The 266,867-nt window shown below is 48.8% G+C and overlaps 3 protein-coding genes and 2 non-coding genes across 7 annotated transcripts; all 5 read left to right on the top strand.

The window, feature by feature from the left end:
• The first annotated feature begins 9,614 nt into the window (after nt 1-9,614).
• Nucleotides 9,615-22,047, top strand: RPS6KA4 (ribosomal protein S6 kinase A4). Its single transcript, XM_029061664.2, has 17 exons — nt 9,615-9,717; nt 9,811-9,882; nt 11,198-11,416; nt 11,821-11,936; nt 13,293-13,400; nt 14,638-14,718; nt 16,167-16,270; nt 16,896-17,046; nt 17,221-17,385; nt 17,534-17,662; nt 18,138-18,271; nt 18,535-18,628; nt 19,973-20,143; nt 20,454-20,648; nt 20,975-21,134; nt 21,495-21,658; nt 21,805-22,047. Exons 1-17 carry the CDS (start codon nt 9,663-9,665, stop codon nt 22,033-22,035), a joined length of 2,349 nt encoding a protein of 782 aa, XP_028917497.1. The 5' UTR covers nt 9,615-9,662; the 3' UTR covers nt 22,036-22,047.
• Nucleotides 22,048-77,092: 55,045 nt separating this feature from the next.
• On the top strand, nt 77,093-227,834 carry IRAG1 (inositol 1,4,5-triphosphate receptor associated 1). Of its 3 annotated transcripts, none has more exons than XM_029061526.2 (21): nt 77,093-77,408; nt 105,961-106,075; nt 140,656-140,815; nt 158,042-158,142; nt 166,960-167,030; nt 168,577-168,750; nt 170,277-170,354; nt 172,932-172,981; nt 175,730-176,344; nt 184,691-184,769; nt 187,101-187,224; nt 191,890-191,920; nt 192,633-192,773; nt 196,201-196,332; nt 198,461-198,602; nt 206,634-206,683; nt 209,838-209,945; nt 211,274-211,338; nt 218,826-218,945; nt 220,739-220,870; nt 227,276-227,834. In XM_029061526.2, the coding sequence occupies exons 3-21, from the start codon at nt 140,747-140,749 to the stop codon at nt 227,517-227,519; spliced, it is 2,526 nt and encodes an 841-aa protein (XP_028917359.1). In that variant the 5' UTR covers nt 77,093-77,408; nt 105,961-106,075; nt 140,656-140,746; the 3' UTR covers nt 227,520-227,834. The 3 variants fall into 3 exon arrangements, with proteins under 3 accessions (XP_028917359.1, XP_028917356.1, XP_028917357.1); XM_029061523.2 differs by having other exon boundaries at nt 77,403-77,487; XM_029061524.2 differs by lacking the exon at nt 77,093-77,408 and adding an exon at nt 78,305-78,470.
• LOC114810627 lies at nt 80,287-80,424 on the top strand. The gene has a single exon (XR_003758322.1). It is a non-coding gene; the product is annotated as a small nucleolar RNA SNORA7 (small nucleolar RNA).
• A 3,911-nt stretch (nt 227,835-231,745) lies between the features above and the next one.
• Nucleotides 231,746-231,883, top strand: LOC114810512. Its single transcript, XR_003758211.1, has one exon. It is a non-coding gene; the product is annotated as a small nucleolar RNA SNORA7 (small nucleolar RNA).
• A 1,758-nt stretch (nt 231,884-233,641) lies between these two features.
• LYVE1 (lymphatic vessel endothelial hyaluronan receptor 1) lies at nt 233,642-257,006 on the top strand. The gene is made up of 6 exons (XM_029059389.2): nt 233,642-233,917; nt 242,733-242,895; nt 244,658-244,797; nt 251,664-251,930; nt 254,366-254,444; nt 256,660-257,006. The coding sequence occupies exons 1-6, from the start codon at nt 233,833-233,835 to the stop codon at nt 256,844-256,846; spliced, it is 921 nt and encodes a 306-aa protein (XP_028915222.1). The 5' UTR covers nt 233,642-233,832; the 3' UTR covers nt 256,847-257,006.
• Nucleotides 257,007-266,867: the final 9,861 nt, after the last annotated feature.

Raw genomic sequence — 266,867 nt, 5'->3', positions numbered from 1 at the left:
GAGTTGGCAGATATGTTTCCTGCCCACAACGAGCTTAAGGTCTGGGGGGAGACAGTAATATAAATAAATAATTTATATAACATGCTACGAAAGAGGAAATGATATAAATACAAAAGCACGAAAGAAAAAACTCAGAGCCCAGCAAGTCCTGTGGTGAAGGGGCCCGGTGGGGATCTTGGGGTGGGGGTTCAGCCCCTAGGTGTTTAGTCCTCACCGAAGGCTCGCAATGTCGCAGAACCAGTAAAGGCCTCGGTCCACCAAATCAATCAATCGATCAATGGTATTTATTGAGCACTTCCATCGACCACCCCCCAGCTTTCCCCCCAGGAGACTTGCCCCAGCCTCTAAAGCCTCATAAACCAGACCCCACCGACTTGTAAACTCCACCTTCTCTTTGCTGCTTAGAAGAGTATCAAATAACAGAGTTGGAGGACTCGTTCCCTGCTCACAAACTTGGAGCAGTGCCCCGGTTAGACTGTGAGCCCATCAGGGATTGTCTCTATCTGTTGCCGAATTGTCCATTCCAAGCGCTTAGTACAGTGCTCTGCACACAGTAAGTGCTCAGTAAATACTATTGAGTGAATGAATGAATGAATGAATGAGGGTAAGCACTGTTCCCGGGATTAGCAGTGGCCGCAGGGTGATCCCTGCACCTGCCCTGGGTTGTGCTACAGGATGAGCACTGTAATAATAATGTTGGTTGGCTTACTATGTGCAGAGCACTGTTCTAAGCGCTGGGGTAGACACAGGGGAATCAGGTTGTCCCACGTGGGGCTCACAGCCTTAATCCCCATTTTACAGATGAGGGAACTGAGGCACAGAGAAGTTAAGTGACTTGCCCACAGTCACACAGCTGACGAGTGGCAGAGCCGGGGTTCGAACCCATGATCTCTGATTCCAAAGCCCGTGCTCTTTCCACTGAGCCACGCTGTCACTGTACCCTTCCTGAGCTGTGCCCTCAGGGTGAGCACTGTACCTACTCCTTCAAACAGCCGAAAGGTTTTGGACTAGGATGAACTTGGATCGTCCAGGAAGTTGCTACTCCGCCCTTCTTATTTGAACTCTCCTAAGTGCTTAGTATATTATTCAGCGGTGAGAGCTCAATAATAATAATGACATTGGTATTTGTTAAGCGCTTACTATGTGCAGAACACTGTTCTGAGCGCTGGGGGAGATACGGGGTCATCAGGTTGTCCCACGTGAGGCTCACAGTTAATCCCCATTTTACAGATGAGGTAACTGAGGCCCAGAGAAGTGAAGTGACTTGTCCACAGTCACACAGCTGACAAGTGGCAGAGCCGGGAGTCGCACCCATGACCTCTGACTCCGAAGCCCAGGCTCTTTCCACTGAGCCACGCTGCTTCTCAAATAGCATCGTTTGATTCCTGCCCGTCCTCTTGCCCCGGTTACAATCCCAGCCTTTTCGGTTTCAGTCCTTTAAGGACCCGGGCTTTGCCTAGGCCTGACGACTTATTTTGTTTTGTTCGTCTCCCCCGTTTAGACCGTGAGCCCGTCAGTGGGCAGGGATTGTCTCTATCTGTTGCCGAATTGTCCATTCCGAGCGCTTAGGACAGTGCTCTGCACATAGTAAGCGCTCGATAAATACGATTGAACGAATGAATGTGGGGGCGGGGTGGGAGTATGGGCATGGAATCTTCCCCTCTGCTCTTTGAGGACTTGTCATCCTGCCATTGCGAGCAGCGCATGCTACGTACAAGGCTTCCCCCCGTGCCCTGGTCCTGACCGCGCTCTTCCCGCCTCCCCCATTCCCCTTCCGCCGCCCCCCCGGCCCTCTTCCCCTACCCGCTTTCAACTGGAACATTGGAATCCACCTGCTGACCCAACCATGATTCCCTCTGCTTCCTCTTCTCCTCCCTCCGCTGCCAAGGTTCAGTCCCCCGCCTTCCCTTGGAAAAGTCGATGCCGCTAAAGCTCTGGGTGGGGAGGACTGTGGGTTCATCGGGACTCCGCGGGCCGCCTTCGCCCCCCTCGGCCACCCGCGGCCTAAAGCGAGGGTCAGTTGCCGTCGGTCCCCCCGGCACCCCCGAGGTGACCGGGCTCGGGGCGGGCGGGGCCCGCCTGGGGCCGCGGGGGGAAGTTGTGGCCGGAACCTCAGGACGAGGGAAGCGGAGAAAGGCGCTGGCAGGCCGGAGAGGAAGTCGCTAACCCCACACAACTGGGCCCCGGGTCGACGGAGTCCCACAGGCTGATCGATTTATATTCACGTCTGTCTCCCCTTTTAGATCGTAAGCTTGTTTTTGTTTTTTTAATGGTGTCTGTTAGGCGCTTACTCTGTGTCAAGCACTGCACTAAGCCTTGGGGTAGATACAGGATGATGCAGGTGGACGCGGTCCCTGTCCCACGTGGGGCTTACGGTTTTTATTCCCATTTTGCAGTTGAGGCTATCGAGGCGTAGAGAAGTGAAATGATTTACCCAAGGTCACACAGCAGACTAGTGGTGGAGCTGGGATTAGAACCCAAGTCCTGCTGACTCCCAGGCCTGGGTTCTATCCTCTAATAATAATTATAAAAATAATGATTGCGGTATTCGTTAAGCGCTTACTATGTGTCGGGCACCGTGCTAAACTCTGGGGTAGATACAAGATAATCAGGTGATTGCATTTCATGATCCGTGTGGGGCTCACAGTTTTAATCCCCATTTTACAGATAAGGTGATTGAGGCACAGAGAAGTGAAATGACTTGCCTGAGGTCACGCAGCAGACAAGTGCAAGAGCCAGGGATAGAACCCAAGTCCTTTGGACTTCCAGGCCCGGGCTCTATCCACTAGGCCACGCTGCTTCTCATTCGTGGGCAGGGAATGTGTCTACCAACTTCGTTGTATTGCAGTCTCCTCCCGAGCATTTCGTACAGTGCTCTGCCCAGAGTAAGTGCTCAATAAATACGATTGATTGATAGATCGATTGAGGATCAGGATCCTGTCCTTCACTTCCTTCGGCGGGGGGGGGGTCCTGAGGGTCTAGGACAGACAACCTGGTCCAGTGCCAGAGGGCCCTAGGAAAAACCTGAAACTGCTGGTGGCTGACAGCTGGGAAGTTTCCCCCTAAATAACCGGGAAAGAGAGAGAAAAAGAGAACTTCCTCTTTATCCCTGGAGCATGGGGAGGGCGTGAAATTTATTTATAGTAATGTCTGTCTCCCCCTCTAGACTCTAAGCTCACTGAGAGCAGGGAGCGTGTCTGTGCTCATGTGTCTATGCAGGGAGCACTTAGTATGTGTCAAACACCGTTCTAAGCGCTGGGGTAGGTATAGGTCGATTAGGTCAGGCACAGTCCCTGTCCCACATGGGGCTCACAGTCTAAATAAGAGAAAGAACAGGTATTGAATCCCCATTTTAGAGTTGAGAAGTCCCGTGACTTGCCCGAGATCACACAGCAAGCAGCTGGAAGGCCGGGATTAGAACCAAGGTCCTTCGACTCCAAGGCCCGTGCTCTTTCCACTGGGTCACACTGGTGCTCCAGGCCACGCTGCTTCTCCGGGCTGCTTGCTTGATTAATTGATAGAAATGCGGTGGCCTTTGAAGTCCCTGAGCCCGGAACTGCTGGCCCAGCTCTGTTCAGGCCGACTCTGCCCTTATCTGTCCTCGCACCTGCTCTTCTCAGGGCTGGGACCGCCCATCTGTAGCCCATCAGGGCACCGTTGCAACGACTTGCGTTTTGGGGGCTCTTAACTAACGATGGAATTTATTTAGTGCTTTCTAGGTACTAAGTGCTGGGCTAAATACAAGATAATCAGATCGGATACGCCCCCCGTCTCACTAGGCTCACAATCCGTCAATCAGTGGTACTCATCGAGCACTTACCGTGTGCAGAGTAATATACTAAGCGCTCGGGAGAGCACGGCATAACAGAGTTGGTAGACACATGCCCTGCTAACAATGAATTTACAGTCTAGATGGGGAGACAGACGTTAATTCATTCAATGGCATTTATTGAGCACTTACTGTGTGCAAAGCACTGTACGAGCCCTTGGGAGAGTACGATACGGCAACAAACAGACACATTCCCTGCCCACAATGAGCTCACAGTCTAGAGGGGGAGACGGATATTAATCTACATAAACAAAGAAATAAATTACAGATATGTACATACGTGCTGTGGGGCTGGGAGGGAGGATGAATGAAGGGAGCAAGTCAGGGCAATATAATTAATATTATAATTATATAATAGTATAAGTGAATAAGTTATGGTTATGTACATTAGTGCTGTGGGGCTGAGGGTGAGGTGAATATCAAGTGCCCAAAGGGTACAGGTTCGAGGGCAAAGATGACACAGAGGCCGGGGCTGGCGGGGAAGGGGAGTGGGGAACGAGGGCTTAATTGGGGAAGGGCTCTTGGAAGAGTGTGACCTTAACAAGGCTTTGAAGGTGGGGCGAGTGGTCGTCTCCCAATCTAAGAGGGTGGGAAAGCAGCGCTCTTCATCCTGTTTGACAAGGAGGGAACTGAGGCACAGAGAGGCTAAACCACTTCGTGGGGTCACCCGGCAGGCTGACGGCAGAGCTGGGATTAAAACCCAGGTCTCGCGACTCCCAGCCCTGTGATCTTTGGCTCTGCGGGTTCACGAGCACCAAAGAGATTCAGATATTCAGCAGGCCACGTGAGCTTTCTGCCGCTGTCACTTAACAGAGAGGGTCTGGGCTTCCTTAGAGCTGAACCACCTGTTGGGGCGGGCAGGAGGGACAGGGGAAGTCCGTCAGTCAGTCAGTTATATTTATTGAGTGCTTACTGTGGGCAGAGCACTGTACTGAGCACTTGGGAGAGGACAATGTAACGATAAAACAGATACATTTCCTGCCCACAACGAATTTACGAGTTTAGAGGGGCAGACGGAAATGAACAGAAATAAAATTACAGATATGATTGCCGTGGGGCTGGGACCGGGGAGGAATGAAGGGAACAAATCAGGGCGACGTAGAAAGGAGCAGAAGAAAAAAGGAGGGCGTAGTCAGGGAAGGCCTCTCGGAGGAGATGGACCTTCGGTAAGGCCTTGAAGTGAGGGAGGGCAACTGTCTTTCAGATATGAGGAAGGAGGGCATTTCAGGCCAGAGGCAGGGCTTGGGCGAGAGGTCGGCGGCAAGATAGACGAGATCGAGGTACGGTGAGAGAGTTGGCATTAGAGGAGCGAAGTGTGCGGGCTAGGTTGTAGTAGGAGAGTTAGCGAGGTGAGGCAGGAGGGGGCAAGATGATTGCTTTTAAGCCGGACGAGGGAGTGGGAACGGGTATCCAGGAACAAGGGAAAAGATTGGTTGTTGGGGCAATCGACCAATCAATCAGCAGTGTTTATTCAGTACCTACTGTGGGCAGGACACTGTACTGAGTGCTTGGAGGAGCACAGAATAGCTGGCAGACACGATCCCCGCCCACAGGGGATCTCTGCATTTCAGAGAGCTCTGCCCTCTGGGATCCTGGCGTCCCGCAGATGATGGGAATGTCCCGATGGGAATTCTGGATCAACCTTGGTCCTGAGCCCGAGAAACTGGGGGATTGGTTAGGGTGCAAGGTGGACCTTTTAGACGGTAAGCTTCCAGTAGGCAGGGAACATGTCTAGCAACTCCTGGTTGCACGGGTTCCGGGTGGCCCGGCTCTCGGTTGCGTGGGTCCTGGGTGCTTCCAGTTGCAGCCTTAAACACGGCATGCTCCTTGAGGGCAAGGCCCACGTCTCTTCAGTGGGCTGAGTCCTGGGCACAGTGCTGTATAGGGAACCTTTTTTTAATGATATTTGTCTAGGGAACCTTTTTTAATGATATTTGTTAAGCACTTATTGTGCACCAGATGCTGTTCTAGGCGCAGGGGTAGATACAAGCTAATCAGGTTGGACACGGTCCCTGTCCCCCCCACGGGGCTCACGGTCTTAATCCCCATTCTACAGATGAGGTAACTGAGACACAGAGAAGTGAAATGACTTGTCCAAGGCCACACGGCAGCGGACGGGTAGCGTAGCCGGTCCTTCTGGCTCCCGGGCCCGTGCTCTATCCTCTAGCCAGGCTCCTCCTAGACCGGTCGAAGCGATGCCCGAAACGCCCCTAGGATGTTCTGCTATAGCGTGCCCGGTTGGCAAAGGGCCCTGCTGTCGATTCCCGGCCCGAGCCGGGGTTTTACGGTACGGTCAGTCCAAGGTACGACATTTCTCCTAGCAGCGCACCCTAATTAGACTATTACTACTAATACCACTAATAATAATAGTACACACTTTATTCTCCATCCTCTTGGCCCCACAGCATTTACGTACATATCTCTAATTTCCTTTTCGATATCAATGTCGGTCTTCCCCCACTAGATTGTAAGCTCACTGAGGGCAGGGAACGTACCCACCGCCTCTCCGTACCCTGCTCTTCCACGCGCTTAGCACGGTGTGCTGTACACAGTAAGCGCTCAATACATACGATTGATCAACTGATTTTAGTACTAGTGTTAATAATACCTGTGGTTTTATTCAGTGCTTACTCTGTGTCGAGCACGGTACCGATTTCGCGCTCTGGCCGTCTTTAAGGTGCGAGGCCCGGCGAGGCCAGGTGCGGGAAGGGGTTTGCTGGGACAGACCGTTTCTGCTCCGACTGTGGCCTGTGGTGAGTGGAGTGGCCCTGGGCCAATCATGCCCTGCGGGGCCCCTCCCTTCCTTTCTGTTTCCCTGGTCCGGGCTGGTTGCCCCAGCCTGTTTTCACTGGTTTCTGGTGGCAAGGAGTTTGCCATCTGTGGCCTGGGTCTCGGTTACATGGGTTCCGGGTAGTCCGGATCCCGGCTGCACGGGTTACGGGAGGCCTAGGGCCTGGTCGCACGGGTACCGGGTGGCCCGGGGCCCGGTCACACAGGTTCTGGGCGGCCCGGTTACACTGGTTCTGGGTGCTCCAGATCCCAGTTGCACAGGTTCTGCGAGACCCGGGGCCCGGTTACACGAGTTCTGGGTGGCCCGGGTCCCGGTTGAACGGGTCCGGAGTGGCCCGGATCCAGGTTACAGGGGTTCTGGGTGGTCCGGGGCTTGCTTCCCCGGGTCCTGGGTGGCCCGGGTCCCGGTTGCAGGCGTTCTGATTGGCACGGGGTCTCGGCTGCCCGGGTCCCGGGTGGACTGTGTCCCGGCTGCAGGGGTTCTGGGTTCTCGGCAACATGGGACCCGGGCGTCCCGGATCCCAGTTGCACGGGTCCCGAACGGCCCAGCTCCCGGTAGCACGGAACTGCGTGGCCCAGCTCACGGTAGCATGGAACCGTGCGGCCCAGCTCCTGATGCAGGGGTCCCGGGTGTCCCGGGTCCCAGCTGCAGGAGTCCTGTGCGGTCCAGCTCCCGGTTGCAGGGGTCCCGGATGTCCCGGGTTTCAGCTGCACGGGTCCTGTGCGGCCCAGGTCCCGGTCTCAGGGGTCCTGGTTGTTCCGTGTCCTGGCCGCAGAGGTCCTGGATGTCCCCGGTTTCGGCTGCACGGGTCCTGTGCGGCCCAGCTCCCGGTAGCGGGGATCCTGGGTGTCCTAGGTCCTGGCTGCAGGGGTCCTAGGTGTCCCAACTCCCGGTTGCGGGGTCCTGGGTGTCCCAGGTTTCGGCTGCACTGGTCCTGTGGGGTCCAGCTCCCGGTTGCGGGGGTCCTGGGTGTCCCGGGTCACGGATGTAGGGGTCCTGTGTGGCCCAGCTCCCGGTTGCAGGGGTCCTGGGTATCCTAGTCCCGGCTGCAGGGGCCCTGTGTGGCCCAGCTCCCGGTCGCAGGGGTCCTGGGTATCCTAGGTCCCGGCTGCAGGGGCCCTGTGCGGCCCAGGTCCCGGTCGCAGAGGTCCTGGGTGTCCCGGATCCCGGTTGCAGGGGTCCTGGGCGTCCCGGGCTTCAGCTGCATGGGTCCTGGGTGTTCCAGGTCCCGGCCGCAGGAGTCCTGGGTGTCCCGGGTCCCGGCCGCAGGGGTCCTGGGCGTCCCGGGTCCCAGCTGCAGGAGTCCTGTGCGGTCCAGCTCCCGGTTGCAGGGGTCCGGATGTCCCGGGTTTCAGCTGCACGGGTCCTGTGCGGCCCAGGTCCCGGTCTCAGGGGTCCTGGTTGTTCCGTGTCCTGGCCGCAGAGGTCCTGGATGTCCCCGGTTTCGGCTGCACGGGTCCTGTGCGGCCCAGCTCCCGGTAGCGGGGATCCTGGGTGTCCTAGGTCCTGGCTGCAGGGGTCCTAGGTGTCCCAACTCCCGGTTGCGGGGGTCCTGGGTGTCCCAGGTTTCGGCTGCACTGGTCCTGTGGGGTCCAGCTCCCGGTTGCGGGGGTCCTGGGTGTCCCGGGTCACGGATGTAGGGGTCCTGTGTGGCCCAGCTCCCGGTTGCAGGGGTCCTGGGTATCCTAGTCCCGGCTGCAGGGGCCCTGTGTGGCCCAGCTCCCGGTCGCAGGGGTCCTGGGTATCCTAGGTCCCGGCTGCAGGGGCCCTGTGCGGCCCAGGTCCCGGTCGCAGAGGTCCTGGGTGTCCCGGATCCCGGTTGCAGGGGTCCTGGGCGTCCCGGGCTTCAGCTGCATGGGTCCTGGGTGTTCCAGGTCCCGGCCGCAGGAGTCCTGGGTGTCCCGGGTCCCGGCCGCAGGGGTCCTGGGCGTCCCGGGTCCCAGCTGCAGGAGTCCTGTGCGGTCCAGCTCCCGGTTGCAGGGGTCCCGGATGTCCCGGGTTTCAGCTGCACGGGTCCTGTGCGGCCCAGGTCCCGGTCTCAGGGGTCCTGGTTGTTCCGTGTCCTGGCCGCAGAGGTCCTGGATGTCCCCGGTTTCGGCTGCACGGGTCCTGTGCGGCCCAGCTCCCGGTAGCGGGGATCCTGGGTGTCCTAGGTCCTGGCTGCAGGGGTCCTAGGTGTCCCAACTCCCGGTTGCGGGGGTCCTGGGTGTCCCAGGTTTCGGCTGCACTGGTCCTGTGGGGTCCAGCTCCCGGTTGCGGGGGTCCTGGGTGTCCCGGGTCACGGATGTAGGGGTCCTGTGTGGCCCAGCTCCCGGTTGCAGGGGTCCTGGGTATCCTAGTCCCGGCTGCAGGGGCCCTGTGTGGCCCAGCTCCCGGTCGCAGGGGTCCTGGGTATCCTAGGTCCCGGCTGCAGGGGCCCTGTGCGGCCCAGGTCCCGGTCGCAGAGGTCCTGGGTGTCCCGGATCCCGGTTGCAGGGGTCCTGGGCGTCCCGGGCTTCAGCTGCATGGGTCCTGGGTGTTCCAGGTCCCGGCCGCAGGAGTCCTGGGTGTCCCGGGTCCCGGCCGCAGGGGTCCTGGGCGTCCCGGGTCCCAGCTACATTGGTCCTGTGCGGCCCGGCTCCCGGTTGCAGGGGTCCCGGGTGTCCCGGGTTTCAGCCGCACGGGTCCCGTGGGGTCCAGCTCTTGGCTGCAGGGGTCCCAGGGGTCCCGGGTGTCCCGGGTTTCAGCCGCACGGGCCCCGTGGGGCCCAGCTCCCGGTCGCAGGGGTCCCGGGCGTCCCAGGTCCCCGTGGCAGGGGTCCCGCCTGCAGGGCCCCCCGCTCCGGGGAGGGCGGCGGGCGGCGGGGGTCGACGGGCGGCCTCCATTCCCGGCGCTTGAGTCAGGCAGGGCCGGGCTCGGGGGCGGGGAGCGGGGGGCGGGGGGCGGGGGGCGGGGAGGCGGCACCAGGAAGCGCCCGCCCCGGCCCCGGCCGCCATCTAACCGGCGCCGCCCGCAGCGCCCCGCACAGCGGCCCGCGCAGCGTTCCGCGCCGCGCCCCCGGCCATGGGCGACGAGGAGGAGGACGAGGGCTGCGCCGTGGAGCTCCGGATCACCGAGGGTACCCGGGGCCCCGGGGGGCGGGGGGCGGGGGGGCGCCCGGGCGGGGGGGTCCTCCCGGTGCCAACCCCCGGCCCCCCTTCGGTGCCCGCAGCCAACCTCACCGGCCACGAGGAGAAGGTCAGCGTGGAGAACTTCGAGCTCCTGAAGGTGCTGGGCACGGGAGGTGAGAGCCCCACCCCCCCCGCCCCCCCGACCTCACCTGCTGGGGGCCGGTCCCGAGGACCCCCCCCCCCCCAGGGTGACACGTCTGCCCCTCCCCCGGGGGGCATCCCCCCGCCCCCAACCCCCCACGTGCCGGCCACACGTGCGAAGCCCCGGCCCGGCCCACCCGATGCCGATGCATCCCCCCCCTCATCCCCACCCCCGGCCTGCCGGCTTGCACCGCACCGTTTAGCGTCGTGTCGTACTCTCCCAGACGTCTAGTACAGAGTAAGCGCTCGGGAAATGGGAGGGAATGAATGAAGGCCTCGCCCGGCATTGCCGGAGTCGACGCACGGCCTTCGAGCTCGGCCCGCCCGCCCATTCCCGCTCCGCGTCTTGGGGCCTCGGATCCGCACGCCGCCCTCTCCGCCCGAGTCCCGCCCGACCCCCGGTCGCCCCTGGCCTGGCATCCTCCCTCCCTACGTCTTCTCTCTTTCCTAAAGCCGTCTCTTCTTCGGCGCTCCCTGCGTGCCGGGCGCCGGGGTGGAGACGGGCTGATCGGGCGGGAGGCGGTCCCGGTCCCGCGTGCGGCACGCGGGCCCGATCCCCGTTTTACAGACGAGGGGACTCGCAGCCCCGAGAAGTGAAGCGATGACGTTAGTAGTTAAGCACCGTACCGAGCCCCGGGGTGGTTCCGAGGAAATCGGGTCGGACGCGGTTCCTGGCCCGTGTGGGGCTCACGGACTGCGTCCCCGTTTTACAGATGAGGGCACTGGGGCTCGGAGAAGTGAAGTGACTCGCTCGAAGTCACGAGTGACGGAGCCGCGATTAGAACCCGCGACCTTCCGACTCCCGGGCCCGTGCCCCAAGTGACCTGTCCGAGGTCCCGCAGCAGACGGGTGGCGGAGCTGGGGTTAGAACCCAGGTCCTTCTGACTCCCGGGCCCGGGCTCTGTCCGCCGGGCCACGCTGCTCCTTCTCTCCCGGTCTCGGTACGGTACCCGGCACGCGGTGAGCGCTCGATAAACGTCACCGACTGACCGAACGACTTCTCTGGGCCTCAGTTCCCTCTACTGCGAAATGGGGGTTCAAAATGAGTTCCCTCACCTGCCGGATGGGGGTCGTCCGTCCTACGGTTTTTTCTCGGCCGCCCCAGCCCGGTCACCCTTTTCTTAGATTTGCACCCTCCGCCCCGGGGTTTCTCCCCGCCACGACCCCAACCCCCCGATCCCGCTCTCTGTCGCCGGCGTCGTCGCCGCCCCTTCCTCGCCCGCTCCGCCGCCCCCCGCCCCCCACCCCACGGCCTCCTCGAGTCCCCGTCCCCCCCGCCCCCCGCAGCGTACGGGAAGGTGTTCCTGGTCCGGAAGGCCGGGGGCCACGACGCCGGGAAGCTGTACGCCATGAAGGTCCTGCGCAAGGCGGCCATCGTGCAGCGGGCCAAGACGCGGGAGCACACCTGCACCGAGCGCTCCGTCCTGGAGCTGGTCCGCCAGGCGCCCTTCCTGGTCACCCTGCACTACGCCTTCCAGACCGACGCCAAGCTGCACCTCATCCTGGGTACCCAGCGGAACGGGGAAGGGCCTCGGGGAGCCTGGGGAGGGGTCGGGCTGGATAACCGCGACTCCAACCCCTGGATTCTTTGAGTCTCTGTGGTGCTTAGGGGCCGCGGGGGCTGCCTAGTGCCATCCTCCCGTCCCCCTCCCCTGCTCTTCCTCCTCCATCCCCTTCCTCCTCCCTTTCTGTTCTTCTCCTCCTCTTCCTCCATCCCCGTCCTCCTCCATTCTCACCCTCCTTTATCCCAATGCTCCTCCTCCTCCTCCATTCTCCTCCTCCTTCTCCTCCACATCCCAATGCTCTTCCTCCTCCTCCTCCACCTCCTCCTCTTCTGTCCCCGTGCTCCTCGTCCCAATCCTCCTCCCCCTCCATCCTCCTCCTCCTCCATCCCCATTCTGTGCTCGCAGACTACGTGAGTGGCGGGGAGATGTTCACCCACCTGTACCAGCGAGAATTCTTCACGGAGCCCGAGGTGCGGGTGTACGGAGGAGAGATCGTGCTGGCACTGGAACACCTGCACAAGGTGAGGGCCGGCGCCACTCGGCCCCCCGGCCCCGGCTTCTCCTTGCCCGGAGGCGGGGTGCGGGAGCCTGGGCTGGGGGTTTGGAGGCTTGCGGTCAGGATCCCGGCGGCAGGGGTGGCCGGAATCTGGTGGGGGCGGGCGGGGGTGTGATTAGAAAGAACTCAGGTCTGAGAGCCAGAGGACCCTAATCCCAGCCCCGCCACTTGCCTGCTGTGTGACCGAAGGCAAGCGACTTCACGCCTCTGTGCCACCGTTCGTTCCCTCATCTGTAAAATGAGGACCTGTGCTTCCTTTCTCTTAGATGTGAGCCCCGTGTGGGACAAGAACCGTGTCTGATGTGGTTATATGGTCTCTACCCCAGCATGTAATACAGTGTTGAGCACATAGTAAGCGCTTACCCACCCCGATTATTGTTACTTGTCGTTGGGGTCACGTGGGCGTTGGATTCAATCAGTCAATCAATCATATTTATCAATCATTTACTGTGTGCAGAGTACTGTCCTAAGCCCTTGGGAGAGCCCCCTCTAGACCATCCCCCCCGAGTCTGTGAGCTTGCTGTGGGCAGAGGGAATGTTTCTGTTTATTGTTGTATCGTACTTTCCCAAGCGCTTAGTACAGTGCTCTGCACACAGTAAGGGCTCGATAAATACGATTGAATGAATGAATACAATATAATAGAGTCGGAAGCAGGGTAGCCTAGAGGAAAGAGCCCAGGCCTGACAGAGGGCCTGGGTTCTAATCCCAGCTCTGCCACTTTCCTACTGTGTGATGATAATAATAATATTGGTATTTGTAAAGTGCTTAGTATGTGCCAAGCACTGTTCTAAGCACTGGGGTAGATACAGGGTCGTCAGGTTGTCCCACGTAAGGCTCACAGTCTTCACCCCCATTTTACAGATGAGAGAACTGAGGCCCAGAGAAGTGAAGTGACGTGCCCAAGGTCACCCAGCCGACAAGCGGCGGAGCCGGGATTAGAACCCGTGACCTCTGACTCCCCAGCCCGGGCTCTTTCCACTGAGCCACGCTGCTTCTGATGAAGCGTGACCGTGGGCGAGTCCCCTAGACTGTAAACTCGTCGTGGGTAGGGAATATCTCTGTTACAGTATAATCTCCCAAGCACTTAATACAGTGCCCTGCACACTATAGGCGCTCAATGAATACGATGGACTGACTGACTTAACTTCCCTTATCTGCAAAATGGGGATTCAATTCCGGTTCTCCCTCCTACTTGGATTATGAGCCCCATGCGGGGCTTGCTTATCTTGTCTCTAGCCCAGCGCTTAGTCCAGTGTAAGGGATATAGAAAGCAGCAGCAGCAGCAGCAGCAGTCCCCCTCTCCCTGTCCCCCATCTGCAGCTGGGCATCATCTACCGAGACATGAAGCTGGAGAACGTCCTCTTGGATTCCGACGGCCACATTGTGCTCACCGACTTTGGTCTCAGCAAGGAGTTCCTGTCCGAGGAGGTGAGTGAGGGGTTCCGGCCTCTGCGACTCCTTGGCCTCAAGGAGCGGGGCGGCCTAGTGGGTAGAGCGCCGGCCTGGGAGGCAGGAGGACCTGGGTCGTAAACCCGGCAACGCCGCTTGTCTGCTGTGTGACCTTGAGCAGGTCACTTCACTTCTCTGGGCCTCGGTTACCTCATCTGTGAAATGGGGATTAAGGCCGTGAGATCCACGTGGGACAGGGACCGTGTCCAGCCTGATTAGCTTGTATCTGCCCCAGTGTTTAGTACGGGGCCTGGCATATAGGAATTACTTAACGAATACCATAAAAAAGGAAAACCAACCTCGAGAACCCCAGGGAATGTATCTCTGGACCTTTTTCATCCCGAGGCCTCTGAGCCCCCTTCCCAACCTCCCCAGAGCTCCTTGCCCTGCCCTTTTTGGCCTTCTCCCCGTTTTACCCTGGGCTGGGCCGTGGTTTCGGGACAGAGCGAGCTCGTCCTCACGTCCCCCGTCCCCCCCCCCAGCCTCTCCCCCGCCAAGTCCGAGCCTATCTCGCCAAGTAGGATGGCCTAGTCGATAGAGCAAGGGCCTGGGAGTCAGAAGGACCTGAGTTCTAATCCCGGCTCTGCCACTTGTCTGTCGTGTGGCCTTGGGCAAGTCACTTCACTTCTCTGCACCTCAGTTCCTTCATCTGCAAAATGGGGATTAAGATGTGGGACAGGGACTGTGTCCAACCTGATTACCTTGTCCCTTTTCCAGTGTTTAGAACAGTGTAAAGTGCAGGGGTAGGGGGTTAATATGGCCGTACACAGTCCCTGTCCCACCTGGGGCTCACAGTCTAAAAAGGAAGGAGGACAGGTATTAGATCCCCATATTAGAGTTGAGGAAACTGAGGCACAGTAAAGTAAACCCAAACCCCAGAACCCAGTAATAAGTAATAAGAACCCAGAACCCAGTAAGAACCCAGAACAGTAATAAGTGCTTTACAAATACCATAATTATTATTATTATTAACAAGTCCCCCGGCTTCTGCTCCGATATGTCTGTCCCAGGTCTCAGCTGGGCTGAGTGGCCCCGGGGGCCCCGGCCGGTCTCTGCAGCCTGGTGGGCAGCGTTGGTCCGGGCGGGAGTCGGGGGGATTTGTTCGGGGATTCAGCCTGCTGGGTTGGACCCCAAGAAGAGGGCGGCGGGGGGTGGGGAGACCCCCTCCCAGCCATCGCCACTCTCACGCACCCCCTCTCGTCCCCGCCACCTTCAGAAAGAACGGACCTTCTCCTTCTGCGGCACCATCGAGTACATGGCTCCCGAGATCATCCGCGGCAAGTCCGGGCATGGCAAGGTGCGGCGGTGGTGACCACGGCGGGGGTGGCAGGAGAAGGGAGGGCGGGGAGCACTGCAGGGACCACGGCGGGGAGCACGGTGGGGAGATTGGGGGGAGTGCCATGGGACCACTGGTGGGAGATGAGGGACTTGCGCGGTTTGGCCTCGCGGAGGGAGCATGGGCCTGGAAGTCCCGAGGACCTAGATTCTAATCCTGACTCTGCCTCTGGTCTGCTGCTGTGTGACCTTGGGCAAGTCCCTTCACTTCTCTGGGCCTCAGTTGCCTCAACTCTAATATGGGGATCTAATACCTGTCCTCCTTCCTTTCTAGACCGTGAACCCCAGGGGGGACAGGGACTGGTCCAGCCTAATTAACCCTTTACCCCTGCACTTAGAATTGCGTTTGACACATAGAAAGCGCCTAACAAAGCACTTAAGCTCGTGGTAGAAATACGTCTACCAGCCATGTCATATTGTACTCTCAGTAAGGGCTCAATAATTACCCTTGATTGATTGATTACTTGTATTTCCTGAGCACCTAGCGTGGTGCTCGGCGCACAGTGGGCCCTAAATGAATGTTATCGATACCGCTGCTGATTTCTTAAACCAAATCCTAATCCAGCCCTGCCTTCCTGACAATCAGTCAATCACTCATTTGTGTTTATTGAGCGTTTACTGTACAGCACGCTCTACGAAGTATCGTACTCCGAGAGTACGATAGAATTGGAAGGCTCGATCTCGCCGTCAAGTCGCTTGCAATCGGGTGGGGGGGAGGCAGCCAGTAAAATACATTGCAGGCAGGGGAAAATGACAGAATATAAAGATATGTGTGTAAAATTCCTTCATTCGTATTTATTGAGCGCTTACGGCGTGCAGAGCACTGTACTGAGAGCTTAGGAGAGTACAATACAGCAATAAAGAGAGACCCTCCCTGCCCACCGTGAGCTCACAGTCTAGAGGGATGCCGCTGGTGTAAGAACCCAAAGGGTTCTGGAGACATGGAAGGACTGAAGTGGGGTTATATGGTGAGAGATGAGAGATTTACCACGGAGGGCCTGGTTTATCTCTGGGATATGGGTTCTGTTCCCGGCTCCACCGCTTGTCTGCTGTGTGACCTCGGCCAAGTTCCTTAACTTCGCTGTGCCTCAGTCACCTCATCTGTAAAATGGGGATTAAGACCGTGTGCCCCAAGTGGGACATGGACGGTTGTCCAACCTGATTAGCTTGCGTCTACCCTAGTGCTTAGAACAGTGCCTGGCGCAGAGTAAGCGCATAAAAACAAAATGGGGGAGATGCGATTTCGGATCAGAATGGGGTGATCTGGGGTCCGTGTGTGACCGGATTTCTGGTTGTGCGCCATTTGAAGAGGAACGGTTTGTTTTGAGGAAGACCCTGGGGGCTGGGGTTGGGGATGGGGGGCGGCGGGCCCCTCTGCCCCACCCCCTGACCTCATGCTTCCCTGTGCAGTCCGTGGATTGGTGGAGCCTCGGGATCCTCCTGTTTGAGCTGCTGACCGGGGCGTCGCCCTTCACCCTGGAGGGACAGAGAAACACACAGGCCGAGGTGTCCCGGTGAGGGGCGGCCGGATGGGACCCCGGATGGAGCGGGAGGCCCGGGGCCGGGGACCGGGTCTGAGGCCGTGGGGGCAGGTCTCCCGGTAGTGAAGGGCACAGCAGGTGGGGGAATCGATCGGTGGCTTTTATGGAGTCAGTCGATGGGATTTATTGAGCGCTTACTGGGTGCAGAGCACTGTACTAAGCACTTGGGAGAGTACAATAGAACAGGATAACAGACACGCTTTCTGCTAGGCTAAGCGCTTAGGAAAAGACAGTACAATAGAGTTGATAGACGTGATCCCTGCCCGCAGGTGGCTTGGGGGATAGAGCACGGACTTGGGAGTCAGTAGTCTTGGTTTTTAGTCCTGGCTTTGCCGCTTGTCAGTTGTGTGACTTTGGGCAAGTCACTTAACTTCTCTGTGCCTCAGTTTCCTCATCTGTAAATGGAGATTAAGACTGAGCCCCATGTGGGACAACCTGATTACCTTGTATCTACCTCAGTGCTTAGAACAGTGCTCGGCACATAGTAAGGGCTTAACAGATACCATCGTTATTATTACAAAGAGTTTATGGTCTAGTGGAGTGTGGCGGGGGAGAGGGGGAAGTGGGGTCTCCTGACCCCCGTGCCTCCTCCCCATAGACGGATCCTCAAGTGCTCCCCTCCCTTCCCCCCCCGGATCGGTCCAGTGGCCCAGGACCTGCTGCAGCGGCTACTCAACAAAGACCCTAAGAAGCGTCTGGGGGCCGGACCCCAGGGGGCCCAGGAGGTCAAGAATCACCCCTTCTTCCAGGTGGGGTCCCGCCCAGGGACTAGGGCCTAGGAACGGGGAGGCCCCCCCTCAAGTCTTCTCCTGAGCCGGGGCCGGGGCTCTGAGCCGGGATGAAGGGGGGAAGGGGCGGAGCGGTCCTCCCTTCTCCGGGTATCTGACCTCGGACCTCGGGCCACGTGACCCTCCCTCCCCTAGGGTCTGGACTGGGCGGCCCTGGCCGCGCGGAAGGTCCCGGCCCCGTTCCGGCCGCAGATCCGGTCGGAGCTGGACGTGGGGAATTTCGCCGAAGAGTTCACGCGGCTGGAGCCCGTCTACTCACCCCCAGGCAGCCCCCCGTCCGGGGACCCTCGTGTGTTCCAGGTGAGGCCTCTGGCCCGGAGCCTCCCTTCACCACCTGCCCTCTCTACCCCCCTCTTGAATCCTTCCTGCTGACTCCTCCCGCCCCCCAACCCCACCCCACGGGACTCTCCCCGACCACGATCCCCCCACAGCTACTCCCGTCCCACAGGGTTACTCCTTTGTGGCCCCGTCCATCCTGTTTGACCGGAACAACGCTGTGATGACCGACGCCCTGGAGCTTCAGGGGGGTGGGGACCGGCCCGGCCGGGCAGCTGTTGCCAGAAGCGCCATGATGCAGGTGAGGGGAGGTGGGCTCGGTGGGTACTGCTCTGGTGGTTCTGAGCCCCGGGTGTTGGGGCTGGATGGACCTCAAGCCAGACTTGCTTGGGTCCAAGCTGGTTTATGAAAGGGGAGGGGGTCCAGGCCACCAAACCCGAAATGAGCCCTTGGCCCAACCAGGGTAGTCTGGGATCTATAGGTGGGGAGCACTGTCCGGGGAGCACGCTGGGGCCAAGCTAATGGTGGGGGGGCGAGGAGGCAACGAGGAAGGGTCCTGAGCAATCCTTAAGGCTTCCAGGGAGAGCCCGGCCCAGATGTCTTTCCAAGCTTGGCCTGTCCAGTTAGGCGGAGCGGCCGAGCCCGGCGATCGCTCGTGCACTTTGACCTTAAACGAACACCGTGCAAATTATAGGCGAATGGCGCGTCCGCTGAGCACACGGCGTGGTGGAGGCCTGACGGCCCACCTGGCCTCTCTCTCCCCGCGGTCTCCCTAGGACTCGCCGTTCTTCCAGCTGTACGAGCTGGACCTGCGGGAGCCGGCCCTGGGCCAGGGCAGCTTCTCCGTGTGTCGTCGCTGCCGCCATCGGCAGAGCGGACAAGAGTTCGCCGTCAAGATCCTCAGCCGCAGGTGCGGGGGGGGCGGAGGCGGCGGCCGGGCGGACCGGAAGAGGCGGGAGGATGGAGGCCCAGTCGAGCGGGGCGTGAGCAGCGAGTGGGGAGAGGTCGAGGTTACGGTCGGGGTGGGAGTCGGGGGGGGCAGCGCCTCGGGGTCAACCCTCTGCAGCACAGCGTGGGGGTGGCGTGAGGCAGGAGGAGACCCCCGGCTCGGGCGAGCCTCCCCCGCTGCCCCGGCCAGCTGGTGACCGCCTCCTCCCCTCCCATCCCGAGCAGGCTGGAGGTGAGCACGCAGCGGGAAGTGGCCGCCCTGCGGCTCTGTGAGTCGCACCCCAATGTGGTGAAGCTGCACGAGGTTCACCACGACCAGGTGACCGCTCAGTTGTGGGGGCCGGAGGGGCTGGGGGTGTGAGGCGAGGGCCTTGGGGGGAGGGTGGTGGGGCCTGAAGAATGGGACCGGGAGGGAGGCGAGCGGGATGCGAGACGGGGAGGGCAGGAGGCGGAGCTCAGGGCAGTGAGCGGGAGAGGGAGCGGAGCCCAGGACGGCGAGGGGGGGACGGGAGGTCAGTGAGCGGGAGAGGGGACAGAGCCCATGGCAGTGAATAGGGACAGGAGGTCAGTGAGCAGAGGGTGGGGGGGCCTAGGGCAGTGAGTAGTTTGTTCATTCATGCCCTACTGAGAACTCACCTCCTCCAAGAGACCTTCCCAGACGGAGCTTCCCCTTCTCCCTCTACTCCCTCTGCTCCCTCTCTGCTCCCCCTTCACCTCCCCTCAGCTAAGCCCCCTTTCCCCCCTTTCCCTCTGCCCCTCTCCCTTCCCCTCCCCTCATCACTGTGCTCATTTGCTCATTTGTATGTATTTTTATTACCCTATTTATTTTGTTAATGAGGGGTACATCCCCTTGATTCTATCAATCATGATCAAGTTGTCTTGTTTTTGTCCGTCTGTCTCCCCCGATTAGACCGTAAGCCCGTCAGTGGGCAGGGATGGTCTCTCTCTGTTGCTGAATTGTCCATTCCAAGCGCTTGGTACAGTGCTCTGCACAGAGTAAGCGCTCAATGAATACGATTGAATGAATTCAATTGTATTTATTAAACGCTTACTCTGCGCAAAGCACCACACTAAGCTTTTGGGAGAGTACAGTAGAACAACGGACCCATTCCTGGCCCACAACAGGCTCACAGTGTAGAGGGGGAGATAGACATTAATATAAATAAATGTATAAATAGATAAATACATTAGATATATAGAGTTGATATATGTATACAGTTAATTTATATATATCAGTTTATCCATGTACAGTTTATATACCTATATCAGAAGATAGATAAATACATAAATTACAGATATATACAATGATATATATTGTATATTTGTATATATAAAATAACTGTATATACCTGTAATTTATTTATCCGTTTTTTGATTTATTTTTATTAATGTCTGTCTCCCCCTCTAGACCGTGAGCTCCCTTTGGGGCGGGAATGTGTCTGTTGTTATGTTGTACTCTCCCAAGCGCTTAGTACGGTGCTATATATATAGCAGATATATATAGTAGAAGGGGCAGAGCGGGCGGATCCCAGGAGGCAGAGCCTGAAGAAGAGTTTTGGGGAGGCAGGGTGTGCCGGGGCCTGGGACGGGTAGGCCGGAGGGACGTAGCCCGGGAGCCCCCACCGGTCCTGAATGCCCGGTCCTCCCCCCGGCCCGTGTGCAGTTCCACACGTACCTGGTCCTGGAGCTGCTGCGGGGCGGGGAGCTGCTGGAGCACATCCGCAAGAAGCAGCACTTCAGCGAGTCGGAGGCCAGCCAGATCCTGCGCAGCCTCGTGTCCGCCGTCAGCTTCATGCACGAGGCCGGCGTGGTGCACAGGGACCTCAAGCCCGAGGTGGGCCAAGCGGGCGGGTGGGGACTGGGCCACTCGGATTGGGGGCGGGGGGACGGAGGGCACGGGGGCCGGGGAGGGCACGGGGGCCGGGGAGGGCACGCCAAGGGAACCGCCCGGGGGTTGGCGGGTGCTTGGGGGAGAGGCCGAATGGGGGAAGGGGTGGGGTCCGGAGGTGTTTAGTGGAAGGAGCGGGCCTGGGAGACAGGGGTAGGGGAAGAAGAGGGGCTGGTTCCCGGGGGCTTGACCCCCTTCCCTCCCCAACGCATCCCAATACTCCCTCTTCTTCCCCCGGCTCCCGGCTCTCCCTCAGAACATCCTGTACGCGGACGAGTCCCCGGAGGCCCCCGTGAAGATCATCGACTTCGGATTTGCGCGGCTGCGGCCCCAGAGCCCCGCGGGGCCCATGCAGACCCCCTGCTTCACCCTGCAGTACGCGGCTCCCGAGCTGCTGGCCCGCCAGGGCTACGACGAGTCCTGCGACCTCTGGAGCCTGGGTGTCATCCTGGTAAGGAGGCTGCCCCGGCCCCGGGCGTCAGAGGTCATCCTGGAGGAAGGCCGCCCCGGCCGGGAGGGGCGTCAGGGGTCGGCATTCTGAGGCGGGGGGCACTCGGGGCTGCCTGAGGACGGGGTCGGGTGTCTTCCTGGTCTGGAGGGACTGGCGGGCGACTGATCCCTTGGGCTCCCCGGAATCCTTCCTCTCCATCTCCCTCTCTGACCTTGACCCCGCTCCAGGAGACAAAGCTGGTAGAGGGCCTGGGGACCCAGGCTGCCGCTGCCCAAGTCCTGCCTGACTCCCACCTTCCTCCCTCCCTCCCTCCCTCCCTCCTTCAGTACATGATGCTGTCGGGGCAGGTCCCCTTCCAGGGGGCATCGGCCCAGGGCGGGCAGGGCCAGGCGGCCGAGATCATGCGCAAGATCCGGGAGGGGCGATTCTCGCTGGATGGAGAGGCCTGGCAGGGCGTCTCTGAGGAGGCCAAGGAGCTGGTCAGAGGTTCGGGGGTGGGGCTGGGGCGACAAGGAGCTGGTTGGGGGTGGGGCTGGGGGAGACAAGGAGCTAGCCAGAGGTTCAAGGGGGGGCTGGGAGCCGATCAGAGGTTGGGGGTGGGGCTGGGGGGATCGGAGATGGTCCAGGGTCTGGGGCAGGAAGCAAGTGGGGGCGAGCAACTGGCCAGTGGCCTGGAGGCCCAGCTGGGGCTAATGAACTCCCTGAGGGACGTGGGGGGCTTAGTGGGCCTGGGATGAGATCGGGGAGACCGCACAGGCTTGAGGCAGGTGGCTTCAGGGGCGGCCCCGCGGCTGGCAAGTGGGGTAGCCCCCTCTCCCCAACCGACACCCCTCTCCCCCGCCCCAGGGCTGCTGACCGTGGATCCCGCGAAGAGATTGAAGCTGGAGGGACTGCGGGCCAGCGCGTGGCTGCAGGACGGCAGCGCCCGCTCCTCGCCCCCGCTCCGGACCCCCGACGTGCTGGAGTCGGCCGGGCCGGCCGTGCGCTCGGGCCTCAACGCCACCTTCATGGTGAGGACCCCGGGGGAACACGGAAGAGGACCGCCGGGGACCGGGGCGAGGAGCGGGGAGGGTCTGGGGGTCCTCGGGGCTCTGAGGGCGGGCTCCCGGCGGCAGGGACTGGTTGGGGGCTTAACCCTCCATCCCCACCCCCATAGGCCTTCAACCGGGGCAAGCGGGAGGGCTTCTTCCTGAAGAGCGTAGAGAACGCCCCCCTGGCCAAGCGGCGGAAGCTCAAGCTGTGCAGCTCCGAGCCCTCCTCTCGGCCCGGCTCCCCCACGCCCCCCGCGCCGGCCCCCGACCCTGCCCTGACCCCAGCCTCCCGGCCTCTGCCACCCCCTGCCAAGGGGGCTCCCCACCGCTCCAACGGGCCCCTGTCCCCCTCCTAGCGGGGCCGGGGGCCCGGGGGGGGGGGGGGGTGTCTGAGCCAGGGACGCCGACCCCCCATGGGGCGGGCTGCCCCTTTTCGGGGGGGGGGGCAGCCGGGACCCTCGGAGGGGGGAGAAACGGGATCGATGGGGAGGCCGAGGGCGGCCAGGAGGGGCTTCCGGACGGTCGGCCCCCCAGGCTTTCTTCGGCTGCACCCCCGCTCCAGGGTGTCAGCTTCCCCGAGGCCCAAATTCCCACCTTCTCCCCCCTCCCCTTGGCCCTCTCCCTCCACCTGCCAGTCCGATCTCCCCAACCCCCCGGCTCTGGGGAGCCCCTCCCCGTCCCCCCGCTCCCTTTCCCCAACTCCTCTCAGAGAGAGACAGAGTATTTTTATATCAGAGAATTTTTTATGTCTTAACAGGTAGAGTTAGAGACACAGGGAATTTGGAGAGGGGGCGGGGAGGGGCAGGCCCCCGGGGGGCTGCCAGAAATGGGGGGTGTAGGGGCGGCAGGACTCAGGCCCACCCGTCCACTCCCGCCTCTGCCCTCGGCTTCCCGACCGGCGGCCGGCGGCCGAGCGACCCCGGCTGGCCCCGGCCCGGTGGCCCCTCACCCACAGAGTGGGCTGGACTGAGGGGTCTGGAGGGCCGGCCCGCTCCCCCCGTGCCCCTTGTCCTCCCCGACGGGCCCTTCCGGCCCCTCGAACCGCTCTGGGAAAGATGCTGGGATGCGGGGGGGGTCTGTCCAGCCGGCCGCTGCCCGCCACCCTCGCCCGTCTCCAAGCACGGAGCTGCCACAGTGAAAAGCAGGGGGTCTCGTGTCCCGTCCCCACCCCCACCCCCTCAAACACACACTCTCTCCACGCACTGGGTATCAGGGAGCTCGGACGGGCTGGAACGCGGTGCTCGAAGCTGTCACTTTATGGGGCGTCTGTGCAATTCTGTCTGCCAAAGCCTTGGAGCCAAGCAGAGCCTTGGGGTCTGGCCACTGATCGCTTGCCGTCCTCCCCTCTTCTCCCCCTTCCCTGCCTCTCTAATTGCCTCGTTTCTGTTTCCTATTTCCTGGCAGGGTTGTGAGTCGGGGGGGGCGAGGGCTGACTCCCTTCTGCACTTTGAGGACAGAGGTGGGGGTCGGGGCGGGGAGTGGGGTAGACAGTTCTCCTAATGGTCTGGTCTTTCCCTCACCCCCCTTGGACCCTCTCCCCTGCTCCCTGCTTTGGCATGTCTGACCCTAGGTTTGGCAAAGAGGGCTTGCTGGTGGAGGATGAGGGATGGAGGGGAGGAAGGGGCTTCAACCCAGGGGCAGCTGGGATGGGGGTGGGCTATATCGGGGGAGGGGGGCTTCCCCACACCGCTTGCCTCCCTACTGCCTCAGCTGGCTTAGGCCACACCTTTTGGCTTCAAAATAAAAATACCATCCAGATGGCCTGTTGGTGTATTTGAGTGAGTGTGTGTGTGAGAGAGAAGCAGCATGGTCTAGTGGAAAGAGAATGGGCTTGGAAGTCTGAGGACCTGGGTTCTAATCCAGGTTCTGCCACTCGTCTGCTGTGTGACCTTGGGCCAGTCACTTATTTGTCTTATTTGTCACAGTGAAGTCTCTGTCGCTGAATTGTACTTTCCAAACACTTAGCACGGTGCTCTGCAGAAAGTAAGAGCTCAATAAATACGGTTGAATAAATGAATGAGTAATGAGGCACCAGTTTGGATAGAGAGGAAAGTGCAGATTTCAGCGATATTGTAAAGGTTGAACTGACAGGATTTGGTGACATTGAATGTGTGGGTTGAAACAGATGAGTCAAAGAAAATGCCAAGGTTGTGGGCTTGTCTAGTCTGTAGGCTCGTTGTGGGCAGGGAACATCTCTGTCAACTCTGTTGTAGTTTCTCAAGTGCTTAGTACAGTGCTCGGCACAGTAAGCACTCAGTAAATACCATTGATGATGATGATGACGATTGTGTTGTCCGCTGGGATGGGAAAGTATCACAGTGATGGGAAAGTTGGGGGAAGACAGGGCTTGGGTGCGCAGATGAGGAGTGCTTTGTCGGCGGGGCATCCATGTAGAGATGTCCTGAGGCAGGAGGAAATGCGAGACCACAGTGAAGGGTGGCGGAGGAATTGCTTTCCAGGATCTCATGTTTCCCCCTGGCACCTCCAGTTGCCCCCGGCATCTCCCTCTCCCTTCAGCACCCAGGGAGGCCCGGTGCCAACTTTCCCAGCAACACTGGGACTCCTAACTTCCAGTCAGCCAGTCAGTCACATTTATTGAGCGCCTACTGTACTAAGAGGATGGGAGAGTAGAATATAACAATCAACAGACACATTCCTTGCCCACAACAAGCATACAATCTAGAGGGGAAGACAGACATGAAAAGAAATAAATAAAATTACACAAATCACATAAGTGCTGTGGGGCTGGACGTGGGAATGAATAAGGGAGCAAATCAGGGCGACGCAGAAGGGAGTGGGAGAAGAGGAAAGGAGGGCTTAGTACGGGAAGGCCTCTTGGAGGAGATGGACCTTCAATAAAGCTTTGAAGCGGGGAGAGGAATTGTCAGATATGAGGAGGGAGGGCGTTCCAGGCCAGAGGAAGGATGTGGGCCAGAGATCGGTGGTGAGATAGAGGAGATGGAACTACAGTGAGAAGGTTAGCATTAGAGGAGCGATTTTATTTTATTTATTGAGCGCTTACAGTGTGCAGAGCACTGTACTAAGCGCTTGGGAGAGTACAATATAACAGACACATTCCCAGCCCACAGCGATCTAGAACCTACAGTCCTGCCCACCTGTCACCGTCCATCTCTCCCTCTGTGTCTCGGGGAGTTGGACCGGGCCCTGTCTGTCCTCGGGAGAGCCTGGCTGGCCAGATGCTGGCCCCAGGAAGGCCTCCGGACAGGGCAGCTCGGCCAGAGCCCGACGTGCCCGAAACGTCCACGTCTGGAGAAGCCGCCGGCCCCAGAAAGCGCGTCCGGCGGGCGAGGTCATTATTGGCCCTGATCCCGGCTCGCGGCCCGGCCAGGCAGAAGCTCCTGCCACCTTGAAGCAGTGTGGCCTAGTGGCTAGAGCAGGGGCCTGGGAGTCGGTAGGACCTGGGTTCTAATCCCGGCTCCGCCACTTGTCTGCTGTGTGACCTTGGGCAAGTCACTTCACTTCTTTGTGCCTCAGTTCCCTCATGGGGATTGAGACTGTGAACAAAAGTCACCTCGCTTCTCCGTGCCTCAGTTACCTCATCGGTAAGATGGTGTCCAACCCGATTTGCCTGTACCCACTCCAGCGCTTATTACAGTGCCTGGCACAAAGTAAGTGCTTAATAAATACCATGATTATTATTATTGTAATTATTTTGATTATTTTCTACTTCTGAAATCGGGCCCCTGAGAGACTGGGGGTTTGGCATGGGGGGGATCTGGGAGGAGACCTAAGTCTCCTGGTTCTGCACCAAGATGGGCTGGGTCCCAGTCCCCTCCAGGCCCCAAGGTGGGCGGCCGAGCCAGGGAGAATGTTGAACTTCCTCCCTGGGGCTGCCCTGCTGGGACCACCCCTGCCTCACCCCTCTCCGATCTGCCCCCTTGGACCTCTGCGTCCAGCTCCCATTGGCTCTGCCCCCTCCACTCTGGCCTGCGTGACCATCGGGAGAAAGCTTCAGTTAATAATAATAATAACTGTGGTTTTGTTAAGCACTAACTATGTGCCAGGCACTCTATTAAGAGCTAGGGTGGATACAAGCAAATTGGTTGGAAACAGTCCCTGTCCCATATAGGGCTCACAGTCTTAACCTCCATTTTACAGGTGAGGTAACTGAGGCCTAGAGAAGTGAAGTGACTTGCCCCAAGGTCACACAGTAGACAAGTGGCAGAGCCGGGCTTAGAACCTATGACCTTCTGATTCTCAGGCCCATGCTCTATCCACTGTGCCATGCCGTTTCTGTAATAAGGATGGCATTTGTTAAACGCTTACTATGTGTCAAGCACTGTTTTAAGTGCTGGAATAGATGCAAGCAAATCAGGTTGATGGGCCGGGCCTGAGCCGGAAATCCAGGGAGCCAAAGGTGTCTCCAGGAGCCCGGGGAAACTGAAGGAAACTGAGGCGACTCCCCCGATGAGCCAGGGAGCCCGGCCGTGACAGGAACGATGGGAGAGAGTGGACAGAGACCCCGGGGCCCAAACTGCGAGGGCCAGGGATTGGATGGAATGACCCACTGAGGTCATCGGGCCGCTCCAGAGCTGCCTGACCCAGGTGAGGCCCATCCAGGCCGGGCACCCTGCCCCCCACCCCACCTCCTGGCCCGGTCAGCCCCTTGTCCCCCGCCGGTGATGATGCTATTTGTTAAGCGCTTACTATGTGCCGAGCACTGTTCGAAGCACTGGGATAGATATAAGATTATCAGGTTGTCCCACGTGGGGCTCACAGTCTTAATCCCCATTTTACAGATGAGGGAACTGAGGCGCAGAGAAGTGAAGTGATTTGCGCAAAGTCACACAGCTGACAAGCGGAGCCGGGATTAGAACTCACGACCTCTGACTCCCAAGCCCGGGCTCTTTCCAATGAGCCACGTCGGTGTGAAGCCCATGCCACCCTCTGGGCTGTAATTATATGGATTCAGCCTCCTGCCTTGGGGCAGGCTGGCCTGAGGGAAGAGGGTGGGCCAGTGCCAACTGGGCAGGGGCCAGTACCAGCTGGGCAGATCCCACAGTTGGCAGCTGCCCAGGCCTTGTGAGCTCTACCTGCCCCAGTTCGGGTCAGCCTTGAAACCCTGGCTGACCCTGGGAGCTTCTGTGAGGCAGATTGCCCATCCTTTCCCTCACATACCCCAGGGGTGGGGCGGGGGCTGGGAGATTCACCGTAAAGCAGCATGGCCTAGTGGCTCGAGCTCTGACCTGGGAGTTCTAACCCCGGCTCCGCCATTTGCCTGTTGTGTGACCTTGGCCAGGTCGCTGACATCTCTGTGTCTCAGTTACCTCATCTGTAAAATGGGGATTGAGACTGTGAGCCCTGTGTGGGATAGGGGCTGTGTCCAACCCTATTTGCTTGTATCCACCCCAGTGCTGAATACAGTGCCTGGTGCATAGTAAGCGCTTAACAAATACCACAGTTATTATTATTATTAATAATAATACATTTTAAGAACTCTTGAAAGGCCTCAGAGGGCTCCTCAGACTGGTCCTTTCAGTTTCATTATACAGAGGGCTTCTGTGTGTGGGTTTTGAAGAGTCATCATTTTTAATGGGGAAAGCGGCAGGGTCTAGTGGAACCGGCACTGGTCTGGAAGTTAGGATGCCTGGTTTCTAATTCCAGCTTTGTCTCTGGTCTACTGGGTGACCCCCGGATAAGTCACTTACCCGCTTTATGCCTCAGTTTCCTCCTCTGTAAAATAATATGATACCTGCTCTCCCTCCTTCTTATGCCATGAACCGAGAGAGAGGCAGGGACTGTGTCCAATCTGATTGCCTTGAATCTGCCTTAACTCTTTGTACAAAGTAAGCACTTATCAAATATCATCCTCCTCATCATTATTATTATTATTATTAGCTCTGACCGCTGGCTTACGTTAGCCAGCTTTAGCCTCAGCTGGGGAAAGCACCTTTCCTCAGTCCATTTAAGAAAACCTTAATCTCCTCCCGTTTCTAGACCGTAAACTCCCTGTGGGCAGGGAACACGCCTACCAATGCTGTTATATTCTTCTTTCCCAATCGCTTGGCACAGTGCTACGCATACAGTAAGTGCTCAATAAATTCCACTGATTTATCTTACTCTGTTCAAACCACTTTTATTTTGTATTAATCCCTGTGGCCTTTATGTTGATTTTGTGATTTTATTGTTTCTTTTTTTTTCCCTTAGGTGTGCATTGCCAGCCCCCTTCCCACTTTATTCTGGGATTGTGATTTTTGTGAGGTTCAGGGTTTGTGTCTAATTCTCACCTATGTAAGTCTTTCCCAGTGCTTAGTACAGTACTAAGCACACAGTGAAGGCTTATTAATAGTTCTAATACTATTAAAGCAGCATGGCCTTGTGGCTAGAGCACGGGCCTGGGAGTCAGAAGGTCATGGGATCTAATCCCGGATCTGCCACTTGTCTGCTGTGTGGCCTTGGGCAAGTGACTTCTCTGGGCCTTAGTTACCTCATCTGTAAAATGGGGATTGAAACTGTGAGCCCCACGTGGGACAGGGACTGTGTCTAACCCGATACGCTTGTATCCACCCCAGCGCTTAATACGTGCCAGACACTTACCTCCAACTGCTCCCTTGGCCGCAAGATTTCCAGCCCCCTTCCTTCCTCAGAGCCTTTGTTTCTAGGCCCTGAAAATCTGAGTTCAGGTCCCAGTCAATCAGGCAGTCAGATTTAATAATAATGATGGTATTTGTTAAGTGCTTACTTTGTGTCAAGCACTCTTCTAAGCACTGGGATAGATACAAGGTAATCAGGTTGTCCCACGCGGCGCTCACAGTTTTCATCCCCATTTTACAGATGAGGTAACTGGGGCCCAGAAAAGTGAAGTGACTTGCCCAAAGTCACGCAGCAAACAAGTAGCAGAGGCGGGATTAGAACCCACGGCCTCTGACTCCCAAGCCCGGGCTCTTTCCGCAAGTCACGCTGCTTTTCCACCTCCTGAGATTTACTATGTGCAGAGCACTGTACTAAGTGCTTGGGAGAGTGCAAAATAAGAGTTTGTAGGCACATTCCCTGCCTGCAACGAGCTTTCAATCTAGAGTGGGAGAAAGTCGTTAGCCTAAATAAATGATGGATATATATATGTTGGTATTTGTTAAGCGCTTACTATGTGCAGAGCAGTGTTCTAAGCGCTGGGGTAGACACAGGGGAATCAGGTTGTCCCACGTGGGGCTCACAGTCTTCATCCCCATTTTACAGATGAGGGAACTGAGGCACAGAGAAGTTAAGTGACTTGCCCACAGTCACACAGCTGACAAGCGGCAGAGCTGGGATTCGAACTCACGAGCCCTGACTCCAAAGCCCGTGCTCTTTCCACTGCGCCACGCTGCTTCTCTATGTACATAAGGGCTGTGGGGCTGAGGGACGGGTGAATAAAGGGTGCACACAGAAGGGAGTGGGAGAAGAGGAAATGAGGGCTTAGTTCGGGAAGCCCTCTTGGAAGAGATGTTTCTTCAATAAGGTGGGGAGAGTAATTGTCGGATACGAAGAGGGGGGGCGTTCCAGGCCAGAGGCAGGGCGTGGGCGAGGGGTTGGCGGCGAGATAGACGAGATGGAGGTACAGTGAGTAGGTTGGCATTAGAGGAGCGAAGTGTGCGGGCTGGGTTGTAGTAAGAAATCAGGGAGATAACGGTAGGAGGGGGCAAGGTGGTAAGGAGTTTCTGTTAAATGCCGAGCTGGATGGGCAACCACTGGAGCTTCTTGAGGAGTGGGGAAAGGCGGCCTGAATGTTTTTGTAGAAAGGTGATCCAGGCAGCAGAGTGAAGTATGGACTGGAGTGGGGAGAGGCAGGAAGCAGGGAGATCAGCAAGGAGGCTTATGCGGTGATCAAGATGGGATTATATAAGTGATTGGATTACCATGGTAGCAATTTGGATGGAGAGGAAAGAGCGGATTTTAGCAATGTTTCTAAGGTTGAACCGACAGGATTTACTGATGGATCCAATATGTGGGTTGAATGAAAGAGAGAATAACGGCAAGGTTACAGTCTTGTGAGACAGGGAAGGTGGTGCTGCTGTCTACAGTGATGGGAAAGTCACGGGGAGGACAGGGTGTAGGGGGGAAGATAAGGATTTCTCTTTGGACATGTTAAGTTTGAGATGTCGGCGGGACGTCCAAATAGAGATGTCTTGAAGGCAGGAGGAAATGCTAGACCGCAGAGAGGGAGAGAGAGGAGGGCTGGAGGTGTAGACTTGGGAATCATCCACATAGAGGTGGTAGTTGAAGAATGGGAGCGAATGAGTCCCCCGCCGATCCACCTCAGGAGCTTCGGACTGTATCTTGGGTGGTGACGGATGCTTCAGTTCTGCGGTCTGCGGCTTGGGCGGGAGTTGACAGCAAACCACCGTTCCCTCCGGCGGTCCTGACCTCCTCTGTCGTCTGCCCACTCCGCGGGGGTGGGGAGGGTCATGGGCAAGAGTCACAGAGCATAGGGCAGGGGAATGTTCTAGTAATAACAAAAAATAATTAATAATTGTATTTGTTAAGTGCTTACTATGTACCAGGCACTGTACTAAGCACTGGGGTGGATACAAGTAAATGGGGTTGGACACAGTCTGTGTCCCCTGTGGGGCTCACAGGCCTAGTGGATAAAGCACAGGTCTGGGAGCCAGAGGACCGGGGTTCTAATGATGACCCCGCCACTTGCCTGCTCTGTGACCTCAGGCAAGACACTTCACTCCAGGGTGCCTTAGTTTCTTCATCTGTAAAGTGGGGATTCCAGTACCTGTTCTCCCTCTACTTGTTACTAAGTGCCAAGCACTGTTCTAAATACTGGGGTAGATACAGTGTGGGACAGGGCCCGTATCCGGCCTGATTAACCTGCATCTACCCCAGCTCTTAGAACGGTGCTTGGCACATACCATGAAAAGGACTGGGGCGTTCTCCAGCTGGTTCTGTTCCCTTCTTGACCTTGCAGGTACTCGAGGACGATCCAGGCGCCCGGAAGTGCCGAGCAGGGGGGATTGGAGTTGAAAAGGGTTGACGGTTTGGGGAGGGAGGAGAAAAGGGATGGAGGTCCCAACCTATGCTGTCTCCCACGGCTGGGAGGGCGAGCCCTTAGGCCGGCTACCCAGAGACCTCTGCTGGCCACCACACCGCCCTGCACTGCATTCTGGGAGTCTGGTTCAGGGCCCCTTGTCCCACGCCTTTGCAGAGGATGCTTCATTCAATTCAATTCATTCAATCATTCATTCACATTTAATTCAATCATATTTATTGAGCGCTTACCGTGTGCAGACCATTCATATACTCAATAGTATTTATTGAGCACTTGCTATGTGCAGAGCACTGCACTAAGCGCTTGGAACGTACAAATCGGTAACAGATAGAGACAGTCCCTGCCCTTTGACGGGCTTACAGTCTAATCGGGGGAGACGGACAGACAAAAACAATAGCAGTAAATAGAATCGAGGGGATGAACATCTCATTAAAACAATAGCAAATAAATAGAATCAAGGTGATGTATATCTCATTAACAAAATAATAGAATCAAGGACAGCGCACTGTCCTAAGCCCTTGGGAGAGTACAATATAACAATAAACAGACACATTCCCTGCCCCCAACGAGCTTAGAGTAACGAGAGGGGAATTAGCTCAGTCACCTCATCTGTAAAATGGGGATTAGACAGTGAGACATGGACTGTGTCCAGTCTCATTACCTTGTATCTAGAACAGTGCCTGGCACATAGCAAGTGCTTAACAAACAAACAAGCAGAACCCCTCAGGCCAAACGAGTCATAACTCGTGAGCATCTTCCGGGGTTTTTTTTGGTTGGTTTTGAGACAGATTGGCCAAGACTCCTGGAGTGAGACTGGGGAACTTTGGACTCTGATGGTATTGCGGGACTTGAGCCATCCACCAGTTCAGGAACTGGGTCAGGAACAGAGGAGCTGGGGAATGCTTAAAAGACCCAGGAGCCAGAAAGTCTGGGCTTCGGTCGGGGAGGTGGGGGTGGGTGAGAGACCAGGGCACTGGGTTGCATTTTTCGGAGGAGCTGAAGAGCGCATGGCTGAGAAGGAAATAGACCCAGCTGAGCCTGAGGGCTGATCAGTTGCCTTGGAACACGAAGAAGCAGCGTGATCTAGTGGAGAGAGCACAGGCCTGGGAGTCAGAAGCATCTGGATTCTAATTCTGACTCCATCACTTCTCTGCTGGGTGACCTTGGGCAAGTCACTGGGCAGGGATCATCTCTCTTTATTGCTGTATTGTACTTTCCAAGTGCTCAGTACTGTGCTCTGCACACAGCAAGCGTTCAATAAATACGATTGAACGAATGAATGAACTCCACTTCTCTGGGCCTCAGTTACCTCATCTGGAAAATGGAGATTAAGAGTGTGAGCTAAGACAGGGACTGTGTCCAACCTGATTAACTTGTATCTACCCCAGTATTTAGAACAGGGTTAGGCACATAGTAAATACCATTATTATTATTATTATTATTGTGAATTCTAGCTCTGGGAGAAGAAGGGCACCCCTCACTGTGAGTGTCCTTCAAGGTCCAGTTCTGTATCTCCTTTTATTCTGCATCTACACCCACTCCCTGGGAGAACTCATTAGCTCACAGGGCTTCAACTCCCACCTTTATGCGGCTGGTTCCCAAATCTACATCTCCAGCCCTGATCTTTCTCCCTCTCTGGGGCCTCGCATTTCCTCCTGTCTTCAAGACATCTCTTCTTGGATGTCCTCCTGTCACCTCCAACTTAACATGTCTAAAACAGAACTTATCTTCCCACCCGACCCCTGTCCTCCCCCTGACTTTCCCATCACTGTAGATGGCACCACCCTCCTTCCTGCCTCATACGCCTGTAACCTTGGCATTGTCCTTGACTCTTCTCTCTCATTTGACCCCCATATTCAATCCATCACCAAATCCTGTCGATTCGACCTTCACAACTTTGCTGAAATCTGCCTTTTCCTCTCCATCTAAACTGCTGCCATATGAATCTAATCACTTATCCTATCCCATCTTGATGACTGTATCAGCCTCCTAACTGATCTCCCAGCCTCCTGTCCATACTTCACTCTGCTGCCCGCCTCATTTTTCTACAAAAAATATTCAGGCCATGTTTCCCTCTCCTCAAGAGCCTCCAGTGGTTGCCCATCCACCTCTGCGTCACACAGGAACTCCTCACCATTGGCTTTAAAGCAGTATGTCACCTCAACCCCTCCTATCTCACCTCGCTACTCTCCTACTACAACTCAGCCTGCACATTTCCCTCCTCTAATGCTAATATTCTCACTGCCCCTCAATCTTGTCTATCTCGCCGCCGACCTCTTGCCCACATCCTGCCTCTGGCCTGAAACGTCCTCCCTCCTCATATCCGACAGACAGTGACTCTCCCCCTCCTTTAAAGTCTTACTGAAGGCACATCTCCCCCAAGAGGCCTTCCCTGACTAAGCCCTCCATTTCTCTTCTCCCACTCCCTTCTGCATCACCGTAACTTGCTCCTTTTATTCCTCCCCCTCCCCGCCCCACAGCACTTATGTCCATATCTTCACTTATTTATTTATACTAATAACCGTGTCCCCCTTTAGACTGTAAACTTGTTGTGGGCAGGGATTGTGTCTGTTTTTAATTATGCTATACCCTCCCGAGTGCTTCGTACAGTGCTCTGCACACAGTAAGCGCTCAATAAATATGACAGACCTGACCGACGGACTGACAGCTGGGATGACCCTCCCTGAGGAGACAACTCAGAATGGCAGCCACAAGAAACGTGGATTTTCCCGGCCTGGATCATTGACAGCTAAATGCAGCTTATAACCAGAGTTTCCAACAGTATCAATATCACAGGGGCCACAGACAAATGTCTCTGAGCAGGGAATATGTCTGTTTATTGTTATAGTGCACTCTCCCAAGCGCTTAGTACAGTGCTCTGCACACAGTAAGTGCTTAGTAACGATTGACTGACTCATTTACTTTGTGGTGATTCTCTGCCTCCTCCACACCTGCTTCCCCAACATCAGCCGGTCAATCTGCCCATCCTTGTGATTTCATTTCCCCAGGGAACTCATCTCCACTCAGCAAAAACACCAAGTTCATGCACGGGTGGGTGGATTCAGTCATTTAATCATTCCATTGTATTTACCGAGCACTTACTATGTGCAGAGCACTGTACTAAGAGCTTGGGAGAGTACGACAGAATTAGCGGACATGTTCCCTGCCCATAACGAGCGTACAGTCTAGAGGGGAAATCCTGATTTGCCTACTCCTTTAGATTGTCAGCCCCATGTGGGACAGTGACTATGTGTCTGATCTGATTATTTTCTATTTTCCATAGCACTTAATACAGTGCCGAACACACAGTAAGTACTTAATAGATATATTTTTATTGTTACCATTATTATTGTTACCTCCTTTCCCCTCCCTCCCCCTGATGGCAGTCCAGGAGTAGATTATGCCTGGAGTTTTCTTAGCTAAATCCATGAGAAGCAGGTGGCCTAACGGATAGAGCGTGAGCCTGACAGTCGGAGGACATGGCTTCTAATCCCCACTCTATCATGTGCCTGCTTATTTACAGCCAACTTTTTATGGTATTTGTTAAGCGCTTACTATGTGTCAGGCGCTATTCTAAGCACTGGGGGAGATACAGGCTGATCAAGTTGGACACAGTCCCTGTCCAAAATAGGGCTTACAGTCTTAATCCCCATTTTACAGATGAGGTAACTGAAGGATGGAGAAGTTGAGTTGCCCAAGGTCACAGAGGAGACAAGTGTGTAGCAGCCAGGATTAGAACCCAGGTCCTTCTGACTCCCAGGCCTGTGCTCTATCCACTAGGCCACGCTGCTTCCTGAATTTAGCATTGATGTATAATTGCTCATTTTATTTATTTTGGTAGTGTGTAATTGCTTTTAGGTCGGTTTCATTGGTGTTTCAATTCCTTATGGTCAGAGAGCATGTTGCTTTCTTATCCCGTACTTCCGAAGCACGTAATACACTGCACAGCACCAAGTGGGAGCTCAATAAATAGTACTACTCTTCCTCAATATATTTGTCCGTCTTCCCCATTACCATGTAAGCTCTTTGTGGGCATGCAGGATGTTATGTCTTTATTTTTTATTTCCCAAGTGCCTAGAACAATGCACTGTACCCAGAGGGGCTCAATAGCTATTATATATTTATTATTAGCCATTATATATTTTTATTATTAGCTTTCATAGATAGCAGAGTGTTCTTGCTCTGCACTGCCTTGCTCTGACCTGGCCTGACCCCATCTGATCCGGCTCCAACACTGCAGACCTGGGTTCTAATTCCATCTCTGTCACTTGCCTGTTGCGTGACCTTGGGTGAGTCACTTCACTTCTCTGGACCCCAGTTTTCACATTTGTAAAATGGAGATTCAATACCTGTTCTCCCAGCCTTTAGACAGTGAGCCCCACGAGGGACACGGATTGCGTTTGATCGGATGATATTTTATCTATCCCAGTTCTGAGTACAGTGTATGGCACAGAGTCAGCACTCAACAGATACCATGATTATTACTGGGAGGTGGCAGGCATTAGTAATAATAATAATAATGATAATTATGGCATTTGTTAAGCGCTTACTATGTGCAGGCACTGTACTAAGCGCTGGGGTAGATACAAGCAAATCAGATTGGACACAGTCCCTGTTCCATGTGGGGCTCCCCGGTCTCAATCCTCATTTTACAGATGAGGTAACTGAGGCACAGAGAAGTGAAGTGACTCGCCCGAGGCCAAACAGCAGACAAGTGGTGGTGCCGGAATTAGAACACATGCCCTTTCACTGGCAACTCTTTGGGTAGCTAATGGAAGGGACATTTTCCTTTATCTTTATCTTTTACCTTTTCCAATAAGAGAGCTGGTCCGAAATGATTAGAATATGTGTGGTCTGGATTATAGTGCCATGAAAGATTTTCCCTATTTCCTTGCTCTTAGATCTTCCCCTTTCTGGGAAGTGAAGCGCATTGTTCCTGGAATGACTCTCCATTAGTAGAGTAAACACACCCAGGACTATTTTCTATTTGTTAACATTGCTTAATGTAGACTCAGAGATACTATTTTCTATTTGTTAACATTGCATCGTTCAGGCTCAAAGTATTCGTGGATCTAGTCTGTTTCTAGCTGTATTTAGATTTATTTACATGAGCTCAATTCTTTCAGGGCCTAAAATCGCTCCCTGGGAGAGTCCTCTCCCAACCTGAGAAGCAGCGTAGCCTAGTGGATAGAGCACTGCCTGAGAGTCAGAAGGATCTGAGTTCTAATCCCGGCTCTGCTACTCGTCTGCTGTGTGACACTGGGAGAGTCACTTACCGTCTCCGTGCCTCAGTTACCTCGTCTCTAAAATAAAATAATGTTGGTATTTGTTAAGCTCTTACTATGTGCAGCGCACTGTTCTCAACGCTGGGGTAGATACAGGGTCATCAGGTTGTCCCAAGTGAGGCTCACAGTCTTAATCCCCATTTTACAGATGAGGTCACTGAGGCCCGGAGAAGTGAAGTGCCTTGCCCACAGTCACACAGCTGACAAGTGGCAGAGCTGGAATTCGAACCCATGACCTCTGACTCCCAAGCCCGGGCTCTTTCCACTGAGCCACGCTGCTTCCCTAATCTGGGAGCCCCATGTGGGACTTGAACTGTGTCCAAACTGATTAGCTTGTATCTATTCCAGCGCTTAGTACAGAGCCTGGCACATAATAAGCACGTAACAGATACCATAAAAAACAAACTAAAAAACCTCTTAGATTGTGAACTCCTCTGGGACAGAAACAGACTCTCATCTGATAATCCTATATCTATGCCGATGCTTAGCCCGATATTTAATCAATCAAATTTATTGAGCACTTAATGTGTACCGAGCCCTGAACTAAGTGCTGAGGAGAGTACAAGATAAGAGTTGGAAGTCGTGGCGCCCTGCCCACGGACGAGTTTGCAGTCTAGAGGGGGAGACAGGCACAATATAAATATGTATATTATGGGTTTGTACATAAGCGTTGTGGGGCTGAAGGAGGAAGGGAGCAAGCCCAAGTGTGAGGGCGATGCAGAAGGGCGTGGGAGAAGAGGAAATGAAGGCTTAGTCAGGGAAGGCCTCTTGGAGGAGATGGGCTTTCGATAAGACTTTTGAAGGCCGGGAGGGTGATTGTCTGTTGGATACGAAGAAGGAAGGTTTTCCTGAGGCCTCTGGCCTGGAACGCCCTCCCTCTTCGTATCTGACGGACAACATAATTTTTATGTTCTCTAGACTGTAAGCTCATTGTGGACAGGGAATGTGTCCACTATCTTGTTATATTGCACTCTCCCAAGCCCTTAGTGCAGCGCACTGCACACGGTAAGCGTTCAATAAATATTACTGAGTGACTTGTTTGGACTGCACTCAAGAAGTGTCAGAGCAGAGCTGGGAGTCCGAAATGGCATTAGATTTAGGGGGGTAGTCTCGTTTTTGTTCCTGAGTGGAGAGACCCCGGGACTGGGTTCCAATTCTGGCCCTACCACTTGCTCGCTGTTTACCTTGGGCAAATCATTTGACTTCTCTATACCTCAGGTTCCTTATCTGCGAAATGGGGGTTTAAATATCTGTTCTTCCCCACCCTTAGACTGTCAGCCCTATATGGGAAAATGACTATCTGATCTGACTTTATTTTAATCTATCCCAGCAATTAGTACGGTGCCAGGTACATAGTAAGTGTATAACAAATATCACAACTATTATTATTATTACTGTTTTTACATTCTGGACAGGATATTTCAATTTAAGCAACTCTTGCACTTGAAAATTTATTTTTATCTCCTCCCCCCTGCCACTCAATGCTCATGTATACAGGTCAGTCAGTCATTTTCATTGAGCGCTTACTGTGTGCAGAGCACTGTACTAAGCACTTGGGAGAGTACACTATAACAATAAACAGACACATTCCCTGCCCACAGTTAGCTTACAGTCTAGAGGGGGAGAGTCTACTCAGCTTTTATTTTGATCCCTCTAGTTGGAAATGTTTTTATTTTTGTCTCCCCTCTTGCAGGCAGAGACTGTGTCATTACACTGTATTTTGCAGGCAACTAGTAATAATAATAATGATGATGATGGTATTTGTTAAGCACTTTCTATGTGCCAGGCACTGTACTAAGCGTTGGGGTGGATACAAGCAGATCGAGTTGGAGACAGTCCCTGTCCTATGTGGGGCTTACAGTCTCATTCCCCATTTTATGGATGAGGTAACTGAGGCCCAGAGAAGTGAAGCGACTTGCCCAAGATCACACAGCAGACAAGTGGCAGAGCCAGGATTAGAACTCATGACCTTCTAACTCCCAGGCCTGGGCTTTATCAGCTACACCATAGTACAGTGCGGTGAACTAAATGGGTGCTTAATAAATGCAACTAAGTCTAGTATTGGGAATTTTGCTTTCACATTTGCTCTCTAAACTTCTGTTTTCCATGTTTTCTTGCCTGCTGGGTGAGTGGGAGGTGGATGGGTATTTTGTCTGGAATAATAAAAATAATAATAATAATGATTGTGGTACTTCTTAAACACTTAATTAGATGCCTAGCACTGTCCTAAGTGCTGGGATAGATACAACGTTCCACATGGAGCTCATTGTCTAAGTAGCAGGGAAAACAAGAATTGAATCCCTATTTTGCAGATGAGGAACTGAGGCACAGAGAAGTTAAATGACTTGCCCAGGATCACACAGCAGGTATGGGGCAGAGCCGGGATTATTATTATGGTATTTGTCAGCGCTTATTATGTGCCAGGCACTGTACTAAGCGCAGTGGTGGATACTAGAGAAGCAGCATGGCTCAGTGGAAAGAGCACAGGCTTGGGAGTCAGAAGTCATGGGTTCGAATTTTGGCTCTGCCACTTGTCAGCTGTGTGACTGTGGGCAAGTCACTTCACTTCTCTGGGCCTCAGTTACCTCATCTGTAAAATGGGGATTAACTGTGAGCCTCACATGGGACAAGCTGATGACCCTGTATCTACCCCAGCACTTAGAACTGTGCTCTGCATGTAGTAAGTGCTTAACAGATACCAACATTATTATTATTATTATTATTAAACTAGCAATTCGGGTTGGAAACAGTCCCTGTCCCATATAGGGCTCACAGTCTCAAGCCCCATTTTACAGTTGAGGTCACTGAGGCTCAGAGAAGTGAAGCGACTTGCCCAAGGTCACACAGCAGACAAGCGGCGGAGCCAGGATTAGAACCCATGTCCTTCTGACTTCCAGGCCTTTGCTCTATCCACTAAACCATGCTGCAGGGCTCTGACTCCCACCTAGTGCTCTTTCCACTATACCATGATGCTTCGTGTCGAGTGGACGTGAGGTTTGTATTCAGAGAGGTGGGTAAGGAAAGAGCAAAATCTTTCAAAATCAAAATCATGTTACATATCACGGTCCAGTCTACTGTCCGTTCTTTGCCAAATCCTAAACTTCGACAGAACAGAAACAGAAAAGACATTTTTTCCCAAGTCCTTGATATGCTCCCCACCATAAATAGAAGATAAAAGCAACAAGCCCCCATTCACAATTCTTCTGTATTTTAGCTCTTTCAGACCCAAGATGAGTATTATTTAATAATAATAATCCCAATATGACTGTGGTATTGGATAGGCGCTTACTATATGCCAAGCTCTGTACGAAGCACTGGGGTAGACACAATAGAATCAGGTCAGATGCAGGTCTTGTCCTTCACGGGGCTCCCACTCTTTTGGGGAGAGAAAAGAGGATTTGAACCCCATTTTAACAGATGAGAAAACTGAGGCACAGAGAAGTGAGGTGACTTGCCTGAGGCCATCTAGGAAGCAAGTGGCAGAGCTGGAATTAGAACCCAGATCCAGGGATTGTCTCTATCTGTTGCCGAATTGTACATTCCAAGCGCTTAGCACATAGCAAGCGCTCAATAAATACTTTTGAATGAATCCTTTGACTCTTGACCTGGATTGTTTTCACTATACCAAACTCCTCCCAATTAAATGGAAAGAGATGACTTGTTACCTGACTAGAGGGAAAAAAACAGCTGTGAACATTAAGAAATCCTTCAGTTTTCGGCATGAGAGCATTCATCTGTCTCCAAGGCTGTTTTTATCCCAGCGTAAAAAAAGGATTACTCTCTCTTTCAGAGGCAGCTCAATCAGTCAATCAATCAGTGGTATCTATTGAGCACTTACTGGGTGCAGAGCACAGTAATTACTGCTGAACACTGCTGGTCGAATAGTTCCATTTGCTTTTACTAAAATAAGGTACAAGAGGACCTGGGTTCTAAACCCAACTATGCCGCTTGCCTGCTGTGTGACCTCGGGCAAGTCATTTAACTTCTCTATGCCCCTATTTAGACTGTGAGGCCCATGTGGGACGAGGATTGTGTCCAACCTGAATATCTTGTATTTCTCTTGTATTTAGAGAAGCAGCGTGGCCTAGTGGAAAGAGCAAGGCCCCGGGAGCCAGAGGACCTATGTCCTGGTTCCACCATTTGTCTGCTGTATGACCTTGGGCTCTGCTGTATGACCTTGGGCAAGTCACTTCACTTCTCAGCCTCAGTCCCTTCTTCAATCAAATGGGGTTTAAGACTGTGAGCCCCATGTGGGACAGGGACTGTGTCCAAGCTGATTAACTTGTATCTACCTCAGAGCTAATCACAGTGCCTGACACATAATAAGTTCTTAAGAAATACCATTTGGGAATCAGAAGGTCATGGGTTCTAATCCCGGCTCCGCCACTTGTATGCTGTGTGACTTTGGGCAAGTCACTTCACTTCTCTGTGACTCATTTACCTCATCTGTAAAATGGGGATTGAGACTCTGAGCCCCACATAGGACAGGGACTGTGTCCAACTCGATTCGCTTGTATCCATCCCAACGCTTAGTAGTGTCTTGCACATAGTAATCACTTAACCAATACCATAATCATTATCGTTATTATTATGTCAAGCACTGCTCTAACCCCTGGGGTGGATACAAGTTTATGAGATCGGGCACAGCCCTGTCCCACCTGGGACTCACAGTCTAAAATGAAAGGACTGAGATTTAATCCCCATTTTACATTTGAGGAAACTGAGATGCAGAGAAATGAAGTGACTCTCCAGAATCACACACAGTAAGCAATTGGTAGAGCCGGGATTAGAAGCCAGGTCCTCTGACTCCCAGGTCCGTGCTCTTCCCACTAGGACACGCTGCTTCCCGTAATTAATTGATTTATTGATTGAGATTGATTCCTTCTGTTGTCCAAGTTTGTGGCTGCAGCTGCCAAACCGGGCAGGGCCGCTTTTCTTGGGTTTTGCTGTCTCACCTGTTTGGCTAAAATGTATCTTTGGATCAGTTCCCTCTGGGCTTTCTCTTAGTGAGCCCAGGCCAATTATCACACTGTCTGACATTTTGGCGGCTGCCCCAGGCTACCTTTCCATCTTATTAGAATTCAAACCCCGATTCGGTCCCCAGAGGAAGACTCACAGACCTGAAACATCATCATTTTCAAATTCATAGAAACCTTTTAAGGCTCTTTGCATTCGCTAACCTCAGAAGTACGGCGTGTTTCAGATCAGGTTCGAGACTCTTAAAGATGACGTTGGCATTTTGTGGGGATTTTAATTGGGTCCTCATCCTGATTTTCCATAAGTTCTATCTCCTGCCTATAAGATAAACTCACGGTTGAGGAGAGTTCTGCACCAGCAGCGGCTATTCAGTCGGTCTGCCAGTCAGTCGTATTTATTGCGTGCTCACTAGATGCAGAGCGCTCTACTAAGCACTTGGGAAGGTACAACAGAACAATAAAAGGTCACATTCCCTGCCCACAGCGAGTTTACAATCTAGAGGAGGAGACAGACATTAATATAAAAATATGTGACAGATAGGTTCGTAAGTTCTGGGGGTCTGGGAAAGGAGATGAATAAAGGGGAGCAAGTCAAGGTGATGTAGAAGGGATTGGGAGAAGAGGAAAGGAGAGTCTAGTCAGGGAAGGCTTTTTGGAGGAGTTGCGCCTTTGAAGCGGGGGAGAGAAATTTTCTGTTGTTATTGTCGAATGGCTGCTGTTTCCTCTGTTTCTTAATAATAAGAATAATGATGATGATGGTATTTAAGTACTTACTATATGCCAAGCACTGTTCTAAGTGCTGGGGTTGATACAAGGTGATCAGGTTGTCCCACGTGGGGCTCACAGCCTTCATCCCCATTTTACAGATGAGGTCACTGAGGCCCAGAGAAATGAAGTGACTTCCCCAAAGTCAAGCAGCTGACAAGTGACGGAGCGGGGATTAGAACCCACGACCTCTGACTCCCAAGCCTGGGCTTTTCCCATTAAACCAGGCTGCTTCTCTCTTCGGCCAGCATGAGATGGCACGGCATCGTGACTGAGGAGACCCAGGGTCTGGTCCTGGCTCTGCCACTTGCTGTCTCTCTGTCACCCAGGCAAATCACTTACTTTCTCTGTCCTTCAGTTACCTCACCCGTAAATCTCAGACCCTCAGTCTCGTGGCCACCCCAACCTGGGCCTGTCGACCCTCTGCTTAGAAGCCGCATGGAGTTTCGTTGCCTCAGCAGCGTGGCCTAGTGGATAGAGCGCCGGCCTGGGAGTCAAAAGAACCTGGGTTCGAATCCCGCCTCTGCCACTTGTCTGCTGGGCGATCTTGGGTAAGTCACTTCCCTTCTCTGAGTCTCAGTTTCCTCATCTGTAAAATGGGGATTAAGACTGCGAGTCCCACGTGGGTGGGGGACTGGGTCCAACCTGATTAGCTTGTGTCTACACCTGTGCTTAGAAGAGTGCTTGACACATAGTAAGCGCTTCACAAATACTATTATTTTTATTATGGTCGTCATTGACCCAAGGGAGGAACGAGGGGGAGGCAGTCCCTCATAAGGCCCCGAGAGGGCAGTGTTGAGTAATTAATGCCAAACTTAAAAGCCTCTTAATAATAATAATAATAATAGTATAATAATAATAATAAAAAGAATGTTGGTATTTGTTAAGTGCTTACTATGTGCAGAGCACTGTTCTAAGCGCTGGGGGAGATACAGGGGAATGAGGTTGTCCCACGTGAGGCTCACAGTCTTCATCCCCCTTTTCCAGATGAGGTAACCGAGGCACAGAGAAGTGAAGTGATTTGCCCACAGTCACACAGCTGACAAGTGGCAGAGCCAGGATTCGAACCCATGACCGCTGACTCCCCAGCCCGGGCTCTTTCCACTGAGCCACGCTGCTTCTCTAATAATAATAATGGCATTTGTTAAGCGCTTACTATGTGCCATGCACTGTTCTGCACAAGGCTGTTGGCCTGGTGTGTTTGGCGTTTCCAGATGTGATGGGGTTTTTTTCTTTTTGCTTTTTTTGGTATTAAAAGGAGATCATTTTCTCCCAGTCTACATATGTAACTATAGAGCCAATCCAAGCCTTCGGTTAGGGTTTTATCTGGGGCTTCCAAGTCGATTTTGTCTTGTAGACCGTCAGCTCCTTGTGGGCCTATCCACTCTTTGGTATTATACTTTCCCAATCACTTAGTATAATGAGCTGCACACAGTAGGGGGTCAATAAATACCACTGATTGATTGATCGGTTACTATAGGAGCAGCTGCTCCTCCCAGACTGCGCTCTTGTCTGTCAATGGGAATCAGAGCCCTCAGATCTCTCAGAATCCTCTGGGGCCATTGGAGGGCTTCTAGGCCAAAGGAGAATCACAGACTGGTAAGACCAAAGATGAAGTAAGAGCAGCCGCAAGAAGCATTTCTTGGGTCAGGACGTAAAGGAAGAATCAGTAATAAAAACTGTAGTATCTGTTAAGCTCTTGCTCTGTGCCAAACATTGTGCTTAGCGCTGGGGTCGTTGCAGGATAATGAGCTCAACCACGGTCCCTGTCTCACACAGACTCACAGTCTAAGGGGGAGGGAGGACAGGTATATAATCCCCATTTTACAGATGAGGAAACCGAGGTTCAGAGACGTGACTTACCCAAGTCACCCAGCAGGCAAATGATAATGTTGGTATTTGTTAAGTGTTTACTATGTGCAGAGTGCTGTTCTAAGCGCTGGGGGAGATACAGGAAAATCAGGTTGTCCCACGTGGGGTTCACAGTCTTCATCCCCACTTTACAGATGAGGTAACTGAGGCACAGAGAAGTGAAGTGACTTGCCCAAGGTCACCCAGCTGACAAGTGGCAGAGACGGGATTAGAACCCATGACCTCTGACTCTCAAGCCCGGGCTCTTTCCACTGAGCCACACTGCTTATCGGCTGCCTGTCCCCGTCAGTGAGGGAGGAGGCATGGACTCCAACCTGGCCCCCCCCAGGGGTGGGTCGAATGCCAAGCCCGTACAACCCAGCCCCAACACCACCATGCTCTGGGTGCCTGCAACTGCTCCTCAGCAGCGGCTGCTGCTTCCTTTGTTTCTGAGGTGATAATAATAATAATAATGATGATGGTACTTCTTAAGTGCTTACTATGTGCCAACCACCATTCTAAACGCTGGGGTAGATACAAGTTAATCAGGTTGGACACAGTCCCTGTTCCACATGAGGTAACTGAGGCCCAGAAAAGTCAAGTGATTTGTCCAAGGTCACACAGCAGACATGTGGTGGATGCGGGATTAGAACCCAAATCCTTCTGACTCCCAGGCCCACGCTCCATCGACTAGGCCACACTGCTCTCCCTCCCCATTAGGCTGTGATGGGGGGAGGGAGATAGCTGGGACTCTGTCTGACCTGATCTTGGATATATTTCACGGCCTAGCGCAGTGTTCAGCACATAGTAAGCGCTTAATGCCTATAAACCAAGATTACCTCATCATCAGACTCGGGGACCCGGGCCTCTGCTCCCGAGGCCCCCCCCATCCTTGCTCCGTCCGGCCGGGCTTCGGTATATCTCAGACCCGAGTTCTAATCCCTGCTTTGCCACTTGTCCTCTGTTGGTATTTGTTAAGCACTTACTATGTACAGAGCACTGTTCTAAGCGCTGGGGGAGATACAGGGTAATCAGGTTGTCCCACGTGGGGCTCACAGTTGATCCCCATTTTACAGATGAGGTAACTGAGGCCCAGAGAAGTGACTTGCCTACAGTCACACAGCTGCCAAGTGGCAGAGCCAGGATTCGAACCCATGACCTCTGACTCCCAAGCCCGGGCTCTTTCCATTGAGCCACTCTGCGTGACCTTGGGCAAGGCATTTCACTCCTCTCTGCCTCGGTTATTTCATCTGTGAGCCCCAGGTGGGACATGGACCGTGTCCGATTAGCTTCCGTCTACCCCGGTGCTTAGAACAGTGCTTGGCACCTAGTGAGCATTTAAGAAACACCGTATAAAAAAAAGCAACACCCCCTCAAATAGCCTGGGATGGAGAATGCATTGCTGGAGAGCTTTTTTTGCTAAAAGCTCTAAGTGCAGCGCTTCCAAATCAAGTCACATCTTGGCCTTTGCTTTCTCCCCTTGTGTTGGCACAGCAAAAGCAGTAAACAGGATGGCATTTTCACAGTCAAGTGTCACATGGCCATGCAATAAAACACTTCCGAATGCCCCTCTTTTGGCTCACTTTGCCCTACGTGACTGTTTGCCTTCCTATTTAATAATAATGTTGGTATTTGTTAAGCGCTTACTATGTGCAGAGCACTGTTCTAAGCGCTGGGGCAGACACAGGGGAATCAGGTTGTCCCACGTGGGGCTCACAGTCTTAATCCCCATTTTACAGATGTAACTGAGGCCCAGAGAAGTTAAGTGACTTGCCAACAGTCACACAGCTGACAAGTGGCAGAGCCTGGATTCGAACCCATGACCTTGGACTCTAAAGCTCGGGCTCTTTTCACTGAGCCACACCACTTAGGCTGTGAACCTTGTGGGGCCTAAGGACTTTATCTAACCTGATGATCTAGTACCCACCCCGGGGCACGTAGTAAGCAATTAACAAACACCACAATTTTTATTATTATTATTATTATTATTATAATAATTAGTACCAGGAGGGTACGTTACTGGGCCTTGGGCTGAGAGGTTTGTTTTCGTTATTATAATTATGATAATAAATAATAATAATAGCAGGGTGGCCCAGTAGATAGTGCGGTAGGACTCCCACCTCCTAGTGGTAGGAGTCTGAAGGAGCTGGGTTCTAAACCCGGCTCCACCACTCCCCCGCTGTTTGACCCTGGGCAAGTCATTTCACTTCACTGGGCCTCAGTTGCCTTATCTGCAAAATGGGGATTCGATACCTGTTCTCCCTCCTACTTATTCTGTGAACACTATCTGGGACCTGATTAGTCTGTATCTCCCCCAATGTTTAGTACAATACTGGGCATATAGTAAGTGCTTAACAAATGCCACTGTTATTATTATTAGGGAAGGCTGGCACCGCGGGAGGGGAAGGCCAAGGAGTTTCCTTCTCCGGGGAGCTTTAGAAATAGACCGAACGGGCGGGAGAGAGGCACTGGTCCACATGTCCTGGGTCCGAGGGATCTCAGCAGAGACCTTGCCAATTCAGGACCCCGCGAGAACTCACGGGAGGCGGGACGAATCCCTGACGATCGAACGAAGGACAGATCCCGGGATCTGTCATCCCCAAGGGGTAAGGAACAATCATCTGAAAATCGACACCCGGGAAGAAGTCAGCACAAGTCCTCAAACCCTCAATTTGCAGCCCCCTGCATCCCCTGGAATAATAATAATAGTGTTGGTATTTGTTGAGCGCTTACTAGGTGCCGAGCACTGTTCTAAGCGCTGGGGGAGATACAGGGTCATCAGGTTATCCCAAGTGGGGCTCACACACTTTTAATCCCCATTTTACAGATGAGGGAACTGAGGCACAGAGAAGTTAAGCGACTCGCCCACAGTCACACAGCTGACAAGTGGCAGAGCCGGGAGTCGAACTCATGACCTCTGACTCCGAAGCCCAGGCTCTTTCCACTGAGCCACGCTGCTTCTCCAAAGAAGTCAGAAGAAGAAGTCAGTCAGTTGTATTTATTGAGCACTTACTGTGTGCAGAGCACTGACTGAGTGTTTGGGGGAGTACGCAATAGAACAGTATACCGGCACGTTCCTCGCACACGAGATTACCGTATAGTAGCAGTTAGTGAATGACTGCTTGGTGGGCTGCACGGTACTAGACACTTGAGTAGTACAGGAAAACGCTACTGCCCACAAGGAGCTTATGCTCTAATGAGGAGCGCAAACATAAAACATATTTGCAACTAGAAATGTCAAAAAAAGCAGCTGTATATATATTTATATTTACACCCTCCTTAGCGTTCCTATATCTATAAAGCTACCTTGGATATATCTATAGCGATGTGTACAGAAGCAGCCTGGCATAGAGGATGGAGCACGGGCCTGGGAGCCAGAAGGTCATGGATTCTAATCCTGGCCCCTCCACTTATCTGCTAGGTGACCTTGGGCAAGTCAGTTCACTTCTCTGAGCCTCAGTTCCCTCATCTGGAAAATGGGGATCGAGACCGTGAGAACCACGGGGGACAGGGACTGTTTCCAACCCGATGTGCTTGCATCCGCTTAGTATCGTTCCTGGCACATAGTAAGCGCTTAACGAATGCCATAATTATAATAATTATTATTATTATCTTTTCTATTTGTATAGCAGTATCATGTCTATCTATATATAGAGATAGATATGAGAGCTATATAGATTTAAGAATGCTAAGGGGGGTGTAAATAAGTTCATGCTGAAGCTGTGGGGAATATAGGGTGGGGAGATGGGTGATTAATTAGGGAAGCGCTCCTGGAGGAGATGCAATTTCAGATGGGATTCCTCTATCGATTACCCCCAGGTAATAATCATAATGGTCTTGATAAGGCTTTTTGTCTTGTTTAATGCTGTCGAGTTGTCTCCGACCTATAGCAACTCCATAGGCGCATCTCTCCCACTCTCCATCTGCAATCGTTCCGATAGTGGATCCGTAGCGTTCTCTCGGTAAAGATCCGAAAGTGGTTTACCGTCGCCTTTTTCTGCGCAGTCGACTTGAGTCTCCTCCCTCGACTCTTTCCCACGCCGTTGCTGCCCAGCACAGGGGAATTTTGACACGTAGCAAATCATCTTCCACTCGCTAGCCACTGGCCGAGCTAGGAATGGAATGGGTATGTCTTGACTCTCCCTCCCGTAGCAGAGGCTGGTAGAGTACTGGAAACTCTCCAGCTGCGATCCCGAGAAGGGTGGTAATATGTGCCAAACAATGTATTAAGCACTGGGGTAATAATAATAATGATGGTATTTCTGAAGCACTTACTATTTGCCAGGAACTGTACTAAGCACTGAGATAGATACAGGCTAATCAGGTTGGACACTCTTACAATCTTAATCCCCATTTGACAGATGAGGCACAGAGAAGTGAAGCGACTTGCTCAAGGTCACAAGACGAGTGGCAGAATCAGGATTAGAAGCCAGGTCCTCTGACTCCCAGGCCCGGGCTTCATTTAATTGGAGTTATTTCACTGCCCCCTCCAGGCCTGCCCGTGAGAACCCTTCATTTAAGAATTGTTTTGCAATTAGTGGCAACAGGTGGAGGGAAAAGTGGCAAGTTCCCTGGCTGCTTTGCAACTTGCAAGATGGCAAATTGGAAGGGAGACAGAGGAACAAACAGATGGCACGGGCCAGGCAGCGCTCGTCGTTAGCTTGGGGAACGGGCTCGCTTTTCCAAGGTTTAGGATAACGTTGGTGTTTTTGCCGTTCGGAGGAAATCAGAGCCCAGCTCAAACCAGTCGATGTGAAAGATTTCTACCCCGGTAGAGCCCAGTAGAAGCGGTGTGGCCTAGTGCATAGGACATAGGTCTGGGACAAAAACTCTTCACTCTTGGCTTCAAAGCTCTCCATCACCTTGCCCCCTCCTACCTCACCTCCCTTCTCTCCTTCTACAGCCCAGCTTGCACCTCCGCTCCTCTGCCGCGGCTAATCTCCTCACTGGGCCCCGTTCTCTCCTGTCCCGCCGTCGACCCTGGGCCCACGTCCTCTCTCTGGCCCGGAATGCCCTCCCTCCTCACATCTGCCAAACTAACTCTCTTCCCCTCTTCAAAACCCTACTGAGAGCTCATCTCCTCCAGGAGACCTTCCCAGACCGAGCCCCCCTTCTCCTCTGCTCCTCCTCCCCTCCCCATCGCCCCGACTCCCTCCCTTTGCTCTCCCCCCTCCCTGCCCCACAGCACTTGTGTATATGTGTACATATTTATTATTCTATTTATTTTATTAATGATGTACACATATCTTTAATTCTATTTATTTATATTGATGCTATTGATGCCTGTCTACTTGTTTTGTTTAGCTGTCTTTCTCCCCCCTTCTAGGCTGTGAACCACTGTTGGGTAGGGATTGTCTCTATCTGTTGCCAAATTGTACTTTCCAAGCCCTTAGTACAGTGCTCTGCATACAGTAAACACTCAATAAATACGATCGAATGAATGAACGAATGAGTCAGAAGGACCTGGGTTCTAATCCCGGCTCGGCCACTTGACTGCTGTGTGACCTGGGGCAAGTCCGGCTCAATCACTTGACTGCTGTGCCTCAGTTCCCTCTCCTGTAAAACGAGGATTAAGACCGTGAGTCCCGTATAGGATAGGAACTGTGTCCAACCTAATTAGCTTGTACCTGCCCCAGCGCTTAATGCAGTGCTTGACCCGTAGTAAGTGCCTCCCGGATACCGTAAAACGGACAACTAAACCGATATTGGAAAGGAGAGAGAACCGTCGGTGGATTGGATTACGGTGCAGAGGGTGGAGCCCGTCGATTCCTGATCTAACCGGGGCACCAGCAGCTGCTGGGACAGAATCCAGACCTCAGGGTCTCAGCGTGGCTCAGTGGAAAGAGACCGGGCTTGGGAGTCAGAGGTCATGGGTTCGAATCCCGACTCCGCCACTTGTCAGCTGTGTGACGGTGGGCAGGTCACTTAACTTCTCTGTGCCTCAGTTCCCTCATTTGTAAAATGGGGATGGGGATTAAGACTGTGAGCCTCACGTGGGACAGCCTGATTACCCTGTATCTACTCCAGCGCTTAGAACAGTGCTCTGCACATAGTAAGCGCTTAATAAATACCAACATTATTATTATTATCCTGGTACCCAGGGGCCATCAGCCCCCACACCCAGCTCCTTTATTCCAAACCAAGGCCGAGTTCCCCTCAGGCTCATGCCTTTCACCCTAATAAACTCCACATAACCTTCATCAGATCCTTCTAGAGTGTAAGCTCACTGAGGACAGGGAACGTGTCTTCCAACTCTGTTATATCATCCTCTCCCAAGCGCTCAGTACAGTGCTCTGCACACAGGAAACGTTCAATAAATACCACTGACTGATCGACTGGGTGACATTTCCTCTTTCGGTCTGACAGTAATTGGAATCCAGCTTACACCCTGTGAAAATGAATTCTAGCAGCACGGCCTAATGGAAAGAGGGCAGGCCTGGGAGTCAGAAGGTCATGGGTTCTAATCTCAGCTCTCCAACTTGTCCGCTCTGTGACCTTGGGCAAGTCACTTCAATTCTCTGGGCCTCAGTTCCCTCATCTGTAAAATGGGGATTGAGACTGTGAACCCCGCTTGGGACAGGGACCGTGTCCAACCTGATTTGCTTGTATCCACCCCGGCGCTTAGTACGGTGCCTGGAACATAGTAAGTGCTTAACAAATACCATCATTATTATTATTATTATTAATGTGGGAAGTTTGAACTGAACAAGAAAGGTGATATTGGAACAGGGGGTTTTGTAGTCTTCTTTTCAGCAGCAAAGGAACGGAAAGCAGGAATAACAGGTAATTAAGGTAGGGGTTAAGAAATGGATTTTTGAGGTATTGAATTCTTTTAGAAAGCAGATTTTTATTAAATTGGATGCCTCTATCAAGAGGCGTTAGTAAGAACATTTGGTATTGGGCAGCTTCATTTGAAGAGCCCTATTTCCATGAACCCAAGAGGATAATACCAAAATGCAAATTCCAAACCGAATTGTTCAGGGATGGGGCTCAACAGTGTTGGATGATGAATAGATTTAATTTATGTCTAGCTGGATTATCGCCCAGTGCCGGGAATATTTTGTATGCTGAACTTTCGTAATTACCACCTCCCCCCACCCCCCTTCGGGGATTAGAGGGTGAAATGATGATAATGATGGTATTTGTTAAGCACTTACTATGTACCAAACACTCTATTAAGCGCTTGAATCAACACAAGATCATCAGGACAGATACGGTGCCTCTCCCATGGGGGCTTACAGTTTAAGGGGGAGGGAGAAGAGATATTCAATCCCCATTTTACAGCTGAGGGAACTGGGGTACAGATCATTTATGTGACTTCCCCAAGGTCACCCAGCAGGCAAGTGATAGAGCAGGGATTAGAACTCAGGTCCTCTGACACCCAGGCTTGTGCTTTTTCCACGATACCATCCTCATTCTCCTGCAAAATGGGGAATTCTATGATTAGAACGTGGAAAATGTAGACAGGAACAGGCAGAGAGCTGAGGAGGCAGAACTGGAGTCAAGCAGCTAAAGCTTGCAGGGTTCCTTTTCCAGCCTGCTGAGAAAAGCGTGTAAGAGCTGGGTGCAGCAGACATCAAACTCCCTTATGATGAAAGTTAATTATGTCTACAAAAGTGGAGCACATTGTCTATTAAAATGATCATAATTAGGGTATTAAGCACTTCCCACATACCAAGTACTTCGCTAGATTCGAGATGATCAAATTGGAAACAGTCTCTATCCCAGATGGGGCTTAGTATAGTACCTGACACATAGTAAGCGCTTAATAAATACTAGAATGATTATTTTTTGTTATTATGGGAAGCATGGTCTAAATAGGAAGGGGAATAGAGAAGTAGTGAAACAGCGTGGCCTAGTGGAAAGAGCAGGGCCCTGGGAGTCAGAGGACCTGGGTTCTAATTCCGGCTCGGCCACTTATCTGCTGTGTGACCTAGGGCAAGTCACTTCACTTCTCTGGGCCTCAGTTCCCATATCTGTAAAATGGGGATTAAGTCTGTGAGCCTCATGTGGGACAGGGACTGGGTCCAACCTGATTAGCTTACATCTATTCCAGCGCTTAGCACAGTGGCTGACATCTAGTAAGTGCTTAACAAATGCCATATTAAAAAGAGAACTGGTTTCGGACTCCCGGTTTACAGATGAGGAAACCGAGGCCCAGAGAAGTGAAGTGACTTGTCTAAGGTCACCCAGCAGGCGAGTGTCAGAGCTGGGTTTGGAACTCAGATCTCCTGACTCCAACCCTGTGTTCTTTCCATCAGGCCACACTGCTTCACTGAGTCCTGAGCTGTCGTTGAGGCCGACTGGCCCCCTGGCCGCACACTTTGCTCCTCTAATGCCAATCTTCTCACTGTACCTTGGTCTCGTCTACCTCACCTTTGACCTCTTGCCCACGTCCCACCCTGGCCTGGAAGACCTCCCTCCGAAAGTCCGAAAGTCCGTGACTCTCCTCGCCTTCAAAGCCTTATTGAAGGCACATCTCCTCCCAGCGCCCTTTCCTCCTTTCCTCTTCTTCCACTCCCTTCTGCCTCACCCTGTCTTGCTCCCTTCATTCATTCCCGCTCCCAGCTCCACAGCACTTATTCATTCATTCATTCAATAGTATTTATTGAGCACTTACTATGTGCAGAGCACTGTACTAAGCACTTGTACAAATCGGCAACAGATTGAGACAGTCCCTGCCCACTGATGGATTTACAGTCTAACTGGGGCAGACAGACAAAAACAATAGCAATAAATAGAATCAAGTCCGAGTCTGTCATTTATTGACTTATAATAATAATAATGTTGGTATTTGTTAAGTGCTTACTTTGTGCAGAGCACTGTTCTAAGTGTTGGGGTTGATACAGGCTAAACAGGTTGTCCCACGGGAGGTTCACAGTCTTCATCCCCATTTTACAGATGAGGGAACTGAGGCCCAGAGAAGTGAAGTGACTTGCCCACAGTCACACAGCTGACAAGTGGCAAAGCGGGGATTTGAACCCATGACCATTTATATAATATTTGCATTTACATTAATGGCTGTCTCCCCCTCTAGACTCTAAGCTCATTGTGGGCAGGGAATGTGTCAGTTTATTGTTCTATTGCACTCTCCCAAGCGCTCAGTACTGTGCTTTGCACACGGGAAGTGCTCAATACATATGACTGACTGATAATGGAATCACTGAGCACTGGAAGAGAGCAATTATAACAGTTGGTAGATGCGTTCCCTGGCCACAACGAACCTACAGTCTAGAAGGTCCCGAGGGGAGGGGATTCGGGTGGGTGGGGGGGAATCCAGGGGGCCGGATCTGCCGCTGCTGCGGCTTTAGCTGCCCGGTTTGGCGGCTGTAGGGTAAGGGCTGGAGGTGAGATAGGAGGGGCCAAGGTGATGGAGAACTTTGAAGCCAATAGTGTGGAGTTTTTGCTTGCTACGGAGGTGGATAGGCAACCCCTGGAGACTTTTGAGGAGGGGGTGTTTTTTGTAGAAAGATAATCCGGGCAGCCTAGTGAAATATAGACTGAAGCGGCGAGAGACGGGAGGTTGGCTGATGCAGTAGTCCAGTTGGGATATGATGAGTGACTGAACTAACCCAGGGCCCCTGGGAGCACCCCAAAGTTTTCTCCCTTTGCTCCAGGCCAGTCCATTAAAGCTCTTTGAGAAATAACCGCTGGAAGGCCCACAAAAAGAAAGAAGAAGCAGTAAGAATGTGTCTCTGTGGGTAAAGCTGACTGGGTAGCTTCCTTGACCAGAGTTAGAGTTGTCTCTTTCATTTCAGACTTGACAGTGTGGTTTTGGTCAAATCTGACTTCTCTCTTGCTTAATGCTGCGTTAGGAAAATTGGAGTCTTCAAAGATCTTTCTCACTCCCCAATCTTTAATTCCACCTCCCTTTCCTTTTTCACTTTTCTCTCTTCTCCCCATCTGGTCTCTCTCTCCACTTTCCTCCCCCACCTCCCAAATAATGAAAGGCATCTATAAAATAGACCAGCCTGGCAGAATTTTTTAAAAAAGGAATAGCCCACCAAAACTTTCACTAGCCTTCCCAGTCATTAGAAAGTCAATCCACTTTGGGTGAAATTAGAACTCTAGGGGTCTTATTCTTCAGGGCCCTCACACTCTTTCCTGTCGTATAGGACCCCCCATTTCCTTCTTCCCTGTGCAGACCCAGGGTCTGACCGTTCTTCTGCCTGAAAAGGAAAGCCTGGCTGTTCATTGAACTTAGACAGGTTCCATAAAAAATTCTAAATTCTCAACCCAAATTTCTACTGTTCATCTCCATCTCCCCCTCTATCAGTTTTCATCTTGAGAAGCAGGGTGTCTTAGTGGAAAGAGCACAAGCTGGGGAGTCAGAGGTCATGGGTTCTAATCCTGGCTCTGCCGCTTGTCAGCTGTGTGACCTTGGGCAAGTCACTTAACTTCTCTGTGCCTCAGTTGCCTCATTTGTAAAATGGGGATGAAGACTGTGAGCCCTATGTAGGACAACCCGATTACCTTGTATCTACCTCAGTGCTTAGAACGGTGCTTGGCACATAGTAAGCGCTTAACAAATACCAACATTATTATTATCTTTCCTCAGTCAACTCAGGGCTGCAGACCTTCTTTGGAACTATGGACTCAATATGTTCTTTCTATAATTAACATATTTCTTTTCCCGGGAGAGTGATTTCATGCTAATGAAAAGAACTGAGTGGTCCCTCCACTTTAACGGCTCAGCCTAGAATAACAGTGGCTCTGGGGAAGTGGACGGGCAGAATGAGAAAATTTCTCAGGTAGGATTTCCTGTGAGACCCTCGCTTTTGATCAGGGCTTGTGTGTGTGTGAAGTGGGGGATGAAAATCACATTCTCAAGAATTGTGCATTGCTCAGGAAAAACTTCATTTAGCTTAAGGAATATGTGGTTCCCAGTCCAGAAATAAAGGCCCTTGAGAAGCAACACGTTCTAATAATGTTGGTATTTGTTAAGCGCTTACTATGTGCAGAGCACTGTTCTAAGTGCTGGGGGGGGGATACGGGGGAATCGGGCTGTCCCACATGGGGCTCACAGTCTTAATCCCCATTTTACACATGAGGTAACTGAGGCCCAGAGAAGTTAAGTGACTTGCCCACAATCCACTTTCTAGTGGAAAGAGATTGAGCCTGGGAGTCCAAAGGACCTGGTTTCCTTCCTTCCTTCTTCCCTTCCCTTCCCTTTCCTTCTCTTCCTTCCTTCTTTCTTTTTCTCTCTTCTTTTATGGTATTTGTTAAGTACTTACTATGTGCCAGGCACGGCTCTAAGCTCTGTGGTAGATACAAGGTCATCAGGTTGGACTCAGTCCATGTCCCACATGGGGCTCACAGATGTAATCCCCATTTTACAGATGAGGTAACTGAGGCACCAAGATAGTGACTTTCCCAAGGTCACACAGCAGACAAGGGGCAGAGCCAGGATTAGAACCCAGATCCTCTGACTCTCAGGCCCGGGCTCTTTCCATTAGGCCACAGTGATTCTCAGATGCTGTAGGCCAGCGCTTCTGAACATATTTTCCAGGGCCATTTTCTGTCAGAGAACCACTGAGTGTCAGTCCAACTCCAAGAGGGATTGAAGGATTTTTCTTTCTTATGTTCCTTGGGGAAAGGCAGCCTCATTGCCAGGGGGAATGTGAAACTTGCTTTGCTAAGCCAACGTCCCATCTTCTTCCACATCCCTATTCCCATTTTCATGATGAGGGAGGAGAGGGGATGGCCCAGAAGTGAGAATCAGAAACCGCGTGGCCTAGTGGAAAGAGTCAGGGCCTGGGAGTCCGAAGGACCTGGGTTCTAAATCCAGCTCTGCCCCATATCTGCTGTGTGACTGCGGGCAAATCAATTCACTTCTCTGTGCCTCAGTTACCTCATCTGTAAAATGGGGATGAATTTGAGCCCCATGTGGGACAGAGACTATCTCTGACCTGATTAACTTCTATCTACCCCATCGCTTAGAACAGTGCTTGAAACATAGTAAGCGCTTAACAAATATCATGATTATTATTAATTTTTTCATGGTATTCTTTAAGGACTTACTGTGTGCCAGCCCCTATACTAAGCACTGGGGTCGATACAAGTTAATCAGGTAGGACACAGTCCCTATCCCACATGGGACTCACAGCCTTAACCACCATTTTACAGATGAGGTAACTGAGACATGGAGAAGCTAAGTGACTTGCCCAGAGAACTAGTGGAGCCGGAATTAGAACCCAGGTCCTTCTGACTCCTAGGCCTGTGCTCTTTCCACTATGTCACACTGCATGTCACTGAATTTCATTCAATTCATTCATTCAATAGTATTTATTGAGCACTTACTATGTACAGAGCACTGTACTAAGCACTTGGAATGTAAAATTTGGCAACAGACACAATCCCCGCCTGTTGACGGGCTTAGCGCTTAGTACAGTGCTCTGCACACTGTAAGTGCTCAATAAATATGATTGAATGAATGAATGTATGCGTCAAACCAGAGGGTCATAGGCTCACTGGAAATCTTAAAAAAAACTAAAGGGTTGCTTGAGATCTATTAAATGGAAGCACATTTCCAAATGGAAGTTTTCGACTAGCCGAATTTTGAGGAGGACTAATTTATTCCCTGAGAGTGAAAGAAGAATTGCCCTTAATTTTTCTGTTTTCATTGCCCCGAGTTCGAGATTCTCAGTGACGAGGATAGGTGCTCTGAGCTGTCAGTTCGGGTGTGAACAGCTTTAGTGTTTCAAGAGATGTGCTTTGAACATTACCACAAACAGTGTTCTGTGGGGAACATCCTTCTTTTCCAGCTCTATGGGCAAACCCGAGTCAGAATGGAATCTTTGGGAAGGGATAGCATGGTCGTAGCCGAGCCCCTCTTGCCCCGTGGGGAGATTTCTCTTGCCCTTTGCGCTCTTGAAAGGAACCGGACATCTTTATGGAGGAGGAGTGAAACTCTGCTGAAGATTGGGTTCATTTCCTGTTGACACACTGATGAGAAGGGGCTCTTAGACCTTCTGTTTGGCCTAGTGGATAGACCACGAGGCAGAAGGACCTGAATTCTAATCCTGACTGCCCCATTCATTCAATCGTATTTATTGAACGCTTACTGTGTGCAGAGCACTTGGAATGTACAATTCAGCAACAGATAGAGACAATCCCTGCCAAATAATGGGCTCACAGTCTAAAAGGAGGAGAAAGCAAAACAAAACAAGTAGACAGTCATCAATACCATCAAAATAAAGAGAATCGTAGATATATGCACATCATTAATAAAATAGAGTAATATATACAAATATACACATGTGCTGTGGGGAGGGGAAGGGGGTAGAGCAGAGGGAGGCAGTTGTGGGGGATAGGAAGGGGACTGTCTGCTGTGTGACCTTGGACAAGTCACTTCACTCCCCTGTAGACTTAAGCTTTTTGTGGACAGGGAGTGTGTTTGTTTATTGTTATACTGTAGTCACCCAAGAGCTTAGAATGCTGCTCTGCAGGCACTAAGCGCTCAATAAATATGATTAAATGAATGCAGTCTGTACTTCAGTTGCTTCATCTGTAAAATGGGGATTAAGACTATGAGCCCCAGGTGGGGCTGGGACTGTGTCCAACCTGATTTGCTTGTTTCCCCCTCAGCACTTAATAGGGTGCTTGGCACAAAGTAAGTGCTTAACAAATACCACAGTTATTATTATTATTATTATTAAGCCAGTGGGAGGAACGCATGTATATCGGGTGGGATTTAACCTCAGCATACAAAATGCATTTCCAAGAATTTTAACTTCATAAGACATGAATCCTTTTGATCCCCTTGCCTCTAATTTGACAGTGATAACTACTGCAGTCTCAGAAAAACCACCTTACACCTTGGTTGACTTAAATTTCACTAGAAGGGTGAGATTTAATGGTTTGGATCAATCAATCAATCAGTGGTATTTATTGAATGTTTACTATTGTGCTGAGCACCGTACTAAGCTCTTGAGAGAGCCCAGTACAACAGAATTAGCAGACATGTTCCCTGCCCATAATGAGCTTTGGTCTCCAAAGGGAGACCCTCATCCTCCCTTGCTGGTTTGGACTGAACAGTTTTTAAAATCAATTTCTCTAAAATCAGTGACTCAGTTGGCTCACCAGGGGGGCCTTTGTTAAGTCCTCTTCTCATTGGTCAAGTCCTCGAGTGCCCAGAAATTCTGACAGAATCCACCGAGTTGGGAGAATGACAGCTATTTGGCTAACGGTAATATTTTGGCATTCTGTTACCATTCCATTTCCTTCTATCCTTAATGGGCAGCTTTCCAAGTATGGATCTTCACTCCCTTTCTCTCTTCCCTTCTCTCTTTATCTCTGCAACCCACCAGGCATCTGTCACGGAGCTTGGTGCACTGTGTAACGAGGATTATTTATTTCACTTGGATTGTAAAACCACAGGTCTTCTTTATGGTATTTGTCAAGCGCAAACACCGTTCTAAGCACTGGGGTAGAGGCAAGTTAATTAGGTTGGACACAGTCCCTTTTTTACGGTATTTGTTAAGCGCTTACTATGTGCCAGGCACTATACTAATCTCTGGGGTAGATACAAGATAATCGGGTTGGACACAGTCCCCGTCCCACATAAGACTCACAGTTTTAACTGAGGAACGGAGAAGTTAAGTGACTTGCCCAAGGTCACACAGAAGGTAAGTGGAGGTGCTGGGAGTAGAAGTCAGGTTCTCCGACTCCCGGGCCCTTGCTCTTTCCACTAGGCCATGCTGCTTCTCTTAGCTTTTCCCGACTAAGCCCATATTTCCCCCACTCCCTCTCCCTTTCCTGTCGCCCTTCCACCTTGATATGTACCTTTGGGGAACCTGATAGTCACCCCACCCTCAGCTTCGTGGCACTTATGTGCATATCCCTAACTTATTTCTTTACACTGATGTCTGTCTCCTGCTCTAAACTGTAAGATCATTTGGGTAGGGAATGTGTTTACCAATTCTGTTGTATTGTAATAATAATGATAATAGTAATTATGGTATTTATTAAGTGCTTACTACGTGCCAAGCACTGTACTAAGCACTGGAGTGAAATACAAGCAAAGTGGAGTGGACTTAGTCCCTGCCTTTCATTCGTTCCTTCATTCGAGCAGCAGCATGGTGTAATGGAGAGATCATAGGCCTGGGAGTCGGAAGGTCACGGGCTCTAATCCCACCTCTGCCACTTGTCTGCTGGGTGGCCTTGGGCAAGTCACTTTGCTTCTCTGAGGATTGAGACTATGAGCCCCACGAGGGACAGGGACTGTGTCCAACCTGATTTGTTTGAATCCATCCCAGCACTTAGTCTGGCAGATAGTAAGCGCTTAACAAACACCACAATAATAATGACAAGTCCTCAGGCCAGCATGTAGCAGCTTGGATGGAGAGAAAGGGGAGGAGAAGCCATGTGGCTTAGGAGAAACAGGATCAGGAGTCCTGAGTTCTAAACCCGGCTCAGCCCTTGCCAAATGTGCAACCTTGGGCAACTTTAGAGAAGCAGGATGGCGTAGTGGAGAAGCAGCAGGGCTCAGTGGATAGAGCACGGGCCTGGGAGTCAGAAGGCCATGGGTTCTAATCCCGGATCCTCCACTTATTTGCTGTGTGGTCTTGGGCGAACCACTTCACTTCTCTGTGCCTCAGTTACCTCAGGTGTAAAATGGGGATGAAAACTGTGAGCCCCAAGCGGGACAGCACTATGTCCGACCCAATTTGCTTATAGCTACCCCAATGCTTAGTACAGTGCCTGGCTCCTAGTAAGCGCTTCACAAATACCGCAGTTATTATTATTATTATTTAGGGGTGGAACCAGGGTGGGAAAGAGGAGGGAAAAAAGAGAAATAGGAGGGAGGAGGAAAGGAAGAAAGGAGAGGAACAAAGGGTAAAATTATTTTATGTCCATCTCTCCTGTTAGATTGTGAGCTCCCTGAAGTCAGGGATGATGTCTATTGCTTCTAGACTACTCTCTGCACACAGTAGGAACTTTTAATACTATTGATTGATTGATTGATCGTTCACTCTTCAAGAGAACTGAACATTTTTTCTAGGTCCTTGGCCAATCAGAATGGACGGTGTCTTCCTAAATGGGGCAGTACAGGGCTGAATGGGAGAGACGAGTCAAGGATAATGCCAAGGTTTCGGGTTTGTAGGACAGGGAAGATGGTGGTGCTTTCTACCGGGATGGGAAAGACAAGGGGAGGATACGATTTGGGTGGGAAGAGGAGAAGTTCTGTTTCAGACAGGTTTAACTTGAGTTGTCAGCAGGACATCCAAGATGTAGAGACGTCCTGAGGGCAGGAGGAAAAGTGAAATTGCAGAGAAAGTGAGAGGTCAGTGCTGGACAGATAGATTTGAGAATCATCCAGGTAGAGTTGGCAGTTGAAGCAATAGGAGCAAATGAGATCTCCCGTCTCCCTTCTGTGTTGCCTATGCACTTCATTCATTAATTTATTCACTCATTCATTTGTAATTATTGAGCACTTACTATGTGCAGAGCACTGTACTAAGTGTTCGGGAAATACAATTCGGCAACAGAGACAATTCCCGCCCACAGTGGGCTCACAATCTAGAAGGGGTAGACAGATATCAAAACAGGTAAACAGATATCAATAGCATCAACATAAATAAATAGAATTAGAAATATATACACATCGAAAGAAGTATTTGTCCTCTCCCAAGCGCTTAGTACAGTGCTCTGCATGTAGTAAGCCCTCAAGGGATTCCATTGATTCAAGGAGCAGCATGGCTCAGTGGAAAGAGTCAAAGGTTGTGGGTTCTAATCTCGGCTCTGCCACTTATTAGCTGTGTGACTTTGGGCAAGTCACTTAACTTCTCTGGGCTTCAGTTACCTCATCTGTCAAGTGAGGATTAAGACTGTGAGGCTCACGTGGGACAACCTGCTTACCTAGTATCTACCCCAACGCTTAGAACAGTGCTTGGCACTTAGCAAGCGCTTAACAAATACCCTCATCATCATCGTTAGGCTTCTCGGAGAACAATATGGGCTGTCTCCTTACACAGGCTTTGGTTTAGAACTGAGGGAGAGAGAGAAGCAGGGGAGCCCCACCAAGGGTAGAAAAGGAGCTGGATTTGATTTTTCTCGACAGCGGTGGCGAGTTGCACCGAGCCATTCTCACTCTTTCACTAATCCCCACGTGGCCCCTAGTGAGGCAGATGGCAGGAGGAGGGGGAGCAGTTTGGGATCCCCGAGCAGAAAACCTCTGTGAGACTCTCTGAGCAGTCCTGTTCCCTCCAGGGCCTTACCTGGCGACAAGCTGAGACAATCCCTACCCAACAACAGGCTCACAGTCTGGAAGTGGGGGGACAACTGTGACTCTTGTAGAATTTAATTCGATTGTATTTATTGAGAGCTTACTGTGTGCAAAGCACCGTGCTAAACGCTTGAGAGAGTACAGTGTAATAATATAACAGACACATTCCCTGCCCACAATGAGCTCACAGTCTAGAGGGGGAGACAGACAATAATATATGTAAATTCTGGATATGTAGAGAAGTGATGAGGGGCTGAGGTGGGGGGTGAATAAAGGGAACAAATCAGGGCGATGCAGAAGGGAGTGAGAGAAGAGAAATGAGGGCTTAGTCAGGGAAGGCCTCTTGGAGGAGATGGGCCTTCAAGAAGACTTTGAAGGTTGGGAGAGTCATTGTCAATCATGATGAAGGAGGGTGTCGCAGACCAGAGGTAGGATGAGAATGAGAGGTTGGTGGTGAGATAGATGAGGTCGAGGTACAGAGAGAATGAATGAGTCGAGGAGAGGATGATGCCGGGAAGGATGGTGGTGCTGTCTACAGTGACAGGATATTCAAGTAATCAATCAAACTATAGCATTTATTGAGTGTTTACCGTGTGCAAAGCACAGTACTAAGCGCTTGGGAGAGTACAACAGAGTTAACAGACACGTTTCCTGACCACAACAAGCTTATCATCTACAGGGGAAGACAAGATGGGGGATGGGGGGGTTTGGGTGGGAAGATAATAATAATAATTACGGTACCCGGCTCTGCCACTTGTCAGCTGTGTGACTGTGGGCAAGTCACTTCACTTCTCTGTGCCTCAGTTCCCTCATCTGTAAAATGGGCATTAAGATTGTGAGCCTCACGTGGGACAACCTGATGACCCTGTATCTACCCCGGCGCTTAGAACAGTGCTCGGCACACAGTAGGCGCTTAACAAATACTAACATTGTTGTACTTGTTAAGGGCTTACTGTGTGCCAGGCACTATGCTAAGCCCTGGATAATGGTATTTGTTAAGTGCTTAATATATGCTAGGCACTGTAATAAGCAGTGGGGGGAGGAATACAAGCAAATGGGGTTGGACACAGTCCCAGTCCCATATGGGGCTCACAATCTTAATCTCTATTTTCCAGATGAGGTAACTGAGGCCCAGAGAAGTGAAGTGACTTGCCCAAAGTCACCCAGCAGACATGTGGCAGAGTCGGGATTAGAATCCGTGACCTTCTGACTGCCAGACCTGTAATCCATGCCATGCTGAGGAGGTCTTGGAAGTCCTCTCTCTATCAGTATCTTCTGTCTCTCTAATGGGTCATTAACCCCACAGAGGAAGTGCCTTGTGAGAGTGCTTTTCATCCTTGAAGCTTTTGGGAAAAGTCTCTGGGTCTAACACTGAAGTTTAGACTATTGCTTAATCCCACCAACTGGGAATTGCAGCTTTTCAAAATGGCCAACGCCTGGTTTCAGGAGAAGGCAGAACAGTTTAGGACAGGAAAAAAAAAAGGGGTCTGAGCACTTGGACTTTTTTCAACATTAAAAAAAAAAAAATCAGAGTTATTTTTAACCAAGTCAGTAATAGAATCAGGATTTCTTCTTCCAGAGAGGAGCAATATTTGTGAATTAAAACACATTGAGTTTCTTGTTCTGTTTTTTTGAGGCTGGGCCATTCATCTATTAGAGGTAAGCAGGAAAAAGCTAAAACTCAACTTTGTTTGACCGGAGGGATTGTCCTTGAGAGGCATGGGACCTTAAAAAGCCGGCATCTTGTGGGGTTTGTCCTTTTACCCATATGGGGTGATACTGGTTGATTTAGAAAGGGACAGAAAAAGGGGGCATCCCCAGCCAGTGGAAGGGGGAGAGGAGGAAAAGGGGAATTCCTGTTTACTTGTTTTGATGTCTGTCTCCCCAGCTCTAGACTGTAAACTCATTGTGGGCAGGGATTATCTCTCTGTATTGCTGTATTGTACTTTCCAAGCGCTTAGTACAGTGCTCTGCACACAGTAAACATTCAATAAATATGACTGAATGAATGAATGAATGAATGAGAAGAGCCAAAGAAGACAAGGAGGAGAAGAGCAAGATGACCAGTTGTCCTGTTCCTGAGATTTGGGGAGTCATCTCATCTAATAATAATAATTATGGTATTTGTTAAGTGCTTTCTATGTGCCAGGCCTTGATCTAAGCGCTGGGGTAGATACAAGCTAATCGGGTTGGACACAGTCCTTGTCCCACATAGAGCTCACAGTCTGGATCCTATTTTACAGATGAGGGAACCGAGGCACAGAGCAGTGAAGTGACTTGCCCGAGGTCTCCCAGCAGACAAGTAGCAGAGCCAATATTAGAACCCAGGTCCTACGTCCCTGCTCTATCCACTAGCCCACACTGTTGCCATCTCCCATTTTAGTTTCATCAATTCATGCCCCAGTCCTGAAAAACTGGGGGTGGGCCCGGGGGAAGAAGGGAGAGAGGAGGAAAAGAAGAAGAATAAAAGAGAAGGGGGAGAGGGGCAAGGTGACCAGGCGTCCTGATTTTGGCTGGACAGTCCCAAAATCTGGGGAGTCCGTCCCATCTCCCATCGGTGGGTGCCAAGGCAGCCGGGTTCGGCCTAGGACACTGGCCGAGCCCCGGCCCAGGTCGGGATGGTTCTCCTAGGCCCAGGTCACTGATACCACAACCAGGGCCAAAGCTGAGGCTCCGGCTGCAGGCCAAAGGCTCATTCTGGGCCTAGTCTCCAACGGGCCGAAGTGGAAATTTTGGGTAGAGAGACAAATACTCTGTCTTGTTTTTTACAAAGGATGGCACAAACCATCTATTTGATTGCAGTAAGAGGACTTACCGGTGGCCCCTCAAAGCAGATATTGAATTGCCAACTGCCTTCTGAGTGACCTTAAGTCACTTAAGTGGCTGAAGCTGGAAAATGTGCTTCCTCTTGTCCCACTCCCCCTTTCCCCTTCCTTAATCCCTCTTCCTTCCTCTCCTCCATTCCCCTTCCACCTATTTGCCTCTCTCTTCTATTTCCCTTCCCCTTCTCCCCTTTTCCGCCTCTCCCCCTTCCTGTTCCCATCCCCGTCCTATTTAAAGTCAACAGATTTCTTGTCACCTTGGAGAGGAGAAACAGAATAAAGGGGAAGAAAGAAGCAGCGTGGTCTAGTGGCTAGAACATGGGCCTGGGAGTCAGAAGGACCTGGGTTCTAATCCAGACTCTGTGCTGTCTGACCTTGGGCTTCACTTCTCTGGGCCTCAGTTACCTCATCTGTAATGGGGATTAAGACTGTGAGCCTCATGTGCGATATGGACTGTGACTGCCTCGATTAACTTGTATCTACCCCAACACTCAGTACAGTGCCTGGCAGGTAATTAGCACTTACTAAATATGTAAAAAGAGAGAGAGGAAAAGGGGAGAAGCAGGATGGCAGAGCGGAGAGAACACAGGGCTGCAAGTCAGAGGACCTGGGTTCTATGCTCAGTTCAGCCAATTACCTTCTGAGTGACCTTTAGTCACTTAACTTCTCTCTGCCTCACTTTCCTTTTCTGTAAAATGGGGATTTGATACCCGTTCTCCCTCCCCCTTAGAATGTGAGCCCCACGTGGAACAGGGACTGTGTCTGAAATGATTGCTCTGTAGGACCCCAAAGCTTAGTACAGTGGCTTGGTGCAAAATAATAACAATAATAATAATAATGATGGCATTTGTTAAGCGCTTACTATGTGCCAAGCACTATTCTAAGTGCTGGGGTAGATACAAGGTAATCAGGTTGTCCCATGTGGGGCTCACAGTCTTCATCCCCATTCTGTAGATGAGGTAACTGAGACACAGAGAAGTCACCCAAGATCTCACAGTGATTAACAAGTCACAGTTCTTATCATCATAACCATCATCTTTACTGTGCAGACCCAGTGTGTGAAAAATACCCTGGTCAAGGTGCTTCAGTGTTCCTGGTAGCTTGTTGAAGGCAGGGAATGCATCTTTCAGTTCCATTTTTTATGCTCTCCCAAGAGCTTAGTACACTGCTCTGCACACAGTAAGTGCTCAGCAAATATAACTGACTGATTGGTTGACTGACCGTCATGGTGGGGTGAACAACTTTTCGGTAGAGAGATAAATACTCTGTCTTGCTTTTTACAAAGGATGGCCCAAACCATCTATTTGATTGCAGTAAGAGGACTTACCGGTGGCACCTCAAAGCAGATATTGAGGCATTTTGGGAGCCAAATATGCACTTCAGGAAGAGTTTCTCACCACGAGAATTTCCCCCCTCATGGCTCTACCAAAAATGGACGCCATTTAAAAACAATCCCACGCATGAGTGGGAAGGAAGATAACTGAGAATTCAGATCCAAACTGAATTCTTTTGTCAAGTTCATTGTTTATTTAAAAAGAGAAAGTTCGCCGCTAAAAAAACCCCAAGAGACTATTTGGCCAGGGTTATTGTGAACTTTGAATTACAGACGTGTTCCCATGTTCTGTTGATGCCACCAGAGATTTATCTGTGCAGTTCCTTCACTCGGTGAAGTCAGAGAAACTTGAGGCTGCAGGGTGAGGGAAAACCGGCTTGTTGTAAAATAAAACGAGTAAACGGAGGGGAAAGCACAGATCCGCAAGACAGCAGGAGAAATGGACATTCTCTAGTTGAAACGTTTATTACAAGCTGGCAGAGCTGGCTCTCGGCTTCTCTTTCAAAACAAATGACTCAACTACCGCCATACCTCTTCCAAGCTTTGTTTAATATCCATTTACAAATATTACAAGTGGATTTTGGGTTTAAATACTTTCATGAATTTGAAGCAGACAGCAGCCCAGAAACATTTATAAAGGAAATCCTTTCTTTTTCCTCACATGGTATCTGCTCTTAGATTCTCTCTTCTCACTGCACTGGGAGGTTCGTGTCTAAGAGAACAACACTTAACCCTCATTAAGCCGCGCTCAGAACTCTTAAATATGAGAAGAACCCTTCCTCCAATGTTGTCTGGTTTCTCATCTTGCAGCTTTTTAAAAAAATATTTTTGTTTGGGTTATTTTTATCTTCCTCTCTCCCCCTTGACTCACTCTCTGGCTTCTTGGTGAATCTATCTCAGAGAAGTCTTGTGAGAAATAACAAGGAGTTAATATGGAATAACTTTCCCATAGGGAAGAGACTGGGAACAGGGCTGGCTTTGGACACGGGGCTCCTCTCCTCTCCACCCTCTCTGTCCCACATCTCTGCCCCTGCTCCCAGCTCCAAATTTTATCGTAATAATAATAATAATGTTGGTATTTGTTAAGCACTTACTATGTAACCGATTAGACTGTAAGCCCATCGGTGGGCAGGGACTGTCTCTATCTCTTGCCGATTTGTACATTCCAAGCGCTTAGTACAGTGCTCTGCACATAGTAAGCGCTCAATAAATACTATTAAATAAATACTATTGAATATGTGCAGAGCACTGTTCTAAGTGCTTGGAATGTACAAATTGGGTTAGATATAGGGTAATCAGGTTGTCCCATGTGAGGCTCACAGTTAATCCCCATTTTCCAGATGAGGTAACTGAGGCACAGAGAAGTCTTGCCCACAGTGACTTGTGTGACTTGCCCACAGTCACACAGCTGACAAGTGGCAGAGCTGGGATTCGAACCCATGACCTCTGACTCCCAAGCCCAGGCTCTAAGGAAATACTTTCAAGCAGTGGGGCCTACTGGAGGCAACACGGGTCTGGGAGTCAGAAGTCTTATAGTCTAGACCGTAAGCCCATTGTGGGCAGGGATTGTCTCTCTTTATTGCCGAGTTGCACTTTCCAAGCACTTAGTAAGGTGTTCTGCACAGAGTAAGTGCTCAGTGAATACGACTGAATGAATGAATGACTTTGGGCAAGTTGCAGCGTGGCCTAGTAGATAGATCCTGGGCCTGGGAGCCAGAAGGACCTGTGTTCTAATCCCAGCTCTGCCATTTGACTGGTGACCTTGGGCAAGTCACTTCACTTCTCTGTGTTTCAGTTACCTCATCTGTAAAATGGGGATAAAGATTGTGAGCCTCATGTGGGACAGGGACTGCATCCAATCTGATAAGCTTGTATTAATAATAACAATTATGTTATCTGTTAAGCACTTACTATGTGCCAGGCACTGTATTTAGCGCTGGGGTGAATACAAGCAAATTGGGTCGGACACAGGCCCTCTCCCACGTAGGGCTGACGATCTCGATCCCCACTTTACAGATGAGGAAACTGAGGCCCAGAGAAGTGAAGCGATTTGCCCAAGGTCACAAAGCAGACAAGCGGCAGAGCCGGCATTAGAACCCGTGACCTTCTGACTCCCAGACCTGTGCTGTGCTCTATCCACTGTGCCTTGCTGCTTCTTCAGTGCTTAGAACAGTGCTTGACACATAGTAAGCGCTTAACAAATGCCCTCATTATTACTTAGCCTCTCTGGACCTCCATTTCCACAAGTTTAAAATGGGGGTTAAATCATTCTCTCTCCTCCCTACATTGTGAGCCCTATGTGGGACAGGGACTGTGTCCAACCCAACTATCTTGTAACTACCCCAGTGCCTTAATAAGGTACCATAAAAAATAAAACAAAATAAAAGCTGGACCTAGAGCGTTTCTCCAGGGGGACCCCCACCCCCACCCCTCCCTCGATTCTTCTACTTCTTTGTTTTCAGAACCAATGCTTGCCTTTCCCCAGCTTCCTGTGCACATAGGTGCCGCTTCCTCCTCCAGCTGGGAACTTTCAAATTTTTAATCTGTTGTCCGGCTCCGTCAGCCCTGCCGCCCCTTCTGATATTAGGCCCCGGAGGCACTTGATTCAGTCACTTACTTTCGGTAACCGGCTGGCCTTGGTTGAACGGCCAAGTCCAAGAAAGGACAAGAAGGTCAGATCTCTGAGTTCCAGGATAATAATGATAATAGTAATGATAATGGCATTGGTTAAGCGCTTACTATGTCAAGCACTGTTCTAAGCACTGGGGTAGATGCAGTAATCAGGCTGGACACAATCCCTAAAATAATAATAGTGTAATAATGTTGGTATTTGTTAAGCGCTTACTATGTGCAGAGCACTGTTCTAAGCGCTGGGGGAGATACAGGGTAATGTCCCACATAAGGCTCACAGTCTTCATCCCCATTTTACAGATGAGGTAACTGAGGTACAGAGAAGTTGTGACTTGCCCACAGTCACACAGCTGATAAGTGGAAGAACTGGGATTCGAACCCGTGACCTCTGACTCCCAAACCCAGGCTCTTTCCACTGAGCCATAATAATAATTATTGTATTTGTAAAGCGCTTAGTACGTGTCAAGCACTATTCTAGGTGCTGGGGTAGATACAAAGTCATCAGGTTGTCCCACATGGGGCTCACAGACTTAATCCCCATTCTACAGATGAGGTAACTGAGGCACAGAGAAGTTAAATGGCTTGCTCAAGCTCACACTGCAGACAAGTGGCAGAGCCAGGATTAGAACCCATGCCTTTCTGATTCCCCAGTTTATGCTCTATCAACTAGACCCTGCTCTTCCTTTTTTAAAAAATGATATTTGTTAAGAACTTACTATGTGCCAGGCACTGTACTGAGCTAATCTGGTTGAACACAGTCCATGTCTCATGTGCGGCTCACAGACTTAATCCCCATTTTGCAGATGAGTCAGTCAGTGTTATTTACTGAGCACTTACTTTGTGCAGAGCACTGTACTAAGCTCTTGGGAAAGTACAGTTTAACAATATAACAGACATAGTCCCTCCCCACAAAGAGCTTACAGTCTAGAGGGGGAGTCTGACATTAATACAAATAAATAACTTACAGCTACATAAGTGCTGTGGGGCTGGGTGGGGGGGTGTTCAATAAAGGGAACAAGTCAGGGAGACGGTACCTGAGGTCCAGAGAAGTCAACTGACTTGCCCAAGGTCACCCAGCAGACAAGTGGTTGGGATTAGAACCCAGGATCTCCAACTCCCAGGGTTGTGCTCTGTCCAGTAGGCCACACTGCTTCCTTCTTGCTGATGGTCCTCTGGAAACCCACTTTGTCTACTGAATACCTCAGTTTCCTCACCTTCAAAGTGGGAAGGTGATGTCAGAAATGATAACTGGGGAGGCCAGTGAAGTACTTATTCATTAAAAAATGCAGTCTAATAGCCATTCAGAAATGTAAGAATTAGTGCAATAATAATTCATGCTCCTGGAATTCATTTAATTATTCATTCAATTGCATTTACTGAGCACTTCCTTTGGCAAAGCACTGTTCTGAGTGCTTGGGAGAGTACAATATAAAAGTAAACAGACACATTCCCTGTCTACAACCAGTTTACAGTCTAGGTGAGTGAAATATCCAGATTCATTGCTTTTCACAGCCTCTGGAGAAGCGGAGTTGTGTTATTTAATTCTGATGATATATTCCTTGAATAAGTCTTTGTCCCATAACTTCCTCCATGCTTTATTTCTTTTTAAAAGGTGAGATGTAAAACTTGCGGCCTAAAAGTAGTTATTCAAAATAAATCATGCTGTTAAGTCAAAGGATTCCTGGGGTGTTGTAAATAAGTACGATCAGTGTGCATTTTGCCCAAGTGATGAATGTAATTTATCCTTTTGTTAGGATTCGTCCAGCAGTGGAATGTTAACTTTTAAACCTCTAAAATCCATCTCTGTTTCACATCTTTTCTCCTTTCCTGGCCAAGGGGAAAGCAATTTGAAACCTGAAGAAGGGTTGACCTTTACTTTCACTAGATTTCTAGACGTTTATGTTCATAAGGCCTGCCTGCATCAAGTTAAAATAATCTATTTGAGGTAAATAGTGGGTCTTCTATTCAAAACGACTTATCTAGGCTGTAAGCTCATTGTGGACAGTAAATGTGTCTACCAACTCCATTGTATTATCCTCTCTCAAGCCCCTAGTACAGACCTCTGCCTATAGTAAGAGCTCAATAAATAACACTGATGATCAAGTTGTTGGATGGGGAGAGGGAGACCCTGGATCGCGTTGGGGGGGTTGGAAACGGCACCTTCTAGTACCCATACATTTATAATAATAATAGTAATCATAATTGTGGTATTTCTTAAGTGTTTACTATGTGCCACGCACTGTACTAAGCGCTGGGGTGGATACAAGCAAATCAGGCTGGACACATTCCCTGTCCCGCAAGGGCTCACAGTCTCAATCCCCATTTTACAGATGAGGTAATTGAGGCCCAGAGAAGTGAAGTGACTTGCCCGAGGTCACACAGCAGACAAGTGGCAGATCCGGGATTAGAACCCATGACCTTCTGACTGCAAGGCCCGAGTTCTGGCGTACCAGATCTATCCGATACGCCAGAGCTCTTGGATATTCACTTGTCCATTCCGTTATTTATTCTGATTTATTTCTGCTGCTTCAATCTGGCACATTCCTTTGCCTCCCTATCTGATCCACGCTCTTTCTCCTGCTCTCACTATTGTGTAAATATTTTTTACGTCCATCTCTCCTGGTAGATTGCATGAGAAGCAGTGCGGGCTAATGGAAAGAGCACGAGGACCTGGGTTCTAATTCCAGCTTCATCACTAATGTGATGTGTGATTTGGACAAGTGTGGCTCAGTTCCCTCATCTGCAGAATCAATCAATCAATCAATCAGGTATTTATTGAGTGCTTATTTTATGCAGAGCACTGTACTATGCACTTGGGAGAGTACAGGGCAACAGAATTAGGAGACACATTCCCTTGCCGCAACAGTGTGGCTCAGTGGAAAGAGCCTGGGCTTGGGAGTCAGAGGTCGTGGGTTCTAATTCCAGCTCCGCCACTTGTCAGCTATGTGACTTTGGGCAAATCACGTCACTTCTCTGGGTCTCAGTTACCTCATCTGTCAAATAGGGATTAAGACTGTGAGCCCCACGTGGGACAACCTAATCACCTTGTATTCCCCCCCAACCCAGCTCTTAGAACAGTGCTTTGCACATAGTAAGTGCTTAACAAATACCACCATTTTTATTATTAAGCTTACAGTCTAAAGAGGGAGAGAATCTTTTCTTCTACTTAGATTGGAGCCCCATGTGGAACCTGATTATCTTGGTTTTTCCCCAATGCTTAGGTCAGTGCTTGGCATAGAACTCTACCCTAGTGGAAAGAGCCCGGGCTTGGGAGTCAGAGGTCGTGGGTTCTAATCCCGGCTCTGTCACTGATCAGCTGTGTGACCTTGGGAAAGTCACTTGACTTCTCTGTGCCTCAGTTACCTCATCTGTAAAATGGGGATTAAGGCTGTCAGCCCTACGTGGGACAACCTGATTACCTTGTATCTCCCCCAGCACTTAGAGCAGTGCTCGGCACAGAGTAAGCGCTTAATAAAAACCATTAATTGATTTCTCAACAGCGAGCTTGATTCATTGCTTTGTGTACTGAACAGACACACCAGGTTGTCAGCTACTGGCTAACTCTTCACCTGGGGGGCCTTTTTTGTGATTTGTTAAGCACAGACTAAGTGCCAAGCACTATTCTAAGCACTGGGGTAGAGAAAAACTAATCAGGCTGGACACAGTCTATGTCCCACATAGGGCTCATAGTCTTAATTCCCATTTTACAGATGCGGTAACTGAAGCCCAGAGATATGAAGTAACTTGCCCAAAGGCAGACAGCAGCAGATAACTGGCGGACCCAGGATTAGAACCCAGGTCCTTCTGACTTCCAGGTCAATGCTCTATTCGCCAGGCATATGGCCTCTCACATTGCTTACCTCACTGTAATATTTTTCCAGTGTGTAGAACTGACGTTTATCCGGCTTAACCATTTTTCTCGCTTGGCTCGCCACGGGAATGTTCTCAGCCAGGTTTTCCCTTCTCTTTCCATTCCACCTCTGCTCCCAAACCTCAAGGTGACTGGTCACTCTGGGGGAGTAAGATATCACTTCTCTGATTCTTTGGCTTTTAGGCTGGGCATAAATAATTGTCCTGGTGGGAAGTGAACGGCGATCCATTTAGAAATGAAAACTTTGGGGCCGGAGTTGGCTAATGAGCAAAAAAGTCCAATTTTCCCCGCAGCTCTGAGGACAGGGTTAAAAATATAACCTTAGTCATTACCCAGACTCCTTTAAAGATTGCACTTCACTTTCAGAGCAATCTGGGAAGGACTTTGTCTGAGGAAGTGTGAAGAAAGGTTAGTCTTTTTTTCTATTTTTTTTCTTTTTAAGGAGTTGTCATCCCAGGTGGTTTTGGACCCATTTTAGTCTCCTGCCTAACTCCGTGCGGCCCTCCCTATCATTCAATTCATTCATTCATTCATTCATTCAATCATATTTATTGAGAGCTTACCGTGTGCACAGCACTGTACTAAGCGCTTGGGAAAGTTCAATACCGCAATAAACAGTGATATTCCCTATCCACCACGAGCTTAGAGTCTAGAGGCGGGAGAGACAGGCATCAACTCTCTCCCAGGTGCCTCTGGGCCTCCCTTAAGTTTCCACAAATCTTTCAGAAGATCTGCTCACTTCCTAAATTTGGCCTTTATGATGAGAAGCAGGGTGTCCCAGTGGATAGAACACAGGCCTAGAAGTCAGGAGGAAGCGGGCTCTGATTCCGCCTCTGCCACTTGTCTGCTGCTGTGTGTCCTTGGGCAAATGACTTCACTTTCCTGGACTCCAGTTACCTCATCTGTAAAATGGGGGTTGAGACCGAGAGCCCTGCGTGGGACAGGGACTGTATCCAACCCGACAAGCTTGTATCTACCCCAGTGCTTAGTACAGAGGCTGACACATAGTAAGTGCTTAATGAATAAAAAAGAGGGATGTTTGAGCCCCTGAGGAGGTGGCCTAGCTCAAGATGTCTCTCTAAAACTGCCTGGGTGACCAATGGAAGTAATAAATGTCTGTCGTCCACATCCAGGTTTCCTCTATCTACTGGGGCCCCTGACTTTCTTGAGTTCTCTTCGAGACTCCGACCTTTTCCTCAAGCCTCTTGCAAGCAGGACAGACTTCCTTGTGTTTGCTTGCTGTCCCACTGGATGTCTCTTGCCTCTATCACACAGTGGCTTCCTGCTGTCGTCTCGGTGAGGCTCGTGGAGGTTCTTCCTGGCTCTTCTTCCCGGCAAACTGCATTGTCTGCCATTTCCCATCCTCTCTGCACTGAGGTTCCGGCTTCACACGCTGATAATGCATCTCTTTAAGCAAGGCTCCAGGACTAATTCTGGGAATTGTAAGTTGTAATTGTAAGTAATTGTAATTAAGTTGTAATTGTAAATAATTGTAATTGTAAGTGAGCAGCGTGGCCTAGTGCCAAGCGGACGGGCCCGGGAGTCAGAGGACGTGGGTTCTAGTCCTGGCTCTGTGCAATCGCTTAACTTCTCCGGGCCTCAGTAATCTCATCTGTAAAATGGGGATTAAGACTGCGAGCCCCATGTGGGACAGGGAGTGTGTCCAACCTGATTACCCTGTATCTACCCCAACGCGTAGTACAGTGCTCGGCATGTAGTAAGCACTTAACAAATACCATCATGATTATTATTACTCTGCCTAGCAAGCTGTTAGTTTTAGAACTACATCTAAGATCAGAGAGCATTTGGATAATCACAACGCTTACTGGGAAAACAAACTGATCTCTGTAGTGGGAAACCTTGCTAAGCAGCTGGATAGAGGGGAGCCAGTGTTTAAAAACAGGTGGGTGGAAAGGAGCCAGTGAATGTAACATACTTAGATTTTCAAAAATCCAAGGACAGTGTTCCACACCAAGCACTTTAGAAAAAAACGGAGTCATTATCATCTTAATCATGATCATTAACAATAATTTTATTATTGTTATAATATTTGCTAAGTGCTTACTATATGTCAAGCATTGTTCTAAGCACTGGGGTAGATTCAAGTTAATCAGGTTGGGCACAGTCCCTTTCCCCGCAAGAGCCTCACAGTCTACATAGGAGGGACAGTAGGTATTTAACCCCCATTTTACAGTTGAGGAACCTGAGGCCCAGGGAATAATAATAATATTGGTATTTGTTAAGCGCTTACTCTGTGCAGAGCACTGTTCTAAGAGCTGGGGTGGATACAGGGTCATCAGGTTGTCCCACGTGAGGCTCAGTCTTCATCCCCATTTTACAGATGAGGTAACTGAGGCACAGAGAAGTAAAGTGACTTGCCCACAGTCACACAGCTGCCAAGGGGCAGAGCAGGGATTGTGAAGTTAAATGACTTACCCAAGGTCACCCAGCAAGCAATTGGCAGAGCTGGGATTAGAACCCACGTTCTCTGATCCCCAGGCCCGGCCACTAGGCCAAGCTGCTTCTAATCACGAGGTTACAGGGACTACTTAGTCATGGTTAAAGAAAGCTGCTAAAAGATAGGAAACTAAGGTTTGGGATAAACAACCAACTTTTTGGGATGGAGAAGTATAAATAGGGAAAATCCCCAGGGATCTGGTTTAAGCTTTTATGTAACATTCTCAGAAATGATTTGGAAGAAAGCGTGCACAAAGAAACCTCGTAAGTTTACAGATATTACGTGGCTGTGGATAAACTGCACGGGAGACTCTGTGGAAGCAGGGTGGCTTAGTGGATAGAGCCAGGGCCTGGGAGTCAGAAGGACCTGGTTTCTAATCCCGGCTCTGCTTCATGTCTGTTGTGTGACCTTGGGCAAGTCACTTCACTTCTCTGGGCCTCAGTTACCTCATCTGGAAAATGGGGATTAAGAGTGTGAGCCTCATGTGGAACAGGGACTGTGTCCATATTGATTAACTTGTATCTACCCCAGTGCTTAGAACAGTGCCTGGCATATAGAAAGAGTTTAACAAGTACCATGATTATTATTATTATAAAGTAGAGTGAGAGTATAGAAGAGCATCAGCTGAATTTCAATTCGATAATGTCTTTTCTTGTCTTAGGCTGTCGGGTCGTCTCCGACCCTTAGCGACGCCATGGACATATCTCTCCCAGAACGCCCCACCTCCATCTCTGATCGTTCTGGTGGTGGATCCATAGAGTTTTCTTGGTAAAAATCCGGAAGCGGTTCACCACTGCCTCCTTCCACGCAGTAAACTTGGGTCTCCGCCCTCGACTCTCTCCCGTGCCGCTGCTGCCCAGCACAGAAAATGTCTTAGGGAAAAATAATCTAAGTTATTATTACAGGTTGAAGAGCCCTTAGGCTCTCAGTCAGATCTCAGGAAAACAATCTTGGGGTTGTTGCGGACAACTGGCGCAACTCCTTGATTTAAGGTGAAATGACGCCATCATTTAATCAGTCAGTCCATCAATAGTATTTATAGTGCACTTCCTCTGAGCAGAGTACTGTACTCAGAACTAGGGAGCATACACTATAGTGAATAAACGTGATCCTTGCACTCAAGAAGTTTACAATCTATCTTACAATCACTTATACCACGACGTAAAATCCCCGTGTTTGAATGGTTGTATGCACTTGAAGATGAGCATAATAGGGATGGAAAAGTAATAAAACCATCAAAATGATTAGGGGGATAGAAAAGCTTCCATGCAATAGGCACGACATGCCGAAAAACGTTATTATTTATCAGTCTGAAAAAGTAAAGGAATCTAGAAAATCATGGTGTGAATAGAACTAGCCTGAAATTGTTCAACGGATCTCACTTTTGCCCTTTGTCGTTGCCTCTTCTCCCTCTCCCTTCTGCGTCACCCTTATACTTGGATTTGCAAGCTTCCCTCGGCCCCACAGCACTTATGTATATTTCCATAATTCATTAATTTGTATTAATGTCCCTCTCCCCCTCAAGATTTAAACTCCTTGCGGGCAGGGAACACATCTCCCAACTGGGAAGCGGCATGATGCAGTGGATAGAGCAGGGGCCTGGGAATCAGAAGGTCATGAATTCTAATCCCGGCTCCACCATTTGTCTTCTGCGTGGCCTTGGGCAAGTCACTTCACTTCTCTGGGCCTCAGTTACCTCATCTGGAAAATGGGGATTAATGTGGTGAATCCTATTTGGGAAGGGGACTGCATCCAACCTGATTAGCTTGAATCTAGGCCAGCATTTAGTACAGTGCCTGGTACTTAGCAAGTGCTTAGCAAATGCCTTTTTGAAAAAGAGAGCTTGGCCTCTCTCTTTCTTCCATTCTGTGGTTTACAAGATCTTGGCTACCAAAGAGCTCACAAAACCCTGAGTAAGAGGGAAGAAAGGAGAGAGGTGGGGAGAAAAGAAGGGAGAGAGAGAGAGAAAGGGGGAGAGAGAGAGGAAAGGAAGGAGGGAAGGAGGGAGCGAGGGAGAGAAAAAATAGGATTCAGAGGAAATCTGGTTAAGATTACCCTTTGTGTGTTTCCCACTGGGCATTTGGTGAATGTGGAGAACGTGTGTCCAGCTGCCATGGGAAGCAGCATGGCTAGTGGAAGGAGCATTGGCCTGGGAGTCAGTGGACCTGGGTTCAGATCCTAGCTCTGTCAATTGCCTGCTGTGTGATCTTGGGCAAGTCACTTAACTTCTCTGTGCCCCATTTTCCTCATCTGTAAAATGGGGATTCAATCCCTGTTCTCCCTCCTATTTCTGAGCCCCATATGGGACAGGGACTGTCTGCACTCTGACATCTAATAAGCATTGAGCAAATACCACTATTATCATTATTTTTATTATTATTCCAGAAGGATTGGCTGTCACTGTACCTTGATCTCGTCTATCTCACCGCCAACCTCTCACCCACTGGCCTGGAACGCCCTCCCTCTTCATATCCTACAGGCAATTATTCTCTCCATCCTCAAAGCCTTTTTGAAGGCCCATCTCCTCCAAGAGGCTTTCCCTGACTAAGCCCTCCTTTCCTCTTCTCTCACTCTTCTACATCTCCTGATTTGCTCCCTTTATTCACCCCTCCCTCAGTCCCGGAACACTTATGTACATATCTGTCATTTATTTATATTAATGTCTGTCTCTCCCTTGAGAGTGTGAGCTCATCTGTGGGCAGGGAACGTATCTACCAACTCTGTTATATTGCACTCTCCCAAGTGCTCAGTACAGTGCTCTGCCCATAGTAAGCGCTCAATAAATACGATCGATGGGCTGATTGTTTAGAAAGTCTTTCTCTCTGACGCCGGGTGACCCGAGGGTGACGGACAGGCTCTCTGGACTAGTCTCTTGGCTACGGGATAAAGGGTCCAGGCCCACTGCTGTGAGCACCGGAGAAAAGGAAACCCTGGTAGCCGAGACTGGCGGGGGCTCAGAGCCTTTTCCAGATTCAAATGCCTTTTAGAGGCTCACAGTCCAACCGTGACTAGATCCTGCAGTCAAACTCAAGAAAATCCACACTTAATAACCACCCGCTACCATCCGTCCCACCCCTCTACCCTCCCTGAGAAACGCGCTTTCTCCCACCGTAACACAAACAGTGACGTTTAGGGCGGCACTTCCCACCGAACGTTTTTTAAATCGGTAATTCAGAAATGAGAAAGTAGAGATGGGCGCGTAGCCTAAGCAGCCCGGAGGAGGCTGAGCCGAGTCCCGCGTAACCTGTTCCCCCAGAGCTTGGTGCTTCGGACGGGAGTGGGCCTTTGGGGTTAAAAAAGAATTTCTCAAAGCGGAGCGAGGGGGGCTTCTACTGTAGAGCTGGTTCTTTTAAATCGAAACTCTCGTGGGAAGGGGAGAGAGGTTGCAGGGCTTTTTGAGTTAGAAGCTAGTAGAGCCAGATGGAGCCTGTGACCTTAAATGGTCAAAGCTCCCCCAAGTGAGAGACAGAGGCTGGCCAGAAGAGCGAGGGAGAAAGGGAATAACTCAGTTTTAGGTAAGTAATCTCTCTAACCCAGAATAAACTGCCTTCTTCAGCTGGGAAGCCGAACTGAATCATTTTTTCCTCCTTAAAGGTACAGTACTACATGGTCCCGTTACTTATCTAAGTGGGGCGGTTGGGGCTCCACGATGATTTTCAGCTGAAGCGTGCGTGTGTCTTTTCTTTTTTTTTCCTTTCTTAAAAAGGAGAAACGAATCTCGCAAGGCCAAATTTAACTAAATTCTTTTCTTCTCAAATACTGTGGCGGAACACGCGAGAATGAGGAAGATGGGGCTGGACTGGTGGGATTCTGACATTTGCTAAATGAAGGTAGGGGTTTAGTTGGACTATCAGCTTGATTCTGGACGAACCGACAGGGAAGGAATAATACTACCGGTTATGGTATTTGTTAGGCGCTTACTGAGAGCCGGACATTGTACTAAGCGCGGAGGGCTGCCCTTTGAAAGTTGCCGGGTTCGGCGGTCCAGAGTTCGTAAGCAACTGGGGAGCTGACAGCCCCCTCGCCATCCCTCAAGCTAAGTGCTTCTTTCTTACATGCCCACTTTTCTCATCGCGTGTGAACACCGAGGCTGCCTGTGTGATTACCTCTCTGTCCGTAGAGACTCTTTTGGAAAGTTATTTCCAGCGCCGGTCTGTTTCAGAGGGGACGTTTGCTTTGGATATCAATAAGGGTAAATTCGGGCCAAAATGCTGTGTGGAAGCAAGTGAGGAAACCCTTTCCAGGCATTGTAAACAGAGTTGTAAAAAACAAAACTATTTTAAAGTTGGAGTAAACACTGGTGATTCAGGAATCCAGGTTTTAGGGCTAGCATTCCTCGTTTAGGGTCGGCGGTTGCTTCTCTATTTCAAACACCATAGCAACCCAAATGGGACTTACCAAATAAAGAAGCTGTCTTGCCCGTATTTGTTCAAAGTGAACTATGAAGGATAGAACGTTTGGGTTCCCGGTTTGCGGATCGTTGAGTGAGGAGACTGGGAGGGAAGATCCGAGAAGAGCATCGAGGAATTAAATTTAGCCAGGTACCCTGGTTTCGCCAGATGAGAAATGATTTTTATGTGAGTATTTATGCAGAACGTAGTGACCGAGGGTAAGCTTATGCTAAATGTAAAAGAGGCTCTGGGGGAGTTTGGGAAAACATACACGCCTCTTGCAAATGCAAACAGTTGTTGCATTCGGGTTTGACGTTTGTAGGTGTTGTATACGTTGTGAGTGAAAGGTTCGTCCCGTTCCGTCTCCCTGGAGCGCTCCCGGGTTGAAAGGGGAAATGGGAATTGATGTCTCTAACGCGAAGATCAGATGCCAAATATGAACGTAACACTTTAACCCTGGAATGTGAATACTGAAATGTGAACGAAAGGCATTTCTACTTCTATTTTTTGAAAGCGACTGTGAGCTAATATTTCGCCCTGGAATAACAGCTTTCACTGAAATGCAAATTGTCACATTCCCTAGGGAGACCAGTGAAAATTGCACAACGGAGTTGAGGATTTAGAGTGACATATGATAGAAAATATTTTTCCTTCATTCATTCATTCATTCAATAATATTTATTGAGCGCTTACTATGGGCAGAGCACTATACTAAGCGCTTGGAATGTACAATTCAGCAACAGATAGAGACAATCCCTGCCCAAAGATGGGCTCACATTGAAAGATAAATAGTAGGACAAACCTCATCATTCCTAAATCATCCCAATTCATCCTTTGACCTCTGAGTCTTCTTACGGAAGGAAGAATATGCTGGATCCCCTCTTGACCGTAAGCTCGTGATGGGCAGGGTGACCTACCAACTCTGTTGTATTGTAGGGAAGCAGCATGGTTCAGTGGAAAGAGCCCGGGCTTGGGAGTCAGAGGTCATGGGTTTGAATCCTGGCTCTGCCACTTGTCATCTGTGTGACTGTGGGCAAGTCACTTAACTTCTCTGTGCCTCAGTTACCTCATCTGCAAAATGGGGATGAAGACTGTGAGCCTCAAGTGGGACAACCTGATGACCTTGTATCTCTCCCAGCACTTAGAACAATGCTCTGCATATAGTAAGCGCTTAACAAATACCAACGTTATTATTATTACGCTTTTAACAAGTACCATAATTATTATTATTATTGTTGTTAACAAATACCACAGGAAAAAAATGGCTACCTTGGGATTCACAGATTATTTCATTACCTTTTCATGGAGGGAAAGGAACCTTTCTGAGTTCGTGAAGTAGTATTTATTGAGCGCTTATTGTGTGCAGAGCGCTGTACTAAATCCTTGGGAGAGTACAATACCATAATGAACAGATACATTCCCTGCCCTTAATGAGTTTACAGTTTAGAGGATGTGGTCATCATAGCTGATCTTTTGGGAATTTAGACACCATTCCTTTCCCCTCAGAGGTAGGGTGACAGGGGGGAGAGGAATGGGGCCAAGAGGTCATCCGCTTTCCCGGAGAAATCTGCAAAATCAGTAATGTAAATTGCCAGTTGACTCCTCAGGAGGGATTATTCCCCACCTTCCCCTCTGCTCAAGTCCTTCTTGTCACTTTTGCAAATCCTGCTCATCAGCTGGGACATTTTTCATCTAACCAATGAAAGGAGAAAGAAGAGTAAGCAACGCAGCCTAGTGGCTAGAGCAACGGGCCTGGGAGTTAGAAGGTCATGGGTTCTAATCTTGGCTCTGCCACCTGTCTGCTATGTGACCTTGGGCAAGTCACTTCCATTCTCTGGGGCTCAGTTCCCTCATCTGTAAAATGGAGATTGAGATTGTGAGCCCCACCTGGGACAGGGACTGTGTCTAACCCAATTTGCTTGTATCCACCCCAGCGCTCAGTTCAGTGCCTGGCACATAGTAAGCATTCAACAAACACTACAATTATTAAAAGCAGTTAGGCACCCTCTCAGGGTGGCACCTGGAGAGTTTCCAGTCCTCTACTAGTCTCTGCTATGGGAGGGAGAGTCAAGCAGAGGCCTACCCATTCCATTCCTAGCTTGGCCAGCGGCTAGCCAGTGGAAGACAATCTGCTACAAGGCACGACTCCCCTGTGCCGGGCAGCAGCGGCCAGGGAGAGAGTCGAGGGCGGAGACTCGAGTTTACTCTGCGGAAGGAGAAAACGGTACACCACTTCTGTATTTTACCAAGAAAACTCTACGGATCCTCTACCAGGACGATTGCAGATGGAGGTGGGGCGTTCTGGGAGAGACGTGTCCGTGGTGTCGCTATGGATCGGAGATGACTCGACGGCATAAGACAAGACAAGGTAGTCAGACAGCCAACATGTCCTCTTAAGCATCTTGAGTTGAAGAGCCCATTGTTGGGTGGGGATTGTCTCTATCTGTGGCCCATTTGTACATTCCAAGCACTTAGTACAGTGCTCTGCACACAGTAAGCCCTCGATAAATATGATTGAATGAACGAGGTACAGTCCACCGCTCTGGGCTGGCGGAGGAAGCCAGCGGAGATAGCCAACACTCTGGGATTCATCTGGTTTCTGTCAACAGTTCTCTTTCCTGGCTATCGAATGGTACAGAGCGAGAATCATCTCTCCTCCTCTAGATTCGATCGTCGGTCTGGGACAGAGATGCCCAGAGGTGTGATCCTTGTCTTGCCAGGAATAGAACTCATAATATTAATAATTCTTGTGGAATTCGCTACGGGCTTGTTCTGGGCCAACCACCGTACTAAGTACTGGGGTAGATAAAAGATAATGAGAAGCAGCATGGACTAGTGGAAAGAACACAGACAATTATTATAAGATTAGTTAAGTGTTTACTATGTGTCAGGCACCTTTCTAAGAGTTGGCGTAGTTAGAAATTAATCAGGTCAGGCACAATATCTGTCTCACAAAGGACTCAGTCTAAGTAAGAATGAGAAAGGGTCCTGAATCACCATTTGGCTGATGAGGAAGCCAAGTGACTTGCCCGAGATCACACAGCAGGCAAGTGGCGGAGCTGAGCTTAGAACCCAGAATCGGCCTCTTCCGATTCTAAGTCACACTGCTTCAGACATTCATGGCATTTTAAATCAACTGAGGGGCCAACAGGGAGAGGGAGGAGAAAGCAAGGCTGAATTTAATTGAGATGTCACAGATCCCAGCCTCATTATGTTGAGGGAAGACTGAAAAATCAATCCTTGATATTAGGTGTTGCTGTGCCTTAATTATTCAATTCATTCATTCATTAGTATTTATTGAGCGCTTACTATGTGCAGAGCACTGTACTAAGCGCTTGAAATGTACAATTCGGCTACAGATAGAGACCATCCATGCCCATTGACGGGCTTACAGTCTAACCGGGGGAGACAGACGGACAAAAACAAGACAACTTGATCGCAATAAATAGAATCAAGGGGATGTACACCTCATTAAGAAAATAGAGTCATAGAAATCTATACAAATGAGCACTGTGCTGAGGGGAGGGGGAGAGGGGGAAGAGCAGAAGGAAAGGGGGGAAAAGGGGCTTAGCTGAGAGGAAGTGAAGGGGGGGCAGAGAGGGAGCAGAGGGAGCAGAGGGAAAAGGGGAAGCTCAGTCTGGGAAGGCCTCTTGGAGGAGGTGAGCTCTCAGTAGGGCTTCGAAGAGGGGAAGAGAGTTAGTTTGGCAGAGGTGAGGAGGGAGGGTGTTCCAGGTCAGAGGTTAAGATGTGGCCCGGGGGTCGACGGCGGGATAGGCGAGAGTGGGGGATAGTGAGGAGGTGGGCGGCAGAGGAGCGGAGCGTGCGGGGTGAGCGGTAGAAAGAGAGAAGGGAGGAGAGGTAGGAGGGGGCAAGGGGATGGAGAGCCTCGAAGCCCAGAGTGAGAAGTTTTTGTTTCATGCGGAAGTTGATGGGCAACCACTGGAGGGTTTTAAGGAGGGGAGTGATAGGCCCAGAGCGTTTCTGCAGGAAGATGAGCCAGGCAGCGGAGTGAAGAATAGACTGGAGTGGGGAGAGATGGGAGGAAGGGAGATCAGAGAGAAGGCTGACACAATAATCCAGCTGGGATATTATGAGAGCCTGTACAGTAAGATAGCCATTTGGGTGGAGAGGAAAGGGCGGATCTTGGCTGAAAGGGTGGGTTTGATTGCTCCTTGCCATGATTTTGCTTGCTGAAGATCTGCCGGCCTGGGGTTTCACATCACATCACATCCTCTGCTGTCATGAGATTGGGGTGTCTCCAAGTGGTCAGCTTCCCTGGAGAGTCTTGAGGCATATCTGAGGAGATGGGGTGAAGCTGAGGACGTTAGGGTGCAGTTGGGGTTTCTTAAGAATCAGAGAAGCAGTGTGGCCTAATGGCTAGAGCAAGGGCCCGGGACTCAGAAGGACCTGGGTTCTAATCCCAACTTCGCCACTTGTCAGCTGTGTGAGCCTGGGCAGGTCACTTTACTTCTCTGGGCCTCAGTTGCCTCATCTGTAAAATGGGGATTGAGACCGTGAGCCCCACGTGGGACAGGGACCGTGTCCAACCCACTTTTCTCGTAACCATTCCAGTGCTTAGTACAGTGCCTGGCACATAGTAAATGCTTAGCAAAAATAATAATAATAAAAATAATTAAAGCAAATTTCTCAGGTTCTGTCTCCATGTTTCTTGTTGGTGTCCCTCAGTCGATCAATCAGTGAGATTTATTGAGTGTTTGCGTGCAGAGCACTGTACTACTAATAATAGCAGCGGTATTTGTTAAGCGTTTACTATATGTTAAGTGCTGTTGTAAGAGCTGGGGTAGATAAAGTTAATCAGTTTGGATACAGTTCCTGTCCCACATAGGGCTCACAGTCTTAATCCCCATTTTACAGATGAGGGAACTGAGGCCCCGAGAAGTAAAGTGACTTGCCCAAGGTCACATAGCAGACAAGTGGTGGATCCAGGATTAGAACCCAGAAGCTTCTGACTCCCAGGCCTGGGCTCTATCCACTAGACCATGCTGCGTCATTCATTCATTCATTCATTCAAAAGTATTTATTGAGCGCTTACTATGTGCAGAGCACTGTACTAAGCCCTTGGAATGAACGAGTCGGCAACAGATAGAGACGGTCCCTGCCGTCTGACGGGTTTACGGTCTAATCGGGGGAGACGGACAGACGAGAACGATGGCGATAAATAGAGTCGAGGGGAAGAACATGTCGTAAAAACCGATGGCGACTAAATAGAATCGAGGCAATGTACATTTCGTTAACAAAATAAATACGGTGATGAAAATATATACAGTTGAGCGGACGAGTACAGTGCCGAGGGGAGGGGAAGGGAGAGGGGGAGGAGCGGAGGGAGATGGGGGGAAAAGAGGGTTAAGCTGCGGAGAGGTGAAGGGGGGGCGGTAGAGGGAGTAGAGGGAGAAGGGGAGCTCAGTCCGGGAAGGCCTCTCGGAGGAGGTGAGTTTTAAATAGGGTTTTGAAGAGGGGAGGAGAATGAGTTTGGCGGAGGTGAGGAGGGAGGGCATTCCAGGACCGCGGGAGGACGTGGCCCAGGGGTCGAAGGCGGGACGGGCGAGACCGAGGGACGGTGAGGAGGTGGGCGGCAGAGGCGTCCAGTATAGCGGAGTTGGTAGAGACTCCAAAGGCTTCAAAGTGATTCAAAGTGATTCAAAGGCTCTGCTTTTCAGCAGTGGCACCTGAGCTGGGAAAGCGTTTATCGGTCACTTGTAGTTTAGACCTCTTTGAGTCTTAAATTATAATAAAGATAATCATAATAATAATAATAGTTAAGCACTCACTATGTATCAAGCTCTGTACTAAGCACCGGGGAATATAGAGGATGATCAAGTCAGACACAGTTCGTGTCCCACACAGGGCTGACCCATCTATGTAAAAGGGACAACAGGTAGATATTACTGTAAGCCCGTCGATTAGACTGTAAGCCCGTCAGAGGGCAGGGACTGTATCTGTTACCGATTGTACATTCCAAGCACTTAGTACAGTGCTCTGCACATAGTAAGCGCTCAATAAATACTATTGAATGAATGGATATTGAAACCCCATTTTACAGGTGAGGTAACTGAGGCACAGAGAAGTGAAGTGACTTGCCCAGAGTCACACAGCAGGTTTGTGGCAGAGTCGGGAATTGAATCCAACTCCTTAGACTCCCAGGCCCGCACTCTTTCCTTTAAGCCATGATGCTTCTCTGTAACTTGGCACATAGTAAATGCTGAACAAATACGATAATTTTTGTAATAATTATTATTCCTCGATGAGATTCATTCATTCATTCAATAGTATTTATTGAGCGCTTACTATGTGCAGAGCACTGTACTAAGCGCTTGCTCAGGGGAAAGAGCCCGGGCTTGGGAGTCAGAGGTCATGGGTTCGAATCCCACCTCTGACTCTTGTCAGTTGTGCGGCTGTGGGCAAGTCACTTCACTTCTCTGTCTCTCAGTGACCTCATCTGTAAAATGGGCATTTAGATTGTGAGCCACATGTGGGACAACCTGATGACCCTGCATCTCCCCCAGCACTTAGAACCGCGCTCTGTACATCGTAAGCGCTTAACAAATACCATCATGAATCCCGGCTCTGCCATTTGTCAGCTGTGGGACTGTGTGCAAGTCACTTAACTTCTCTGTGCCTCAATTACCTCATCTATAAATGGGGATTAACTGTGAGCCTCACATGGGACAACCTGATTACCCTGTATCTACCCCAGCTCTTAGAACAGTGCTCTGCCCATAGTAAGCGCTTAACAAATACCAACATTATTTTATTATTATTATTTACAATTTGGCAACAGAGAAAATCCCTGCCCAATAACCGACTGGGTTCAGTCTCATCTTGTATTGGTAACCCACAGTCAAAACGGGATCCTGCAACCTCTGACTTCCTGACCTGTAATAATTGTAATAATAATGATAATAATATTAATGGTATTTGTTAAGCGCTTACTATGTTCACAGTCTTAATCCCCATTGAACAGATGAGGTAACTGAGGCAGAGAGAAGTTTAGTGACTTACCCAAAGTTACACAGATGACAAGTATACGAGGTGGGATTAGAACCCATGACCTCTGGCCCCCAAGTCCGTGCTCTTTCCACTAAGCCACACTGCTTCTCTAATAATAATAATAATAATAACAATAATAGTAGTATTTGTTGAGAAGCAGTACGTGGCATTGTGGAAAGAGTACTGGTCTGGGAGTCGGAGGACCTGGATTTTAATTCTGGCTCTTCCAATTGCCGTGTGACCTTGGGTGAGTCACTCCACTTCTCTGTGCCTCAGTTCCCTCATCTGTAAAAAGGGGATTGAATACCTGTTCTCCCTCCTACTTAGAATGGGAGCCCTAGGCAGGACCCGATTATCTCATATCTATCCCTGTGCTTAGTACAGTGCTTGGCACATAGTAAGGCTTAACAAATACCCCAGGTATTATTGAAGACCACTCCGATAGGGAGAGGGGGTGATGTGGAGCCCCGGGAAGTTGCTGCTTCTGCCATCCTTCATCCTCCTATGATGAAGTTTAAGAAGAGTCACGTGTTTCTGGGAGATGCCGTGTAGCTTTTCTGAGAGACGGAGTTGGGTCAGAGCAAATCCCCCCCCCCCCCCCCCCAATCTTTCATCTGTGCATCCTTGGAAATAATAATAATAACTGTGGTATTTATTAGGCTCTTACTACGTGCCGGGCACTGTACTAAGTGCTGCGGAGGATACACGTTAATTGGGTTGGACACCATCCCCGTCCCACATAGTTTCACAGTCTTCATCTCCCATTTTCCAGATGAGGTAACTGAGACCCAGAGAAGTGAAGTGACTTGCCCAAGGTCACACAGTAGGCAAGTGGCAGAGCCGGGATGAGAACCGAGGTCCTTCTGACTCCTAGGCCTTCCACTGGCTCGCCGCCACCCAAACTAGGAACGGAACGGACGGGCCTCTGCTTGACTCTCCCTCCCGTAGTCGAAACTGGTAGAGGACTGGGAACTCTCCAGGTGTGAGGGGGATTTATGATTACCAATAAGAAAAAAAAATCTCATTTCGACTCACCGTGAGCCGGTAACATGCCTACCAACACTCTCGTGTTGTACTCTCCCAAGCGTTTAGTACAGTGCTCTGCTCAGAGTAAGTGCTCAATAAATATGCTCGATCGATTAATGGATCATAGTCTGATGCTTTTAGCTACAGTTTGCACAGACGACAATGTCTTAAAAGATATTTGGACCTTCTGCAACAATACAGCTGTTTCAGAGGAATAGAGGACAGTGGGCCTGGGAGGCAGAGGACCTGGATTACCCATTTGTACATTCCAAGCGCTTAGTACAGTGCTCTGCACATAGTAAGCGCTCAATAAATACTATTGAATGAATGAATGACTGGATTCTAAACTCAGCTGTGCCACTCACCTCCTGTGTGACCTCGGGCCAGTCACTTCACTGCTCTGTGCCTCCCTCTCTTCAACTGTAAAATGGGGATTCGATATCTCTTCATTCATTCATTCAATAGTATTTATTGAGCGCTTACTAGGTGCAGAGCACTGTACCAAGCGCTTGGAATGAACAAGTCGGCAACAGATAGAGACGGTCCCTGCCGTCTCACGGGCTTACGGTCTCATCGGGGGAGACGGACAGACGAGAACAGTGGCGATAAATAGAGTCGAGGGGAAGAACATCTCGTAAAAACAGTGGCGACTAAATAGAATCTAGGTGATGTACAATTCATTAACAAAATAAATAGGGTGATGAAAATATATACAGTCGAGCAGACGAGTCCAGTGCCGAGGGGATGGGAAGGGAGAGGGGGAGGAGCGGAGGGAGATGGGGGGAAAAGAGGGTTAAGGTGCGGAGAGGTGAAGGGGGGGCGGTAGAGGGAGTAGAGGGAGAAGGGGAGCTCAGTCCGGAAGGCCTCTCGGAGGAGGTGAGTTTGAAGTAGGGTTTTGAAGAGGGGAAGAGAATCAGTTTGGCGGAGGTGAGGAGGGAGGGCGTTCCAGGACCAAGGGAGGACGCGACCCGGGGGTCGACGGCGGGACGGGCGAGACCGAGGGACAGTGAGGAGGTGGGCGGCGGAGGAGCGGAGCGTGCGGGGTGGGAGGTGGAAAGAGAGAAGGGAGGAGAGGTAGGAAGGGGCAAGCTGATGGAGAGCCTCGAAGCCTAGAGTGAGGAGTATCTCTTCTACTTCCTGCTTTGACTGCGAGCCCCAGCTCACTGGGATCAGGGAATGTGTCTGTTTGTTGTCATATCGTACTCTCCCAAGCACTCAGTAGGCACAGGAAGCGCTCAATAAATACGACTGACTGACCGAGGGACGTGGACTGTGTTTGATCTGAGTGCGCTGACCCCGGAGTTTGGCACCCAAAATTGTCCTAGCAATTAAGGGGCTGGGCTACCTCACTCCACTCAAAGGGAAAACAGAAGAACAGGTGAGGGGAGGTATTTTTTTAAAATCAATTCTAAGCCGCTGGCGCTGTCGAATTGGCAGACAAAAAATGACCGTCCATCTGGATTATTCAGGAGAGATGGATTTTCTATGCTGCCAAGCTAAATTCAGCCTGGCGAAAGAAATGAAAAGATTTTGCTGTGGAATGCAAGTCAGGATGTAGTTCGCTCCCGCGGTAGGAATCCGTCTGATGGAGAAGCAGCATGGCCTAGTGGAAAGAGCACGGGCCTGGGAGTCAGAGGACCTGAGTTCTAATCCCGACTCTACTGGTTACTTGCTGTGTAAACTGGGGCAAGTCGCTTAACTTCTCAGTGCCTCGGTGACCTCTTCTGTATAATGGGAATTAAATCCTCCTCCCTCTAAGACTCTGAGCCCCAAGTAGGGGAAGGAACTGTGTCCAACCTGATGACTTTGGAGCTACTCCAGCATTTAGAACAGTGCTCGGCACATAGTAAGGGCTTGACAAATGCCGTTATTATTGTTATTACACAAACCCCTCCCACACCCACAACTCCCGGTTGCACATCAACAGCTGCAAGGATCGCATGAAGCAAAACTCTACCACAGATTAATCGATCAATCAGTCAATCAATGGTTTTTTTTGTAACTATTGTATTTGTTAAGCCCTGTCCGTCAAGCACTGTACGGAGCTCCGGGGTAGATGGAAGTTAATCGGGTCGGATACAGACCCTGTCCCACAAGGGGCTCACGGTCTACGCAGGAGGGAGAGCGGGTAATTTAATCCCCGTTTTACAGATGAGGAAATCAATAAATTAATAAGTGGTATTTATTGAGCACTTACTATAAGTCGGGAAGCAGCATGGTTTAGTGGAAATGTTTGTATTTGTTAAGCGCTTACTATGTGCAAAGAACTGTTCTAAGCGCTAGGGGATACCCGGTGATCAGGGTTGTCCCATGTGGAGCTCACAGTCTTCATCCCCATTTTACAGATGAGGGAACTGAGGCACAGAGAAGTTAAGTGACTTGCCCAAAGTCACCCAGCTGACAAGTGGCGGAGCTGGGATTAGATCCCACGACCTCTGACTCCCAAGCCCGGGCTCTTTCCACTGAGCCACGCGAAAGAGCCCGGGCTTGGGAGTCAGAGGACACGGATTCTAATCCCGGCTCTGCTACTTGTCTGCTGTGTGACCTTGGGCAAGTTGCTTAACTTCTCTGTGCCTCAGTTACCTCAACTGTAAAATGGGGATGAAGACTTGTGAGCCCCACGTGGGACAACCTGATTACCTTGTATCTACCCCAGCGCTTAGAACAGTGCTCATACATGGTAAACACTTAATAAATACCATAATTATTACTATTTCTACGTGCTTACGTGCTTACTTACTCTCCCAAGCGGTTGGGAGAGTACAATACAAGAGAATTAGAAGACCCGATCCCTGCCCATAATGAGCTTACAGTCTAGAGGAAACTGAGGCATGGAGAGGTTAAGCGACTTGCCCAAGGTCGCACAAGAAAGCAAGGGACGGAGCTGGGATTGGAGCTCGGCTCCTTGGACCCACCTGGTCCGTGCTCTTTCCACGAGGCTATAATGCTCATTTATCGAGTGCAGAGCACTGTACTGAGCACTTGGGAAATTACAGTTTCAATCGAACTGGTAAACACGATGTCTGCTCCCAAAGAGTTTACAGTCTACAGGATTTCAGTACATAGCCAGGGACTCTAGGATTATTTGTTGAATAATTGGAGATTCCCCTTTCTAACAGCTTGATTCTAACAACCAAGAGTTGAAATGACCCAGCTGAGATAAGTAGCTGAGGGTTGCGCTATGGCCTAGTGGAAAGAGCCCGGGCCCGAGAGTCAGAGGACCTGGGTTCTAATGCCCGCTCCGCCACTTGTCGGCTGTGTGACCTTGAGCAAGTCACTTCAATTCTCTATGCCTCAGTTACCTCATCTGTAAAGTGGGGATTAAGATTGCGCGTCCCATGTGGGACATGGACTGCGTCCAATCCGGTTATCTTGTATCTACCCCAGCGCTTGGTACAGTGCCTGGTACATAATAAGAGTTTAGCAAATATCATTAAAAAAGTAGGCGACTGTTTTTATCTTGCTTACTTCCTAGAAATCATCTTCCTTTATTTGGTCGTTAGAGTCGGCTGGAGACAAAGAACTTGAGTCTAGAAAATAAATGGCTTCATTATCTCAGAATTAACTTATTATTTAATAAACAGATTTTTTTTCTTTTTCTTCTCAACAAAGCCTTGGGTCTCAGTTACCTCACCTGCGAAGTGGAGATTAACGCTGCGAGCCCCATGTGAGACATGGACGGTGTCCAACCTGCTTAGCTCATATCAACCCCAGCGTTTAGTGAAGTGCCTGGCACATAATAAGCACTTAATGCATACCATTAAAAAAGGGTGATCAACTCACTGTGAATGTTTATTGATCTGATCAGAGAAACAAATGGCCCCCTAAGCAGATTTACTGCAAGATAAATTACTATATCTAGGTAGAGTGGAAATTTGAGGCGATTGGAGGTTAGAGGAAGTGGGATTATTTAGCCCGGAGCAGAGGAGGCTGAGGAGTGGTTAAATCACTGTTTCCCAGCATTTACAGGTAATTCTCCGTGGAATAATGACAATCTATACTGACCGGCTACTTTTCATCTTGGCTGAGTAAGAGGGCTTTAATTACAGGGGTGGTGGGTGGGGGAAGTAATAAAAAAGAAAATATTTATATATCTGTCAGAATTTGTTGTCAGTGAAATGGGTAAGCGAGGGAGGTGACAGCATTTTTTTGATAAGGAGGCATTTTGGAAGGTGGTGAAATAGTCTTTAAGAGCTAAAGACTAAGCACTGGGATACAAACGAGATAATCAGGATGGACCACATGGGGCTCACAGACTAACGGGGAGAGAGAGCAGGGATTGAATATCCATTTTACCCATGAGGAAACCGAAGCACGGAGAAGTGAAGTGACTTGTCCGAGGTCACCCAGCAAGTTAGTGGAAGAGTCTGGATTAGAATCCAGGTCCTCTGACTCCAGGGTCTGAGCTCTTTCCACTAGGTCACTCAGTTTTCTCTTTTATGATAAGAAGGAAAAGGGATTTTCAAAGGAAATGAGATAAGGACCATCTTGGAGACCCTCAAAGGGTCTGGGTGATTCCACTGATGCTAAGAATAACCGAAACCTGTGAAATGTACGTGATAATTTCCAAAAGAAGCCTCGTTTTTTGTGTTCAGTGGGAAGTCCCGCGTGGACGAGATTTAGGAATCTTCTACTGCCTCCCTTCCTCTAGACTGTGAGCTCGTTGTGGTCAGGAAAGTCACTGTTTATTGTTGTGTTGGACTTTCCCAAGTGCTTAGTACAGTGCTCTGCACATAGTAAGTGCTCAATAAATATGATTGAGTGAATGAATGAATGAATGAACCGGAGGAGGAGAGGTGAGAAGCAAATGAGCCCGGGCCTGGGGTCAGAGGACTAGAGTTCTCATCCCTGCTGGGTGACCTTGGACAAGTCACTTCACTTCTCTGGGCCTTAGTTTCCTTATCTGTAAAATGGGGATTAAGGGTATGAATCCCCATGTGGAATACTGACCGTCTCCAACCTAAAGCAGTGTGGCTCAGGGCAAATAGCACGGGCTTGGGAATCAGAGGATGTGGGTTCTATTCCTGGCTTGTCTTCTGTGTGACCTTGGGCAAGCCACTTCACTTCTCTGTGCCTCGGTTACCTCATCTATAAAATGGAGATTGTCTGTGAACCCCAAGTGGGATGACCTGATTATCCATCTCAGCACTTAGAACAGTGCTTGACACTTATTAAGCGCTTAACAAATACCATAATTATTATTATTATTATCTTACATCTACCCCAGTGCTTCTAACAGTGCCTGGCCCAGCTTATCGCACATCAATACTCAATTCATCCACGAGAAGCAGCATGGCGCAGTGGAAAGAGCTCGGGCCTGGAGTCAGAAGGTCATGGGTTCTAATCCTAGCTTCGCCACTTGTCTGCTGTGTGACCTTGGGCAAGTCACTTCACTTCTCATACCTCGGTTACCTCACTTATAAAATGAGGATTGAGACTGCGAGCCCCACGTGGGCCAGGGACTGTATCCAACTCAATTTGCTCGTATCCACCCCTGTGCTTAGTACAGCGCCTGGCACATAGTAAATGCTTTACGAATACCGTCATCATCGTTATTATTCTTATTACTCTCATACTGAGGGCATCCTAAGCTCAATTCCTTAAAAACCTTGAGGTTTCGAGGGCGTGGGGCTGGATCGGTAGGCGGAACCAAAGCCCAGCTTGGAATTTGAAGGTAGGAAGAGAATTGTTTGGTTGGCGAAGGAAGCGGGGAAAAGTGAGATGGAGGAAAAATGTTTGCTTGAAGGGAACTGGGGGAAGAAACAGAAGAAAAATCAAGGATTCTAAAGCTGTGACTATTCACCAGGATGAAGATGAAGTTGGAAGGGCACGAGAGTATTTAGGGAAGCCACAGAAACCTAAAGGGAACTGTAACTCACAGTCTCAGAAATAGGGACCATCTTTCATAGTTTGAGGCTGTATTTTCCCCCAGAGAGGGGGAAAGAAATGTTATTACTGAAAACTGACTGCCAGTTGGCAGGGAGCGTGGAGAATACCGCAGTTGGCAGGGAGCGTGGAGAATACCGCATAATTGCGAGCCAGTCGACTATCGAGAAGTAAATTTTAAAAATGGACATGATGTTGGTATTGGAATGAATTTCAAAAGTGTTTTTAAAAATAGATCTTGGAGAGGCATATCAAGAGGGGATAAGCATGTTAGGGTGTAACTAAATTGAAACAACCAAATTGAAATAGTTTCCAATTTAAAAAAAACCCAACTAATTTAAACAGGCAGCAGAGAGCCATGGGTGTGCCTATTCTATATATTTATATGCATTGATGACGAATAATAGATAAAACGACCTAAAACATGTTGCTAATTTGTGAAGAAGTACACCGAGCCATGTCGCTTTATCCATTTGAGTCTGTGTGGTTGGGAAATTAGGGTTATTTCACTCGAACTTCAATTAGTTTGCTGTGATGCTCAAAGAACCTCAACTGTGTCTAACATTTCTCCCATCAGACCACCTAAAAGAAATCCCTTTCTCCCTCTCTTTCCTGCTCTTTTTCCATAATATAATGGTTATTATAATTAGAGAAGTCTTGGCTAGGTCAGAGTCGTCTTTGGTCTCTCAGTAGAGAGACGGGATACCCTTAGATGACGCTCGCTAGATTGTATGGTCCCCGAAGGTCGGGATCGGGTCTACCGATGCTATTGAACTCTATTTTATTCTCCCAAGGGCTTAGAACAGTGCTCTGTAATAATAATAATAATGTTGGTATTTGTTAAGCGCTTACTATGTGCCGAACACTGTTCTGAGCGCTGGGGTAGATACAAGGTAATCAGCTTGTCCCGTGAGACTCATAGTCTTAATCCCCATTTTACAGATGAGGTAACTGAGGCACAGAGAAGTTAAGTGACTTGCCCACAGTCACACGGCAGACAAGTGGCGGAGCTGGGATTTGAACCCATGACCTCTGACTCCCAAGCCCGGGCTCTTTCCACTGAGCCATGCTGCTTCTCTACAGAGTGCTCAGCTAGGGATCAAGTGAACTGATTTGATGCTGAGAGGTCGCAGTGTGGCATGTAGTGAAGGGATCTTGATTTCTAGTGAATAATAATAATGGGGGTATTTGTTAAGCGCTTACTATGTGCAAAACATTGTTCTAAGCACTGGGGGATACAAGGTGATCAGGTTGTCCCACGTGGGGCTCACAGTTTTAAGCCCCATTTTACAGTTGAGGGAACTGAGGCCCAGAGAAGTGAAGTGACGCCCAAAGTCACACAGCTGACAAGCGGCGCAGCCGGGATTAGAACCCATGACCTCTGACTCCCAAGCCCAGGCTCTTGCCACTGAGCCACACTGCTTCTCTAGTGAATGCTAGAGTGTAGATGTTTTAACAGCTTGCCAGAGGGAAGGACGGATTCACGTGATGGTTCTCAGGGGTCAGAGCTTTTTGTTCTTTTGAGCTACCCCCAGAGGCATTTGGAAATCATCAGGAAGCTTAGGGTACCTGATTGGTTTGGGGTCTTGGAAGCCTTCAGAGAGAAGAGAAGCAGCGTGGCTTATGGCAAGAGCCCGGGCTTGGGAGTCAGAGGGTGTGGGTTCTAATCCCGGCTCCGCCACTGCTGGGTGACCTTGGGCGAACCACTTATAATAATGTTGCTATTTGTTAAGCGCTTACTATGTGCAGAGCACTGTTCAAAGCGCTGGGGCACATGATCAGGTTGCCCCACATGAGGCTCACAGTCTTAATCTCCATTTTACAGATGAGGCCACTGAGGCCCAGAGAAGTTAAGTGACTTGCCCACAGTCACACAGCTGACAAGTGGCAGAGCTGGGATTCAAACCCATGACCTCTGACTCCCAAGCCCATGTTCTTTCCACTGAGCCACGCTGCTTCTCTGCCAAGTAGCAGAGCAGGGATTAGAACCCATGACCTTCTGACTCCCAGGTCCGAACTCTATCCACTACACCACGCTGCTTCAAAAATTTCTGTGGGTCGGCCGACCCCATCTTCTCTGGGCCTCAGTTATCTCATCTGCAAAATGGGGATAAAGACTGTGAGCCCCACATGGGACAACCCGATCGACTTGTATCTACCCCAGCATTAGAACAGTGCTCGGCACATAGTAAGCACTTAACAAATACCATTTTTATTATTATTCAGAGGAGGAAAGGATTTGTGGAGCACATGATGAGTGGCCAAGCTTTCTGTTTTAATAGTAATAGCAACAATAATGATAATTGTTGTATTTGTTAAGTGCTTAATAAGTGCCAAGTTCTGTACAAAGTACAAGATCTTCGGGTCCCACGTGAGGTTCACAGTAGAAGCAGGAGGGAGAAAAGATATTGAATTCCCAATTTACAACTGAGGCACAGAGACCTTAAGTGACTTGCCTAAGATCACACAGCAGGTAAGTGGTAATCAATCAATCAGTCAATCAATCCATCGATCGATCGAGTGCGTACTGTTTGCACAGCACGGTGCTAAGTTTGTGGGAGACTACAATATAACAATAAACATATTCCAAGCTCACAACATGATTACAGTCAAGACGGGGGAAGACAGACGCGAATACAAATAAATAAAATTACAGATAGATACATAAGTTCTGTGGTGGGGGTGAGGGGGTGAACAAAGGGAGCAAGTCAGGGTGACGCAGAAGGGAGTGGAAAAAGTGGCAGAGCCGGGATTAGAACCCAGGACCTCTGACTCCCAACCTCACTGTCTTTCCACTAGTCCACTAGTGGAATTTTCTCAGTCTCTCAATCTGTTTTCTACCAGAGAGTCCGGTTTTCCTTTGGTCTGCTCTGTCCACTGGGTGGGGGAAGGTTGGTAAAGCGCTGGCAGTGGCCAACGAATGTGGAGTCTCGGGGAGGGATTCAGAGACGGAGACAGAACCGTGATCTGAGCCCACTGGAACATCACAGCCTCCTCTCGGATCCAGGAAAGAGATGGGTGGCATGGCGGAGGTACAGGAATTTCCATGAGCCCCTAGACCTGACGCAATCTAGCTCCGTCCCCTCAAAGAGACGATAATAATGTTAATGTTGGTATTTGTTAAGTGCTTACTATGTGCAGAGCACTGTTCTGAGCGCTGGGGTAGATACAGGGTAATCAGGTTGTCCCACGTGAGGCTCACAGTTAATCCCCATTTTACAGATGAGGGAACTGAGGCACAGAGAAGTGAAGTGACTTGCCCACAGTCACAGAGCTGACAAGTGGCAGAGCCGGGATTTGAACCCATGCCCTCTGACTCCCAAGTGTGGGCTCTTTCCACTGAGCCACGCTGCTTCTCTCTAGCCACGCTGCTTCTCTCCGTGCTGTGCGAACAGTGACAATGAGACAATGAGGATGTGGAGCCAGAGCGGAGTTCCAGTTCTGAAATGAAAGCCTGCCGGAGGGAGGGCCAGGATAGGAGAGTCCAGGGGAACCCAGTAAAATCTGTGCCGATGGGGACGGCCGTTCCACGGAAATTTTTAAAGCAGCGTGGTGTAGTGGATAGAGCCCGACCTGGGAGTCAGAAAGTCATGGGTTCTAATCCCTCCTCTGCCACTTGGCAGAGAAGCAGCGTAGCTCAGTGAAAAGAGCACGGGCATGGGAGTCAGAGGTCATGGGTTCGAATCCCTGCTCCGTCACTTGGCAGCTGTGTGACTGTGGGCAAGTAACTTCATTTCTCTGGGCCTCAGTGACCTCATCTGGAAAATGGGGATTAAGACTGTGAGCCCCACGTGGGATGACCTGATTACCCTGTGTCTGCCCCAGCGCTTAGATCAGTGCCCTGCACATAGTAAGCACTTACCAAATACCAACATTATTAATCCCAGCACTGCCACTTGTCTGCTGTATGACCTAGGACAATTCACCTCACTTCTCTACGCCTCATTGACTTCATCTGTAAAATGGGGATTGAGACCGTGAGCCCCACGTGGGACAGGGACAGTATCCAACCTGCTTTTCTCATATCCATCCCAGGGCCTAGTACAGTTCTTGCCACACAGTCATTGCTTAACAAATACCACAGTTACTATTATTGTTGTTTCACCACTTAGGAGAGACAGGGATGGACCTGGGCGGGACAGAGGGTATAGAGTGGCTTCTCACTTCCTTTTTTTATGTTTCTTTTTTAAAATTAAAATTGCAATCTGCAAACGATAAAATCAGGACCATCATTTCACTTCAGTTTTCTTGCCTGCCGTTTGGAGTTATGTCACAGGTTAATTTGGTGACAACAGAAAAAAATCAATCATTCCCACTTCCTGTTTTGGAAATTACATAGATGGTGAACTGCGCTCTACTTCGGGACAAAGAAATAAACCTAGAAGTTTAACAAGAGTCGATTTGAATTGGCATTTGACATGAAGGGCTCTGGGGGAGAGGGAGGAATAGTTCAATTTTGAAACATTCACGTATTCCTTGGGGACCCATTTAAGACTAGCGCTGGGGACATTTTTAGATTCTGGAGCTACTATTTTTTGAACGGGAACTAAATGACTTTCAGTACTCATGGAAACGCTGGGCCGAAAGCAGGGACATTTTCTGGGCTCATTGAGGCTCCTCAGATGGTTTCTATCCAGACTCGGAATTCTGCCTCAAATTAAAAGTTCAATCTCTCTGCCATGGTGTTGGTTGTCATGGTAGAAGTTTGTGGATGCGTGGAGTAGAAGAGTTTGAGACAATCCAGTGAATAATGCCAACTTCCTGGCACAGAACCCTACCTTCTCTGGCTACAGATATTAATAATAATAATAATAATGATATTAATAAAATTTGTTAAGCTCTTACGATATGCCAAGCACTTTATTAGGCTCTGGGGGAGATACAAAGTGATCAGTTCCCACATGGGACTCACTCTCTAAGGAGGAAGGAGAGCAGGTATTGATTCCCCATTTTTTAAATAAGGGAACAGAGGACAGAGAAGTAAAGTGACTTGTTCAAGGCCACATGGCAGGTAAGAGAAAGAGGTGGGATTAGAACTCAGGTCCTCTGACTCTCTGGCCTGATCGCTTTCAACTTGGAGACACTGCTGCTCTGATGAGCACGGCCTAGTGGATAGAGCAAGGGCCTGGGAGTCAGAAGGACCTGGATTCCAATTCCAGCACCGCTAAGTGTCTGCTGTGTGACCTCGGGCAAGTCACTTCTCTGTGCCTCAGTTACTTCGTCTTTTAAATGGGGATTAAGACTGTGAGCCCAATGGGGGACAGGCATTGGGTCCAACCCAATCACCTCTGCCTCAGTGCCTGGAACATAATAAGAGTTTAACAGGTACCACAATTATTATTATTATTATGAAATAGGATCATTATTAGGCTATGGTGGTCCCGGGCTAGTGGAAGCTGAAGGGCCAACAAGCCCTCATTTGGCTCTCGCACATGTCTCCCCTACCTCTCTCCAGAAGTGCAAGCCCTTACCTGGTGTTTCTTTCCTCCTGTCCGACACTTAGGCTTAGCAGCGGCTGAGGTAGAGGTAGGAATAGGGGGGAAATCATAATAATAATAGCAATGAATAACTGGTACTTGTTAAGCGCTTAATATGTGCCAGGCACTGTACTAAGCGTTGAGGTGGATACAAGCAAATGGGGTCGCACATAGTCCCTATCCCACGTAGGGTTCGCAGTCTCAATCGGAGAAGCAGCTTGGCTCAGTGGAAAGAGCCCGGGCTTGGGAGTCAGAGGTCGTGGGTTCGATTCCCGGCTCAGCCACTTATCAGCTGGGTGACTGTGGGTGAGTCACTTCGCTTCTCTGGGCCTCAGTTCCCTCATCTGTAAAATGGAGGTGAAGACTGTGAGCCTCACGTGGGACAACCAGATTACCCTGTATCTACCCCAGCGCTTAGAACAGTGCTCTGCACATAGTAAGCGCTTAACAAATTCCAACATTATTATTAATCCCCATTTTACAGGTGAGGTAACTGAGGTACAGAGAAGTGAGGTGACTTGCCCAAGGTAACACAGAAGGCAAAATGACTCTCCCCCGCCTTTTAAGCCTTACTGAAGGCCCATCTCCTCCAAGAGGCCTTCCCAGACGAAGCCCCACTTTTTCTCATCTCCCACTCTCTTCTGCTTCACCCTGACTTGCTCCCTTTGCAGTGCTCTCCACTGCGCTCCCCACCCAGTTAGCACTTCATATATAGAATGAAGGTGGTGGAGCCGGGATTAGAACCCACAACCTTCTGACTCCCAGAGCCGTGCTCTATCCACCTACCCCACGCTGCTTCTCCACGAAAGCTTGATGAAAGTGGGAGCAGGGAGGATCCTCGAAGGTGGTGTCCTCTACTCTTATTCTATGCTCTCGAACATCACCACCATCAGCGTGGCACAGTGGAAAGAGCCCGGGCTTGGGAGTCAGAGGACCTGGGTTCGAATTCCGGCTCTGCCACTTGTCAGCTGTGTGACTGTGGGCAAGTCACTTAACTTCTCTGTGCCTCAGGTCCCTCATCTGTAAAATGGGGATTAACTGTGAGCCTCACGTGGGACAACCTGATTACTCTGTATCTACCCCAGCGCTTAGAACAGTGCTCTGCACATAGTAAGCGCTTAACAAATACCAACATTGGAAGCAGCGTGGCTCAGTGGAAAGAGCCTGGGCTTCGGAGTCAGAGGTCATGAGTTTGACTCCCGGCTCTGCCACTTGTCAGCTGTGTGACTGTGGGCAAGTCGCTTCACTTCTCTGTGCCTCGGTTACCTCATCTGTAAAATGGGGATTAACTGTGAGCCTCACGTGGGACAACCTGATTACCCTGTATCTCCCCCAGCACTTTAGAACAGTGCTCTGCATATGGTAAGTGCTTAACAAATACCAACATTATTATCTAGTCCAGTGCTCTGCACACAGTTGGTGGTCAGTAAATATCAACGATCCTGATGTAGCAGCTGGGGCAGACGTGTCCATGACAAACACCAACCCCTTGCAGTAGCCGCATGATTTGCCTCAGTTTCTCCTTCTGGATTTCCTCCCCCAAGACTTGTACGGTGATTCTGTGACTCCTCTACTTCACTCACCTGCTCCTGTTTGGTTGACGAGAGGCCCAGTGCGGGCCTGGGAATATATGTATTATTGTCCTTGTTAGTCGAAGACGAGGTCGCTTATAACAGTAATAATGTTTATTGTCGTATTGTACTTTCCCAAGCGCTTAGCACAGTGCTCTGCACACATTGAGCGCTCAATAAATACGATCGAATGAATAATATTGATAACCGTAGCATTTGTTAGGCCCGTTACTGCACTAAGCGCTGGGGTGGATACGAGCAGATCAGGTTGGACACAGTCCCTGTCCCGCCTGGGGCTCGCTGTCTTACTCCTCATTTTACAGAAGAGGAAACTGAGGCACAGAGAAGTGAAGTAATTTGCACTAGGCCACACAACAGATGCCTGCTCTGTGCTTCAGTTTCCTCAACTGTAAAATGGGGATTTAATAATACCTCTTCTCCCTCCTACTTAGCACGTGAGCCTCCTGGGAGACTGGGACTGCCTCCAACCCGATTAATTTGTAACTACCTCAGCGCTTAGAGCCGTGTTTGGCGCTTAGTAGCTGCTTAACAAATACCATTAGGAATAAATAAATGAAATCAAAGGACTGAGCTCTGACAAAATGGTGGCAATAAAGTTAGAACTTGATGCTCGAACCTGAACCTTAGAAACTTAAGACTGCGAACCTCTTGTGAGACAGGGACTGTGTCCATCCTGACAACCTTGTATCTACCCCAGAGCTTAGTACAGTGCCTGGTACATAGTAAGCGCTTAAATGCCATTTAAAAAACCCCCCAAACTAGGCTTGTTGAACCCCAAGGGGAACCGGCTGCAGCATGAGACCTGCACCCTGGAAGTTCTTGTATATATGAGGGAAAATTCAGTTTCCGGGTGGTAGGGAAAGGTTTCATCTGTGGTTTTCAGGCCTTGGATATCCTTCTTTCTCTGTTAGTGTGGGACGTGCCAACTTCCTGTTTCTGATCCTCCCCAAACCTTCCTGGAACTGGACCCAGAAGCTCAGGCCCAGGGATTACCTGGGGCCACATCTCTACTTTAAAAGGGCAGAGAAAAATGCCCAGCTAACTTGGCACTTTGTTCCATCTCCTCTGAGGCGGTAGGTGACCCAGTGAGAACGGGGAGTGGGAATGACCCGTGTGTTCCCTGGTGGGGAGATGTGTTCCGTGTCATGCTCCCAGAGAGAGATAGAGGATAGCTTCATTTTGGCCCAAATAAGCACATTTCTAGCCCTGAAATCTGCCCGGGACTGTGAAAGGAGAACTCAATGTTTCCATTTCATCTAGAAGTAGATGTTTTTTTTTCCCCCTCACCAAGCTGGCTAAGCAGTAGCCTCTCATGGAGTTTTCTTATCTTTTGAACATCTGCTTAGAGGATAAAATAGCTACTTTAGCCATCTCCCAAGGCTTGCAAGAATCAGTTGCTATGTTTGCCAGCCTTCTCCCCGTTGCTAAGGCAACACGATTCTGGAAAGTCACTGCAGCAGGGCCCAGCCCCATCTGTGAAAGAAAGCTTTTTTTTTAAATAGGATTTGTTAAGCGCTTACTATGTGTCAGGCACTGTCCTAAGCACTGGGGGTACATACAAGTTAATCATGACCCACCTAGGGCTCACAGTCCTCATCCCCCTTTTACAGATGAGGTAAATGAGGCACAGAGAACTGAAGTGACTTCCCCAGGGTCACACGGGAGAGAAGTGGTGGATTTAAGATTAGAACCCAGATCAATCATTCATTCAATCATATTTATTGAGCACTTACTGTGCGCAGAGCACTGTACTAAGCGCTTGGGAGGGTCCTTCAGTCTACCTTTGACTTCCAGGCCCATGCTCTAACCACTAGGCCATGCTTGAGGAAGCAGCGTGGCTGAGGGGAAAGAGCACGGGCTTGGGAGTCAGAGGACATGGGTTCTAATCCCGGCTCCGCCACTTGTCTGCTGAGTGACCTTGGGCAAGCCGCTTAACTTCTCTGTCCCTCAGTTACCTCAACTGCAAAATGAGGATTAAAGCTGTGAACCCCCTGTGGGACAGCCTGATTACCTTATATCTATCCCAGCGCTTAGAACAGTGCTCAGCACATAGTAAGCACTTAAATAATAACAATGATACTAATAAAAATAATGCATCTGTGGTGCATGAAGCTTATGGTACTAAGGATGCGAAAGGTGAGAGTGTATTAAGACAGTGCTTACCTAAATGGTTAAGCGGGGACAAAATTTTTAGTCAGTCATTGGTATTTCTTGAGCGCTTACCTTGTGCAGAGCACTGAGCTAAGGGTCCAATAACAACAGTAAACAGACACATTCCTTGCCCACAATGTTTAGTGCTGTATGTGGGGAACTGAGAACATCCATTGCACAACCTGTATTAGGACTTTGTTTCGCCAAGGGGAAAAACTCACTGGCAAAGAGAGGGTGGGTGGGGAATTTCTTGTGTGCCCTCCCACCGCCCAATTTCTGCCATTTGACCCCCGCTACGACAAGAGACGCTCAGCCGTCATCGGGTCAGAACTAATTGTTTGGGACCTGACGTGGCTTGGTGGTCAGTAATAATAATAATAATAATGATAATAATGGCATTTGTTAAGGGCTTACTGTGTGCCAAGTACTATTCTAAGCGCTGGGGAAGATACGAGGTCATCAGGTTGTCCCAAGTGGGGCTCACAGTCTTCATCCCCATTTTACAGATGAGGTAGCTGAGGAACAGAGAAGTTAAGTGATTTACCCAAAGTCACCCAGCTAACGAGTGGCGGAGCCGGGATTAATGTTGGTATTTGTTAAGCGCTTACTTGTGCAGAGCACTGTTCTAAGTGCTGGGGTAGATTCAGGGGAATCAGGTTGTCCCACTTGAGGCTCACAGTCGTAATCCCCCTTTTACTGATGAGGTAACCGAGGCCCGGAGAAGTCAAGTGACTTGCCTACAGTCACACAGCTGCCAAGTGGCAGAGCCGGGATTAGAACCCATGTCCTCTGACTCCCAAGCCCGGGCTCTTTCCACTAAGCCACACTGCTTCTCGGGGAGCATTGAGCCCTTTAATTTTACAAGCCCCAAATGCTTTTGTTTGATTTATCCTGATAGGGAGGATATTCGGTTTTGGGGTTTTTTTTTCAATGGCATTTGTTAGGTGGTTACTGTGCCTCAAACACTGTTCTAAATGCTGGGGTAAGTACACGTTAATTAGGTTGGACACAGTCCCTGTCCCACGCGGGATTCACAGTCTAAGGAGGCCAAGTTCAGCCGACCAACCCCCTATCTGGGATGGATATGGCACCAGGTGTTTTAAATGCTTGTTTTCTTTTCGTTTTAATTGCCCAGCCGTCCTCTGCCTCGATTCCCATGGCCACATTCTTTGGCTCAGAAATGGCAGCCCAGGTTGAGAAACAGCATAGCTTAGTGGATAGAGCATGGGGTTGGCGTAAGAAGGACCTGGATTTCACACCTGGCTCCTCCACTTGTCTGCTCTGTCACCCGGAGCAAGTCATTTAACTTCTCTGTGCCTCAGTTACCTCATCTGTTAACTGGGGATTAAGGCCATGAGCCCCATGTGGGACAGGGACTGTGTCCAACCTGATTGGCTTGTAATAATAATAATGTTGGTATTTATTAAGTGCTTACTATGTGCAGAGCACTGTTCTAAGCGCTGGGGTAGATACAGGGTCATCAGGTTGTCCCATGTGAGGCTCACAGTTAATCCCCATTTTACAGATGAGGGAACTGAGGCTCAGAGAAGTTAAGTGACTTGCCCACAGTCACACAGCTGACAAGTGGCAGAGCCAGGATTTGAACCTCTGACTCCCAAGCCGGGCTCCTTCTATTGAGCCACGCTGCACCCAGCGCTTAGTACAGTGACTGACACATAGTAAATGCTTAATGAAATAAAAAAGACCTTTGAGAGGAGTAAAAAGGCTCTGGAGCAGAGGGGGGATCAGGCGTCCTCCTGAAGGAATGTTCTAGGTTTGCTTCACCTCAGAGAGATTTCTGCAAAATGGCACATTTGCCATCCTTACAATAAAAAAAATAATAATAATGTTGGTATTGCTAAGTGCTTACTATGTGCCAAGCACTGTTCTAAACACTGGGATAGATACAAGGTTAATAGGGTGTCCCACTTGGAGCTCATAGTCTTGAACCCCATTTTACAGATGAGGTAACTGAGGCACAGAGAAGGTAAGTGACTTGCCCAAAGTCACACAGCTGACAAGTGGAGGAGGCGGGATTAGAACCCACAACCTGTGACTCCCAAGCCCGGGCTTTTTTCACTAAGCCACGCTGCTTCTTAGTGTAATGTACGTGACGTCACATGTAACTGGTGACTGGGAGCTCACTTTGGGCAGGGAATGTGTCTTTTAGTCCGTTGTTTGTATTGAGCTCTTATCGTGTGCAAAGCACCATTCTAAGCGCTTGGGAGAGTACAGTGTAACAATTAATTGACTGACTGATCTTTTAGAGGGCTTGCAGGTGCCATCTTATATCCAGGTATTTCAGGGAAAGTTGCTTATTCTTTGACCTAGTTACCCTAGATCATCTTAGAGAAGCAGCGTGGCTCAGTGGAAAGCGCTCGGGCTTGGGAGTCAGAAGTCGTGGGTTTGAATTCCGGCTCGGCCCCTGGGCAGCTGTGGGACTGTGGGCAAGTCACTTAACTTCTTGGTGCCTCAGTTCCCTCATCTGTAAAATGGGGATGAAGACTGTGAGCCCCATGTGGGACAACCTGATTTCCCTGTATCTATCCCAGGGCTTAGAAGAGTGCTCTGCACATAGTAAGCGCTTAACGAACACCAACATTATTATTATTATTATCTCCGGAAAGCTCCTCTCAGTTTTGTCTGCAGAGACCACGCCAGGATAAGTACTTCCCAAATGAAGAGAAACAGCGAAAGGCAAGTCCGACTGCTGTCCAGACACTAACCCCCTCCCCTCCTGCCCCCTCCGCCCCCCTCGAGCCTCCACAAGGGCCATGCTGTGGGGGCTACAAGCCCTTCAGCTCTGTGGTCATTTGAAGGACCACGCTGCCTTTCTCCTCGAGGCCTCATCTAATAATAATAATAATAATGATGGTATTGGTTAAGTGCTTACTATATGCCAGGCACTCTACTAAGTGCTGGGGTGGATACAAGCAAATCAGGTTGGACACAGTCCCTGTCCCGCATGGGGTTCGCAGTCTCGATCCCCGTTTTACAGATGAGGTAACTGAGGCCCAGAGAAGTGAAGGGACTTGCCCAAGGTCACCCAGAAGACGAGTGGCAGAGCTGGGATTAGAACCCGTGACCTTCTGACTCCCAGGCCCGTGCTCTATCCACTACACCATGCTACTTCCATCATCATCATCATAATAATAATGTTGGTATTTGTTAAGCGCTTACTATGTGCAGAGCACTGTTCCAAGTGCTGGGGTAGATTCAGGATAATCAGGTTGTCCCATGGGAGGCTCACAGTCTTCATCCCCATTTTACAGGTGAGGTAACTGAGGCCCAGAGAAGTTAAGTGACTTGCCCACAGTCACACAACTCACAAGGAGCAGAGCTGAGATTCAAACCCATGACCTCTGACTCCCAAGCCCCGGCTCTTTCCACTGAGCCACCCTGCATCATCATGATAATAATGATATTAATTGTGTTATGTTAAGAGCTTACTATATACCAAGTGAAGAGCTTACTATATACCAAGTGCTGTACTAAGCACTGGGTAAGATAGTAGATAATCAGGTTCCACAGGGGGCTCGCAACCTAAGCAGGAAGGAGAACAGGTATTGAATCCCCATTCTGCAGATGAGGGAACTGAGGCACAGAGAAGTGAAGTGACTTCTGTTACCGTTATCTGTTGCCGAATTGTACATTCCAAGCGCTTAGTACAGTGATCTGCACATAGCAAGCGCTCATTAAATACTATTGAATGAATGAATGACTTGCCCGAGGTCACGCAGTAGACAAATGGCGGAGCCGGGATTAGAACCCATGATCTTCTGACTCCCAGACCTGCTCTAACCACTAGACCCCGTTGCTTTCCTGCCGGGAAGCCGAAGAAAAACGTTTAAACACCTTGGGTCAGAAACCGAGTTTTCCGTGTCTCTCCAGTTTGGGCCAGAGAGAGCTGAAGCTAGTCCAGGGAGAGTCGTGCAAGGCAGTCCTGGAGTGGTCATTTCCACGGTGGGGCTCTGCTGGTTTAGCGTCTGGCCCTGAAGATCGTCAGCTCGCCACGAGCACGACTCCTCCTTCCTTGTGTCCTCCTGCAGGGCCCGTCGCTGGGTGGCTCGATCAAACGATCAATCCCGACGATCGACTGACGGGTTGGCGTCATTTTCCTCTCCCGCTAGACGGGAAGGTGGAATCCGCTCGGCTGTTGAACGTAGCCTTGAGGCTGTCAGCCACCATCTGGAAAAGCAGCATGGTTCAGGGGATAGAGAATGGGCCTGGGAGTCAGACGGTCATGGGCTCTAATCCCGGCTCCGTCACTTGTCCGCTGTGTGACCTTGGGCAAGTCATTTCACTCCTCTGGGTCTCGCTTACCTCATCTGTGAGTCCCTCGTGGGACAGGGACTGGTCCAACTCCATTTGCTTGTATCCACTTAGTACGATGTGCAGCACAGAGTAAGTGCTTAACAAATACCGGTACTGTTATTATTATTACCATCCAACTCCAAATACCAAATGGATTTAAGTTCAGGTTTTACGTGTGAAAGCGACGATTTGGTCTTCCCTCTCCTCTCTCTCTGGGAACAGGAGGAGAAAACTCGTCTCCTGGATATTCCACGTGAACACCACAGCTGTCGGCCCATCGTTTTCCCTGTTCTAGTCTCAGCCGGGGATGGTTCCAAGTTCCGGGATCCGCCGAAAGGTAGTGGAAACAGTGCTGTCTTTTTTCCGTTTTTTGGGAGTCAGTGTTTGTCCAGCGGGAGTGGGGGCTGGGGCTGTGTTTCTTCCTTAGGCGTGGCCGCTTCTGACAGTCCGGGGGGCGGGACGGGCCACACCGTGGGCCCAGCTTGGCAGAGCCCGAGGAGGGAGTTGGGGGTGAGGAAGACACGGCTTGTGCTGTTTGGTTTTGGGATCTGGGACCTCTGATGGGTGAAGGTGTTCTAACCCAAACTAGTGTCGAGTTTCAAATTCAGGAGGCAGAGGTGGGAATTGCCTGGACATTAACGAAGTTAAGTAATTTCAAAGTTTCTGACTTAAAACCCACAATGCCACTCTCTCCGACTTCAAATCCCTGCTAAAATCACATCTCATTCAATCGTATTTTTTTTATGGGATTCGTTAAGCGCTTCCTAAGTGCCAGGCTCTGTTCTAAACCCTGGGGTGGTTACAAGCTAATCAGGTTGGACGTAGTCCATATCCCACATGGACCTCACCGTCCTAATGCCCATTTTACAGACGAGGTAACCGAGGCCCAAAGAAGTCGAGTGGCTCGTCCAAGGTCACACAGCGGACGAGTGATGGAGCCGGGATTAGAACGCAGGTCCTTCTGACTCTCAGGCCCACGCTCTATCCACCAGGCCACGCTGTTTCTCACTAGGCCGCGCTTACTGTGTGCAGAACACTGTTCTTTGCACTTGGGAGAACAGAGTTGGTAGACATGTTCCCATCTCCTCCAGAAAGGCTTCCTTGACTAACCTGTCAGCTCTCTACCCTATTTTTGCTCCTTTTGGCATCACCTATGCATTTGGGTCTGTACTCCCTAAGCACTTTCAAAAATTATTTTTAATTATTATGGTACTTATTAAGCACTTACTATGCACCAAGCACTGTTCTATACACTGGGGTAGATATGAGGTAATAATAATGTTGGTATTTGTTAAGCACGTACTATGTGCAGAGCACTGTTCTAAGCGCTGGGGGAGATACAGGGGAATCAGGTTGTCCCATGTGAAGCTCACAGTTAATCCCCATTTTCCAGATGAGGTAACTGAGGCACAGAGAAGTGAAATAACTTGCCCACAGTCACACAGCTGACAAGTGGCAGAGCCAGGAGTCGAACCCATGACCTCTGACTCCAAAGCCCAGGCTCTTTCCACTGAGCCATGCTGCTTCCCTAAGGTAATCCAAGTGGGGCTCACATTAATAATTCCCATTTTAGAGATGAGGTAACTGAGGCATGGAGAAGTTAAGGGAATGCCTAGGTCATTTTGAAGCTCAACCCACCCCCATAGCCCTTATGTCCATGTCTTTATATTCTACTGCTTCCTCCTTCTGTAATTTGTATTATGCATATATGTACATATTTATAATTCTATTTATTTTTATTAATGATGTGTATATATAATTCTTTTTATTTGTAATGATGCTACTGATGCCTGTTTACTTGTTTTGATGTCTCCCTGCTCCTAGACTGCGGGCCCATTGTGGGCAGGGATTGTCTCTATTTGTTGCTGAATTGTACTTCCTCCACATTTAGTACAGTGGTCAGCACACGATTGAATGAATGACTGAAGGAAAAATTTAATTTCTGTCTCCTCCTGTAGACTGTAAACTCCCTGAGAGCAGGATCACATCTACCAACTCAATTGCATTGTACTTTCCCAAGCGCTCAGCACATAGTAAGGGCTCAATAAATACAAAAGACCATTTGATTTGTATTGAGATCATCTTCAGAGACCGCAGTCATATATAGGTAATTAATTTATACGGGTAGAGCATCTTTTCCTGCTGTGAATTTTTATTTTAGAGGATCTAGATGAACAAAAATATCTGCATGTGGGTTTTACATACTCTATTACTTGAGCACTCTTTCCTCTTCTTTATAAATTTTTTTATATCTATCTTTCCCGCTAGAGCCGCCAGACAGTTAAGCTTCTTGAGGGCTGGGATTGGGTATAGCATCTCTATCAGCACTTAGAACAGTGCTTGGCACATAGTAAGCACTTAACAAATACCATCATGCTCTCCAAAGTGCTTAGTAGAGTGCTCTGCTTGCAGGTAAATGCTCAGTAAATTGATCGATAAATCCCCAGTGGTGAGGGATCATGTCTTTTTCTACTGTACTCTCCCAAGAGCTTAGCACAGTGCTCTGAAAAGGGAAGGTGCTTAATAAATACTATTAATTGATTGAAATAAATAACCATTTGTGCCCTATATCCTCCCCGATGTGAAACGTGAGGAAATCCATCTCTGCAAGAGCAGAAGTATTGTAAACAAAAGCAAATCACCATAGCATTCCCTCCTAACCCCACGAACCTAAACTTCCACTCCAAAACCTAGGCGAATTGAGAAGATGTAGTGAAATTTTTAAGAATAATTTCGTTGTGTAAATACATTTCCCCGGTCTGTAGTCGCTTTAATGATGGACCCAAGTAGAAACCGGATAGTTGTTTATTTGGTACTTTAACTTTACATCAGTAATAACTAGAACATTTCTTTGGACTCGAGTAATTGTATAAACTCGATTAAGAGTGGGCATTCAGCCAGTTCACCTGGAGCACTGGGGCTGTGGTTTTGCAGTGCCCGGGGATAAGGCCGTCTCGGGTTTTAGTATTCGCCCCAAGTCCGATGCCATATGTGGACGCCCAACCCGTTATTGCCAACATTACGTCATGCTGTATCGGGACAGAACTTGCCCTAATTCTGCTGTGGCATTCTAGCCAAAATGGGTAGTGAAAGCAAGCTTTCTGGCACAACTGAGAATATTTTTATTTCTATTGTTAGGTCATTTGTAGTGTTTGCATTTATCAAAAAGGAGCAGCGTGGCCTAGTAGAGGAGCAGTGTGGCCTAGTGGAAAGAGCACGGGACTGGGAGTCAGAAGATCTGGGTTCCAGTGCCGCCTCTGCCATGTGCCTGCTGTGTGACCTTGAGCAAGGCACTTCACTTCTCAACTGTAAAATGGGGATTAAATCCTACTCCCTCCAGTTTAGACTGTGAGCCCCATGGGGGACAGGGACCGTGTCCATCTTTATAAATCTTCATCTACCCAGTGGTTAGATCAGCAAGTGTGGCTCGGTGGAAAGAGCCCGGGCTTGGGAGTCAGAGGCTGTGGGTTCTAATCCCAACTCTGCCACTTGTCAACTGTGTGACCTTGGGCAAGTCACTTCACTCCTCTGTGCCTCAGTTACGTCATCTGCAAAATGGGGAATAAGACTGTGAGCCCCGTGTGGGACAACCTGATTAATTTGTATCTACCCCAGCACTTAGAACAGTGCCTGGCACATAATAGGCGCTTAACAAATACCATCATCAGCAGCAGCTCTTGACACATAATTGACGGAGCAGGGATTAGAACCCGGGTCTTCTGACTTGCAGGCCCGTGCTCTTTCCACTAGGCCACCCTGCTTCTCTATGTTACTGTTGGGTTCTCTTAGACCTTGTGGGCCCTTCGTTTGATCCCTGTAAGCCTGGCTGGGTCCTTAGATTCAGCAAGAGGAAGATTCTGAATCGAATGAACATCGTTCTCTTCTTCAAATATCCACACGTACCTTCCCCTTTATGTACCAGAGCTAAGTGGTCTATTTTTTTTGTGCTATTCGTTAAGCGCTTACCATGTACCCGAAGCAGCATGGCTTAGTGGAAAGAGAATGGGCTTGGGAGTTAGAGGTCATGGGTTCTAATCCCCTGCGATACAGAAAGCTGACCTTCGACCTCAATCCCTATCATTCACTCATTCTTCAATAGTATTTACAGAATACAATTACGGTGTACGATTTACAGTGTATTTGCCGAGCATTTTACTAAGGGCATCCTGGTCGCTCTCCTGACAGCGTCTCGGTTTATGGGCCGGGAGACAGTGAAACCCTAGATCGACGCTCCCCATTGATCTCAGTTGATTTTTCCACATCCAGATCAAGGCCCTTCGTAGCACAGCGGACAGAGGGACAGAAGAAGCTCTTCAAGTTAAGGTCACTTTCCTTCAGGGAGCGGGGAGAGGAGGGTTTTCTGAGAAGCGAGGTCTGAACAGTTTGGGGAAATCGATTCAGCAGTACGGTGTGAAGATGTCATTTCCCTTGTGGAGAAAAGAGAAATGGAAATATAATTTAGGGGTGGGGAGGGATCGTTTGAACTTGAAACCCAAGTGGTAGGCAGAGAGGTCCAAGTAGAATTGCCTATTGAACGAGCAATCTGCATCCAGCGTATTCAGTACATTGAGGCAGATATTGATTGGATCAAGATTTCTCTCTCCTTCAGCAATGAACTGCTAACAGTGCAGTTCAACCAGAGTCGATCATCTGATCTTTGAAAGATCTTTTCGGCAACCACCGAATTGCTCTCTTACTCTCTCACATTTACTCAGCAAATGGCGTGGCACAATTAACCAGCAAGTTAACTCCGTGAAGTGTAGAGGCCTTCCCCAACTAAGCCCTCATTTCTTTTTCTCCCCCTTCCTTCTGCATCACCCTTGTACTAGAATTTGCACAATTATTCACCTCTCTCTCAGCCCCATATCACTTATGTCCATATCTGTAGTGCAATTTATTTCTATTAATATCTGTCTACCCCTCTAGCCTGTAAGCGCGTAGTGGGCAGGGAAGGTGTCTGCCATCTGTTATAATGTACTTTCCCAAGTGCTTAGTACAGTAATCTGCCCACATTAAGCACTCAGAAAAAAATATGATTGATTGATTAATTGATTGATTAATCACTTACAGATCTTCCTGTCATTCCCTGTCAGTGCCATGAATTCTCTTCCTCCTTCAAGGTCACCACTCGTCTCACTCTGGCTAATTGTTATAGAGGAAGGAGGAGCTCCTTAAAAGCAAATTTCTGGTTCATTTCGCTTTCAATTTTTTCATCATTGGGAGCCCCTCTGTTCCTATAGAAGAAAAGTCTGTTCCCTCCCCGCCCCATTAGTATAAATCAAACAATCATATTTATTGAGCGTTTCCTGTGTGCAGAGCACTGTACTGAATGTTTTCAGCATCTCTGCATCCCATTAAGGAAGAGGGAACCAGATAACTCTAGACTGTGGGCAGGAAATGTGTCAACCAACTCCATAATGTTACCCTCTCCCAAGTGTTTAGTACAGTGCTCTGCACACAGACGGTAAGCGCTCGATAAATATGATTACATGAATGAATGAATGCTCAATCAAAACGATTGATTGATTGAACTCTAGCTGGAGAATCACCAAATTGTTCTAGCATCTCCATGGAACTATTAGAGTCTTCACGAGTCTCTCACACTTATTGGGGACTTGTTTACTCCCTTCTCCTTCAACGCTGAATGACGATGCTAACTGAACCTTAAGGATAACACTAAGCCATGATCCATCCACCAGTCAATCAATAGTAATTACTGAGCGCTTACAGTGTGCAGAGCACTGTATTAAACACTTCAGAGAGTATGATAAAAACAGAGTGGGTAGACATGCCCCAAAAGTTTCTACAGTCCGGAGGTGGGAGATGGACATTAAAATAAATTACAGCTCAAGGGAGAGCATGAGGAGACTGCTTATTTACTTGTTTTGATATTTGTCACCACTTTTTTCTAGATTGTGAACCCGTTGTAGGCAGGGATTGTCTCTATTTGTTGCTGAATTGTACTTTCTAAGAGCTTAGTAGAGTGTTCTGCCCACAGTAAGCCTCAATAAACACAAATGAATGAATTAGTGAATGTATGTAAATGCCTTTTGGATGGAGTGAGCATGAAAAATATATAAGGGGTACAGACCCAGGTGTATGATGGGGCTTAAGGCATTTTTCTTCCATCGATCTCTGCTAATGCTCTGAGATGCGGAGCTGGAATTTTGGTCCTAAGCGGTCCCAGAGCAGAGCTCCAGTCAGCTGGGTAAGAATCTAGAATATTCTCCAGGTCCAAATCAGGAATTTGAACTCAGGACTCAGTGACAATCCAGTGTTTTAACTTGGTGCCTCAGCTAGAGCCCGAATCCCATCTAGTTGCCCAGCGGAACGGACAGCGAGTCCCATTCATCTCTGTCCTCAGAGCCCACTCCGGGGGGGATCAGTAAATCTAAGAAAGCGTCGGGAAAGGAAGGATGAAAGTCTAACTAGAAACTGAACAAAGAGCCCTGGACAAGATTTGTAGCTGTAAAAAACTCAACGGGGAGGGACAGAGCCTTTTATTTTTTGCTGGTATCCAAAGCCTTTGAACTGCCCGAAAAATTGAGCAATCTCACATATTTCCTCCCAGAAAATTTTCCTTTAAATGGCTATAAAAAAGGTGTTGAAGTTAACAGGCTGGAAGGAGCAGGGTAAGAAATGTTTTTGGAGTACCTCTTGTCCTGGTACTGCATGTGATGGGGAAAAAGAAAACAAACTAATCCAAGTTCTAAAAATCTTTTCAATGGTGTGCCCCATGACTGATATTTCTTGTGCTGTTTTCTTGGGTGCTTGACTTCAGTCATTCAACCAGTCAATCAGTGGTATATATTGAGCACTTACTGTGTGCAGAGCCCTGTACTAAGCGCTTGGGAGAACACAATTCAGAAGAATGGGTAGACACGTTCCCTGCTCACAAAGAGTTTGTAGTCTAGTGGGAGGGATGGACATTACACAGTGCTGTGGGGCTGAGGATGGAGTAAATATTAATAATATAGTATTTGTTAAGCGCTTACTATGTGCCAGGCCCTGTAAAGGATACTGATCCAAGGGCTTAGCGAGTTGGCCAGTCGTCTTATTTATTGAGTATTTACTGTTTGCGGAACACTGTACTAAGCGCTTGTGAGAGTACAATTCATTCATTCAATCGTATTTATTGAGCGCTTACTGTGTGCAGAGCACTGTACAAAGCGCTTGGGAGTACAATTCACCAACAAATATATAACAGTTTATGAGAAGGAGCATGGCCTAGTGGCAAGAGCACGGGCTTGGGAGTCAGAGGACGTGGGTTCTCAACCTGGCTCCGCCACTTGTCTGCAGTGTGACCTTGGGCAAGTCACTTAACGTCTCTGTGCCTCGGTCACCTCGCCTGTAAAATGGGGATTCAGACTGTGAGCCCCACGGGGGACAACCTGATTACCTTGTATCTACCAGGGCTTAGAACAGTGCTCGGCACGAAGTCAGCGCTAAACAAATACCATAATTATTAATATTTATTTAACAGACTCATTTCCTGCCCACAGGGAGCTTACAGGTGACCCAGAAGGGAGGGGGAAAGGAGGGTTTAGAGGGGAACGTCTCTTGGAGGAGGTGTGATTTTAATAAGGGTATGAATGTGGGGAGATTGATGGGCCGTTGGATAGGAAGAAGGAAGGGGTTGTAGGCCAGAGGGAGGATATGGGTGAGGGGTCGGGGGAGAGAGATGAGATTGAGGTGTAGCGAGTAGGTTGGCGTTAGAGGAGAGAAGTGTGGGGGGAAGGCTTTTAGTCAGCTTCCCTGATCTCTTGCCTTACCTCAGGTCTGAGGTGAAAGGAGCCCGGAGTTACGGAACTATATTTTGAAGGACCAAGTTCCCCACGGCGGATGTGTATCTTCTGTCACTGAAACAGACCTGGCAAACAGGCCCTGGAAAGATTCTAAGGCCGATTTGGGAGCATCTCTAGAAGAGATGATCCATTCCTCCATTCAGTAGTATTTATTAAGCACTTACTGTGTGCAGAGCGCTGTTCTAAGCCTTTGGGAAAGTACAGTAAAACAATAAACAGTAGCAATCCGCCCACAGCGAGCTCACAGTCTAGAGGGATCAGTGAGAAGAGAATGAGCCAGTCTTGGCCAGAGTGAGGTTAGGAGAAGGGAGGCCAACATGGTGTCCTAGGAGAGAATAACATAATCAATCAATCCATAGTATTTAATGATTGCCTACTATGTGCAGAGCACTGTGCTAAATGCTTGGGAAACTACAATGCCAGAGACTTGGTAAACATGTTTCCTGTCCACAAGGAGCTTACAGTCTGCCTCGGGCAGTCAGTGGGTCAATCGTATTTATTGAGTGCTTGCTGTGTGCGGAGCACTGTACTAAGCGCTGGGGAGAGTATAGTAAAACAATGTAACAGACACGTTCCTTGCAGTCTGGCCGGGAAATTACACCCTAAAATGATTTTCAAGAAGGGGTGGCCTGGCGGGAAGGCTGTGGAAACTCAGAGCAGGCCTGCCTTGCTTGCAAAACTAAAACCTTACCTTCATGTTGCCTCTGTTACTTGTCTACTACGAATCCGGGAACAGGAGCTGGGAGATGTATCTCTAATAATGATGATAATAATGATGATGGTATTTGTTAAGTGCTTACTATGTGAAAAACACTGTTCTAAGCTCTAGGGTAGATACAAGATAAGTTGTCCCACGTGGGACTCACAGTCTTCATCCCCATTTTATAGATGAGGTAACTGAGGCTCAGAGAAGTCAAGTGGCTTGCCCAAGGTCACACAGCTGACAAGTGGCAGAGCCGGGGTTAGAACCCACGTCCTCTGACTCCCACGCCCGGGCTCTTCTAAGCTTCTTGTGGGTAGGGAATGTATCTGGTTGTTGTTGTAGTACTTTCCCAAACGCTTAGTACAGTGCTTTGCACACATTAAGCGTGCAATAAGTATGATTGACTGTAACCTGTCAGAGGCTGGAAGACGGGGGTAAGCCAGCCACCCCATACCTTTCCTCAACCTGATCCCTGCTTTTTTATGGTATTTGTTAAGCATTTTCTGTGTGCCAAGCACTGTACTAAACCCTGGGGAAGATACGAGATTATCAGGGCAGACACAATCCCTATCCCACACGGGGATCACAATCTAACTAGGAGAGAGTAGGATTTAGCCCCCATTGAACAGATGAGGAAACTGAGGCCCAGTGAAGTGACTCTTCCAAGGTCACACAGCAGACAGGTGGAGGAGCCGAGATTAGTACTTAGGTCCTCTGACTCCTAGGCCCAGGCTCTTCCCCACAGATGTCCAAGGTTGGACTCTCTCTAAATATTTCTTCTGATGTGGGTGATAATAATAATAGTAATAATAATAATGATGATAATGGCATTGGTGAGGCGGATACTAACAAATCAGGTTGGACACAGTCCCTGTCCCATGGGGGGGTTCACAGCCTCAACCCCCATTTTACAGATGAGGTAACGGAGGCCCAGAAAAGTGAAGCCACTTGCCCATGGTCACACAGCAGAGAGGTAGTGGAACCGGGATTAGAACCCATGTCCTTCTGACTCCCAGGCCCGGGCTCTATCCACTATGTTATGCTACTTCCCTAAACTCTGCACATCATAAGTGCTCAATAAGTAGGATTGTTTGATTGATTATTATTGTTGTGGGGGAGAATGCCCCAGATTGAACGTGGCCACCCAGAGGGATGTTTCAACATGTCGGGATTAGCATCAAACTCTGCCTCAAGAACGAGGGTGAATGAGGTAGTTTGAAAGCTCCAGCACCCAAGAGGAGTGAAGCTCTTTACTTTTAACTATCGTTCAGCTCTTTGTTTCCGGTTCTGAAGATAATTTGCTTGATAAACTACCCTCATAATATTAATAATGATAATTGGGGTATTTGCTAAGCACTTACTATGTGCCAGGCACTGTACTAAGCCCTGGGGTGGATACAAGAAAATCAGGTTGGATACAGTCCCTTTCCCACTTAGGGCTCTTGGTCTCAACCCCCATTTTACAGATGAGGCAACTGAGGGACGGAGAAGTGAGTGACTTGCCCAAGTTCACACAGAGCCAAGTGGCGGAGCCAGGATTAGAACCCATGACATTCTGACTCCCAGGCCCGGGCTCTATCCACTAGGCCATGCTGCTTCTCTACATTATTACCTCCACTGCCTCCATTTCTCCTCCAGTTCTACCCTTAGAGAAGCAGCGTGGTTTAGTGGAAAGAGCACGGGCTTGGGAGACAGAAGTTGTGGGTTCTAATCCCGGCCCCACCACTTGTCAGCTGTGTGACTTTGGGCAAGTCACTTAACTTCTCTGTGCCTCAGTTACCTCATTTTAATGGGGATTAAGACTGTGAGCCCATCGTGGGACAACCTGATAACCTTGTATCTATCGGTGCTTGGCACATCGTAAGTGCTTAACAAATACCATCATTATTATCATTACCCTTGACTCTCAATGCACATATTCAGTCTGTCACCGAATCTCATCAGATCTACCTCCACAACATCGTTAAAATCCCTTCCTCTCCAGCCAAACTGCCATCACGCTGATCCCAACATCCATCCTATCCCTCCTCGACTTAATAATAATAATGTTGGCATTTGTTAAGCGCTTACTATGTGCTGAGCACTGTTCTAAGCGCTGGGGTAGACGCAGGGGAATCAGGTTGTCCCACGTGGGGCTCACAGTCTTCATCCCCATTTTACAGATGAGGGAACTGAGGCACCGAGAAGTTAAGTGACTTGCCCAAAGTCACACAGCTGACAAGTGGCCGAGCTGGGATTTGAACCCATGACTTCTGACTCGTAAGCCCGTGCTCTTTCCACTGAGCCACGCTGCTTCTCTATCATCAGCCTTCCTCACTGAACTCCCGGCCTCCTGTCTCTCGCCACTCCGGTCCGTTTTTCTAAAAAAAAGTTCGGTCCACATCTCCCCTCTCCTCAAGAACCTCCAGTCATCGCCCACCCACCTCCTCATCGAAAAGAAACTCCGAACCATCGGCTTTAAAGCACTCCATCCCCTCACCGCCCGTGGCTTCGTGGAGAGAGCCCGGGCTTGGGAGTCAGAGGTCGTGGGTTCTAATCCCGGCTCCGCCACTTATCAGCTGTGTGACTTCGGGCAAGTCACTTAACTTCTCTGTGCCTCAGTTACCTCATCTGGAAAATGGGGGTGAAGACTGTCACATGAGGGACAACCTGATTACCTTGTATCTCCCAGTGCTTAGAACAGAGCTTGGCACATACTAAGTGCTTAACAAATACCATAATAATTTCCTACTACAACCCAGCTGGCCCGCTTCTCTCCTTTAATGCCAACTTACTATTCCTTGATCTCGTCTATTTCACTGCCGATCCCTTGTTCAAATCCTCCTTTCTAGGCCTGGAGCTCCTTCCCTCTTCACACAGGGCAGACCACCACTCTCCCTTCCCTTTCAAAGCCGTATCACATCTCCTCCAAGTGCCTTTCCCTGATCTCTTTTGCCCTACTCCTCTTCCCTTCTGCGTCTGGATCGGAACCCTTGAAGCGCTTGATATCCGCCCCACCCTCAGTTCCGCAGAACGTACATTAAGTTCTCCTCATGACTGTAAGGTCCTTAGAGCAGCGACCACGTCTACGTAACCTGTTACATCGTACTCTCCCGGGTACTTAGTACAGTGCACCGCACGCAGTAAGCGCTCGATAAATGCCGCTGATTGATCTTTAGGATTTCCAAGTTTTGCTTGATTTCTCCGGGTATGACTTTCTGCAAATGCAGTAGTGGAGGCAGTAAATAGTAGTAGTAATATTTATTCAGCGCTTACTGCATAAAGAGTCCTGTACTAAGCATTTAACTTCACACTTATGCCCCTATCTTTAAATTACATATTACAAATTATTTATGTATTTCTTTATTCATTCATTCCATCGTATTTGTTGAGCGCTTACTGTGTGCGGAGCATTCTGATAAGCGCTTGGGAGAGTACAGTACAATAGAATGTGCCTTATTGAAGGCCCATCTCCTCCAAGAGGCCTTCCCAGACTAAGCCCCACCTTTCCTCATCTCCCACTCTCTTCTGAGTTGCCCTGACTTGCTCTTCTCCCACCCTCTCCCAGCCTGACAGCATTTTTGACCATATCTGTCATTGTATTTATTTGTATTCAAGCCTTTCTCGCCCCCTCTCTAGACCGTAAGCTCGCTGTGGGCTGTTTATTAGCAACGTGGCTCAGTGGAAAGAGCCCGGGCTTGGGAGTCGGAGGTCATGGGTTTGAATCCCGACTCTGCCACTTGTCAGCTGTGTGACTGTGAGCAAGTCACTTAACTTCTCGGTGCCTCAGTTACCTCATCTGTAAAATGGGGATTAACTGTGAGCCTCACGTGGGACAACCTAATTACCCTGTAACTACCCCAGCGCTTAGAACAGTGCTCTGCACATAGTAATCGCTTAACACTTACTTACATTATTATTATTATTATTATTATTGTCAGTTGTGTGACTGTAGGCAAGTCATTTAACTTCTCTGTGCCTCAGTTACCTCATCTGCAAAATGGGGATGAAGACTGTGAGCCTCACGTGGGACAACCTGAGTACCCTGCATCTCCCCTAGCGCTTAGAACAGTGCTCTGCACATAGTAAGTGCTTAACGAATACCAACATTATTATTATTATTATTGTACTCTCCCAAGCGCTTAGTACAGTAGTCTACATATAGTAAATACGATTGAACGAATGAGCAATGAACATTTCCTGTCCAAGACAAGTTACTTATATTAAAGTCTGTCTTCCCCTCTAGATTGTAACCTCATTATGGGCAGAAAATGTGGCTGTCAGTTCTGTTGTATTGTACTCACCAAATGCTTAGTACAGTGCTCTGTACATAATAAGCACTCAATCAATTTGGTTGATCGATCGATTGAGAGAATGCATAAATAGGAATTGGACACGGACCCTGACCTTTTGACGGGGGGATTGTGGCTTGTTGTCAATGGACCCACATTTTCCCAAACCATTCAAAGGAGCAAGATGTTGGTCACAGGCAAATCCATTCCATTAGAAAAGACCGAGAGAATGAAATGGAGCCAAGAATCAGTGGAGAAGATCCAAGGGCAGCCAGACAAAATTCTCTAAAAATTTGCTATAATAATAATAATAATAATAATGATTGTGGTCTTTCGTTGAGTGCTTGCTCCTTGCCAAGCACTTCAGTAAGCACTGGGGTAGATAGAAGATCGTCGGGTCGGACGCGATCCCTGTCCCTCAAGGGCCTCGTCACAATCTTCTGGTCGTGGAGGAGATCGGGAGTATTAATGGTGACCTAGTGACCTCCGCATTCTTTGTATTGCCAAGTTGAAAGCAAAAATTAAAACCAAGAGGAACAAAGAAACTCTACTTCTGAGAATTCTGAGTCACTCGGGAAAGGTCAAATTATTCTGTACTAACCCCTTGTTGTCCAGAGGGGCCTTTGGACAAGATGAAGTCCATTTTCTTCCCTGCTGTCCCTCTGCTGGGAGCCACAAGCTCGAAATTCCCAGAGGAAACAGCTTCCCCGCTGCAGACCCAATGATTGTACGAGAATAGATTTTTTTTTAATTTTTCCCCTCAGAGAACTCTTCTGAGGCTTGTGCTGAGCATGATTATCTTCCACAAAAGACACCATCCCTGGTGAATTTAGCAGTCTGAGCTGGAAGAGGGTAACTTTGGAGTAAAAGACTTTTCCATCTGCTTTAGTTTTCCTTCTGGAAAGATGGTGTGTTGCAGTACCAGAATTTCCCAAACTATCTCACTTGACTTCCTGATTAGAATGCTCTTCTCCTGGAAAGTTGTTAGATCACCCCAACATTTTTCCTTGTGCACTGATTTGGGGTCGGTATTCAATATCAGTCAGTCAATCGTATTTATTGAACACTTACTGTGTGCGGAGCACTGTACTAAGCTCTTGGGAGAATATAACGATGTAATGGACACGTTCCCTGCCCACAGTGAGTTTACAGTCCAGAGGGGGAGACAGACATTAAAATAAATAAATTACAGTTAGATACATAATTTTGTGGGGCTGGGAGGGGGGATGAATAAAGGGAGCAAGTCAGGATGATGCGGAAGGGAGTTGAAGAAAAGGAAAAGAGGGCGTGTGCTTTCAATAAGGCTTTGAAGGAGGGGAAAGTAATTATCTGTCGTATACGAGGAGGGAGGGCGTTCCAGGCCGGAGGCGGGACGTGGGCAAGAGGTTAGTGGCGAGATAGATGAGCTTATTATTATGAGATTATTATTATTATTATTATGAGATCGAGGTATGGTGAGAAAGCACTATTCCTCCATAGATGTCTGGTTTTGGTTTTCTTTTATGGTATTTGTTAAGTGCTTACCATGTAAGCTTGTTGTGGGCAGGGAACGTGTCTGTTTATTGTCGCATTGTACTCTCCCAAGCGCTTAGTACAGTAATCTGCACATAGTAAGCGCTCAGTAAATACGATTGAACGAATGAAGAAATGAACATTCCCTGTACTTTCCATGTACTAAGCGCTGGGGTAGATACAGGCCGGTCTGGTTGCACCCAGTCCAGGTCCCCCGTGATGACTCACGGTCCTGATCCCCATTTTAAGGATGAGGTAGCAGAGGCAGAGAAAAGTGAAGTGACCGGCCCAAGGTCACACAGCAGCAGGCAACTGGCGGAGCTGGGATTAATAATGGTGGTATTTGTTAAGCGCTTACTATGTTACTATGTTAGCATAGTTAGCGCTTAACAAATGCCACTATTATTATGTAGATAGCCATGATTTAGAGAAGCAGTGTGGCTTAGTGGCACGAGCCCGGGCTTGGGAGTCAGAAGTCGTGGATTCTAATCCTGGCTCCACCACTTGTCTTCTGTGTGACCTTGGGCAAGCCACTTAACTTCTCTGGACCTCCATTACCTCATCTGTAAAATGAGCCCCACGTGGGACAGCCTGGTTACCTTAGAACAGTGCTCGGCACATAGTAAGTGCTTAATAAATACCGTTATTATTATTATTTATATATTTCCATTAATGTCTGTCTCCCCTCTATACTGTAAGCTCCTTGTGGGCAGTGAACTCTGGTATATTGTACTCTCCTGAGGGCTTAATACAGTGCTCTATAAACAAGAAACGTTCAATAAATGCCACCGATCGATCGATTGATTGATTGAACACGGCTCTCAGGAGCAAGGGAGGGCGTGTGGGAATCTGCAGACCACCGGCGCTGTGATCCAGCTCCTTCGGCGACTTCTCGGTCCCACACCCCTCATGATTGACACTCATCAATCATTTATGGAGGGACACCCCGTCACCACTGATGTGCCAGTGTGACTGAATAGTCGTGCAGATAACGTTCCGTTTGGAAAATAGGGCCTGGGACAACTATGCATCCGGGTCCTCAACAAATACCGTTACTACAACTGAAGCAGCGTGGCTTAGTGGAAAGAGCATGGGCCTGAGAGTCAGAGGACCTGGGTTCTAATCCCACCTCTGCCACTTGCCTGCAGTGTGACCTTGGACTAGTCACTTCACTTCTCTGGGCCTCAGTTACCTCACCTGGAAAATGGCGATCAAATCCCACTTTACCTGCGTTAGCCCGCAAGTCTGCTGTGGGACTGTGTCCATCCTGATTAACTTGTATCTACACCAGCGCTTAGTTCAGGGCTTGGCCATACAGTAAATGCTTTACAAATAATATTAGTATTATTATCACTATCATTAGAGGAGCAGCGTGGCTCAGTGGAAAAAGCACGGGCTTGGGAGTCAGAGGTCATGGGTTCGAATTCCGCTCTGTCACTTCTTTTTGTATTTGTTAAGCGCTTACTATGTGCCGAGCACTGTTCTAAGCGCTGGGGTAGACACAGGGGAATCAGGTTGTCCCACGAGGGGCTCACAGTCTTAAACCCCATTTTACAGATGAGGGAACTGAGGCACCGAGAAGTTAAGTGACTTGCCCAAAGTCACATGGCTGACGAGTGGCCGAGCCGGGATTCGAACCCACGACCTCTGACTCCAAAGCCCGTGCTCTTTCCACTGAGCCACGCTGCACTTGTCAGCTGTGTGACTGTGGGCAAGTCACTTACCTTCTCTGTGCCTCAGTTACCTCATCTGTAAAATGGGGATTAGGAATGTGAGCCTTTTGTGGGACAACCTGATTACCCTGTATACCCCAGCGCTTAGAACAGTGCTCTGCACATAGTAAGCACTTAACAAATACCAACATTATTATTATTATTATTACTTTGATTACTGGTCCTAGTATCTCTGGGAGTAGAGGAAATGAGGGCTTCGACGGGGGAAGCCTCTTGGAGGAGAGTCAGAAAGACCTGGGTTCTAATCCCAACTTTGCCTGTCTGCTGCATTGGGACCCTTGGGCAAGCCACTTGACTTCTCTCTGCCTCCGCTACCTTGTCTGTGAAATGGAGATTAGGACCGTGAGTCCTCACGTAGGACGTGGACTATGCAGTCTATCTAGCTTGTGTCTACCCCAGCGCTTAGTACAGAGCTTGGCAAATAGTAAGCGCTTAAGAAATACTCGTCGTCCACTGAAAACCTACCCCAAATCAGCACCCGATGGATAAATGATGGGTTTACCCAGGGCAACACGGGTGAATAGAGGCTTTAGGGAGGAAGAAAGAAGCTGGACTACTGCTTTTTACAGTCCGCATTTGGTAGACGCTTTTCACTGCTGTATCGGGCAAAGAGAATTAGCCTCTACTTCCTCAACTGTGGTCAGATGCGTCGCAGAGAGAACAGCTTGAAAGCCAAACATTTCTAAATATTTTTTCCTTTTATGGATGAGAGCTCCCAGATAATTTCCTGGAGCTCGTATTCCAAGCTTCCCAGTGATGGAAGAAAGTTCCTTGTATCCCCCGATCTCTAACCGACGACAAACTACAGCCCTAAGGGGACGTCAGATATTACCTTGCTATTTTAAGCGGCCGGCTTACAATAATGGCTAAAAGTTGCATCAGATTTATTTATTCTGGACTATGGATTGCTCAGCGTGGGAATGAGTGGATTTAGGTGGTTGTTTTGCTTTAAAAGTGAAGGGTTTTCGGCTGTCCTCTTGTTCAGTGCATGGCCGGAGTCAGCGATCACATAGCAGCCATTCGCTCTGTATTTCTGGAGCAGCTGAAATATTGGAATTCCTTTTTATTTTAGCTTTTCCTGTGTTATTTGAGCCGGTATGGCCTTTTCGCTGTGCACCGAGAGTGTCTTTCAAATGCTAACCCTCCTGGCGTGGACAGAAATAGCTCAAAGCCATAATCATGAGAATTTGGGATTAGAATTGGGTCAGACAATCTGTCTTTCCCTCACATTGTGTCAGAACTCATTTTGAAAGGTTTGCCTGTAGCGATCAGTGGACAGAGCACGGGCCTTGGAATCGGTAGGACCAGGGTTTGAATTCCAGCTCCGCCACTTGTCAGCTGTGTGACCTTGGCAAAGTCACTTCACTTCTCTGCGGCTCAGTTCCCTCATCTGAAAATGGAGATTAAGACAGTGAGCCCTATGAGTGATGGTGACTGGGTCCAACCTGATTTGCTTGTATCCACCCCCGTGCTTGGTAGAGTGCCTGGCACATAGTAAGCGCTTAACAAATAACACAATTATCATCATTATTATTATCATCTTTACTGAGTGCTTCCTGTACTAAGCACTCCTTCTCCACCTCTAGATGTAAGAATGAGAAGTGTTTATATTCACCTTCACGTTTATTGGGTTTCTCTCCTGCCTTCAATTTTCTGTGACTTGATACCCTGTTCTCCTGCTACATTCCAAGTGGAATTGTTCACTTCACCCAAGCAATCGTTCTAATTGAACTTTGCTTGTGACTCTCCCTGACATCTTGTGCAGGATGGCGTAGCAGCTAGAGCATGGGCCTGGGAGTCAGAAGGTCAGGGGTTCTAATCCAGGGTCTACTATGTGACCTTGGACAAGTCACTTCACTTAGAGAAGCTCAGTGGAAAGACCCAGGGCTTGGGAGTCAGAGGTCATGGGTTCTAATCCCATCTCCGCCACTTGTCAGCTGTGTGATTTTGGGCAAGTCACTTCCCTTCTCTGGGCCTCAGTTACCTCCTCTGGAAAATGGAGATTAAGACTGTGAGCCCCATGTGGGACAACCTGATCACCTTGTATCTCCTCCCAACTCTTAGGACAGTGCTTAGCACATAGTAAGTGCTTAACAAATGCCATCATTATTAATATTATTCTCTGTGCTTCAGTTACTTCATCTGTAAAATAGGGATTAAGACCGGGAGCCCGATGTGGGACAAGGACTGTGTTCAACTCGTTTTGCTTGCATTCCCCCCTTCCCAGTGCTTAGAAAAGTGTCTGGCACATAGTAAGTGCTTAACAAGTACCACCGTTATTATTATTACTATTAAGAACATAATAATGTTGGTATTTGTTAAGCGCTTACTATGTGCAGAGCACTGTTCTAAGCGCTCGGGTAGATTCAGGGTAATCAGTTTGTCCCACGTGAGGCTCACAGTTAATCCCCATTTTACAGATGAGGTAACTGAGGCACAGAGAAGTTAAGTGACTTGCCCACAGTCACACAGCTGACAAGTGGCAGAGCTGGGAGTCGAACCCATGACTTCTGACTCCGAAGCCCGGGCTCTTTCCACTGAGCCACGCTGAATATATGGGTTGAATGACAGAGCGGAGTCAAGAATAACAGCACGGTTACGGTATTGTGAAAAAGGAAGGATGGTGATGTTGTCTACAATGATGGGAAAGTCAGGGGAAGGACAGGGTTTGGGTGGGAAGATAAGGAACTCTTGGACATGTTAAGTTTGAAGGGAGGGGAGGACATTCAAGGAGAGGAGACGACAGTCAGTGAAGCCAAGGTTGGATAAGGTTTCCAGGAGAATGGGGTGACTTTTTCAGGTCTGGTCTATCATCCCCATTGACCCCCCCAGTTTTCAGTTTCTGTAACATCATATAATTCTGAAGTAGCCCTTCTCCTCGGGTTGATGTGTGATTTCTCAACCTCTTGCGGAGTTGGGAAACTCTCTAATGCTGGTTTTCATCGCAAACCTTCTTGATGTTTCTAATATTTCATTCAAAAGAGGAAAACCAAACCAAACCAAACCTCTTGGGGTTTCCTTGATCAGAGCCGTGAGTTTGGCTACCAGTTTGCTGGGATACTCTCAAAACCAGCTCGGCAGGGAGCAAGCTTTTATGGACTCGGGAGCTTTTTTTGACCTTCCCTAAATGGTTGTTCTCCTGCACGGTCCCTTTTCTCTTCTCCGGCCCTTCCCGTGAACCACAGGGAAGTGGCTGAATCTTGTCTCGTGACATCCCAAACTCTCACCGGGCCCGCGGGCTTTACCCCGAGGACGTCTCAGCGGTCTTTTCTCAACTTGACTTTCCTCCTGACTGGATCCCCCGTATCTCCTTGTGCAGACAAGTCCAGCTGAGTTCAGCTATGCTAGGATCCAATCAATCAATCAATCAGTGGTATTTGTTGAGCTCTTATTAGGTGCAGAGCACTGTGTTAAGCGCTTGGGAGGCTACAGTATAACAGAGTTGGTAGACACCTTCCCGTCCCATAACGAACTTACGGTCTAGAGGATGAGGATTGTGGGCCGGGAACGTGTCTACCAACTATGTTACATCGTACTTTCCCAAGCGCTTAGTACAGTGCTCTGCACACAGTAAGCGCTCTATAACTGCCACTGATGGATCAAAATGGAGAATTAAGAACATAAGCTAAACCGATACTGGGTTAGATTAGGATTTCAACTGGCCACCCTATATTCCCTGTCCAAGAGGAGCAGCTGGGTGATTGGAGAAACTCAGTGGTAGTTTCTTTCCTGGACCTTTCTTTGAGAAACAGCATAGCTTAGTGGATGGAGCATGGTCTTGGGAGCCGCCACATGTCTGCTGGGTGACCTTGGGCAAGTCACTTCACTTCTCTGCCTCAGTTACCTCATCCTTGAAATGAGGATAGGAGGGTGAGCCCCATGTGGGACAGGGACTGTGTCCAACCTGATTAACTTGTATCTACCCCAGCGCTAAGAACAGTGTTTGACACAGAGTAAGCACTTACTAAGTGCCATTATCTTTATTGACCTTCATCCTGACCTTTAAACTCATATAATTCCTAACTTTCCCCCCTCCATCCTGTCCTTTAGGCTGTTGGCTCTTGTTTTAGCTTCCTCTGGTAAAATATTCCACATAGTTCTGTTTCATTTTGTTTACTTGGCATCTCCAGCCCTCACACTTTAGTACGTGTTCCCTTGTCATGGCCTTGTGAGGTTTGGGGGACGACCTCTCTGCGTTCATCCCGTTCACACGCTTCACTATTTGGAAGACGTCAGTCGGGTGCCCCTGCTCAGCTTGTGTTTTTTGAAGCTTCTCCATCCCCTTCTAGTAATAGGAGTGCTCGATGATAACAACAACAACAACAATAATAATATCATCATCATAATGGTATTTGTTAGGCACTTACTGCTCTAAGCACTGGGGTAGATACTAGGTAATTAGATCCTACATAGAGCCCACAGCCCAAGTAGGAGGGAGAATGGGTATTGAATCCTCATTTTGCAAATGAGGAAACTGAGGCAGAGAACTTAAGTGACTTGTCCAAGGTCACCGGCAGCAGGTGTGTGGTGGAGTCAGAATTAGAACCCAGGTCCTCTGAGGCCCATTCCGCTAGGCTATGCTGCTTCTCTTGTACATTTTCTCTTCTCTACACCCTCTCCCATCTTGGGATATCTTTCTCCAACTTTGGAGAGACTCGTGTTGTGTTCTAGGTGTTGACATAACAGGATTTCTTTTTTTTAACAGTGGCAAAACTCCTCATTTGATTGGCTGGCTGACTCCTTCCTGATGATTCCCAGTTTTCAGGTGGCCTTGTTTTTCTGCTCCCACACATTAATCAATCAGTGATATTTAATGAGCGCTTACTATGCTATGCGCATAACACTGGACTAAGCCCTTGGGAAAGTACAATCTAACAGAATTAGCAGACATGTTCCCTGTCCATAATGAGCTTTCAGTCTAGAGGGGGAGACCTACGAGTTCAAAGAACAGTCGGCAAAGACACTGAGATCCTCTTTCTTGAGTCGTGACAGTGAGCTTCCTAGCCCTCCATCACCTGGTGATGTTAGGGGTGAGCTTTCTCCGAGTGATGATGATGATGATGGTATTTGTTAAGCACTTCCTATGTGCCAAGCACTGTTCCAAGTTCAGGGGTACATATACAAGGTCATCGGGTTGTTCCACGTGGGGCTCACAGTCTTAATCCCCATTTTACAGATGAGATAACTGAGGCCCAGAGAAGTTAAGTGACTTGCCCAAAGTCACACGGCCGACAGGTGGTGGAGCCGGGATTAGAACCCACGATCTCCGACTCCCCAACCTGTGCTCTTTCCACTAAGCCACAAGCGTCATTCCTTGCTCTATGTTCTCAGTGAAACTTATCTGTCTTTGTCCCGGCTCTTCTTCCCCTCTCCTCCTTATGAGCTCTTCTTTCATTTTACCACCTGGAAGAGTTTTATATTTTGGATTCCAAGCGTTGTTTGGGGGACTATTCTCTGCAAAAAGCTAGTGAAACTTATTCCTTAATCAATCAATGGTATTTATTGAGCACTCACTATGTGCGGATCACTGTACTAAGCGCTTCTTATCTTGTCTTATACTGTTGAGTCGTTTCCGACCCGTAGCGACACCAGGGACACATCTATCCTAGAACATCCCGCTCTCCATCTGCAATCGTTCTGGTAGTGGATTCACAGGGCTTTCTTGGTCAAAATCCGGAAGTGTTTTACCATTTCCGCCTTCCGCGCAGTCAACTTGAGTCTCCGCTCTCGACTCTCTCCTGTGACGCTGCTGCCCAGCATGGGTGAGTTTTGACTTGTAGCAGACTGCCGGCCACTCGCTAGCCACTGGCCAAGCTAGGAATAGAATGGACGGGCCTCTGCTTGACTCTCCTTCCCGTAGCAGAGACTGGTAGAGGACGGGAAACGCTCCAGGTGCCACCCTGAGAGGAGACTAAGCGCTTAGGAGAGTACAATCCAACAGAATTAGCAGACATGTTCCCTACACATGAGGAGCTCTATCCTTCGAGATGATCTTATTAAGAAGCACATAGATTATAATAATGATAATAATGTCGGTATTTGTTAAGCGCTTACTATGTGCAGAGCACTGTTCTGGGGGAGATACAGGGTAATCAGGTCATCCCACGTGAGGCTCACAGTTAATCTCCATTTTACAGATGAGGTAACTGAGGCACAGAGAAGTTAAGTGACTTGCCCACAGTCACACAGCTGACAAGTGGCAGAGCCGGGATTTGAACCCATGACCTCTGACTCCCAAGCCAGGGCTCTTTCCACAGAGCCACGCTGCTTGTGGCCGAGAAGCAGTATGGCCCAATGGAAAGAATATGGGCCTAGGAGCCGGGGGCCTGGGTTCCCATTCCAGTTGCGCCACTTGTCTGCTGCTGTGTGACCTTGGACAAGTCACTTAACTTCTCTGGCTCTCATTTCCTCATCCATAAAAGGGAGATTAAATATCTGTGCCCCCTAGACTGTGAGCCCCACGTGAGTCAGGCACTGCATCCAACCTGATTGTCTTGTATCGACCCCAGCGCTCTGCACGAAGTAAGTGCTCAATAAATACCATTGATTGACTGATTGACCACAGCTGCCCAAGTCACCAGAGCGGCCATACCGATCTTCGTGCCTGTCATCCCCGTGCTAGACCGTTAGCACCTGGTGAACAGGGAGTAAACTCTGCTTTACTGTACTCTCCCAAGTGCTTAGCACACAGCAGACACTCAATAAATGTTATTGGTTGGTAGGTCTGAAATCCCTGAATGGCATTTTTAGCAGAGTTGAGAATCATTCTCTATTTTTCCCATGATTTTCCTCCCCCTTTGTCTCATCACAGTGATGCTGGAGAGCTAATAATAATAACAATGGTATTTGTTAAGCACTTACTATGTGCCAAGCACTGTTCTAAGAACTGGGGTAGATACAAGGTCATCAGGTGGTCCCACGTGGGCTCACAGTCTTAACCCCCATTTTTCAGATGAGGTAACTGAGGCACAGAGAAGTTAAGCGGCTTGTTCAAGGTCACACAGCGGACAAGTGGTAGAGACGGGATTAGAACCCACATCCTCTGGCTCCCAAGCCCGTGCTCTTTCCACTAAGCCACTCTGCTTCTCTTACTAGCCAAATGAATCTTGGCCCAACTGTGGGGAGTCCAGGATGAATGTCGTCTATTCGGGTTCTGGGCAAAGGAAGTAAATTCAAGAGAAATTCTCCAGTTGGGAAAGTGTCCTCCCATCAGACCGGATGCACCCTCTTTTCTGTCGCAGATCTAGTGCAAGTTGAAAAGAGAATCAGTCATTCAATCCAGTGGTATTTATTGAGCACTTACTGAGTGCAGACCACTGTACTAAGTGCTCTGGAGAGTAACAGAGTTGGTAGACACGGTCCCTTCTCACAAGGAGCTTACAGTTTAGAGGGGGAGACAGACATTAATATAAATAAATATATTACAGATGTGGACATAAGTGCTATGGGGTTGAAGGTGGGGTGAGTAAAGGGTGCAAATCCAAGCGCGAGGGCGATGCAGACTTGTCTGCTGTGTGACCTTGGGCAAGTCGCTCCACTCCTCTGTGCCTCAGCTCCCTCATCTGTAAAATGGGGATTAAGACTCTGAGCTCCCCATGGGACAAGGACTGTGTCCAACCCGGTTTGTCTGTATCCACCCTAGCGCTTAGTAAAGTGTGAGCGCGTAACAAATACCATAATAATAGTAATAATGCAAAGCCAAAGAATTCCTAACAGATTTTGTCCAAAGGTACATCTGGCTAAGGTCAGGTCTTCCCGATTAAATGAGCGACTTGTTTTGCCGTCTGATCTTCGGGCTTTTTCAGGATCATCTTTATTGTAGTCTCTAGGATTCTATTTATCTTGATATTTACACCAGGCTACTTGTTTTATTTTGTTCTGCTTTGTTTTGCTGACTGTCTCCCCCGTTTAGACTGTGAGCCTGTTATTGGGCAGGGATTGTCTCTATCTGTGGCGGAATTGTACATTCCAAGCGCTTTGTACGGTGCTCTGCACATAGTCAGTGCTCAATAAATGCGATTGAATGAATTGAATGAATGAAGAGTCAGCAGGTCTGAGGATTTCCTCAGTTGCTAAGTGTAGTAGGATCGGACTCCGGCCGTTATCATCAGCTGGTGCCGAATTCTTTTCCGTTCTGTTGAGAAGGAACGGCTATCTCTAAGCTTGTTTCATGACCACCAAAGTCCTCTCAGACCAAATTAGGAGTACTTGCCGGAAAGAGAGTTTCTGCAACTCCTCTTGACGTGGTTGAGAAGGCCTGGTGGTGGGAAGCAGCGTGACTCAGTGGAAGGAGCCTGGGCTTCGGAGTCAGAGGTCATGGGTTCGACTCCCGGCTTTACCACTTGGCAGCTGTGTGACTGTGGGCCTCAGTTACCTCATCTCTAAAATGGGGATTAACTGTGAGCCTCACGTGGGACAATCTGATTCCCCTGTATCTACCCCAGTGCTTAGAACAGTGCTCTGCACATAGTAAACGCTTAACAAATACCAGCATTATTATTATTATTATCTGGGTTCGGCTTTTTTTCTTTATCAGCCCTCGCTCTCCACTTTTTTTATGGTATTTGTTAAACCCTCAAACCAGGCACTGAACTCAGTTCGGTACTAAGTACTAGACCGTAAGCCCGTCAATGGGCAGGGATCGTCTCTATCTGTTGCCGAATTGTACATTCCAAGCGCGTAGTAGAGTGTTCTGCACATAGTAAGAAGCAGCGTGGCTCAGTGGAAAGAGCATGGGCTTTGGAGTCAGGGCTCGTGAGTTCGAATCCCAGCTCTGCCACTTGTCGGCTGTGTGACTGTGGGCAAGTCACTTAACGTCTCTGTGCCTCAGTTCCCTCATCTGTAAAATGGGGATTAAGACTGTGAGCCCCACGTGGGACAACCTGATTCCCCTGTGTCTACCCCAGCGCTTAGAACAGTGCTCGGCACATAGTAAGCGCTTAACAAATACCTACGTTATTATTAGTAAGCGCCCAATAAATACTATTGAATGAATGAATCGTAAGTGCTCAATAAATACAATCGAATGAATGAATACTGGGATAGATACAAGATCATCGGGTCCCACTTGGGGACAACACAGCCTTCATTAGGAAGAGAGCAGGTATTGAAACCCCACTTTGCAGCTGAGGCACTCATTTACAGGGGCGGGAGTGTACTTCTGCGAGGTCTCCCCTAAACGAGGATCCTGTCCGCCCCAGCTCTTTCCCCCAGGCCACACTGCCTCTCCAAAAGAAACAGTGAGCTGGGCTCAGCAAAAGGATCCATCGCGGTTGCCCTTTTGCTCTGCTCCAGGGTTTCCGAGGGTCTTTTAAAGACAATTCTCCACAGAAGCAGCATGGCTCGGTGGAAAGAGCCCGGACTTGGGAGTCAGAGGTCATGGGTTGGAATCCCGGCTTCGCCGCTTGTCAGCTGTGTGGCCTTGGGCGAGTCGCTTAACTTCTCTGTGCCTCAGTTACCTCATCTGCAAAATGGGGATGGAGACTGGGAGCCTCACGTGGGACCACCTGATGACCCTGCATCTACCCCAGTGCTTAGAACGGTGCTCTGCACATAGTAAGCGCTTAACAAATACCAACATTACGATTATTATTGAAAGGAACAGTAAAAGCAGGCCGCAGTCCTGGGAATTCTGCATCTTCCAGGCTCCCTCACTAACTATCCAGTAGAGGATGCTGCAGACGTGGCTTGGAGGATGTGATGGGGTTAGTTTACCTGGGACAAGCTTGGGAAAATGCCCAGAATCACAGAGAACCATGGACTTCTGAAGGCTAACCACCAGCTGGCGGGCATACCTCGGTCACGACCGATGAATAATGTTAATAATAATGTTGGTATTGGTTAAGCGCTTACTTTGTGCAGAGCGCCGTTCTAAGCGCTGGGGGAGATACAGGGTAATCGGGTCGTCCCACGTGAGGCTCACGGTCTTCATCCCCATTTTCCAGATGAGGTAACTGAGGCCCAGAGAAGTGAAGTGACTTGCCCACAGTCACACAGCTGACAAGTGGCAGAGCCGGGAGTCGAACTCATGACCTCTGACTCCGAAGCCCAGGTTCTTTACACTGAGCCACGCTGCTTCCCCGAGCCACGCTGCTTCAGCCCGTCAATGGGCAGGGACTGTCTCTATCTGTTACCGATTTGTACATTCCAAGCGCTTAGTACAGAGCTCTGCACATAGTAAGCGTTCAATAAATACTATTGAATGAATGAATGGAAAGAAGGTTTTTCGGGAGAAAATTCTAGCCTCGGACTGAATCCACAGGGAACAAATCCAGTATGAAAGACCAGCTTTATATCAGGGGGGATTGCTCTGTGTTGACAGCATTATTATAATAATAATAACAATGGCATTTGTTAATGAGTGATATTTGTTAGGCACTTACTACGTGCCACGCGCTGTACTAAGCACTGGGGTAGACGGGGAATAATAATATAATAATGGTGGTATTTGTTAAGCTCTTACTATGTGCAAAGCACTGTTCTAAGTACTGGGGGGGATACAAGGTGAGCAGGTTGTCCCACGTGGAGCTCACGGTTTTAATCCCCATTTTACAGATGAGGTAACTGAGGCCCAGAGAAGTGAAGTGACTTGCCCAAAGTCACACAGCTGGCAAGCGGCGGAGCCGGGATTAGAACCCATGACCTCTGACTCCCAAGCCCGGGGTCTTTCCACTGAGCCACGCTCTACGTGACATAGAAGAAGGTCATGAGTTCTAGTCCTGGCTCTGCCACTTATCTGCTGTGTGGCCTTGGGCAAGTCTCTTGACATCTCTGTGCCTCATTTACCTCATCTGTAAAATGGGGATTAAGGCTGTGAGCTGTATCTGACCCATTTTGCTTGTATCCACCCCGTGCTTAATACAGTGCCTAGCACACAGTAAGTACTTAATATAATTATGAGGATAATCAGCTCGGAGAAAGTCCCTGTCCCACATGAGCCTCACAGTCTTAATCCTCATTTAATGGAGGAGGTAATTGAGGCACAGAGGAGTGAAGTGACTCGCCCAAGCTCACACAGCAGACAAGTGGTGGAGCCCAGATTGAGAACTCGGGTCCTTCAAATCCCGCGTCCATGCTCTTTCCACTAGGCCATGCTGCTTCTCTAGGCCACACCACTTCTCTAACCACTTTGTTTAGTGCTTAGTAGGTGCCGAGCACTGTTCTAGGCACTGGGGTAGATACTAGTTAATAATAATAATAACAATTATGGTATTTGTTAAGCACTTACTATGTGCGAAACATTCATTCATTCATTCAATAGTATTTATTGAGCGCTTACTATATGCAGAGCACTGTACCAAGCGCTTGGAATGGACAAATCGGTAACAGATAGAGACAGTCCCTGCCCAACGACGGGCTCACAGTCTAATCGGGGGAGACGGACGGACGAGAACAATGGCAATGAATAGGATCGAGCGGATGAACATCTCATTAAAACAATAGCAAATAAATAGAATCAAGGGGATGTACATCTCATTAACAAAATAAATAGGGTAATGAAAATATATACTGTTCTAAGCGCTGGGGGGATACAACGTGAGCAGGTTTCCCACGTGGGGTTCACAGTCTTAATCCCCATTTTACAGATGAGGAAACTGAGGCACAGAGAAGTTAAGTGACTTGCCCCAAGTCACACAGCTGGCAAGTGGTGGAGCCGGGATTTGAACCCACAACCTCTGACTCCCAAACCCAGGTTCTTTCCACTGAGCCACGCTGTAGTTAATCAGATTGGACACCAGCCCTGTCTCACATGGGATTCAGGTCAAGGGGAAGGGAGAAGAGGTATTTAACTCCCATTTTACAGGTGAGGAAACCGAGGCCCGGAGAAGTGAAGCGACTTGCTCAAGGTCACACAGCTGGCAAGTGGCGGAACCACTCTGCAGGCGGGTATCCCTCGTCCCACCTCCGCTCAGTCCATCTTGTTTACTGAGGGCTTAATGTGTGCAGAGCACTGTACTAAGCGCTTGGGAGAGTACAACAATAAGCAGACCCATTCCCTGCCCGCGACAAGTTTACAATCTAGAGCAGTAGCTACCTCCAGTCCATGCAGCTGAACGAGACACTGCACTCCCAGCCTTTCCACCCTTCAATCCCAGCCTTCCCAGGGGAGCTGTCGGAGGATCCCAGGCTCCAGGCAGGCTGGCACTGAGGGCGGGAACAAGGTAAAGCAAGCCTTCTCAGACTCTGAGCCTCACGCGGGACAGGGACTGCGTCCGACCTAAGTAACCTGGATCTACCCCAGGGCTTAAAACAGTGCTTGACACATTGTAAGAGCTTTAACAAATACCATTAAAAAACAAAGTAAAGGCCCAGCACTCCGTTGAGGGGTGTACTTCCGGGAGGCACCCCCAAAGATCCAGGCTCCCTGAAACGAGGATCCTGTCTACACCAGCCCAAGCTAAGGTTTTTGAGACCGACAGTGCTCAGGTTGCAACGATTCTGAGCATTCCACCCTGCCGGTCCACTAAACTACCCCACAGTGCCGCAGGGAAATCTTTGCAGTGAAACCTGCCGGAGAGTTATTAATGATAATAATGATATTTGTTATATTGATTCTCCTCTGTGTCGCATCACAGTGATGCTGGAGAACTACTACTAATAATAATGGTATTTGTTAAGCACTTGCTATTCTTACACTTACAGTTCTAAGTACTGGAGTAGATACAAGGTTATCAGGTTGTCCCGTGTGAGCCTCACAATTCTTAATCCCCATTTTACAGGCGAGGTAACTGAGGCACAGAAAAATCAAGAGACTCACCCAAAGTCACGCAGCTGACAAGGGGCGAAGGCGGGATTAGAACCCACGACCTCTGACTCCCAAGCCTGAGCTCTTTCCACTAAGCCACGTTGCTTTCTCTAGTTACTGACTGAGCCACGTGAGCACCCCAGGCTAACCCTCGGGGTGATGCTAGATAAGACACGTGAGGAGTCCACTAGGTTGCTTCCCCCTGTCGTCTTTTTGCCCCGAGCAGGACTCATGGAGTCACGAGGCCATGGAGCTACAGAAAGTAGAGTCATGGAGTTATGGAGCCATGAAGTGTAGAGTCATGGAGCACGAAATGAAGAAGTCACAGTCACGGAACCATAAAGCCACGGAGCCGTGAAGCACGGCACCGTCATGGAGTGAGGACTGAGAAATTGAGTTTAAACGTCTGTGCCGTTGACAGCGAGAGAGTAGGAGAGGAGGGAGAGAGCTGGAGAAGGAATGGTGGACTAGTCATTTTTAGCCCTTCCTGTCTTTAATTACTTTGACAGATGAGCCTCAAATGCAAAATGACATGAAAATTCTACTTTTATAAAAAAGAAACAAAAGGGCAAAATGCCACTCTTTTTTTTAATATTTTTTTTTTTGCTGGCAGTATCTCTTGCATTCTGAGTTTTAGTCCCTGAACAAGGCAGGAGGGTTCTGGCGGCCTGGGCTGTTTTTGGTGGGGAAAAGAAAGAAACAAGATGTCCAAGGATGTAGAGGAAGTGAGATCACCGGAGAGCAAGTTCTGGACTGAGATATGAGATTTCCCACTATGCCTCAAAAAGACTATGTTTGCTTTTGGAACAGTGCAGTGTGGCATGAAGAAGCAGCGTGGTCTAGTGGAAATCATAATAATAGTAATGGTATTTGTTAAGGACCTACTATGTGCCAGGCTGATGTGGTTACAAGCAGGTCGGGTTGGACACAGTCCCTGTCGCATATGGGGCTCACACTCTCAATCCCCATTTTCCAGATGAGGTAACCGAGGCACAGAGAATTGAAGCGACTTGCCCAAGGTCACACAGCTGACAAGTGGCAGAGCCAGGATTCGAACCCATGACCATCTGACCCCCAGGCCCTTGCTCTATCCACTACGTCATGCTGCTTCTCTTAAAAATAGCACGGACCTGGGAGCGGAAGGACGTGGATTCTAATCCTAGTTCCTCCGCTTGTCTGCTGTGTCACCCTGGGCAAGTCATTTCATATCTCTGTGCCTCAGTCACCTCATCTGTAAAATGAGGATTAAGACAGCGAGCCTCCTATGGGACAGGGACTTTCTCCAAGCTGATTATCTTGTATCTACCCGGGTGTTTAGTACAGTGCTTTGCACACAGTAAGCTCTCAATAAATACGATTGAATGAATGAAATGCTGCACCATAGTCAGGGCTAATCTCCCTGGGACAGGGCTCCTTTGAGAATCGGGAGGAAAGGACCACTGCCCTCAACCACCTTGGCCCATTGCGGTAGCCACGACAGCATTTCTCTACTTGCCTCCACTCTTACCCTTTCGGCGGCCACTGGCCTCATCCTGGCTCTGCGATTTGCCTGTTGGGTGACCTCGGACAAGTCACTTAACCTTTCCAGACCTCAGTTTTTAATCTGTAAAATGGAGGTTCAGTGTCTAACTCTCTTCTCCTTAGACTGTGAGCCTCAGGTGGGACAGGGACTGTGTCTGATTTCATCGCATTGTATCTACCACAGTGCTTGGAATATGGTAAGTGCTTGACAAATGCTATCATTATCTCTATTAATAATGAAATAGCTATGCAGAGATGGGGGGCAACAAGGACAGGCGATTGCCCCAGGGAAGGACCGGGGGCGGGGGCAAAAAGTGTGACCTGGGGTGGTTGTGGTCGGGGAGGGAGGAATTCAGGCTTCCCCCATCCGGCACCACCAAGGTTGTATTCTAGTTCCGCCCCGAAGCCTCTGCGTCCTGCCGGGGTCATTGATACCACGTGTGGTATTTGTGAGGCACTTTCCGAGTGCCAAGCACTGTGCTATGTGCGGGGGTAAATAAATAGAAAACAATCAGATGAGGCACGGTCCTTGTCCCACCAGGGGCTTACAGTCTGAGGTAGCACCTGCCCTGACCGTGGGATGACGGTCTAAATGCGATGAGTTGCTGTCATTTTCTCCTCCTCCTCCTTCCTCTCCTCCTTCTCCTCTTTCTCCTCCTCCTCCTCCTCAGTTCACCCCTGCCCCTCCAGCCTTCTGCATTCCCACCCTCGCTCTCCTCAGTGAGAAAGACAGTCACCAGAAGTAAGGTGCCCTGAGATGAGCATAGAACCTAGCAGGTAATAATAAGCGTAGTGATATTTGTTAAGCGCTTACTATTGAGCCTACCACTATACTTAATGCTGGGGGAGATAAAAGATAATCAGATCCCACAAAGGACTCCCCATATGAGTAGGAGGACGAACAGGTGTTGAATCCCCATTTAGCAGATGAAGACAATGAGGCACAGAGAAGTTGATTGACTTGCCCAAGGTCACACAGCAGATGGGACAAAGCCAAGGCCAGTATTTAAGTCCTCTGACTACAAGTAGCCGCCGACCTCTAGCCCACATCCTGCCTCTGGCCCTGGTTTGCCCTTCTTCCTCGTATCTGCCAGACAGTGACTCTCCTCGCCCTTCAAAGCCTTACTGAAGGCCCATCTCCTCCAAGACGCCTTCCCTGACTAATCCCTCTTTTCCTTATCTTCAGCTCCATCCTGATTTGTTCCCTTTATTCATCTCCCCTCCCAACCCCACAGCACTTACGTAATAGCCGTCCTTTATTTATTTACAATAATGTCTGTCTCCCCCTCTAGACCTGCTGTGGGCAGGGAACGTGTCCGTTATATAGTTATATTCTACTCTCCCAAGTGCTTAGTACAGTGCTCTGCACACAGGAAGTGTTCAATAAATACGATTGTCTGACTGACTGACTGTACTCTCTCAAGGGGCCGAGTACGGTGCTCTGCACACAGTAAGCACTCAATGAATACCATCGATTGATTAATGCTGTTGTTTCTGGGGTGGAGCCCGATGAGGAGTTTGATGATTCCTTCCCAGGGCCCAACCCGCCGGGAACCGTCAAGACTCAGGTCGGATGTGCTTGTCTCCTATCCCCGGTCGCCCCTAACGAGCGAAAGGAGAAGGGACTAGACCTTGGGGAGCCCCGGGGGCGAGAGAGACAGCGACCTTGTTCCTTGATTTTCTCTCCCTGCTAAGGGAGAGGCGGCACGGCTTAGTGGTCAGAGCACGACCCTTGGAGTCGGAAGGACCTGGGTTCTAATCCTGCCTCAGCCACGTGTCTGCTGTGTGACCCTGGGCAAGTCACTTCCCTTCCTCTGTGCCTCATTTCTCTCATCTGTAAAATGGGGATTAAGAGTGTGAGCCGGAAGTGGGACAGGGACTGTGTCCAACCTGATTGACATGTCTATCCAGTGTTGGGCACAGAGTAAGCACTTAACAAGTGCTATTGTTATTATTATTACTGTTATTGCTGAAGTGTACTTTCCAAGCTCTTAGTACAGTGCTTTGCACACACAGTAAGGGCTCAGTAAATATGATTGAATGAATGATTATTATTATTATTGTTATTATTGTTATTGAGACCCCAAGACAGGGAGAGGGATGCTCCCGGAACACTGTTTCTGCATCTCCCCCTTTTTTTTGAACTAGAATTAATTAAATTCTTACTCTGTATAAAGCACTGTTCTAAGCACTGGAATAGAAGCAAGTTAATGAGACCAGATACAAACCCTGTCCCTCATTGGCCTCACAATCAAATAGGAGGGGGAACAGATAATAATGATGGTAATAATAATAATAATCATGGTATTTGTTAAGCGCTTACTATGTGCCGAGCACTGTTCTAAGCGCTGGGGTAGATACAGGGTAATCAGATTGTCCCACATGGGGCTCACATTCTTTAATCCCCTTTTTTTACAGATGAGGTAACACAGAGAAGTTAAGTAACAGATGTTGAATTCCCATTTTTTGCAATTGAGAAAACAGAGGCCCAGCAAAGTGAAGTGACTAGCCCAAGGTCACACAGCAGATGGGAACCGGGATTAGAACCCAGGTCCTCCAGCTCCCAGGACCAGGCTCTTTCCCCTAGGCCACGCTGCTTCCCGGCAGCTATCCCAGCTATTCCCCCGGGAGAAGACGGAACGCCTCCCCTCATTGCCCGCTTCTCTGTCTTGGGGGGGCTGCCCCCCGCCATGCCGGCTTCCTGCCAGACTGGAGGAGGCTGGTGGTGGACTGAGCTGCCCTGTTGTAGGGGCACTGTGGAAAGTTGGCATCATTCCCTTTCCTGGGTGCACCAGAGAGGGCCGATTCCAGCAGTGACAGGATTAGATGTGGGGTCTTCAGACAGTCACCTCCAAATTGGGTCATTGGGATCCAATCAGAAGGAAGATAGATGTGAAGATAGTTGAGAAGCAGCATGGCCTAGTGGCTAGAGCATGGATCTGGGAGTCAGAAGGACCCGAGTTCTCGTCCCGGCTCCGCCGCTGGTCTGTTGTGTGACCTTGGATAAGTCACTTCGCTTCTCTGGCCCTCTGTAAAACTGTGGTATCTGTTAAGCTCTTATTATATACTAAGCACTGGGGAGGATACAGGCAAATTGGATTGGACACAATCCCTGTCCCACATGGGGCTCACAATCTTAATCCCCATTTCACAGGTGAGGTAACTGAGGCACAGAGTAAAATTAATACTAACGATTGCGGTATTTGTTAAGCGCTTACTCTGCGCCGGGCACTCTACTAAGTGCAGATACAAGTTTATTCATTCATTCAATAGTATTTATTGAGCGCTTACTATGTTCAGAGCACTGTACTAAGCGCTTGGAATGTACAAATCGGTAACAGATAGAGACAGTCCCTGCCCTTTGATGGGCTTACGTGGCTCAGTGGAAAGAGCCTGGGCTTCGGAGTCAGAGGTCATGAGTTCGACTCCCGGCTCTGCCACTTGTCAGCTGTGTGACTGTGGGCAAGTCACTTAACTTCTCTGTGCCTCAGTTACCTCATCTGTAAAATGGGGATTAACTGTAAGCCTTACGTGGGACGACCCGATTACCCTGTATCTACCCCAGCGCTTAGAACAGTGCTTTGCACATAGTAAGCGCTTAACAAATACCAACATTATTATTATTAACCGGGGGAGACGGACAGACAAGAGCAATGGCAGTAAATAGAATCAAGTTATCGGGTTGGACACAGCCCCTGACCCACATGGGGCTTACAGTCTCAAACCCCATTTTACAGATGAGGGAACTGAGGCACAGTGGGACAGGGACTGTGACCAACCTGATTAGCTTCTATCTACCCCAGTGCTCAGTACAGTACCTGGCACTGAGTAAGCGCCGAACAAATACCATAAAAAACAATAGCAAAAAGACTGGAAGCTTGTCACGGGCAGGGAACGTGTCTACCGACTCCATTAGATTGTACATTCCCAAGCGCTTAGTACCGTACTCGGCATGTAGTAAGCGCTAGTAAAGGGGGAGGTGGGTGGGGACTCTGAAACTGATTTATATTTATATATATTCATATGATAATAATAATGATAATGGTATTTGTTAAGCGCTTACTATATGTCAAGCACTGTTCTAAGCGCTGGGGGAGATACAAACTAATCAGGTTGTCCCACATAGGGCTCACAGTCTTAATCCCCATTTTCCAGATGAGGTAACAGGCCCAGAGGACTTAAGTGACTTGCCCAAAGTCACACAGCTGACGAGTGTCGGAGCTGGGATTAGAACCCACGACCTCTGACTCCCAACCCGTGTTCTTGCCACTAAGCCACGCCTCCCCCTCTAGACTGTAAGCTCATCATGGGCGAGGAATACGTCTGTTGTTATTTTGTACTCCCCCAAGCGCTTAGTACAGCGCTCTGCCCACTAAGTGCTCAATAAATACAAATGAACGAATGATTGAATGCATGATTGACAGTGCTTGGCACATAGTAAGCGCCTAACAAATACCATTTTTATTATTATTGGCCCCAGATCTGAGCCGACCTGGTTACTTAATGCGAGTGGAAGGGGGTACAGGGCACCCTTTCGATGGGAAACCTCATAGAAGTCCGTTACTTCGTAGGTGTGCCGGCCTCGGGAACGTGGTTCTGAAAGGGATCTGATTTGTGTTTTCGGCAGCCCTTCCGTCGCGAGGAGCTCGAGGTCTGGAGCTGAAGTTGTGAGCGGCGCTTGGTGTCCCCTGGTTCCCCGGTGGCACGGAGCATGTAATATGCCCATCCACCCTGAAGACGGAGAGCAGCTGGCAGAGAGCCATTCTCCCCCCAGTCCCACCGGCCAAGTAAGTGACCCCCGCCGGCTCAGCGGGGGCCGGGGGAGAGGAGATTCCCCGTAGGAGGGAGGGCGGTCAGCGTACGCCTTACGGGACGCCCTTGTCTTGACCCGTGCCGTCGAGTCGTCTCCGACCGGTAGCGACGCCATGGACGCGTCTCTCCCAGAATCCCCCCGCGCCCCAACTTCCATCTGCAATTGTTCTGGTAGTGGATCCGTAGAGTTTTCTGGGTCAAAATCCAGAAGTGGTTTACCATCTCCTCCTTCCACGCAATCAACTTGAGTCTCCACCATCGACTCCCTCCCACACTGCGGAGTTTTGTCTTGCGGCAGATCGCCTTCCGCTCGATAGTCTCTGCCCCAGCGAGGAATGGAATGGATATGCCTCTGCTATTGCTATTGTTCTCGTCTGTCCGTCTCCCCCGATTAGACCGTAAACCCGTCAAAGGGCAGGGACTATCTCTATCTGTTACCGATTTGTACATTCCAAGTGCTTAGTACAGTGCTCTGCACATAGTAAGCGCTCAATAAATGCTATTGAATGAATGAATGAATAAGAGGGGTTATGGGACCCTGACTTAATAATAATAATGATAAGAATGATAAGAATTACTATGTGCCGGGCACCGTATTAAGCGCTGGAGTGGATACAAGCAAATTGGGTTGGGCACAGTCCACGTCCCACGTGGGGTTCACGGTCTCCATCCCCATTTTACTGATGAGGTAACTGAGGCCCAGAGAAGTGAATTGATTTGCCCAAGGTCACACAGCAGACCCGTGGCAGAGCCGGGTTTAGAACCCATGACCTTTTGATTCCCAGGCCCGTGGTCTATCCGCTACACCAGGCTGCTTCTCATCAGCGCTTCTCACTTCAGCATCCACAGTGCCGAGAGTTTGGTTCTGGGTGCTTGGGTACTCTGGTATTTAATAATAGTAATACTAACGATTGCGGTATTTGTTAAGCGCTTACTCTGCGCCGGGCACTCTACTAAGTGCAGATACAAGTTTATTCATTCATTCAATAGTATTTATTGAGCGCTTACTATGTTCAGAGCACTGTGCTAAGCGCTTGGAATGTACAAATCGGTAACAGATAGAGACAGTCCCTGCCCTCTGATGGGCTTACGGTCTAATCGGGGGAGACGGACAGACAAGAGCAATGGCACTAAAGAGAATCAGGTTATCGGGTTGGACACAGCCCCTGAGCCACATGGGGCTTACAGTCTCAAACCCCATTTTACAGATGAGGGAACTGAGGCACAGAGAAGTGACTAGTCCAAGTTCCCGCAGACCAGACAAGACATGGAGCCGGGATTAGAAATCATGATTTTCTGATTCCCGGGCCCATGCTCGATCCACTGTGCCATGATCAATCAATCCTATTTACTGAGTGCTTATTATGTGCAGAGCACTGTAGAAAGAGCATGGGAGACTACAATATAAAACAAGTTGGTAGATACGTTCCCTGCCCACAGCAAGCTTACAGTCTAGAGGGGGAGACAGACATTGATAGGAATAAATAAGTGACGGATTTGGACATAAATCCTGTGGGGCTGAGGGAGGAGGGAGTAAAGGGAGCAAATCAGGGAGGGAGAAGAAGAAATGAGGGGTTAGTCAGGGAAGGCCTCTTGGAGGAGACGTGACTTCAATAAGACTTTGAAGGTGGGAGAGTGACGGTCTGTCAGATGTGAAGAGGGAGGACATTTCAGACCAGAGGCAGGATGGGGGTGAGAGGTCGGTGGAGAGTAGACTGGCCTCTCTGTTGTCAATTTTAGGCCTGCTCTCTCTCTTTCTCTCTTTTATTTCTTCACTATGTGCACTTGCTATACTAAGGGCTGGGGTAGGTACAAGATAATCGCGTCAGACACAGTCCCTGTCCCACATAGGGTTCGCGGTCTTAATCCCCATTTTACAGATGAGGGAACTGAGGCACAGAAAAGTGAAGTGACTCACCCAAGGTCACACACAGCAGTCACGTGGCAGAGGCAAGGTTAGAACTCAGGTCCTCTGACCCCCAGACCCAAGCTCTATCCACTAGACCAGCTACTTTTCTTCTCTCTCTTTCTTTCCCTCTCTCTCTCTTCCTGTTGAAAAGAAGTGTTGGTTGTAAATGATTTCATGTTAAATTAGAATTTTCCTGATGAATCAGTCTGTGGAACCAAAAAAAAAAAAACCCCAAAACCTGCTGCCTCCCCTATCCCCACCTAATCTTCTCTAGGGCTCTGTGCCAGGCACTGTTCTAAGCGCTGGGGGAGATAAAAGCTAATCGGGTTGGACAGAGTGCATGTCCCACTTGGGCTCACAGTCTCAATCCCCATTTTACAGTTGAGAGAACTGAGGCATAGAGAAGTTAAATGACTTAGCTCAATTTTTTACCTCACCTAGCACGCCCCCTTGTAAAGATGCAAAATATCTGTCTTCAATTTGTTCTGGTCAAGGGGAGGAGGGATGGGGCATGGACTGTGGTTTGAGGTGGCTAATGGCTACACCAGGGCAAGCTTCCCTTGAGAAGCAACTTGGCCTAGTGGCTAGAACACAGGCCCGGGAGTCAGAAGGACCCAGCTTCTAATCCTGCCTCTGCCCCTTGTCTGCTGTGTGACCTTGGGCAAGCCACTTCACTTCTCTGGGCCTCAGTTACCTCATCTGTCAAATGGGGATTAAAAGTGTGAGCCCCATGTGGGACAACCTGGTCACCTGGTATCTACACCAGCACATAGAACAATGCTCGGCACATAGTAAGCACTTAAATGCCATAATTATTATTATTATTATTTGTGGCAGGTGATGGGCTGGGACTAGAACCCGAGGCTTCTAACTGCCAGACTTGCGCTCTTTCCACTTGGCCACCCAGCTCCTCACATCGGGATTAGTTGTTATCTTTGTTTTTCTTTCCACAATTTTGAGGTCATTACCTCTCTCTCTCTCTTTCTCCCTTTCTTTCTCTCTGTCTCTCTTTATCTCTTTCTGCCTCTCTCCTCACCCTGTTCACGACTTATCATAAAATCTGCTTCAAAATACCATACCAGAGAGACAACTGAAGAAAATATTCATAAAAAGGAATCCTAGAGGTTGGGCCAGGAGACCAAATAAGGAGTTTGAACTTGTCTATGGAATGTACTCACCAGGGTAAGGGTGGGGGCTGGGGGTGGAGGGGGGGAAGTCAGTTCTGAGGGGTCGGGGTTACTCCTCATTAAGATGAATGAGGGGGGCTGAAAAATATCAGAGGACCTCAATGTGAGCCAGGGAAGTAACACACTCAGGAAATATTAATTCTGTTGTTAACACTTTCCTATGTGTTACGCACTCTGTGCTAGGAGTATTCATTCATTCATTCATTCAATAGTATTTATTGAGCGCTTACTATGTGCAGAGCACTGTACTAAGCGCTTGGAATGAACGAGTCGGCAACAGATAGAGACGGTCCCTGCCGTCTGACGGGCTTACGGTCTCATCGGGGGAGACGGACAGACGAGAACGATGGCGATGAATAGAGTCGAGGGGAAGAACATCTCGTAACAACAATGGCGACTAAATAGAATCGAGGCGATGTACATTTCATTAACAAAATGAATAGGGTAATGAAAATATATACAGTTGAGCGGACGAGTCCAGTGCTGAGGGGAGGGGAAGGGAGAGGGGGAGGAGCAGAGGGAAATGGGGGAGTAAATACCGAATTGAAGCAGTGTGGCTTAGAGCACAGGCCCGGGAGTCAGAAGGACCTGGTTTCTATTCCTAGCTCTTCCCCTTGCTTGCTGCTGTGTGACCTCGGGCAAGTCACTTCACTTCTCTGGGACTCAGTTCCCTCACTTGTAAAATGAGGATTGAGACTCTGAACCCTATGGGGGACACGGACTGTGTCCAACCTGATTAACTTAGAGAAGCAGCGTGGCTCGGGGGAAGAGCCCGGGCTTGGGAGTCAGAGGTCATGGGTTCTAATCTCGGCTCCACCACTTGTCAGCTGTGTGACTTTGGGCAAGTCACTTCACTTCTCTGGGCTCCAGTTCCCTCATCTGTAAAATGGGGATTGAGCCTGTGAGTCCCATGTTGGACGACCCGATTACCTTGTATCCCCCCAGTGCTTAGTACAGTGCCTGGCACATAGTAAGCGCTTAACAAATACCATTATTAACCGTATCTACTCCAGTGTTTAGTACAGTGCCTGGCACATAGTAAGTGCTTAACAAATATAAAAAAGATAAGTAGATTAGACAGAGTTTTTTCCTCATGAGGCTCATAATCTGAAAGGGAAGATGAATGACAGACAACTTTCTTCCCATTTTATTGATGAGGAAAATGAGACCCAAGATAACAGGTCCAAGAGTTGTCGATGATAATAATAATAATAATAATAAATAGTAATGTTATTGTTTGGTGCTTACTATATACCAAGCACTCTACTAAACGCTGGGGTAGATACAATACAATCAGATTGTGACTATCTCCTGCCCCATTTGGCTCTGGGCATGTCAGTCCCCTTCTTAAAAACCTCCAATGGTTGCCTATCAACCTCCGCTCCAAACAAAAACTCCTCACTCTAGGCTTTGAGGCTCTCCGTCACCTCGCCCCTTCCTACCTCTCCTCCCTTCTCTCTTTCTACCGCCCACCCCGCACGCTCCGCTCTTCTGCCGCCCACCTCCTCGCCGTCCCCCGTTCTCGCCTATCCCGCCGTCGACCCCTGGGCCACGTCCTCCCGCTGTCCTGGAACCCCCTCCCTCCTCACCTCCGCCAAACTCATTCTCTTCCCCTCTTCAAAACCCTACTTAAAGCTCACCTCCTCCAAGAGGCCTTCCCAGACTGAGCTCCCCTTTTCCCTCTGCTCTCTCTACCCCTCCCTTCACCTCTCCGCAGCTAAACCCTCCTCTCCCCCTTTCCCTCTGCTCCTCCCCCTCTCCCTTCCCCTCCTCTCAGCACTGTACTCGTCCGCTCAACTGTATATATCTTCATTATCCTATTTATTTTGTTAATGAGATGTACATTGCCTTGATTCTATTTATTTGCTATTGTTTTAGTGAGATGTTCTTCCCCTCGATTCTATTTATTGCCATAGTTCTCGTCTGTCCGTCTCCCCGATTAGACTGTAGCCCGTCAAAGGGCAGGGACTGTCTCTCTCTGTTACCCATTTGTACTTTCCAAGCGCTTAGTACAGTGCTCTGCACATAGTAAGCGCTCAATAAATAGTACTGAATGAATGAATGAATGAATGAATGAATGCATGAAGTAGGAGGGAGAATAGATATTGAATCCTCATTTTACAGATGAGAGAACTGAGACACAATCAATCCATCGATTGTATTTATTAAGCACTTACTGCACGCAGAGCGCTGTACTAAGTGCTTGGAAGAGTACAGAATAACCTAGCTCGTAGACGTGTTCCCTGTCCGCATTGAGCTTACTATCTAGAGGTACAAAGAATAATAATAACTGTGGTATTTGTTAAGCGCTTACTATGAGCCAGGCACTGTACAAAGCAGATAGGGTTGGACACAGTCCCTATCCCAAGTGGGGCTCACAGTCTCCATCTCCATTTTACAGAGGAGGCAACTGAGGCCCAGAGGAGTGAAATGACTTGCCCAAGGCCACACAGCAGACAAGTGGCGGAGCTGGGATTAGAACCCCGACCTTCTAATTCCCAGGCCCGTGCTCTCTCTCCATTATACCATGTTGCTTCCCCATTACGCTAGGTCGGGGGATAAATCAGGAGATAAGACTCCTGGGACTCGAGATCTATACTCTTCAACAATTAATCAGTCACATTTATTGCATACTGGGCACTGAACTAAGCACTTGGGATTAGTTAAATGACCCGCCTAAGCTCACACATCAGAATCAGGATTGAAAGCCCAATCCTCTCACTCCCTGGCCCGGGCTCTTTTCACAAGTGGTCCACCTCCGCATCAAACAGAAACTCCTTGCTACTGGCTTTAAAGCTCTCAATCACCTTGCCCTCTCCTTCCTCATTTCACTGCTCTCTTATTCTAACCCGATCTACAAATTTCGCTCCTCTAAAGCCAACCTACTCATCGTACAGTGCTCTTATGAGAAGCAGCGTGGCTCAGTGGAAAGAGCATGGACTTGGGAGTCGGAGGTCGTGGGTTCGAATCCCCGCTCCGCCACTTGTCAGCTGGGTGACTGTGGGCAAGTCACTTCACTTCTCTGTGCCTCAGTTACCTCATCTGTAAAATGGGGATTAAGACTGTGAGCCTCACGTGGGACAACCTGATTACCCTGTATCTACTCCAGCACTTTAAACAGTGCTCTGCACATAGTAAGCGCTTAACAAATATCAACATTATTATTATTACTGTCTATCTTGCCACTGACCTCTCACCCACGTCCTGCCTCTTTGTATCTGAAAGACAATTACTTCTCCACCTTCAGAGCCTTGATATAATTTATTTGTATTGATGTCTGTCACCCCCACTCTAGACTGTAGACTCCTTGTTGTCAGGGAATGTCACTGTTTATTGCTGTACTCTCCCCAGCCCTTAGTACAGTGCTCTGCACACAGTAAGCGCTCAAAAAATACAGTTGAATGAGTGAATATTGATAGCACACCTCCTCCAAAAGGCCTTTCCTAACTTAAACCTTCATTTCCTCTTCTCCCACTCTCTTCTGCTGTCACCTTGATTTGCTCCCTTTATTCACCCCCCTCAACCCCACCACATTTATGTAAATATTCAAAATTTAGCTATGCCCGCAATCTCGGTGTCATCCTTGACTCGTCCCTCTCGTTCACCCCACACATCCTATCCGTTACCAAGACCTGCCGGTTTCACCTCTACAATATCGCCAAGATCCGCCCTTTCCTCTCCACCCAAACGGCTACCTTACTATTACGGGCTCTCGTTGTATCCCGGCTAGACTACTGTGTCAGCCTTCTCTCTGACCTCCCTTCCTCCTCTCTCGCCCCGCTCCGGTCTATTCTTCACTCCGCTGCCCGGCTCATCTTCCTGCAGAAACGATCTGGGCATGTCACTCCCCTTCTTAAACAACTCCAGTGGTTGCCCATCGACCTCCGCTCCAAACAAAAACTCCTCACTCTAGGCTTCGAGGCTCTCCATCACCTCGCCCCTTCCTACCTCTCCTCCCTTCTCTCTTTCTACCGCCCACCCCGCACGCTCCGCTCCTCTGCCGCCCACCTCCTCGCCGTCCCTCGGTCTCGCCTATCCCGCCGTCGACCCCTGGGTCACGTCCTCCCGCGGTCCCGGAACGCCCTCCCTCCTCACCTCCGCCAAACTGATTCTCTTTCCCTCTTCAAAACCTTACTTAAAAATCACCTCCTCCAAGAGGCGTTCCCAGACTGAGCTCCTCTTCCCCCTCTACTCCCTCTGCCATCCCCCCTTTACCTCTCCGCAGCTAAAGCCTCATTTTCCCCTTTTCCCTCTGCTCCTCCACCTCTCCCTTCCCATCCCCACAGCACCGTACCCGTCCGCTCAACTGTATATATTTTCGTTACCCTATTTATTTTGTTAATGAATTGTACATCGCCTTGATTCTATTTAGTCGCCATCGGTTTTTACGAGATGTTCTTCCCCTTGATGCTGTTTAGTGCCATCGTTCTCGTCTGTCCGTCTCCCCCGATTAGACTGTAAGCCCGTCAAACGGCAGGGACTGTCTCTATCTGTTGCCGACTTGTTCATCCCAAGCGCTTAGTACAGTGCTCTGCACATAGTAAGCGCTCAATAAATACTATTGAATGAATGAATGAATGAATGAATGAATAATGTCTGTCTCCCCCTCTAGACTGTAAGCTCACCATGGGCAGGGAATGCATTTGTTATATTCTCATATTATACTCTCCCAAAGGCTTAGTACAGTGTACTGCACATAGTAAGCGCTCAATAAATATGATTGATCGATTAATTGATCCGAGGGGGATTTGGAAATTTTATCCAGCTCTCTGCTCTCCTCGCCTTCTTCCCAGAAGACCATTTGATGTGCTTTATTGTGTTCTTGAAATTCCCCAGCACCATCCGTTCTATTCCAAACATTTTGTTGTTTTAATAAGAGAATGGAAATGGTGAATCTCAGCAGTTGCCCTTGTAAAATGCAAAGGGAAAAAGGACAGGAGTTGTAACAATTTTTTGACCGATAAGCCTCAGGGGACAGGATATACAGGCTGGCACTGGGCACCCTTGTCCTCAGTTTGAAGGGGAAATCCAGCAATTAGCTAATCAATACTATTTATTGAGCGCTTACTTTGTCCAGAGCATTGTACTAAGCGCTCGGGAAGGTACAAAACGGGTGATGGACATGATCTCTGCCCTCAAGGAGCTTGTAGCCTAATGGGGCAGACATGAAAATCAGTGTCAGTCAACCGATCATATTTATTGAGCACTTACTGTGTGCAGAGCACTGTACTAAGTACATGGGAGATCACGATGCTATGGAGTTAAAAAAATTCATCTGTTAAACCCTTATTATGTGGCATACACCGTTCTAAGTGCTGGGGTGGATTCAAGCTGATCAGGTTGAACACTGTCCCCGTCCCACGTAGGGCTCAGAGTCTTCATGCCCATTTGATTGAAGTGAAATGACTTGCCCAAGGTCACACAGCAGACAGGTGGCAGAGTCAGGATTAGAACCCAGCTCCTTCTGACTCCCAGGCCTGTCTTCATCCACTAGGCCGTGTTGCTTCTCAAGAAGGAGTTCAAATACATGTTCCCTGTCCATGAGGATCTCTTAGTCTAGAGGAAGAGCAGATATTAAAAGAAATTATGAATATGTACATAAGTGCATTGGGCTCAGGATGGAGTGAATATCAATTGCTTCAAGGTTACAGATCCAAGCGCAGAGGAGGCGCAGAAGGAAGAGAAGAATTGCGGCTTAGTGGAAAGAGCACGGGCTTGGGAGTCAGAGGTTGTGGGTTCTAATCTCGCTGCCACTTATCAGTTGTATGACTTTGGGCAAGCCACTTCACCTCTCTGGGCCTCAGTTACTTCATCTGGAAAATGGGAATTAAGACTGTGAGCCCCATGTTGGACAACCTGATCACCTTGTATCTATCCAAGTGCTTAGAACAGTGCGCGGCACATAGTAAGTGCACAATAAATACCATTTTTATTATTATTATTAAGGGGGAATAGGGGAGATGAGGGCTTACTTGGAGAAGGCCTCGTGGAGGAGTTTTGATTTTAATAAAATTTTGAGGGTGGGGAAAGGGGAGGTCTGGTGTATATGAAGGGAGAGGGAGTTCCAGGTCAGAGGTGGGACGTGGGTGAGGGGTCGGCCGTGAGATAGGAGAGATCGGAGAGATCGGGTTACAGGGAATAGGTTAGCCTTAGAGGAACAAAGAGTGAGGGCTGGGTTGTATTGTACTCTTCCTAGTGTATACTACAGTGCTCTGAACACAGTATATGCTCAATAAATAACATCGATGAAGATGACGATGACCATGACAATAATGATGTCTGCCTCAGAGCCAGGGAAAGCTTCCCGTCATGTTCTGCCTCTTCAAAGTAACACATTTTGTACAACAAAGGCAGAGCAAAGATAGACGTTGGAGAAATTATATTTATTGTGCCCCCGGTGATGTAATGTGCTGTACTTAACTGTTGGGAGAGCCCAACAGAAGCTAGAGAGGTGTTTCTTGTCGGTTGGAAGTTTACACTCTAACAGGAGAGGCAGTCTTTAAAAAAACAAACAAACAAAACCTCATCAGAGACTTAGCTCCACTGGTTTAAAAAAAACAAAAAACTTTTATGCATTGAATTGAGGGTAAGTCCGAGTCAATTCCATACTTTCTATTTATTTGAATAAAATAAAGTCATCGATTCCTACACTGAACCGGAGGCACTTAGGTGTCATTTTTACAAGTCTGAAATTCGCCCGGGTACGTACCGAACATTTTACCATAACTCAGTGGCTGCAGCGATGGAATTTCTGCTCTAGTAACATATAGCATTTTAGAAGAGTAGCACGGCATAGTGGGAAGACACGGGCCTGGGAACCAGAGGACCTGGATTCTAATCCCGGTTCTGCCACTTACCTGCTGGCAATGACTTCACTTCTCTCTGCCTAAATTCTGTCATCTGCAAAGTGAGGACTCGAAACCTGTTCTCCCTCCTACTTAGACTGTGAGCCCCATATGGGACCTGATTATTTTGTATCTACTTCAGTGCTTAGTACGGTCCTTTGCACATAGTAAGTGCTTAACAAATACCACAATTATCATTAATATTATTTATATAGTACATACTAAATGCATAATGCAGAATAGTCTTAGAGTAGTCTCCAACCTGTAGCTATTCCACGGACACATCTCTCCCAGAACGCCCAACCTCCATCTGCAACATTTCTGGTAGTGGATCCGTAGAGTTTTCTTGGTAAAATTACGGAAGTGGTTTACCGTTGCCTCCTTCCGTGAAGTAAACTTGAGTCCCCGCCCTCGATCCTCTCCCGTGCCGCTGCTGCCCAGCACAGGGGAGTTTTGACTTGCGGCAGATTGCCTTCCACTCGCCAGCCACGGCCCAAGCTAGGATTGAAATGGACAGGCCTCTGCTTGACTCTCTCTCTCGTAGCCGAGACTGGTAGAGGACTGGAAACTCTCCAGGTCTCATCCTGAGGGGCCACAGAGTAGCACATACTAAATATGTAGATACATAAAGATTTACGTATCTGTTTATATGAGTATTTAGTTATTTATATCATCCCTTCACCCCAGTTCTATACACACCCATGCGCACCGGACAATACACTCCCATAATTTTCCCACCGGTTCATTCCTATTCCTTGGTGAGAAACCTCTAAGTCTGGTCTCGTTGCTGCTGATGGGGAGAAGCGAAGCGATCTGACTTGGTAAACAGACGCTTCCCAGGAAGCTGCGTCTTCCGTGAATGTTTCCTTGAAAACTGGATATCCTGCACCCGAATTTTCTTTTCAAGCCTTATCTGGGTTTGAGCCGTGCGAAGTTGGAGAAAAGGATCGACTATTCCAGTGTACATCTCCAGCGGGTATTTATAGTCGGACTTAGCCTATTCTGAAACTATTGTACGTTCCTGAGAGTTTATCGAGAGAATAAATATTTAAATGTCTCTAGAAGATTTATTCAGTGGGAACAAAATGTGACCTACTAGGAGAACTGATTCTAGGGGCTGAGGTGTGTTAGTTCCAGAGAACTGGGCCTTTAAGGGAGGGGGAGAGGAGGCTGGATTTCTCTGGAGGCTCCAGCACGGACTCCATGTTAGCTGTGCCCCTGCCCTCTCCTTGGATGCCAGATGGGGAAATGCCCATCACATGCGTTACACTGGCCAAGTGGCGTAACGTCATCACGTCACACACGCCCTTGGTAGAACTCGATTTCAGGCCACCCGAATCTAATGTGAGGAAGGAACTAAGCAGCGTGGCTTAGTAGCTAGAGCGTGGGCCTGGGAGTCAAAAGGACCTGGGTTCTAATCCCGGCTCTGCCGCTCGTCTGCTGCTGTGTGACTTGGGGCAAGTCGCTTCACTTCTCTGGGCCTCAGTTACCTCATCTGCAAAATGGGGATTAAAACTGTGAGCCCCATGTGGGACAGAGACTTTGTCCAACCTAATAACTTTGTTTCCACCCCAGTGCTTAAAACAGTGCTTGGCACATAGTAAGTGCTTAATAAGTATTATTATTATTGATAACCCTGGTCCTCCCACTTGCTCCATTCCTTCTCCCCTTCCTCATTCCTCTGGACACAGGCCCCGCTTCTGAGCCGTGGAGCTGGGAGGCAGGAGCCCAGAGAGAGAGGGAGGCTGCATCCTGAAAATATTAATAAAAAAGGGCATAAAGATATCTGGTGACAGCAGAAATCCAGACTGTCCTGGAAAGCAGTGTGGCCTAGTAGAAAGTGGTCTAGTGGTCTGCGAGTTAGAGGATGTGGGTTCTAGTCCGGGCTCCACCATTTGTCTCCTGTCTGACTTTGGACAAGTCACTTCTCTGTGTCTCAGTTTCCCTCATCTATAAAATAGGAACTGAGACTGTGAGCCCCCATGTGGGACAGGGACTCCGTCTAACCCGATTAGCTTGCATCTACTTCAGGACTTAGAACAGTGCTTGGCACGTAATAATAATTATGGTATTTGTTAAGCGCTTACTATGTGCAGAACACTGTTCTCAGCGCTGGGGTAGATACAAGGTAATCAGATTGTCTCATGTGGGGCTCACATTTTTTAATCCCCATTTTTACAGATGAGGTAACCGAGGCCCACAGAGGTTAAGTGACTTGCCCTAGGTCACACAACAGACAAGTGGCGGAGTAGGGATTAGAACCCACGACCTCTGACTCCCAAGCACATGTTCTTTCCACTAAGCCACGCTGCTTAGTAACTGCTTAAAAATACCACAATTGTTATTGTTATGAATAAAACTGGATGAATGCCTCCAAGTCTGATAGGACTGCAGAAAGCCCTTCATTACACAGGGTTTACCAGAGGCTTAAAGCTCTAGATTGTAAGTTTCTTGTGAGCAGGCAATGTGCCTACCAACTCTGTTAGATTGTATTCTCCAAAGCACTTATTACAATACTTTGCACACAACAGCAATCAATCAATACCTTTGATTGATTGATTTGATAAACTGGTCCTGGTTCTAACCAGGCATGGTATCTCTCACCCAATTCAGTGATACCAGAATGACTTTTGTTTTCAATGTGCGTATGCCTTGGGTTGTTTTTTTAATTCTAATTGACGGTGGTGTTTTTTGATCTACAAGGCCTAGCAAACGTAGTCCCTCCCCCTCAGACTGTGAGCTCCATGTGGGACAGGAACTCTGGCCAACCTAATTATCTTGTATCTATCTCAGTGCTTAGTGTAGTGTTTGATGCATAGCATGCGCTTAGCAAGGACAACTATTACCAATAGGTTTATGTTATTTATCATCACTCAATAAATAACACAGCTCAATAAGTGACTCTACTAAGCACTTGTGGGAGGAAGTAGTGACGTGAGAATTTGAAACAAAAGAAAACACTCAGAGAGGGGAACGAGCTGGGCTCCCATCTGAGTGGCAGGGGGTTGGAGGATTCCAAGAGCCCCTGGAGTTTTTTTTTAATGGTATTTGATAAGGTCTTTAGGAGCCTGATTAATCCCCTGAAGGAAAACTTGCTTTAGACCTGGATGAAGGGAAGGTTTCCAACCAAAACGGTGTATTGTTCCTACTATTATCACTGCTATTTATTTATTTTATGGTATTTGTTAAGCACTTACTATGTGCCAGGGACTGTACTAAGTGCTGGGGTAGATACAAGCTAATCAGGTTGGACACAGTCCATGTCCCCCATGCGGCTCATAGCCTTCACCCCCATTTTACGGATGAGGGAACTGAGGCACAGAGAAGTGAGTGACTTGCCCAAGTTCACACGGCAGACATGTGAAAGAGCCAGGATTAGCACCCAGGTCCTTCCGATTCCCAGGCCCCTGCTCTAAACACTAAGCCATACTGCTTCTCTGGGTGATGGGGTACCAGAAGGATTAGAAGTTGAATGTTCTTGGACTGAGGCGAACCTGTTTGCAGGAATGGAATCCAGTTACAGGAACACCTGATCCACAGTGGACAACCATTCCTGACCAGGGGGTGTCTCAACCCTCCCACTTCGGCTCCAAAGGATAATAATAATAATAATGGTGGTACTTGTTAAGCCCTTACTATGTGCAAAGCACTGTTCTAAGCACTGGGGGATACCAGGTGATCAGTTTGTCCCACATGGGGCACACAGTCTTCATCCCCATTTTACAGACGAGGTCACTGAGGCCCAGAGAGATGAAGTGACTTGCCCAAAGTCACACAGCTGACAAGCGGCGGAGCTGGGATTAGAACCCATGACCTCTGACTCCCCAGCCCGGGCTCTTTCCACTGAGCCACACTGCTTCTCGATGCTGGGAGCTGGAAGCCCTCTAAGTTATTATCAGTGGCGACTGAGTGTCAAAGCCAAAAAATAAACAACCCTAAAATAAACTGGCCCATTTTGATTAGAGAGAAATGAATCAAAAGTCATGGAATGAAATGAAAGGAGAGAAAAAAGAAAAGAAAAAGAAATGAAATGAAAAAAAAATGAATAGGAAAGAGCGTGGTCCAGTGGATAAAACGTGGACCTGGGAGCCAGAAGATGTGGTTTCTAATCCTGACTCTTCCACTTCTCTGATGTGTGACCTTGGGCAAGTCACAACTTCTCTGTGACTCAGTTTCCTCAACTGCAAAATGGGAATTAAATATCTGTTGCCCCTCCTACTTGGACTGTGAGTCCCATGTGTCCAACCTGTCTACACTGAGTCTACGCCAGGGCTTAGAACAGTAAACACTTAACAAATGCCATTAATAAGAAATAATAAGCTTAGTACAGTGCTCTGCACAGAGTAGGTGCTCAATAAATATCACTGATTGATCGGCTGAGCAGACTAGAGTGCAAGTGTTGGCTTTTGATGACCCTAGTTCAACTGAGCTTTGCAAACTCCATTGCAAACACTTCTGCCACTCTGTCGTATTGAACTCTCCCAAGCACTTAGTACAGTGCTCTGCACACAGTAAGTGCTCAATAAATACGATCGATGGATCGATTGATCCATTCTGAGTCGGCTCAGAGTAGACCCATCGGTCTGTGGTATCTCTCCAGTTTGACTGGAGATTCCAGGAGACAGTCCTGGCAGAAATCATCAGTCAATCAACCGATGGTATTTATTGAGCTCTTACTATGTGTAGAGCCCCGTACTAAGCACTCAGGAGAGTACAATACCATAGAGTTGATAGACATATTCTCTACCCGCAACGAGGATAGAGTCTAGAGGGCAAGACAGACATTGATGTAATAATTAATATTAATGATTTATAATATATAGAAAGGAATCTGTTATCTGAATTTGCCACTAGAGAAAAAACAAATGATAAGACTTGTAAGCTCGTTGCGGGTAGGGAATGTGTCTGTTTATTGTTATATTGCACATTCCCGAACGCTTAGAACAGTGCTCTGCACATAGTAAGTGCTCAATAAATACGATTGACTGACTAAATGTCTGATTAGCAAATTAGTCAACAGCAGGATCCATTAGGGGACTCTGGGGAGCTGAGAAAGAGGCCGGGAGAGGGGGCTCTGCCTTAACCCAACGAGTGTGACCTTGGACGAGTCACTTAACCCCTATGGTTTCCTGTTTCCTCATCTTCAACTGAGGATACTAATTCCAGTGCCCTCTGTACTTTGCACGGATATTGATATGAAGGCGCTTTGGAAAATAACCATGCTCCTGAAATTCAGCGGGTCAGAAGGGCCAGATCTTCCTGCCTGGCCCTCGTTTGACTTGTCTCAGCAAGAAGCCCAGGCTTCCTGCCCTTGGGCATCTTCAATCTCTGGAGATCCTGGCTTAGTCAGGTCCTGGGAAAGTTTTCTGGACACAGGGATAGACCTAAGGGTTTTTTTTCTATCACTTTTTGTGCCGCTCTTGCCAGCTAGGACTGCAGAAGGAGGGCAGCATTTACACCTTCTTTGCACTTCCTTCCTCTCCGTCCCTTTTCCTTTACACACAGAGGTGGTGTTTCTAGTGGAAAGAACATGCGATCGGTAGCCAGGAGACCAGGTTTCAAATCCTGGCTCTGCCACTTGACTGCGGTGTGACTCTGAGCCAGTCATTTAACTTCTCTGTGTTCAAGTTCCTCATTTGAAAAATGGGGTTGAGCTATCTGTTCTCCCTCCCTCTCGGACTGTGCACGCCACGTGATGCGGGGACCATGTCCGACCTGATTATACTGTACCTGTCCCAGTGCTTAGCACAAAGCTTGGCGTGTAATAAACACTTTATTACTCTTTCTATAAATATATGTAGCACCTGCTGAGGTGAGCACTGAGTGTTGAGTGGTGGGGAACATCCTGACTGTGGAGGAAATTTGGGTCCCTCTGATCTCCCTCTCATTCTTTTAATTTTTGTGATTTGCTAAATGCTTATTCTAAAAATCATTATGTTATTTGTTAAGTGCTTACCATGTGTTAAACACTGTTCTAAGCGCTTATTTTGTGCCCGCACTGGGCTAAACACTGGTGTAGATATGAGATATTCACGTTGGACACAGTCTCTGTCCCACGTGGGACTCGCATTGGGTAAGTGAGGCACAGAGAAGTGAAGTGATTTGCCCAAGGTCACGGAGCAGAACAGTGGTGGAGCTGGGATTAGAAGCTGGGCCCTCTGACTCCTAGGCCCGTGCTCTATCCACTAGGCCACACCGCTTCTCCCTTTCCATGTACTAAGATTGAACCTATAGAGGATGGAATGTCTGAGGACCAAATCACACGTCCTTCGCCCTTGCCAGAGGCCTACCTGGAATTATCTTAGATTGTGGGTCATAGCTGAGAAAGGGGTCCAGGTCCCATCTAATACCTTTTTATTATTTTTTAAGCACTTACTATGTACCAGGCATTGTACTAAGCAATGGGATAGACACAAGCTAATCGGGTTGGACACAGTCCCTATCCCGCATGGGGCTCACAGTCTTCATCCCCATTTGACAGATGAAGTAACTGAGGCCCAGAGAAGTGAAATGACTTGCCCAAGGTCACACAGCAGACATGAGGCAGAGCCTGAATTAGAACCCAGGTCCTCTGACTCCCGGGTCCATTGCTTTCCTTGTGTTTAGCACAGAGCCTTTACTTGAAGCAAACACTTCTCCGAGTGGCTCCTTTTTGCATCAGTAGAGCTTGCTTCTTCCCTGGGTGTATTTCTTGGGGAAAATGGAAACAGCTAACATTTTTTTTGGGAATCATAAGGGGTAAAGTGTGACTTCTGTGGGCCAATCCCCAAAAACCCAAACAGCTTAGAATATTGCTGATACTTCACCGCTTTCTTCACTTCTCATCCTGGAGGAGTTTCCCCGAGAACTCAGTCAATCAATCAATGGTAGTTATTGTTTTCTGTGTGCAGAGAACTGTACTAAGCACTTGGGAGAGTATTCATTCATTCAATAGTATTTATTGAGCGTTTACTATGTGCAGAGCACTGTACTAAGCGCTTGGGATGAACAAGTCGGCAACAGATAGAGACGGTCCCTGCTGTTTGACGGGCTTAGTAATCTGTACTAAGAGTACAGTACACCCGAGTTGCTAGACACGCTCCCTGCCCAGAAAGAGCTTAGAGTCTGGAAGGGGAGACAGCTATTAAGGTCAGTAAATGATTAAGGATGTGTACATGAGTGCTGTGGGGTTGAGGGTCCGTGTACCATATATGGATATTCTATATACCAGCAGGACTCTGGGTGTTGTTCAGTGTTTAACTCAATTTTTATATTTGTCAGGGTTCTCCTGTGGAAGGGACAACCTGCAGTGCACCTTCTATTGTCCTCCCAGAGAATGCCGTTACGCCAGATGTAGAAATTGATAAAAATCTAGTTAACAGGTACTCCATCTCCCATATGTTCCCCTTCTGTGCCTAAGCTGTTGTCATGGTGATTCCAGATAATTTGGAAGTGACTTTTTGAAACCTTATTTTCTTTTTTCTGCGCCATCTTCTTGAGCGATGGGTTTTTATTTTGGGTCATTATCTTTGCCAAGAAAGTCATTTGTGCTCACGGACTGCGGCTCGCCTGCTGGTTTTTCTGAAGAACGTGTTTTGGCCTGGCTGAAATCAGACGTGTAAAACCGTTCAGTCAGAGCTCTCCCACACTTCTTTGCAGATAGACCAAAATGTGAGTGCGCTGCTCTGTTTCAGCTTTCCGAAAAACCTTCATTTATATTTTTCTGTTAAATAGTCTGCTGATTTTAGCTGGCTGGGTTGTCAATGTGTAGAGTAAGGGGGAAGGGCCTATTTGCTTTCTCAACTGACTATTCTTCTTTATTCTTAGCTTAATGTTTCTACCCCCATATTGAAATTTTCATTTCAGCGGCCTTAATAATAATAATGATAATAATAATAGTGATGATGATAATAATAATGGTATTTCTTAAGCACTGTTCTAAGCACTGGGGTAGATACACGGTTATTAGGTTAGACATAGTCCCCGTCCCACATGGAGCTCAAAGTCTTAATGCCCATTTTAGAGATGAGGTAACTGAAGCACAGAGAAATTAAGTGACTTGTCCAAAGTCATGATGATTACAAAGTGATGGCCACTCTCGATCTGCCCTGGTACATCAAGTGCCCAAAGGGGATGTAAAGGAGTGTGTGAGAAGGCCAGGACCCCTTCCATGCCCAGACTCTGGACTTGGCTCCCTCCTGTGTCCCTGGAACTGGTCCTAATCCCCTCCCATCCTCAGGGAACCAGTTCTGACCCCCTCTGTGTCTAGGGAATAATAATAATAATTATGGTATTTGTTAAACGTTTACTATGTGCCAAGCACTGTTCTAAGCCCTGGGGTAGATACAAGGTGATCAGGTTTTCCCACGTGGGGCTCACAGTCTCAATCCCCATTCTACAGATGAAATAAATGAGGCATAGAGAAGCTAAGTGACTTGCACAAGGTCACATAGCTGAAAAGTGGCAGAGCCGGGTCCCACGACCTCTGACTCCCATGCTCTTGCCACTAGGCCATGCTTTGGCCTCCTTTAGTGCTCCATGAACAAGCACTGGCCCCCTTCTGTGTCCTGAGAACCAGCTCAGGCCCCCTTCTGTGTCCCTAGAACCGGCTCTGGCCCTTATTTGTGCCCAGATAACCAGGCCTGGCCCCCTTCTATGCCCAGATAACCAGGCTTGGCCCTCTTCTGTGGCCTAAGAACCATCTGGCCCCCTTTTGGGCCCAGAGAACCAGCCCTGGCCCCTTTCTGTGGCCTGAGAACAGGCTCTGGCCCCCTCCTGTGCCTTGATAACCAAGCCTGGCCCTCTTCTAGGCCCTGAAAACCAGGCCTGGTCCTCTTCTGTGGCCTGAGAACTGGCTCTGGCCCCCTTTCATGCCCAGAGAACCAGGTCTGGCCTCCTTCTGTGCCCTGAGATTCCGCGCTGGCCTCCTTCCGTGACTGAGGAACCGGGCCCGGCCCCTTTCCTTGCCCAGGGAACAGGCCCCACCTCTGTTGACCATGATGGAGGAAGTGGCGGCCGTGCTAGTGGTTGGAGTTTCTAGTCTCCAGTCGATCAATCCATCATATTTACTGAGCGCTTACTATGTGCAGAGCACTGTACTAAGCACTTGGGAGAGTACAAATATAAGAGAGTTAGACATATTCCCTGCACACAACAAGCTCACAGTCTAGATGGATAGACAGGCGTTAAAATAAATAAATAAATGACGAATATGGCCGTAAGTGCTGTGGGGCTGAGCGGAGGAGGGTGAATAAAGGGAGGAGATCAGGGCGATGCAGAAGTGAGTGGGAAAAGAGGAGAGGAGGACTTAGTCGGGGAAGGCCTCTTGGAGGAGATGGGCCTTCAATAAGGCTTTGAAGTCGGGGAGAGTGGTGGTCTGTCGATATAAAAAGGGAGGGTGTTCTGGGCCAGAGGTGGGAAGTTGGGTGAGCGGTTGGCAGTGAGATAGATGAGAGGGAGGTACAATGAGAAGGTTGGCATTAGAGGAGCGAAGCGTGCGGGCTGGGTTATAGTAGGAGAGTGTAATAGGTAGGATAGTGTAATAGTGATTTAGTGTCACTGCCGTTCCTCTTCCCGCTGAGATGCAGAGACAGCCAGGACACCAGGGATCCTGGCCAATGGTGCAGCGCCAATGGCAGGAGCAAATCGGCCCGGAAACCCCACTCAGCATCTGCCATCCCAACACTGGCTCCTGGAGTTCTGGTCTCCGAGATTCCAGCGGGAAACAGACCAGTCAGTCAGCCAGTTATTGAGCACTTACTGTGTGCAGAGCACTGCATTCATTCATCCATTTGTATTTATCGAGCGCTTACTGTGTGCAGAGCACTGGACTAAGCGCTTGGGAAAGTGCAATAAAGCAATAAACGGTGACATTCCCTGCCCACAATGAGCTTACGGTCTTGAGGAGAGGAGACAGACATCAATACAAATAAATTAAATTACAGATACAAACATAAGTGCTTTGGGGATGGGAGGGGGAAGAGCAAAGGAATAAATCAAATGACAGATATGTGCATAAGTGCTTTGGGGCCGGGGCGGGGGAAAAGCAAAGGGAGTAAGTCAGGATGACATGGAAGGGAGTGGGAGATGAGGAAAAATGGAGCTTAGTCTGGGAAGGCCTCTTGGAGCAGTAAGGCTTTTGGGAGAGCAGTAAGAATAATAATAATTGTGGTATTTGCTAAGCACTTACTATGTACCAGGCACTGTATTGAGCACTGGGGTGGATACAAACAAATCAGGTTGGACACAGTCCCTGTCTCACTTGGGGCTCACAGTCTCAATCCCCATTTCACAGATGAGGTCACTGAGGCACAGAGAAGTGAAATGACTTGCTTAAGGCCGCATAGCAGGCGAGTAGCAGAGCTGGGATTAGAATCCATAACCTTCTGACTCCCAGGCCCGAGCTCTATCCATTATGCCATGCTGCTTTTCATCCAATGTAACGATATAAGAGATGCATTCTCTGCCCACAACGAGAAATCAGAAACTCCAGTCACTGTTGGACACCCAAACAGTAGCTCCTGGAATTCTAGTCTCCTCTGAGAGTCCAACAAGAAACAGACGAGCCAATCTGTCAATTGTATTTATTGAGCGCTTACTGTGTGCAGAGCACTGTACTAAGCTCTTGGGAGAGTACAATAGAACAAAGTAACAGACACATTCCTAACAGACACATTCCCAGTCCACAACAGGGAGACCACAAACTCCAGCCATTCTTTCATTCATATTTACTGAGCACTTACTGTGTGCAGAGCACTGTACTGCAGCTTCCCTTATATCTTTATATCATGTTGGTATTTGTTAAGCGCTTACTATGTGCCAAACACTGTTCTAAGCGCTGGGGTAGATACAGAGTAATCAGGTTGTCCCTCGTGGGGCTCACAGTCTGAATCTGCATTTTACAGATGAGGTAACTGAGGCACAGAGAAGTTAAGTGACTTAATGTTGGTATTTATTAAGCGCTTACTATGTGCCAAGCACTGTTCTAAGCACTGGGGTGTACAAAGTAATCAGGGTTGTCCCATGTGGGGCTCACAGTCTTCATCCCCATTTTACAGATGAGGGAACTGAAGCACAGAGAAGTTAAGTGACTTGCCCAAGGTCACCCAGCTGACAAGTGGCGGAGCTGGGATTAGAACCCATGACCTCTGACTCCCAAGCCCGTGCTCTTTCCACTGAGCCACGCAGCTTCCCTTCTTTATATCCTTCCTCATATCCACATACCCCTTCCCTTTTTAAATTAGTCATTTCCACCTGAGTAACAATTCTCACTGTGTTTCTTGTTAAGAAAAGGAGCCAACTCTTGGAATTCTCTTGAGCTTCCAAAATAATTATGGTATTTGTTAAGCGCTTAGTATGTGCCAGGCACCGTACTAAAAATCAAGGCTCCAATCCAGTTAGGGCTTCGGACGGAGTATAGTAAATACTATTGACTGATTGACTGATCCGCTTCTTGGTCAAGCCCCAGGGGAGACCCAAACTCCGGGAGCCGGTGTGTGGGTGTCCCACAGTGCCTGGTATTTCGGATCCCTGGATGTGGGAAGGGAATGCGTCGAATGCGTCTCTTCTATTGTCACACTGTACGAGAAGCAGCATGGCTTAGTGGAAAGAGCGCGGCCTTGGGAGACAGAGAACATGGGTTCATTCATTCATTCGTTCAATAGTATTTCTTGAGCACTTACTATGTGCAGAGCACTGTACCAAGCGCTTGGAATGGACAATTTGGCAACAGATAGAGACAGTCCCTGCCCACTGACGGGCTTACAGTCTAATCGGAGGAGAGAGACGGAGAAAAACAAGACAACCTAATCACGATAAATAGAATCAAGGGGATGTACACCTCATTAACAAAATAAATAGGGTAATAAAAATATATACAAATGAGCACAGTGCTGAGGAGAGGGGAAGGAACAGAGGGAAAAGGGGGAAAGGGAGCTTAGCTGAGGGGAGGTGAAGGGGAGAAGGGGGGAGGGAGCAGAGGGCGGAGGGGGAGCAGAAAGGGAGCAGAGGAAGCAGAGGGAAAAGGGGAAGCTCAGTCTGGGAAGGCCTCTATAATCCCAGCTCCGCCTCTTGTAACTGTTGTAATAATGTTTGAATTTGTTAAGCGCTTACTATGTGCAGAGCACTGTTCTAAGCGCTGGGGTAGATATAGGGTCATCAGGTTGTCCCTTGTGAGGCTCACAGTCTCAATCCCCATTTTACAGATGAGGTATCTGAGGCACAGAGAAGTGAAGTGACTTGCCCACAGTCGCACAGCTGGCAAGTGGCAGAGCAGGGATTCGAATCCATGACCTCTAACTCCCAAGCCCGGGCTCTTTCCACTGAACCACCTCTTACCTTGGGCAAGCCACTTAACTCTGCACATCGTAAGCACTCAATAAATACTATTGACTGAATAGATGAACTTCTCTGTGCCTCAGTGACCTCATCTGTAAAATGGGGATTGAGACTGTGAGCGCCACGTGGGACAACCTGATTACCTTGTATCCAGCGCTTAGAACAGTGCTCGGCACATAGTAAGCGCTTAACAAATACCATAATTATTTTGGAAGCGCAAGAGTATTCCAAGAGTTGGCTCCTATTTTTAGCAAGAAACATGGTGAAAATTTTTACTCAGGAGGAAATGACTAATTTAAAAAGGAAGCGGCAGTACAGTGCTCTTGTATCTACCCCAGCGCTTAGAACAGTGCTTGGCACATAGTAAGCGCTTAACAAATACCATAGTAATAGTAATAAGGTTTATAGTCCCTTGTTTTTGACCGAAGGGAGTTTTGCCTCGTTCTATGATGAACGTCCTGCAGTCATTTTGCATTCGACACACCTTCAGAGACTTCTTAATTTTTCATAACGGAGTCACTTGGCCCTCTGTTGAAGCCACCTCCCTTTATCCTGTTCCCTGTCTAGAGACCACCATTTTTTATCAACCCAGCACAATGTGTCTCCTAACTCTGTTATATTGTACTCTCCCAAGCGCCTGGTACAGTGGTCTGCACACAGTAAGCGCTCAATAAATGCCGTCGATTGATTGATTGAACTGTGTCCCTGAAGATGTTTAAATCTTCAGCATGACCTAGTGGCTGGAGCCCAGGCCTGGGAGTAAGAAGGACCCAGGTTCTAATCCCACCTCTGCCACTTGTCTGCTGTGTGACCTTGGGTAAGTCACTTCACTTCTCTGTTCCTCAGTTACCTCATACATAAATGGGGGTTGATACTTTGAACCCCATATGGAAAAGGGACTGTTTCCACACTGTTTGTATCTACCCCAGTACAGTACTGGGCATAGATTAAGCGCTTAATAAGTACCATGAAAAAAAATTGTGAAAACATCCAGCAGGTGAATGGGGAAGAGTGTTTAGTTTGCTTTTGGAGTCAGTAAGGCCCTGGACTTGAGCATATTGCAGCCTGGTAGGTTAGAGCTTCTTTGGAGCTCTTTAGAAGCAGCATGGCCTAGTGGATAGAGCGCGGGCCTGGGAGTCAGAAGGTCATGAGTCCTAATCCCGGCTCCGCCACTTGTCTGCTGTGTGACCTTGGGCAGGTCACTTCACTTCTCTGGGCCTCGGTTCCCTCATCTGTAAAATGGGGATTGAGACTGTGAGCCTCATGTGGGACAGCGACTGGGTCCAACCCGATTTGCTCGTATCCACCCCAGCACTTACTACGGTGCCTGGCACATAGTAAGCGCTCAACAAATACCACAGTTATTACTATATTTATTTTTATAACAGACGTAGTTCCCTCCCGCCATGGGTTTAGAATCTAGAGGAAGCCTGGGAATTGTGACTCCATTGCTCATGTTTGCTGCCAATTGGGGATGGAGGAGAAGGGATCGCTGGGTCTTGTGGCTTTGGGCATTCGGGATCCTTGGGGCTTGCCCAGCCTCCTGGCATTAAATGGGATCCAATTTTGAGGATTGGGCTAAGAAGTCAGGCTCCCTAGGAAGATTTTGGGCCGGGGCAGAAAGAGAGGGCAGTGGCGGGGGTCTGCCTTGGGATTGCTACCATTTCACTGAGGAGCAACATTGCTAATGATGATGACTGTATTTGTTAAGCACTTACTATGTGCCAGCCACTGTACTAAGCGCTGGAGAGGATATAAGCAAATTGAGTTGGAAATGGTGCCTGTCCCAGGTGGAGTTCATAGTCTCAATTTCCATTTACAGATGAGGTAACTGAGGCCCAGAGAAATGATGTGACTTGCCCAAGGTCACGCAGCAGACAAGTGCTACAGGACAGAACACAGGCATAGGAGCCAGAAGGACCTGGGTTCTAATCCTAGCTCTGCCACTTGATTGCTGGGTAACCTCGGGCAAGTCACTTCACTTCTCTGGGCCTCAGTTACCTCATCTGGAAAATGGGGATTAAGACTGTGAGCCCCACGTGGGACAGGGATGGTGTCCAACCTGATTAACTTGTATCTACCCCAGCGCTTAGTAAAGTGCCTGGCATAGAGTAAGCACTAAACAAATACCATTAAAAAACAAAACAAAGCAAAAATCCCCTAAGGGATTGTAATTTCCAGGAGGGATTATGTCCACCTACTTTATTGTATTTAATAATAATAATAGTAATATTTATATTAATGCCTGACTCCCCCTCAAGACCGTAAACTCATTTTGGGCAGGGGATGTGTCTTTTATACTGACAATTGTACTCTCCCAAACACTTAGTACAGTGCTCTGAACACAGTATGTGCTCAACAAATGCGATTGACTAATAATGCTGCTGCTGATAATAATACTAATTATACTATTTGCTAAGCACTTATATGGCGAACACTGTAATAAACGCAGGGGTAGATACAAAATTAATCGGGTCCCATTGGGGCTCACCGTCAAAGTAGGAAGAACAGGTGATGAATCGCCATTTTGCAAATGAGGAAACTGAGGCACAGAGAAGTTAAGTGACTTCCTTAAGGTCCCACAGCAGGTAAACTGGGGGGGTCAGGATTAGAAGCTCCATTCTCTGACTCTGAGACCCGTGCTTTTTCCACTTGGCTACGCTACATCCCTCTCTCTCAGAGAGTGTGTGTACTCTCTCCAACGCTTAGTACAGTGCTCTTTCCACAGCAAGCGGTTAACAGATATGATTGATTGATTGATCTATGGCATCTGGGGCTGCGGTATCCGCCTCGGCCTCCTTGGGCCAGCAATTCCCTGGACTGTGGCCACGCTTGCCCAGTCGGGAGGGCTGGCGGCCCAACCTGAGCCAAAACACAGCTCTCCTCAAGGTGAACGAGCGAGGGTGAGTCGGGGAGTGTTGCCGAGGCAGGTTCTTCAGAAGAGTGAGCCGAGTGCCCGCTTTCTGAACCTTAGGGGCAGCGAGGATGCTACTAACAGCACCTCACTTGGGTGGAAGGTCTGTCATTTATTCGTTCATTCAGTCAATCGTACTTATTGAGCGCTTCCTGTGTGCAGAGCGCTATACTAAGCGCTTGGGAGAGCAAAATATAACAATAAACAAGCACATTCCCTGCCCACAAGAAGCTTACAGTCTAGAGGTGGGGAGACAGATATGAATACAAATAAATAAGTGACAGATATGTACATAAGTGCTGTAGGGCTGGAAGGGGGGTAAAAAAAGGGAGCAAGTCGGGGAAACTCAGAAGGGAGTGGGAGAAGAGGAAAAGGGGGCTTAGTCAGGGAAGGCCTTCTGGAGGAGATGTGCCTTCAGTAAGGCTTTGAAGAGTCCGTTAACTGATTTGTAGCTAGAACTCAGCATGTCTCAAACCGCTAAAGAGCCTGGGACGACAGTTCTGCCCTGGTTTACTCCTTTATTATTATTCTTATTAACAATAGGAATAATTGGTTGGTTCCCTGGAGGTGGAATTCCAGCCACCTCACGCTCATCTGGGCCAAAGGAAGCTTCCCCAGGGGAGCAGAATGTGTGCAAGGTTAAATCTGCCGGCTCTCCTTCACCTTTCTGTTTGAGGGCACTGACCCTGGCGATGCCAGGCCTGACCATTTTGAATACCACACCATGTTTTTGGAATTTATTTTTTTTTTGGATGTCCACTTGGAAGTCTTAATGATCCTACGTCGATGATGGGATTTTTTTTGGATGCGCCAGAGCCAGTGGGCTGAAGGGGTTTGCACTTGCTTTTCTGTCCGTGGTCATCCGTTCTCCTTACTAACCAATGTGAACGAGAAGGGCACCGGTGTTCCCGCTTCCTTCCCAATTTACTGCCTTCGTTTTCTTTTCCAGGGTTCATAGTCCCCACCGGAGGCTTTCCCATCGGCACCTGAGGACGTCCGTGGCTTCTCCGACTTCTATTGGTCAGTGGGGGGTAGGCTGGCCTGAACTTTTTAATAATTATAATAATATATGTTATATATTATTATACATAATAACAGTAGGTATTATACCTATCATTATTAATAATTTTGGTATGTGTGAAATGTCTACTGTGTGCCAGACACTGTACTAAATACTGGGGTGGATCCAAGCAAATCAGATTGGACACAATCCCTGACCCACGTAGGATTCACAGTCTCAATCCCCACTTTACAGATGAGGCAACCGAGTCACAGAGAAGTGAAGTGACCCGCCCAAGGTCACACAACGGACAAGTGGTGGAACCGGGATTATTATTATTAAATAATATGCAATTATTTATTATTATTAAATAATAATAATAGCATTATTAATCATAGCATCAATGATCTTCTGACTCCTTGCTCTATCCGCTACTCCATGCCGCTTCTCTCTATCTGGGGCTATTCTGCGCTCTGAGAGGGGATCAAAAAGTCGGGCTAGCAAAAGGGGAGGTGGGTCCTCTCCTCCTCCTCCTTCTGGAGAGAGGCTCCCACAAGCACTGTCAAAGGGAGCAGTTCATAGTAATAATAATAATTATAATTGTAATAATAATAATAATAATAGAAGCGGTGTGGCTCAGTTGAAAGAACCTGGGCTTGGGAGTCTGAGGTCATGGGTTCTAATCCTGGCTCCACTGCTTCCCAGCTGTGTGACTTTGGGCAAGTGACTTAACTTCTCTGTGCCTCAGTTACCTCATCTGTAAAATGGGGATTAAAACTGTGAGCCTCACATGGGACAACCTGATCACCTTGTATCCCCCCCAGCACTTAGAACAGTGCTTTGAACATAGTAAGTGCTTGACAAACATCATTATTATTATTATTATTTATTGTGATATTCGTTAAGTGCGAATAAACACATTCCTGCCTACAATGAGCTTACAGGGTTGAAAAAGAGAGACTAGAATTAGGACACATGACAGAATAGGAAAAAAGGGCTGTGTGATTTCATTCTATGGTAGTGATGTCATTATGCAGGAAACTGAGGCACAGAGAAGTAAAGCAGCTTGCCCAAGGTTACACAACAGACAAGCGGCGGAGCCAGGACAGAGGAAATTATGCAGCAGCCTGGTGTAGGGGAAGCAGCATGGCGTAGTGGACAGAGCTCGGGCTTGGGAGTCGGAAGGTCATGGGTTCTACTCCCAGCTCCGCCATTTGTCTGCTGTGTGACTTTGGGCAAGCTTTTTCACTTCTCTGTGCCTCAGGTACCTCATCTGTAAAATGGGGATTGAGACCGTGAGCTCTCTGTGAGACAGGGACTGTGACCGACCCACTTAGCTTTGATTTTCCTTAGTCCAGTGACTGGTACATACTAAGCGCTTCACAAATACTATTATGATGATGATGATGATAATTGAATCTTCCTTTCCCGCTCCACTTTTGGGAACACCAGGCATAGAGGGGCCGGGAGGGAACATGGAGAAAGGCTTTGAGATGTCAAACGCTCGGGCTCCGCACCCTCCCGGAGCCTGCCGCTACCCCTGTCCCTTTCTGTTGACCCCCTCAGATAAGGCGGGCCGCATCATCGACCTGGTGCACGATCAGCTGCCGGACGTGAAGATCTCCGAGGAGGATAAGAAGAGGAACCTCCAGCTGCTGGAAGAGGCGAAGAAGGCGAGCGAGAGGTTCCTGAAGCGGAGGGGGAGGAAATCGAGAAGCAGCCTCTCCGACTCCCCCTCAGGTAGTGGCGTGGGAGAGAAGGGAGGGGACCAGATTGATCGTGGTATTTGTTAAGCCCTTACTATTTGCCCAGAAATGTAGATTCTAGACCGTAAGCCCGTTGCGGGCAGGGAATGTGCCTGTTTATGGCTGTATCGTACTCTCCCAAGTGCTTAGTGAATGTTCTGGACACGGTAAGTGCTCAGTAAATATGACCGAATGAAAGGAAGGCCCAGAGAGGTCGAGGGACCTGGCCTGAGGTCGCACAGCAGGTTGGCTCCAGTGATTAGCGGAGTGCTTGGCCCATAGCGCCGTGCTTAACAAACACCAATGTTATTATGGAAACTCAGAGGTGAGGGTGTCTGGGAAGAATTCAGGTGTGGCCTTTACGAGGCCAGTGGGGTTTTGGGAATGTTTGGCTCTCCTAGTGCTCTATTGGGTTGCTGCACTCAATCAATCAATCAATTAATCAGTGGGATTTATCGGATGCTTATTGGTGTTAGAACTCTAGTTTGTAAGCTCCTTATGGACAGGGAATGTTTCTATCAACTCGGTTTTCTTTTAATAATAACAACAATAATAACGGTATTTGTAAAGTGCTTACTATGTGCCAGGCACTGTATTAAGCTCTGGAGTGGATACAAGCAAATCAGGTTGGATAGAGTCCCTGTCCCGTGTGGGGTTCAGAGTCTCAATCCCCATTTTACAGGTGAGGCAACTGAGGCCCAGAGAAGTTAAGTGACTTGTCCTAGGCCACACAGCAGACAAGTGGCAGAGCCGAGGTTAGAACCCCTGACCTTCTGACTACGTCAGGCTGCTTTCCCAAGCACTTAGGAAAGTGCTCTGCATACAGTAAGCGCTCATTCAATACCATTGATGGATGCAGAGTGCTGTACTAAGCGCTTGGGAGAGTACAGTACATTTGGTAGGCAAAATTGTGCCCGCAGGAGTTGACAGTCTAATGGGGGAGAAAGATATTAAAATGCATTCCAGGTAAGGGAAGAAACCGAGTCTGAGGGTACGTAAGTGCTGTGGAGATAGGCATGAGGAAAGAGTATGGTGTAGCTAAATGCTTAGTGGGAGGGATTAAGTGCATAGGAGAGGCAGTGCCTCAGTTTTCTGTGCCTCAGTTACCTCATCCCTAAAATGGAGATTAAGACCGTGAGCTCCACGTGGGACCTGGACCGTGTCCAACCTGATTAGGTTGTATCTAGCCCAGTGCTCAGTACAGTGCCTGGCACATAGTAAGTGCTTAAGAAATACCATTTTAAAAAAAAGAGTGGGGAGGGAAAATAGGAAATGGGGATGAAAGCTTAGTCTGGGAAGGCTTTCTGGAGGAGATGTGAAGGGGTTGCATTTTCGTTTCAGTTTACACATGTGGGAACCTGGTACCCTCTGCCTGGTGCAAATTTCAAAGTATGCAGGCGGAAGCAGGAGGAGGAGAGTCAGGAAGGTGGCGGGTGGCGGGAGTGTTTCCCCCAGACGGGTTCAGCACCTGAGCCGGAAGGCTGCCCCATCCATCCCCCTCCCTGGTGTTTTTTCTTTCAGCTGCGTCTCCCAATCCAAGCCCTAAAGCCTCTCCCGCACCCTCGCGGAGCAGCTCCCTGACGCTCTCACCGCAGCCCGGTAAGTCTCTGCAGGCCCAGGGCCTCCCCACCCCTTTCATCCATTCCTTCAGTCGTGTTTACTGAGGGCTTACCGTGCGCAAAGCCCTGTACTAAGCACTTGGGAGAGTACAATGCAACAATAAACAGACACATTCCTGCCCACAGTGAGCTTAGTCTAGAGAGGGAGATAGGCAGTAATATAAGTAAATAAATAGATAAATAAATTACAGATCTATACAGATATGTACATATGTGCTGTGAGGATGGGAGGAAGGATGAATGAAGAAGTAAGAGCGGCGTAGAAGGGAGTGGGAGAAGAGGACAGGAGGGTTTGGTCAAGGAAGGCTTCCTGGAGGAGATGTGCCCCATCCATCACTCCCTTAGCCCCAGCCCTCCATCCCACCCATTACCTCATCCCACCCTCTGATCCCACCCATTGACCCCACCCTGAATCCCCGCCCCACAGTGATTCCACTGTGCCGAGGTGGCCAGAAACCATGGTTGTGGTTGTGGGAGCCGCTGCAGTGACGGTAATAATAATGATGGTATTTAAGTGCTTACTGTGTGTTCTAAGCACTGGGGGGGGGGGCGATACAAGGTGATCAGGTTGTCCCATGTGGGGATCACAGTCGTCATCCCCATTTTCCAGAAGAGGTAACTGAGGCACAGAGAAGTTAAGTGACTTGCCCAAAGTCACCCAGTTGACAGATGGCGGGACTGGGATTAGAACCCACGACCTCTGACTCCCAAGCCCGGGCTCTGGCCACCGAGCCACGCTGCTTCTCTTAACATAGCACTTGGCTGTGCGGCAATTGGGATAAGATGTGGCTTAGCAGTGGGGTGACAACAAGGTGACAGCAGGTGACAACAGGATGGCAGTAATAGCAGGAACAACCTGGAGAAACTCTGTCACCAAAGGAGAGTATCGGTGACACTAAGGCAGGGAGCTACTGCCAAACCCTTCCGCTCCCCCTCCCTACCAATCAACCTGGATGGGTGGGGAGTGGAAAGGAAAGAAAGCCCTCAGATGTGGGGAATCGAGGAGAAATGGTGGGGGAGGGTCCCCAGCTACTCAGGGTCTAAGGACCACTTACTCGTTTTGGGCCTTTTGAAGACCCTTTCAGTCTTATAACTGTCGTGCCTAGTTTAGCAGTCTCCTGCTCCAGATTGCAAGGTCCTTGTGGGCAGGGAATGTCCCTAATAATAATTATTATTATTATCATGGCATTTGTTAAGTGCTTACTATGTGCCAAGCACCAAGTGCTGGGGTAGATAAAAGGTACATGGGGCTCACAGTCTCAATCCCTATTTTGCAGATGAGATAACTGAAGCTTGGAGAAGTTAAGTAATAATATTAATAATGTTGGTATTTGTGGTGATAATAATGTTGGTATTAACTGGCTCACCCAAGGTTACACAGCAGAATAGTGGCGGAGTCGGGATTAGAACCCATGTCCCCTGACTCCCAAACCCGGGTTCTTTCCACTAAGCCACGCTGCTTCTCAACCAGCTCACCTGTATTGTACTCTCTCGAGCGCTTAGTACAATGTTCCGCATGCAGTAAGAGCTCAATAAATGCAACTGATGATGATATGAGGCCCCAGCTACCTTAACTAAGACCATTCCAGTGTCCTTGGGGAAAGCTACTAGTCTCCAGCTGCAGGTTCGTTAAGGAAAATTAGCGGTGTTTCACAGAAAGGTGGCTATATAACAAAAGCGAAGGGTCCCTTGTAGTAGAGTACTTGGTTATAAGGGAGCTCTTTAGGCTGAAGTTTTTACAAAGTATATTAAGTTACACCATAGGTTGTTAAGCCCAAAGGGGAACTTCCTTAAATGGAAGTTTTTGTTATAAAGGATTTCACTATAAAAGGTTTTAGACTTTATTTGGGAAGTATTTTGCTTTAGTATCTAGGAATTTTGATTTTACGATTATTTTTTTTTAGAGTGAAAATTCCAGGATCAGACTTTATTCAGGGTAGAGTGTTAGTGAGCAAAATCCCCCGAGTAAATTTCTCTTGCATTCTGGAGCAAATAATAAGAACAACAACAACATCAATAATAATGATGATGCGAAAAATAATAACTGTAACAGCAGTATCTGTTAAGCCCTTACTATGTCTCAAGCACTGTACCGAACACTGACGTAGACACAAGCTAAGGAGGTCAGACGCAGTCTCTGTCCTTCATGAGCCTCAAAGTCTTGGAGGGAGGGAGTACTGGCATTTCAGCCCCATTTTGTGGATGAGGAAACTGAGGCCTAGAGAAGTTAAGTGACCCTCCCAGGGCCATACAGCAGGTAAGTGACCGAGCCGGGATTAGTACCCAGGGTCTCTGATTAGGTCTATTAGGTCTATTAACACCCGTTAGAGTGTTTAGGCTTCTGTTTTCAGTTGCAATGCCTTGTTCGGGAGCTAGTGTGTTTGTGAGTTAAGACCATCAATCAATCAGTCGATGGTATTTATTAAGTGTTTACTATGTGCAGAGCACTGAACTAAGCAGTTGGGAGAGAGCCTAAAACCAGCCCCTAAATCGAACTCTCCAGAAGTGGGTAAGATGATGCTTGCTATCCCTCTATCACCGTCTCTCTGTCTTCTAGGAGCTGAGGCAGGCACAGTCCCGCCCTCCGGGCCCACAGCTCCGTTGCAGGTAAAAGGGGAGTTCATCACAGAGTCCCGGACACTCGGGGGGCTGAGTGAAGGGGGAGGTCCAGAGCTGGGGCCTCTCCAGCCAGTTCTGGGTTAGCGATGACAGCCCAATTGGAACCTTAAATCATGCAGAATTTCCCCCGCTGACTCTTACGTCACCTCTGAGAAACATCCCATCACCCACAGTGGTTTTGAGGAAAAGAACATTTACTTTTCAAAACTGTGAACTTCGGGTGTTTCGCTTGCAGAAAGTCGAGGAGTTGGATTTAAGCTCACTTCCCACCGGGCTACCCGTGAATCTGTCAGTCTGTCCGTCTGTCTGTTCGGCTTGAATGGTCTGTCCGGAGAACGGAGGGCTAGCACGGTCGGCCTCTGTTTGAGTTCTTGCCATTCGGTTGCCCTTTCCCGGGGATTGAAGAGCTTCGGAGGGGTTGAAGCTGGTTTCATTTTACTTCCCCTCTAGACTGTAAGCTCAGTGTGGGAGGGGAATGTGTCTGTTATTGTGATAGTGTACTCTTCCAAGGGCTTAGTACAGTGCTCTGCCCACAGGAAGTGCTCAATAAATATGATTGACTGACATTCAGTCCGGAACACTGTCGGGAGTTGTCTGGCCATCTGATTCTCTGGCCCTGTTAACAACCTGGGTGGGGTCTTCCTCTTCATCTTTAGGGTCCCACTGAGTTTCCTCTCCCTCCCCTGGTTGCATCCACAAAGGGATCAGGGAAAACTGGATGGGGTCGAGTCCCAGGGAAAACCGACTCTCTCTCACAAGCCTAAGTGAGAAACTATGGGGAGTCCCATCTTATCATTTTCCCTCCTGGTCTTCTATGAGAATATCTCTTCTAATTCTTTATTAACAAGCAGAGTTTCTTACCGACGGGATTCCTGAAAAATAAAAGAGACTTCAAGTCCAGAGTTCTCTTCAAGTATCTTAGAGCAGTTTGTGTTAAGATTCCAGTCAAAATCGCCATCTTCGTTTTTCAAGGCCTAGCACTGTGCCCAGTGCTGACCCAGCCACACCTTGTCTCCTTCTGGGCCAGACCATTCCCAGCACAGAGAGCAGAGACAGCGGTGTTGCTGAGAGCCAGATGGCTCCCCCCGGGGTGGGGCGGAGCCGCCCACCTCTTCCTCTTCTTCAGTCTTACCTCTTGGGTCGGGCCCCGACACCTGCTGTCTGAATGACCATTAACAGATTCCTGAATGGCCTCCCTGCCTCCAGCCTTCCCCTCTTCATCTTTCCCAAACACTGATCAGAGCATAGCAGTCAATCAGTCATATTTACTGAGCACCTATTGTGTGCAGAGCACTGTACTAAGTGCTTGGGAGAGTACAATATAACAGACACATTCCCAGCCCACAGTGGGCTTATGGTCTAGTCACTCTCCCTTTCTTATGGTATTTGTGAAGCACTTACTATGTGTCAAGAACTGTTAAAAGCACTGGGGTAGATACCAGTTCATCAGTTTGGACAAGGTCCCTGTCCCACACGGAGCTCACAGCCTTAATCTCCATTTTACAGTTGAGGCAACAGAGAAGTTAAGTGACGTCCAAAGTCATGTAGCAGGCGAGTGGCGGAGCTGGGTTTAGAACCCAGGCCCTCTGATTCGTAGGCCCAAGCTCTTTCTACTAGGTAACACTGCTTCAAATCTTCCAGTGGCTCCCCATCGTCCCTGGCCTAAATCAAACCACTGGTTGAAAACTGACCATCGGTCTCAACGCTGTCCGTCAGTTGCCCCCCTTAAAGCTAAACTGCCCTCTTTTCTCATTGTGCCAGCTTTCTCCTTTCCGCCTCACAGTATCTCATCCTCCCTGTTCCTATTTCCAACCAACTGTATACAACCTTTCTCCAGTGGACCCACCATGTTCCTCAGCTTCTCCAAACCAAGCCTCTGGTGAATCATTCAATAAATAGTAAATATTGAGCACTTACTGTGTGCAGAACATAGTACTAAATGCTTGGGAGAGTTCAATACATGATCCCCGCCTACAGGTACAGTGCTCTGCACACAGTAAGCCCCCAATAAAATACCATTTATTGAGTGATTCACCAGAGGCTTGATTTGGAGAAACTGAGGAACATGGTGGTTCCAGTGGAGAAAGGTTGTATACAGTTAGTTGGAAATAGGAACAGGGAGGATGAGGTCACTCTCTCCTCAGCCACTCTGATAATCATGCGTCCTCTTGTGTGTTTGTTCACTGATTTATCCACTTGTACTTTAATTTTCCTCGCTAATCACCTTCTCTTATGTGTTTTGTTTAAAATGGTATTTGTTAAGCGCTTATTATGTGACAGGCACTGTACTACTATTACTAATAATAATTATGGTATTTGTTAGGCGCTTAACTACGTGCCAGGCACTGTACTAAGTGCGCTGGACGTGGGGGAGATATAGGATAATAAAGCTGGACCCAGTCCATGTCCCACACCAGGTCACAGTCTTAATCCCCATTTTCCAGATGGGGGAACTGAGGCCCAGGGAAGTTAAATGACTTGTGTAAGGTCACACAGCAGATGAGTGACAAGGCCGGGATTAGAACCCAGATCCTTCTGACTCCCAGGCCCATGGTTTTTCCACGAGGCCACGCCATGCATGGACCTGTCTTCCCCATAAGAGTGTGAGTTCCCTGAGAGCTCGTCTGGAGCATTTCTTAAGCGACAGTGTGGAGCTGGGATCGCAGTAGTTGCTCGACCACTGTCGTTGATGATAATGATGAAGAGGCTGATCCACTCTCTATCCCTGCCTTGCAGAATGCCAGCAAAGGGCTGACGGATCGGAAGCAGAATGATCAGAGGAAGGTGTCTCCGGGAAGGTCGTCTCCCCGTCCCCTTAATTTGGAAAAGTCCAAAGAGACGCTCTCCGAACACAAGGAGAATTTTGATCCCCGCCAGCCCACGGAGAACCCACCCGAGGGCTCCGTTTCCGGAGGCAACGGTGGGAAGATGGCACTGAACAGCCCCCCGGGCGGTGGGGAGAGTGAGCTGGGGAAGCCGTTGCTCAAGAAACCAAAGGAAAGTGAGTTGCCCGTGAGAAGCTCCCCTCAGGGGCCGGGCCCAGGTCCCTTAAGCGGCCGAGGGAGAGGCTCAGGCCCAGAACAGGCAGACCCCAGGGTCGCCCCTAAAGTGGACCTGAAAATCTCCACGCCGCCGAGGCCCCCCCTGCTCCGTGGCGTGCCCTGGGATGGCGGACCAGGAGAACCGGACACGAGGGAAAAAGCCGTGCCCAAGCCGCTGGCTTCCGAAGAGGAGAAACGCTCGCCCCCAACTCCTAAATCCAGCAACAAGCTGCCGAGATCCCCGGGATTCAAGGACTTTCAAATTCAAGTTCAACCGGTTCGGATGCAAAAACTCTCCAAGCTGCGAGAGGTGGGTTTGAACCCTGAGTCAGGTCGGTATGGGGGTGAGACTGGGCCCGGGGCGGCATTCACCAGAGCCAGGGTGAGTTGCTGCTCATCCCGTGGAGGGTGAGAAACTACCCAAATTTCCAAGCCTAAAGTCTTTAAGCGCCATTGTGGGATAGCTTCAACTGAAGTGGGCTTCGTTGCCACAGAGAAGCGGTGTGGCTCAGTGGAAAGAGCCCGGGCTTGAGAGTCAGAGGTCATGGGTTCTAATCCCGGCTCCGCCACTTGTCAGCTGAGTGACTTTGGGCCAGTCACTTAACTTCTCTGGGCCTCAGTTACTTCATCTGTAAAATGGGGACTAAGACCGTGAGCCCTACTGGGACAACCTGATCACTTTGTATCCCCTCAGTGCTTAGAACAGTGCTTTGCACATAGTAAGCGCTTAACAAATACCATTATTATTATTATTATTATTATTATTATTATCATGGTGACCAGAAATCTGGTTAGCGTAGGCCTGGTCCCAGTGGGGTATAAAGCCAGCAGGGAGGAGAGAGAGCTAGAGAGAAGCAGGAAAAAGGGACACAGGAGAGAGGGATCAAGGGGAAAATGGAGAGTGGTAGAAGGCAGAGAGAGGGACAGCAAGGAGACGACCGGACTATTCTTTTTCCGTCACCACCGACATCACTGCTGCCCACTGCTCTCCGGCCACCTCTGCCTTCTGGGAGTTTCCAGTACACCTGGGGGACGTGTTTCTGATTACTGGAAACCCCAGGCCGAAGCCTGGAAGGACCAATTCAGCTGCAGTGATAATGGTGGTGGTGGTGACCAATAGCTTGTGCCACTGCTTAAGGAGAGGCTTAATACTACTACTGCTAATAATAATGATAACAATAGCATTTGTTAGGTACTTATTATGTGCCAAGGCACCGTTCTAAGCACTGGGGTGGAGACAAACAAATCAGTTTGGACATAATCCTTGTCCTTCATGGGACTCACAGTCTTCTTCTCATGAGGTAACTGAGGCCCAGAGAAGGTAAGCGACTTGACCAAGGTCACTCGGCTGATAAGTAGAAGAGCTGGGATTAGAACCCAGGTCCTTCTGACTCTCAAGTCCGGGCTCTGTCCATTAGGCCACGCAGTTTCTCTAGTAGCAGCTCGCAGTGATACCTACTGTCTTAGCCTGCGAGGAACCTAGCTTAGGCCTCATGGATGGTGGGACAGAATCCCCCAAAAGCGAGATCCTTCTATCCCTATGTGAGATGTATGGACACTTTTGTTTCCATGTAATGAGACCTAGCGGGGCTGGGGAAGTCATTTTATAGAATAAATTTAAAGCCCGACAATAAAAACTTGGAAAAATAGAATGCATTTTCAATTTTGGTTTAGTTTTCGCTTGAGAAGATCATTTGGAAAATGAGGATAATTTAATCAGTGAATCTGAAAGGTGATTCTGCGAACTTCCTTGTCTAGAAATTTCTAGACAAAACCCAGGTGATGTTTTTTGAGTTTCCAGGAACAGTAACAGGTAGAGCAACCACGGGGGGAAAAGCGCTGTTTATACCATTTAGAATCTGCTCCAAGTCATTCTCAGAAACACTCTGATTCACTGTTAACCTTGGGTTTCTTACTCCAACGACCTGTTTGTTTTAGATAAAGGAAGAAACACACAAAACAGCTTCATACCCTTGTAAAGGTTCTGATTCAGAAATGAGTGAAATGTTTGGTTTTAGTTAGGAACTGCCACTGTGGCCTCAAAGGTAGAAAATGTTTCCCTTTTCAAAACCGACTGCGATTCTTCGTTTTGTCATCCCATCTCCAGGCGGGGGATCCCGTGATGGAGAGACAGGGGAGAAACTGGAAGTGGCTGAAAAGCCCTGATCGACAGACCCCCTTGTGATAAATCAATCAGGGGTGTTAACTGAGTGCTTACTGTATGTAGAACATTGTGCTAAGCACTCGGGAAGAACTATACGATAGAGGTGCCATCCTTGCCCAAAAGGAGCTTACAGACCAGAGGGGGAGATAGATATTAAAATATAGACAGGGGAGATAGGAGAATAAGGATATGTATGTAAGTGCTGTGGAGCTGGAGTGAGAATAAAAATGCTTACGGTTTAGACAGTCAAGAACAAAGAGGCTGCAGAGGGGAAGGAAAGTAGGGGAAATGAAGCTTAATCAGGGAAGATCTCTTGCAGGAGATGTGATTTTTGGAAGGTGTTGCAGGCGGTGGGCTGTCGGGTATGAAGGGGCAGGGAGTTCCAGGCCTGAGGGCAGGCGTGGGCCAGCGGTCAGTATTGAGACAGACAAGATGGGGGTTCAGGAAGTAGATGGGTGTTAGAGCAGCGGAGTGTGTGGTTTGAGTTGTAGTAGGAGATCACTGAGGTAAGCTAGGTGGGAGAGAGCTGATTGAGTGCCTTAAAGCAGCGTGGCGCAGTGGAAAGAGCACGGCCTTTGGAGTCAGGGCTCATGAGTTCAAATCCCAGCTCTGCCACTTGTCAGCTGTGTGACTGTGGGCAAGTCACTTAACTTCTCTGTGCCTCAGTTCCCTCATCTGTAAAATGGGGATTAAGACTGTGAGCCCCACGTGGGACAACCTGATTCCCCTGTGTCTACCCCAGCGCTTAGAACAGTGCTCGGCACATAGTAAGTGCTTAACAAATACCAACATTATTATTATTATTATTAAAGCCGAAGGAGAGAAGTTTCTGTTTCATGTGGAGGTGGATGGGCGACCACCGGAGGTATTTGAGGAGTGGGGAGATATGGTCCGAATGGTTTTTCAGAAAAATGATCCGGGCAGCAGAGTCAAGTATGGATTGGGGAGGGGAGAAACGGGAGGCAGGGAACTTAAGCAAAGAGACTGGTGCAATAGTCAAGGTGGGAAATGGTAAGTGCTTTGGATGAGTTTGGTAGCCGTTTGGATGGAGAAGAAAGGGAAGATTCTAGAGAGGTTGGAAAGGCACATCTGACAGGATTCCCTAACAGTTTGAATGAGTGGGTTGAATGAGAGACTGAGTCGAGGATAATGCCAAAATTACAGGCTTGGGAGACAGGAAGAATGGTGGCGTTGTCTACGGTGATAAGAAGGTCAGGGGGAGAGCAGGGTTTGGGTGGGAAGATGGGTTCTGTTTTGGCCATGTTAAGTTTGAGGTTGCTGGGAGATTCTCTCTCAGGCATCTGAACCATAGGATTTCATTCTAGAGCTTAGTTAGTGTTTCCGGAAAGGGGTCAGGGAAAAATAGGGAAAATATGGGGAAAAGGCTGGGCTGCGCTATGATGTTCGGCTTTCTGGAAAAAGACAGGTCATCCTCCGGGTCTGTGCAGAGGCTGAGATAATGGCTCGTCCTCCTTTGAATTCTGCTCAGGGTCAGCCTGATGACTCTGAATGTTCTCCAGATAGGCTTTGAATAATAATAATAATGATAATGACATTTGTTAAGTGCTTACTATGTGCTAAACACTGTTCTAAGCCCTGGGATACAAGATGATTGGGTTAGACACAGTTGCTGTCCCATATGGGGCTCACAGTCTTAATCCCCATTTTACAGATGAGGAGACTGAGGCACAGAGAAGTTAAGTGATTTGCCCAAGGTCAGATAGACAAGTGGTAGAGATGGGATTAATAATAATAATAACAATAATAATAGTATTTGTTAAAAACTTACTTTGTGCCAAGCACTGTTCTAAGCACGGGGGTAGATCCATGGTAATCAGATTGTCCCACGTGGGGCTCGCGGTCTTAATCCCTATTTTACTGATGAGGTAACTGAGGCACAGAGAAGTGAAGTGGCTTGCCTAAGGTCACACAGCAGACAAGTGGGGGAGCCGTGATTAGAACCCACCTCCTCTGACTCCCAAGCTCCTGCTCTGGCCACTAGGCCATGCTGCTTTGAAACATGGGTGCCCATTTTTCATTCAGAAACCAAGAGCACAAAAGTGCCAGAGAGTTTCAGGATGGAGGCGATAAGAACTGGGCGGGAACAAGTTTCAGTCAATCATATTGATTGAGTGCTTACTGTGTGCAGAGCACTGTGCTAAGGGTTCCCTGCCCACAATGAGCTTAGAGTCTAGAGGGGAAGACAGGCATTGATATAAATAATTACAGACGTCCATAAATGCTGTGGGGCTGATGGGGAGGTGAATAAAGGGAGGAAATGAGGGTGACACAGGGAGTGGAAGAAGAGGAAGTGAGTTTCATAGGGTTAACAGGCTAGAAAGTCTCCATTTGGAGTCTGCAAACTCACTGAGGGCAGGGAACTTGTCTACCAACTCTATATTATTGTACTAAACTAATCATATTTATCGAGCGCTTACTGTGTGTTTGGGAGAGTCCAATATTAAAGAGTTGGTAGACATGTTCCCAGCCCACAGTGAACTTAAGTTCTAGAGGACAAGCTCATATTTTCCAAGTGCTCAGTTGCTCAATACAGTGCTCTGCACACAGTAAGTACTCAATAAATACCATTGATTGATTTTCAGCCCTGGGATGAGAGAGGCTGGGAGACCAGCTCAGAGAGCTGTGTGAAGTTGGTACCTATGCTTTCGAACAAGTTGGTGACATGGAAACATCGCACTCCCACTATGCCAACATATCAGTGGCTTTTCTGTTTCCTGTTTCAGAGTAAGACAGTGCAACAGGAGCCAGGATTATCATCAGTTTGTCATTCCTAAACACTGTAATAGCTGGAAAGAAATGACCTTTCCTCTCTCGCAACTCTTAATAATGCCGGTATTTATTAAGCGCTTACTATGTGCAGGGCACTGTTCTAAGCGCTGAGGTAGATACAGGGTAATCAAGTTGTCCCACGTGAGGCTCACAGTTAATTCCCATTTTACAGATGAGGGAACTGAGGCCCAGAGAAGTTAAGTGACTTGCCCACAGTCACACAGCTGACAAGTGGTGGAGCCGGGATTCGAACCCATGACCTCTGACTCCCAAGCCCGGGCTCTTTCCACTGAGCCACACTGCTTCTTAAGAAGACCTCTTCCCTTTTTTTCCACTGGTATTCATTAAGCGCTTACTATGTATTGATCACCGTTCTAGGCGCAGGGATAGATACGAGTTTATCACATTGGACACGGTCCCTATCCTAAATAGAGCTCCTAGTCTAAATAGCGGGGAGTAGGATTTAATCCCCATTTTGCACTGAGGCCCAGAGAAGTGAAGTAACTTGCCCAAGGTCGTACGGCAAGCATTTGGCAGAACCAGGATTAGGACCCAGGTCCTCTGACGCCCAGGACCATACTTTTTCCGCTAGGCCACGCTGCTTCTCTTTCCGAACGCTGAAATCTCTGATTGCCACTAACTACTCTTACTGCTTTCCGATGTCTTTTTTCTCCCTCCGGTTGATTTCTCTTATCTCTCAGAATCCTTCCCCCACACAGATCTCTTCAAGGCCGTCTGGCAAATCACTTCTTCTGCCGGTCAGGCTGCGTAGGCAGATATCTTTCTGCTTCCTTCCACACAGCCAGGGATAGGAATTCACCGGGGAGAAGTCACATGTGCAGCGGGGTGGAAGGTGGCAGGTCATGGTGACTTCTTTCAGGGCCAAGGCCAAAGACGGTTCACACGGTTCATTTGAGAAGTAGAGAGGCCTAGTGGCTGGGAGTCGGCTGGGAGCAGCACCTACTTCCAATCCCGGGAGTCGGGGGAGTCTAATATGCTCTTTGGAGGCAAAGGACTACCTATGGAGGGACGTTTCAGACTATTCGACTCCCTGGACCAGGTGAGATTACTCCAAGAGAACCCTGTACTTGTGAGAGGCAGTGTGGTCTAGCGGAAAGAACGTGGAAATGAGGGCCCCCCCATCTTGTCCCAGTTTCGCCACTTACCTGCTGTGTGTCCTTGGGTAAGTCACTTAACCTCTCTGAGCCTCAGTTTTCTCATCTGTAAAATGATGATGAAATGCCTGTTCTTCCTGCTTCTCTGACTGTGAACCCCGTGTGGAAGCGGGACCGGGTCTAACCTCAGTTAACTCATCTATAAAATGGGGCTTGAGACTTGTGAGCCCCACATGGGACAGGGACTGGGTCCAACCCTATTTGCTTGTATCCCCCCAGTGCTTAGTACAGTGCCCGGCACATAGTGAGCACTTAAGAAATACAACAATTATTATCATTTTTATTATTACTATTAACCTGATCGCTTTGTATCTATTGCAATCTTGGCACATAGAGAGCACTTAAAACCCGACCATTTTTTAATGGTATTTGTTAAGCACTTCCTATGTGCCAGGAACTCTTCTAAGCCCTAGGGTAGATACAAGGTTGGACAAAGCCCGTGTCCCACATGGACCTTTACTGTCTTAATTCCCATTTTACAGATGAGCTAATGATAATTAAGTATTATGGTACTTGTTAAGACCTTACTATGTGCCAAGCACTGTTCTAAGTCCTGGGGTAGATACAAGTTAGTCAAGTTGGACACAGTCTCTGTCCCATATGGGGCTCACAGTCTTCATCCCCATTTTCAGATGAGGGACTGAGGCCCAGAGAAATGAAGTGACTCCCCCAAGGTCACACAGCAGAGATGTGGCAGAGCCTGGATTAGAACCCATGACCTTCTGACTCCCAGGCTGGTGCTCTATCCACTAAGCCTCACTGCTTCAGAGGAGGTAACTGTTAAGTGACTTGCCCAAAGGCACACAGCAGACAAGTGAGGAATCTGGATTAGAATCCAGGTCCTTCAGGCCCCCAGGCTCCTGGATCATTTAGACAGATCATTTTCCTCACCTCTCCTGGTAGCTACCCCAAAAGGAAAGTTTCTTGGAGCCTCAAATCTCTATTGGAGACCACTGTTATGTTACTTAGGAATGACGGAACAATGAATCAACCGGTTCCTGTTTATATGTCAGGTGCCGAGATTAAAACACAATACCGCTGAGCTGAGCGTTTAAATGCTTCCTGAGGGAACAACCACGACCCCAACCAGGGAACCGTGAATTTCAGTGGAGCATATTGAGAAGCGTGGAGGATAGAGAATGGGCCTAGGGGTCAGAAGGTCTGCTGTGGGACCTTGGGCAAGTCGGTTCACTTCTCTGGGCTTCAGTTACCTCATCTGTAAAATGAAGATTGAGACTGTGAGCCCCACGTGGGACAGGGACCGTGTCCATCTTGATTTGCTCGTATCCATCTCAGCGCTTAGTACTGGGGCTGATGCATTAAACACTTAACAAATGCCACAGTTTTTTTTTTAATGTTGGGCTGATTGGGGCACCACTTAAAATGGGACCAACTAACCTGAGATCAGATTTGGGGAAGTGACTTTTTTTTTTTAATGGCATCTGTTAAATACTTACTCTGCGCCAAGTACTGTACTAAGCGCTGAGGTGGATACAAGCTAATCAGGTTGGACACAGTCCCTGTCCCTCATGGGGCTCACAGTCGTAATCCCCATTTTACAGATGAGATAACTGAGGCACAGAGAAGTTCAGTGACCTGTCCGAGGCCACATAGCAGACAAGGGGCAGAACCAGGGTTAGAACCCAGGTCCTGCCTTCCAACCTAAGTGGAAATCAGGAACTGACTGAATCCCTGAGGGTTGTCAGAATTTCACACCCTGCCCAGAAGAAGATCCCTCCGCAACCACGGTTCCAATGTCCTGAGGTAAATGAAGCCCCCTCCAAACAGCACCCCCAATCAGATGATGCTTTCTGGTTTGGGGATTTTTTTTTCCTAGTCAGTTTCCGACCTACCCTCTTATCGCCTATGAACCTGGACCTCTGACCTCTGGGTATTTGATATTTACCCCACCCTAAACCCCACAGCACTTATGTACATGTCTTTAAACTAAATATTATAAATTATTGGCCTATATTAATGTCTCTAGATTATAAGCACATTTTGCAGATGAGGGAATGTGGCCAGGGAACATGTCTGTCAACTCTTTTGTGTTGTACTCTCCCAAGTTTTTAGCTCAGTGCTCTGCACGTAGTAAGCACTCAATAAATTCCTTTGATCGATTCAGCTGTCTTCGAGATGAAGAGAAAGGTTGTCGTCGATGCTCAGGGGAGGGAGCCCAGGGTTCTGGTTCGGTTTCCAGATCATGGCTGGGGAGACGTAAAATTTAGAGGGAACAGATTTCCAGTATTAGGGAAAATCAGCTGCAGGTGTGGCTGACGACGGTGTGGCTGACGACGGTGTGGCTGACGACGGTGTGGCTGACGACGGTGTGGTGAGGAGAGCGTGGAATGCTGACAGCCACTCAGATGTCGCTGGAAAAATCATCCCTTCCCCTCAAACCCCGTGACCAAGCCTACCAGTCTTTGTGGTAGGAAGGGGTGAAGCAAGCTGAGAGATTTCCCTCAGAGAAACTTCCCAGCTCAGGAAGGCTCCTGAAAATCACTCACTTTTTCCCTTCTCCCCACAGGAGCATATACTGATGAGAAACCAAAATCTAGTTGGACTTAAACTTCCAGAACTTAGTGAAGCAGCAGAACAAGAAAAAGGTAAGGTGAGCAGGGAAGGGACATCTATCCCAGGTGGCTCTGATATCCAGAAATTTCCCCCTAAGAGACTCTCATACCTAATCCCACCGCCTTCTCCATCTGTCAAGCCCAATTTCTATGCTTTTTTCTTGGTTTTTTTTCCCAAATGGTATTTAAGCCTTTACCCTGTGTCAAGCACTGTTCTGAGAGTTGGGGGAGATATGACTTAATCAGTCTAGGCCCACAAGGGGCTCACAGTAAAGTAGAAGGGAGAACAGGTTTTGAATCCCCACTTTGCAATTGAGGAAATAAAGGTACAGAGAAGTTAAGCGAATGCCCATGTTCACCCAGTAGCCATGTGGCAGAGGCAGGATTAGAACCCTGGTCCTCCTTTTCCCAGGTCTGTGCCTTATTCACTAGGCCATACAACTTCCTGTTTTCTGATGGTTTGGTTCTTTCATTATCTTCAGTCAGTCAGTCAGTGGTATTTACTGAGTGCTTAAACCCGTGGTAGGTTCTCTGACAAAACAAGGAAGTAGGTTATCGCCTTATCTGTTCATCCTTTACACGAAATACCTAATGAAAGAAGCCGGATTGGATGAAGATGAACAGGAAGTAAAGATTAGAAGAAGGAATATCAACAACCTTGGTTATGCTGATGATGCAACCCAACAAGGAGAAAGTGAAGAGGATCTGAAGGGCTTATTATTAAAAGTTGAGGAACAGATGGGCCTACATTTGAAGGTCAAGAAAACAAAGAACATGACAACTGGAAGCTTTAACACATTTGTAGTGGATGGAGAGAAGGTTGAAATAGTTGACAATTTTTCCCTTCTGGGATTGATAATCAGTGATAAAGGAACTAGTAGCCAAGAGATACCCCGAAGATTAATGTTAGGAAGACTTGCTATGAAGAGCCTGGAAAAAGTCATGAAATGTGTTGATTGTAATGATTGCCACAAGAATACAAATAGTCAACTCTATGGTGTTTCCAGTGACAGTGTATGGATCTGAAAGCCGGACAGTGAAAAAACAGGACAGAAAGAACATCGATTCTTTTGAAATGTGGTGTTGGAGAAGGCTTTTGCGAATATCATGGACGCCCCGAAAAACAAAGAATGGATTTTAGAGCAAATTAAATCAAAGTGGACTTTGGAAGGCCAGATGTCTCCACTTAGGTATTTACGACACATAATCAGGAGGACTAATTCTCTGGAGAAGACACTAATGCTAGGAAAAATCCAGGGAAAATGTGGAAGAGGCAGACCAGTAGCTAGACAGAGACCATAACAACGATAACCGAAGAACCGTTAGAAAGCTTGCAGATTATGGCAGAGGACAGGATGTACTGGAGGAAGTATATCCATGGAGTCACTATGAATTGGAAATGACTCGATGGCACATGATAATAATAATAATAATAGTAGCCAAAGAATGTAAGCTCCATGAAGGGCAAGAGTCATTCCTACTCTCTCATTATATTCTCCCAAGTGCTTAATTCAGTGCTCTGCACACAGTAAGCACTCAATTAATACCACAGATTGATTATCACACTGTACCTTTCTTTTCCTTGATTTTTTTGGGGATCTTCTTTTTTTGTTGTTGCCTTTTAATGGTAGTTGTTAAGTGCATTCTATGTGCCTCAGGAAGTGACAGACCCCGGAAGAAGCCCAAAGTTTTTATCCCTTTAATAATTCTTGATTCCCTCGGCTTGGGTGGTCATTACAGAAAGGCTGTCATCGGGCATGACGGAAAAGCTTGGTAGGTCATTACAGAATGAATGTTACTGAAGCTTGCTGGACCTCCCTGTGGAGAGGATCGATCTGAGCACTTAGCACAATGCTTGGCACATAGTAAGTCCTTAACAAACATTGCAGTTATTATTGTTAGGCGATCCCAAAGCCATTAAGTAACTATCTTTAAACTCAGTTGGTCCCCGCTGCCCGAAATTTCTTCTGTCTTCCTCTTTAGATTGTAAGCTCCTTGAAGACAGGGATTGTGTCTCACAACTCTACTGTAAAGTCCTCTCCCAAACAACTTAGTACAGTGCTCTGCACGTGGTAAGTGCTCAATAAATAGCATTGATTGATTCTGTACTTGCAAGATTTAGAGGGACCTCTATGAACAGATTTCCTTTGTCCTGGGTCCAATCAATCAATCAATCAATCAATCCATAGTGTTGGCTGAGCTTTTACTACATATGGAGCGTTGGAGAGTACAATACAACAGAATTAGCAGGCACCTTTCCTGTCCATAAAGAGTTCAACAATACAACAGAATTAGCAGGCACCTTTCCTGTCCATAAAGAGCTCAATAATTAATGATGAAAATTCTGAAAAACATCACTTTCAGGTCCTGCTTCTGGGCTCCCTCCAGCCACGGAAGAAGATGAGACGAAGAATGGCTCAGAGGTGATGCCCAACATCTCAGACGTGCTGCTACGGAAACTGCGCGTTCACAAGTCTCTTCCTGGAAGGTAAACTGCTCAGCGTCCCTCAGGCAGTGGAAGTAGTGTCCCGAGGGAAAAAAAATTGTCTTTTGGGAATTCTGGGACAGGAGAGTTCCTCTGGGTTGTTCCCAGTTGATGGCTACGTGGGGTGTCTCCTTTGGGAGCTGCTGGAGACTTGCTTGAGATTGAGGAATAAGAAGAAGCTTCCAACCCATGTTCGCCAAGTTTGAGGAATAAGGAGAAACTTCCAACCCATGTTTCCCTAAATCACTGCCCCCAGAACTTTCCAGAACTTTCTCTAGGTACTGAGCACTGGGTAGGAAAAGTACCCCTCACTCTACATGCGGTTTTTTTTTTACACTGACCCACTTTTGGCAGCTGGGGGTCTGGACCCTAGTCCTCCTTGTTCACTTTATACAGATCCAGCCTTTTTTGAGAAACAGCTCCAGGGGAACAAATGTCTCTGTTTATTGTTAAATTGTACTCTTCCTAGCGCTTAGTACAGTGCTCTGCACACAGTAAGCGTTCAACAAATATGACTGACTTACTGACCGACTGCCTGAAAGACACTGTTGAATAACTTTGATCCGCAAGTCCCGCAAATCCCAGTGCGACTCTCTTGCCCCTAATTAGGCGGTAAACTTGCCGTGGGCAGCGAACGTGTCTGCTAATTCTGTTGAATTGCGCTCTCGCAAGTGCTTAGTACAGTGCTCTGCACGTAGTAAGCACTCAATAAATGACACTGATTGATTGATCGTTTGATTATGAGCCCGTCATTGGGCAGGGATTGTCTCTATTTGTTGCTGAATTGTACATTCCAAACGCTTAGTACAGTGCTCTGCACATAGTAAGCCCTCAATAAATACTATTGAATGAATGAATGAATGAATGAATGATGTCTTCCCTGGCTGCATGGCCAGCTTCGGGTAGAGTTTTCTAAGATTCTGCAATAGGACCGAAACACTCCTTTTGAGTCTGGAACTGAATAAATCCCTCGTCCTTCGGGCAAAAGTGAGTTTACTTTACATGGCATTCACTCCTCTCCTCTTCTCAGGATCCAGGCTACAGCAAGTCTCCTTGTATCTCTAGTTGCAACAGTTAGTCACCAGATTCAGGGCAGTTTTCCTGACTGGCCCCGGAAACAATCGGGGCCTCTGTCTGTATTCAAGACCCCAAGGACATCGGCTGGTTAGAAAATAAAATCCGTATCCCTTGGCTATTCATGGAGAGATCAGCTGGTGATTAATTTTACATGGAAATCTGTATTGAGAAGCAAATCGTCCTGGAGGAATTGCAGACGTTTTTGAGGGAGAAAGTATTTTTCCTTAATGGCGTTTGAAAGCCTATTATTAATTTTTCATGACCGTTGGCTTTCCCAAATCTGTCAGGAGCCAAGAGTTGGCTGAGAAATTCAGTCGTTAATCATGTGCTCTCTGGTCTTTCCGCTACATGATCATCGTCCATCTTGACTGGGTGTTTAACCCCAGTGCGAGTGTCGATCCTGACTCTCAAAGGTTGTGGCTGACCTGAAGAATGGCAGGCTGGCTGGGAAGCTCATTGTGGGCAGAGAATGTCTCTTTTTTATTCTTGAATTGTACTCTCCCAAGTGCTTAGTACAGCGCTCGCCTACAGTAAGCACTCAATAAATACGACTTATGGACTGACCGACTGGGGTGGATCTGTCCTGTACCCTTTCCTCCCTCCCATTAGCTGTGAAAGGCCTCCTTCGGCCAGGGACTCGTGTTTGTGTTAGGTGCATCGGTCCCACACTTCAGAACCATTCATTCAATTGTATTTATTGAGCGTTTACTGTGTGCAGAGCACTGTTAATAATGTTGGTATTTGTTAAGTGCTTACTATGTGCCGAGCACTGTTCTAAGCACTGGGGTAGACAGTTCTCCACTGTTCTAATAATAATAATAATGTTGGTATTTGTTAAGTGCTTACTATGTACAGAACACTGTTCTAAGTGCTGGGGTAGATACAGAGTAATAATAATAATAATAATGTTGGTATTTGTTAAGCGCTTACTATGTGCTGAGCACTGTTCTAAGCGCTGGGGTAGACACAGGGGAATCAGTTTGTCCCACGTGGGGCTCACAGTCTTAATCCCCATTTTACAGATGAGGTAACTGAGGCACCGAGAAGTTAAGTGACTTGCCCAAAGTCACACAGCTGACAAGTGGCCGAGCCGGGATTCAAACCCATGACCTCTGATTCCAAAGCCCGTGCTCTTTCCACTGAGCCACGCTGCTTCTCTGAGTGCTTGGAAAGTACAATTTGGCAACAAATAGAGACAATCCCTACCCAGCAACGGTGAGTGGACACCCCTGGATGGTGTCTGGACCTCTGAGCCCTAGCAGTCCACGGGCTCATGGCCCTTTCCACCCTTATCTCGCCCCCAGCAGAGAGGCCGGGCTCCATCGGGCCCTCCTGGTTCCCAGCTGAGTCCGGGCCCATGCTCCTGGAGGACGGGCTAGCCTGGGGCGAGGCGGGCTCCATATTTCGGCACGGACAAGGGCCTAGGACCAGATTCTCCCCTCTCCCATTTTACTCTGCAAGTTTGGCAGGTGCCATCAAGCACGGTAGGATTTTGTTGGGTTGAACTGTGCTTTTCCACATCCTCTGTGTTTTTGAATCTTTCAAAAAGTGAACACAGTGGACCCAGGGTAAAAGCAGTAGCTGACAAAGGAAGGTTTATAATCCCCTATCTCGATTCTGTGTCTGAGAAATTCATGCAAATAAAAAAGAATGGGAAGGGTCAGTTTTGATTGGCCCACCACAACCCATTATAACCTTTATCATTTATTATCATTAATAATAGTAAAAAATAATACTTGTTGAGCACTTACTCTGTACCAAGCACTGGGGTAGATATAAGGTAATTAGGTTGGACACAGTCCCTGTCCCACATGGGGCTCGCACTGTCAATCCCCATTTTTACAGATGAGGTAATTGAGACCTAGAGAAGTGAAATGACTTGTCCAAGGTCACAGAGCAGATATGTGGCAGAGCCAGTATTAGAACCCAGATCCTTCTGACTCCCAGGCCCAAGCTCTATCCACTAAGCCACACTGCTTCTGCTTGCCCTGGTCCTGCTCCTAAAGGAGCCACCTCGGGAAGTGGGAACTCATTCACTTGTATTCATTCAGTCGTATTTACTGAGCGCTTCCTGTGTGCAGAGCATTGTACTAAGCGCTTGGAAAGTACAATTCGGCAACAAATAGAGACAATCCCTGCCCAACCATCGACTCACAGCAGAGTGCTTACTCTCTGGAAAGCAGAGCTTGGGAGAGTGAGTACAGTACAACAATAGAAAGGCACATTCCCTGCCTACAAGTTGTTTGCGGGAAAGTAAAGTCAAAATTCTGGATGTTGTAAGCCCCATGTCCTGTCTCATTCTGACCCCTCAGTGTATTCCCAAATGTCCCGAAAGGAGGCTGAATGAATGAAAGAAAAACAGGCGCTATTGCGTCAGATGTGATAACCTGCCCCAGTAACAAAACAGTCTGTGCTCCCCTGCTTCTCCGGGAATAGAACGTGCGCTGGAGGGTGTTGGGCCCAGCAGCGGAAGTCCCGTTTCCTGATGGTTTGATCATTGTTCGTGGATTTTTTCACCCCAGTCCTGTGACGCTGATGGGGCCCTTTTCCCCTCTGCCCTCTCTGTTAGAGCAACCGCACAGACACAGGAAAGGAAAGGCCTCCACTGTATTTACTCGCTCCAGGATTTGGCGGGGAATGCGTCCGCCGATCCTGTTGCGGCGTACTCTCCCAAGCCCTTTGCGCAGGGCTCTGCGCGGGAATAAGCGCTCCATAAATACTTTCATTCAATCGTATTTATTGAGCCCTTACTGTGTAGAAAACACCGTACTAAGCGCCGACTGTCGATCGATCGATTTGAACGATGAACCCAGCTCCTCTCCACCTCTTATTCTAAGTCAGATTGGGCCAAAAAAGCCACCCCTTCCAGGAGTGACATTTTTCTCCAAATGGGAGCATTGCTGGCCAGTGGTCTCTGAGGAGGCCGTCTTCCTCCGTGCTGACCTCTTCTCCCATAGTGAGACCCTTCAGACCCTCGTCTTCGGGTACCGATACGTTTTCTCACCCTCCCCTCCGGGTTTCTGTCTCCTTCCTCCACGGAGGCCCCGGGATTTTCGTGGCGAGTCCGCGTTCGGGGATGGGGGTGTCGATCTCCAGCTCGGGGGGCCCAAGGGAGCCCATTGTCAGGTCGGGATTGTCACTATCTGTTGCCGAATTTTACTTTCCAAGCGCTTAGTACAGTGCTCTGCACACAGTAAGCGCTCAATAAATACAAATGAATGAATGCTGTTTTGTAGTTTTATAACCACCCCCCACCCATCCCAGTCCTGCAAGGCTACATCTGAGAATACCCAGGTCTTCCCATCGTGGTCGTCCCCTCAGCACATATGTATTCCCTGCGGCACATAAGTATATATCTGTACATATCTGTCATTGATTTATTCATTTATCTATTTATTTATATTAATATCTGTCTCCCCCTCTAGACTGTGAGCAGGAATGTGTCTGTTTGTTGTTATATTGTACTCTCCCAAGCGCTTAGTACGGTGCTCTGCAACTGAATGCATGAATGAATGAATCGTGCGGCCCCCAGATCACCTCTCCGTTCATTTCGAAATCTGAGTAAACGCCACATTTGTGTCTTCTTAACAGTGCCCCTCCGCTTACAGAAAAGGAAGTCGAGGTGAGTGTCTCGCTAAATTCATGCCAGTCAATTCCTCTGCCTCATCTGTGTATTGAAGAACACACCCGCTATGCCTGGGCTAGATTGTAATTGATGTCGCTAATTTGACTCTGGGGATAAAGCGGTGTCCATTGAGGGCGGATCAGTGAACCACTTGGGGTAAATGTTCAAAGCCCTGCACTAAGCTCTGGGGTGGATACAACTGAAGCAGGTCAGACGCACTCTCTGTCCCTTATGGGTCTCACAGCCTAAGAGGGAGGGAGAACAGGTATTTTATCCTAGATGAGGTAACTGAGCCACAGAGAAGTGAAGTAATAATTATGGCATTTGTTAAGCGCTTACTATGTGCCAGGCACTGTACTAAGTACTGGGGTGGATCCAAGCAAATCGGGTTGGACTCAGTCCCTGTCCCATGTGGGGCTCACAGTCTCAATCCCCATTTGACAGATGAGGTAACTGAGGCCCAGAGAAGTGAAGTGACTCACCCAAGGTCACACCTCAGTCAAGATGCAGAGTCAGGATTAGAACCCAGCTCCTCTGGCTTCCAGATGTGTGCTTCCCCCCCCCCCCCCGGTTCACCCAGCTCTGTTTCCATTGTGGTCATTTTGTATTCTAATGGATTTACAGGAAGCACATTTTATAAACGAATAAACTCTGCCTTCTACCGCTCAGAAACTCTTCTAACAGCTCTCCCATGCCTTCACCCCTCCAGAATGTGTTTGTACAACTCTCCTTGGCCTTTAGAAATGACAGCTACACGCTGGAGTCTAGAATTAGTCTGGCAGAGCGGGAGAGGAATCTCACGGAAGAGGACACCGAGAAGGAATTGGACAACTTTAAGGCCTCCATCACGGTAAGGAGACTTTCCTGACTCTGGGGGGTAACTTCCTCTGTCTCCGCCTCCTCCCCGGAGGGTCCTGGTCAGCCCCAGGGTGGGGACAGAAATCCCTCACCGAACTCTCCTTGAAAAGCCCCGGGCAAAGGCAGAAGTGGTAGCCGCTGGGCATGAGCCCCAGGGGTCCGTGGTTCTGCAGCCGGATAGATCACAAGCCTGGGAGCCACTCGGCTGCCGCTGTGTGATACTGGGCGAGTCACTTCACTTCTCTGGGCTTCAGCTACCTCATCCGTAAAATGGGGATTAAGATTTGGAGCTCCAGGCCATCCAGGGATTATGTCCAACTCGATTTGCTCGTATCCTCCCCCGTGCTTCGTACAGTGACTGGCACATAGTGAGCGCTTAACGAATACCGCAGTGATTATTATTATTCCCCATCTATTTGATATGCGGACATAGTGGAAAGAGCGTGGGCTTGGGAGTCGGAGGTCTTGGGTTCTTTGCTGTGTGATGTTGGGCAAGTCACTTGACTTCTCTGTGCCCCAGTTACCTCATCTGTAAAATGGGGATAAAGACTGTGAGCCCCACGTGGGACAAATTGCTTACCTTATATCTACCACAGCGCTTAGAACAGTGCTTGACACATAGTAACTGCTTAACAAATATCATTATTATTATTATTATTATATGCTGGAACAGAGCCTGGAGGAGGAGGAGGAGGGCAGGGACCCCTACTTATTCAGGCTTTGCAGCTGGTACACCTCACTGGGGCCAAATAAGATCTGCCCACCGTGTCTGGTACGGACAGCTCCCATTATGCCTAGTAATAACTGTGTTTTTCGTTAAGCACTTACCATGTGCCTGGCACTTTACTAAGCTCTGGGGTAGATACAAACTAATCTGGTTGTACATATTCCCTGTCCCTCCTAGGGGCTTACACAATCCTCGTTTGACAGATGAGGTAACTGAGGCCCAGAGAAGTGAAGTGACTTGCCCAAGGTCACACAGCAGACAAGTGGCGGAGCTGGGATTAGAACCCAAATCCTTGGGACTCCCAGACCCGTGCTCTATCCACTAGGCTACGCTGCAAGTACAGCCATGACGCAGCTGAAACATTCATCCCAATAATAATCATAATAAGAATAACAATCAATAGTAATAATCAACAATAACAATAACGGCAGCAATAATAGTAATAATTCTAACAAGAATAACAAGAATTATATTAGCACTTACTAGGTACCAAGCACGGTATCCAACCCTGGTATAGATACAAGATACGCACGTTCGCCAAGGTCCTTTCCTGGCTCACAGTCTTGGGGGAAGTATTTAATTCTCATTTTTAATTTTCATTTACAGATGAGGAAACTGAGACACAGAGAAGTTAAATGACTTGCCCTAGATGACACAGCAGGTTTGTGGCAGAGCCCGGATTAGAACCCAGATGAACTTGGCCCTAAAGGTTTTTTGTTTTCTGTGGTCTAGCGGGTAGAGCGCAGTCCTTGGAGTCAGAAAGACCTCAGTTCTCATCCCAGCTCTGTCACTTGTCTGCTGCGTAACCTTGGGCAAGTCACTTCATTTCCCTGGGCCTCAGTTACCTCATCTGTAAAATGGGGATTGAGACTCTGAGCCCCATATGGGACAAGGACTGAGTCCAACCTGATTAGCTCGCATCTACCCCAGTGCTTAGTACAGTGCCCGGCGTATTGTAAGTGCTTAACAGATACCACACACACACAAAAAAAACCCAAAAAAAAATGAGTTTTCCAAACTATGATTTTTCCACACAAAAAAATCTAGTTTATGTCACATGGACAAGGCAGACACTACTTTGTTTGTACTGCAGAATATGTATTTCTCACTCCCTCTGATTTCATAAAAGCCAGGGAACACATCCTCAGTGAGTCAGCTACCAGTAGGTGTGAAATGCGTATTACCACTGAAAGTGAAGAGGAAAATTCCCCAAGAGGGAAAGTGAGCTAAAGGAAGCAGAATCCATCACTCATCTGATCTTGAGAGGTTGAAGTTCCATAATCGTGGGCCGGCGAGCTGTCTTCCGTTTGGAAACTGGGGGCAAACATTATTCAGCAAGGTTGGTGGTCCTGACCTGGACTTCTCCTTCACTTGCCGACTGAGCTAGTGGGGAACATCTCGAGCCCTTTAGTTATTATTGTCTCTATGCTTGGCTTCTGACAGGAGGAGGATTGGAAAGGAATTTTGTCTGACAGCTCATAAATTCAGTTTCAGTGCTCCTTTATGGATGTTTGCGGCCCCTTTTTCAGAGCAACTCTGGGTTTGAAGCGGCTCTGTCCGAGTCCCCTCTGATGGACTGGGCGAAAAGGGCGAGAAGCAGCATGGCCTAGTGGAAAGAACATGGTCCTGGGAGTCGGAGGACGTGGGTTCTGAGCTTGCTGTTTGACCTGGGCAAGTCACTTAACTTCCCTGTGCTCAGTTTCCTCAACTGTAAAATGGGGATGAAACCCCGCTCCCTATTACTTGGACTGTGAGTCCCAACTGGGTCATAGATCGAGTCCGATCTGATTAATGTGTATCTACCCCTGTGCTTAGGACAGTGCTTGAAACAGAAAGTGCTTAACAAATATAATAATAAAAATAGTAACAAAAGGTCAGCCCTTTCCTAAAGAACGTGGACTATGCCATTTCCGGCTGGCGGGGTCATTGACTGTGATGGTTGTTTCTGAATAATAATAATTATGATATTTGTTATGAACACAGTCTTTACCCTATTTAGGGCTCACCGTCTTAATCCCCATTTTACAGATGAGGTAAATGAGGCACACTGGCTCAAGGCCACACAGCACCCAAATGGTGGAGCAGGAATTAGAACCCAGGTCCTCTGACTCCCAAACCTGGGCTCTCTGTACTAGACCACACTGTTCTTCATGAGGGCCACACTGCTTCTTGTTCAACGGATATTTGAAGCATTAATGCATGTGTGATTCTTCGTTCAATTCATTCACGCGACTGTATTTACTGAGCGCTTAGCTGTGCAAAGCATTATACTAAGCGCTGGGGGAGTACAGCATAACAAGCAACAGCCCCATTCCACAACGAGCTCACAGTCTAGAGGGGGGTTTTGCCAGTTACTGCTCTGAGTACTTTGAATTATTTGCTAAAAGGCTACGTGGGCCACGAAACACCCAACCAAAAAAATAAAAAAGCAACTAAGAAGAATGACGGCCTTCTAATCTCCTTTTGACTGACCGACAGCCCCGGGCCAGTGAGGCCTGAAGAACCGGTGTCCAGCAAACACCACGATTGCAAATGAGTTTCAGTGAGGGCTGAGGAAATCTCCGCTTGGAGCGTTTCAGGGAATCTGAACTGTGGCGGGGCACCGGTGCCCCGAGTCACACCGCTTTGGAAATGCCCCCTGCCCCCGTCCGGGGCCTGCGAGTCGAGGGTTTCCGGTCTCCTTGCCTTTCAGTGCTCGGCTTCCGTGGGGCAGCAGTGCGAACCGAGAGAAGGCTGCCAGAAGCTGCTGGAGGACATCGCCGTGCTGCACCGCCTGGCCGCCCGCCTCTCCAGCCGGGCCGAGGTGGTGGGAGCCGTGCGCCAGGTGAGACCCTGCCGCTCCTCCGCCTTCCCTTCTGGGTCATCACCTTGCCCCCTCCTACCTCGCCTCGCTCCTCTCCTTCTCCAACCCAGCCCCCACGCTTCACTCCTCTAGCGCTAGCCTTCTCGCTGGGCCCCCGTCTTGCCTTTCTCGCCGCCACCCCGTCACCTCCGTCCTGCCTCTGGCCTGGAACGCCCTCCCTCCTCAAATCCGCCGGACAATTACTCTCCCCCGGCTTCAAAGCCTTACTGAAGGCCCATCTCCTCCAAGAGGCCTTCCCAGACTAAGCCCCACTTTTCCTCATCTCCCACTCCCTTCTGCTTCGCCTTGACTTGCTCCCTTTGCTCTTCCCCCTCCTCACCCCACAGCACTTATGTACAGATCTGTCATGGTATTTATTTGTAATGATGTCTGCCTCCCCAGCAGCCCTCCATCTGGACTATAAGCTCATTCTGGGCCGGGAGCATCACTGTTTATTGTACGGGGGCTCACAGTCTCGATCCCCATTTTACAGATGAGGTAACTGAGGCACAGAGCAATGAAGTGACTTGTCCGAGGTCACACAGCAGACAAGTGGTCACAGTCCTTGCTCCACATGGGGCTCACATTCTACTGGGAAGCAGCGTGGCGCAGTGGAAAGAGCACGGGCTTTGGAGTCAGGGCTCATAAGTTCGAATCCCAGCTCCGCCACTTGTCAGCTGTGTGACTGTGGGCAAGTCACTTAACTTCTCTGTGCCTCAGTTCCCTCATCTGTAAAATGGGGATTAAGACTGTGAGTCCCACGTGGGACAACCTGATTCCCCTGTGTTTACCCCAGCGCTTAGAACAGTGCTCTGCACATAGTAAGCGCTAAACAAATACCAACATTATTATTATTATTACTGGGAAGGGAGAATAGATATTGAATTCCCATTTTACAGGTGAGAGAACTGAGACACAGAGAACAATAATAATAATAATTATGGTATTTGTAAAGCGCTTACTATGTGCCAAGCACTGTTCTAAGCACTGGGGTAGACACAAGGTAAGCAGGCCGTCCCTCGTGGGCCTCAGAGTCTTAATCCCCATTTTACAGATGAGATAAGCGAGGCCCAGAGAAGTGAAGTGACTTGCCCAAGGTCACCCAGCAGACAAAGGGCAGAGCCGCGATTAGAACCCACATCCTTTAACTCCCAAGCCCATGTTCTTTCCATTAATAATAATGATAATAATAATTTTGGTATTTGTTAAGCACTTACTATGTGCAGAGCACTCTTCTAAGCGCTGGGGGAGATACAGGGTAATCAGGTTGTCCCACGTGAGGCTCACAGTTAATCCCCTTTTGACAGATGAGGGAACTGAGCCACAGAGAAGTGAAGTGACTTGCCCACCATCACACAGCTGAGAAGTGGCAGAGCTGGGATTCAAACCCATGACCTCTGACTCCCAAGCCCGGGCTCTTTCCACTGAGCCACGCTGCTTCTCTTAAGCCACTTGAGCCTTCTCGCTCAAGCCACTTAAGCCACTTCATTAAGCCACGCTGTGACTTGGCCAAGGTCACCCATCAAGCAACTGGCAGAGCTGGTATTAGAACCCAGGTCATCTGGCTCCCGGGTCCGTGCTCTTTCCACTAGGTCACCCTGCTTCTTAGAGATTAACAGATTTCCCTCTCAGGAAGTTCTTACTTCTGTCTAGCCTAGGTCTCTCGCGCTGCAACTTTAGTCTGTTGTTTCTTGCTCTGACCCCTGGGGAGGACAGTTGATGCCTGACTCATGTTCTGCTCCCTTTATTCACCCCAGACCTTCAGCGCCACAGCATTTATGTTCATATCCGTATTTTACTTATATTAATGTCTGTCTCTCCCTCTAGACTGTAAGATCACTGTGGGCAGGGAATGTGTCCGTTCTATTGTACTCTTCCAAGCTCTTAGCACAGTGTTCTGCCAACAGTAAGCGCTCAAGAAATACGAGTGATTGATTGATTGATGAAGACAGGCCCTTCCCAAGGCTTGAATTCCTGTTTTCAGGCCTCCCTTTGGCCTCCTGTTCTCCAGCCTGAAGAATCCCAACTTCTCAAAATGTTTCATCATCTCTCCTCGCCCCTTTAATTATCTCTGGACCGTACTCTAATCCCTCTCTTTATTCCCTCTAAGGAGAAACGCATGTCGAAGGCCACGGAAGTCATGATGCAGTATGTGGAGAACCTGAAGAGAACATATGAGAAAGACCACGCGGAGCTGATGGAGTTTAAGAAACTTGCCAACCAGAATTCCAGCAGGAGCTACAGTCCGTCTGGTAAATAAAGGGGAACTCTGGGGTCTCTGTGTTTGGATTCCACTCTCACATGTGGAGGTGTGTCTTTCCCATGTGGGAGTAGGCCATTCTTTTATGTTGGCACAGACGGCTTGAGTGGTGGGGGCATGTCTCATGTGACAGATCTATCTCTCGTGCGGGGACGGATCACTGTCAGTCGTGGGCTGGGGGGCAAGAGTGGAGGCCTGAGAACCAGGAAACACAAATTCTAGTCCCAGTTCTGCCTTTGGCCCACTGTGTGTTGCTTAACTTCTCTGTGCCTCAGTTTCCTCATTCATTCATTCATCCGATCGAATTCATTGAGCGCTTACTGTGTGCAGAGCGCTGTACTAAACACTTGGGAGAGTAGAATCTGTCCACAAATATCTTACCCTGTCTTATGCTGTCGAGCCGTCTCCGACCCATAGTGACTCCATGGACGCATCCCTCCCAGAACGCTCCACCTCCATCTGCAATCGTTCTGGTAGTGGATCCGTAGAGTTTTCTTGGTAAAAATCCAGAAGCGATTGACAGTTGCCTCCTTCCGCGCAGCCAACTCGAGTCTCCGCCCTCGACTCTCTCTCGTGCCGCTGCTGCCCGGCACAGGGGCGTTTTGCCTCGGAGCAGATTGCCTGGCACTCACTAGCCACTGGCCAAGCTAGGAATGGACTGGACAGGCCTCTGCTTGACCCTGCCTCCCGTAGCCAAGACTGGTAGAGGACTGGAAACCCTCCAGCTACTATCCTTTCATTCAATAGTATTTATTGAGTGCTTACTATGTGCAGAGCACTGTACTAAGCGCTTGGAATGTACAATTTGGCAACAGATAGATATTATCCCTGCCCATTGATGGGTTTACAGTCTAATCGAGGAGCCGCATATTTCACACAGATGTAAATTAAAAATCTCCATAATGCCTCTTCCAGACTGCTCAAGATAAGCAGCCCAGCCTGAAGAAGAGGGAAAAGTAATACTAGTGGTAATAATATTTAGTACCTACTATGTGCAAAGCATAATAATAATAATAATGTTGGTATTAATTAAATGCTTCCTATGTGCAGAGCACTGTTTTAAGTGTTGGGGTAGATACAGGGTAATCAGGTTGTCCCATGTGAGGCTCACAATCTTAATCCCCATTTTATAGATTAGGTAACTGAGGCACAGAGAAGTTAAGTGACTTGCCCACAGTCACACAGCAGACAAGTGGCGGAGCCGGAATTCGAACCCATGACCTCCGACTCCCAAGCCCGTGCTCTTTCCACTGAGCCACGCTCCTTCTCATTGTAGTTAGCACTGGGAAAGGTGTACAGGTATACAGCCCACCTCCACACTGGACGCTCATTGTGGACAAGAAATGTTTCTATCAACTCTGTTATTGTTATAATGTACTCTCCCAAGCATTTAGAGCAGTGCTCTGCACATCATAACCACTCAATAAATCTGATGGATTGATTATATTAAACGAGGATAAATTTCTCCCTCTCTCTTCGACTGTGAGCCCCACTCGGGACAGGGACCGGGTATGATCTGGTGATCTGGTGTTTCTACCACAGTGCTTGGCACTCAGTAAGTGCTGAAGAAATATTACTATTTTCATTATTATAGGTAGGATTGTGTGCCTTGAGTGTGGCGGGTGGTGATGCAAGATGCTGGCTGACCGGAGAGCTAGCGACCTGAGATTAGCAAAGTTTCTCAACAAGAGGGAAATTTTTCTAGACTCGAGAGATCGCTCCGGATTAAGGAAATAAACAGCAACGATGCTGGTGCATGAAGAATTGCCAACGGGGCCTCAATCAGTCGATCAATTAATCGTATTTACTCAACGCTTACTGTGTGCAGAGCACTGTACGGGGCGCTTGTGAGAGTACAACACAACAGAATAGGTAGACACATTCCCTGCCCAGAATGAGTTTAGACCCTAGAGGGGGAGACAGACATTAATATAATGAATAAATAAATAAATTATGGATAAATACTTAAGTGGTATGGAGCTGAGAGAGGGAAATACTTTGTAACCTCGGCATGAGCGAGGAATTCTGCTGTATTATACCCTCTTGAGTGCTTAAGACTGGGAGCCCCATGTGAGACAGGGACTGCGTCCAACCTGATAGCCTTGTACCTACCCCAGTGCTTAGAACAGTGCTTGGCACATAGCAAGTGCTTAACAAATGCCATTATTCATTCATTCAATAGTATTTATTGAGCGCTCACTATGTGCAGAGCACTGTACTAAGCGCTTGGAATGTACAAATCGATAACAGAGACAGTCCCTGCCCTCTGACGGGCTTACAGTCTAATCGGGGGAGACGGACAGACAAGAACAACAGCAATAAATAGAATCAAGATTATTATTGTTATTATTATTTGGGACTTAGTACAGTGCTCTGAACATAGTACGTGCTCAGTAAATACCATTGATTGATGATTGATTCCAAAGGCAGGCTCTCTCGAAATGATTCTATCTTTGGGGTTTTCACGGATGGGTTTTCCTTTGCTGGCTGAGGGCAGACAGGCTGACCCGGAGGTCATTGTGAGAGCCCCACGTGAGACAACTTATACCTACCCCAGCAAATTAGAACAGTACCCCTTTCTAGAATGTGAGCCCGTTGTCGGGTAGGGATTATCTCTACTTGTTGTCAAATTGTACTTTCCAAGCGCTTAGTACAGTGCTCTGCCCACTCTAAGCACTCAATAAATGCCACTGAATTAATGAATGTGAGGCATAGAGCACGTCATAAGAGGATATAGCCTGATTCCCGAAGACCCGTGGACAGAAACACAGAGATCCTCCTCTCTGAGTGGCTCTCTGCATCGCCTCACATCTGAGTTGAGGATAATTATAATAATAATAATAATAATAATGGTACTTGTTAAGCGCTTACTACCCCAGCTTACTTACTGGGGTAGAATCAAATTAATCAGGGACGGTCCCTGTCCCTCATGGAGTTCACGCCCTTTATCCCCATTTTAAGGATGAGGCCCAGAGAAGTGAAACGACTTGCCCAAGATGACACAGCAGACACGTGGCGGAGCCGGGATTAGAACCCAGGTCCCTCTGACTCCCAGGCCCGTGCTCTATTCATTCATTCATTCAACGGTATTTGAATGCTGACTCTGTGCAGAGCACAGTACTAAGCGCTTGGGAGAGTATAATCCATCAATAAAAGACACTTTCCCTGTCCACAACAAGCCTACAGTGAGAAGCAGCGTGGCTCAGTGGAAAGAGCACGGGCTTGGGAGTCAGAGGTCATGGGTTCAAATTCCGGCTCTGCCACTTGGCAGCTGTGTGACTGTGGGCAAGTCACAACTTCTCTGTGCCTCAGTTACCTCATCTGGAAAATGGGGATGAAGACTGTGAGCCTCACGTGGGACAACCTGATGACCCTGTAAATGTACCCCAGCACTTAGAACAGTACTCTGCACATAGTAAGCGCTTAACAAATACCACCATTATTAAAGGGACAAGTTTACAGTCTATCCAGTGACTGCTTCTGTTGTTAGTCTGCTTCTGTTGCTTTTAGTCTCTTCCAAAATAGTTTCCCCGGGACTCAGATGAAATGTGCCCCAGTGGCTCGGAGCTCTGACTCTTGAGGAGTAAACAGCTGGGGAAAATGGGCCTTTTAGAGGCAAAGGCTCTTGACGAATGCAAACATCCTTTGGTTTGAAAGAGCACGAGAGAAAAAACAGAAAACATGGACCAGATGGAGTGATCCCGGTAGAATATTTTCAGACTTTTCTGGGGAACATCAGCTGCCTTTTGCGAAGAGTCGAATCTCCCCCTTCCCCATCCCCGCCTCCCCCGCCAACAAAGGCTGCTGTCGAGGCTCCGGCTGGTGTTTGGAGATGAACGAAGCCCCGTCCTGAAAGGTGCCAGCTCGCGCTCGGCCTGTCTGACGCCCAGCGTCTTTCGATTTGGAGATTTGCCGTCGGCGGCTCTGTTCCACATCCAGGCCTCAGAACTGTCGGACCCGGTGGGGAGAGCCCGGGACTGGGTGCCGTGGAGCGCTGGGTGGTCATTCCAGCTAAACCTCTGGCTCAGGTGACCTTGGGCAAGCCAACTAGCCTCTCTGGGCCTCGGCTTCCTTGTTTGTCAAATGGGGTTTAAAAACCCGTTCTCTCTCCCCCTTAGACTGTGCGCCTCATGGGAGATAGGGACTGCACCTGATCCGATTGTCCAGAGAAGCAGTGTGGCCTAGTGGATAGAGCACGGGCCCCGGGGGCAGAAGGACCAGGGTTCTAATCCCGGCTTCGCCACTTGTCTGCTGTGTGACCTTGGGCAACTCACTTTACTTCTCTGGGCCTCAGTTACCTCAACTGTAAAGCAAGGGATAAAGACTGCGAGCTCTACGTGGGACTGGAACTGTGTACAACCCAATTATCTTGTATCTACTCCAGTACTTAGTACTGCATTTAAGTAAGCATTTAACAAATTACCACAATTATTGTGTCTACTCCAGTTCTTAACACAGTGCTTGGTGCATAGTGAGTGCTTAGTGATTATTTTACTATTATTATCATTATCATTATTATTATACCACCTCTCCCTATCTCTTAGCTTGTGACCTTTGTGTGGGAAAGAGTCTGATTTGCTGAACCTGTAACTGCTACACCGCTTTTCCCATGGTATTTTTGTTCATAGTAATTCACTCGTTAATTCAATTGTATTTATTGAGCACTTACTGTGTGCAGAGCACTGTAGTAAGCGCTTGGAAAGTACAATTTGGCAACATATAGAGACGATCCCTACCCACCAACGGGCTCACGGTCGAGAAGCGAGGAGACTGACAACAAAACAAAACAAAATTAGTGGAAAGAACCCGGGCTTGGGAGTCAGAGGCCTTGGGTTCTAATCCCGGCTCCGCCACTTCTCCGCTGTGTGACTTTGGGCAAGTCACTTTCCCCCTTTTAGACCGTGAGCCCGTTGTTGGGCAGGGATTGTCTCTATCTGTTGCCGAACTGTACATTCCTAGTGCTTAGTACAGTGCTCTGCACACAGTAAGCACTCAATAAATCTGAATGAATGAATGAACTTAACTTCTCTGGGCCTCAGTTACCTCATCTGTAAAATGGGGATTAAGACTGCGAGCTCCATGTGGGATAACCTGCTGACCTTGTATGTGCCCTAGCACTTAGAACAGTGCCTGGCACATAGTAAGCGCTTAACAAATACCATAAATATTATTATTATCTGGGATTACCAGGTCCCCTGATTCCCAGCCCTGCACTCTCTCTCTCCCAGGCCACCTGGCTTCTTGCGTCCTCCAGAAAACATCCAGCTCCGCAGCCCTCTCACCCAGGTCTCGAGGATCTGCATCTCAGGGTGAAAGCAGCCGCCGTGCACTTAGAAAATCCAAATAGGCCAACAGTGCCACTGCATGGCACTTTTGCAGCACCAGGCAGCGGGAGGAAGGCCGCGGTCATCCAGTCATTCATTCAATCGTATTTATTGAGCGCTTACTGTGCTTAGAGCACTGTACTGAGCACTTGGAGGAGTACACTAGAGCAATAAACTCCTGCCCACAGTGAGCTCACAGTCTAGAGGGGGAGACGGACACCAGTAGAAATAAATAAATGAGAGATATGTGCATAAGTGCTGTCGGGCTTGAGGGGGAGATGAATAAGGGGAGTAAGTCAGGGCAATGCGGAAAGAAGTGGGAGAAGAGGAAAGGAGGGCTTAGTCCGGGAAGGTCTCTTGGAGGAGATGGGCCTTCAGAAAGGCTCTGAAGGACAGGAGAGTCACTGTCGGGCGGATTTGAGGAGGGAGGGCGTTCCAGGCCAGAGGCAGGACGTGGGTGAGGGTTCAGCGGCGAGATAGAAGAGATCGAGGAGCAGTGAGAAAGTTAACTCTCCAAGAGCGACGTGTGCTGGCCGGGTCGTAGTAGGAGAGTAGCGAGGTAAGATAGGAGGGGGCAAGCTGATAAGTTGATTGACTGCTTTAAAAAGGCAGCATGGCTTAGTAGAAAGAGCCCGGGCTTGGGAGTCAGAGGTCGTGGGTTCTAATCTCGGCTCCGCCACGTGTCAGCTGTGTGTCTTTGGGCAAGTCACTTCACTTCTCTGGGCCTGAGTTACATCATCGTGGCTCAGTGGAAAGAGCACGGGCTTTGGAGTCAGAGCTCGTGAGTTCGAATCCCAGCTCTGCCATTTGTCGGCTGTGTGACTGTGGGCAAGTCACTTAACTTCTCTGTGCCTCAGTTCCCTCATCTGTAAAATGGGGATTAAGACTGTGAGCCCCATGTGGGACAACCTGATTCCCCTATGTCTACCCCAGCGCTTAGAACAGTGCTCGGCACATAGTAAGCGCTTAACAAATACCAACATTATTATCATCGGTAAAATGGGGATGAAGACTGTGAGCCCCTTGAGGGACAACCTGATTACCCTGTGTCCTCCCCAGTGCTTAGAACGTTGCTTGGCACATAGTAAGCGCTTAACAAATACCATTATTATTAGAGAAGCAGCATGGCTTAGTGGAAAGAGGCCGGGCTTGGGAGTCAGAGGTAGTGGGTCCTCATTCCAGCTCCAACACTTGTCAGCAAGTCACTACTTGGATGTCGGCCCGCCACCTAAAACTCAACATGAGCAAGACCGAGCTCCTCATCTTCCCTCCCAAACCCGGTCCGCTCCCAGACTTCTCCATCACCGTGGATGGCACGACCATCCTTCCCGTCCCGCAGGCCCGCAATCTCGGTGTCATCCTTGACTCGTCCCTCTCGTTCACCCCACACATCCTATCCGTTACCAAGACCTGCCGGTTTCACCTCTACAATATCGCCAAGATCTGCCCTTTCCTCTCCACCCAGACGGCTATCTTACTATTACGGGCTCTCGTTATATCCCGGCTAGACTACTGTGTCAGCCTTCTCTCTGACCTCCCTTCCTCCTCTCTCGCCCCGCTCCGGTCTATTCTTCACTCCGCTGCCCGGCTCATCTTCCTGCAGAAACGATCTGGGCATGTCACTCCCCTTCTTAAACAACTCCAGTGGTTGCCTATCGACCTCCGCTCCAAACAAAAACTCCTCACTCTAGGCTTCGAGGCTCTCCATCACCTCGCCCCTTCCTACCTCTCCTCCCTTCTCTCTTTCTACCGCCCACCCCGCACGCTCCGCTCCTCCGCCGCCCACCTCCTCGCCGTCCCTCGGTCTCGCCCATCCCGCCGTCGACCCCCGGGTCACGTCCTCCCGCGGTCCCGGAACGCCCTCCCTCCTCACCTCCGCCAAACTGATTCTCTTTCCCTCTTCAAAACCTTACTTAAAAATCACCTCCTCCGAGAGGCCTTCCCAGATTGAGCTCCTCTTCCCCCTCTACTCCCTCTGCCATCCCCCCTTTACCTCTCCGCAGCTTAAGCCTCATTTTCCCCTTTTCCCTCTGCTCCTCCACCTCTCCCTTCCCATCCCCACAGCACTGTACTCGTCCGCTCGACTGTATATATCTTCGTTACCCTATTTATTTTGTTAATGAATTGTACATCGCCTCGATTCTATTTAGTTGCCATCGGTTTTTACGAGATGTTCTTCCCCTTGACGCTGTTTAGTGCCATTGTTCTCGTCTGTCCGTCTCCCCCGATTAGACCGTAAGCCCGTCAAACGGCAGGGACTGTCTCTATCTGTTGCCGACTTGTTCATCCCAAGCGCTTAGTACAGTGCTCTGCACATAGTAAGCGCTCAATAAATACTATTGAATGAATGAATACTTGGGCAAGTCACTTAACATGTGCCTCAGTTACCTTCTCTGTAAAATGGGGATTAAGACTGAGAGCCCCACAGCCTGATTTCCTTTCTATCTTCCCCAGTGCTTAGAACAGTGCTTGGCACATAGTAAGTGCTTAACAAATACCGTCATTATTATTATTATTTAAAGCCAAAGATGAGGAGTTTTAGTTTGTTGCTGAGGTGTATAGGCAACCGCTGGAGTTTCTTGAGGAGTGGGGAAATGTGGCCTGAGCGTTTTTGTAGAAAAAGGATCCCTCGGGGCATCGCTGGCCTATTGCCCGTTGCCTCTCTAACGGTGTTGTTGTGTCTGTGTTGTTCTCTGCAGAGGATGGAACCCCTCGCACCTCCAGGTCCATGTCGCTCACCCTGGGGAAGGTAAGCCTTTGCCCTCAGAACATTTGGGAGCTGTCGCCTGGCTGTTAGTTACCTTTGGACTATTCCTTCATCACGCTCTGCCTCGGTTTCCCTATCTATAAAATGGGGGCCATTTTGCTTGTCGCCCGAATCCCCTGCAAGGGTGCTGGTAGGGAGAAATGAATTAATTTCCTCAGCCCTCTGGGAGAGGGAGGCGGGGAGAGGGCAGATGGGAATGAGAAGCAGCGTGACCTAGTAGTGAGAGCCCGGGCCTGGGTGTCAGAGGACGGGGGTTCTAATCCCGACTCCTCCCCTTGTCTGTGGTATGACCTTGGGTCAGTCACTTAACTTCTCTGGGCCTCAGTTGGCACATCTGCAAAATGGAGATTAAGACTGTGAGCACCATGTGAGACACGAGCCATGTCCAACCTGATTTATCTTGGGTCTACCCCAGTACCTAGTACAATGCCTGGCCAAAAGTAAAGCACTTAACAAATATCATTAAAAACAAAATAATAATAATGATAATAATAATGGTACTTGTTAAGTGCTTATTATGTGCCAAGCACTGGTCTAAGCACTGGGATAGATACAAGGTGATCACATTGTCCCATGTGGGGCTCAGTCTTAATCCCCATTTTCCAGATGAGTTAACTGAGGCACAGAGAAGTCAACTGACTTGCCCAAAGTCACACAGCTGATAAATGGCAGAGCCTGGATTAGAACCCAGGACCTCTGACTCCCAAGCCCGGGCTCTTTCCACTGAGCCACGCAAAACCAAACGAAACAAACCAGCTGTACTTCTTGTCTGTAGTATGTCCTTGGGCAAGTCACTTAACTTCTCTGTGCCTCAGTTACCTCATCTGGAAAATGGAGATCCCTCCTAGTTAGGCACTGAGCCCCATGAGGAGAGGGAGGGTTGGGAGAGGCTCCTGGGTAATGTTTGATTAACTCCTATCTACCCCAGCGGTGAGTACAGCGCTTGACACATAGAAAGCACTTAACAGATATAATTTTTATTATAATGAGGGAAGAGAGGTGAGAGTTGGGGGAGGTGCCTGGATAATGTGGTTTCCCTTCTGATAAGAGAACTGGGATCAGGGTTGATAAAACACTCTCATTTACTGGAAATTGAAAAACCATTATCCAATGGACACCACGGTGGCTCTTGATTTCAACCTTTCATTCAAGGTCACTGGTGTTGTTTCCAACCCCCTTTCTCAGCTTTTAATGGTCCAGAGTATGGGCTTCTGGGGATTGATTTTAATTGACTTAGATGAGGTGTGTTTCACTGGGCCCCCTTTATTCAGGCCAAATTCAGAGTGTGTGACTGAGAGACCGCGTAAAGTCAATCCTTCTGCACCATTCCCCGGGCTTTCGCACAGTGGGAGGGCAGTGTCCGCTCAGTCCCTCCTGGGGTCCGTCCGGCGGGAGATGTCGGACCTCATGAGGGTGACCCAGATGCGGTCTGGAGAGCGGGGCCATGATCCGGGGACACGATGATAAAGCTGCTCGGGAGAACTGCTGAGGTCTCGAAGGTTTTCCAACCCGTCGGGAATATCTCTTCCCTCCTTGGCTTAACCGAGCGGCCATTTTGATGGCCCTCCCGCCCTGCTCCCCCCTTCACGTCCCCACAGCTAAGCCCCCTTTCCCATCTTTAACTCTGCTCCTCCCCCTCTCCCTTCCCTTCCCCTCAGCACTGTGCTCATTTGTATATATATTTATTACCATATTTATTTTGTTAATGAGGTGTACATCCCCTTGATTCTATTTATCGTGATTAAGTTTTCTTGTTTTTTGTCCGTCTCTCTCCCCCGATTACACTGTAAGCCCGTCGATGGGCAAGGATTGTCTATCTGTTGCCGAACTGTACATCCCAAGCGCTTAGTACAGTGCTCTGCATATAGTGAGTGCTCAATAAATACTATTGAATGAATTTTGATGAGATGAGAGGAGGAGGTTTTGCCTTCGCGCTCACAACCTCAAAATGCCCTTCCGATCTCCCTAAAGCTTTTGGTAGGCAGGCCTGTGGTCAGATTACAGAAATCCAGGGAGGCCTCGGGGCTGGGGAAGGGGGCGGTTCTCTCCCCTCCTACCCCTCCACTGTGGGCCTCGTGCCCCTTGTCTTATCCCTGGACAAGAAGTTGGAGCTCAGGGCGGGACAGGCCCCCAGTCCTCCGCCTCAAGCCAGACCCTGCCTCCCGGGACCAGGCTGGTCCAAGCTCCAGGATTTTGGCTCTTGTCGTTGCCCCCAGCAAAGCTGGATCCAGGGCCCCTTCATCAATCAATCGATCAATCAGTGGTATTTATTGATCACTTACTGTATCCAGAGCACTCTACTAAGTCCCTGGGTGAGTTCATTACAGTAGAGTGTGTAGACATGTTCCCTGCCCATGAGGAGTTGTGATTATTATCATTCTTAATAATAATAGTCATGATAATAATAACTGTGGTATTTATTAAGTGCTTAATAGGTGTCAGGCACCATATTAAGCCCTGGGGTAAATATAAGGTCAACAGGTTGGACACAATTCCTGACCCAGATGGGACTCACAGTCTTAATCCCTGTTTTAAAGATGAGGTAACTGAGGCCCAGAGAAGTAAAGTGACTTGCTCAAGATCACCCAGCAGAAAAGTGGCAGAGGAGGGATTAGAACCCAAGACCTTCTGACTCCCAAGCCTTTGCTCTATCTATTAGGCCGTGTTACAGTCTAGAGTGATGGCCACTCCTTTGTCCCGTCACCCCCCATCTGGATCTTCATGGTGTAGTGGCTAGAGCCTGGGCCTGGGAGTCAGAAGGTCATGGGTTCTAATCTCGCTCCACCACTTGACTGTTGCGTGATCTTGGGTAAGTCACTTCACTTCTCTGAGCCTCAGTTACCTCATCTGTAAAATAGGGATTGAGACTGTGAGCCCCAGGTGGGACAAGGATTGTGCCCAACCCGACTGGCCGACTGTGAGCCCGTCATTGGGCAGGGACTGTCTCTATCTGTTGCCGAATTGTACATTCCAAGCGCTTAGTACGATGCTCTGCACATAGTAAGCGCTCAATAAATACGATTGAATGAATGAATAACCACCTCAGTGCTTAGGACAGTGCTCGGTACATAGTAAGCGCTTAATAAATATCATCATCATTATTATTATCGTTACCAAAACCCCTTGTTGCCCACAGAACATGCCTCGTCGGAGGGTGAGCGTCGCCGTGGTGCCCAAGTTTAATGCCTTGAACCTCCCCGGCCAGCCTCCCGGCACATCGCCTCTGCCAACGCTCCCCGCCACGGTGAGTTGACCCTCCGTCCGTCGGACCGGTCCCCCCTGACCCGGGCGGGCGGCCTGTGCCCCTCTGACCCTGGAGGGAGACATGGGGATAAATTGACATGGGGCCGGGGCTCCCTGAGCTTGGAAAAAATTTGCATGGCATCCCCACACTGTAAAATCGTCCCTCTAGACTGTAATCTCCTGTGGTCAGGGAAAGCGGCTGCTGTACTGTTGTGTTGCATCCTCCCAAGCGATTAGTATACTGGGCTGCACAAAGTAAGCGCTCAGTAAATACGATTGAATGAATTTGGCAGGGGTCAAACTCAAGCACCAGTCTCCGCTGCTGCAAACGCACTGTTGTCCCTGGACCCCCAGGAGCTCCCGGAGAGCCCCCCGCTTCTCTGCTGGCCTCCTGTCTCGCTGGTCGGCTGATCAGTCCCTGAGGGAGCGGGGCCTAGTGGCTAGAGTCCGGGCCCGAGAGTCAGGAGGACCTGGGTTCTAATTCCGCCTCCGCCACTTGTCTGCTGTGTGACCTCGGGCAAGTCGCTTCACTTCTCCGTGCCCTTGTTACCTATCTGTAAAATGGAGATTAAGACCGTGAGCCCCACATGGTCCAGGAACTGTGTCCAACCTGATCAACTTGAAGGTACCCGAGCGCTTAGTACAGTGCCTGACACATAGCCCTTAGCGAATACCACAATTATTATTATTCTAAGTGCACCTGTAATTTACTCATTTCTATTAATGTCTATCTCCCCCTCTAAACTGTAAGCTCGTGATGGGTAGGGAATGTGTCTGTTTATTTTTTTATTGTACTCTCTCAAGCGCCTAGTACAGTGCTCTGCAAACAATAAGTGCTCAGTACTGACCGACTGCCCTCGAGCACTTAGTACTGTGCTGCTCACGTGTTAAGCTCTCAGTAAATACTCTGGCTGACTGAATGGTGGAATAGAATAAGGGAAGTACTTTGGATTTCCAGCAGCTCAGTTTGAACCCAGAGGGCTCCCCGGGCTGGGCAGCAGTGTGGCCTAGCGGGTAGAGCACTTGCCTGAGACTCAGAAGCTCATGGGTTCTACTCCTGGCTCCGCCGCTTGTCTGCTGTGTGACCTTGGGCCAGTCACTTCACTTCTCTGGGCCTTAGTTCCCTCATCCGTAAAATGGGGATTGAGACTGTGAGCCCCAAGTGGGACCCAGACTGTGTCCAATCTGATTTTCTGGTATCCACCCCAGCGCTTAGTTCAGTGTCTGGCACGTAGTCAGCGCTTACCAAATACACTTAGGCTGCGCCTCCCTGCCTCAGTGCCCTTGTGAGGTTCTCAACCAATCTTGTCCACCGTGCTCTCGTTCTAGGCCGAGTCTCCAAATGGAAAAGGCGTTCCAGTGCCCGGCCCGGCCCTGCCAGCCCTCCTGGAGAAGTACGTTTCACGTGTCCCCCTTCCACCGTGGGATGCTCGGGGAACCTCTCTCCGTCGCGTGGGACGGAGACTTGGAGACCCTCGAAGGTTGTGGGGGACGGCCCGGAGCTCGGGGGTCCAGACGGGCCACGGCCGGGTGACGCGGCAGTTTTCTGACGGCCGCTTCCCGCCGAGGATGGGCTGGATCCGGTGAAATTCCTCCAGAAGCCGCCTGGGTTAGATTTTGAGGCAATTTCCCAGTTCAGACCTCTGTGTCCTGGGTGTTTCTTTCCAATATATGCAAGAGAAACTGGAAGTGGGCGGGGTTCCCGAGCTCCTGAGGCGTGAGAGAAATTATCATTTGCTCTTCGAACTCTTCCTTCCCCCCGGGGTGAGGACGGGGGCTCTCTGAACCTTTGAACTACTGATTTGACACCTATGCCTTTCTCTCCCTTCACCGTTTCCCTCTCCCTTCACTCCTCACGACATATCTGTCACCTCATGCCGTTCCTGTTTCAATTCTGTCCGAGAGCCATAGATGGGTCTAGAAACAGTCCATCCTCTACAAGCACCCTGGAACCTAAAATCAGTCAGTCCCAGGCCTCCTCGATCCTGACCCCGGCCTGACACTGCCCTGTCCCCACCTCAGGGGTGGAGAGAGACACGGGGTCCCACACTTCAGCACCTGGGCAGGCCCCAGTAGAAAGATCCCGGGCTTGGGCGTCAGGAGACCTGAGTTCTAATCCTGACTCCCCCACTTGCCGGCGGTGTCACCTTGGGCAAGTCACTTTACCTCTCTTCTTCTCTACAAGTCACCTTCTGTGTCTGCTGCTTGAGCTGTAGACTGTGAGCTTGTTGCGGGCAGGGATTGTCACTGTTTACTGTTGAATTGTTCTTTCCCAAGCGCTTAGTACAGTGCTCAGCACAAAGTAAGCGCTTAATAAGTATGATTGAATGGATGAATGACCTTGGGCAAGTCACCTCACTTCCCTGTGCCTCAGTTGCCTCTTCTGTAAAATAATAATAATAACGATGACATCTGTTAAGCGCTTACTTTGTGACAAGCACTGTTCTAAGCTAAAATGGGGTTCAAAACTGTGAGCCCTATGTGGAACGGGGACCGTTTCCACCCAGTGATCTTATATCTACCCCAGCGCTTAGAACAGTGCCTGGCACATAGCAAGTGCTTAACAAATGCGATAATTATTTTCTCTTCCTCAGTTTCCTCCTCTGCAATGTGGCGATTAAATGGTGTGGTGGGGCGATGATGGATAGGTAGCGGGGGGTAGCTGGCGGCTAAAGGCAACTGTGGCCACTTGGCCATGCTAAGACTGAACTTTTTGGACTGAGCATAGGAGTTATCGGCTCAGCCAGAAATGTCACCCGAAAACTCATCTTCTCAGTGGTGGGGATGAGCGAGGGGACGGAGGGGACGGCGGCTGCTGCCGATCTGCCTCTCGGAAAAAGGAGGAGGATAGGAAGGAGAAAGAGGAAGCGGTCTCAACCACTTCTCCGCTGTGTGACCGTGGGCGAGTCACTTGGCTTCTCTGGGCCTCAGTTCCCTCATCTGTAAAATGGGGATTGAGACTGCGAGCCCCTTGTGGGCCGGGGACTGTGTCCAACCTGATTTGCTTGTATCCACCCCGGCGCTTAGTACAGGGCCTGACACATAGTAAGCACTTACAAATACTATTATTATTATTAATGATGGTATTTGTTAAGCGCTTACTATGTGCAGAACACTGTTCTAAGCACTGGGGTAGATACAGGATAATCAGACTGTCCCACGTGGAGCTGACATTCTATTTTAATCCCCATTTTTGCAGATGAGGGAACTGAGGCCCAGAGAAGTGAAGTGACTTGCCCAAGGTCACACAGCAGATGAGCGGCGGAGCCGGGATTAGAACCCACAACCTCTGACTCCCAAGCCCGGGCTCCTGCCACTGAGCCACGCTGCTTCTCTAGTAATAGCGTTATGCCAAGTTCCCAGAAAGGTGTCGAGAAGGTTTCCCCTTGAGGATGTTGGGACTTGAAATTCCAGACATGCGTGTGGGCAGAGTTCCAGCCGCCCCACTTCCAACCCATCCTTCAGCCCCAAATGGGGCGATGCAGGGGCCCCGTGGCTCAGTGGAAAGCGCACAGGCTTGGGAGTCAGAGGTCGTGGGTTCTAATCCCGGATCTGCCACTTGTCTGCTCTATGACCTTGGGTAAGTCACTTACCGTCTCTGTGCCTCAGTTACCTCATCTGTAAAATGGGGATTAAAAGTGTGAGCCTCACGTGGCACAACCTGATTACCTTGTACCTACCCCAGTGCTTAAAACAGTGCTTGGCACAGAGTCAGCACTTAAATACCATAATGATAATTATTATTGTATAGGAGTGCAGGTAGGGGTACTTCTGCTCAGGTCTGGCCTGTTCAAAACCCCAGGCTATGAAAAATCTCTGGTTTAGGAATGTTCCTTTTAGGACGAGGCCGATTCTTTATTCAAACAAGGACGAGTCTAGGAGCAGCATGGTGGAGTGGATAGAACACGGGCCTGGGAGTCAGAAGGTCATGGGTTCTAATCCCAGCTCCACCCCTTGTCTGCTGTATGGCCTTGAGCGAGCCACTTCACTTCTCTGGGCCTCAGTTACCTCGTCTGTAAAATGGGGACAAATAATAATAATAATAATGTTGGTATTTGTTAAGCGCTTACTATGTGCAGAGCACTGTTCTAAGCGCTGGGGTAAACACAGGGGAATCAGGTTGTCCCACGTGGGGCTCACAGTCTTAATCCCCATTTTACAGATGAGGGAACTGAGGCACAGAGAAGTTAAGTGACTTGCCCACAGTCACACAGCCGACAAGTGGCAGAGCTGGGATTCGAACTCATGAGCCCTGACTCCAAAGCCCGTGCTCTTTCCACTGTGCCACGCTGCTTCTGACTTTGACAAAGACTTTGAGCCCTATGTAGGGCAGGGACTATGTCCAACTTGATTTGTTTGCGTCCACCTCAGTACAGTGCCTGGCACATACTAAGTGCTTAACAGAGACCATAATTATTACTATTATTATTATTATTCTCCGTGTCTCAGTTTTACTTCGTCTGTTAAAAAGGGGATGAAGAATGTGAGCCCTGGGTAAGACTGTGTCCAACCCGATTTGCTTGTATCCACCCCGGCATTTAGTACAGTGTTTGGCACAGAGCACTTAACAAATATCATGATTATTATTATTCTATCTCTGAAAAGTCCTTTGTTTTTTCCACTCTGCCCTGCTCTATCTCGAGCCCCTTCTGCTAAGCGTCCGCTGGTAAAGTTTGCCAGCCTGCCCTCCGTCTCTCAGCGGAAATGATTTCCCTTTCTTTCACTTGTCCTTTCTATTTTGGTTTCTTTGCGTGTCCCAAGACCTTTCCCGCACTCAGATTTCAGGCCCCGGGGGATGGGGGAGTGGGACTGACGGAGTATGGGGGTGCAAGGGTGCGGGGTGGTTTTGGAGAAAGATGCGAGCCAGTGGACCAGCCAAACGTGGCCACCTTTCATTCATTCAGTCAGTCGTAGTTATTGAGCGCTTACGGTGTGCAGAGCACTGTACTAAGCACTTGGAAAGTACAAATAGAGCAACAGATAGAGACAATCCCTACCCGACAACAGTTCCGATGGCCTTGCGGTCAGCCGGTCGTCTGTCCTTCCCCTACTCCTCTCTGGCTCCTTTGCCGGAATTTGGAACATTCAGCAGCCGACCAAAGACTCTCTGTGACAGCACCAGTAATGATGATAATAATAATGATAATAATAATAACAGTGGTATTTGTTAAGCACTTACTATGTGGCAGGCAAACGTACTAAGTGCTGGGGTGGATACAAGCCAATTAAACTGGACACCATCCCTGTCCCACGTGGGGCTCCCAGTGTGACCTTGAGCAAGTCACTTCTCTTCTCTGTGCCTCAGTTCCTCATCTGTAAAACGGGAATTGAGACTGTGAGCCCCATATGGGACAGGGACTATATCCAACCCGATTTGCTTGTATCTACTCTGGCACTTAGTATGGTGCCTGGCAGATAGCACTTAACAAATACCATAATTAATAATGTTGGTATCTGTTAAGCGCTTACTATGTGCAGAGCACTGTTCTAAGCGCTGGGGTAGATACAGGGTAATCAGATTGTCCCACGTGAGGCTCACAGTTAATCCCCGTTTTACAGATGAGGTAACTGAGGCCCAGAGAAGTTAAGCGACTTGCCCACAGTCACACAGCTGACAAGTGACAGAGCCAGGAGTCGAACTCATGACCTCTGACTCCAAAGCCCGGGCTCTTTCCACTGAGCCACGCTGCTTCCCAATTTATTATTATTATGAGACCACTGAGGCCCAGAGAAGGAAGCGATTTGCCCAAGGTCTCACAGCAGACAGCTGGTGGAGTCGAGATTTTTATCCATGACCTTCGGACTCCCAGGCCCGTGCTCTACCACTGCAAGCCAGAGACGGGTGAAAATGCGGGGTCCTGTTTGATCAAATCTTTCGGAAGGAAGGAGCCGGGCTGTTTACTCGGGAACCTGGAATGAACGTGCCCGGATCGAGTGACAGAGTTTGCTGAAACATTTCCCGTTCAGGCACAGGCCGTGCCGGGCTCAGAACTACACGTGAGGGCACGGCGAGGAGAGAGTCTACACATCAAGAACGCGTCTAGGCAGGACAAAACATTTCTTTCACAGGAAATCAGCGTGGCGTAGTGGATAGAGCACGGGCCTGGGAGTCAGGAAGACTTGGGTTCTAATCCCGGCTCCGCCACTTGTCTGCTGTGTGATCTTGGGCAGGTCGCTACACTTTCATTCACTGGGTCGTATTTATTGAGCGCTTACTGTGCAGAGCACTGTACTAAGCACATGGGAAGTACAATTCAGCAACAAATAGAGACAATGCCTGCCCACAACGGGCTCACAGTCTAGAAGGGGGGAAGCGGACATCGAAACAAGTAAACAGGCATCAATATTATAAATAAAAAGAATTATAGATATATGCACATCATTAATAAAAATAAATAGAATTATAATCATTCATTCAATAGTATTTATTGAGCGCTTACTATGTGCAGAGCACTGTACTAAGCGCTTGGAATGTACAAATCGGCAACAGCTAGAGGCAGTCCCTGCCCTTCGATGGGCTTACAGTCTAATCGGGGGAGACAGACAGACAAAAACCATAGCGATAAATAGAATCAAGGGGATGTACATCTCATTAAAACAATAGCAATAAATAGAATCAAGGTGATGTACATCTCATTAACAAAATAAAATAAAATAATATGTACATATAGACACCAGTGCTGTGGGGTGAGGAGGGAGAGTAGAGCAAAGGAACCGAGTCGGGGCGATGGGGAGGAGATGGGGAACAGAGGAAAAGGAGGGCTCAGTCTGGGAAGGCCTTCTGGAGGAAGTGAGGTTTCAGTAGGGTTTTGAAAGGAGGAAAGTGATTGTTTGGTGGATTTGAGGAGGGAGGACATTCCAGGCCAAGGGTAGGACATGGGCCGGGGGTCGACGGCGGGACAGGGGAGAACGAGGGACAGTGAGAAGGTTAGCACCAGAGGAGCAGATTGTGTGGGCTGGGCTGTAGAAGGCGAGAAGGGAGGTGAAATAAGAAGGGGCAAGGTGATGGAGAGCTTTGCAGCCAAGAGTGAGGAGTTTCTGAGCCTCAGTCACCTCATCTGCAAAATGGGGATTAAGACGGTGAGCCCCATATGGAACAGGGTCTCTGTCCAACCTGATGAGCTTGGAACAACCCCAGCACTTAGAACAGTGCTTGACACATAGTTAATATCATCATCATCATCATCATCGTCATCATCAAGGAAATGATCAACTAATGACATTTATTGAGAGCTTACTATGTGCAGAGCGCTGTACCAAGCTCTTGGGAGAGTACAATACAACAAAATTAGCAGACGTTAAAAAAAAATCAATCTCTCATTTGAACTACAGAGGGATCCGTCTTCCCGAGTTATTGCCTTCCCTAGATGTAGCTTTTCTACTCTCGCTCCCAAGAACGTATCTTTAAGACAAAGGATCAGGAAGCCGCGCATAAGTGGAAAAAAAAGAATCCGGAGAGAGCTAGCCGACGATGCAGTTTGTACAGGAGAATTGTTATGAATAGCGGATATTTTTAGTGCGTTATCTCTCTTTGTCCAAACAGGCTCCGGTTTCCAGCCTGATGAAATATAAATTTTCGACGGTGTAGAGGAAAATAGGAGGTGGGAAAGGGATGCCAAGTCTGAGCAGGGCAAGAGGATGGACTCTCCTAAACTCAACATGAAATCCCTTCGGGGCCCGTTAATTACCGGTCCTTTCCAACGAAGAGTTGGCGTAAAAATACGGCTTCAATTTCCCTCCATCGCGAAGGGGCCCTTTAAGGTGACAGAGCTGGAAAGGAAAATTCCTCCAGATTGAAATCAGATCTTGCCCCACTGACAGATCAGAAGCGGCTGGGCCTGGGAATCAGAGGAACCTGGGTTCTCATCCCGACTCTGCCACTTGCCTGCTGAGTGACCTCGGACAAACCACTTCCCTTCTCTGTGCCTTGGTTTCCTCAGCTGTAAGATGGGAATCAAATACCCGTTCTGCTTCCCTCTTACAGTGCGAGTCGCATGTGGGGCAGGGACTGTGGCCGACCTGCTCCCTTGTACCTATCCTGGCTCGCTCTTGGACCCGTGCAAAGATGCCCATGAGAAGCAGCACGGCGTATTGGCTAGACCACGGGCCCGGGAGTCAGAAGGTCGTGGGTTCTAATCCCGGCTCCGCCGCTTGTCTGGTGTGTGACCTCGGGCAAGTCGCTTCACTTCTCCGGGCCTCAGTTCCCTCATCTGTAAAATGGGGATTGAGGCTGTGAGCCCCACGTGAGACAGGGACTGTGCCCAACCCGATTTGCTTGTATCCAACCTAGCACTTAGTACAGCGCCTGGCATATAGTAAGCGCTTAACGAGTACCACAGTTATTATCGTTACTACCAAGTAAGTACTTAACAAATACCACAGATGTTATTAGTAGAAGGCAAGAGAGAGTGTGTTGCTGTTCCACTGCGGAAGTTACTCATTGTGGGCAGGGAATGTGTCCGTTTATATTGAGAAGCAGCATGACGTAGCGGATCGAGCACGGCCTGGGAGTCAGAAGGTCATGGGTTCTACTCCCGGCTCTGCCACTTGTCTGCTCTGTGACCTTGGGCGAGTCACTTCACTTCTCTGTGCCTCAGTCCCTCATCTGTAAAATGAGGATTGAGACCGTGAGCCCCACGTGAGACAGGGACCATGTCCAACCCAATTCGCTTGCATCTACTTCAGTGCTTAGTACAGTGCCTGGTACATAGTAAACGCCCAACAAATTCCATTATTATCATTATTATTGTTACGCTGTACTCTCCCAAGAGCTCAGTAGAGTGCTTTGCACACGGTAAGTGCTCAATAACTACGACTGAGGGAATGAATACACAGACGACTCTTCCGGGATTAACTCTTCCCTCTCTTGCTGTCCCCCAAGTGGGAGATCCAACGGGGACCAGGACTGTTACTTCCCAGCGCCTGTGCTGGCCCAGAGTTGCTCGGAGGAGATCAGCCCCGAGACGAAGGCCAAGATAGAGGAAGAGGCCTTCAACAAAGGGTAAGCACGACTGCAAGCTGAAGATCATAATAATAATAATAATGTTGGTATTGGTTAAGTGCTTACTACGTGCAGAGCACTGTTCTAAGCGCTGGGGTAGATACAGGGGAATGAGGTTGTCCCACGTGAGGCTCACAGTCTTCACCCCCATTTTACAGATGAGGGAACTGAGGCACAGAGAAGTGAAGTGACTTGCCCACAGTCACACAGCTGACAAAGGGCAGAGTCGGGATTCAAACCCATGACCTCGGACTCCCAAGTCCGGGCTCTTTCCACTGAGCCACGCTGCTTCTCATGAGAGATCATCCCTCTCTCAGCCTCACAGCAGTCAGTCGTATTTATTGAGTGCTTCCTTGGTGCAGGGCACTGGACTAAACACTTGGGAGAGTACTGCAGAGACGCAGCACGGTGTAGTGGATGGAGCAGGAGCCCGGGAGCCAGAAGGCCACGAGTTCTAATCCCGGCTCCGCCACTTGTCGGCTGTGTGACCTTCGCTTCACTTCTCTGGGCCTCGGTTACCTCAGCTGTAAAATGGGGATTGAGACTATGAGCCCCAAGTAGGACAGGGACTATGTCTAACCCAATTTGCTTGTAACCAACCAGAGATTAGTACAGTGCTTGACACAAAGTAAGCGCTTAACAAATACATCATTAATTGCAATCTAGTGGGGGTGACAGATATGAAAATCAATAACAGCTTGGGGAATTCAGTACCTGTCTCCCTCCTACTTGACGGTGAACTCCATGTGGGACATGCCTTCATGTGGGCTGATTAACTTGCATCTGCCCCAGCGCACAAGAGTAGTGCTTGACACATAGTATAAACATTTAACAAATTCCATAAAGAAGCAGCGTGGCTCAGTGGAAAGAGCACGGGCTTTGGAGTCAGAGGTCATGGGTTCGAATCCCGGCTCTGCCACTCGTCAGCTGTGTGACTGTGGGCAAATCATTTCACTTCTCTGTGCCTCAGTTACCTCATCTGTAAAATGGGGATGAAGACTGTGAGCCCCACGTGGGACAACCTGATTCCCTTGTGTCTACCCCAGCGCTTAGGACAGTGCTCTGCACATAGTAAGCGCTTAACAAATATCAACATTATTATTATTATAAAGAAGCATTAAATACAGTAATCTGCACACAGTAAGAGCTCAGTAAATACTATTGATTGATTGACTGACATGTTGATCGATTACTCCCACTAGCCAGGACTGAACAGCTGGGAGAGACCGAAATCTGCCTCTGGCCCATAATATTTACACCATCACCAGGATACCCGGTGTTATCTTAGACGCACATGTCGGCACAAGGAGGAAATGATTCTCGTCCAGGGTCAGACGGGGAAGGAGGGAAGGCCGGATGACCAGAGGGGGATCCCTCTCGGGAGAAAAAACCTCCAGCCCCCTCTTCCTCGGTTCGCTCCCCCGTCAAGACACCCCGGCAATCAACACCTTTCCCAGGAGCCAATCCAACCCTTCTTGTTTAATGCATGGAGAGTAAAGTTCAGGAAATGTCAAACTAATAGACAATTCTTCACAACTCTGGTCATAAACGTCTTAACCCTTCCGTTCACATAAACAGGAAGGATGGGAGCCGGAAGGAGGGGAAATGCTTTTGACAGACGCGGTGCGGGGAACAGGTGATGTGTGTAACGTCTCACAGCTTTTTCCAGCTGCACGGGAGCAGAGAAGGTTTCTAGGAGTTTATTGGGTAGCTGGGGATTCTAGGAACTTGAGGGAGAGAGACGACACTAACTTGGCCCTCCGTGGAATCAAAAAGGGTTCTCTTTTCCTAAGGTACCAGGAAGGCCTGAAGAAAACCAAAGAACTTCAAGAACTCAAGGAAGAAGAGGAAGAAAAGAAGAACGAAGGTCCCGATGAGCCCGAAGAGTCTGAAATCGAGGAAGATCAAAAGGATCTGAAAAACAGGTGAGGGTCCATGGCCCGGGACCTTCTGAGTCTCTGAGTATCTGTTAATAGATCCATGGTGTTTATTGGGCACTTACTACGTGCCGAGCACCGTGCGAGGTGCTTGGGAGAGAACAGTAGAGTTGGTTCCCTGCCCACGAGGAGGTTACAGTCTAGACAGTGAGACGGATGTTAAAATAAATTACTGACAGGAGAATGGGAGAGTATAAGGCGATGAGTATAAGGAGTATAAGGATATACATGGAAGTAGCATAGCCTAGTGGAAAGAGCACGGGCCTGCTAGTCAGAAGGACCTGGGTTCTAATCCCGGCTCTGCCCCTTGTCTGCTGTGTGACCTTGGGCAAGCCACTTCACTTCCCTGGGCCATAGTTATCTCATCTGTAAAGTGGGGGTTAAGACCCTGAGCCCCAAGTGGGACAGGAATTTGGTCTAACCTGATTAGTTTGAATTTTCCTCAGTGCTTAGAACATTATAAGCACTTAAATGCCATAAAACAAAGTTCTGTGGGACTAGGGGTGTTGTGAATATCAAGGGTTTAAAGGGGTACAGATTCATTCAGTGGTATTTACCGAGCGCTTCCCGAGTACAAAGCACTGTACTGGTCCCAGCGCGTAGGCAACGGAGATGGGAGAATGAATAGGAGAAATGAGGGCCTTGTCAGGGGAGGACTTTTAAGCTCTTTCTATAAACCAAGAGCTGGAGTAGAATCAAGATCATCAGGTTAGACATACTTACTGTCTCACGTGAGCTCACAGTCTAAGTGTTAGGGAGAAGAGGTATTTCAGCTCCATATTACAGATGTGGAAAACCGAGTCCCAGAAAAGGGACACAACTTGTCCAAGATCACCCAGCGGGCAAGTGGCAGAGCCGGGATTAGAAGCCAGGTGCTCTGACGACCGGGCCCGTGCCCTTTCCATCAGGCTACCCTGGATCTTCGGCACACTGCTTCTGCCTCCGAGGTGAGTTGGTGTCCGGGGAATGTAATCTGTCCACGTCTGGATCCAGGCAGCTCTGGCTGATCAAAGGCCTCAGAGAAGCTGATTAGGGTTCAAAACCCACGTTCCCGCCTGCCTCCCCCCACCTCGGCAGCAGGAGGGCACAAGGAGAAAGAGTGCTATTTGTATAGGAAGTTGAGGTGGGGCGGGTTTTCATGTAGTAATCATAATAATTGCAATATTTTCTAAACACTAGCATTTGTACTAAGTGCTGGAGTAGATACACTAATTAATCCCCTGAAGGAAGACTTGTTTTAGACCGGGATGAAGGAAAGGTTTCCAACCAGAACGGTGTACTGTTCCTACTACTAATACTCTTATTTATTTATTTTATGGTATTGTTAAGCACTTACTATGTGCCAGTAACTGTAGTAAGTGCTGAGGGAGATACAGGCTAATCAGTTGGATACAACCCATGTCCCACAAGGGGCTCACAGTCTTAATCCCCATATTACAGATGAGGGAACTGAGGTTTGGAGAAGTAAAGTGACTTGCCCAAGGTCACACAACAGACAAGTGGCGGAGCCGGGATTAGAACCGAGGTCCTTCTGACTCCTGGGCCCGTGCTCTCTCCGCTAGGCTGTGCTTCTTCTACTACAATAATAATAACAATAATGATAATTGTCATATTTGTCAAGCAATTACCACGTATCAAGCACTGTACTAAATACCGGGTAGACGCAAGACAAGTTTCAGTCCCACACGAGACTGAGGGAGAGGGAGATCAGATGTTGAATCCCTGTCTTACAGATGAGGAAACTGAGGAACAGAGAAGCCAAGGTCCTGTGCCAGGCAAGGATTAGACCCCACTCCCAGACCCTGGGCTCTTTCCACTAGGCCGCCTTGCTTCTCTTTCTCCTGTCTCAAGCCCTGCCCCTGCCTGTAGGCCTTGTGAGCGGCAGCTTTTCTGGGCTGCTTAGGACAAAGGATCTGGATCCACCGGAGATTTAGAAGTCCTCGATTTCTGGCCAAGGAAGCAAAAAAAGAGGCCTGGGGTGAACCTCCACTCGAAGTCAGACCAACTCTGACCTTATCTGTCGTTCCCCCTCAAGGAGGGGAAGGAGGCTTTTAGTACCACAGATGAAGGCCGTTGAAATACCGGCCTCCCACCGACACGGCCTTGGACAGATCGGAATCTGGGAACCCATGCCCCAAGTGCCCTAGGTAATCCATTTTATAATCCAGGTGCCCATCTGATATATATAAATTGGCTTCTGGCGCCTGGCCCTAGACATTCCTCAAGGTGGATTTTCCACCCCAGGACATGCAGGCAGGAGCTGTCTGGGGAGGAGAGATGCCGGATAGAAGAATGTCTATCTTATTTTATTCTTTTAATGGTATCTGTTAAGCGCATACTGTGTGCCAGGCACTGTTCATTCATTCATTCAATGGTATTTATTGAGCGCTTACTATGTGCAGAGCACTCTACTAAGCGCTTGGGATGAACAAGTCGGCAAAAGAGACAGTCCCTGCCGTTTGACGGGCTTACGGTCTAATCGGGGGAGATGGACTGTACTAAGTAGATACAAGCTAATCGGATTGGACACAGTGCATGTGCCACACGGGGCTCACAGTCTTAATTCCCATTTTACAGATGAGGGAACTGAGGCACAGAGAAGTGAAGTGACTTTTCCAAGGGTCACAACAGACAAGTGCCATCAGGAAACTGCTGAAAAAGACCCTGAGATGCCCCGCCTAGATTAGGGAGATACGCACCAGCTTTTTAAAACAGTTAAACTTAATCTTAGTAGTTTGCCTCTCTGGAGTCTGCGGCCTAGTGGAAAAAATATGTTCCGGCGAGTCAGAGGACCTGGGTTCTAATCCCACCTCTTCCACTTTTTTTCTTTTGGTATTTGTTAGGCGCTTACTGTGTGCCAGGCACTATACTAAGCTAATCATTTTGGACACAGTCTCTGTCCCACTTGGGGCTCATACTCTTAATCCTCATTTTATAGATGAGGTAACTGAGGCCCAGTGAAGTGACTTGCCCAAGGTCACACAGCAGCAGACAAGTGGCAGAGTCAGGATTAGAACCCAGGTCCTTCTGTCTCCCAAGCCCATTCTCTATCCGCTGTGTGTATCCTTGTATCCCCAGGACCCAACAGTGGGGGAGGCAAAGAACGCCCTAAACAAGCCACAGCAGTCCTCGATTTTTCAGTGAAAACCTGGAAACTCCAATGGAGCGACATGAACTCCCAAACCTACCATTCCGCATATTTAAAAGAGAGTGGCGGGCTTCCAATCGGTAAACGGCCGTTACTGTCGGTTAGAGCAGTTGGTTCCTACTCTGGAATCCCAAGGAGCAAATTAAAATGGGAAAAAACCCAATCCTTCCTCTCCCCCCTCCTCCAAAAAAGTCGAGCAACTTTTGTCTTTATGGACAGCTAAGGTCAGCATTGGATTCCTCTATTTGGAGAGGAACTACCATGTGCCTAATAATAGTAATAATAATGATGTTGGTATTTGTTAAGCGCTTACTATGTGCAGAGCACTGTTCTAAGCGCTGGGGTAGACACAGGGGAATCAGGTTGTCCCACGTGGGGCTCACAGTCTCAATCCCCATTTTACAGATGAGGGAACTGGGGCACAGAGAAGTTAAGTGACTTGCCCACAGTCACACAGCTGACAAGTGGCAGAGCTGGGATTTGAACTCATGACTTCTGACTCCAAAGCCCGTGCTCTTTCCACTGTGCCACACTGCTTCTCTAATAATAATAATAATGATAATAGCTGTGAATTTCTGCAAGTTCTGCAAAGCTCTTCGGTCATCCACGAACTACGTGCCTTAGAGCTATTCGGTTTTCCAATAACCCCTTAATCTCGCCCCTTGGATTCTTCTGGATAAGTGGCCTCCAGGATCACTGTTTTTTCCATAGTCAGTCACCTCGTTAAGCATTTCGGACATTTTTGCCATCCATGGGGGATGGTCACTGTCTCTCCCGGCAGTGTCGAGGAGTTCTTTCATTCTTCCGGGCCTTCTTGTCCTGAAAGGGGAAGGCGAGCAGAATGGCGGCCCCGCTTAGCCGGCTGGAGGCGGGGGGCGAGGAGGAATCCGGGCGCAACGGGTTGGTCAAGTTGCCGGTGAGAGAAGCATCCATGCCTGTAGTTGGGCGGTCTTCTCTGAGCCCAGGATGCTTTCTCTCTGACTCCTGTATCCAGGGTGGGGCTGGCCCGCTCTGCCCAAGTCAGTCAGTCAGTCAACCGTATTTATTGAGCGCTTACTTTGTGCAGAGCACTGTATTAAGCGCTTGGGGGAGGACAGTAGCGCAATAGACAGACACATTCCCTGTCCACAACAAGCTTACAGTCTGGAGGGCCAAGAAAGGGGTCCACTGCCCAAGCCCCAGGGCAAGCGATTCTAGTTCTGAGATGAGAGTTGGGGAAGGGAGGAAAGGACCGGGAGACTCAGAGCTTTATGTTTTCTTTTGTTTTTTAATGGTATCTGTCAAGTGTTTACTATGTGCCAGGCACTGTACTAAGAGCTGGGATAGAAGCAAGCTAATCAGGTTGGACACAGTCCCTGTCCCATGCGAGGCTCACGGTCTTCATCCCCATTTTACAGATGAGGGAACTGAGGCACAGAGAAGCGAAGTGGCTTCCCCAAGGTCACATGGTCAACAAGCGGCAGAGCCGGGATTAGAACTCAGGCCCCTCTGACTCCCAGGCCCATGCTCTATCAGCTAGGCAGTGCTGCTGCTCTACAAATGGGAAGCAGCGTGGCTCAGTGGAAAGAGCCCGGGCTTGGGAGTCAGAGGTCATGGGCTCGAATCCTGTTCTGTCACTTGTCAGCTGTGTGACTGTGGGCAAGTCACTTCACTTCTCTGTGGCTCAGTTACCTCATCAGTAAAATGGGGATGAAGACTGTGAGCCTCATGTGGGACAACCTGATTACCCTGTATTACCTGATTACCCTACCCCAATGCTTAGAACAGTGCTCCGCACATAGTAAGCGTTTAACAAATGCCAACGTTATTATTATTACAATTGCCCTGGACTGGTTTTCACTGCTTGTGGCTTAATCTTGCTAAGAATAATAATTCATTCCTTCATTCAGTTGTATTTATTGAGCACTTACTGTGTGCAGAGCACTGTATTACTTAGGAGAAGACAATATATATCCCTGCCCACAGTGAGCTCACGGTCTAGAGTGGGAGAGAGACGTTAATATAAATAGATAGCTAGATAGAAGATAAATAAATAAATTAGAGATATATAGAGCTATATACCGTTGACAACTCCAAAAAACCACCAAAGATCAGGCTGGAAGGTTACTTCATGCATTCAAAAGAAACTATGAATTTGGCTATTTTAGAATAGTAGTAGTAATTGGTATTAGTAAGAGCCGGGAAGTAGCGTGGCTCAGTGGAAAGAGCCCAGGCTTGGGAGTCAGAGGTCATGGGTTCGAATCCCAGCTCCACCGCTTGTCAGCTGTGTGACTTTGGGCAAGTCATCTCACTTCTCTGGGCCTCAGTTCCCTCATCTGGAAAATGGGGATTATGACTGTGAGCCCCACGTGGACAACCTGAAAATCTTGTACACCCCTCCCCAGCGCTTAGAACAGTGCTTGGCACATAGTAGGCACTTAACAAATACCATGTGCGGAGCACTGCATTACTCAGGAGAGTACAATATAGCAGAATCGGTAGTACAATTCCCGGCACATAGTGAAGGCTTCAAACTGCTATTGTTATTACTATTACTGTTATTAGGCACGTTCCCTGCCCACAAGGAGCTTCACATCTAGACTGTGAGCTCTTTGTGGGCAGGGAACGTTTCTGTTTATTGTTGTATCGTACTTGCCCAATCGCTTAGTACGACGCTTTGCACAGTAAGCGCTCAATAAATACAATCGAATGAATGAATGGAGGGGGGAGATAGACGTTAAAGCAAATTAAAGATACGTGCATAAGTGCTGAGTGTCTGAGGGAGAGGTGAATAATAGGTACAGATCTAAGTGCGGAACTAATAGTAGTAATAATAATGATGATGGCATTTGTTAAGCGCTTATTAGGTGCCAAGCACTGTTCTAAGCACTGGGGGGGATACAAGGGTGATCAGGTGGTCCCACGTGGGGCTCACAGACTTAATCCCCATTTTACAGATGAGATAACTGAGCCCTAGAGAAATGAAGTGACTTGCCCAAAGTCACCCAGCTGACAAGTGGCGGAGCCGGGATTAGAACCCCCGACCTCTGACTCCCAAGCCCGGACTCTTTCCGCTGAGCCACGCTGCTTCGCCAATCTGGCTAGATTCCTATTGAGCCCGATGCCCTGTGCTAAACGCTTGGGAGGTACAACGGGAGGACGAGACGGGTTCAATGCTCCGGGCCTGACTGTCGTCCTTCTAGCGGGAGTTCCCGCGTGCTGGCCAAGATAAACCCCCCCCCCCAAACCCTTTTTTCATTCGGCAGCAAACTTGAAGAGTTCCTTACTTCCCTGCAAATACTGTACCCCAAACTGTGCGAGCACTGGAACGTGGTCCGGATCGTGGCAGCTGCGCTCCTGGTTTTGGCAGTGGGGTTGAGCCTCTACAATTCCTCCGGCCCCTGCGGGGGACCTCCGGACACCCCGCCGGGGAAGGCCACCTGCTCGGCCGCCCAGCCGCATCCCTGGTGGAAGTCGGGGCTCCAGCACGAGCAGGGGACGGAGCAATAGACGGACCCCCGCCCGGCGGCCCCCTCCCCGTACCCCGGCCGCCCTGACCTCGGGGGGTCGGGGGCTCTCTGGAAGGAGCTAATGAAGCACCGCCTCCATGGGCCATCACCCTGGGGGAGGTCGAGGCCGCAGTCCACTTCGCCCAGAGATCCCGAGCTGAGGGCGGATCGTCGCGATCGTAACGATGATGACGGTATTGGTTCGGCGCTTACCACGTGCCCCGCGCTGTGCTAGGCGCCGGACTAGATGCAAGATAATCAGGTTGGACACGGTTCTGTCCCACCTGAGGCTCACGGTCTGAGAGGGAGGGAGAACGGCTGCTTGATCCCCGTCTTCCAGACGAGGAAACGGAGACGCAGAGAAGTGACTTGTCCGAGGTCACCCAGCTGGCCGGAGGATGGGCCGGGATTAGAACCGGGAACCCGTGACGCCCAACGCTGTGGTCTTTCCGCTTAGGCCGTGCTGACAACCCCTCTCCGCTTAACTCCAACAGCCGGTCGGAGGGGGCGGGGGTAGCTGAGAAGAATTCAGACTTGAGCTTTCTTCTCGTTTGCCCAGCTGAGCGTGGATGTCCCAAACATCAGCAGATCCGTGAACGCGGAAGGGTCCGATTCGGCCTTCGGTTTCTGTCCGAATCAGATCCACACTTGGGCCCTGGAGTTGTATGAAAGAGTAAATGATGACTCCACTGCTACCCAACGTTACCCAACCCCTCCGGCCCCTGCCCCCCACCCACCGCCCATGCCCTTCCCTGTCTTGACTTTATACTTACGTTCTTTTTCACACAAAACAGGAGAGGTTTCTCATAGAAAAAAATAGATATGCTGCACTTATCTAAAAGTTCCAAATGAAATGGGAAATGGTACATAAAGATATACACACACACACACACACACTCACACACTCTGTAAAATCAATCAGTGGTATTTACTGAGCGCTTACTGTGGGCGGAGCACCGTGACGAAGCGTTTGGGAGAGTTTAGTAAAACGGAGTTGGTATTCACGTTCCTTTCGCACCAAGAGCTTTCAGTCTAGAGGCGGAGACCGACATTAATACACATTAGGGCTATGTAAAATGTGTCCGTTTATTGTTGCATTGTGCTCCTCCAAGCGCTTAGTACAGTGCATTTCACACGATAAGCACTCAATAAATACAACTGATTGAACAAATTGCTAGTTCTGTACTGGGGCCGGGACTACGGAGGGGGGGAATCGGGGGGAGGTGTCTATCTTGTGCATCTGAAATGTCTCACTGCACCCGCCGAAAAGTATTTTCCTCAGCTCGGGAAAGGAGCCGGTTGATTGCGTTGAACCTAACATCGAAACTGGTTTCTTATTTCTTCCAAGCACTGAAATTATGACTCTTTCGGATTTACTCTTTGCAACTGGTTTTTAATGCGAGCTATTGGAAGAGTGCTGAAGCACCCTCTTTTGGAGTCTGTTTTTTCAGTTGAATCGTCAAAGAATTAAGCTGATTTGGTGGAGAAATTTCCTAGTGAATTGAGCCAGTGAAAAGCTTGTTGGCTTGGCAGGGCCTTGGATTCGTAGCTCGGGGAACCCCAGAAGTCACCCCCAAAAGAATGCTCGTCACCGGGCAGTCAGCCGGCAGGATGTTTAGTAATTATGGTATTTGTTAAGCACTTACTGTGTGCAGAACCCTGTTCTAAGCACTAGGTTAGATACAGGGTCATCAGATTGTCCCCCGTGGGGCTCACATTTTTAAATCCCCATTTTTACAGATGAGGTAACTGAGGCACAGAGAAATTAAGTGACTTGCCCAAGGTCACAGCAGACAAGTGGGGGAGCCAGGATGAGAACCGATGACCTCTGACTCCCAAGCCCGGGCTCTTTCCACTAAGCCACACCGCTTCTGACTTGGAGTGTCCCGAGCAGATCTGAGAAACAGGTTTCTCCAGTGAGGAAGATTTGGTAGGGGACGAGAGGAGGGGGGGCGGTCCCGGGAGGCAGGGGAGGAAACTCAGAATTACAGTGTCGGCAGGAGGCAGCGATAAGGAACAGCCTGTATTCTCCCCCCACGCCCACCCCCTTTCCACCAAGAAACCCAGCAGCATCAGAAAAATGAGCACTTTTGGTTGTTCGTCGTAAATCTGTCGTAATCCCAGTTAGTCCATCGTATTTATTGAGCACTTACTGTGTACAGAGCACTGTGCTGAGCGCTTGGGAGAGGATAATACAACAATAAACGGGCACATTCCCTGCCCGCAACGAGGTTTCCTTTCCCATTTCACAGCAAGATTTTTTTCTCTTGTGGTAGAAATAAGACTGGACGGGTGATGTCGATTCCAGATCTCGTGACCAGCCCGGAGTTGGCCATCCACTTCAGCGGGCCCCGAGGCCTAAAGCAGAGCGGGTCGGCTTATACTGGGCCTTCTGGCTTAGAGGCTGGGACAGCTGGAAAGGGAACCGAGACTAATAATGATATTGACATTTATTAAACGCTTATTATGTGTCGAGCACTGTATTAAGCGCTGGGGGAGATACGAGATAATCAGGAGGTCGAAGTAGTCTAAGGAGGAGGGACAACTGATATCGAACCCCCATCTTGCACACCAGAGAACGGAGAAGTAAAGCGTCTTGCCCAAGGTCACGCAGCAGACAAGCGGCGGAGGCGGAATTAGAACCCAGGTCCTCCGACTCCCAGGCCCGTGCTCTTTCCGCCAGGCCACGCCGCTTCTCCAGTCAGACAGGCGAAGGATGTACCATAAGGTGAGAGGGGGTGAGGTAGGGATAGGGCTCAGAAGATTTCAGACGAGCCAGGGGGTTCTGTCAAATGGCCTTTTGTGGGTGGAGGCGGCTCCAGGTTGGGAATTTGTGCTTGGCTACCGGACTAGATTGTGACAGTAATCGTGGTGTTTGTTAAGCCCTTACTATGTGCCAAGCACTGGGTTCGATACACTCAGAGATCAGACACGGTCCCCCTCTCTCACGAGGGTCACAATCCACAGGGGAGGGAGAACAGGTATTGAATCCCCATTTTACAGACGAGGTAACTGAGATCCAGAGAAATGAAGTGACTCACCCAAGGTCACTCTGCAGAGCTGGGATTAGGAACCAGATACTCTGACTCCGAGGACCGGCCTCTTTCCAACGGCCCACGTCGCTTCTCGGGTCAAAGTTTCGGAAAAGGCAGATGTTGTTTGCCCAAAGAGAAAGGGCAGTGGCGCCGGCCGGGGGATCGTTGGGCCGTGATGGGTAGCATTGTCTTGAAGTGCAATATTTATTTTTCTGCTTTGACAAAACACATGTTCCTTGTTTCTCATGCACAGCACTGATATTTCGAGTAGAGAGAATTGAAAAAGTGGGGCACTATTTTGGAGTAGCATACTATTTAATTCCTAATGTTGTAAAACCTTGCACAGCCGTGCCAGTATTGTACTGTATAGTATCACCTACTTGAGTTTGGAAATAAAAATTCAGTTTCAAAATCCCAGCTCAGCTTCATTATTAGGTCTTCGCGTCCACCACTGGGCCCCCTGATTCTGGAGTTCGGGCCCTTTAAGCAGAGAGGGGTTTTTTGTGTTTGTGTGTGGCCTTTGTTAAGCAATTGCTGTATGTCAAACAACTAAGCACTGGGGTAGGCACGAGTTAATTAGGTCAGACACAGTCCCTGTCCCTCATGGAGCTCACAGTCCAAGGTGGGGGAGAACAGTTATCCCATTTTACAGTGAAGAAACTGAGGCACGGAGAAGTTAAATAACTTTCCCCCTCTATGCCCTGTCTTCCTTTCCCTTTTCACCCCTGGTTTAACCTCAGTCCCTCAGTGACTTCCAGCCCAATTGTCTGGTCTGTCATTCATTCGATTCACCCAATCGTATTTTTTGAGCGTCCACTCGGTGCAGAACACTGTACTAAAGTCTTGGGAGAGTACTCTATCACAATAAATGGACACATTCATCTCCCACAGTGAGCTTACTGTCTAGAGGACTGCTTCATGTTCCCATCTTTGACTGCCAGTGTTACTTAGGAGCTCGGGGTTGGGGGTGTGGGGAAAATCATTTGGTTTTTAGCTGGGTTTTTTCATGGTATTTAATAGGTGTTTACTATGAATTAGGCACCGTTCTAAGTGCTGGAGCCTTCGTTAGAGCCAGAAGGGCCCAGGACAGTCCCGGGACAGGTGAAAGACCAAGTGGAAACCCCAGGGAAGTGACCCACCAGATTATCGAAGATCAGAAAACCTTTGAATTCACCAGCCCTAACGTGATTTTCCCCTCTCAGGATCGCACCTGGAAAGTTTTCAATCCTCTATTAGCTTCGGCTACGGGAGGGAGAGTCAAGGAGAGACATGCTCATTCCATTCCTAGCTTGGGCAGTGGCTAGCGAGTGGAAGGCAATCTGCTACAAGGCAAAACCCCCCCATGCCGGGCAGCAGAGGAATGGGAGAGAGTCGAGGGTGGACACTCGAGTTTACCGCACGGAAGACGGCAAGGGTGAACCACTTCCGTATTTTTACCAAGAAAACTCTATGGCTACACTACTTTTAGAACGATTGCAGATGGAGAGCGGACTGTTCTGGGAGAGATATGTCCAAGGAGTGGCTATGGGTCGGAGAAGACTCGACGGCATAAAACAAGACAAGCCCGATTTTCCCCCAAGACTGCCAATGCCATAGAGCTGAAAACATCTGCTGAAGTCAGAGGGCCTCCAGAACCTCGACCTGAAGGCCACGACTTCTGATGGAAAGGAGCCGAAGCTCAGGTGTTCTCGTAATAATAATGTTGGTATTTGTTAAGCGCTTACTATGTGCAGAGCACTGTTCTAAGCGCTGGGGTAGATACAGGGTAATCAGGTTGTCCCACGTGAGGCTCACAGTCTTAATCCCCATTTTACAGATGAGGGAACTGAGGCACAGAGAAGTTAAGTGACTTGCCCACAGTCAGCTGCCATGTGGCAGAGCCGGGAATCGAACCCATGACCTCTGACTCCCAAGCCCGTGCTCTTTCCACTGAGCTACGCTGCTTCTCTTAAGAACCACAATAATTGTGGTCTCTGTTAAGCACTTGCTACGAGGCAAGCAGTGTACTAAGCCCTGGAGTTGATACGAGATCATCAGTCAAACACTGTCCTTGTCCAACATGGGGTTCATGATCTAAGGGGGAAAGAGAACAGGTACTGAATTCCCAATCAATCAATCAATGGTATTTATTGAGCGCTCACTGTATGCAGAGCACTGTACTAACTACGTGGGAGCATAGAGATTTGGTAGACACATTCCCTGGCCACAGCGAAGCAGCGTGACCCAGTGGCTAGAGCCCGGGCCTGGAAGTCAGAAGGACCGGGGTTCTGATCCCAACTCCGTCACTTGCCTGCTGTGTAACGTTGGGCAAGTTACTTCACTTCTCTGGGACTCAGTTATGTCACCTGTAAAACAGGGATTAAGACTGTGAGCCCCATGTGGGGCAGGGACTGTGTCCAACCTGATTAGATTGTATCTTTCCAGCGCTTAGAACAGAGCTTGGCACATAATAAGCGCTTAACAAATACAATTATTATTATTATTATTATTATTATTATTACCCCTGTTCTTAGTACAGCTCCTGGCCCGTAGCAAGCGCTTAACAGTCCTCTAGACTGTAGCTTGTTGTGGGCAAGGAATGTGAATATTTATCGCTGTATTGTACTCTCCTAAGTGCTTAATACGGTGCTCAATAAATACTACTGACTGACTGATAAGTAAACTCACTGTGGGCAGGGAATGGGTCGTTTTAATGTTATCTTGTCCTCGCCCAAGAGCTTAGCATACTGCTTTGCACACAGTAAGCGTTCAATAAATACGATTGACTAACTGATTGGCAAATACCAGAGAAAAACACGTATCACAAGCTTTACAGATGGGAAAACCGAGGCCCAGAGAAGTTAAACGACCTACCCAAAGTTCTAACCCACCACAGCCCGCGGGAGGGACGCTGGCGATAGCTCTGCCAACGAGCTAGGAGGGAAGCCTGGTGCGGGGGAAGAGAACATCAGGGTGAGGTGGGTCCCCAGGCCCCAGCCGCCTGCCAGGGGCCGCTCTCTGAGTCAGCAGGAGCCGAGTTTTCCAGCCGCCCAGCCAGCCGGCCCCCCGCGAGGTTGGGGGGAAGCGACTGGGGGAGACGTCACTCATTTCCCCTGCTGGTAGCCTTGACGAGTGGAGAGCTGGAGAACACAATTGACTCCCGGGAGGAAGTAGTTCACCAGCCGCTCGGGACGGTCTGAGGCCGTTCCTCCAGAAGGTCCCGACAGCCAGCGGCCGGAGCCCGTGTCCAGACGGGGAGGCCGGAACCAGCGACTGCCCGTCCTCTGCCCCGCGGTGACCATGGCCAAGCACCTTGGCTTTGCCCTGATTTTTTTCTCATTCTGGACGCTGAGGTTCCTGACTCAAGCCTCTTTTCAGATCAAAGGTAAGTTTTGTTTAACCATTTCTTCTTTCCAAGGGTCAGCTCCTCCCATATTCTCCTCCTATTCCACCAAATTCTCCTCCTATTCCACGAAATTCTCCTCTGAGGGGAGAGCCATTTGTAGGACCCCTGCAATCGCTTTTGTGGAAATGGAAATAGGACAGAGAGTCCACACCTAACCATAGCACTAGAAAGTGTGCTCACCTTTTCTTCGATTTGGGGATGGTGTTTGGAGGTTTCTAAGTTCCAAAACAAAATCTAGACGTTTTCCGGGAATTACTGGAAAGGAGAAACAGTGAGTCTTGATGGTGGAGAGAAAAGACTTACGTGATTAACTCTCACTAAATATTGCATTCATTTATTGAGCACTCACTGTGTGCAGAGCACTGTACTAAGTGCTTAGATGAGTACAATATAACAATAAACAGATACATTTCTGGTTTGATCTGTAGAATTCCACTTGGAGATGCCCCAGGGCACTGCGGTGGTTTATTTTCCTGGCATGGAATGTATCTACCAATTCTTTTCTGTGGTTGTATTCATTCATTCACTTGTATTTATTGAGAGCTTACTCAATAAACAGACACATTTCCTGCCCACAACAAGCTTACAGTCTATCAATCAATTGTATTTATTGAGTGCTTACTATGTGCAGAGCATCTTACTAAATGCTTGGGAGTGTACAATACAACAAAAACCAGGCACAGTTCCTGCTCACAATGAGCTTTCAGCCCATCAGTCAATCCACAGTCATATTTTCCGAGTCCTACTGTGTGCAGCTCATTGTGAGCAGGGAATGTGTCCGTTTATTGCTGTATTGTACTCTCCCAAGTGCTTAGTAGAGTGTTCTGCACACAGTAAGCACTCAATAAATATAATTGGTTGATTAATTGACTGTAAGCTCATTGTGGACAGGAAATGTGTCTCTTTATTGTTGTACTGTGCTCTCCCAAGCGCTCAATACAGTGCTCTGCACACAGTAAAGGATCAATAAATAAGCTTCAGTCATATTTGAGGAGAAAGTCTCCGCTCGGTCATGGATTTGGACCGCAGAGTCCAGCTGAGGTTACCCGACAGCACCACAGCCTTGATGTTTGTCTCAGTGTCGCCGAGATTTTGAACAGACGAGGGGCTCGGGAAGCAGGGATGAGTGGCAGGCCAGGAATCCACCAGCGCCAAGCACCTCTCAGTCAGTCAGTCAATTAATCATATTTATTGAGCGCTTACTGTGTGCAGAGCACTGTACTAAGCACCTGGGAGAGTACAATATCACAATAAACAGATACATTCCCTGCCCACAACGAGCTTACAGTCCAGAGTTTACAATCCAGACATTTATAGAAATGAAGAAATTACAGATAAGTGCTGTAGGGTTGGGAAGGGGGATGAATAAAAGGAGCCAGTCAGGGTGACGCAGAAGGGAGTGGGAGAAGAGGAAGGGAGGGCTTAGTCAGGGAAGGCCTCTTGGAGGAGATGGATCTTCTATCTGCTCCTTGGAGGAGAAGCAGCGCGGCTCAGTAGAAAGAGCCCGGGCTTGGGAGTCAGAGGTCATGGGTTCGAATCTTGGCTCCGCCACCTGTCAGCTGTGTGACTGTGGGCAAGTCACTTAACTTCTCAGTGCCTCAGTTACCTCATCTATAAAATGGGGATTAACTGTGAGCCTCACGTGGGACAACCTGATTAGTCTGTCTCTACCCCAGCGCTTAGAACAGTGCTCTGCACATAGTAAGTGCTTAACAAATACCAACATTATTATTATTCTTATTCTATAAGGCTTTGAGGGGGTGGAGGGACCCTCCCAGCTCCTCCTATGGGAAGACCCATGGCACAAGTGCCCAGGTAGCCCGTCTCAGGCCGCACTACCTGTTAAAGGGGACTGGCAAAACTTTTCTTTTGATGCCATATTTGATGAAATTGAACATTTGACATTTGATATTCACCCCACCCCCAACCCCACAGCACTTGTGAACGTACCTTGAAATTCTATATTATATAATTTATACATATATTCGTATTTATATTTAAGTATTTTTTATTTATTCATATTAATGTCTCTCTCTTCCCCTCTGGACTGTAAACTCATTAGGGGCAGGGAACTTATCTGTTAACTCTGTTGTATTGTGTTTTTCCAAGTGCTTAGTACAGTGCTCTGGACATAGTAATCGCTCAATTACTTGAATATTAGTATTAGGTGGAAAACCCTGTGATCAGATTTCCCCATTACTCTCAAAACCCCCCATATAGAACAGTTACTGTGTCTAATCTGATTATGTTGTGTCTAACCCAGTACTTAATACAGTGCTTGGCATATAATTAATGATGGTATTTGTTAAGCGCTTACTATGTGCAAAGCACTGTTCTAAGCGCTGGGGGGGTACAAGGTGATCGGGTTGTCCAGTGTGGGGCTCACAGTCTTAATCCCCATTTTCCAGATGAGGGAACTGAGGCACAGAGAAGTTAAGTGACTTGCCCGAAGTCACACAGCTGACAAGTGGTGGACTGGGATTCGAACCCATGACATCTGACTCCCAAGCCTGGGCTTTTTCCACTGAGCCACGCTGCTTCTCTACAAAAACTATTAATATTATATGTACTATTACTCATTATGGGCAGGATATGCATCCGCTAATTCTATTGTACTGTGCTCTCCTAAGCGCTTAGTAAGTGCCCTGCACATAGTAAGAGCTCAACAAATACTACTAATTGATTGATACCCTCTTACTATTATATACTATTACTACAGTGATGATGATAATAATAATAACAAATGGTCCCCTTAATAGCAATAGCCTCTCCCTGGTCAACCTACTCAATTCCCTCCACTTCTTATCCTAGGGCAGAATGCTTAGGGGAGAGTGGCCCTCTGATTCCGGGGGTCATTTGCTCTAAATGGCTATTTCAATTCCCTCTTCAGCAGAAACTGCTTCCTCTGGGAATCACACCACATGAAGAGACTGACTGCTCTTTCTCCACTTGGAAATTCAGCCCCTCATTCTTATCTCCCAAAAATGATAATTGTAATATTAGTTGTATCCACTCCAGCGCTTAGAACAGTGTTTGACAGATAGTAAGCGCTGAACAAATACAATTCTAAAAACCACACGCTAAGCATAATCGGATCAGACGCAATCCCTTATCCATGTGGCCCTCACAGTTTAGGAAGGAGGCAGAACAGGCATTGAATCCCCATTTTACAGATGAGGAATCTGAAATGCAGAGAAGGTAAATGATTTGCCCAAGGTCACAGAGCAGACTAATGGCAGCAGGATTAATGATGATGATGATAATGGCATTTGTTAAGCGCTTAACTATGTGCCAGGCACTGTACTAAGCTCTGGGGTGGATACAAGCAGATGGGGTTGGACGCAGTCCCCGTCCCACGTGGGGCTCACGGTCTCAATCCCCATTTTACAGATGAGATAACTGAGAGCCAGAGAAGTGAAGTGACTTGCCCAAAGTCACACAGCTGACAAATGGCAGAGTCGGGATTAGAACCGATGTCCTCTGACTCCCAGACCCACGCTCTTTCCATTAGGCCATGCTACTTTCCGAGTGCTTAATACGGTCCTCTGCATACAGTATGAGCTCCATAAATATAATTGATTCCTTAGAGTGGATTTGGGTCAAGACGGTTTCCTCCGTATCTCCAGCAGTTGTGTTAACTTCCCAGCAGGCGCGGGAGCGGCCTGAACAGTCACTTCTAGGCTCACATTCCCAGGAAAAACCCCAAGAACAGCCGGGAATGCGGCTCATTCCTCGTCACGCCTGCTTCTCAGAAAGGAAGCCCCTCTCATCATTCAGACTGCACCTGAAGGGACAATTCCCATTTTACGGACTTAGAGAAGCCCCTCTCATCACTCAGACTGCACCTGGAGGGACAGTTCCCATTTTAGGGACTTAGAGTCGTAGAGCTGGAAGACAGGTCTTGAGGTCAGTCAGTCCAGCCCCCTGCCTCCAGACAGGTGAAAGGGTAAACCTCTCAGGTTTTAAGGGTGTCTCTCCTCGCCCAAAGGCCTCTAGGAGTGTTAGCCACATACTCTCCCTTGGGAGCTCCCCTCCCATGTTTACATCCCAAATGACACAAACTTCTACCCTACATCTAACTGAATTCTTTCTTGCTGCAATTCAAGCCCACCTCCTTTGGTGGGAACCTCTGGAGACCGAGAAAAAAATACTAGTCTGCTTCCTCCTCTAATCACCTTTAAAGTACTTGATGGAAGTGACTCTTACAAAATAGCATTAAGAATAATATTAAGAATAATATTTGTCAAGCACACTGTGCTGAGCATTGAGCAGCGTGGCTTAGTGGAAAGAGCCCGGGCTTGGGAGTCAGGGGTCATAGGTTCTAATCCTGGCTCCACCAACTTGTCTGCTGTGTGACCTTGGGCAAGTCACTTCACTTCTCTATGCCACAGTTCCCTTATCTGTAAAAATGGAGATTTAAAAATGTGAGCCCCATGCGGGTCAATCCAATTACCCTGTATCCACCCCAGCGCTTAGAAGAGTGCTCTGCACATAGTAGTAAGTGCTTAACAAATACCATAATAATAATAAGCACTGGGCTAGATACAAGATAAACAGGTCAGAAACAGTCACTGTCTCACATGGGGCTCGCAGCCTAAGTAGAAGGGAGAACAGGTAATGAGTACCCAATTTGCAGATGGGGAGATGGAGGCACTGAGAAGTGAAATAACTTGCCCAAGGTCGCACAGCTGAAAAGCAGGGGAGTCAGCCTCTCTCCCCGTCCTAGTCCCCCAGTGACCGGGGAGATGTCATTCCTCCGGCCACTGAAATGAGGAGGAATTATTATTATTGCTATCATTATAGTATTTGTTAAGCGCTTACTGTGCGCCAGGCACTGTACTAAGCGCTGGGTTGGATACAAGCAAATCAGGTTGGACACAGTCCACATCCCACACGCGACTCACGGTCTTAATCCCCATTTTACAGATGAGGTAACTGAAGCCCAGAGAAGTGAAGTGACTTGTCCAAGGTCACAGAGCAGACAAGTGCTGGAGCCGGGGTTTGAACCCATGACCTTCTGATTCCCAGCCCCTTGCTCCATCCACTAAGCCAGGCTGCTTCTCTAATGTCAGAGGCAAGACAAGCCGGGGCGTGTATGTGTGTGTTTGGGCAGGGCGGGGGAGGCAGGGGCAGGGCGGCCAGGGGCCAGGACCCTCAGAGCCAAGAAGAGGGGTGAGTCCTAAAGCCTCCCAAATAACCATGATCTCTCTCACCAAACCACAGGCAAGAAGAGATCATCTCCTCTGTCTCCTCCTCCTATTCTTCTTCTTCTTCCTCCTCCTGCTCCTCCTCTTCCTCCTGCTCTTCCTCATCTTCCTACTGCTCCTTCTCCTCCTCCTGCTTTTCCTGCTCCTCTTCTTCCTCCTCCTCCTACTGGTCCTCATCTTCCTTCTTTTACTGTTCCGCCTCCTCCTCCTCTTTTTAATGCTCTGCCACATCCTCCATCTCCCCCTCCTGCTCCTCTCCTCTTGCTTTTCCTGCTCCCCTTTCCCCTCCTGCTCCTCCTCCTCACCATCTTCCTCCTTTCACTGCTCTACTCCTCTCTCTCTCCTTGTCCTCCACCTTACTCTCCTCTTCCTCCTCCTCCTCCTCCTCACCCCGAGACATTAATCCCGTAAAGTCCCCACCCATAGGAGGGCTTCTGGAGGGTGGTGACTGTCTCTTCCCTTACTTGCCCCCTGTACCAGGTTCAGTGCTCTGTCCTCTGTACCCAAACCCCAAAGGTGATTGGCTCTTCCTGCAATGAATAAACCAAGCGAAATTGCAAAGTCTTGGTGGACTTTTCATCAATCAATGGTATTTATCCAGCGCTTACTGTGTGCAGAGCACCGTACTAAGCACTTGGAAGAGTACACAGTACAACAGAGTTGGTAGACGCATTCCCGGCCCACGACTAGCTATACCGCCATCCTCATCCTCAACGGTGTTCACTGAGGGAGGAGCTATATCCTAAATCCTTGAGAGATCACACTAGAAGCAAGACATGCGTGTGCCCCGATTCCCTGCCTTCCGGGAGCCCACAGTCGAATGAGGTGGACGATCAGGTTAAAACGTTTGACTTTTCTTCCTTGGGTCTCCCTGAAGGGAGGAATCTCCAGCCGCTGGAGAAAGATAGGTAAAGGGACTCTGGCCATGCCCGAATTTAGTCACCTCTTCGGGATAAAGCCGGGAAAAACTGAGTTTGGAAAGCAGTCCACCCTACGCATCGGCTCTCTACCACCCCGGCTTTCTCAAATCTTTGGGCCCAATGAAACACTCCCCCACAAAACCGAGTGTAGTAACAGACCCCCCACCGCCACCCCTGCGACTCAGAAGGGGCCGCTTAATAATAAATGATAATTGTGGCGTTTGTTAAGCACTTACTATGTGCCAGGCACTGTAGTAAGCGCTGGGATGGATACAAGCAAATCATGTTGGACAAAGTCCCAATCCCACGCGGGGCTCACGGTCTCAATCCCCATTTTATGGATGAGGGAATGGATGTACAGAGAAGTGAAATCACTTGCCCAAAAAAACGCAGCAAAGTGGCAGAGCTGGGATTAGAACCCATGACCTCTGACTCCACAGCCCCCGCTCCTGATTCTGGGACCACTCCCTAAACCCACCCCAGACCTTCAGCAGGGCAGTTGGGAAAGTCTGCCCCCTCTCCCAGGAGGAAAATCAAAATTTGGTTTACACCCTGGAATCCTTTTCCCGTTGACTGGGCCTGCTGACCCCCAGAGCCACCCCGGCTCTGGACCAAGCGCTTGGGAGAGTACAATATCGTCAAAAACAGTCACATTCCCTGCCCACAATGAGTGTTTTTGCTCTAGAGGCAGGGAGACAGATGTTAATATAATTAAATAAATTACAGCTATATATCTAAGTGCAGCGGGGCTGGGAGAGGAGATGAATAAATGGAGCAGGTCTGGGTGACGCAGAAGGGAGTGGGAGAAGAGGAAAGGGGGACTTAGTCAGGGAAGGCCTCTTGGAGGAGATGGGCCTTCAACAATAATAATAATTACGGTATTTGTCAAGCACTTACTATGTACCAGGTACTGTACTAAGCGCTGAGGTGGATACAAGCAAATCGGTTTGGACACAGTACCCGTCCTACGTGGGGCTCACAGTCCCAATCCCCATTTTCCAGAAGAGGTAACTGAGGCACAGAGAAGTGAAGTGACTCGCTCAATGTCACACAGCAGACCAGTGGCAGAGATGGGATTAGAACCCATGACCTTCTGACTCCCAGGCCCGGGCTCTAGCCACTAGGCCACACTGCTTCTGTAAAGGTGAGAAATTGTCTGTAACTGTCCCCCATCAGCAGCTGCCTCCTGCAAGCAGCAGGGGAGGGACTTGGGCAGGTGACTTCCTCTCCGAGGGGTGGGTGGAAGGCCTGGGGCCCCGAGGAGGCCATCTCATCTTCCTGGCAGACACCTTTCTTCTCCAAGATTCTGGAACGCCACTTGTCTGCCGTGTGACCTTGGGCGAGTCACTTCACTTCTCTGGGCCTCAGTTACCTCATCTGGAAAAATGGGGATTAAAAAATGTGAGCCCCACATGAGACAATCTAATTACCCTGTATCTACCCCAGTGCTTAGAACAGTGCTCCGCAAACAGTAAGGCCTGAGGTCCAGGCCTTATGGAATTCTTCTGGTCCTAACCTGACCAGCCCTGGAAATTCAGTGATCCGCTTCCCACCTTCCCCCGTGAGAAGCAGCATAGCGTAGTGGATAGAGCACGGACCTGGGAGTCAGAAGGGCCCGGGTTCTAATCCTGCCTCCGCCTCTTGTCTGCTGTGTGACCTCGGGCAAGTCGCTTCACTTCCCTGGGCCTCAGTAAAATGGGGATTGAGACCGTGAGCCTCAGGTGGAACACGAACTGTGTCCGATCTGATTTGCTTGTGTTCACCCCAGCGCTTAGTAGAGTGCCAGGCACATAGGCACAGAAGCAGCGTGGCTTAGTGGAGAGAGCATGGGCTTGGGAGTCAGAGGTCTTGGGTTCTAATCCCGGCACCGCCACTTGTCAGCTGGGTGACTTTGGGCAAGTCACTTAACTTCTCTGTGCCTCAGTTCCCTCATCTGTAAAAGGGGGATGAAGACTGGGAGCCTCATGTGGGACAACCTGATGACCTTGTATCTACTCCAGTGCTTAGAACAGTGCTTGGCACATAGTAAGCACTCAACAAATACCATTATTATTATTATTATTATAGAGCTTAATAAAATGCCATTATTATAATAATTTTCACCTTTCTCGAGTATACTCTGGTGTTGATCTTCGGGTGTCTCCCCAAGAACAAGCCCCCCTACCCAAAAACCACCACTGGCCATGATGGATCACAGAACCGTGGGCGAGCAGGAGCCGGCGGCCATCTCGACCAGCCCTTAATTGCTTATCTACACTAAGTGCTCAAAAAATGCTATTCCTACCACTCTTACCGCTAATAGAGAAGCAGCGTGGCTTGGTGGAAAGAGCCCGGGCTTGGGAGTCAGAGGTCGTGGGTTCTAATCCCGGCTCCGCCACCTGTCTGCTGTGTGACCTTGGGCAAGTCACTTCACTTCCCTGGGCCTCAGTTCCGTCATCTGTAAAAATGGGGATTAAAAAATGTGAGCTCCACATGGGACAACCTGATTACCCTGTATCTACCCCAGCGCTTAGAACAGTGCTCTGCACATAGTAAGCGCTTAACGAATACCAGAATTATGATTATGATTATGATTATTAATGCCAAGGGTTTACTCCAGCGTTCCGTCCACGGCTGGCATTCCACAGCTACCTCTGACTGATTCCGTGTAATTCGTTCCTCGGGCAGATCTCGTCACCCCGGAGTGCAGGATTAAGGGTATCTCGCTCATCAAGAAATCCCCCGGCTTGAATTTCACGGAAGGCAAGGAAGCCTGCAGGATGCTAGGAGTCCAGCTGGCCAGCAAAGACCAGGTGGAGGAGGCCAGGAGGCACGGTTTTGAGACCTGCAGGTATGTGCGGGGGAGAACAATGTACCGCGCCCCCGGAGGCACTCAGTACATACCCACAGACCAGACTATTGAGGTCTTACGTCCACCCTAAGCGGCTCTGCCTCGGCGTGGAGTTGTGGAGAAGGAAGGGGAGTCAGAAGGTCCTGGGTTCTGATTTCGGCTCCACCCTTTGTCGGCTGTGTGACCTCGGGCAAGTCACTTCACTTCTCTGGGTCTCAGTTACCTCACCTATAAAACGGGGATTGAGGCTGGGAGCCCCAGATGGGACGGGGACTGTGTCCTACCGTATGTACTTGTATCCGTGGCAGCGCTTACTACAGTGCCTGGCACATAGTAAGCGTTTAACAAACACCACCATTATTATTATTATTATCCATTTCTCTAGTTCTCCTTCAAGCCTGGAACTCCCTCCCCTTTCATATCCAACAGTCCACCACTCTCCCCATTTTCAAAAACCTTCCAAAAATTACGTCTCCTTCAAGAGGCCTTCACAGACTAAGTCCCTGCATGGACATTGCCCATAATAATAATAATGGTGTTTGTTAAGCGCTTACTGTGTACCAGGCACTGTACTAAGCACTGCGGTGGATATGAGAAAATCAGGCTGGACACAGTCCCCGTCCCACGTGGGGCTCACAGTCTTAATTCCCATTTTACAGATGAGGGAATGGAGCCCCAGAGAAGTGAAGTGACTGGTCCAAAGTCACTCAGCAGAGAAGTGTGGAGCTGGGATTAGAACCCAAGTCCCAAAGCCCGGGGCTCTATCCACTAGACCATACTGCTTCTTGGCTGTGTAGAACTTCATCAATGTAACCTATTGGATAAAGCACAGGCCTGGCAATCAGAGGACCTGGGTTCATTCATTCATTCATTCAATAGTATTTATTGAGCGCTTACTATGTGCAGAGCACTATACTAAGCGCTTGGAATGAACAAGTCGGCAACAGATAGAGACAGTCCCTGCCGTTTGACGGGCTTACGGTCTAATCGGGGGAGACGGGCAGACGAGAACGATGGCGATAAATAGAGTCGAGGGGAAGAACATCTCGTAAAAACAATGGCAACCAACACTGCCATTTACCTGCTGTGTGACTTTGGGCAAGTCACTTCGTGGTTCAGTGGAAAGAGCCCGGGCTTGGGAGTCTGAGGTGATGGGTTCTAATCCCGGCTCTGCCGCTTGCCAGCTGTGTGACTTTGGGCAAGTCACTTCTCTGTGCCTCAGTTACCTCATCTGTAAAATGGGGATTAAAGCTGTGAGCCCCACGTGGGACATCTTGATCAGCTTGTATCCCCCCAGCGCTTAGAACAGTGCTTTGCACATAGTAAGTGCTTAACAAATACCACCATTGGTATTATTATTCTCTAGGCCTCAATGTTCTCAACCGTAAAATGGGGATGAAATACCTCTTCTCCCTCCTCTTTAGACGGTGAGCCCCGTGTGGAGCCGGGACTATATCAGACCTGATGAATTTGTATCTACCCCAGAATTTAGACCAGTGCTTGACTCATAGTAAGCACTTAACAAATACCATAAAAAAGCACTTTGATATTCACCCCAACCTTTTATACGCTACTATTTCCCCTACCCCTAATCTACTTTAATATCTGTCTCCCCCGTGGACCTTCAGCTCCTCGTGGGCAGCGATGGAGACTACCAATTCTATTGTTTCGTGCCCTTCTCAAGCACGTAATGCCGTGCTCTGCACACAGTAAATGCTCAATAAATTAACGTGACGGATTGATTAATGGATCTCTGTTGCAGCTTCGGCTGGGTGGCCAGTGAGTACCTGGTCATTTCTCGGAATACCGCAAACCCCAAGTGTGGAAAGAATAAGACGGGCGTGGTGGAGTGGAGAGTTGATCGGAGCAAGGAACATTTTGTCTACTGTTACAATGCATCAGGTCAGTGGGTCACCGGCCGGTTTGGGATCGGGGAAGCGGCGTGGCCTGGTGGAAAGAACGAGGGGCCCGGAGTCAGTGGACCCGTCACTTGTCTGCTGTATGGCCTTGGACAAGTCACTTCATTTCCCTCTGCCTCCGTTCCCTTATAAAATGAGGCAGTGTGGCTCGGTGGAAAGAGCCCGGACTTGGGAGTCAGAGGACGTGGGTTCTAATCCCGCCTCTGCTGCTTGTCTGCTGTGTGACCTTGGACAAGTCACTTCACTTCTCTGTGCCTCAGTTACCTCATCTGGAAAATGGGAATTAAAAGTGTGACTCCCACGTGGGACAACCTGATTACCCTGCACCTACTCCGGCGCTAAGAACAGTGCTTGGCACACAGTAAGCGCTTAACAAATACCATAATTATTATTATTTCACAATACCTGCTCTCGATCCTACTTAGACCGTGAGCCCCATGTAGGACAGGGACTGTGACTGACCCGATTAACTCGTATCTACCCCAGGGCTTGGAACAGTGCTTGACACATAGTAAGCGCTTAACAGAATACCATAAAAAAGGTTTCTTTGCTCCAAACATTGGGACATCTCTCTCTTTCTCAAAAGCCCCAAGTGGTTCCTGAACTAAGAGATAAAGCACTGAGAGCAAAAGGCATCAATCAATCAAGTAATCAGTGGTATTTTTCGATCAATCAATGGTACATACTGAGTGCTTACTATGTGCGGAGCACTGTACTAAGCACTTGGAAGAGTACAATACAACAGAGTTGGTAGACATGCTCTCCTTCCACAATGAGCTTATTATTAGTGTTATATTGTACTCTCCCAAGCACTTAGTACAGTGCTCTGCATACAGTAAGTGCTCAATAAATACAGTTGAGTGAATGAATTGCAGTCTAGAAGGGAGCTCACTGTGTACAGAGCGCTGCACTAATAATAATAATGACAATGGTATTTGTTGAGCGCTTACTAAGTGCCAAGCACCGTACTAAGCACTGGGGTGGATATGAGATAATCAGGTTGTCCCACATGGGGCACACATTCTCAATCCCCATTTTACAAATGTGGTAACTGAGGCACAGAGAAGTGAAGTGGCTTGGCTGAGGTCACCCAGCAGACAAGTGGTGGAGCCGAGATTAGAACCCACGTCCTCTGACTCCCAAGCCAGGGCTCTTGCCATTAAGCCTCGCTGCTCCTCACTAGTCACTGTGGAGTTGGGAGACATAATCCCTGCCCTAAAGGAGCTAGCAGTCAGTCTACTATGAGCAGAGCACTGTACTAAGCGCTTGGGAGAGTACAATACAACAGAGTTGGGGGACACAATCCCTGCCCTCGGAGCTTAAAGTCTAAAGGAAGAATAGCATGCTTTCCTCTGAAAAGAGATAATAATAGTTAATGATAATTGTGGTATTTGTTAATTCATTCAATCGGATTTATTGAGCACTTACTATGTGTCAGGCACTGTACTAAGTGCTGGGCTGGATACAAGCATATCCGGTTGGACATATTGTCCCACATGGGGCTCACAGTCTCAATCCCCATTTTCCAGATGAGGGAACAGAGGCCCAGAGAAGTGATGTGACTCTGCTGCCTCTCTACCCCCCTTCACCTCCCCTCAGCTAAGCCCCCTTTTCCCCCCCTTTCCCTCTGCTCCTCCCCCTCTCCCTTCCCCTCCCCTCAGCACTGTGCTCGTCCCCTCATTTGTATATATTTTTATTACCCTATTTATTTTGTTAATGAGATGTATCCCCTTGGTTCTATTTATTGCTATTGTTTTAATGAGATGTATATCCCCTTGATTCTATTTATTGCTATTGTTTTTGTCTGTCCGTCTCCCCCGATTAGACTATAAGCCCGTCAGCCGGCAGGGACTGTCTCTATCTGTTGCCGATTTGTTCATTCCAAGCGCTTAGTGCAGTGCTCTGCACACAGTAAGCGCTCAATAAATACTATTGAATGAATGAATGAACTTGCCTAAGGTCACACTGCAGACAAGCGGCAGAGCCGGGATTAGAACCCAAGGCCTTCCGACTCCCAGGCCCGGGCTCCAGGCAGAGTCTTGCACGAAGCGGGATTCCCGTCACTTTTTTACTGTCAGACCTCGGTTGTCATGGCTTCGTGTAAGCAAGCCGCCTCAACTGCAGGAGGGCCAGGGGAAAAGGTGTCAGGGTCAGAGTTACGGCTGTGTCCGGTACTTTGCGTTCAATCCTGGGGATTACTGAGTCACCTTTCCGTGACTCAGATTAGGGAAATCTTGGAAGGAGACCCCCAGAAATCAGAAGCCCAGATCTGCGTGGCCGAAGCAAAGTCCTGCCATGTTAATGATAATAATCATAATGATGGTATTTGTTAAGCGCTTACTATGTGCCAAGCACTGTTCTAAGCACTGGAGTAGATACAAGGTCATCAAGTTGTCCCCCGTGGGATTCACAGTTTCCATCCCCCTTTTGCAGATGAGGGAACTGAGGCTCAGGGAAGTGAAGTGACTTGCCCAAAGTCACCCAGCTGATAGGTGGCGGAGCCGGGATTAGAACCCATGACCTCTGACTCCTAAACCTGTGCTCTTATCCTCTAGACTGTAAGATCGTCCTCTAAGCTTGGAAGCTCATTATGGACAGGGAACGTGTCTGCTAATTCTGCTGTATCGACCTCTCCCGAGCGCTGAGTACGGTGCTCTACCCTTAGTAAGCACTCAATAAATAGCATTGATTGATTGGTTGATCGATCATAATAATAGTGAAATCTTGCTCCCTGTTTGGCCAACCCGGGCTGATCCAGGCTGGGAGGAGCAAGGCAGGGTGAGAAAAAGGCTCAGTTGTTGTCGGCTGGCGGAACGGCCAGTCAGTCGTTAGCCACCAGTTAGCCAGCTGCCGAAGCAGTGATGGCAAGGGGTCTTTCTTTCTTTTTTGCCATCTGCTCCTTCCTCCAAACCGAGTTTATCTTTCTGGCGGGCCTCAGCGGGGCTTTACAGGAGACAGCGGGAAACAAAGCAAAACAACTTTCTGCCGCCTAACTATTTTTTTATTTTCTGTGAATGAAAAATGCGTCATGTGGAGAGCCACCGGGGACTCAGAGAAAAGGCCTGTCATTTCCCCTCATTATGAAATGAAAAGATGGATTTGGCTGGTTACCGCGGTGACTGGAGGCCAGCCTTCAGGGCCCCAGGTGGGCAGTCAGTCGATCGTATTCATTGAGCGCTTACCGGGTGGAGAACGTCGTCCTAAGTGCTCGGGAGAGTTCAGGATAACAATAAACGGTCGCATCCCCTGCCCACAAAGAGATTACAGTCTAGAGGCAGCCCCAGCCCCAAGCTCTTCTAGACTCTCAGAACTAGAGGCGAGTGAGAGGAGGAGAGCCAGAAAGGAAGGAGAAGCGTGTGAGCAAGCTCCGCCACTTGTCTGCTGTGTGACCTTGGGCAAGTCACCTAACTTCTCTGCATCTCAGTTCCCGCATCTGTAAAATGAGGGTGAAGACTGTGAGCCCTTTTGTGGGACAGGGATGGTGTCCAACCCAATTATCTGGCATAATAAAAATAATAATAATCATGATGATGGCATTTGTTAAGGGCTTACTATGTGCCAAGCGCTGTTCTAAGCCCTGGGGGGATACTAGGTAATCAGGTTGTCCCATGTGGGGTCCCAGTCTTTGTCTCCCATTTTACAGATGAGGTCAATGAGGCACAGAGAAGTTAAATGACTTGCCCAGAGTTACACAGCTGACAAGTAGAGGGGCTGGGATTGGAACCCATGACGTCTGACTCCCAAGCCCGTGCTTTTTCCACTGAGCCATGCTGCTTCTCGTGTCTACCTCGGGGCTTAGAATAGTGTGTAGCACACAGTAAGCACTTAACAAATACAGTTATTATCATTAATGATATTTTTGGTGGCAGGTGGGATGGGAGTCCCTGGGGATCACAAGCAGATTGCGAAGGGACAAGTCTCTTGGTGGAGGGGAAAGGCGGGGGGCATCTCACCCGCAAGAAACTACTTCAGGACTTTATAGTTATCCCTGCACAGTAGTAGAGTGGCCTAGTGGAAAGAGCTCAGGCCTGGGAGTTACAGGACCTGGGTTCCAATCCCGGCTCTGCCACTTGTTTGCTGTGAGACCTTGGGCAAGTCACTTGCTTCTCTGTACCTCAGTTCCCTCATCTGCAAGATGGGGATTCAATACCCGTTCTCCCTCCTATTTAGACTTTGAGCACCTTGCAGGACAGGGACTGTGCCCAACCTAATTAATTTGTATCTACCCCAGTGTTTGACACGTAGCACATCCTTGACAAATACCATGAAAACACTACAATTATTATTATTATCGTTGTTGGGGTGGTATTTTAGGAGGGATTTTTGTCAGTCAATATCTCAATCGTATTTATTGAGCGCTTACTGTGTGCAGAGCCCTGTACTAAGCACTTAGGAGAGTACAACATAGCAATATAACAGACACATTCCCTTCCCACAGTGATCTGACAGTCTAGAGGAGGAAAAGGATTTGAAGGTGGGTGGGGAACGTGACTGACAACGTGGCTCAGTGGAAAGAGCCTGGGCTTCGGAGTCAGAGGTCATGAGTTCGACTCCCGGCTCTGCCACTCGTCAGCTGTGTGACTGTGGGCAAGTCACTTCACTTCTCTGTGCCTCAGTTCCCTCATCTGTAAAATGGGGATTAACTGGGAGCCTCACGTGGGACAACCTGATTACCCTGTATCTCCCCCAGCGCTTAGAACAGTGCTCTGCACATAATAAGCGCTTAACAAATACCAACATTATTATTATCATTATTCTATATCCTATTCTCCCAAGTGCTTAGTACAGTGCTCTGCACACAGTAAGAGCTCAGTAAATACCACTGATCGAACAAGCGGAAGTGGGGAGAGCAGTGGTCTGTCTGATGTGGGAAGAGAGGGAGTTGGAAGCATGCTTAGAAAAGTAGTTGATGTGCAATAAATACTTAATAGATACCATAAAAAAAGAAAAAAAACAGGGTTTTCCAGTGGATCGATGTTGGTGGTTTCATCTAGTGAGGAAGGAACGTTAAAGAGAGGGTTTAGGGAGAAAGGTGAGGAGTTCAGAAAACAAAAGTATGAAAGTACAAGGTATTATTAGTCCCATTATTGCTGTGTGACCATAGAAAAATCCCTTGACTTCTCTGGGCTTCAGATTCTATTGAAATAATAAAATCTGCCTCTCCATTCTTCACCAGAACATCCTGAGCAGACTATTGAGAACACTTACATACATGTTCGTAACGTGTATTTTAAATTATTTGTCTTATATACAGCTGTCTCCCCCTTTAGACCGTAAGCTCGTTGTGGGCAGAGAATGCCTCTACCTACTTTATGTTGTCCTCTCCCATGTGCTTAGTACAGTGCTCTGTACACAGTAAGCGCTCAAAAAATACCACTGACAATGATGATGATGATGATGATGAGAGAGATACTGTAAAGGAATATGTGCAAATAAAAGTATTATAGCAATGACAGATATGATTTTTAAATTGGCATTTTTCAAAGAAAGAAAATTAGGCTTGAATAGCCCAAACTATCTGGCTGCTAATCATAAATCTGGATTCTGCTGCTATAGACTGATTCAGCATCTTAGAATGATTTTTTAAAACTAGTATTATTATCGCTGTTGTTGAGTTGATTCATAGTCTGAGATCCAGTATGTTAATGATAGTTATTCCTTGCCAGCGATCCCGGTGGGTTGCAATTTTTAGCAAATCTCGCTGCCAACTGCCCGACTCAAGCACAGCAGGGCCTCAAAGCCAAGGTTTTGTTTAGAGCTGGAGCCTTGAGTGGAGGGAAAGGAAGCGGGGAGGAGCAGCATGGCCTAGGGGAAAGAGCCTGGGGCTTAGGTGTCGGAGGACCTGGGTTCTAATCCCGCTCTGCCAAATGCTTGCTTCGTGTGACCTTGGGCAAGTCACTTCATTCGTTCAACTGCGTTTATTGAGCACTTACTATGTGCAGAACATTGTACCAAGCGCTTGGGAGAGTACGATTTAATAAAAAGACACATTCCCTACTCCAAGAGAACTTTCTTCTGCATGCCTCAGTTCTCCTGTTGTCCCTCCTACTTAGACAATGAGCCCCACATGGGACAGGAACTGTGTCCAACCTGATTCACTTGTATCTATCTCAGCACTTCAAACAGTGTTTTACACAGAGTAAATGTTTAACAAATACCATTAAAAAGGGTGGGGGGAGAGGGGGCTGGGGTCCCAGCTTTGGGGAGGAGGAGACCTCTAGGATTTCGATTCAAGAAACCGCCAGTATGAGTAGAAGCTATATTGGTATTTGTATTTGTTAAGCGCTTACTATGTGCCAAGCACTGTTCTAAGCGCTGGGGTAGACACAGGGGAATGAGGTTGTCCCACGTGGGGCTCACAGTCTTAATCCCCATTTTACAGATGAGGGAACTGAGGCACAGAGAAGTTAAGTGACTTGCTCCCAGTCACACAGCTGACAAGTGGCAGAGCTGGGATTCGAACTCATGAGCCCTGACTCCAAAGCCCGTGCTCTTTCCACTGAGCCACGCTGCTTCTCCAAGCTAGTAGAGAAGCAGAGAAGCTAGTAGGGAAGCAGAGTGGCTTAGTGGAAAGAGCCCGGGCTTGGGATTCAGAGGTCATGGGTTCTAATCCTGGCTCTACCACCTGTGAGCTGTGTGACTGTGGGCAAGCCACTTCACTTCCCTGTACCTCAGTGACCTTATCTGTAAAATGGGGAATAAGACTGTGAGCCCCACGTGGGACAACCGGATAACCTCGTATCTATCCCAGCGCTTAAAACAGTGCTCGACACATAGTAAGCGCTTAACAAATGCCATCATCATTATTATTAGCCCTGTAACTCTGTGAACATCTCCATTTCCCCGTAGACACTTGGATTGATTCGTGCAACCCGGAAACATCCAGTACCACCTCCACCGAGGACCACGGAATTACCCAGACTGTCTCCTCTGCCACGGAGTATAATGTCACGGACGCCACCCACTTGAGCGCTTCCCCTCCTCCGCGAGGAAGAAGGACAAAACTGATTTGTGTAACAGAAGTCCTTTGGGAGACGACTCCATTAATGAAAGATGAAGTGACGTCACCCACGGGAAGCCAAGCTGCATTTAAGAATGAAGGAGTTGTCTTTGGAGGTAGTGACCAAGTACTTTTTTAAATCTATATTTATACATTTATTTATAGATATCTTGTATCTAACCCAGCACCTAGTACACTGCCTGACATAGAGTAAGTGCTTAACAAATATCACAATTATTATTATATATGTCTACGTGATAATAATGATAATGGTATTTGTTTAGCACTTACTATGGGCCAGGCACAGTATAGCACAATTATTATTATTATTATTATGTATATATACACACATATATGCATATATATGGATATATAATAATAATAATGGCATTTGTTAAGCACTTACTATGGGCCAGGGACTGTATTAAGCACTGGGGTGGATACTGGAAAGCAGCGTGGCTCAGTGCAAAGAGCCTGGGCTTCGGAGTCAGAGGTCATGGGTTCGACTCCCGGCTTTGCCACTGGTCAGCTGTGTGACTGTGGGCAAGTCACTTCGCTTCTCTGTGCCTCAGTTACCTCATCTGTAAAATGGGGATGAAGACTGTGAACCTCACGTGGGCCAACCTGATTACCCTGTATCTCCCCCAGCGCTTAGAACAGTGCACATAGTAAGCGCTTAACAAATACCAACATTATTACAACCAAATCAGGTTGGACACTGTCCCTGTCCCACGTGGGGCTCAAAGTCTCAATCCCCATTTTACAGATGAGGGAACTGAGGCACAGAGAAGTGAAGTGATTTGCCCACGGTCACACAAAGGACAAGTGGAAGGGCCAGAATTAGAACCCATGACCTTCTGACTCCCAGGCATGTGCTCTATCCACTACACCATGCTGCGTCTCTAAGATTTGTGGGGTTTCACTGAGACATATATGCTCATTCATTGTCAGTCCTATTTATTGAGCGCTTACTGTGTGCAGAGCATTCTCCTAAGCACTTGGAAGGTACATTTCAGCAATAAAGAGAGACAATCCCTGCTCACACCAGGCGGACAGTCTAGAGGGGGTGAACGGACATCAAAACAGATGAATAGAATTATCGACATTTACACACACATACATATATATAATAATTATAATGATGATGATGGCATTTGTTAAGCCCTTACTCTGTGCCGAGCACTGTTCTAAGTGCTGGGGTAACCACAAGGTAATCAGGTTGTCCCACGTGGGGCTTCCACTCTTAATCCCCATTTAACAGATGAGGGAACTGAGACATAGAGAAGTTAGGTGACTTGCCCAAATTCACACAGCTGGTAAGTGGAGGGGTCGGAATTGGAACCCACAACCTCTGACTCTCAAGCCCGGCTCTTTCCACTAAGCAATGCTGCTTCTCTCTCTCTCTCTCTATCTATCTATATGTACATATATATATATATAAATCAGGTTTCTTGGCTACCAATCAATCAGTCAATACTGACAACTTACCATGTGCAAAGCACGGTACTAAGTGCTTGGGAGAATCCAATGCAACAGAATGAACATGTTGCCTGCCCATCTGAGTTTACATTCTAGAGAGGGAGACAGACATCAAAATGAATGAATATGTAACCTGTCATCTATAAATTGAAGACGTGCACATAAGTGTTGAAGGGTTGGGGGTGGAGTGAATATCAGATGTCCAAAGGTCACAGATAAAAGTGCGCAGACGATGCAGAAGAGAGAACAAACCAGGGTAGACACCGCATGACCAGGGTGAACACAATCCCTGTCCCACACGTGGGGCTCACAGACTTAATCCCCATTTTACAGATGAGGGAACTGAGGCACAGAGAAATCAAAGGACTTAACCAAGGTCAAACAGCCGATAAAGGGCAGAGCCAGGATTAGAATCCAGTTCCTCTGACTCTTTTCACTAGGCCACATTGCCTCTCCGTGCTGCTGAGCATTGACCCAAAGTTAAGAGCTTAGACAGGGGTCTGCATACGATTGATGGAATGAATGAATGAATTGAACGAATGAAATTCTGGCTGAATTAGGAATCTCCAGTCCGGGTCCGGGCCAAACTGGTGGCCATAATCGAGCAACGTCGTCACTGAGAAACAGTGAGGGCTAGTGGCTAGACCCCGGGCCGGGGAGCCAGAAGGACCTGGGTTCCAATTCCGCCTCCTCCACCAGTTCGCTGCCATGTGACCTTAGGCAAGTCACTTCACTTCTTTGGGCCTCAGTCATCTCATCTGTAAAATGGAGATTAAGATTGTGAGCCCCAAGCGAGACGGTGTCCAACCTGATTGATTTGTATCTCCCCAGCACCTAATCTTGATTCTATTTATTGCGATTAAGTTGTCTTGTTTTTGCCCGTCTGTCTCCCCAATTAGACTGTGAGTCCGCCAGTAGGCAGGGATTGTCACTATCTGTTGCCAAATTGTACATTCCAAGCGCTAAGTACAGTGCTCTGCACATAGTAAGCACTCAATAAATACTATTGAATGATTGAATAATACACTGCCCGGCACATAGTAAGCGCTTAACAAATCCCATTTTTTCCCAGGTTTGCCCACCACGCTCCTGGTGCTCGCCCTGACCTTCTTCGTCGCTGCCGCTGTCCTCGCTGTCTGTTACGTCAAAAGGTGGGTACTCCAGGATTCGACACCCCGCCCCCCAACCCAGCCGGCTCACTCCTCATCATGGCGTGGGGTGAAATAGCCAGAAGCAGCGTGACTTAGTGGAACGAGTCAGGGGACCTGAGTTCTAATCCCAGCTCTTCTACTCGCTTCCTTTGTAAACTCGGATACAATTCATTCCCCTGGGCCTCAGTTTCCTCATCGGGGAAATGGGGATTCAATACCTGTCTTCCCTCCCCCCGTAGAATGTGTCTCTCCTGTGGGTCAGGGACTGTGTCTGACTTGATTGTTTTATATCTCCCTCAGCATTTGGTGCAGCTCGGCCCAGGGTAGTAACGATTAATAATAATTATAATGTTGGCATTTGTTAAGCTCTTACTCTGTGCAGAGCACTGTTCTAAGCGCTGGGGGAGAAGCAGCGTGGCTCAGTGGAAAGAGCATGGGCTTTGGAGTCAGAGGTCATGAGTTTGAATCCCAGCTTTGCCACTTGTCTGCTGTGTGGCCTTGAGCAAGTCACTTAACTTCTCTGTTACCTCATCTGTAAAATGGGGATTAAGACTGTGAGCCCTAAGTGGGACAACCTGATTCCCCTGTGTCTACCCCAGCGCTTAGGACAGTGTTCTGCACATTGTAAGCGCTTAACAAATGCCAACATCATTATTATTATTATTATCATTATTATTATTAATATACAGGGTAATCAGGTTGTCCCAGGGGAGGCTCACAGTTAATCCCCATTTTACAGACGAGGGAACTGAGGCACAGAGAAGTGAAGTGACTTGCCCTCAGTCACACAGCTGCCAAGTGGCAGTGCCGGGAATTCGAATTATATTATACTCTACTTATAGTATTTGTTAAGCGCTTACTACGTTCCAGGCACTGTACTAAGCTCTGGGGTGGATACAAGCAAATCGGGTTGGGCACAGTCCCTGCCACACAGGGGTCACAGTCTCAATCCCCGTTTTCTTCTTCTAAGCCTTCGAGTCATTTCCGACCCAGAGCGACTCCGTGGACCCACCCGGTCATAAAGTCGTTCTGATATGTGTAACCAATCCCCATTTTACCGATGAGGAAACTGAGGCCCAGAAAAGTGAGGTGATTGGTATCTCCCCCGGGGGCATGCGGCTTAACACTACAATTATGATTATTTTTAGGAACAGGGGTAATGTCATCAATTGTGAATGCTTTGGATGGGAGAGTTACCTCAGTGGACAGGCTCAGCAGGAATTCTCAACACAGGTGGCTAACGTGGGTGGCAAAGATCCCGGCGGCTACTGAGGTGGCTACCCTGGCTACTCTGGCCCAGCACTAGCACTGGGTTTGGAAATCTCTGTCCATAAATGGCAGCGGTAACAGTGTGACTTTGTGGAAAAAGCCCAGACCTGGGAATCAGAGGACCTGGGTCCTAATCCGGGCTCCGCCACCGATCTGCGTCACCTTGGGCCAGTCGCTTCATTTCTCTGGGCCTCGGTTTCTTCGTTTGTAAAATGGGGATTAAAAACACACGCCCCCTCCTCCTTAGATGTGAACGCCAAGTAGGGTAGGGACTGTGTCCATTCTGATTATCTTCTATCTACCCCTGTGCTCAGTATAATGCGTGGCACAGAGCTCAGGGCCTAATGAAGCAGTGTGGTCTAGCGGAAAGTGCCCAGGCCTGGGGGTCAGAGGACCTGGGTTCTAATCCTCCCGACTATAAACTCGTTTTAGGCCGAGAATGTTTCTGCTATTGTTAGGATATACTGACAAGATAATCAGGTCTGACACAGTCCCTGCCCCATTTGGGTTTCACAGCCTAAGTAGAAAGGACAACTATTTTTAATCTCCATTTTACAGACGAGGAAACGGAGGCACAGAGAAGCAGCGTGGCTCAGTGGAAAGAGCCCGAGCTTGGGAGTCAGAGGACATGGGTTCGAATCCGGGATCTGCCACTTGGCAGCTATGTGACTGTGGGCAAGTCACTTAACTTCTCTGTGCCTCAGTGACCTCATCTGTAAAATGGGGGTGAAGATTGTGAGCCTCATGTAGGACAATCTGATTATCCTGTATCTACTCCAGTGCTTAGAACAGTGCTTTACACATAGTAAGCACTTAAAAAATACCAATATTATTATTATTATTATTAAGTGACTAGGCCAAAATCACTCAGCAGGTGAGTGGCAGGGCCAGGACACGGAAATGAGGGAAGAGGTTTCTCATTTCGCTTTTCAATTCGTCTTCAAAGGTACGTGAAAACCTTCCCGTTTGCCAACAAGAACCAGCAGAAGGAAGTAATCGAAACAAAAACTGTGAAGGAAGCTAAGGGTAGTACTGATGTTCCCGAGGAGGAAAAGAAGAAGAATGGTAAAAAACAAGAAGAGCCGAAGACTCCCCCAAAAGTCACAGTAAAATGCATGGAAGCGGAAGTTTAAATGGAGCGGGCCTTATCGGAAGGTGTTGGGTCCCTGACGACTTAGGTAACGCACTGGGACGTTTTGTTTTTTGTTTTCATGGTATTTGTTAAGCGCTTACTCTGGGCCAAGCATTGTGTGACGTTCTGGGGTAGATGCAAGCTAATCGGGTCGGACAGAATCCATGTCCCATATGGGACTCACAGTCTTAATCCCCATTTTACAGATGAGGAAACTGAGGCGCAGAGAAGTTAAGTGATTTGACCAAACTCACACAGCGGATAAGAGGTGGAACTGGGATTAGAACCCTTAGTAAAGTCCCTGTCCCTTAGTCCCTGTTGCTTAGTACAGTGCTCTGCACACAGTAAGCGCTCAATAAATACCACCGGCTGACTTAGCAGCTGAGAAGCAAGGACGAGTGACTCTCCAGAAGATGAAAGGAAATGGGCGAAAATACCGATACGAACAGAACGCGGCCAACCAGTGTTGCCGATGTTTGCGGGATCGAATCTTATTTCTTCATAGAAACCCCTGAGGAACCCAGATTGTAATAATGTTTCAGTATTTATATTCTCTTTTTGCTGTAAAGTTTTCAGTTGCAGGAGCATGGTAAGGTAGCAGTATCAATGACATAAATAAAGCAGTCGTAACCTACAGTCTGGCCTTTACTTCTTCAAAGAATATCATTGTAGGAGAGGACTGGGAAGTTAGAAGAAGAAATTCTTTGTAAAAGCTTGTTAAGGAAAAAGCAGCTTTTGTAGAATTTCACCATTTATTTCTCCATTTAAGTACTTAATAAGCGCCTTACTAAACACTCTGCGAGTACATGAAAATTAAGGCTCAAAATCTAAGGAAGGGAAGACAGATACCGAGAACAGTTAGTCTCTAACTCGAAACATAAAAAAACCCAGATTGCAATTCAATGAATCCCAATCTGACGTAAAATGAAAAACAAAATGTCGAACACCTACACAAAAATGCTTTCACATTTTCCACTTGGAAGGAAACTAGGGTATTTATACTGACACTGCTGCATTCGCTCACGAATACAGTCGCTAGATTATAGTAGAGAAAGTCGATTTATGAAAAAGACATTCCAGAGAGAACTGTATGAACCGAGTTTAGCCGACAAGTCACTGGGGGAAAGTGACAATCCGGAACTGCGGGCCCAGTCAGTGTGCCGATCTGCTGAGCCTCGGACTGTGGAGGTCTGTGGGACCACTAGCCTGAGCCCACTCCCCGTCGCCCCTTCTCCCCCGGCCCGTCCTGGGATCCCGTTCCAGTGGCTTACAGATCTCCAGTCCGGCTCCCACCGACCCTTCCTTCCCTGGCGGATGAGTGAGGCAGCTGAGGTAAGAGCGGGGCCGCTGGGCTCTCGGGCCCTGCTTCATCTCCCTGTCCATACTGCAAGCTCTCTGTGGGTTCATTCAATCGTATTTATTCATTCAATCGTAATTACTGAGCGCTCACTGTGTGCAGAGCACTGTACTAAGCTCTTGGAATGTACAATTTGGCAACAGATAGAGACAATCTCTGCCCAACAACGGGCTCATAGTCTAAAAGGGGGAGACAGACAGCAAAACAGAACATGTGTCTGTTTATTGTTCTATTGTACCCTTTCAACTGCTGAGTACAGTTCTCTGCACACAGTAACTGCTCAATAAATACGAATGAATGAATTGATCGGGTCTGAGCCTCCCCTGGCAGTCGCGGGTGTCGTGTGTTGTCTCGAGAAGCAATGTGGCCTAGTGGAAAGAGAACAGACCTGGGAGTCAGAGGACCTGGGTTCTAATTTTGGGTCTACTTCTTGACTGCTGTGGAACCTTGGGCAAGCCACTGAACTTCTCTGGGCCTCAGTTTCCTCATCTCTAAATGGGGGATTCAATACCTAAATTTTTTTAAAAACGATGATATTTCTTAAGCGCTTACTGGATGTTAAGTACTGTACTATGCTCTGGGGTAGAGACAAGTAAATCGGGTTGGACACAGTCCCTGTCCCACTTGGGGCTCACAGTTTAATCCCCATTTTACTGATGAGGTGACTGAGGTACAGAGAAGTGAAGTGACTTGCCCAAGGTCACGCAGCAGACAAGTGGCAGAGCTGGGATCAGAACCCAGGTCCTCTGACTCCCAGGCCCGCGCTCTATCCACGGGGCACGGACTGTGAGCCTATGTGGGAAAGGGACGGTGATTGGACCCAATTTTCTCGTATCTACCCCACAGCTTAGTACAGTTCTTGTTCCACAGAAAGCACTTAACAAATACCACTATTATTATCCTATTAATTGTATCAGAGGACTCTTTTCAGAGAAGGGGCTTAACTCAAAAGTGATGGGTGTCTTGGCCGGGTCTAGTTGTCTGGTAGCTCTTATTGTTGTCACCCCAACCCATCCACACCACCGGACTCCCGTTATCATTAATAAATCTAACTAATAATAATACCTGATGGCTGTGGTGGTCTTCCTGAAGCCCCTCTGAATCTATCCCCCCTCTAGACTGTAAGCTCATTGTGGGCAGGGAATGTGTGTGTTTATGTGTCTGTACTCTCCGAAGTGCTTAGTACAGAGCTCTACACACAGTAAGTGTGCAATAAATACGATTGAATGAATGAATGATACTGGGGCTCCTGGCTCCCTGGCTCTCTGTCAAGCCAGATGCCTTCCGGGGCGTAAATGGACCCCTCCCACCCCACCCCCCACAAGATTTGGGGTGCCCGGGACCCAGGGCTCAGCCCCCAGGGGTAGGAACGCTGCTGACGCTCTCACTGAGCCTCTCCTCAGGGTGAAATGTAAAATGGCGCTGGGGAAAAGTTTCAAGAGCCTGACATGGCAGCGGGGAATTTAATCCTCCTCCTCCCCACATTTTTCACCCTCCCTTACTGGCTCCTCTCCTGGTCACGGCCAAGAGAGCCGATGGGTGTGGGCATTTCTGCCCTCACTTTTGCTGCTGTGGCGACACCGTAAAAACACCTATCAGCCTCCCTGCCTTCCCTGCACCATGTTCTTCCCAGGTGAGGCCCCTCACATTATCATTATTTTTATTACTAATAATAGTATTCGTTAAGCACTTTCTATGTTCCAGCGTTGTTCCAGTACTCAGTGGATTCTGAGTGGAGGATGGATTCTCACTGTAGCTCAATCTCATCTATCTTGGCGCCAAACTCTCGCCCACATCCTACCTCTGGCCTGGAACGCCCTCCCTCCTCATATCAGACAGATCATTGCTCTCCCCCCCTTCAGAACCTTACTGCAGGCCCATCTCCTCCAAGAAGCCTTCCCTGACTAAGCCGTCCTCTCCTCTTCTCCCACTCCCTTCTGCGCCGCTCTTACTTGTTCCTTCATTCATCCTCCCTCCCCTCCCCACAGCACGTCGATATATATCTATAATTTATCTATTTATTTCTTTATATTAATGTCTTTGAACTCGTTGAGGGCAGGTCTGTTGTTATATTGTACTCTCCCAAGTGCTAGCAGCGTGGCTCAGGGGAAAGAGCCCGGACTTGGGAGTCAGAGGTCATGGGTTCGAATCCAGGATCTGCCACTTGGCAGCTGTGTGACTGTAGGCAAGTCACTTCACTTCTCTGGGCCTTAGTTACTCATCTGTAAAATGGAGATGAAGACTGTGAACCCCACGTGGGACAACCTGATCACCTTGTATCCCCCAGCATTTAGAACAGTGCTCTGTACATAGTAAGAGCTTAACAAATACCAATATTATTATTATTACTAGTACAGTGCATTGCACACAGTAAGCACTCAATAAATAAACCTGAACGAATGAATGAGTTGGACACAATTGCTGTCCCATGTGGGGCTCACAGTCTCAATCCCCATTTTAGAGATGAGGTAACTGAGACTCAGAGAAATGAAGCGACTTGCCCAAGGCCACACAGCAGACAGGTGGTGGAGCCGGGATTAGAACCCATCTATTCCAGCACTTAGTATACGGCCTGGCACATAGTAAGCGCTTAACAAGTGCTATTTTAAAGATCCCCTGAAAAACAAAGAGGGATGGGTCAAAACAGAGATCCAGCTCTGGGCACTCAATAAAATAAGGCAATGGTAATCCTGGAACTGACAGGGGACGAGGATGGGGAGCCACCAGACTTCTAGAAGATTTCTATTTTGGAGAAGTGATTGACCTGGGGGAAAGACCGTGTACCAGGGTGGGAGGAGACCTGGGTTCTAATCTCAATTCCACCACTTGCTTTCTGTATAATTTGGGACAAATCCCTTCACTTTTTTAAAAAATGGCATTTGGTAAGTGATTACTAGGCACTCTAATAATAATAATAATAATTATGGTATTTGTTAAGAACTTACTAGGTGCCAAGCACTGTTCTAACAACTGGGGTACATACAAGGTAATCAGGGGGCTCACAGTCTTAATCCCCATTTTACAGATGAGGGAACTGAGGCCCAGAGCAGTTAAGTGATTTGGCCAAAGTCACATAGCTGACGTGAGGCGGATCGGGATTAGAACCCACGACCTCTGGCTCCTGAACCGTGCTCTTGCCCCTAAGCCACACTGCTTTTCACTGTACTAAGGGCTGAGGTAGATGCAAGCTAATCAGGTCCTTAATTTCTCTATGCCTCAGCCTTCTCATCTGTAAAACTTGAATAAAATTCTCTCTCCCTCAGACTAGGAGCCCCATATGGGATAGGGACCGTGACTGACCCGCTTACATTCTATCAACCCCAGTTGTTCGCTTGGTGCTTGGCACATTGTAAGCTCTTAACGACTATCATTATTATTAGTATTTTCTTTACTTCCCAAGGAATAAATTGGCAAGTTTAAGATCGGTGGAAGTCAGGGGGCTCTCCGGCTAAAGTTTGTCTCCTCCTTGTCCTCCCTGGAACACCTCCTCGCGCACCCAAACTCTGTCTTCCTTTCAGCAAGGCCTAGTGGAAAGAGCACAGGCCTGGGAGTCAGAGGTTGTGGGTTCTAATCCGGGCTCTGCCACAAGTCTGCTGTGCGACCTTGGGCAAATCACTTAACTACTCTGTGCCTCAGTTACCTCACCTGTAAAAAGGGGATGAAGATTGTGAACCCCACGGAGGGAAATGGGCTGTGTCCAACCTGATTACCTTGAATCTACCCCAACGCTTAGAACAGTGCTTGGCACATAGTAAATACTTAACAAATACCACAATTATTATTATTACCATCTCAAACTTTGGACAGGGGCATGGTGAACATGAGAGTCAGAGTGGTAGTCTAAATATCTGAGGTGGATCCTTGGGTGGCCACCAATCAATCAGTGGTATTTATTGAGCGCTTATTATATGCATAGTACTGTACTAAACGCCTGGGAGAGTCCAATACAATAGAATTAGCTGAAACATTCCCTGCCCATAGCAAGCTTACAGTCTAGAATGGGAGAGCAGGACATGAATCTGCTTATTGTTACATTGCACTCTCCCAGAGCTTAGTACAGAGTTCTACACATAGTAAGCACTCAATAAATATCATTGACTGACTGACTGACTGACATTAATATGAATAAATAAGTCAATTGTAATATATAATTTGAAGATATAGGTGTAATAATAATAATATTTGTTAAGTGCCTACCATGTGTCAGGCACTGTTCTAAGCGCTGGGGTGGATTCAAGCAAATTGGGTTGGACACAGTCCTTGTCCCACAGTCTCAAGACTGTGTTGGGTAGGGATTGTCTCTCTCTGTTGCCGAACTGTACTTTCCAAGCGCTTAGTACAGTGCTCTGCTCACAGTAAGCGCGCTCTAAATCCAATTGAATGAATCCCCATTTTAGAGATGAGGTAAGAGGGGCTCAGAGAAGTGGAGTGACTTGCCCTAGGTCACACAGCAGACAAGTGGTGGAGTCGGGATTAGAACTCATGACCTTTTGACTGCCAGGCCTGTGCTCTAACCATTACTCCGTGCTGCTTCTACATAAGTGTTGGGGGGTTAGGGGGCGGGGAGGATTTCAAATGCCCAAAGAGCACAGGTCCCAGTACCCAGATGATACAGAAGGAAGAAGGAGCCTGAGAAAAGATGGCTTATTTGGGGAAATCCCTTTGGAAGAGATGTGAAATAGTGATAATGATAATTATGGTATTTGTTAAGCGTTTATTATGTGCAGAGCACTGTTCTAAGCGCTGGGGTAGATACAGGGTAATCATATTGTCCCACGTGGGGCTCACATTTTTTAATCCCCATTTTTACAGATGAGGCAACTGAGACGCAGGGAAGTTAAGTGACTTGCCCAAGGGCGCAGAGCAGACAAGTGGCGGAGCCAGGATTAGAGCCCACGACCTCTGACTCCCAAGCCCGTGCTTTTTCCACTAAGCCACGTTGCTTCTCTAATAATAATAATGCTCTGAAGGTAGAGAGAGCGGTGGTCTGGTGTCTGTGGACGGGAAGGGAGTTCCAGGCCAGGGGGAGGGTGTGGGGAAGGGGTCGGCGGTGAGATAGACGAGACGGGGACACGGTGAGTAAAGCTGGTGGGAGAGGATTGGAGTGTTTGGACTGAGCTGTAGTAGGAGAGTAGTGAGGTGAGGTAGGATGGGGTGAGCTGATTGAGTGCCCTAAAGCCAAATAGGAGGAATTTCTGTTTGTGGCGGAGATGGATGGGCAACCACTGAAGGTTCTTGAAGAGCGGGGAGACAAGCAAGGAATGTTTTTGTAGAAAAATGATCCGGGCAGCAGAATGAAGTATGGACTGGAGCGGGGAGAGACAGGAGGATGGGAGGTCAGCAACCTCCCTTGATTCAGTAATCACAAGGGGGGACAGGATAAATGTTGGGATTAACGTGTAGCCATTTGGACGGAGAAGAAAGGGCGGATCTTAGCGGTGTTGTGAAGGTAGATCCGGCAGGACTTGGTGATGGATTGAATATGTGGGTGGAATGAGAGAGATGATGATGATGATGATGTTGGTATTTGTTCAGCGCTTACTATGAGCAGAGCACGGATTTTAGCAGTGTCGTGAAGGAAGAACCCGCAGGACTTGGTGACGGATTGAATATGCGCGTGGAATGAGAGAGAGGATGGTGATGATGTTGGTATTTGTTAAGCGCTTACTATGTCTCAGTGGAAAGAGCCCGGGCTTGGGAGTCAGAGGTCATGAGTTCGAATCCCAGCTCTGCCACTCGGCAGCTGTATGACCGTGGGCAAGTCACTTCACTTCTCTGTTCCTCAGTTCCCTCATCTGTAAAATGGGGATTAAGAGTGTGAGCCTCATGTGGGACAACCTGATGACCCTGTATCTCCCCCATCGCTTAGAACAGTGCTCTGCACATAGTAAGCGCTTAACAAATACCAACATTATTATTATTATTATGTGTCGAGCATTGTTCAGATACAATAAATACAGGATAATCAGGTTGTCCCACGTGAGGCTCACAGTTAATCCCCATTTTACAGATGAAGTAACTGAGGCACCGAGAAGTTAAGTGACTTGCCCACAGTCACACAGCTGACGAGTGGCAGAGCCGGCATTCGAACCCATGGCCTCTGACTCCCAAGTCCGGGATCTTTCCACTGAGCCACGAGAGATGAGTCGAGGATAACGCCAGGACTGCGGGGTTTATGAGACAGGGGCCACCGATGCCCCAGGGGACCTTGGGCAGCATGCCCGTTTGAAGAAACTCGAAGGAAGTCACGGCTTGTCAGCGGGTCCCCTCGATCACTGGGTTCCATTCCGAAGAGGGCCTTTTTCCGCCAAAGCCTAGCGAGGAGGGTGAGACCCGGATTGCACACGGGGGCATTTCAAGGTCACATCTAAACTCAACCGGTCACACAACTGGGCACATCCTCCTCTTTAAGCCGCAGGAAAGGCCCAGCTTTGAATTCTCGGGGCGATGCTTCCAGTCACGGTTGACGTCATTCAGGAAGTCCTCTGTGATTTCTGGAGGAGTGGTGGCTTTTCATCGCCTTCCGTGGGAAGTTCAGAGTGGGCTCTCTCCCTCTCGAGTTGCCCACTGGCTTTGCTGAGGGCCAATGTTGTCAGAGAGCCAGCTAAACTTTGAGAAGAACTAGCTTTCCTACATGATTTCGTTTTCACTTCAGCTCTCTGCATCTTCAAAGCCCTTCCTGATACCCTATTTCCTCCAGGAGATATTCCCCGATTAATTTTCAGTCTCTGCAGATTTCATCCCTCCCAGCTGCCACTTAATAATCATCATGGTTTTTGTTAAGCACCTACTGTGTGGCAGGCACTATGTTACGCTCTGGGATGAATCAGGTTGGACACAGTCCCTGTCCCACGTGGGGCTCACAGTCTCCATCCCCATTTTCCAGATGGGGTAACGGAGGCCCAGAGAAGTGAAGTGACTTGCCCGAGGTCCCGCAGCAGACCGATGGCCGAGTCGGGATTAGAGCCCATGACCTCTGCCTCTCAGGCCCGTGCTCTATCCACTACGCCACGCGGCTTCACTTCAACACCTCTGCACCACCTTCTGTACTTGCAATCTGCTATTGTTCTTCCATTCGTTCATCTAGTCCTATTTATTGAGCGCTTACTGTGTGCACAGCACTGTGCTAAGCGCTTGGGAGAGTCCACTACAACAGACACATTCCTCTCCACAACGAGCTGTGTGTGGGTGGAAAATCCCTACTTCCCAATGTACTTGTGTGCGTAGCTTACATACCCTTTTACTTAAGCTCTGATTCATATACCCAGAGCCGTGTGGCCTAGTGGAAAGATGACGGGCCTGGGAGTCAGAAGCCCCGGGTTCAAATCCCGGTTCCCGCTTGCCTGCTGTGGGACCTTGGGCAAGTCACTTCACTTCTCTGTGCCTCGGTTACCTCCTCTGTAAAGCGGGGATTAAGACCGTGAGTCCCACGTGGGACAAGGAGCGCGTCCAACCCGATTGGCTTGTATCCCTCCCAGCGCTTAATACAGTGTCCGGCACCCAGTACGTGCTTAACAAATACCACAGTTATTATTATGACTCTTTTTCCTACTTCTTCCCATCTGCAAATTTTTTTCATGCATGTCTCCTCTTCCTTAGTAGGAGTACTAAGTATTTAGTAAACTCCTTGAGGGCAAGGATCTAGATTGTAAACTCTGCGTGAGCAGGAAATGAGTCTACCAAATCTTTTATTCTGTACTCTCCCAGGAGTTTAATGCAGTGCTCTGCACAGCGTAAGACCTCAATAAATACGACTGGCGGATCGATGACGTCTACTGACTCTGTTGTACTCTCTTACTACTGTACTCGGCATATAATAGATGCTCAATAACTACTCTTCACTGAGGGAGCGAGCGATCTCTGGCTTTTTCTGATGTTCGACAGTTTCGTGAAAGTTTATATGCTGCAAACGAAATGGTCTGTCTTGATGAAAAAGGTTAAGCTTGATATTAAGAAGAAAACCCTTGAACTTCATTGCAAGCCGCTTGTAATTCTGTTTCTCCTCCATGAGATTATAATCCTGGCTCCGCCACTTGTCTGCTGTGTGACCTTGGGCAAGTCATTTAATAGCAATAATAGTAATGGTAATAGTAGTATTTGTTCAGCGATTACTATGTCCTAAGCACAGAGTGACTTAAGTTAAGACTTCTTAACTTCTCGGTGCCTCAGTTACCTCATCTGTAAAATGGGGGTTGTCCCCCGTGCATCAACCTGATTACCCTGTGTCTACCCCAGTGATTAGAACAGTGCTTGGCACATAGTAAGCACTTAACAAATATCATTATTATTATTATTAATAATGTTGGCATCTGTTAAGCGCTTACTATGTGCAGAGCACTGTTCTAAGCGCTGGGGTAGATACAGGGTGATCAGGTTGTCCCACGTGGGGTTCACAGTCTTAATCCCCATTTTACAGATGAGGTAACTGAGGCACAGAGAAGTTAAGTGACTTGCCCACAGTCACACAACTGACAAGTGGCGGAGCGTGCATTTGAACCCATGACCCCTGACTCCCAAGCCCATGCTTTTTCCACTAAGCCATGCTGCTTCTCTATTATTATTATTATTACTAAGACCCCAGTGGTCAGGAATTGTCTACCAATTCCTCTGTTTTATACTTTCCCATGCACTTAGAACAGAGCTTGGCACACAGTAATAAATACTG

This window comes from Ornithorhynchus anatinus, chromosome 3, assembly GCF_004115215.2.
Source record: "Ornithorhynchus anatinus isolate Pmale09 chromosome 3, mOrnAna1.pri.v4, whole genome shotgun sequence".
In the NCBI taxonomy this organism is placed as follows: Eukaryota; Metazoa; Chordata; class Mammalia; order Monotremata; family Ornithorhynchidae; genus Ornithorhynchus; species Ornithorhynchus anatinus.
The sequence above is the reverse complement of the archived record's forward strand: the minus strand, read 5'-3'. Positions and strand labels throughout refer to the sequence as shown.

What these genes read in the sequence shown, in the direction of transcription:
- RPS6KA4 (XM_029061664.2), top strand. Translation starts at nt 9,663, where the DNA reads ATGGGCGACGAGGAGGAGGACGAGGGCTGCGCCGTGGAGCTCCGGATC. An exon ending in CCAGAAGCGCCATGATGCAG is followed by an intron (nt 17,663 to 18,137) that starts GTGAGGGGAGGT and finishes CGGTCTCCCTAG; the next exon opens with GACTCGCCGTTCTTCCAGCT. An exon ending in GGCCAAGGAGCTGGTCAGAG is followed by an intron (nt 21,135 to 21,494) that starts GTTCGGGGGTGG and finishes CCCCCGCCCCAG; the next exon opens with GGCTGCTGACCGTGGATCCC.
- IRAG1 (XM_029061526.2), top strand. Translation starts at nt 140,747, where the DNA reads ATGCCCATCCACCCTGAAGACGGAGAGCAGCTGGCAGAGAGCCATTCT. An exon ending in GGCTTCTCCGACTTCTATTG is followed by an intron (nt 167,031 to 168,576) that starts GTCAGTGGGGGG and finishes TGACCCCCTCAG; the next exon opens with ATAAGGCGGGCCGCATCATC. An exon ending in AGCAGCAGAACAAGAAAAAG is followed by an intron (nt 184,770 to 187,100) that starts GTAAGGTGAGCA and finishes CATCACTTTCAG; the next exon opens with GTCCTGCTTCTGGGCTCCCT.
- LYVE1 (XM_029059389.2), top strand. Translation starts at nt 233,833, where the DNA reads ATGGCCAAGCACCTTGGCTTTGCCCTGATTTTTTTCTCATTCTGGACG. An exon ending in CACGGTTTTGAGACCTGCAG is followed by an intron (nt 242,896 to 244,657) that starts GTATGTGCGGGG and finishes TCTCTGTTGCAG; the next exon opens with CTTCGGCTGGGTGGCCAGTG. An exon ending in CTACTGTTACAATGCATCAG is followed by an intron (nt 244,798 to 251,663) that starts GTCAGTGGGTCA and finishes ATTTCCCCGTAG; the next exon opens with ACACTTGGATTGATTCGTGC.